The 204,534-nt window shown below is 40.1% G+C and overlaps 11 protein-coding genes and 2 non-coding genes across 21 annotated transcripts; 9 read left to right on the top strand and 4 right to left on the bottom strand.

Moving 5' to 3' along the window:
- Window positions 1-4,927: 4,927 nt before the first annotated feature.
- LOC146364622 (glycerol-3-phosphate dehydrogenase [NAD(+)], cytoplasmic) lies at window positions 4,928-12,196 on the top strand. Its single transcript, XM_084918401.1, has 8 exons — window positions 4,928-5,090; window positions 5,984-6,161; window positions 6,367-6,507; window positions 6,621-6,759; window positions 6,996-7,108; window positions 8,146-8,382; window positions 10,249-10,355; window positions 10,444-12,196. Exons 1-8 carry the CDS (start codon window positions 5,047-5,049, stop codon window positions 10,538-10,540), a joined length of 1,056 nt encoding a protein of 351 aa, XP_084774527.1. The 5' UTR covers window positions 4,928-5,046; the 3' UTR covers window positions 10,541-12,196.
- A 415-nt stretch (window positions 12,197-12,611) lies between these two features.
- g6pd (glucose-6-phosphate dehydrogenase) lies at window positions 12,612-24,579 on the bottom strand. Of its 3 annotated transcripts, none has more exons than XM_084918396.1 (14): window positions 24,528-24,579; window positions 22,877-22,948; window positions 22,220-22,338; window positions 19,067-19,104; window positions 18,864-18,972; window positions 18,275-18,492; window positions 17,296-17,454; window positions 16,707-16,832; window positions 15,914-16,007; window positions 15,647-15,833; window positions 15,334-15,569; window positions 14,214-14,290; window positions 13,955-14,047; window positions 12,612-13,609 (listed from the first exon to the last, which is right to left on the bottom strand). In XM_084918396.1, exons 1-14 carry the CDS (start codon window positions 24,577-24,579, stop codon window positions 13,519-13,521), a joined length of 1,671 nt encoding a protein of 556 aa, XP_084774522.1. In that variant the 3' UTR covers window positions 12,612-13,518. The 3 variants fall into 3 exon arrangements, with proteins under 3 accessions (XP_084774522.1, XP_084774523.1, XP_084774524.1); XM_084918397.1 differs by lacking the exon at window positions 24,528-24,579 and adding an exon at window positions 24,336-24,496; XM_084918398.1 differs by lacking the exons at window positions 22,877-22,948; window positions 24,528-24,579 and adding an exon at window positions 24,336-24,496.
- Window positions 24,580-30,692: 6,113 nt separating this feature from the next.
- Window positions 30,693-33,716, top strand: spmip11 (sperm microtubule inner protein 11). The gene is made up of 4 exons (XM_084917612.1): window positions 30,693-30,854; window positions 31,374-31,550; window positions 31,634-31,757; window positions 31,841-33,716. The coding sequence occupies exons 1-4, from the start codon at window positions 30,764-30,766 to the stop codon at window positions 31,887-31,889; spliced, it is 441 nt and encodes a 146-aa protein (XP_084773738.1). The 5' UTR covers window positions 30,693-30,763; the 3' UTR covers window positions 31,890-33,716.
- A 2,574-nt stretch (window positions 33,717-36,290) lies between these two features.
- LOC146364619 (adenylate cyclase type 6-like) lies at window positions 36,291-82,578 on the bottom strand. The gene is made up of 24 exons (XM_084916306.1): window positions 82,346-82,578; window positions 77,624-77,881; window positions 76,550-77,489; window positions 51,497-51,646; window positions 49,752-49,873; window positions 48,970-49,081; window positions 48,618-48,745; window positions 48,342-48,500; window positions 47,703-47,844; window positions 45,499-45,627; window positions 45,373-45,401; window positions 45,141-45,288; window positions 44,934-45,031; window positions 43,184-43,271; window positions 42,969-43,085; window positions 42,726-42,878; window positions 42,441-42,616; window positions 42,168-42,188; window positions 41,786-41,815; window positions 41,462-41,594; window positions 41,003-41,266; window positions 40,711-40,915; window positions 40,491-40,615; window positions 36,291-39,225 (listed from the first exon to the last, which is right to left on the bottom strand). The coding sequence occupies exons 2-24, from the start codon at window positions 77,641-77,643 to the stop codon at window positions 39,097-39,099; spliced, it is 3,618 nt and encodes a 1,205-aa protein (XP_084772432.1). The 5' UTR covers window positions 77,644-77,881; window positions 82,346-82,578; the 3' UTR covers window positions 36,291-39,096.
- Window positions 82,579-91,285: 8,707 nt separating this feature from the next.
- LOC146364618 (voltage-dependent L-type calcium channel subunit beta-4-like) lies at window positions 91,286-117,759 on the top strand. 4 transcript variants are annotated; one of them, XM_084916321.1, is made up of 15 exons: window positions 91,286-91,644; window positions 92,507-92,599; window positions 105,775-105,894; window positions 107,001-107,123; window positions 107,252-107,367; window positions 107,453-107,532; window positions 107,633-107,652; window positions 108,223-108,300; window positions 109,377-109,435; window positions 109,550-109,650; window positions 110,190-110,341; window positions 110,421-110,516; window positions 111,498-111,668; window positions 111,891-111,936; window positions 115,096-115,207. In XM_084916321.1, exons 1-14 carry the CDS (start codon window positions 91,564-91,566, stop codon window positions 111,918-111,920), a joined length of 1,320 nt encoding a protein of 439 aa, XP_084772447.1. In that variant the 5' UTR covers window positions 91,286-91,563; the 3' UTR covers window positions 111,921-111,936; window positions 115,096-115,207. The 4 variants fall into 4 exon arrangements, with proteins under 4 accessions (XP_084772447.1, XP_084772445.1, XP_084772448.1 ...); XM_084916319.1 differs by lacking the exon at window positions 111,891-111,936 and having other exon boundaries at window positions 91,287-91,644; window positions 115,096-117,759; XM_084916322.1 differs by lacking the exons at window positions 91,286-91,644; window positions 92,507-92,599 and adding an exon at window positions 103,813-103,908.
- A 1,522-nt stretch (window positions 117,760-119,281) lies between these two features.
- ddx23 (DEAD (Asp-Glu-Ala-Asp) box polypeptide 23) lies at window positions 119,282-128,106 on the bottom strand. Its single transcript, XM_084916318.1, has 17 exons — window positions 127,981-128,106; window positions 126,599-126,756; window positions 126,350-126,469; window positions 125,788-125,881; window positions 125,638-125,703; window positions 124,775-124,913; window positions 124,555-124,688; window positions 124,267-124,379; window positions 124,040-124,183; window positions 123,711-123,936; window positions 123,426-123,571; window positions 123,125-123,302; window positions 121,524-121,766; window positions 121,277-121,428; window positions 121,080-121,188; window positions 120,112-120,286; window positions 119,282-119,999 (listed from the first exon to the last, which is right to left on the bottom strand). Exons 2-17 carry the CDS (start codon window positions 126,754-126,756, stop codon window positions 119,776-119,778), a joined length of 2,421 nt encoding a protein of 806 aa, XP_084772444.1. The 5' UTR covers window positions 127,981-128,106; the 3' UTR covers window positions 119,282-119,775.
- A 9,458-nt stretch (window positions 128,107-137,564) lies between these two features.
- Window positions 137,565-147,939, bottom strand: LOC146364616 (rho-related GTP-binding protein Rho6-like). Its single transcript, XM_084916860.1, has 5 exons — window positions 147,657-147,939; window positions 147,130-147,217; window positions 140,913-141,022; window positions 140,685-140,819; window positions 137,565-140,557 (listed from the first exon to the last, which is right to left on the bottom strand). The coding sequence occupies exons 1-5, from the start codon at window positions 147,774-147,776 to the stop codon at window positions 140,312-140,314; spliced, it is 699 nt and encodes a 232-aa protein (XP_084772986.1). The 5' UTR covers window positions 147,777-147,939; the 3' UTR covers window positions 137,565-140,311.
- An 8,182-nt stretch (window positions 147,940-156,121) lies between these two features.
- Window positions 156,122-164,590, top strand: prim1 (DNA primase subunit 1). Its single transcript, XM_084916859.1, has 13 exons — window positions 156,122-156,341; window positions 157,563-157,720; window positions 157,803-157,909; window positions 157,995-158,068; window positions 158,164-158,300; window positions 161,329-161,387; window positions 161,707-161,818; window positions 161,937-162,026; window positions 162,111-162,243; window positions 162,811-162,880; window positions 162,975-163,087; window positions 164,097-164,195; window positions 164,300-164,590. The coding sequence occupies exons 1-13, from the start codon at window positions 156,233-156,235 to the stop codon at window positions 164,317-164,319; spliced, it is 1,281 nt and encodes a 426-aa protein (XP_084772985.1). The 5' UTR covers window positions 156,122-156,232; the 3' UTR covers window positions 164,320-164,590.
- Window positions 164,591-165,557: 967 nt separating this feature from the next.
- naca (nascent polypeptide associated complex subunit alpha) lies at window positions 165,558-174,605 on the top strand. Its single transcript, XM_084917173.1, has 9 exons — window positions 165,558-165,645; window positions 166,171-166,245; window positions 170,409-172,667; window positions 173,176-173,261; window positions 173,469-173,546; window positions 173,633-173,779; window positions 173,952-174,080; window positions 174,162-174,284; window positions 174,482-174,605. Exons 2-9 carry the CDS (start codon window positions 166,176-166,178, stop codon window positions 174,494-174,496), a joined length of 2,907 nt encoding a protein of 968 aa, XP_084773299.1. The 5' UTR covers window positions 165,558-165,645; window positions 166,171-166,175; the 3' UTR covers window positions 174,497-174,605.
- Window positions 173,316-173,389, top strand: LOC146364614 (small nucleolar RNA SNORD59). Its single transcript, XR_014799121.1, has one exon. It is a non-coding gene; the product is annotated as a small nucleolar RNA SNORD59 (small nucleolar RNA).
- Window positions 174,337-174,411, top strand: LOC146364613 (small nucleolar RNA SNORD59). Its single transcript, XR_014799122.1, has one exon. It is a non-coding gene; the product is annotated as a small nucleolar RNA SNORD59 (small nucleolar RNA).
- A 4,036-nt stretch (window positions 174,606-178,641) lies between the features above and the next one.
- On the top strand, window positions 178,642-183,959 carry ptges3b (prostaglandin E synthase 3b (cytosolic)). Its single transcript, XM_084917638.1, has 8 exons — window positions 178,642-178,840; window positions 179,969-180,082; window positions 180,184-180,253; window positions 180,361-180,459; window positions 180,547-180,636; window positions 182,646-182,702; window positions 182,836-182,863; window positions 182,983-183,959. Coding segments are annotated over exons 1-8 (480 nt in total). The 5' UTR covers window positions 178,642-178,838; the 3' UTR covers window positions 183,003-183,959.
- Window positions 183,960-187,356: 3,397 nt separating this feature from the next.
- baz2a (bromodomain adjacent to zinc finger domain, 2A) lies at window positions 187,357-204,006 on the top strand. 4 transcript variants are annotated; one of them, XM_084917079.1, is made up of 30 exons: window positions 187,357-187,437; window positions 188,802-188,925; window positions 190,147-191,049; window positions 191,694-193,790; window positions 193,958-194,233; window positions 194,321-194,650; window positions 194,730-194,790; window positions 195,157-195,265; window positions 195,416-195,517; window positions 195,647-195,869; window positions 195,968-196,029; window positions 196,130-196,195; window positions 196,311-196,703; window positions 196,795-197,049; window positions 197,141-197,355; window positions 197,446-197,520; window positions 197,608-197,782; window positions 197,863-197,925; window positions 198,011-198,155; window positions 198,249-198,883; window positions 198,968-199,310; window positions 199,513-199,668; window positions 199,752-199,912; window positions 200,227-200,292; window positions 200,396-200,679; window positions 200,783-200,918; window positions 201,052-201,198; window positions 201,311-201,540; window positions 201,663-201,806; window positions 202,071-204,006. In XM_084917079.1, exons 2-30 carry the CDS (start codon window positions 188,802-188,804, stop codon window positions 202,228-202,230), a joined length of 8,136 nt encoding a protein of 2,711 aa, XP_084773205.1. In that variant the 5' UTR covers window positions 187,357-187,437; the 3' UTR covers window positions 202,231-204,006. The 4 variants fall into 4 exon arrangements, with proteins under 4 accessions (XP_084773205.1, XP_084773202.1, XP_084773203.1 ...); XM_084917076.1 differs by having other exon boundaries at window positions 187,358-187,545; XM_084917077.1 differs by lacking the exon at window positions 187,357-187,437 and adding an exon at window positions 187,587-187,889.
- Window positions 204,007-204,534: the final 528 nt, after the last annotated feature.

Raw genomic sequence — 204,534 nt, 5'->3', positions numbered from 1 at the left:
ACTGGGGCAGTTTGCAGCTGGGTGTGGAGTGGGCTGGGATGACATGTATAACAGCTGTAAAATATAGTGCACACACTCTGGGTTGGGGAGGGCTTGCTGACTTATGTGGAGGAATTCCAAGTATCTTGGGGTCTTGCCCGTAAGTGAGGGAAGAATGTGAACGTCTGACTGGGAGAGATTATGTTTTTGGACTAGTTTGGGGACTCTTCTGTGTGAGTTGGAGGTGGCTATGAAGCAGGAGGTCTGGGCATCTGTGCTTTCAGTGCTGCCCCTGGGAGTTGAGCTGAATAAGTGTGGAAAAGGGATTGGTGGATGGACCACTGGCCCCCTTTGAAAGATCCTGGGAAAAAAAACACTGGCTTAAGAACAAGCATATTGGCTTAAATTCACTATAACGTTTACATTTTCACTTATAAATGAACTACAGTAAATATCTCCTAGACTCTAATAACCCTGCAGCAACACAGCTTCACATATCAGACCAGTCAACTCTTTCTTTTTGAACTATTTTCTGCAGAGTAAGCTGGATTTTGTCAATTTGTTTTAAATTTGCTAAACCAGACTGCTGAGAGCACTTCCTTCCCGTGTTGCCTCTTCACCCACTGATCAACACTTACGTAACAAGGCGGTCCTTTGTTTGAGCCCTTTGGACCAAATAATTTTTGCCACAGTGAGCTTTTTGTGGTTTGCTCAAGTGACTTTTAATGTCCTGCTTATGTTTTAAAGAGAGAGAAGTTCAGAAAGAGCAGTAAAGTGGTAAAGAAAGAAAAAAATACACCACTACAATTTCACTTAGAAGTTCTTACCTGTCTAATGTTTATCCAACATTGTGCTATTGGTGCTGATGCATTAAACTATTAAAATTGGCCTGACTTTAATGTTCTGACAGTTTTTTCAGCCATTGAAGTGGACAGTAAACTCATAAACACTGCTACTAAAAAAGTTTTGTTTTATTTTAACTGGTGAAAAAAAAATGGTTTAACCACAAGCTAGCGCTACAACCAGAGACTAATATTAGATATGACTGCCATAATGGATTCCATGGTAAATATTTCACGGACAACTACTTCTTTTTTATGTTCAACGAAAATTATACTGGATGATCTTCAGACTATTTGCTGCTGCATTAACAATACAATGTGGTTTCTATACACTGTACATAAGAGATACTAGTCTCATTGTTAAATCTCTAGCTGAGTGTCTTGGCTGTTCTGATCTTTTGAGATCTTTTGAGATCTTTTGAGACTAGAGCCATGGCTGAATGAACATACGCGCTCCCTCAGACGTGACTACAGACGCGCTGAAAGGAGATGGAAAAAGGACAGATTGTATGTTTCCCTACAGATTTTAAGGACTCGTCTTTCTGCTTACCAAGAAGCTGTAAAAACTGCAAAGATACAGTTTGTCTCAAACTTAGTGTCAGTAAACAGTCACAGGCCTCAGGTACTTTTTAACGTTCTTAATCGCTTTCTTAGTTTATGTGATAATTCTGGAGTCACTTCTTCACCAAGTATGTGCGATGATTTTTTAGCATTTTTTAATGACAAGATCCTATCGATTAGGGCCCTTGTCTCGTTGTCTGCTGCCTCAGATCAGAGTCCTTCTCCTGTGTGCTCAGCTGTCTTAGAGCAGTTTGATCCCGTCTCCCTTAAGGACTTGACCGCGGTAGTTAGTAACCTAAGATCATCACACTGCCCCTCTGATTGTCTTCCCCCGAGCTTGCTTAAAAGCACTTTTAATACTGTTGGGCCTTTTATCCTGAGATTAATTAATACGTCCCTTGCTGCAGGCTGCGTCCCATCATGCTTTAAACAAGCTGTAGTTCAGCCTCTTCTTAAAAAACAAAACCTGGACCCAACTGTTCTGTCCAACTACAGGCCTATCTCAAAGCTTCCTTTTCTATCTAAAGTCTTGGAGAAAGTGGTCTACCTACAGTTGCAGGACCACCTTAATTTTAATATGATCTCTGAAAAATTTCAATCTGGTTTTAAATCACTACATAGCACTGAGACGGCACTTTTAAGGATTTTTAACGATATTCTTTTAACTCTGGACTCTGGCAGCCCTGCTGCCCTTTTATTGTTGGACTTGTCAGCAGCTTTTGACACGGTCGACCATGACATCCTGTTATCACGGCTAGAATTTCACGCTGGCCTAAAAGGATCTGCCCTACAGTGGTTTCGTTCCTATTTGTCAGAAAGGTTTTTTTTTATGTCAATATGGGCCCCCACAACTCCAAAATAGCCCCTCTTAAATACGGTGTACCTCAAGGCTCTATTTTGGGTCCTGCCCTGTTCGCACTCTATTTGTTGCCATTGGGCTCCATCTTCTCGCGGTACAGCATTTCATTTCATTGTTTTGCTGATGATTTGCAGATTTATCTACCTTTAAAAGCAGGTTCAGACCATCCGCAGCTCTTATTACGCTGCCTTGATGATGTCAAACAGTGGTTGTCATTAAATTTTTTAAAGCGAAATGAAAATAAAACTGAGGTTGTCATTTTTGGCAACTTTAATCATATCGACAGCTCTCTGGGCACCCTTTCCTCGTATTGTAAAACACATGTAAAAAGCCTCGGTGTCTACATTGATGGTTCTTTTAAATTGAATAAGCAGGTGAGTGCAGTAGTTCAGTCCTGTTTTTTTTCAGTTAAGACAGCTAGCCAAGGTAAAGCCATACCTTCCGGCTAATGTCTTTGAGCGTGTTATTCACCTTTTTCTTACTTGCAGATTGGACTACTGCAATTCATTGTATTATGGTCTAGATCAGGCCACCATCCATCGTCTTCAGATGGTTCAAAATGCTGCTGCTCGCCTGCTAACTGGTACCAAACGGAGAGAGCATATAACCCCAGTTTTAGCTTCTTTACACTGGCTTCCTGTCTCCTACAGGATCCAATTTAAACTTCTACTTTTTGTTTTTAAGTCACTTAATGCCCGAGCCCCTCCTTACCTGTCTGAGCTCCTCTCTGCCTATGCTCCAGGAAAAACCACGAGGTCTAGCTCAAAACTAATGTTGTCCATCCCACGGACTAACCTCAAATCCCGTGGTGATAGATCCTTCTCTGTGGCAGGTCCCAGACTTTGGAATAGTCTCCCCTTAAATATTAGATCTGCACAAACACTTGAGCAATTTAAATCTGTACTAAAGACACATTTCTATGCCCTGGCTTTTAACACACTATGACCCAAGCATTTTGGTCTTATTTGAATTAGTTTAGTTATTGTTTTAATTCTTTTACTGTCCTTTTATTGTTTTTTATTGTTATTATTGTATTACATTGTTGCTTTTTAATACCATTTTTATATTGTTAAGCACTTTGTGCAGCATCGGCTGTTTGAAATGTGCTATATAAATAAATTTGACCTTGACCTTGACCTTTTAAATCATTAAATAAGCCTATACCCAAAAACTTAGGCTGCCTTTACTGTTGAACCTATTTACTTTTCTAATCATTGGGATCCATAACTTACACCATCATGCTGTCTTCGATGAGATTTTACAAAATAGACCGACACCATAAAGTCATCAGGAAAATGTTTACTGAGGTTATCAAGGGAGCCAAATGATCGCTATCCCTCTAAATTCTATACAATCTGACTTTTTTTTTTCCTCCAGAGTAGTCGTCCCCTGCTGATCATTAAAAAGAATGCACGTTTAAAGTGTTTACATATTACCCTAAATTAAAAGACTCGAAAAAGACCTATAATGCCCTCTGTATTATATTTGATACACGTGTTTCTGAGACCTCTATCTCATCAACATGATCAATACTTGCCGTAATTTCAAAATGTTATGGACAAAACTCTTTTTTTGTCTAAAATTAACATTAAGTAAAAATACTTTAAAGCACAAGAATGGAGAATAAAGGACTCATTTTGGAAGTAGAGATGTATGAGTATGCAGTCACTACCACCCATGAGAAAATATCAATATAGGTAAATATTTCCATGTAATATTGTTTCTGCCACTGAAAAATAAATAAATAAAAGTTGAAATCTCAACTTATCACAAAATTTGGAGTTACGTATCTGAAATTTTCAAGCACTTTTCTAAGTATAACTTAAAAGTTTTAGTTTCTAAGAACATTTTCAGTTAAAGTTTGAAGATACTAACCTGAACATTAATCCTGTTTCATATTTTTTGTTTTGTTTTTTCCCCTCAGTCAAAATTTCAGGTATCTTAGTATCAGGTTAGATTATCAAGATAATCCACTGATTGCCTTGCTTTGATTGTCAATAACAAGGAGCTCAAGGAATGAAAACTTTAATATTTACTTTAATGTTTTTAAGCAACTGTTTTATGTAGTCAAAATAAAAAATGTTTTATATGGAAATGTTTTATCTGTGTGAATATAACTGTTAAATAATCACCTTGACGTTACAATTTTATGTCCTGTTTAAACAAATGTTTTGTATCATTAATCCAGTAATTTATTTAAACTACAACTCCCAATACTTTTGTTTGTTTGTTTTACAGGAATTGGCAAAGCCCCCATATGTTATCATATGTCATTACAAGATTTGATTTAGTTGTAATCATTTAGTAATTGTTGCTAAGTTGGTAATTATTCAATAATTAACCATCTCGTTTTGTCAATTACAATTGTAAGATATGTCATTAATCTAAATCTACGTCTGGTGAGTATATATTACACATATACAGACAAGATAATGGTTTAGATTGTGTGTTAGTATGTCAGCATTGATCAGCATTGATCATCTATATAATTCAAACAACCATAGTTCAGGTATTAAATTAAATAAAATAAAGACTATTTGTGGCCAACAGCTTGGCCGCCTCTGGGTGAAAAGTCACTTGCACATGCAGATGATGTGAAACCATAAAGGCTGACATGGAGACTTTGGCCCCAGTCTAGCATGCTAGCCTCTGCTCTGATGGCCTTGGCCTTGCTTTAATGGGCGGGCCGGTGTCTCCCCTCGGGCAGACCAATAAAACCAGGGAGGCACTGTGTGTGTGTGTTGCATAACTGGACTGCAGTCGGTACAGGTTCACTCCACACACTCAGCGGTTTACCTCTTCACAATGGCAGCTCCGAAGAAAGTCTGCATCGTGGGCTCTGGAAACTGGCAAGTCGATGTGTTGATGTTTTGAACCGTGTCCGGTTGTCTCATATGTGCGGTTATCCGCTGGACTCGGCGCACAGTAACGTGCGGGAAGTTTGACCTGCTGTACCTGTAACTGCCAGATAGGCTTCGTTAGCGGAGGCGACAGTTGGGTTTATCTCCGCGTGGAGTCACATGCTGACAAGCCGGCTTATAATCGCAGAAAACTGGCCACAAGTCTGGCAACATTACTGGGATTTTTGTCGTTAGCTTTAACGTGTCTGCCGCCTGTTAGCTCGCTCTTATTAGCGGTAGCAGAGACATCAGTAGCTGTTCGCCACCGAACCTCCGTTTACCGGTCTAATAAATTAACGTTACCTCCCCAAAGAGATAAAAGATGATTTGACACGAAAAATAGATTTTTAAATCATCCTGTAAATTCGGTGTGTGGGTTCAGTTTATGAGCCGAATAAAAAATATTAAATTTTTACATTCTTCTTATACACACACTGGGGTTTTTGTAGTTGTAGCTCTTATTTTGGAAAGAAATTAAATGTATGTCTATTTCTTTTTATTTCCGAATTCATGATTACCCCCCAAATAATTAAAATCATTCCATAAACTGGTTATAAAGCCATTATCATTTTGCTGCTGCTTATGCTAAAATACAATTGCAAGAATTCTCAATGGAGTTCTGTGTACACCCGTGGAAACAGTATGGAGGATTGGTGATTGCAGCATACCGTTATCAGCTTATCTCTGCGTGCAGCTTTGCCGTCTTGCCCTGAAATATTAGTTAATGATCAAATAGGAATCGTTACCTTTAATGATCACCCCATTAGATCACAGTATGACTGAGTGAGAATATTGATTTTTCCCGTAAAATGAACACTGACTTGTAACTGTTAACCACGCAGGGGCTCAGCCATTGCCAAGATCGTGGGTGCCAATGCTGGTAAAAATGCAAAGTTCGACAATACTGTAAAAATGTGGGTGTTTGAGGAGACTGTGAATGGGCGCAAACTCACTGAAATAATCAACTCCGAGCACGAAAACGTCAAGTACCTTCCTGGACACAAGCTGCCAGCAAATGTGGTAAGAAAAATGTATTTTTAAAAAAACATTTTAGTGCCTGTTGTCTCATATATGTAAGTAAGGTCCTTGAATAGATGCTTTGCAGCTGTTAGTTTTATAATAAGTTTAACAGCTGTAAGAGTGAGTGAGTTTTTTGAATGCAGCAGGTTCCTACTCTACAGTAAGTTGCCTCAGGCTTTAAAGACATGTCATCATCCCTTCTCAGCTGGCAGTGCCGGACTTGGTGGAGGCGTCCAGCGATGCAGACATTTTGGTGTTTGTGATCCCGCACCAGTTTGTGGGGAAAGTATGTGACACCATAAAAGGGAAGATAAAGAACGACGCACTGGGAATATCACTCATCAAGGTTTTTTTTTATTACAAGATATGGATTTTACACCTTTTATCTCCAAAATATTGCCAAGTTTATTCAGTGGTGTTTGATCCAGACACCAGCATGTTGTGCTTTTGTTCCCTCAGGGCGTAGACGAGGGTCCAGATGGACTCAAACTCATCTCTGACGTGATCCAAGAGAAGCTCGGTATTACCATGAGCGTGCTGATGGGTGCAAACATCGCCAATGAAGTTGCTGATGAGAAGTTTTGTGAGACAACCATTGGTTAGTTTTGTCCCTTTGTTGCGCTCAAATGGGCCCATTGTTGTTGAATTATTTTTGCACTTTAATCAAGAATTAAAGATCCAGATAAGCAGCTTTTAGCCTCAAAACAGGAAGCACATTTGTTTCGGTTAAAGCTTTGTGCGACCTCAGCGCTAGTTCTTTGGTTCAACGTGTGCTTCCATCATGTTTTTTTTACAGGGTTTACAGTCGGTATATATATTTCTTCTGGTTTACAGGCTGTAAGAATAAAAATCACGGTGCTCTCCTGAAGGAGCTCATGCAGACCAGCAACTTCCGAGTTACTGTAGTGGAGGAATACGATGTGGTGGAAATCTGCGGAGCCCTGAAGGTGAGCTCTCAGTGCAGAATTTGTCTGCTTGCAACACGATTACAAAACATGGACAGTCATCTTGATTTCAACACAGGTTTATTTATGGTATCAAGGACCAATGACTATTTTTACACTCTCAGCAAAAGTCACACAAAACAGAGTAGAGGCATTTTATCCCTTGTCCCAGTTTTTTTTCCCCACAGAGTTCCTGTTTCACATGCGTGAGGTTATAAAGTGAAGTGACACAGTACTTGTGAGTCACATAAGAAGCACGTGCCTCATATAGACATGCTGATCTATGGGCATGTCAGCACTGAAACTGAAAGCTGATGACCCCACAGAACAGATAACAACAGATTCAAAAGATTTAGGTTAAAAATTAAATATGTGTAAGAAGAATATTACATAAGACATTTATTTTTGTTGAAACCAAAGAATGTATTCTCTTCCTGCAGAGTTTGTGTGATTGGATGCGTCACCATTGCAGACTCTCTCTCTCAGCATTATTAACATTTACCACACTGCCACACACAAACATGCTGTTTGCCCCACATTTAGTGTGCTGGGATCTAGTCACTGTTAATTAGGCAGTGAGGAGCAGAGATCTCTGTAGACGTACGCAGTGAGACTTTAAACACTTCAAGTAAAGTTGCCCAAACAAAATGTCTAAGGACCCATTGTGAGCTTTGTGAAAGGGTTGGCTCTAACGGGACATTAATCTAAATGGTTGTTGAAAAGTCTGGAAGGATTTTTTTCTTAATGTGAACTCAAATATTTTGTTTTCGAAGAAATTTTACACACATGTTATTGTAGGATGTGGATTCCAATGTTTTTAGAGAATGCTTGTTGGTGGTTGTGTTCTTTTTCTCTGCTTGATTTTCCTTTAATTAAAGAATAAATAAAAATATCATAGGAGAGGATAATGCCCAAGCATTCTCTCATTGCAGCTTCTCAGATATGAGGCTTTGGAGCCTTTTTCTAGTCTGTTTTGTATAGAGTCAAATAAAAAAAAAGTCATTTTAATATATCCGATTATTTTTGTGCGTGTCCTACAGAACATTGTTGCGGTCGGAGCTGGTTTCTGTGACGGTCTGGGCTTCGGGGACAACACGAAGGCGGCAGTGATCAGGCTGGGCCTGATGGAGATGATTGCCTTCGCCCGTATTTTCTGCAAAGAAGGGCCCGTGTCCTCAGCAACCTTCCTTGAAAGCTGTGGCGTGGCCGACCTCATCACAACCTGCTACGGTGGACGTAACCGCAAAGTTGCTGAAGCTTTTGTGAGAACGGGGAAGGTACAAATTTTAAAGATATTTTATATATATGTTCAATTACTGTATATATGTCATAGGCTCAGGCAGAAGCAATGCTTATATATTCCTGGCATATATTCCTCTCATTAAAGGCAGGAATACAAGAGGCAGTGAGGGGAGAGAGGAAAGTGTAGGGATCTGAGTTAGTTTGTGCCAAACTGTGACAGTTTTGGCAGCTGATTCTGGATTGAGTTGAGTTGTGGTGACGTGGTCCAAGGATTGCTCTATTAACAAAAACATCTCAAGTATCAAATTTGACTCAGAATTAAAATGTTAAATAATAAATTAAATAATTTAATATAATGTGAAGTTTTGCTAAAGGTTTATTGGTTATTATTGTGGTAGTTCCTGGAAATGTCAAAACTTGGGCACACTGATGAGTTCATGCCTTTTAATGTTTTTACTTGACATAGTGAAGTTATTAATACAAGAGAACTTGTATGTATAGTATATTAAAAAGTAATTATGTTGCACCTAATGCTGACTGCACTAAAGATGGATCTCACCTCTTGGTCTGATGCTCCTGTGCAAGGAGTATAAAACTGCATTATTTCTAATGACCAGCAGAGGGCAGCAGCTGTGGTTGCAAAGACTGTAGAGGTTGACACATGCATAGTTTTCTTTTTTTAAGAACTGTGAGCGAGTTCATCTGCAAAATTTTAAAAAACCCATTCTGGTCATTTTCTCTCCAATATTAATTACATCAACACCATGACACAATTAGAATGAGCACATTTTCTCAAATAATAAATACAAATGTGATTTTGCGTTAGTGCTGTTGTGATGTCCTGACTCTTTCTTCCCACAAATCTGGTCTCTGATGCAGTGTAGTGACCATCAGCTGTACTTCTCATAATGTATTGAGAGATACTTTGTGTGCACTATATATTGTCTACTAATACTCACTAAAGATTCAGAAACTGGTTTAAAAAAAAACCCAGCAAACTCTGACTCTTACTGAATTCTACAGTCACGCCAAAGACAACAGAGTCAGAAAGTGGCCAGAGGATTATTGTAAATGGGTGCAATGAACTTGCAATGTCATTGCCTTTGAAATGGCTTCTTTGAAGATGGGAACCAGGTCAGCGACGTCATCTACAAAGTGGCACTGGTGTATTGAACCATTAATAAAATGACATTAACACAGAGCCACTGACGTAGCTGCTGCACGACAACAAGTTAGCTGAAAACCAGTTGAGTCAAATCCCTTATTTTAAAGAGAGGCATCACAGACATGTTCTGCTCTTCATTAATGGCAACAGACGCCATTGATTGCATCATGTTGGAAGTGTCCCTGCGTTTATAATTAAACTGTAATTATTTCCGAGCTTTCGCCAATCTGTCTGGGAGCGACTGCAGTCCGAGTCAGACAGCAAGAGAGAGAGACTGCCCCCCAACAGATGACCCGTGATTGAAAGTGGCCACTTGGACACCATGCTTTTTTTGTTTGTTTTGTTTTTTGAGGTGGTTCCATCTAAGCACAAGTAGGTTGCCATCTTATTTGGCCTTAGTTGCTAGATTGAAGCAGTATTTCAGCAGCACGATGATGGTTGTAAACTACAGTCAGATTTTAAAAAGGACAGTAGGGTATGAAGAAGTTGCTCCTGCAAGCGTTTTGCACAGTTTCTGAGCTTCGCAGTCAGAGCCGTTCACGTCTGTGCTGCATTCAGTTTAAAAATATAATGCTACACCTGGGTCAAACCAATGACTGACATCAAAGTGGGGTCTTCTATCCTTTATATAGAGTCTACTGTTTGCTCTTCGCGGGGGGGGGGCGTCAGACGTGTACACCTTCTCTCATTTTAAACTCAAGAGTCTTCAGCATGTCTTGGTTCTTATCTCATTCAGTCCATCGAGGAACTGGAGAAAGAGATGCTGAATGGCCAGAAGCTGCAGGGACCAGCGACAGCAGCTGAGGTCTATCTCATCCTCAAGCACAAAAACATGGTCGACAAGTAAGACAGACTCACAGGTTCCATTTGCTTTGAAATGAAATCAGTTTGTTTCACTCCAGCACTCAACTATGCCTCCTCCTTCCTTTAGGTTTCCTCTGTTCAACGCAGTCTATCAGATCTGCTTCGAGGGCCACCCAGTCACAGAGTTCATAAGCTGTCTGCAGAACCACCCAGAACACATGTAAAGAGGGGAAAAAAACCCAAAACAAACAAAACTGAAGGTGCCTTCTTAACGGAGAACACGACCACTTTCGCAGCCGTTCAGAAATCGATGGTGTAGGCTGCACCGGACACACCACAGCTGTCGTGCAAGGAAATGGTGCCAGCAAAGTGTGGCTCTACAACTCCAATTCAGCAAATTCTGAAACCAGAACACTGAATTTCCAACATGTTAAAAGTACTTTTATTTCCTGACGTGTACTGAAACTTGAAGGATAACCAATTCATGTAATTGTCCACTATTTTTTGCTTAAGATGCATGCTTTTTAGGTTTTAAAACTAATTAAATCTGTCAGTTTTTAAATCACAACACTAATACAGAAATTAACATTCACGACTTCAGAAAATGCGGGGCCATTGCCTGCCTTCTGGAGTGGGATTAATCTTTAATGTTTCCGTCCAGTAAACACCTTTCCATCGCCACAAGTTATTTAATAATAGATGTATTACCTCATCTCATCACGTCTCTGTATGCTTTAAGTGTCTTACATCATTCATTGACATCTGCTGCCTTGTACTGTAAGTGAAAAATACTGTCAATCGCACAAAAACTGTTTTTAAATGGAAAAAGCTAATGTGCCTTAAAATGCATGGTTCAAGTCTTTAGCTTTTGTTTGTGGTCTGACCAAAAAAAGTTAAAGGATAATTACAGTTTATTTCAGCTTGGCTTAAATTTCATTATGTCTGTATGGGTCGTGCTAACAAGATGACTTCTTGAAGATGTATTATTGCATGAAGCTGCAGATCTCTGTTGCAGTTAGTAAGCAGGTGTTGGACATAACTAGGCTGTCTTTGCCTTAGCTGGCTCAACAAATCCTAAAATCCTCCATCAAAGATAATGGGCCTCACATTAGGCATAACCTGCTTTTATAATCAGACGCTTTTCATCCCAATTTTTTATGCCCCCATAAAAAATGGGAATTTAACATGTCAGCTCACTCTTCTCCACATAAAAATGGAGCAACTGAGTACTGCCTACTTAAGCCAAGAGGAACAGATCATTGTGATCATTGTTTAAAAATGAAAAAAAAATAATAATAATAATAATACACGCTGCAAAAAAGTGTGAAAGAAGTGCTGGCAGAAAGCACTTAAAGAGTGCTTAATTGTGAACTTCATGCATTTAAATGCGTTTCCTCTGCACTATGGCAGCTGGGACAGGCTCCAGCCCCACTCCAATGAGGAGAGGGGGTTAAGAAAAATGCCATTTAGTGAAGTGCATCAAGGTTTAACACCATCCTATAAATCATCAGACGTGGAATTAACATGTGTGATAATTGCAAAGTATGATCAATTTCTTTGTATTTAGATAGTATTTAGATATATAGCTGGACTTCCAACAATGTCAATAAGGACCAAGCATAAATTAATTTATATTATTAGCTGAATACATATAAAATCCAGTGCTGTAGCTACATGGGGTTATTCATTGGTATAATATACCACAATGGCCACATCAATGAGGAAACATGCCAGGCTGAAATTAATCTGAATTAGTCTTAAAACATCCGTCCGCTACGTCATTTGTAGCTGTTATCCTGCCTGACCCAGTTTTCACTCAGTTACTAATACATTTGAAATCATCAACATTTGTCTTTGAATAAATTAATTCTAGTATCAAATCATGGCTGGACTAATTTTTTTCATTTTCATTAGAAAGGAAACAATGAAATTGGAAATCGCAGTAGAAATTACAGCATTTCTTGTTTATTTTTCCCCCCACTTACAGGTTTAAACTTGTAGTTGGAGCTGTTTTCCCCCCCGTTACGCCATTGGTTTCTTCTCAGTTTATATAGATCTTTGATTCCTCTGACACCTTAGACTCTCCCATCAGAAATACAAGCATAATGAGGAAGCCTTCCGTCAGAGCCTCAGTTTAAAGCAATGTCAGTATGATATGTTCGCTATGTTATGATATATGTATGATTTGCTCTTCCAGCAAGCCTCCTCTCCCCTCTCCACGTGCATTTTAGAAATTCTGATTCCTGTGTCAAAGGCAGGATGGCCGGTTAGACGAGAAGGCAAAACACGACACGATAACAAGCAAAACTAGTTTATTACAACTTGTGGAAATGTAGCTAGCTTTACATGTGTGCGGTATACAATGCGTCAAAACAGACATTCACTGCTGACCTGTGGTACACGCCACTGTCGTCTGGATTTTGAAATATGGAATCAATGTCAGCAACTTAAATATATCTGGAAAAATGTAAACAAAAAGGGAACGAAGCTCAAAGTGCGGAAACTAAAAAGGAGCCTGCTTTGCTCGTCCGTGAAGACAGTTAAGACTCGCAGTATAAACACTTTGAAGAAAATCGCCTCGTGGAAACTAATCTGTTTATTTTTAAAACCACCATGATGTCCTTGGTCCCACACAGAGGAGGCGAAAAACAGCAGCAAAAGTAGAAATGCAAACAATGCGATCAAAAGCAGAATGGCATTAAAATCGTGGTGATTTAAGAGCGACAGCTAGCGGACATTTGTTCCTATTCTTCATTTTCTGTGTCCGTTGGTTGACACTATGTGGACAACACTTAGCTTGCAGTGTTTTGTTCTTGTGGTTTGGATATTTGATCTAATCACTGAAGACAGGAATAAGGAGTTCCACTTAGCAGAATAATTTGTTCCCAAAAATCCTTGAACATTCTGTTTTTTCACAGACTCGATCCCATCTCTAATTAAAGCTGAAAACTGCTGTGAATGTATGAAAACTACCACCGTAACTGTGGCACAAGCCCATGAAAACACAATCAACTCACAAATGTCTGGTGAAAGTTTGACCAGGCCTTATGGAATAACTGCAATACCTGAGATTTTCTGTCTTTACGGCATGATGGATCCACATCGTGGAAAAGCCTTGTTTCTCAAAGATGATCCTGTACTGGAAAATATCTAACCACTCGCCCTACTGCACCCCTCCTACCATCCCTCATATCATCGCAATTCAAAGTCTGTGAGGGTTCACCCATTTGTAAGTGCCTTCGTAACGAAATCCAACTTTCTGCACGAGGTCATCTGCTTCTTGAGGGCCACGGCTAAAAAGGAGGAGGGGGGAAAAAAATAAAAAAAATAAGCAATTACATTAAAAACAAAAAAAAAATTTTAAAAACCTGCTGACTTTAATTTGATTACATGTAAACTTTCCGTGTAATTTCATTATGCAAGTACAATGTAAAAGCTTACACTTAACGGAATCTCTTCATATTAAATATCAAACATGGTTTCCTTAATGATTTACTATTTTAATACTTTGATTTCATATATTTCAGCTGCATTTTACACACAATTATTTCTTCATGTTTGCTGAGGCTAAAGAATCTTTTTTTGAATGTGGTATGATTTTCCTCTTCCAAGTGAGAGCTGAGTAAAACCTTTCCTACCTTCCATATTTGTAAGGAATTGGCTTCGGCTTCTCTTTCTCTATTTGATGAAGGAGAGGAGTGAAGATCCTCCATGCTTCCCTCAGTTCATCACTGCAGACAACAATTCAACATGCAGAAGTAGGTCAAACAGAGGTGCAAGGTTTTCACTACTCAGCACCTGATAGCAAAAAGAGGCCCCTCTGGCTCCATCTAGTGATGGCGATTTTAGATTACAAGCAGTGACTTTAGAGAAGAGCGGAGAAGGAAAAGTACAGACCTGCGTACAAAGTGCATTTGGCTCCCGCAGAAGACATCCAGGATGAGACGCTCATAAGCATCGGGAAGCTTCACGTCCTAAAAGAAAAATACCATATTAACAGCTTTGTTAGAGACCTGTTTTTTTTTTTATTTTTGTACAACAAAAATATTTATCACGATATACATTTGAAAATTTGCGATAACTGACGATATAGTTGACACTAGACAAAATACTTTATAACTCCACAACTTTATTAGTGCGCAAAGAACCAAAAAAAAAAAAAAATATTTTTTATATATATATATATATATATATAAATTATAATAATAATAGTATTTTCACTTAAACAAGCAGCTGTTTTTTTATGTGCATTAAAGTTATATAAAAAATTAACAGTGCAAATGCAAATTCCTTGCTGACAGTTTAACCAAAAGGCATTGCCAGTGGAAATTGGCCGACATATCCTCAGCATAACCATGTATAATATCCACAAAACTTAAAGAGATTATATATACACACACACACACACACACACACACACAATACGGTAATATTATGTTGAAGCACAGTACGTATCACTCCACGAGGCTCCTGCCTACGACATTTGACAGACTTTCGAGCGCCGTGTTCCACATAAAATTGTTTCGAGGTCAGTAAACACAACCAGAATTCATACATAAGGCATACAGGATTATAAGGGGCACTGTCGATTTTCAGAAAAATCAAAGGATTGATTTTAAGTGTGCCGTATTTTCCAAAAAACACTGTAATAACGACGGCCCACTAGCATGCTCTACCAAAAATAGTGCTTTGTATCTGACGGACGAAAGCTAAACCAGTTCCACACCACTGAAGTTACAGCATTTTTACAAACCAATTCTGGTTCATCCGTTTGATTCAACGATCCGCTTTCGCCCTTCTCATTCTCCGTCACCGCCATGCATTTTCCGCCATGTGCGTATGAAAACAAAGGCACTGCGCATGCGCGTTTTACCCATATTCTATCGCGATATTTCATTTTCTTATCGTTGCCCAACATTATACCGGTATTACCGCGAATGGTATGATATGGCCCAGCCCTACTCAAAGTTGATCTCAGAGTGTGTGTGGCAATTAAATAAATAAAACTTGAGCCTGCCTTGTATCTGCTCTTGTAGGTGAGATCCAGCTCCGTTTCTTCCGGGCTGAAGTACACGCCAGGTTTCTTGCTCATCATCTTGGCATACACAGCCTCGTTGGGCTGCACGCGTACCACAAGCTCATTCCTGCGACACTGACTTCCAAAAATGTCTCCGGGGACGTCGGTGAACTGCAGCCGCACCTCGGCCTTTCTCTCATTCAGTGCTTTGCCACAGCGAAGGATGAAAGGAACGCCTGAGGAGAAACATTTTCATGAGCACAGGAGAATGTTTAAAACGCCTTTTTTTTTCTTAACAAATAAGCGCCTTTACCGTCCCAGCGTTCATTGTGTACGTAGAGCACAGTGGTGGCAAATGTGGCTTGAGTTGATCCTTTAGGTACTGTGGGATCATCCAGATAACCCAGTTTGGCATCTCCTTCACCCTCTGGATCCCCCACGTACTGACCCAGCACAACATCCGACATGGTTGGTGGAGCAATACACTTCAGCACCTTCACCTAACAAAGGTATAAGACCAGACACACCTCATTTAATACACAGAACACAAGTATTTGGTTTCTGCCAGGCGACTTTGTACCTTTTCATCCCTGACATCATCAGAGCTGGTGGAAGCTGGTTTCTCCATGGCAACTAGGGAGAGCATCTGGAGCAAATGGTTCTGCATGACATCTCTGATTATGAATGAAAGAACAGGTGGTCACATTAAAGACGCAGAAAACTGTTACAAAATGAATTCAAATTATAACTGATCATGTGTTGGTTTTGATGTGCTCGTAAAACCGGTTAAATCTATTAACATTCTCCCTGCAGTGAGCTCTTAATGTACAAATGAAGAGAAAAAAAAAACAAAAAAAAAAAACACAACTGCACTTTAACTCACTAGTGTGGTAACATTAGCAAAACTTGAATATCTAATAAATATAAATGGTATATAGCTTGCCAATGAATTATATTTTCTTTGCACCGATGATAGCTCATAGCCAAAGACATGTTTGTCTTGCCCCAATATAAATATTAGGAAGTATTCTTACACATATTTACTCTCTGGTACTCCGCTTCTTTTTATATTCATCATTAGAGATAAGCGCATTGAATCTTTGTTTTAGATTTAGTTCAACGTATTTACTTCTTTTGGGTGCCCCCCACAACTGAATTATTGTTAACATTCAAGGTAATCTGCGTAGAATAAAAAATAAAAAAAATCAGCTAAATAAATCCAAAGTCTGTGGGTAACCTTGTTAAATAATTGTGATCACTTATTTTCTAAAATAAGTGTAACATTTGCCTTAAAGCAGCCCTCATATAATTCTGCTTATTCACAGTACTTTAAAAAGCATTAAACTTTATGATTGAAGTATTTTTCTCCTCACCGGATGATGCCAAAATCATCAAAGTAGCCTCCTCGACCTTGGGTGCCAAAGGGTTCCTTAAAGGTGAGGACGACACAGGCCACGCTGTCCCTGTTCCAGATCGGCCCAAAGATTCTGTTTCCAAACCTGCAGCGAACACAGTGTATTCATCCTCAGCTCAGCAGCACACACAGAGCAACAGCACAGCTGTTCATGACAACATGCATAAACATTTATCTTTGGTTTTGTTCTTGATTAGCCCCCACTTTCTATTCATGGTGCAAGATTTTCATAGTGGCTCTTTTAAACCACAGGCCAGCTGAAAATGAAGTGTTGCATAATTAACTTACAATCAAGAGCACATTATTTTTACAATGAAAATTTAAAAAAAAAAAAAAAAAAAAGTCTTCTTCTTCTTCATACTTGAATAACGATGCTAAAAAGAAATGTGTTTTTTGATGAAGCCCCAGACATTTGATTTCTCCATGAGGCTCTGTTCTGCTACACCTGCTGTAAACTGTAATAAAGCCACTTGCTTTCACATTTACAACAATCAAAAGTGTCACATATTTAAAAAAAAAAAAATGCTACTATATTTCGGGTTTCCTACCTGAGCACCATGAGGTTCTGCACCATTTCTTTGCCCAGATAGTGATCTATACGATAGATCTGGTCTTCAGTGAAGAGGGACGAGAGGTGAGTGGACAGCTCCTCAGAGCTCTGAAGGTCATGACCAAATGGCTTCTCCACAATCACCCTGTTCCAGCCCCTAAATAACGGGGGGGGGGCACAAACAAATAGTTTAAACCTTTAACAATATATTAAATGATCAGATTTACAGTGTGTTTGAGAGTTAAGGGGGGATAAAATGCATCTGATAGTCCCACCTATCCAACACAATTTTAAACGAATAGTTGCCAAAATAGACACAAATATGAACTACAGCTGCAACTAATCATTTCATTCATGACTGATATGCAGACAATGAAAGAAAATAAGCAAGTGACCATTTAAAACGTCTATAAAAATATTGTGAAATAACTTCAGAGTCCCGGATGATATCTTCAAATGTCCCTTTTTTTTTTTTTTTTTTTTTTTTTAAAAATAGTCCATACAGAAAATGTTTTAAATATTATGACAGAACAAGTAAATCCCAACTGCAAGTAGTACGTTTTCACCAGTATTTCTTTACAAATGCACATACTAGTTACAGATAATTCAAAGTCTAAATGTTTTGAGTTTACTGAACCACAAAACTGTTGCTAGCAGAACAGGTAATGGAAATTTTATTACAGTATTATTGAAGCTACTACTACTCCAAAATTGCAATGGAGGTTTGCCATGATGTCTCGCATTTCATTTCTCAGTGTGAGATTCTGGAGTTAATTTACAAATTCCTACACCACAGATAAACACCTCAGACTTTTAGGTGACATTCCACTCATATCAAATGAATGCAAAGAATCCACTGCATCAAACTCTCCTCTCACATGAAATGGATTTACAGTCAGATACAGCAGGTAGCACAAGAAAAAAAATTAAACAAGCTGTGTGGCACATCGACATCAGAGACAGGAATGTGTACTGACTTCGTGCTCATGCAGTGGTGCTTAATGTTCTTGGTAACATCGTGGTAGACGGTGGGTGGCAGGGCCAAGTAGAAGAGCCTGTTAGCCCCAGGGCCTCCTGGAAGAGACTCGATGTGTGTGTTGAGTTTGGAGAAAGAATCCCCATCTACGTATTTCCCACTGACGTACGTGTTCCTGCCGAAGAAGGCCGACAACCGGTCTACTTCTGTGTCTGCCACCTGCGCCAGAGAGGAAAAACCTTTACTGATGTATGGACAACACATTGTTGATAATATCTTTCACAAAAAATGCACCGTGTTCTGAGATCTAGCAAAGTTAAATGAGATTTAACTCAAGACCCTCCTACACACTTTGAATCACTATTATTTTGTGTGATGCTGCTATAACTCACATCGCTATCAAATAGTTTTAATTTAGAACAGAAAAAAGCCAACAAACTAAGATGGTGTTTTCAATTTATTTGCATTTTTCTAATACTCATCTTCGTTTTGTGGATATGATTTCATTATAACAATCTGATCTGACCTTCTTTCTTCCATTAAATAAATGAATAATCTGTTTGAGCACTACATCAAGTGTCCATGTTTACCTTCAGGTATGGCATGCAAGCAATCCGGATGGCATCAACTGTCAGGGCAGAGCGAGCAAAGCCCACGAAGTACGTCTGCTCAGGTAGTAGGCCATCTCTGAACAACCACCTGGGAGAGAACAGAGGAACACATGGTTCACTATAACCCACCTCTGAGGCTACAATCCAGATTAAAGTAGTATCTTTAATGAGCCTGTACTCACCATAAGGTTGGGTAGATTTTTTTCTTAGCCAGATCCCCCTATTGGAGCAAACACACACAAATATGATCCACTTTAAAGTTTACGGCGTTGTGTTTTGTTGTGTTTAGTGTCCCAATTGCGTTGTACTATTGTACTAAGTATGACTTTGCAATGGCAATAAACAGTTATCTTATATCAGCGGTCCCCAACCTTTTTTGCGCCACGGACCGGTTTATGCTCGACAATATTTTCACGGACCGGCCTTTAAGGTGTCGCGGATAAATACAACAAAATAAAACTAGTACCGGTACCGAAAAAAGAAGATTTATTCATAACACACGTGAAAAGACCCAGGAAAACCGAGTTAATGATAAAAACGATAACAAAATAACGCTGAAAACCGATAAAAACCCTCAAAACCATACATTTCACACCTGAGCCTCAACTCTCGCGGCCCGGTACCAAACGACTCACGGACCGGTACCGGTCCGAGGCCCGGGGGTTGGGGACCGCTGTCTTATATCATCTCACCTTCAAAATACAGGCTACAAGCACAGTCACATGCAAGTCAGTGTACTGTTTATTTAGGCTAGTAATCTCAGCGAGCATTAGCCATTTTCCAAGCACACAAAGGTCTAAAGATGCTGCAGTGCAAACCGGTTACACTGTGCTGCTACAGGTAAGTAGGCAGCTTTGGCTTATTTAAGAATTGCACAACCTCAGTAATCCCAGTGGAAACAAATGCCAACCACCAGGAGACAACACTGCCCTGCTGCTTATGGAAATCTTACTGAATAACCTGCTGCTTTAGTGGCTTAAACATAGTGGTCCAACCTGTCTGCTAGATAAAGGCTAATGCCTTGTAATCACTATAAAATGCAATAGAGGCTCTGAAATCAGTTATAACCCAAAGTACAACTTTTATTGCCTTTTAACCTCAGAGTAACCAAACGGTCATAGCAGAACATTAGAAGCCAACTTAATTAGAAATGTAATTGCCAATGCTGGTGTCAAACTCATTTTAGTTTAGGGGGACATAAATTGATCTCAAATGGGTTGGACCAGTAAAAGCGCCACAGAAAAGTGTAAAGTGTAGATTTCTTAAAAACTGAAACTTTGCTTCTTAAAAGTGTGCCAGATATTAAAACAGTACTTCTTGTTAAATTATTATTCTTATTTTGTGAGCAATCGTAATAAAAACACATTTCAACAATGTCTGCTTTCCTGCCCATTACGTGTACATTAAAGTTTACAAAGTACAGCAAGCAGAAAGGCATAAAACAGTGACAAAAGAAGTACTTTTCTATCTTTAACTGAGATTTTGGTTCCTGTGTAGTAAAGCTGGCATCACCGAGAGTGGAAAAACTCCAGAATTTATTGATTTCACTGAAATTCTCAGTGGGCTGGATGGGACTCTTCACTGGAACAATTGTGGACACTGGGCCACCTATTTTACCTAGTGTCCTCAGGTCAATCAGGTCCCACACCTCCAGTCTCACAAACAGCTTCTTTCCCTGGGCCATTCAGTTACTGTTAATAAACACCATCCCTCTACACCCCAACTCTGCCCACCCACCTCACCAATCTGAGGCACCTGATGACCTGAGTAACCCTCATCACTCAGGCCACTCACACATGGACTCGATACTTAAACCAAGTCCTTTGCACTACTTCCAAGAACTTGGTTCTCAAATGTGTGCATGTCTCTTGTTTTGTATACATTCTCCTTGATTATACATTTCTCCTGTATGCCATTTATTCCTGCCATCTTACCATTTATATTTTATTCCTGCACAGTTGGCATGGAGCACCCATAATTTCATTGTACATGTACAATGGCATTAAAGTACTATTCTATTCTATGTTTGACACACCTCATTTAAAACACTCACATGGGAGTTCCTTGACTTGTAATCCTGCCACTTTGTACAAAGTTGAATCCATAATATTTATTTAAAATGACAGCAACCCTCTTTACATTTATTAATCAGAGTTTAACCTGATAAAGATATTATCTACTTAAACTACAAAAGCTAGGCAATTGTTTTTGGTAAATAAATGTTTGAATATGTGGCATGATCCTTGTTTGAAGGGAAAAAGCAGTTACACCTCTTAAAGCGGTATAGTGAAACACAAACATAAAACGAGCACAACCAGAGTGAGGCTAATCACAGCCTAGCCCTGGCCTGCTCTTGATCCTACATAGCACGGTGAAAGGAAAACGCTGACTGTGACTCTGCAAAAAACAGCCACAGCGCCGCTCTCTCCTACAAAGAGCCACAGTGCAGCAGATAGATGCCACAGCCAGTTAGATGTTCATATATAAAGCAAATGCAGCTATTTTTGTTTTACATTTCATAACAGTGACATCATAACTGAAACAGTGTCTTTGAAGATGACAATAAAAAGAGATTTATTCTTTAAAAAGCATGACTTTGCAATTTTAAGGACAAGTGTTTTTTTGTTTTTAATGATAAGTTAAGACTGAAGGACCCATAGGTAAAAGCACAGAATGATGATAAACCAGAATATTGTGCAACAAGGAAAGAAGGGGAATAAAATGTTTTTCAATGCTGGAAATGGTTTCATTTCCTGAACACAGCACCTGAGCAGTATAAGGAAACGTTATACCATGAATAGAGTCATATTTCATTCACTTGTCTGGATGGATTTCATTTCACCTTTTAACCTCAAAGTAACCGAGAGTAACAAAAAAATAAATAAAAATGTTCATTTAGATTTTGCAGATATTGAAAAATATAGGCAATGCTCATTTTACCAATTAATTCTATGCAAGTGAACTGTTCACAGACCTTCGAGTAAAATAAAAACAACACTGGTGCAATTATTACTTTATATAGACAGAAAATTACTGCCAATCAATTAAAATGTTCCATTTATAACCTCTCCTCAAATGACAACAAAGAGGAACCTTGCCTGATTCACTGTCTCAGTTTTGAACACTGTCCCAGTTGTGCTTGTTTGCAGAAGCTTTTTGAAATCAGTTTCAACATTTACCTAATCACAGTGGGAGCAATTATTGCAAGTTTTTTTTAGGATTTCAACACACTTTCTTTGAAAATATTGCCAAACACTCTTGGCTAAGTGCCCTGCAGTCTAAATGTGCCAAAATAATAGGGACATTTAGACTTCAGGGAGTGATTGAACTCTTACCGATGCGCCCATGATGATGAAGACATGAACATCGGACTGATGAAACTCTTCATCATCATAGAGCTCCTTCCTCAGCTCCCCAAACACCTCAGAGCGAGAGAGAGGGATGCTCATTTTCTCTAAAAAGCAGACATACAAAAAAATTGATAAAGTCATTTTACCTGTTAGACCAAGAAAAAGAGCAAATTTCAATTCAATTTCATTTCTATAGCACCAATCACAGCCAAAGTTGCCTCAAGCTGAAAGGAAAAAGTGTCAGGAATTTTTCTGCGCCCTCCAAAGCTACATAACAAGTATCTAAGACACTCAAAATCGTCAATCTCTCCTTCAAAGAAATAATGTAAAGAAAAACAATGCAATGAATAGTTTCTTAAAGATCACACGTGTGCAAAACTTTCAGCCTTTACAAATAAATACCACAAATAATGTTAATTTGTTTATTTGGTTTTCTTTAACTTCACGCAAACAGCACAAGTCGTTAAAAGAGCAAACATTTCTAAGATAATTTGTTCCCAATATCTTTAAGAACATCTTCTACTTCTTTCTCATAATGCAATTTCCCCTTGTGGGACTAATAAAGGTATCTTATTATTATTATTATTATTAATCTCAGACCAACTTGGTGATCTTGAGGTTTGGGCTCTTTGGGGGCTTTACCATCTGTTGCAGGGTTCCTTGTTCTTGTGGCTGAGGACACCTCTCTTTCACTCCTGGTCAGTTGCGGTCGCTCTGCAGAATGAATTTAGGTCTGGTCAGATGGCTCTCTTAATGCGTGACGCTTAAGATTTTAAACCTCAAGTTTACACTGGCGCAGAAATGTAAAACTTAACATTTTCATTAACGCTTACATGCTGTACTGTTTTAGCATCATTCTCCTACAGCCACCAGTTCATTTCTGTATAATACGAATTACTTTGGTTAAAGACCACAGCAGCTATCCATCTATACATCAACTCTACCTCAGTGAGTATCCAATTTGATGGTCGCCTAGACCATTTAATAAATGTCATTCGCCTAATCTTTGCCCCTTGTGTTCGTCCTTCTCTCCAAAATGCTCAAAAGAGCAAATATTATTTTTAATGATTATTTTATTAACAATAAAACCTTTGATTTTGATGGCACCTTTAGTACTGGAGTTTTTCACTCCTTCAGGCATTTTTAAATATAATAAATGCCAGAAGAGTCAGTTCACACAACTAATACGTGCATTTTTTTTTTTAATTTGTAACACAAAAACAAAAAACAATTAAAAGGAAAAGGTTTAGGAAAAAACCCCACATAAATATCTGATTCTAGTTTCTGAATAAACTGTAATAACTGAAAAGTGAATCCTATTGGGATTGTGACAAAGCAAGACATTTTGAACTCTATAAAAAAGGAATCCAAATGAATAGATTTCGCCCTATAGTTGTTACCAGTCATCAGAGTGCATCTGACTTATAAAACGAGCTAAATGAGGCAAAACCCCTGGCACTAGGCGTTTACTTCCTCGAATATTACTTAACGTTGAAAAACAACGGAAAAGGTACAGGCTTAGCCGATCAGGAAGTACAAGTTGATCCAGTAATTTTATCACCGACTTCTTCACTTTCTGCAAGCCGCATTACCATTGACGTACTGACAAACACAAAAACAACAGTGCACGTGTGTGCCTGTCAGATGGAAGCTACTACTCCCAGAAATAGTCTCACTCCCAGAAATAGTCTCACACACAGCAACATACTCTAATGATATTAGTCAAATCCTCCACCAAATCCCGTGTTTAGACTGCTGAACCTTAATGCACAACACCATGATAAAGCTGGATGGCGAACATCTCAGGATGACACCCCAGCAGACAATTTGTTGCTCAACCAGCGTTTTATTTAATGTGCGGTTAGCAGCACTGGTAGGCAGTATGGAAGAGCTCTGATGACACTTTTATTAAACGGAGATACAAAGCGTTTTCCTCGCCTGAGACAAAAGCCTCAACATTATCATCCTCTTATAACAACATGAACTGACAGAACCAACCCCAGCTAGCAAAAAAAAAAGAGCACCTAGCTTTCGCGTAGCTAACACAATGTGCGTTTAAAAAAGCGGCGAAGCTACTACAAGCTAAGCTAATGCTACTTACAAACAGGTCCGTTAAGGAGATGATAACCAGGCAGTTAAAACCTGTGAACCCAGGACAAGACGCCACAGCCTTTATGCAGCCTCACAGCGACGGCAGCCCTGCTCGGTGGTGCTTATTTCTCTGTCCTGTCTACTTCCCGGTTGAGGTGACAAAGCAGAATTGAGAGATTTTATTGGGTTGGAAGAAACTCACCAGCGCTCGCTCGAGATCCCATCATTGTCGACTCTGGTGACGCCACGCCCATAAGTAGGCGTGTTTAATCGCCCCTCCCCTGCACCCCCATCCCAATCTGAATGAAACCTTTATATAAATATTAATGACTGCGCAATACTAAGAGCCCATCGGGGCAATAATTGTATTTATAAATACTGGAATTATATGGTTATATAAATAATTGTTTTTTTTCTCAAACAAAGTTCATGAAAGAAGATGAGAGTGAGAAGAGGACAAATGGAGGAAAGTTAGTGAATCAGGAAATGCAAAAAGGGAGAGTGGAAAGGCGGTCTGTACCAGAAGACATTCTAGAGACTGTGTAGACACTGGAGGTAGAGAGCAATGGACTTCTTAAGCAGAGTATTTAACCTGGAGAATGAGATGATGATGTACCGGTATTGATTTTCAAGAACAAGGGTGATGTGTGAAGCTATAGTAACTATGAAGGATAAAGTTGATGAGTCATACCATGAACAGATAGGAAAGAGCTGTTGAAGCTATAAGGACAGAGGTGATGGTCAGTGAGCAGCAATATGGCTTCATGCCAAGAAACAGCACCAACAATGCAATGTTTTCTTTGAGAGTGTTGATGAAGAAGTATAAAAAGAGCTGCACAGTGTCTTTGTTGATATAGAAAAAGCATATGATAGGGTGCCAAGAGGGGAACTGTGATAGTGCATGAGGAAGTCAGGAGTGGAAGAGAAGTATTTAAAGGTGGTGCAAGACATGTATGTGGAAAGCAAAACAGTTGCGAGGTGTGTGGTAGGACTGACAGATGAGTTTAAGGTGGGGTGGGAATATATCAGGAATCTGCTTTGAGTCCCTTCTTTTTTGCAGTGGTGATCGACATTATGATTTTTAATGAGAGTAGGGGGCTGGTGCAAGAGAGCCAACTGTTAAGTCTTTGGTTGGAGGGGACTTACATTATAATCAAAATACAGAATATTCACAGACCTTTATTTCAGCAGTCACATGCGCATACATAACTAGTGAAAGAAAGAGCAACTACAATGATTCCCCTTTTTCATTCCGGCCTTATAGACTTGTGTAACATTGTGTAACTGTTTTGAAGAAGTGCATAGCAGTTGCATTATACTAAAAGTCTTTTCAAAGTTTAGGTGGAACTAACATGAGGCTCAGCAGTACAAATAATTAAGCCAAGAGGGCATTTACCAAGCAGTGACAAAAATCCTTCTTTGTGGTAAGAAAAAAAATTGAGTTACTGTAGTAGGACACCAACACTTAAACACGGATCACACCACAGCTGATACACATCCTCAAAGAAGAGTCCACACACATAAATCCATGACAAGTCCCTGATGAAGATCCAGCTTTGACTGGCTTGGGCTGATTTGCACAAAGTTAATATCAGAGTTCCTGCAGATACTGTCAAACACTTGCCTGATGAGGGGTTCTTCAAGTTATTATTCTGGAAATAAGAACAATGCATTATTTAGATACAAAGTGATAAGAATGAGGAAACATAAACTTGCTACTTCCTGTTCCAACTACGGGCTCAGTTTGAGAAAACATGGAAATATAAAGAGTTACTGTGTGGCAGAATAAGCCCAAAGTGCAGGACTCAGAAGATGAGGTAAAACTCAAAAATAGCTGTATTGCATGCTCTTACAGAAACACAACAAAAAGCAGGGCAGGTGGACAGGTCTGTAGTCTGTCTCTTACCTTTAAGGATATTTCCAAATTCTCACCTCCTCAGAACTCCATCTGCTCATCATTAGTCCCGATATTTTATATATATGTGTGTGTGCGTGTGTGTCTGTGTGTGTGTGTGTGTGTGTGTGTGTGTGTGTGTGTGTGTGTGTGTGTGTGTGTGTGTGTGTGTGTGTGTGCACAGGCAGGGATAAATCTAGACTGTGGCAAAATAGTTACTTTAGTGTGTCAGTAGATAGCAGTATTACATTTTCGGAGCAGAGATTTGTGGTGCAGAGAGTGGTACGGTGGTTGGTACTTGCAGCAAACGGGTGTGGGTTCAAGCTGGCTGTGACCTCTCTGTTTATGGGTTGAATAATGTCTGTAAAGGTTCTCAGTCATCCAGGTCAAGTCATCGTAGTCTAAGGAGCTTGGAAAGAAAAGCGTCTGGACTTCCTTAAGTTGCTTGAAGACAAGGAGTTTTGTCTTTGGGATGAACTAGTTTTTTGTGGCTGGGTCTGAAGTACACTGGGATGTGGTGCTTGGAGAAGAGTCTCCTGAGTTTTTCTGATAAACCTGCTACATAGGGGGTTACAATGTTGTTGCGTTTGTCTTTTTGATCCTCCCTAGTTGTTGTCTGATCTTCTTTTCAGTGCCTCTTTGCTGAATTGATGAAAGCCCAATTACTCCTAAACACAAACTTAACCATGTAGTATATGCTGTACTGTGTAGCGAGGAATGTTCAGACCTCTACATTAGAGAGACCAAACAGCCACTTCATAAACGCATGGCACAACATAGTAGAGCCACCTCGACGGGACAAGACTCGGCGGTCACTCTTTTGAGGACACCAATGTTCACATTTTGGACAGAGAAGACACATGGTTTGAAAGAGGAGTGAAAGAAGCCATCTATGTCCACTGTGAACAACCATCTTTGAACAGAGGTGGTGGCTTACGACACCAACTGTCTGCCATCTATAATCCAGTTTTGAGATCCCTTCCCAGACGCCTTAACCCCCACTCACATCCTGGGCCTTTTGACCTCAGGAAATCACCTAATAGGGTGGGGCAAGGTCTCACAGTGAGTTCACCCGAAACCTTATTGTGATTGCTGATTGTGACCTACACCCGTTTTCACACCTTCGCTCATGTGATTAGGTATTGTAAAGGTAAATGATTAGGATCATTTGTCCTTCTTGGGTCGACACTCCCATGGGGCTTAAATCTGGGACTCTTCACCATTTGACCTCAGAAGTGAAGAAGCTTCTTGGATGAGAGGTGAAACATCTTCAAGCAACTTAAAGAAGCCCAAACGCTTTTCTTTCCAAGGGTTGAATAATCTTACTCTATCTTGACTTCCACCAAAGAGATGCATCTTAGTTTAACTTGTTATTCTAAATTGGCCGGAGATCTGAATTATTGCTTGTTTCTCTGTGATGACCTGGTAACCCAGCCCAAGTGTAGCTTCTCTCTTTCTGAATAATAGATCTGATGGCACCTGGGAATTGGATATGTGCTTTAGAAAATGTTTGCATATGGAAAAGATCAATTAATGTCACAGTCTTTTTGTCCCCTCAGAAGCAAATACCTGCCAATATACATGTCCGGCAAACACACTTTACTACTAATATTCCTAATAATCTTCTAAGTACTTTCTTCATAGGTAAAGTGTGTGTTTTAAATGCAAGCAATGACAGTAAAATAAGGTTTGAAGAACCACTGATGTGCAGTGTGAATAGAATTACAACAGCTTCATCGTGCAGTACTGTGAATGCACTCACCATCTGTGCTGGCATCATCCTCCAGTAAGATCTCTGTGAGCAGGGCAGCAGGAGCTGTGTGTAAGACACTGTGGACCGTCCTGAGGAGAGCAGACCAGGCCTCATTATGAAACACTATGATCACACTGGTGGTCGGGAGGCCAGGACAACGCCAAAACGTCCGTTCCAAACAGCTGTCAGAGCCAAACTGAAAGTTAACCCGTACTAGATTTTTAACAAGGGGTACAGTACTGTGCAAAAGTCTCGAGTCACACACATGGAAATACAGTATGTAAGGGAAAAAGAGAGTTTGTATAATTCTAACTTGAAAGCCAATATTTGGTATGACCACCTTTATTCTTCAACACAGCCTGAACTCACTTAGGCAAGCTTTCTTGTCATTTCTTTTAAGTAGTCTTTAGAAATAGTTCTCTGGGCTTCTTAAAGGACGTTCAAAGCGCTTCTTTAAATGTTGGTTGCCTTTTGTTCCATTTTCTGTCAAGATAATAGATAACTGCTTCACTAATATTGAATAATATTGAAGCAGTCATGGATTCCACTCTGTTTTTCTATCCAGGTATACCTCTACTGTACCGATAATGTGTATGGGATCATTGTTATGCTGAAAAATGAAGCAATTTCCAATCAGATGCTTTAATGTGGTATTACATGGTGGATCAAAATCTGACGGCGCATTTCTGCGTTCATAATTCCATCAATTTTGACAAGATCCCCAACACCACTAGCTTGAATGGACCCCAAACCATTACAGAGACTAAACCATGTTTTGTAATGTTCATGACTGCAGACACTCACTGTTGTGTGAGTGTGTGTCTGCAGTCATGAAAAAATAACCAGTGTGGTTATTCACTTTAGAGCTCGTGTGTCTTTGCCCAGATCACAGTGGAGGGAGATACAATCAATGGCAAACTGGTTAAACTGGTTTTTCTTAGTCCATTTTACTTTCACTTTATGGTCTTTACCATTTGCGCCCAGTGCCCTGGGATCTTGGAGAGGCCTCTGAAGGTGAGGCTTGAGCTCCTCTTTAAGGTAAAGTCTAGGAGAACAGCTGAGACCTGAAGAATCTGGGAACACGCTATTATGCTCAAGGATGAGTCTCCCCACACTACCAAAGGGAGGTGTGGTGGTTGTGGAGGGGCTTTGTAAATGATGTAGTATGAAATGAACAGCAAACTCAAAAAGCAGGTGATTGCTAACTTTACTGATCGGGTGAATTGATGGCTGAAGAAACACATGATGAGCACAAGGAACTGCTGACATAAAACAGAGCAGAAAGAAATGAGAGAAAACAGTAAAAATCTTTACGAAAGCAATTATATAAAGTTTTACTTACTTACTAAGTCATAAAGAAAAGCATTTATTGCTGGCAAATGTGCTGAATGGTCTTTAAATAAAACCTACCAGCATGCTTTTTTTTTTTTTTTTGTTATAGTAAGTATATTATTAAACTCAATTTCCATGTATATACCAGATTTCATATGATATTTATTTTCATCTATGATTGGGTAAGAAGTGTTTACAAATAATATAAAATAAATATATGTGAAAATAATGATCTACAGAACAATTACTGCAGTTAACACAATGTTTATATTGTAAATTCTAATTAGCACTTACACATTACCCATATCCCTATATGGGTCTAAGTGTTAAACCCATCCATTATTGTTTTTTGAATGTGTAATTTGGCTGGTTGTATGAACCATTTAATCAATCAAAAAGAACAACAACTGCTCAAACCGGTTTATCGTTTGGAAGAGATGTTTTATTTATTCCACAGCTTTTACATGTTTTCTTCGCTGTCTCTTGTCTTAGCTTAATTGTCTTTAATTTTCTATTCTTTTAACTTGGATTTTACTGTTTTCACACTTTTCTTGTATCCTTTTTATCTTTTACTGCAAGAGTTATTTTTAATATTGTATATAAAATTAGATCACAAACACAGTTTAAATAACATTATACAGCAAATATTCTATTTTTGTATAACATGTATGCAGTGTATAACAATGCATTATTAGAAATATGCATTTCTAACCTTTACGATATCATAGGTGAAGTTGTTAGTCTAAAAGTGAGTTATAAAGACATTGAGTTGTAAATTGTTTTTCTACATAGCGTTTTACCCATTAATCAATGGCTTTTAAAATTTTGTTGATATATACAGCAAAACACCTCGTATTTTTAGTTTTATTTCATCTGGGAACTGGTTGTGCTTAAATGCCTTCAGGTGATCTGGACCAAATATTTACAGATCACTAACTACTTCTGACTTCCTGACATTGTTTTGTATGCCAGGCGGTTTAAATTATTTGTGTGAAATGTTAAATGTGTGACAGCCCACACAGATTTCTGTTATAGAGTTATTTATAAAGTGTAGAACAGTGAATTTTGAACCCTTAGAAACCCTTAGAAATTAAATTTACTGGTGCTTTTGAGATATATCAGTATTGATGCTTAAATTAAAAAGAAATTCTTCATAACGTTAGCGAAACACAGTTTTATAATCACTATCTGTTTTGCCTTTTCTAACTGAACCTTTTTTATGCCAATATGATTACAGATTTTTTCTTTGTAATGATGTGAATCCAACAGATATGCGACAGCCCTAACTCGCACCAGTCATCTTTGAAATCTAGCAAGTTATTCATCATTAAGTTGGTTCCGGGTAGGCGGGGCTTGTTGCCATGGTTATGTGTAAACGGAAAGTTCTGGTTTATTTACAGGGGGTTTTGTCTCTGGTGTGTCTCTACGGCAGGTTCGGGCAGACAAACTGTGCAACGTTATGACCTTTTTTGGTTTGACATACCTGGGGTATCAGAACCCGATAGGCGATAGAATGATACTGAATCCCCGGGGACCGTCTAATCCTAACGGTAAGGAGAGCTTTGCTTTCGCTTATGTGAACAATAGGTCTGAAAGCGGGGCTCGGTTGTCTTTTGGCCTAGAGTTACCTAAAGGTTTAGCTACGTGGAAAATTGGCTCATAATTTCAAAACTCTTCAAAAAGAATAAAAGATGGCAGTCTGTATTTGGAGTTGATGATGTAGACATTTGCAACTAATTTATTAATACCTAATTTATTTTCACAAACTTTTGACTTCTTATTTGGTCAGTAAAATAGAATTAAATTACACTCAGTAATTGCATCTCCCCTTTGCCTTCAGAACTGCCTTTATTCTTTGTGGCATAGATCCAACAAGGCGCTGGAAATATTCCTCAGAGATTTTGGTCCATATTGACATGATGGCGTCACACAGTTGCTGCACATTTCTGATGTGTATCTGTCAAATCCCCAAATTTGCTCTATTAGATTGATTGTAGCGGCAGGCAACTTAACAAGCTTTATTAGACCATTTTTGGTTGTAACAGCAGTGGTAACATATCTCATTACAGATGGCAACAGCAACATCAAAGCCAGGATGCCACCTTCTCTTCAAGAACAACCGAGACCCCTCAGATGCGTAGAGGACTGCCAACTTTCCAACCAGCCTCTTCCCCACAGCACTGACATACACAATGGGAGCCATGAGAGATGCAAAGCGATGATCAAGCGGCTTCAAACACCTAGATGTGAGTAAATATAACAGATGTGAATGTTGATGAGTAAACAGCTGCATCAAACAATGAGAGCCTTGGTTTCTTCTGTTCTCCAGCTCCAAACCAGCTCTACATGGTGCCTCTGACAGAGAGCCAGAGGTATGGCTGGATGGTGTCCAAGAACCCTGAGCCATGGATGCTAGTCAGACGGTTTCCCCGAAAGAACAGCGAAATGACCAAGTATGTAACATTTTCAAATCAAATAATTTTTTTGTTTTATTTTTTATAACATGTGAGTGAACTTGTTTTTATTACTTTCATAGGTTTGTTAAAGAAATGTTAAAGACGGACCCGAACTTCAGCCTGTTATGAAAACTTTTGCAGTAACACAAATTACCTCACACATAAAAACAGCAACAAACATGATGTGAAAACGTGAAATTAAACTGACAACATGCACACTTTTAGAGGGTTTTTTTTGCCTCATGCAATAGTGTTAAGCCTATTTTTGTAATGACTGTGCTCTCTTTTTTTACATTTAAGTAATTCTTTGAATGACATGTACAGTATTAAGCCTTTGTAGAAAGTTACTGCTCAGCCAGTTTTTGGAGGTGTAAAAATGTTGGAGGGTTGCTCATTAGGAGAAAAACAAAAGGGTATTTCAGTCTTAAAGTCCTTAAAGCAAGGAAAAACAGGATTTGCTTTACTCCATAGTAAGGTACAGGGCCATTGATGCATCACTAACAATAAGGGTCCTTACATCTCAGATCATTGAATTTTTAGAACATTTTCTGGGCAACTATCTCTGATTTCTGTCATAATTTTGTGTTTAAATCATCTGGACACAGCAACTTTTCCTTGAAGACTAGTCATTTCAGATGAGTTACTAGTTTTTTTTCAATACATTTAATATTTTTTTCTGTGTTTATTTTTACTTGTTGAATTTTAATGCCTCTTATTATTTTTTAAACTCAGTATGATTTATCTGACCCTTCCAGGCCAATGTGCATGCATATAAAGTGGGTGTGAAAAAGTACACATATATTTTACAAAGTTATTGTCTCAGTTTTAATTTGATTACAGTTTGGAAACTATTTGGATATTTTTTCTGTTCAGATCTGCTGATATTGTTGTTTCTGTGGTATAACTTGTGTCATATTTGCTAAATCCAGCACGAAAGTTGAATGAAAAGAGCATTTCCATAATTTTTATCACTAAAAAAAATCATTTTTAGAAAATGTTTTGCATGTTTTAGTTTGCATTATTGTGAAATACAACTATATACAATTTACAGATTGTCACTAGTCATTTTTTGCATTGTTAATTTCTTTTTTGTGCGCTCAAATATGGAACTTTACAAGACTACTTGCATATTTGTTCCACATTGCATGGCAAATGCATTTTCTGATATTTTTTTTTATGTATCTGTCCCATATTATAGGTCATGATTTATTTTTATGGTAAGAAAGACCAGCGAAAATTTCAGGCTTTTGGTTTTTGAGGTAATCATGTTCAAACATTGCCTCAGATTTCAAAGTGTGGGAAAAACATGGTGGAAGTGGGCTGACGGACCATCTAAAAATATATATTTATCTTGAAAAGTATTTGATATATAAAGCTAAAATTTTGCAGCAGTTGTTTTATAAATTTAGAATCACAAAATCTTAAGGCAAAACAGAGGTCTAGCAGAAGGCACACAATTATTTGAGATGTAATGAACGAACACAATTCTCTTTATTATTTTTTTCACAATCATGACTAAAGTCAACGTTCTGCATTTGACTTATTTAGCTAGAAATAGACAACAGTAGCTGTACAGATTACAAGTTGTACCATTTTTCTACTGTTTAATGCAAGCTGGCCTACTCTGACATTGTGACATGATCAGAAATCTGACTTAAATGGGCATTGCAATTAAAAATTCCTCTCGGGAACTCAGAAATTCCAGCTTCAAATGGAACTCGCCATTATAGTCACCATTAGAGTCGCTTTGGCGATTCTTGTATTACCTCCTTACACAGAGGATACACTGGAGCATCCTTTTTGAAAGGAAAAGAGATAATGCCAGCTAACAGTTCATTTTTCATTCCATGCCATGACGTGCTGATATGTTTTAAGACTTCCAAAACAACTTACATTAAACTCACGCCTGATATTCTTGTGATGTCATTGCCTAGTATGAAAAAAGTTGCATAATTAAAGAAAATGAGCTCTTTTAAAATGATTAATGTGAATTGAAGTTTTACCATAATTCATGTGTTAGTTGTGTTCATTGCTGTATTGCATTATTTAATATTTCCATTTATTAAGTCATACAAAGCCTTTAAAAAGGCATCTAATTTCACCTTTTTAGCCAGTTTTTTTTTTTTCTTTAAAGTACCAACCTTGGCAACAAATTAAGATTTTTTTTCACCAGTGGTTCTCATTTATATGGCATTAAAACAGCCCCATAAGAAGACAGAGAGAAAAGATTTAAGATGTGGATTTTGGGTTTCACCACAGCAAAACCATGTCAGCAACATCCCCTTTGTTAAGGAGCCATGTGTAAGTGCAGTGATTCCTAAAATAATCAAATAATAACTATTACAATTACTTTTAGAGTTGAGATGCTCATGGTAATTAAGGTTGGTTACTTACAGTTAAAAAAAATATAATTACGTTTGAAAGTACATATTTCAATTTAAGTCATAAAACAAAAGCAGTGTGTAAGCAGTGTTTGTAGACTCAGAAAGTAAGTCTACAAAGGTTTCAGCTCTGTTACACCAGGTGAGGGATTCTGTCACTTCTGTGCTGGAATCTGGGAATATAAACATATGTTTGAGCGAATTTAATCTCTTATATATTCATCTCATAAAGTATGCATGACCGCAAGTTCACAAGTTGCAGTAACTGATCCTGAAACCCAGTCCTTGAAGACTTCCTGTTTGGCACTGGAAATCAAAACTGCCAACTAGTATGTGATGACTGAGGCTTCCTATTTGTCTGAAATACATTTGCCTCCTCCAGTGCTGAAGCAGTGAAATCAGTACAGTATGGGCTGACACTGGGATCCTTCAGCTGAATGATAACGGTTTGTTCCCTGAAATCTAATCGTGTCACAATTTACTTCTTTGAGAAACACAAAACATAAAAAGATTTTCCTTCCCGTTTATACTCAGGTCAGCTAGTTTCTGTGTTTGTGCTGTGAATGGTTTCTCCTGTCTCTTCATGCTCATTTGTTGGCTGTTATACATGCTGGTGCTATTATGACTGCCTCAAAGGCCACAACAAAGAATGGAGTCACACCACCCACTGAATAGGGATTACCAAAGGTTTATTAAACTTAGTAATAATCATGGTTCATGTAAGGCTGTATCAGTGGTGCAAAGCCATGAATGGATGGCAGTTGTATGTTTAGAAATAAACATACAACATTTAGAAATAATTTACCCCTACACATCAGACAGGCTCCCACTGTCAATCTTTTTAAATCTTATCTTAAAACGCATTTTTATTTACTGGCTTTTAATACAGCATGAGAGTTATTTGTTAATTCATATTTGGTGTTTGCTTTTAATACTCTAAGTTGTTTTATTAGGTATGTTGTATTCTTGTACAGTTATTTTATTATGTATGTTGTATTCTTGTACAGCACTTTGGTCAACGCTCCTGTTGTAATTAAATGTGCTATATAAATAATTCAACTATTAGAAACTGAATTAAGGTAATAGGTCAAACAAAACAAACAGGGTTGCCATTGCATGGAGGCGGTGCAAACACTGTTAGCAAAGGAGTAGTTGGAGTGAAGACAGGGTGAGGTCTCAAAAGGTGGGGTTCAAATGTCCCTGGCCGGGTGTGGAGGGCCAGGTTTTCCAGGAAACTCCTGCAACACACACACACACACACACAGCAAACCTTGCACAAAAGCCTGTGGCCATAACAGATACCAACAGTTAGAAATCGGTAATATCCACCCAGTTATTTCCCCTTATCCAATTTGAGGTCAATGAATCTGACCCTCAAAGGTCAGAGGGGCTGGAGCTTAACCCGGCTGCCATAGGGTAAGTGGCAGGGTACACCATGGCCAGTCTCTCAAAGGGCTAAGACAGTGAGACAGACAACCATTCACATTCATACCTATGGTCAATCTACGTGAACCAATTAACCCCACTAACTGCATGTCTTTAGACTGTAGGAGGAAGCTGAAATACATGTAAACACCACACAGTAAGGCCCTGAACAGATGATGGATTCAAACACAGGAAATACTTGCTGGGAGGTAAAAGCACTAACCGTTACGCCACTGTGCTGCCCTCAGCAGCTTATATATGCCGATAATGTTGGTGCACTGATCATCAGGAGTCTTTTCTCATGTTTCCTGCTGCTGTTGCCCTTTACCTTTGAGAATACCTTGGTTTGAAGGCTTGTTTCCTACACATAAAAATGATGGATTTAAGGTCTCCCTACATAAAAAAAATGTGATCTAAAACCCTTTTTTCTTACAAAAAAGGAACTCAGTTCAATTTAGTTTTAATTATATATCACAACAGTCACCTTAAGGTGCTTTATATTGTAAAGACCCTACAATAATAGAGAAAAAAACCCCAATAATTAGACAGCACCCTATGAGCAAGCACTTGGTGACAGTGGGAAGGAATAACTCCTTTTTAACAGGAAAAAACCTCTGGCAGAATAAGGTTTAGGGAGGCTAAGACTACTGGAGGTTTCTATAAAGCAAAGATAATGATTGAGTCACATTCAGCATCAGGAGCAAAAATACAGTCACACAAAACAGCCATTGATTTGTTTTTTTATTTTTTTCTTCAAGGGGAAATGTTATTTTTCTCTTTGTCATAGTCCTCAACTCTTCTCGTCCTTCAAAACTTTGCAAAAAACAAAACAACAAAAAAAAACAACTCCCCTTTTCAACTCTTCCAACTCAGGGAAAAATACAAATGAAACAAAAACAAATACGGAAGGATTCATCAGGCCTGAGCAAAAACACTGTTTCAGTAGTATGGGGACAAACCTTCCTTCCCTCTCCTCTTCCCCTCCCCTCCCAAAAGCATCCCAAGAGTTAACAATCAACACAAGTCTATGGACAGCCAATAGAAATAGAATACATACAATGAACATCTTTATAATAAACTCAAGTGCATTTTATAAACTCTTTGCTTTATACGAATCACTCTTCATTGGTCACAGTTCATGTGATAGTTGGTGATCTCCGTTGCATTACTGTCCTCTAGACGCGAGCCCGAGTATCATTGCACAGGAGGGACCAAAAGCACAAGGCTGCGTGAGCTGGCTTTGGTACAAACGTGATCAACTGTTGGTTGCCACTGCTAAGTGTGAGGGAAGAGCTGAGTCAGGGCTGATCCTACAAATTAACAGAAAGCTGCGCCCGGGGGGAACCAAGACCTTTACAACGATGAGAAAGTTAACGTAAAAAATAATAATAATAATGTCGACAAGCCCTTGTCCCTCTTTCTCTCTCTCTGCCCGAACATTAGCGGTCCAGGCAGGGAAAGCAAGCACACTTCCCGTTTAGTGTTAATCTGTGATTTGTTTTATGTCAACTTAAGGCAATCAGACTCAGCAATCAGTGCTTTCATTTTCCACTGAGGCGGGTGTAATAGGAGAGAAAATATGTGTAGGCCTACCAACTCGACCTTGTCCTCTTTAAACAGCGTAACACGAGGGATGCTGTTTGTTACCACTGAGAACTTTAACGTGTGTGGAGGTCACCGAAAAGCCTGGCTGAGATTTACAATACTGCAGTAGTGGCATGAATTAAAAAAAAAAAAAAAAGAGCAAAAAACAAAAAAAAGCACAGTGATTCATTTGTAAATGTGTGTGTGTTTACTGCTATGCTTATGTGAGCATACACCACTTGGGCTCTGCTGCAAAGGCAGCTAATGGTTATTACTTACTATACATGATCACACCTATCGTCAGCTTAAAAATACTGTACTGTACATCAGGACTGAACAGCAGAACTCATTGGCTGCAGTTGATCAGTTGGTACCAGTGAGCTGGAGCTTTACGACTGGCATTTTACAAGAAAGCGTGCTGGTCTTTGATCCTCTTCATCGGAATGGAGTCATCATATTAAGCATAATAATTAATCAGAATCATCATAATAATAACAACATTAAGAATATACAAATGATGGATACAGAAGTGATACAAAATACCCTACGCTGAAAACGAACAAAAATGAAAACCAGATACCACAATCAGACATGCTTCAAAGCAGTTATGTTTGGCAAGAAAGCAGTTTCATTGTATCATAAAAACCTCACAGTGAAAATAGTTATGCCCCTTCAGGATTACAAAGCACAGTATTCAGTTAAAATCAATATATATTAATTTCCTTCATCTATTTCTTCTTCATAGAAGAATCAGGCTGTGCGATACCGATGCATTGAAATCCAAAGTTTCTCCCCCTCCCCCCCGAAGGCTCTGGAACGGGTCTCGGATCTAAGTTCCTTCATTTCCATCTGTACCGAAACAATACCTCTCTGAAAGGGAAGGAGCAGTCGATGGCGGTGTACTGTCACGGCCGAAAAACCGGCTCAAGCTCTAAGGAACCAATCGGACATGAAGTGAGGATGAAGAGGGGCCAAATCCTGGCTGGCTCTACTTTTACTGCTCAGGTATAACCTTCTGATAACATCCTTAGTCGTCTTTAGTCAGTTTTAAGTTAACCTAATTTAATGATCGAGGTCAGCGTTTGAATTTAGGGTTCGTGATATGCTCTTTGCTGCCTGAATGACAGACGAAATAAATGTTTTGTACATAGTCTAAAAAAGGGAGGGAGCAGACTTTGTGGCCAGCATTTGGGCAGAAAGACGGAGGGTTCAGGCCCTCTGCTTAAATAACAGAGGCAGAGATCATTGCTAACTCTAGCAAGAACATATCCACACGTCTTGCCTTGCTTTTAGTAAATACTTTAGTCTTTGGTCAATATATTCCTCCTCAGTTTATACATATATTCATACACACACAAATATGCATGTACATACACACTTAAAAAACGTGTAATAAACTGGATATTTGTGCCCGTATGTTTCCACACTTTTTCATAAAGGACCCTTTTTGCACAAAACATCGAGATCGAAATAAATAATTAATGCAGAAATAAAACATGAGTACCTGTTTGTAATTCATGTGAAATAAAAAAAAAATACAGAATAAGAAAACAAACGAACAAAAAGACCCAAAGTAAAATAAAAAAGTAGCCGTATGTACAGCGTTAATCTTCTTTTGACACAGGCTAAAAGGCGTTTTAAATAAACAGACTTTGCATCTTTCAAGAAGCCTGAGAGAGAGGCTAGACATGAGAAAAACACGTGTCCTTCGACATGTACGGGGTCCAAAACGGCCGTCCAACGAGAACATTTTCCTCTCATCTAGAACACTTTCCGTTTGAAGTCTTCAAAGTTTCTCTTTTTTTTCCTCTTTGCTCGGGATTCAAGTGGTGGCGTCTCTAGTTCTTAGCCGCTCGCTCACACCGCGAGTCCTCGCTCAGTGGTGCCGTGTCCTTGCAGTGGGGGGGTCATCCCAGCATCTGCTGCTGCTGCCGCTGTCTTGGCTGCTAACTGTTGGGCGGTCCATCATTCAGGAAGTAGGTTGTCATTTCGCCTTTACCTTTTACCTTTACGACCCCACGACACTCAAGCACGTACCCTTTGCTTACAAGCACCTGGTAGAGGTCTGTGGTCACCTGTGAAAAGATTTACACAATGATTTACAAAAGAGCGCAATATTTTAAAAGCAGTCACTTCAAACTCTTCGTCTGTTTTTGCACTGATAAACTTTTATTATGAAGCTGACAAAATGAAGTCAAGAAATCTTTACATTTAAAACTGAATTAAGCAACTTTTAATTTAAATCGTATTGATGCTGGTTAAAATGTAAATAATAACACTCATACCACTAAATCTTACCAAAAATATTTTTTAAAAAATCATTTGTGAAATGTTGAAACTGAGATATTTGAGGCCTGCTTTGTTGTTGTTGTTGTTGTTTTTTAAATTATATTCTGGTTTTGTTTTGTTTTTCACATTTAAGACAGTGTCTCAGCTTCCGCTAACAGATAAAAGTTTTAAAACAAATTTTATCTTACTGTTTACAACTTTACAATGCTAGCAGTAGCTTTTGCCAGTTTTTAGGGGAAAAAAATCCACTGTCCACAAACACTTCAGCACTAAACTGAAGAGAGACACAGTAAGCAAAAGGCTTCTGAGTTTAGAGAAGCACTCAGCAACTAAAAAGCTCAATATCTGCTCAATAAATTTCTCTCAGAAAAAAATGCAAATAGTAAGCTGCTTTGAGTTCTAATTTTTATTTGACTATTGTTAGTTTTGTGAGTTTTTACTTCTTTATTGTTCTAGTATACTGTGATCTTTAATATCATGATATCGAGTCTCTTGCTGTTACTTTACTCTTTCAGTTCTGTGATGTCTCTTGTGTTCTTGTTTGAGCCTCGTCTATTGTCTATTGTTTGCATAGTAGTCATGTTCCCTGCGTTGTGCCTCCCTCAGTCTCATTTCTGCGTTTAGGCTTTGTTCCCTTTGTGTTCATGTAGGTCTCTTACATTCTGCTAAGTGCTTGTATTCATATCTCTATTGGTCTTCTTTGGTTATTTCTTATTTTACTTTGAAGTTTTGGTTTCTTTTACTTCCTGTTTGTCCTCTGTGTATAAATAGTCCTGCATGTGTCCTGTATCTGTTACTTATGTGCAGCCCTGCGTTTTTTTATTGCTTTAAATTTTTGTTTTTGTTCTGTTTTCATCTTTGTTTCTATATTATTTCATTTCAGTATTAAAGCACACCTGGACATCTTATCTCTAAAGTGTTTTTATTTCACATTTCTACAGCAATCTATAAATGTGCAGATATAAAATATTACCATCAAATCCACCCAGTGATATTTGATTGCTCCCTAATAACCTATCCGGGCTGATTTTATTAGTTACAAGAAACCTACCTGTATGCGGTCAGGTACACCTGTGCTATCCATACGACTTGCCACATTGACTGTGTTTCCCCAGATATCATATTGAGGTTTCCGTGCTCCAATAACCCCTGCAACCACCGGCCCAATGTTCAGACCTGTCAATTCAAGACAAAAACCAAAAAAAGTTAAACTGCACCAACAAAACCAGCAATGTATAACCACCGTGTTTCCTCCTCTAACTTCCTCTTACCTATCTTCATCTGGAAGTTGTTGAAGGAATGCTCGTTGATATATTTCATCTGCTCTCTCAGTCTCATGGCATAGTCAGCTAGTGCAGTAATATGGGAACGGCCTTCTTTGTCATAGGTGGAGTCGTTCAGACCTGACGCTGCCATGTAGGTGGAACCGATGGTCTTGATCTTCTCTAGCTGCCTGTACTTCTCCTCACTGATGATCTGAGAAGTGAAAAGATCACAGATGGTGACTGCACCTGAGAAACAAATGACGACCACACGCGGCCTTCCGAGACAGGCTGAGTTTACCTCGTCAAAGTCTGCGATGATCTCGTTAAGCAGCCGGAGGCACTCCACTCCCTCATTGTTGGCCTCCAGCTCCACGTAGAACTCGGAGAAGTTGCTGATGGAGGCGAACATGACGGCTACACACTCACAGGACTGGTAATACAGCTCGTCGTTACGCCGCTCACGTGCCAGGAAGTGAGCAGCTACGTCCTTCGGTAGGATATTATGGAGGAGGCGACGATTGTAGGCTTGCAGCTCCTCCATCTCCTCCTTCTCCTCTGTGGCCTGGAAATAGAGGTTATTTATTAACTAAATCAGCTCTTATAGACACAGTGATATAATAATATAATAATTAATTTCAATTAACCATACAACAGCTCTATCAACTTTTTACTCATGGACATGTTTGAGGTATTAATGGAAGATCTTTTAGGTTAACATTGTCAGGTGGCGCCCTCTAGTGGACCCTGATGTCCATACCTGTAATTTCCACAGGAAGTCGAGGCGTGCAGTAGATTCAACCTGTTGGGCGTGCAGGTACAGTGCCAGGACAAAAACTGTGAGGATCACTGGAGTCATGACCCTCAGGGACACTTTGGTCACAACAAACGAGCTGCGGAGAGAATGACAAGCAGTGAGATTAAAGAAAGACTACAAAAAAAAACATTAAACAGAGAAGGAAACAAGCAAAAGATCAACAAGAAAATAACATTTAAAGAAAGGTGATGTTTAAAATTGGGCAAAATACATTATAGTAACTGAACAAGATGCAAAAATTAAAAGTAAGACTGAATGTAGGCTTACCACTGGTTAGTAGTTTCATTGAAACTGGGCCTTAAATAAAAAAAAAAACAACAACTTTTAGTCAGTAGAAATAAATCATTTAAAATGATGATGCAAGAGATATTTACAACAGCAGTCTAAGGATTTGATTTTGATATCAATTTATTTCATGCTACATATTTGCAGCTAAGGTATAAATGAAAGTAGATTTTTAGAAAGAGACAATGAAACATGTTTTAAACAGTGTGGATTTCAATCTAATGGAATATGTATGTATAGAAGTGAAGTGAAGGAATTAAAAGCTAAATCCACAAACCGTACTTTTTTGTTTGTGTTCTGACCAAAAATTTAAATGGCAAAGGTTTAAATGCAAAAACATCAATAATAATAAAAAAAAACTTACCACTGAGTTTCATTTAAATCACTAAAAATAGACAGAAAGATTCAAATATATTAATAAAATGCATAAACTTGGTTTTACTGTTGTACATGCTCAAATTCATGAGTAAACAGAAGCAAAATCAATGAAAGAGCAAATAAGGGTATTTTAAGTATTTTGATTTATCCTTAAATTACTGAAAATAAAAATCTTCCATTCCCTTTCATCCCTTAAATTATCAGTACAAATGGAGTAAACCCTCTCTGCGACTTGTAATTTCACACTTGTTTCACTTACATGGCATTGGAGGTGACAAAGAGGTCTGCATTGTCAAACAGTGCTACTTGTGGCCACTCCACCAGCAGCAGGAAGGTGAGCTGGATGAGCAGCATGAGGGCCAGCTTCCCTATGCTGCTGATCTGCAGGAACACGGAGCAGGCCAGCAGCGTCAGCAGCACGCTGTAGCTGAAATACTGACACAAACAGGAGGCAGCGGCGTCACAAGCGTCGACGATAGGTGTCAGGAAAACACAAACGCAAATCTGAGACTCTCCTTTTAAAGCACGTGGACCGTTTGCTCACCTCAGGAAAGGGGCAGGAGGGGCCTCGGCTGGGGCAGATCTCTAGACCCCCCTCGACGGACACATTCAAGCTGCGGATCAGACAGGGAGTCACCGCAGAGGTGTTCAGCTTCTCAGCGACGCATTCAGCCAAACCCGTGGTGTCGCAGGCAAACTGCATGAAAGTGAAGCAGCACGACTTCAAACAATGTTGCACAAAGTTAGTAGCCGCGCTTAATTTGTTTAGCGATAACTTTGATCTCACCATATTAACGAAGGCAGAGATAAAGACGAGGATAATGGAGAATACTCCGACCAGCGTGCTGTTGGTGCGAGACTGGACAATCTTCTTCGAGACAGTCTGCATCGCAGCTGGAAAAATCTGCGAGCGGAAATGATGAACATGTTAAATACACGGTGAAGGCAAGAAAAAGAAAATGAGCGCAACGTTTGGTATGGAGTCCAGGTGACCTGCTCTACCTTGATGCAAGAGTATATGGCACAGATGAAGAGGATGTTGGCGAGTATGATGAAGATACTGATGTAGATTCCCAGCATGACCGGGGTGCTGCGGGAAAGAATAGAGAACACAGATTATAAAAGGACATTTAGGGTTTTGTTTTACAATCATCATTATTATTATCTAAACCAGTTAAATTTCAGAAAAATACCTAGTTTATTTTTGGCATTTCATTTTCAAGCAAGAACCTTGAAAGACCCTTAAGGTTTTTCACAATATCAACATTTTTTAAAACAGTTTTTTTTAAAAAAAACAATCGATCTAAATATATTTATACCAAAAAATCATGGTCTAAAACAGCGGTCCCTAACCACTGGGCCACAGACCGGTACCGGTCCGTGAGTCGCTTGGTACAGGGCCGCAAGAGTTGAGGCTTGGGTGTGAAATTTATGGTTTTCGGGGTTTTTATTGGTTTTTAGTGTTATTTTTTTAATGTTTTTATCGTTAACTCGGTTTCCCCGGGAGTTTTCCTGTGTGTTATGAATAAATCTCCTTTTTTGGGGGTATCGGCACTGGTTTTATTTTGTTGTATTTATGCGCGACACCTTAAAGGCCGGTCCGTGAAAATATTGTCGGACATAAATCGGTCCATGGCGCAAAAAAGGTTGGGGACCGCTGGTCTAAAATGAGTGTGGGGGCTTTAATCCATATTTGTGAACATCTGGAAAAGCACAGCAGCATGACAGCCTGTAACTCTAAGGAGGTAGGATAACTAAAAGTGTACAACCAGTGAGTTCCTCATCAGTTCTTATTAGTCACTAAAGTGGGCGGAGCAACCCTCGGGCAGGTTCAGTTCACCAACATGTGCAACATGTCGTTCAATCACGTTTTACTGGAACGGTGTGCATCAGTGGGGAAAGGTCAGATCAGCAGTCCGTTACACATCAGGAGTGATGTGTATAATAAACTGCACTCAATCAGCTGACAACAGGGGGCTCCAAGGTGACACAACTTGGACACAAAAGTGGATTTCAGGAGGAAACGTTGCACTGTGAAGGTTTATATTGTCAAAACACATTGGGAGCTTAAACACTTTGGCGTGAGAAAAAGCTAGATATTTCAGAAATAAAGATGAAATTATGAAAACTTTTTCATAATGAAGCCTTAGAATTTCTACATTAGCTGCAGCAGTTTGGTCTTTATGCTGAAACCGACAACATTTCGCCATCTTTAACCATGGCATTTAATTTCTCTTTGATATTTGGGCTGATTGGGACCTGATGAATGTAAAAACAAATAATTTTTTTTACAAGATTTTTGTTTCTGAGAAAAACGAGATCCATAAATGAGGACATTCGTTTTAATTTTTGATCGAGCAGTGACAGTATCATGTGCTTGTACATGAATATCAGGCCCTTGTAGAGCAAAATTTTGTATTTTGGTCTAGGCAACCCAAAATGTGATGTCCACATATGTGGACGCCAGGTCCTAGGAGGTTAAAGTAAAAATACGAACGAGATCAGATCTCATAAATAACATCAGCATGTTTGTTTTTGTTTTGTTTTTTTATTAATATCTTAAAATGTTTTGCATCATTGGGATTGGATCTTATCTGTAAAAGGACAGATAAATCATTTCAGCTGTGACTCATGCAAAGGTACTCTCACAGAAACCAAGAATAGCTACAAATGAGCCTAACGGGTCCCCTTGATGGGGTTATACACAGAAGCATTCGCAGTAGAGCATTATGGGAATGGGTGAAATACTCACTGTGGAAAAATAACAATCTGTATGAAGGATATGAAGCAGAATACCAGCAGAGTACAGGCAACATAGCCTCCAAAACGATCGTCCACCTTCTTGGAATACTGCACAAAAAAAAGAAGAAATCAGAAATAATAGGAGTAGACTTTTCCACACATGGCTGATATTTAAGATAAAGAGCTTTAGGCAATAATGAGGCATCACAGTTTTAACCTTTTTCTCCAGACTGGAAGTCTGGAAGGTGAGTAGAAACTTCTTAACGTGGTCTTTTCTTAGCTGGTCGATGCTGCGAGCGTCAATGGCCCGTCCCAGAAACTCATCCACCTCGTCCTCTGGGTTCATGGCTTCCTGAACGCCACGGCTGCAAAAAGAAGAGGCACAGACTGAGCAGGCGATAACAGGGTAACCCAATCAGGCAAAGTGGTGCGTCAGAGTCCATGCTTACTTGTCTTTACTGGAGGTTTCATCAATCCCCTGGAGAAGAAAGAGAGCAGACAAAATTATGGTTCTGGCAGAAAAGCTGCAGCGCCGCTCTGTCGCTGTGAAGCAGCGCGTCGATGTCGAGTCTCACCATTTGTCTGAAGACTTTGGAGTCTTTGGTCCTGGTGAAGGTTCTGTCGGGAACCCAGCGTGGCATCAGCCCCTCATTAGAGTTGGCTCTTGTCCGCTGCATCTTCGCCATCATCGCCTTCTCCTCCTTCTGCTCGGAGAGAACAACACGAAGGCTTGACCAACTGTTCTCGTGCAACACAACATGGAGAATGACAAAATGTGTGACTGAGGGTTTGTTTAAATTCTGGCTTTGAATTTTCCCACGAGGCAGCTCGGGATCTTCAAGAGGACTTCATTCACAAATTATGCTTTTTCAGCTCTGTTTCCTTCAATAACTATTACATCTTCACTATCTGTTATATCGCCAATGTGCTTCAAAACCTTTGTACTTTAAAGTAGTTCAGAAATATAAAATCATTTGAAATGAATAATTTTATTAAGCACTTCATTTTTTTTTTGCCAGCACAACTGGGAAAAAATAATTAACATCCTACTGTTAAGATAAGTGTAACCTGCTCTTACACACAACTCTTATCTGCTGATTTATGTTATAATAATAAATGCTTTATAACAGGTATGATGACTCGGTCGTGTCGCCTCACAGCGAGAAGGTTCTGGGTTTCAAACCATCGTTTGCATGTTCTCTCCCCTGGTACTCTGTCTTCCTCTCATGGTCTGAAGACACCATAGGAGCCTAAATGCATTTTTATAATTAATGGAATTGTGTTTATTTCATATTGCAGGTTAGCTTCACTGGCAAATCTAAATTGATTGTAGGTGTGAATGCAAGCGTAACTGGTAGACTGTCTCTGTTTTCGCCCTGCGACAGACTGGTGGGTGTATCCTGCCTCTTGCCATAAGACCGCTGGCACAGCCTCCAGTCCACCATGATCTTAGGTTGGATAAATGGAAGAAAGTGGACGGATGTATTCCTGTGCTCATGAATACGATGTGGAAAGAAGAGAAGCTGAAAGTAGGCGTTTGGTGAAGGGACGTGTTCGTTTGCGCCTTTTGATTTTGAGACTATAGATATCAGGGGAAATCCAAACTGTGGCCATATTTAATTGTGTTCTTTTTTTGTATAATGTTTCATCTTATCAAGCTATTTTGTCCTTTCTTATTGTATTTTACTCAATTTGAGCTGTTTTACAGGTTATGTAATGTTTTAGCCAGAATTCCCCACTATATTTTATCCTGTGTCATCTTACATGTTCCTCTTGGATTAGCAGGAGGATTTTCCTTTTTTTTTTCCAAAGAGGTTGCTGTTTTTCCAGCTGCTGTATTTCCTGGATTATATTTCATATTTCAGCAACACCTGAAGCAACACACTCCCACCAACCCTTCTTTTGGCTTTAGAAGACAGGCCTGTTTTCTTTGGACTGATCGCCTGCTAAAGCAACAAAACTCCCAGTTTGTCAGTGGAATGGTATTCACACTGTATCTATTAAATCTGTCTGGTCAAATTATGCCCTTAACATTCATAACTTTCATCAGACTTTCTGAAAACCTTGCCATTTAGACAAGCAGATGATTTTTTTATTCTTGAAGTTTAATTTCATGGAATTAGTCAACAAACTCAGAGCCACTATCGAACGTTGGAGAGTGCTGCCTTTAACTATGACTGTCAGGGTGAACCCTATTAAAATGGTGAGTTTACTGACTTTACTACTTATACAGTACGACTCTTCTTTTAGTATTTATATTTTGGCCTTACACAACTGGCATGTTCTCCAGATGGACTGGACCATAGCTTGGTGATTTTTGGATGCTCCATAAAAACCTTTAAGTCTAAATCTCCATATACCTTTGCATATTAAATTAAGGTGGTGTTATTTGTTATACAGATGGAAGAAATGCATAAGTATAAAACAGATATTCAGGGTAGATCTAACAGGAGATGGGGGCCTTGTCTTCAGCGATACCAAATGAACTGTCACAAGCAGTGACCTCCACTTTTTCCTCAAACCAATAGGATGTTGAATTTTGTTTATTTATTTTATTTATGTTCTTGATTCTGTTTTCTTAATGGCAATACTGTCATGGCAGTTGCATTGTCATCTGATCTCTACGTATATTTTTAGTGTGTGGCGACCTTTTTGTTGGTCCCTTTCTGGTGTTTTTTTTTTTTTCAGGTTCGGCTAGAAAACTCTGACCAATGTCTCAATTTGGTGAAGATTTCCCCGCCTACACCTCTTATATTTGTGTGTATGTTTGTGTACTGACCCGTTTTTGGCTGCAGCCAAGGACCAGGAATGTCTCAATGCTGTTCTCCTTCAGATACGCATTCCTCTCACCTCCAAAACCTGGCTCCACCTCATAGTCCCCATTCAGATACTGCAACGTGGCCTTTGTGATGTGGATCCGCCTGGCAGGGACGAAAAGACCAGGAAGTGGCTTTATGTGGGGTGTTTATTTATTTATTTATTTTTCACATTAAAGGCATACACAGGGGGACAGCAGGCATACATAAATAGCTCCAGAACTGCTGCTGAACACAAGTCAGGAACATGTTAGAAATGAATGAAACAATTTCTTTTTAATTTGTTGCAAAACAACATTCAAGAGCGCAGAAAGCTTTTCAAGTCAAGTCTCAAAATGGCCTTATCACTTGTACTTCTTGAAGTTCAAATATGATATTTTCATAACAGGAGAGCTTTTAACAACCTCCGACATCAGTACGAACTGTACCACCACGGAAAAATATGAATTCCAGACAGCAACAAATTATTTTCGAAGCAGTAGCAATTTAAAAACATCAAAACAAAGGGTAAAAAAAATTATCGCAGTAAGTGACCGTGCATTTGGAGTTCTTAAAACACTGTGATAGTTTTTACAAACTGTAAACGCTTCTCTCACTCTCACCCTGCTTTGCCTCCCGCCTCCATGTGATTGGCCAGCGTGACATCATTGGACCACACATCAAACTGCCACTTCCTGAGTCCCAGCACGCCGCAGTGCACACGGCCACTGTGAATGCCGACGCGCATGTTAACGTTGACCCCTGTCACCTCACGCACCAGCCTGGAAAACAGAAACACACGAGTGTCTCATCAGCAGTGGGAGGAATATGCAAAACACTGTAAACAACGCAGAAACAAACACCACATACAGGTGCATGTATACACTGTTTTTACTCACGAGATGGCCTCTATCATGTCAACACCCATCTCCACGCAGCAGTGGGCGTGGTCAGCCCGGGGTTCAGGCAGCCCGGAAACGCAGTAGTAACAATCACCCAGAATTTTAATACGGAGACAATGATTCTCCTGAGGAAGAAAAGACAACAGGACAAGATAAAAATATAAATAAAAACACACATCCATACAGGAAGCACTTCATACTTCTCACCTGCTTTTAAACTTAAAACAAAGAAACAGAAGAAACAGCAAAAGATTAAAAAAATAATCCACTATCAACACTCTGAAACAACCCCTTAAACTGCCAAACTATCCCTTTTAGAAACAGACACAAGTAATGGAAGACTGCTTACCGACGCCAGTTTGTCAAAACGGGCAAAGAGCTCGTTTAGTGTCATGACCAGCTCCTGAGCCGTGCACTGAGACGCCAGGCTGGTGAAACCCTCGATGTCTGCAAACAGAATACTGAGGACGAGATGAAGAGGAGCAAAAACAAAACACAGTTAATCCTCGATCATGAGAGATAAAAACCTACGAAGCTGATTCAGTTTGATTTAGCTACACCTCAGCGATATACGATTGCATTATGTTACTATCAGGGCAGATGACCTTGAGAGAGGAAGGGTGTTTGACCTTAAAGCATCTGTGTGTGCGTGTATGTGCGTGCGCGCGCGTGTGTGTGAGGGACCGAGTGCACCGTGTTTGCTCAGTGCTGTAATTGAATGTGTGCTGAAGCTTTCCATCTTTGGGGATTATCTTATCTTGGCTGCTGGTGATTAAGTATTCCCTCACTAGTGTTAATTAGCCTCCACTCTGCCAAACCACTCTACCGTCTTCTGACTCTGTGAGCACGCTCAAACATGTGTGTGTTTTTGTGTTTATGTGTGCACCAATGTGAGTTAGCCATTCTTAGGATGAATTTATGGTATGATTTTGTTTATTTTCTCTTCATTTTATGGGATTAACAAAATCCTAACAGGCTTTTTTATGCTTTACAATGTCACATGTTTTTCAGTGTATCACGGAATGATCTCTCTTACAACGATTATAGAAAAGAAAGACGATTTAGTAGCTAAAATCTGAATTCATGGGTTCAATGTTACGTTAGGTGTTGAGGCCACACGCCCCGGCTGACCTGACATTGTCGTGTTTCTGGATATAGATCTTATGAAACATCATGTCTTCCTTCTTGGCATTGATGTCAGCCTTCATCTCCATGGCAACATGCCTCGGCAACACTGAAAGCAACAGACGTTCCTGGAAATCACAAAAAATAAACAAGGAAATGCAGATCTTGTCAGTCACAATTTTGTGGTTACATTTCTACATATGTGTTTGTGCCTGTGTTCTTATTATCCCATTATTTACAGAGACATTTAGAACTCATATCTTAGAGTGAGTAGCTCTGTGTGTTTGTGCTGCGGTAGAAGTCCAGATTTAGGCAGACAGGACGTGTTTTTTCTGATTTGTCTAACAAGTGTCGTCAGTGATTCCAGAGCCTGATATGCTGCACTTTTCTGCGCCCCAGATGTTATCCTTAAACTATCAAAAATAAAAGGGTGCCCTTTCCTTTCATTATCATGAACATGTCGGCATTTTTCTTTCCATCGTTCATGGAGGAACATCCTGTCAGCAGCTGAAAATACTTATCCTATCCATTTGAGAGACAAAAATATGCTTTTTAGTCCTCTGGATTCAGTAGCATGAGCTAAAAACTACATTTGTTTGAGGAAGTTACTTATTTCATTAATTCAGTTTGTCTGTTGGCAGGAGAACACAATGATTAATGGACAGATTTGCATTGAGTTTTGATAGTGAAATTTTTCCCAAGTTAGAAGTGAATCATTTGATTAGCCTTAGACAGATATACATATATTTCTTTATATAGTTTTATATAAAGATGTCTTTTGTAGGACCCAGGATTCTGTCGAAGCACCACACAGGAAATGGATGTCAGCACTGAGCGTGCATTTATTGATACCCTGTTTTCTGGGTTGGTCTATTGATGCTGATCTCATATGCCTGTTGCTTCATTTTATGGACACTGTGCTGTGAGATGGTGCTAATTCTTGGGTTTAGAATAAAAAAGCCACTAGAATGTACCACTGTCATGCCTTTACAGTCTATTGCTTGTTATGCCTCTCTTCAGCCCTCCTCCATTGTTGACAAAGCCTTGGCTGGGTTAAGAGGGCCTCAACTTCCTGCTACATCTCATCATACTCTTCGCTCAAATGTTATTCATGCTAGGAGTGAATTTAAAGCCATTTATTAATTTAAACACAACTGTTTCAAACAACTCTTGTCTCAATCTCTAGTTTTTGTTGCTGCTTCATACTGAACCACAGATAGTTCACTTTAACTGACATACATCTTTACAAAAAGAAGAAATAAATGGATTGTGCAGGCCGTACGCTTTCAGAAAGAGTCAAAACATCACTGCTTTCAATAATGAAACTGTTTGAGTATGGTGGTGTTGGTGGCGAGCCCTCCTCCACACCAAAAGAGCTCATCAACAGCCAAACCAGGAATCAGCAAAGGTTCACATGCAGGTATATGTACTCATAAATGTACTCGTGTACATCTGATGTTCTTTTTCCTGGAGGATGTGCTTGTGTAAGTGATACTGTTCCAAGTAAAATGAGGGTGTTATATAGAATGTAGATAAACTCCTGACGATAAAAATGAGTCAAAGGTGTTTCCAGCATCTTGGAGAAAGCAACCACCGTAAATTAGGAGTGTCGCTAAATGTCGCAACATCAAGATCAAAAAGATCGAACATTTATGTTCATTTCTAGTCATTAAACACTGACACTGCAGAGAGACTCTTTGTGTTCTGTTACAAATAAGTGCTGGGAGATAGAATTGTGTGTGCAGGTTTACCTGTTGTTGATTCTCCCTCTGCAGATGAAGCCGGGCCTGAATGTATCCTCTGGTCTCCTGGAAGGCTTGTCTCTGGGAAACCTCGGCAGGGTAGTGGGTACAGATGCCAATGATGTTGGTGCACAGGAAGATCAGGACATTAGCACTCACCTGGAGAGAGTGAATGGGGGGAAAAGAGATTATAAAGCATTAGAAAAGAAGAAGGAAGAGGAATAATCAAACATGCACTAGCAACACAGCTTTTACTGCTAGAAAACGGTCTGTATTAGGTACTTTAATCTTTGTAACAGTAGTGGCAGTGATGCAAACAGACTCAGAGATACAGGTGTTCAACTTCACTTGTAATCCTTCCATAAAAGGACACAAAACGATAACTGATGGCAGGGTTTGTGTTACACTCATTGTAAGGGTGAAACTACGACACAAGCGGTGTGAGTTTCATCCTGCTGTTTACCTTTTTTGTCATTCTGACATTTCAGTTCTCTGTTTGTCTCAAGAGACTCAAGACTGTTTGTGCATTAAGGCGCCTTTACACTGTGGGCCGTGTGTGAGAGAAACTTGGTAAAATATTCCATCGTCAGTCCAAAAATAAAAGTCCTAAATCACAGACGGCCGGTTTGAAGCTTTGCCGACCAAAATCGAGTCAAGACAGATGGTTTCCAGCAGGCTTCAGGAAGTAACAGAAACACTCACATCCTGTTAGAGCCAATGCTGATTTAATAAAATGCTGGCTGTTTTCTGTCAGCTATGGAGTCTCACATAAACAGTAAAAACAAATTAAAGTACTATAGAGGCAAATACTTCAAACAAAAAAAAGCATGTTGTGTACTTTTCTCAGGTTTGCTGCAGGACAGATAAAAACAGCAGGCCAAGTGCAACCACAGGACCTGAACAAAAACATTAACACATAGTTAAAAATCCATCCATCCCATCCATCTATTCGCTTCTGCTTCTCCTTTTCAGGGTCGCGGGGGGCGCTGGAGCCTATCCCAGCTGTCATAGGGCGAGAGGCGGGGTACACCCTGGACAGGTCACCAGTCTGTCGCAGGGCCAACACACAGGGACAGACAACCATTCACGCTCACATTCACACCTAATGGCAATTTGGATTTTCCAATTAACCTATCCCCACAAGCTGCATGTCTTTGGACGGTGGGAGGAAGCCGGAGTACCCGGAGGGAACCCACACAAACACGGGGAGAACATGCAAACCCCACACAGAAAGACCCCGGCCTGATGTTGGAATTGAACTCAGGACCTTCTTGCTGTGCGGCAACAGTGCTAACCACCATGCCACCGTGCTGCCCTAGTGGGGATAGGTTAATTGGAAGTTTGCATGTTCTCCCCGTGTTTGTGTGGGTTCCCTCCGGGTACTCCGGCTTCCTCCCACCATCCAACGACATGCAGCTTGTGGGGATAGTTAAAAATCACATAGTTAAAAATCAAACTAAGCCAGAGCATCATGTTTCATTCTGGCTTCGCTTCACTAGCTACCTGTGCTTTTTAGAGTCATCTCTTTTACTTTACTTCACCCCTACACTCCTGTCCGAACTCTCGGGTCATGTGACCTAAGCAGACGCTCAGGGGGGACAGAGCAGTCTATTGCTGCCCCGAGGTTATGGAATAAATTGCCTTTTTGCAGTTAGACGGTGACCAACCATGACCTAAAACTCGTCTTAAAACACAATTATACTTCCTTAGTATTGAGCCACTGCAATACAGAGATCTTACTTCTTTTTAGTGGATGGTGGGTGTTTTTAATCTACTGCGGTGTGGCATGTGATCTGCATGTGATTGATTGTCAGGGCTACACGTCCGTACAGCTATTATTCTAAGATTCTTAGAAGTTCTTGTGCCCCTAAAGCCTCAATAAAAACACCAACCCTTTTGTGATGGATGGTAAAACCCTCAATGTTTTTTGCAAGTAACAATAAACTGGTTGCCTCTTTAGCTCAAATCAATTACACAGGTTTCCTGGTGGGACACAACCTGTCCCCTTGGTTGACCCCTTGGTTTGCCTGCACTAATTTTAGACAGACTGGTTGACTTTTTTTATTCCCAACATATGAATATAACTAAAATAACAAGATTGGCTAAGGGTTGAAAAAAATCAGTGTTTAGTTGATGACAATAGATTGCTAGCACAATCACACATAAACAATCTGAGTCCGTCTCTGCGCCTCGTAGCTGGTGTATTCTGGTCCTATGTGAGAGCGAGGTTTCAGAGCGCGTCATTTTGCAGTTGAATCGTCAGTCTGCAGCAACCACATCGCTGTTTGTGGAGGAAGTTCAGAACTTCTGTTTCAGATGTTTAAGGTTCTGATTCGACTCTGAATGTAAGTACTTAAATCGAATTTCTGTGTATGTAGACGTTAACCGATTTGCTATTTTCACCAATCTGTCAGTTATTTGCAATATTATCACAAACAGATTGCATGTAACTACCAACTGAACCTCGTTCAATCACAAAATAATAGCAGATTGACTCCATCGTATCTTAGTCTTGACACATCAAAGTCCCTCTGAAGACAGCAGCTGACTGCAAGTTGTTGTAGACGTGGTCTTTAAAGATTCTTTAAAGGTGACAAGGTCACATATTAATGGTTGAAATAATTTTGGTTGTGTTGTGGTCTCCAAGCACCGTTTTCATTAGTGCGACTGTATGTAGCATAAATAGATCACAAATGCTCATAGCGCAGATCACAGATGGAATATAGTCCAGGAAATCTGTAATGTGTAACATAAATGCTCTGAGCAAATGCCTGCTGATTAGAGGTCTAAATGAAATCTAAGTGGTTCAACCTGGCCAATGTAAGCACACGTCTGTTTTTTTAACATAACATTTGATCGACAGTTTATTTGGTTGCGAAATGATTGTGATCAAACTGCTACACAGCAACCACTCTGCAGGTAAACAGACTAGTATTACTGGAATAAAGGCATCATTATGCTGTTCCTGTATGTCCACATTTAAATGATGTTTCTCATAATTGTGATCAGACTATTTGTATAAGCCTTTGGATAGTCAAAATCCAATCTCTGTACAGATGCCTGGAAAAGTCATCGTCTGCCACCATGTAACATTTATTAATAAACAGAATAAACGTTACATGGTGCAAATTCAGACCGAATATGAACTAGGACTTAAACAGATTAGAAGACTGCTTCTTCTGAATATTTATATTCATTTCATATATATTTATTTTTAAATAATTTCTCCAAAACTAGTAACACACACACACACACACAACCCCGTTCAGCTATCTTAGTGAGGACCTTCATTGACATAATGGTTTCCCTAGCCCCTTACCCTAACCATTAAAAATGAATGCCTAACCCTAACCCTTACCCTATACCTAACCATAACCTAATTGTAACCCTGACACTAAAACCACATTTTGAGCCTCTAAAAGGCCTTCAAACGTGTGAGGACCGGTGAGTGCGTCCTCACAAGATAGCTAGACAGGATTACACACACACACACACACACACACACACACACACACACACACACACACACACACACACTTCCTGACAGGAAATGGTCCTGATTGTGGGATCTGTTGTCCCCTCTACCCCTCACAGCCCACTGACCACTTAATAATATTTGCAGCTTGGCTGTGTGCTGCTATCTTATTTTGAAGTGTTTGTGGTTTAAAGCGCTGCTGCCATGGGATAACCCCCAGTATCCAAAAAAAATAATACAAATGTCCCCAAACGCATCATGGGGATTGCTGCTGACCCCACATAAGACCACTTCCTTTAGAGATGTGCTCTTGTTTACAGCTTAAACGTGACGCCTCTCACGGTAGAGGATACACTTAGACAGTAACAAAGGTTGTCTGTGCACCAGAAGGAAACCCAGAGATGATACATCCTGCATCAAATATCAACAGGAGCAAAGAAACAGATTTCAGGCCTGTAAAGTGGAAACTTCAATCCAAAATATTTTGTCTGTGTTACCCAGCGGTTTTTAACACGGAAATCTGCTTTCCAGTCCTTCTGCTTAGTGTCTTTCTGTCACCAAGTGTATCACACACTGACATCTTCTGGGTGGAAATGGAAATACACAGAGATACTTTGTGCTTCAGGTAATGCTTTAAACATACCTTAGAAACAAAAAAACAGACAAAACAAGACCATGAAAGAGCAAAGACAGCACTTTTCTTCAACTATGTAATAGTTATTTTACACTTACTTTGACCCTGTTCTTTATTTTATCTATGCAAACACATAAAAGATTCCTTATTAAAAGCTTGTTTAAAAACAAAACATAATAGAAGTCAGCAAACCTTTGTGCACTGTTAGGTATTTTTGGAAAACAGTTCAAGAATTTAGGCGCTTCTGAGTCCCGTGTTGTCATGCTCTCTGTTTTAATTGTTGGTTTTGTTGTTTCTTTGTGTTTTTATTTACTCCTGCCTTTTGTGTTGCTACCCCTCTGTCATTGAGTTGAGTGTTTCATGTCTCGGTGTTACTCATTTTCCCTGCAAGAGGCTCGCGACCTGTTCGGGATTCACCCTGAACAGAGCCCTGAATTTGATAAGCAGAAGATGGATGGATGGATGGATGGATGGATATTTTTGTAAATGATGGAAACTGTAAAATCACAACAAGACATTTAGTGTTATAAAGTTAAGATAAGGGTTAGAAGCCAGAAGCAGCCATTACTGAGGTTTGGAATGCTGACTTGGGGATCCAGAGACCTACCACCATGCTCTCTTAGACTAAAATTCATAAATACTATTGTGCTCAGTATAGTTGTTGATAATGACATCAGTCGGCTAAAATATTTTATATGCTGCAAAACCATCAGGAAATGATTTTCTGTTAGTGACATACAGAAAACAGGTTTCTGGACAGTGGTCAAGCTGTCACTAATAGATTGTTACAGCCTCCACGTCGCTAAAAACAAGACAGGCCCTGCAAAAACTGGAAAAAACCTAACAAAATTTGGTTTAAAACCTATTTTTTCCAAACCCCATGATGGACTAAAACAATTAATTATATTATGGTGAGCAAAATGAGAGCCAGACTTTGAATTTTATGTTACATAGAATAAGCCATGCAAGTACTGAAACAACCAAAATGTGCTGAAATCAAAGATCACTAGACTAGAAAATGGTATTAACTGTGTGCATTTTACTTTATAGTCAGGTTTGGCATGCATGTCTCAGTGGATTGTTTCCAAATTCTTTGAATGTCTGTATTCATCAGTGAGCACATATTATTGAAAGTAAATAGAGAGATTTTACATTACCTGACTTACAACAAGGCTAAGACTAGGTTAATGCTGTACAACGAGCACCTTAGGCCTGTCATAACACGTGGCTCGGTTTTGGAAATGCTGCTTCACAGCACGAGGTGATTTAGAATTTGTTTGGTTAATCTCAGACTCGGTAACCCAAAAGAGATTCTTAATCTCAAGATTTTCACTTGCTGGTTAAGTAAAGGTTAAAAGAGTCTGAAAACACATTTCTGCAAGAACTTGTTATCCTTTAATGTTAAGTAGTACCTTTAGGGTGTCCGTTTAGCTCACTGAGTTGAGCAGGTGACCCATATGACGTAAGGCTTGGATCTTGAATCTGCCCCGAGGCCGTTTACTCTGTGCCTTCCCTGTTCTGTCTCCTCTCCACTGTCCTAACACAATAACGTCTAAAAGCCCCCCCAAAAAATAGAACCTTTAAAGGTACAGCCAGATAGCTCAACCTTTGCAGCTTAATAGACTAGAGTCGCTCACATGTGGAAACGGTACTTTAAAGTTAATGCTGGGAATCTTCAATCTCGTTTTCCAAAATTATAATACATTTTTTAATCCCATCCTCAGACAGGATCGACTATTCCTCCTCATGAGTGGTTTTAATTTCTATCCTAATTTCTGAAGCGTCACTGGCTTCTTTAAACATTCTGCACGTTATGTGTTTGTGCATTTCTTTTATTGCGGCTTTATGATTTTTTTAAAATTTGATTTCTTATTTTTTTAATTAAATTTTTATTTAAGTGCACAAATTGAGAGTACTTGCTAAAAAAAGAACAGCCTTTCTACTGTCCCAACACTGATCAAAAGAATCCTGCTTAAGTAGAGAGTTTGCATGATTAAATATATATATAAAAATATATATATTGCAGCAGAGGATTAAGGTAAGCCAAGGTGACATAGTTTACACAGCATCACAGATATGAGAATAGAAGCAGATGGGTAATGGGGACAGGAGTTTAAAAAGGAAGTAAACACGGGGCAGGGCAAAACAAAACAAACAAAAAAAGAGAAAGAAAGAAAGCACAAAATGGAAAACGCAGATAAAACTGAAGAATGACAGATGTTGAAGGGAGGAAGGAAATTAGTGGTAAAAACAGAAGCGGCATGAGGAAGGAAAAAGACAATGTGTGGATGACAGGAATAAGAAGCGTCCCAGTAAGAGAGGGAGGGAGGGAGAGGACAGATATGGGCCACAGTGACATTAGGCAGATGGCTCAGAGCGCTCAGCTCTGTTTACATTACTCTCACTGTTCAAGCAAAAACAGGCATGAGACAAAAGTGAAACCTGCAGCACGATGCATGTCTGCAGGTGAGAGCGGCCTGTCGGTCTGAACGTGGGTGCAGCTGAGACTTCTCTACATGCGAGCGGGTCTTCTTTCCAATATTTAATGAGCTGCAGTATTTATCTGTTGAGATCCATTTAACGTCCGCATCGCACTCCAAGCGTCTGAGCGTGCAGCCTTCAAACTAATTGCTTGCTTTTCTCAAGAGGGCACAGGCTAGTGGGTTTACAGAGTACACAGTAAAGTCCTGTGTTTACGCAACAGCACTCCACCTCTTTAGCAGCTCTGCTTGGCAGCGTTTACCTGCTACCTGTAAACGGCCACCACACCTGCTCGTGTCCTCTAAGTTCAACAACACCCTCATTTATCTAAGGGCGTCACTTTTCCCAGTTTAATCCGGCGCCATTATAATCTCGCCACTACGCATCAGCAGGTGAGATTCACGACTGGACTGAATTACCAGCTCGGCTTACAGCCCACTATAAACGTTATATTCGGTTTGCGAAGACCGAAATGTATCGCATCACTGGAACGTCATATAGTTTTGTTTTTTGCCATAAAAGCAGTTGTCATTTTCCCGTGGGTGACATGATGGAAGCAGCCGGCCAGTCTGTGGAGAGGACCTCAGCCTAATCCCTGGATATCAAAATGGCATTATGTAAGAGCTGCTCAGATCTACACAGGAAAGCCAAAACAGCAGTAACACTGGCTATTCTGCAGCATAGATTAAAATGCACTTAGTCACGGAAAGCCCCCATCAGCTTACAAAGAACACGAGGGTATAATCAATAAACGATCAGCATGACTGTATGGATGCATTGCTGAATCAATAACAACCTTAGTACAAAACAAGCAGGGTGTTGCTCTCATATTAACCTCCAGAGTTAATATGTAAATAAAAAAAAAGACTGCGTAATTATTTATCAGTAATAATCTAAAACTGCTGAACTTTGTCATCATGAGCTGAGAAATTTAGATTTAAAAAAAAATTATTTTTGTTTAAGTTTATATTTATTGATTATAAAAGTACATTTTTTGCTATGGTAGAGGAGTGCTTAATTAAATAAATATCAAATATGGCTATACGATTTTGGAAAAATGCAGAAAACAGTGCAATATTAAAGAACAACAATATTAAAGATCAACAATATTAAAGATCTACTGATGTCAAAACATCTGTAAAAACTAATGCTCTTAAGTTTGAAAAATTCTCTCATGTAAACATCAAATGGCTTCAGCTAAGAGTTGGACCTATAGCTCATAAAGAAAGACTTTCATCTTTTAAAAAAATAAGCTTAAATTCACTTATATTGAAAAAAGAAAGACAAAAAGTAGAAGTGAATATGGTTACAAACCTCATTAATTACTAAAGAAAAGTAAGAATTGCTGTCTCTGCTAAGATGATGGCTCATAATCATGATTAAAATTAGTTGCACTAAGCATTTCAACTGCAGCCTCTCAGCAAGGGATTAAAGTCAGTAGGAGTCGTCCTCTGGGGATCACGAATGTTTGTACAAAATGTCATGGAAATCCATTGAAAAGCTGCTCACATTTCCGTCCCCAGAGCCACGCAGCCAGCAAGGCTAAAATTAAACACACACACTAAACAAATGAAGTGCTACATTTGTGTCTTCACTTGTGCTGTATGTGTAAGCATTTGTCACAACAGCAACGCTACACCTTTTCTTCTCGTCCAATCAAAACGAAGCTCCGAAGCTGCCAGGCGAGCAGGGAGAATAAGAGGAGGGGGGGTGGTGGGCTAATGGAATATCCAGAAAATGTATTTATAATTTCTCTCATCCTTTTATGATGGGTTCAGCACGGCTGCCATTTACTTTAACAGGAAGTCTGCGGTCCTGACAGCGAGCCTATAAACATTGACTTTTAAGGCCATCGGGCCCCTTTTCAGACTGACAAAGAGTGTTCTTTAAAGAGGATAGAGAAATGCGTGACAATACGGACAAATGACATGTTTGAAAGTGTCCAATGAGACTAAAACAAATTTAGTGCATCAGAACGGCATTATTTAAAACAGAAATATTTTTACATTAGCAATTGATCACACGGTTTCAAATCCAGGGAAAGGGATCTCTTGTAGCTGCTCAGCTGCACACACATCTCTACAAGGGATTTAAATGTTTTTTTTAGCTTCAACTTTGGTTTACTTCACTGTAGCAGGAAGCTGTTATTAATGAAAAACACTTTAAATCCACAAATTAGAAAGTTAAAGAATAGCTCATGAGTATGGGGGAGTATTTACCCTTTAAAAGCCTGATAAAATTCCTCAAGAGGCAGCGAAGAACAGAAAAAGAAAACAGAGCAAGGGTCCTTGAACTTTCAATGCCAAATAAAAAGGAACCACACAGGAAAGACGCACAAGTCAAACACATTTAGTGAGTGTTTGTTATGTGTCGGTTAAACGATGGTGGTTTATGTCATTTTTATGCTGGTTTATAGTATTTTAACCTTTGCCGAGGCGACTGTAACAATTCAAGAATTCATTCGTCTGTGTTAAGAAGTTTTAGTCTGATTAAAAAATATTTATAAAAGTGAAATGAACTGCGGATGAATGAAATGTGCAGCAGAGCCTTCCCTCCTTGTCATTCAAGGGCCCCTTAAAATGTTACCAGGAGATTCCAGTATTTTTTTTTTTTTATGGGGTGACACGGGGGACACCCAGAACAAGGCGAGGGGGGAGGATACTCCACTGGGACATATTATCCCTACAGAGCACTTCACTCTCAGTCACTCTCAGAGATTGCGGGGTCACTTCTGGTTCCTAGCTTACAAAAACAGAATGGGAGGCAGAGCCTTCAGCTATCAGGCTCCTCTCCAGTGGAACCAGTTCCCAGTTTGGATTCAGAGGACAGACACCCTGCCTAGTTTTAAAACAGACCTTAAATCTTTCCTTTTTGATAAAGCTTATAGTCAGAGCTGGATCAGGGGAACATGAATTATTCCTTACTTATGCTGCTTTTGGCTCGGACACTTAAAATTTCTTTTCCACTTCCATCTTTTATGCATTTCCGTGCATGAAGTTTTGTATTCCCTCTCCCATAGTTTGTTTTTTGTCCTTGTCTATCTATACTCCCCTCCCCCTTCCTGTAATAAGGGGGTTCTTCCTTCCCACTGTTACCAAGTGCTACCATAGGGGTTCATTTATTCTCGAGAACAAGAAAGCGCTTTGAGGTAACAAATCAGCACTATATTAATAAAACTGAATGGAAATTAACTAAATTACAAAGCTAGGGAGCTTGATCCATAATAATAAAGCATTTATTAGTAGAATTTGTTTTTTAAAACTGACAAAAAAGAACCCCAAAAAGTTGATTCTGTTCATCAGCTTTTTGGGTTTTATTTTCCACCAGTGTGTGAATGCGAGAGTGAATGAATAGTGGCATTGTAAAGCGCTTTGGGTGCCTTGAAAAGCGCTATATAAATCCAATCCATTATTATTATTATTATTATTATTATTATTATTATTATTTTACCTGGATGATTGAGCGTGCATCAAGACAAGATATAAATCCCATGGAGGTTCAGACTTAGTGGAGTAGAAGCAGAAAGTCAGATAACATAGAAATACTAGTAAGCAGTATTTCTACAAGTACAAATATTTCCGTAAGGTACTTCAGTAAGGTACTAAGTTACTACTAGCTGAACGACACTAGAGGGCTATGAGATTTTGAGGGGGGAGAGAGCAGTTCCACGCCATTCCCACCATCTTAACATGCACCTGCCTTCAAACAGGGTGGACTTTGATTTTTTAAAAATGGAAATATAAGACATATAAGAAAAGATGAGGGTGATAACAGGTTTGGCAGAAACTGTTTTTACTGTTGACTCAGAAAAATCCAGTATTTGTACTGCAAATTTAAAGGCCAAGAACAAAGAAAAAGTGCTGCGCAGATAAAGGAATTAAATTACTTAACACTTCACTCCCGCACAGACAGTTCAGTGAGGCTGATATCTGGCACTCACAAGCCAGTTTCATTACAAACCACACCCCCGCCTCAAAGCAACTAAGGTTACAGTGCAAAGTCCAAGCGTCTCTTTCTTTTCTTCTCGGTATGTTCACATGGCGCAGCAGTAGGTGACCTGCCACCCCCTCCTTTAATCCCCCATCCTGCTCCCCATCCTTCTTAACAATACTCAGCCCACACCCAACCCGGTGCACAACAAGGCATTTGTGTGCATGAGTGTACAAAACTATCAGATCACGGATGACCTTAACTAAATTTCCCACTGACACATGATATTACTACTACACCACTTTATTTATCCAGACCTCTTTAAGTGACAAGTCAGTTGACAAAAGGCAGTGAAATGAAACCGAGCACCAAAGGCTCTCTCGCCCTCTCTCTCTCAGGATGTGAAAATTACACTTTAAATCCCTTTAGACTGGCTGTAAGCAAGAAAATATGACGCGTTTCATCTTTTTAACCGAGATGGTCAGTTTGGAAACAAGCTTTGCTGTGACGTCCGTACAGGTATTATGTTCGGTCTCGTGACTTAACGTTCAGGTAAAAAGAGCTCATTGTTGGCCTTGTTCTACGTGGAAGACGGAGACCTGATGATTTTTGCATATATCTCGATGTTGTTCAGGCATCCTCTCCTTCCCTCTCTCGCTCTTCCTCAGCGTGAGCTTCTCTCTCAGTCTTGTGAAAGGTTCTGCTTAGTGCTGGCCCGAAACTTACACCCACGGAGGCTGTGAATTATCAGAGATGGCAACGCAGCCTTCACTTAGCAACTATCACCCACATTCCTCAGCCTCACTCCAAAGACCTGCAGTCCCCCCCAGATTTGGGGAGGGTGCAGAGTGGGGGACCAGCCGAGGAGGGGGAGGTAATGTGTGCGAGGCTTGGCTGGTGTCTTTGTCAACATACCAAAGTCAGAGGAACATATTGCATTTTCAGGATGCTCTGGCCCTGATTTCCCTCCTATGAGCAACTCTTCGTCAATATATATATATATTTATATATTTTTTAACTCACCAAGTCATTGAGAAGCTGCTAAAAGGTCACTTAGAGATTAAAAATGTTCAAGATGAATACATTCGATCGACGCACCTTTCAGATTTTTTGTTTCTTAGGTTATGCATTAACAATCTTGTATTAAAATAAGATTCTTAATGCAAAATGAAATAAATGGGACACCGTTCCTCTCTATCGGAATCATCTTTTGCATTTGGTTTATAAACTGTCATAATTTTTTATTTTAGCACTTCATTGCTATTCATTTCATCTCCGTTGTGTTATGTGCTCAGCAGTCACTTAGTTGTGCCGAGAAAATTTTCCCCACAGCATTACATCATCACCTCCAATAGCATTAACCGTTGATACCCTGTATTTTCTCATTGAGAGTGGAACATATACATACATAGTGTTAACTGTTTATTTAGTCTAAGCCAAAAGTTTGAAACTGAGAGCATTTTAACCTTCTTACTGACAGACATCACCCACGGCCTGCCACACTACACCAAAGTAACAGATGAAGCATTAACTGACACCATTACATTAAAAAAGTTCCTGTTTTTTCACAGTAGATTATCATTATTGACTAAATCAATAAACTAAAACGAAATAATAAGCAATTCATTTAAGTATCTAATGGTCTGCTAACTCTTAATTGTGGAAATAAAACTGGATCACTTAGCTAGCTTGTAATCAGACATTCGAGTGAACAAACACACAGCTTAAGCTTTTCCAACATGTACAGAAATCATTAAGCCTAAGCATCTGTCCGTGAGAGTGGCTTCGCAAAATGTCAATTAATCGACGAACTCTCTCGACGTCGCTTCACCTCAAAGAGCTTGGCGTTGTCCCTAAATACACTGAGAGCATTTCAAGGAGACACGGAAAAAAATGATTTACCTAGAGCGAAAACTGCGCGACAAACAAGATTCTGAATTTATTTATTAAGACTTTCTCCCAGAGGGAGTGGTGGATGATGGGATATTATCGTGGAAACGATCCCAGCAAGAGTGCAAGTCAGAGGCTATCAGCCTTTGAGAAGCATCTGGAAGTCCTTAGAACATCTGTGTTAGATCAGGCTCTGCAAACCACACTCTCGCACCTCAAACACAATGACAGCGTTTCAGTCCCCACAAAACCTAAGAGTCTCTCCCGTAGGTTGACTCTTATCTTTCCTCGAGTGGGCAGGTTATTTATTTCCATATTCTTTCATTTCATTTATTTATTTTTTTCCCGCCTGCTCTGACTCGCGCTAGCTGTCACTTTCAGCCTTTGTGAAAGAGTCTGTGTGTGTTTGGTGCTAGGCAGCTGCTGGGTTTGTGTACTCAGCCTGAGCCTCATGTCTACACGCAGCTCACACTGCCCTTATCTGAAATGACCAGAAACACATCAACAGATAAATATTCAAGCCCCGCCTGCTCATTCTGCTCCCTGGCTCGGCCGGGTGGTCTACGAGCGGAGCGTCAGCCGCTGAGACACATTTAAAATCTTTTTAAACAGTTTGGAGAGTGGTCACCTGTGCAGTCCCGTCGTGCCTGTAACTTGTCAGAGGCAGTAAAGTTGTGATGAACAGCAGAGCAGAGTTTCCCAGGAAATCCTTTTTTCCACGACAGCTTTAATCAAACTGTTTAAAACACAGTTTCCAAATTCTGTCATCCTGTCTGTCTAAAACTGACAAGAATCAGCGTCATTTAAACAGAAATAGCACTTTCTCGTGCAAATACGGTTCAGTTTGCTGATAATAAAAGTACAATGTGAGCACTTTGCATACTCGTCAACAAAACATTTACCAGCTGCAAAAGAAGATTTTCAAAAAGTCATCCACTCTCTTCTGTTTGTCCGTTTCTATACAAGAAACAAAAACAGATCTGATTAATTTTTTAATATAGTAAGTCGCTTTGTGGGATTGCATAAAACAATGTCTTTCCATGAGTGGAAATTTAAGTATGACTCAAAGAAACGGTGCTTCAGACCAAACACAGTCTAGAATCATAGCGCCACATTTACTCAGAAATCATTTATGCAGATACCTTTCCACCAGGCAACAATAAAACATTTATTCATTATTTATTACTTGCAGCTTGCATTAGTTACTGGATAAAGTAGGTTTTTAGTATATTGGACTCTCTGCAGTCCTGTGAAAAATGACACTACATCTCACGACTTCATAGCTTGTAGAACCACCTTTAGCACCAGTAACTTCATATAATTGTCGTCTATATGGCTTCTCTCTTGTTGTGGAGGAATTTTGTTTTCCTCTATTTTACACTATACTACTTTACAATACAGCTTCAGTTCACTGAGGTTTGTGGGCATTCATTCATGCATAACTTTGGCACACAGAGGATTTCATGGTTGACTCAACGACTGCAAGGTGCCCAGGTCCTGTGGCCTGAAAAACAAGTCCACATCATCACCTCTTCCCCTCTGACTGACAGCTAGCTGTGTGAGGTGTTTGTGCTGACACGCTGTATTTTGTATTTTTGCCTTGCATTATTATTTACGGTGTTATTATTCTGGTCAAAGATCTCCACCTTGGGCTTGTCTGTCCAAAGGACAATTCTATAGAAATCTTGTGGGTTCAAAGCTGGGCAACATTGTGATAACACACACCTGAATGCTCCAGACCAATAAAACAGCTTTTATATAGGTGCTCACACTTGCTGATGATTAATTAATAAAGTGCACCAGATTAGCAGCACCTGGCTGCTATTTACCCACTTAATTCCCATGGAAGCAAAAAGGAAGTACTAAGTTTTCTTAGTTTTAGAGTTATAAATGGAAAAAAAAGGAAAACTGATGGCTCATGTTATATCTGAATACTTTTACGCAACTGTTCCTGCTCTCAAAAGTGTAACTTATTTGCAAAGCCGGCGACAATATATTTACTTGTAACAAATATTGTTTTGAAGCTTGACTGCACTGCCAGACCAACTCTTTCACTCACTCAGATGTCTATTAATAAATCTGCCTGTTGGTTTTAATGCATTAATGCCAAATCACAACAACAGTCGCCTCAAGGTGCTTAATATTGTAAGTTAGACCCTACAATGATACATACAGAGAAAAACCCAACAATCATATGACCCCATATGTGCAAGCACTTTGGTGACAGTCGGAAGGAAAAACTTCCTTTTAACAGGAAGAAACCTCCGGCAGAACCAGGCTCAGGGAGGGGCGGGGCCATCTGCCGCGACTGGTTGGGGTGAGAGAAGGAAGACAAGACAAAAGGCATACTGTGGGAGAGCCAGGGATTAATAACAGGTATGATTCAATGCAGAGAGGTCTATTAACACATAGTGAGTGAGAAAGATGACTGAAGAAGAAACACTCAACGCAAATACTCACATGAAGCAACTTATTCTTACTGAGCATTTTCAAACTCCTTACCCATCAGTTTTTGTAAGCAGGGACAGAGACAAGCTGGGGGTCCTAACACTGAAAAACTATGCAACACACACATTTCCTTTGGCAACCAGGCGGGTGTGACTTCTGTGGAGTGCGACTTTTTTAAAAAAAGGAAAAAAAACAAAAAAAGAAGAGGGTTCTGGCACTAGAGCTGCAAAAACCTTTTTAATTTATTTTAATGGCAACAAAATCTGCATAAGAAGAAAATCAAGACCCGTTTCACACGATCATCAAGTTGTCTGGAATACGTGGGACCCCCCGCAACGACGCACGGCCCGGCAGACTGAGGAATAACTGCTGTGATAAAACAAGAAGCCTCATAGAGGAGTTACATCAGTATTAGAGGAACGTGAAGGAGATGCAATTAGCAATAAAGCCAATTATCGGCACCCAGAAAAGAAATCTGTATAAATAACAGAACCGTACAAGGCCGACGATTCAAGCAAGTGAACTTTCTTTAAAAGCTGTTTGTCTTTTAAGGCCTAAAACACACTCGCTGTTTCCACAGCAGTTGGGGTTACAAAGATGCACAGTCATAGCAAGCTGACCAGAGATAAGCTTCTCTGAACCAGACAACTGGCAAACAACATCCTGTGTATCCCTCCTCTCGACTCCCCACCACCTCCGCTCATATGACCTCTTCCCTGTCATCGCCATGTTTAATTACGGACTGTCTCAATTCGACAGCAGGGGGGAGGAAAACAAAGCCCAAATCTATCCGAGCAGCCGAACAGCATCATGTCTAGAAAGCACAGACCCCCCTCCAATGGCTGCCCCCCCCCCCCGACCCCGAGCTTTGTGGTTCTCAGAAGGAGAGGTAAATGGCAGAAATCAATTTTGACCTGATTTCTGAAATGTTTTTTTTTCTCCCATCTTCACTTGAGGCAACGGTTACCAAACTGGGTCTTGGCTGCTTGAGTCGTAGTTGTTTCCATGGCAACACTGGACCAACTCAACACGAGCACTGAGGGAGACACTTAGCGATGCTGTTTATTCCCCATCAGTCTCAGAAGTGATGCTAACTCCTTCCCCTGCACTCTTACTGGTCCACAGATTGGCATACTGGGTGGTGTTGGTGGTGCATGTGTGAGCATGTATGTGCATGTGTGTATGTGCGTAGATAAGTTCATGCAGGCAGCTATGAAATGTGCTAACATCTTTTGAGCTTTGACTACAGTGGCTTTATCTTCAAAATGCAATCATTTGTATTGGATTAGTAGCGTGGAGTACTGGTAAATTATTCTTAAATTATTGTTTAAATGTCACCCCCACAGACATACCAAAGAAAAAAAAACAACTAGAATTTTATAATGACATGCCGAAACACAATAATAAGCAATTAAACAATTTAATACTAGGTAGAGTTAGGTCAGACCACACAATCCACACAAGAGAGCATTTTTAAATGATTTAACAGCAGACTTTTAGCTTTAATTCCAACATTTTTGCATTTTTATACACAGGCTATCATTTTCAGAGCTTCAGAATTAACTGGGCAGTCTAGCATAATTTCAAATATAAGGATTGTTTTTAATTACTGGATGAAAATCCTCTGTAGTCAATGACTGCCTGAAGCCTAGAATCCAAGGATACTATCAAATGATGTGTCCATTGAGTGTTCTGCTATACCTTTTTTGCAGCTGTCTTCAGTTTCTGCATGTTTCTGCTACTTCTATCAGTGGTCCATGCTATATAACTGCTTCTACCATGTTTGACGGGTAATGTTTTGGGTTATGACCTGTTTCTCTTCTAACTTAACAAGTTAACCTTACTTTCGCCTGTCCAAAACTGTGCACGCTTTTTTGTTTTCTGGTAAAGCCTACTCTGGCCTTCATATTCTTGGGTGTATCCAGTGGTTTGCACCTTCTTGTAAGCCCTCTGTATTTACAGTTGTAAAGCTGTCTCTTGAGTGTAGACCTTGACAATGACAAGCTTACCTCTCTGAGAGTGTTTTTGACTTGGTTAGATGTTGTGAAGCTACTTTTCTTAACCAAGGAAAGAATTCTGTCATCTTGTTAGGTCTTTTGGAACTTTTTTTGGGGGGGGGATCAAGCTTTTATTATAGGAACAGGATGGTGAAACGAGTGATGGTGAAGCAGGGTGAAAGTGTGGGGAATGACGTGCAGGAAATGGTGAAAGGAACACTCAAACCCAGGCCCTGCGATTGCCTTCAGTACCAACATAACAAGACGAGCTACTATATGGCTGTACCAGTATGTTTCCTCTTTTTAGGAATGATTGTTGATTTGGCCACTGAAATTCCTATCTCCCTTATCAGTTTGTTTTGCTATATAAGCCTAATAATGGCTACCCTGACTTGCACTGGCATCTTTTTAGGCATCATATTTAAAATGACAGTGAAAAGCTATAAAATGCAAATTCAACACTCCTTATCAACCAAATGTCCAACTACTTTTGAGCCACTGAAAATTGGTGACTGTGTATAAAACATGGTTGCAATTCCTAAACAATTCATGTAAAATGTTCACAAAACCCCTGAAATTAAAGGTGAACGTCTGCATTTCTGTCACATATCGATTATTTGATTTGGTCTACAGTAGCAAAACTACAAAAACTCTTTGTCCAACAAAAAATGGACCTGTGGAACTGTGCCCTACTAAGCACTAAATAACTGTATTTGATCATTTTCCAAAGTCAAAAATAAATTTCCCTCCAAATTCTCTTCACTGTGTGTTTTCTGTGCGTGTCCCATCCTGGTTGTGAGCCTAGCGTACATGTGACAGGTAGCCTCGTTAAAATGCTGCTGCCGAGTTAAACACACAAATTATTTATCAAGGAGGCTGTGGAAGGATTACGTGTGGAGAATATCAGATTCTGCTCCGTTCCTCTTTCCCTTATTCTATAGCTGCGGCTTTGCACAGGTGGCCATCGCAGACTGACGCTTCTCCCACTGAGATCCAAGCGCCCCCCGCCCCTCATCCTGATGCATGATGCACACACAGGGTTACTCCAGCACCGGGAGATGCTGAAACTGTAAACAGCTGATATGGTCTGTGTGAGGTTTCCTCTGATGGAAATGCATCTATTCTCTGTGAAACCTCATGGAAATTTGAAAATTGAGTAAACAGCCTTTTGGAAAGTTTGACGTGAAACCCCAGGGGGTTTGCATACTTTAATCTTATCTAACAAATACAAAATACTTATTAAATAAGAGCTAGACAAGGAAGCCAGTGTAACAAATTGACTCAGGGTCCTCGTAGTCTACAAGGAGGCCTGATTTGCCCTCTGTGCTCTTTCTTAACCCGCCATCTCGTCTGTGGCCAAAACTCAAATACCCATTCATCTACACACAACTTTAAAAGATAAAGGAATGGTTGGGCTATCTGTGACTATACAGCGTTAGAAGCCTCTACCCTAGTGAGGCTAGTGTGTTTCAGGGCATGTGAAAGAGCAGGCCCATGTGTATCCACAGAAAAGGGGGATAGAGTGACCTGCCCGTTGCTCTGACGCAGGCTCTGATAAGACTGTTCCATGTGACGCAACAGTTAGCAGAAACGCCAAAGGCCAGGTATTTTTAGGAACCAGTCTTTGACCTCTCATGGCACTTGTGTCAACAACATCTCCACGACAATGTTGGCCATTGTTAGTGGCCGTAAAGCAAACAACTCTGCTGTACGAAAGGTGCGAGCGTGAGAAGATTGTGCGACAAAAAGAAGATCGAGGGTGCAAAAACAAAGTGTGCAGATTCAAGCGTGCGTGCTGCATGTTTCTAATTTAATGCCGAGCACGGAGATAGACAAGCACATGTCAGTACGGACGTAGAAACGGACACCCACACACAGGCGAGCAGGACCATTGTTTTGTGATGTTATTTCCCAAAGAAAAACAAAGAGCAGCAATTCTGACAACATTCAATAGAGGGGAGAAGGGAAGGCGTAAACCATAACAAAGTGTGTGTGTGCGTGCGGGTGTGTGTGTGCGTGTGTGTATGAGTTGACAGGGGACATGTGTACGTACTGTACAGTTACAGCTAATTGATTTCAGCTGAGGAAGTTTGAGGAGCACAGACATCGTGACACAAAAACAGCAGAGTGAAGCTCACGCAACTCACGTAACAGGGCGAACACGAACCATGTTTAAACTGTTAGTGTTTGTTTCGTAAGCCTTATACAACGAGGTCAATCAAACCGCCACATTTTGTGGTTTACAGTGCGAGGCTGTGCGGAAAGAGATGATCCTCGATTCTACAGCTGTAAAAACACACCTACCAAACCAAATCCAAGAGCAATAGGGAACAACCACAAGGTCTTCGTGTGTTTTGAAAGGTTTGAGGACCAGAAATTTCATGGGTTGAACAAGAAGTACCCCCCATACAGCGACTACACACTTATGAGATGTCTCCCAGAGTCTTAGCTGGTCTGAACATGTCTGAGAAATGTACAAAAAAAGCAACCCTGAGCAGAACACACATCCTAACACTTACATTCATGCAGAAATTTGCTGTAACTTCATTAAAGTTTCTTTTATTTTGACGATGGCATATTAAAGTTGCTCCATAGTGCAGTGATATACAGTTTGCTTCGGAGAGGAGACACAGATCAAGGGTGTCCAGGGTGGAGCTACCCGCTATGGCGACCCCTTATGAGCCAAAAGCAGCTTCTTCTTCTTCTGGTGGTGATATATCCTACTTAACAAGTCACAGTAATACGATGTTTAAAGCGGTAAAGGTCTGTCTTTTTTGTCATCATCCACTGAGTTACAAATGCATATATGCTACAGAGACAGACAAGCTAATTTAGCTTTTCACCTTAAACTGTTCAGTTTGCCAGTCAAAATGTCAGTTTATAAAAATAACCACAGCAAAACCATGAATCTTTTATAGCACTCAGATTTTTTTGGAGTCTTTGAGTAGAGTATTGCAGAAATTGGTCTTCAAACCCACAAATTATTTTGTATTTTTGCACTTCCAGTTGAATCCTCATGAAGGTTTTTTTCAGTGGCTTGTCCATAATTTTGGACAATCAAGGTTCAAGTGAACAACGCCCCCAGGCCAGGAGACTGGTCCATGATCATCTGACAACCACCAGTCATGAGGGAAAAGTAAAGGGTGACCTTCTCCATGTCCAATCCTTAGCAACCCTTGAAAAACTACAGGCAATCTGTTGTTAACCACACCAATAATTAGGTTTCATGTGCAGCACTTTCTTTGCATCTGATTTCATGCAGCAAAATCCAGCAACCTCCAGGAAACAACCAGCTGGGAAGTACACATTTTTCCTGAGCGTCCGGTGGTTATATCACATCCAATATGGACAATAAGACTTCACAAAAGCTTGAAACACTTTCATTTTGTTTTACGGCAGAGAATCTGTACTAAATATGCCACTTGTGAATTTCAAAGCAGCTAAAAGAGTTTGAAGATGACGTTGGAGACGTTCATCACATCCCACATGGGATTTGGTGACTATGAGACTCGTAGTGACACTAAAGTCCATTTATTGCATTTATACTTCAAAGGTATTGTTAATTTTTAAAGATTATCCTGCTGAACAAAAGGTGTCATAAACTGTTATTTCTCACAGAACAAATCTTCCTAGATGAGTAGTCTGTGAAAAAAGCCCATTTACTTCCGTGGTTAACACACTGACCATTCATGACACAAACCCAGCCTCAGGGGATCACAAGCTAGTGTACTCTCAGTGTTGGTTCCAACCAATGTTCCCTCTAATTTTTCATGTGTCTGAGCGAACACACAAACTCCCTGAGCGATCCCTTGGACCACTGTGAGCAACAGCCGACGTGTGCACTGTGGTCACGCCAGCATCGAATCCATCCAAGTTACATGGTTTATTAAAATAATCAAATTACAGCATTTACATTTATGTTAGGCTACTTTTAATTAACTGCTTTAGCCCACTTACAATGAAAATTTAAAAATTTTGTTCATGACCTGTGTAGTATGTTAACACTATTGGAAGTAAAAATAACTTTGAATTATTATATTCCAATTTTGAAAACACAACTTTCTTTTTTTAAATAAAGCTCTGACTTGTCTTATGAGTATGAGTCTGTGGTCTGGGAGAGAGTCCTGTAACTCTCGGTCTGCAAAATACAGTAAATAATGACCAATGTTGGGCAATTAATTATATAGTTACTTCTTCAAAAAAGTAACTGTTTTGCAAACATTAAAGTTTCTTGCCGCTATTTACCTAAAAATACAGCCAAGGCGGTTTTTAAATAAACATTTCAAACTATTTACAGAACAATCAGGTGTTCTACATCAAATTTGATGCCACACAAATTATTTGTGCCACTCCAAAAAATAATTTCTGTCCACTATGAGATAAAGGAGAACAACAGCCTGATACCTGCAGGGCTGACAACAGGAGATGTATCACTCCTGTAACACCTGTAACATTCAGCAGTCGCCTCATTGTTCTGACACACACAACAAAATTATTGACTACACTACACACTAACTACACAAGACAACACACTAACTTTAGAATCCAACCACGCTAAACGTCGCAAATCTCTCACATCTCAAACACCGCCGTCACTCCTAAACCTTCCTCCCTTCCTAAACAACAAAATGCCATGTTGCCATATCATTTTTTGATTGGTCCACATGGTACATTTTTCCAACAATAGGAAAGGGTGGGGGGGTTTCTGGTTTTGTGTTTGCTCACAGGCAGAGAGTGCTTTCAAGCGTTTTCCTTATAAAACACTGTTTTTACCGTTTCTTCCCGCAGTAAATAAAAACAACGATAGTATTCAGGGGGAAAAAAAAGACAAACATTGTATATATTTTTATCATAACTCGTCACAATTTAAAAACTGGTATAAAGTCCACACTTTTTCCGTCAATTGTTCCGTCTGTCCTGCTCACATCTCCAATGGTTGTACACGTTGTCATTAACGTGGCTTCACTCCACATCAGCTACGCTGCTTTGCTAGCTAAGGACGCTGTCATAGCCTGTCAACGTTGATTAGCTGCGTATATACGAATGTGAATCACATCATTAGCTGCACTATGGGATAAGGTGGCATCGTTCTAATCCCAAACTGGAGCAGCCAGTCACTTACTGACTAACACTGCAAAACAGAACTGTTAACGCATTTATTTTAATTTCAATTCAGGTTAGTTTTTTTTGTGCGCAACACAGATTTTCTGTGCGCAGAGACCGTGCCAGCAGTTCGCAATTGCGCTTGTGCGCATCTTAGAGGGAACATTGGCTCCAACCCTGGGTAGGGTCAGAAAGGCCATCCGAGATGGATGTGCCATTGTGACCCCTTGCAAAATAAGCGGGCAGCCAATTTTACTTTCACTCAAGGAAAGCAGGGCAATAAAAATAAGTCATTCACTGCCGATTTGTAAATGTAAGACCTAACCAGGAACCAAACACCATCTTTTACTAAGAGTCTCAGTTTTAACCCATCTAGACTACTAAAACACAATTTTTCTGACTTGTGCCTGATTTAGACTTCTGCGGGTAATCTAAGTCGTACCTTACAACGTAACCAGAAACCCCTTTTAACTCTTTGCTGTAACCTTCCGAGTTGCAGGTAGTTGCAGGAAGGTTACATTGCAGGTTAAAAAGAGGTTTCTGGTTATGTCGTAAGTTATGATGTAGAGTTCTAAATCTAGTCTAAATCAGGCATACAACAGGGTCATCAGTGGTTCCAGCAGTCCCAAATGTCCAGCGTGTATCCCGTCTCTCGCCAAGATTTAATTCTACCTGATTATGCAGTATAATATCTGCTTTCTATAAATACTAATATATGCAGGAATAATAACAGCAACAATTTCCCCAAACTTTATTACTTTTTATTCATTAACAACGTTCTCTGTGGTTTCAGTTCATCGTTTCTCTTTGACTTGATTATGACTTTAGATGATTTCTGCAAGAAGCAAATGAAACTAGTGTTTGATGCGGAGCTGCTCAATTAATCTAATTGTTTCAATTTCAATGATAATTTTGGCATCCATTGATATTTAAAGCATGGCAAGTGAGAAAGATTGAGTACTGCACTGCTTTAGTTGTTAATATTTCTTTAATTCTGCCTTTAATCAAACCATTTGCCTCTTCATACATGTCCAAATTTAGCTATAAGACTGAGCTACGATAACCTCAGCCAGTGATTTATTTCTGTAGGTTTTCAGCTGAGATATAGGTAAAGTTCAAAGAAATCCACTGAAATACAAACAGAATTTTCTTCATTTTTTAGCTTAGCATATCAACTATGCTAACCAACCCAATTTAAGTGATGCAGATTAATCAGCTTCACTCTGACAGAAAATAAGGGAAGTGAAATAAGACATCTAGAGTCTAACAAACTCTCCACCCTAAAAAAACAAAACAAAAAAACACTATCTGCATTTACATCATTCGTCATGCCCAGTTTTCGAATCGCCTGCACCAATCACCTGTACTCATCCATCCAAACAGAAAGCTGGTTAATGAGTTATGGGAGAAAGAGGAAATAGTTGCAGGCAAGCGTGAAGCAGTGATTGATGACACTGAATTAGCTGGTCACACAGTACACAAGCGACCTTAGGAATTAACAGCATAGCTGGGCTGCAGCGATCGCATGACTTTCATTCACGTAACGATGGCAAACAATGTAAGAACATGTGATGGATTACACTATGATATATCGTGCCTGATGTGACAGAGCACGCTGTAATTACTGAGTTCCCACGAATCCCTAATATACTCCTGTGCTACAGTAATTAATTTATAATAAACAATCACAATATTATAACACAGGACTCAGTAAATGCATTACAGTGACAATTAGTTAAGATTAAGCCTAATATCCCCCCCATTGTTTCTTAGTAATGGCCTTCCTATTTTGTTTTGCATAACTTTTCCCAGAGGAGAAGACAGCTGTAAAACAGCTAAGGCACTACAGAGGCCAAACATCCACCATGTTGCCCCCCCCCCTCTCTTTTGGCCTCACCCCCGTCACCCCCACCCTGAGAGAAAAGTACAAAGTGTCCCTTGTGTGAGAGCACAGAGACCTGAGTGATACTGCTTTATATCACGGTATTCTCCCACTGTCACACAACAGCACACATACGCGCACACACATACAGCCGTCCAGCTGGGGCGGTTCATTCAGCCCACTGACCTTCAGTGAGCCCCTAGGTCCTTGGCATGACGCACAAACAACACACTGTACAGCGAGACCCATAAGCCCCAAAGTACATGTAAATACGCACATACAACGTGGTGACAAAACCCAGCAGAGCCATTTACAGTTCACACGCTAGCCGCCCCATCAACAGCATGATGTCAGTGTTTTAAATGCAGTCAGGGATATGACTGAGAGTCAAGTTCAGTCAATCTACAGTGACAGTTCATCATTATATATCCAACGTTTCGTTTTTCTTGCATATACAAAACCTCATTGTTTCCCCTTTTTTAATTAACCCAAAACAGTTGGAACCTGAATGTAGTTGCTGTTGTTGTGAATAAATATTTTATCTATAGAGTGTCAGGTAGGTACATAAAATTCCTATCACACTGTAGTAAGGCTCAGTTTTACTTTTGCCTAACAAAGCAACAAACTCTCATAACTAAACTAAATGTATTTTGTTGAAATTAGCTGATTTTCAATAGAAAATCTGCTTCAAACGTCAAAGGTCATTCGAATACTATTTAAATGTGGGAAAATGGCATTCTTTTTTTATTATTCAGGTTGGGGGTTAAAAACTTTGCAGGAGACCTCAGCATATTGATTCAACCAATGCTTAGCTACACTCTAAGTCATTTATAATGAGTGACTCACCCAAGGGCCTGTGTGTTTTAAGAGGATATGAGAGTATGAACTTGATCACGAACTTCTGAAAAACAGCAGGATAACAAATCAATAACCACAGAATGGGAAGAGAAGAAGGAGCTGTTCCCTTGTCACAGGGGTCACCACAGCAGTTAGCTCTGCATGTTTCATTTAGTAGTTTTATACCGGATTCCCTTCCCGCCACAACCCCAAAGGAGATCTGTATCTGCGGGCTGGAAATGAACCAGCGATCTTTCACTTGCCAAGCAAATATGTATGGAGACAAAACCACAGAACGAAAAAAAAGCAACTACTGTTGGCCATCTGTGTCGCTTCACATGAAAAGCAAAGACACCACAGAACATTCAGACATCAGGCTTTTTACCTGTTTCCAGAGGAACTTGTCTTCCTGGTTGATCTGCCAGGTGGTGACCACGTGTATGATGGACAGCACTGCTCCACTTAGTACCGCCGCCCTCATCCTCACAGGCAGCAGAGTGTAGATGATGTAGATGAAGAACACGGACCACCAGATGCCTTCCGAAGCACTCCTGGGTGCCACCATGAGCACCCCAAAAACCTGTACGGACACTAAGACTCCGATCACCAGGTAACTGACCATCCACATGTAGTCCTGGTGGAAGCCATTGCGGTTGCACACTACCATTAGAGCCATAAAGAGCGCCATCGCCACTGAAAGGGCTGACGAATAGGCCACGTGAGGGGCGGCGTGGACACAGTGGAAGGTCAGCATGATGCCGCACACGATCACAAGTACCCCCATGAGCATGGTCAAGGAGCTCTGGTTCAGCCTAAAGAAGTAACGCTGGTATAGACGCTCCAGTTTGCGGGACTGGAATTTTTTCGACTGGAATACTCGTACCACCCTGAGCCAGCAGTCCGCAGCCGTCACCACCCCCGCTGCGCCGTTGGGACCTTCGTCGCCCATGTCGCTGCTTCCTCCATTACATCCCCCTTTCCTCCCTTTTAACTCCCCGTCCTCAAAGCCCAGGTCAACCGATTTCAGCCCCACACCTTCGCTCGGAGCCCCTCCCCTTTTGCCATAGTGGTCCTCCTGCCATCCGCAACGGACGCCGAAGTTTCCCCCACCTCCCATGGCCCCTGCCCCCCCTCCGCGGTGGTGCTGATGGAGGGGGGCTCCGGAAGGGGGCTCCATAGCATCGGGGTCCCGCAGACAGCTCATGTAACGCGGGTTGCAGAGAGATGAGCCTCCCTTCCGTTTGGACTTCTTGCCATTGCGCTCCCCCCACGCAGTCTTGCGGTCGTCCACTCTGGCAACTAGGAAACCACTGAACCAGGACATTCTGTGTGAGCAAAGAGGAAAAACATTCAGTACAAGAACAGTTCAGATAACAGCCACAGCACTGATACCACAGTGGAGGACCAAAACACCGTTTTACTCCTCGCCTCGCCTGGAGTAGAGGAGTTGTTCGTTTACCTGTTGGGGTTCTGGTACATGTCCCAGCCCTTTCCCCTGCAGCCGGTTCACTCATTTATCCCCGTGGACAAAATTCTGAAGACGCAAGGAGGTGTTTTTAGGAGCCACGCTGCAGGGCCGCAGGGTGGGAGTGACTGGATGGGGGTTAAATGGCGCACAAAGCTCCAGATGTTTGTGCCAGAGCCAGTGATCAGAGACCAAGATTAATAAGATGACCAGTCTCTGCTGCCAGGCCTATCTCCACAGCTCCTGCTGGGTCTAAAGGGGAAAAAAAACAAACACACACAGAAGATTGTACAGTGACAAACAGGAAAAGGTGAAGCAAAAGAAAAAAAACATTTTTTAGTAATCAGGTGAAACATACAAGCAGCCTGTCACTGATGCTAGTAGTCATACTAATAAACTCTTCTGACACACGTTTAGCTCTTTTAATAGCTCGTTAGAGTGGAGAAAAAAAGCTTCTCCATGCGCAAATTGACAGGAAATAAAATGCATCATACTGAGAGCAAAATACACATAAATCTAATTTCCTGGAAAACCAGACCCACTTGATATAGTCTGAAAATGGATTCAGAGCAGGGGGAGGGGGCCCAAAATAGCATGTAGGTGTGGGTTTTTTAAGGTGAATCAGAACTTGCTCCGTGTGACCCCCCCCCCCCCGCACACACACACACACAAAAAGACCAAAAAAACAAAAAACAAAACACCCTCTGGTATAAACACAGAACTTTGAAGGCAGGTGGGCTTGAAGATGCAGAAAGGTTCCTTCAAGCTCTGCTGATAATCACAATCAACAATAAACAGACGAGTGAAAAATGGAGATAAACGCAGCCGGACAACAGGACACTGTCAAGACAGGAGCAGCATATACAACATGACAGGATCTGGGGCACGGCAGGATTAAATCACAAGTTGTTCACCTATATTTTCCCTTTAGTTGTACATAACACACACAGCATTTCATACATACATTTTCTTACATGTAATTCGTCATCTGGTTGGATAAAATTTAAAAGTAGGGATTTTCTGTGAACTCCAGAATAAATGAAATTAAACTTTTGGAGTTGTGCTTTTCCTGAAAATTGCTTCTCTCCATCTAACAGGACAAGACTCAGAGCACACTCTGTTTTATTAACCTTTAAAGACTTCTATGTATGTTTACTTTATGTGGTTTATGATCTCGAATATTACATCTCTCTTAATGCCATGCAGTTTAGGAGAAACTTTTTTTTGTCTTCTAATTTAATTTGATAATCATAATCATATTTTTTATTATCACTTATATTTGGTAACCAAAAGAAAACATAGCATATGGCACTCTAATGCCTGCCTTTATGTTACCTTACAAGAGAATGACCCCCGTGAGCTCCACAGAAGAAAGAAAATCGTATCCATGCATCACACACAAAAAGAAAATTTGTGTGTGTTTTAAGTGTTTTAGAAAATTCTGAACAATTAAAAGTCATAAAAAAACATGAGTGATGGTTGGAAGTGGAATCTTCGAATTGATGATTCTTTTGCTGTCTTTCACACGATCTGCGCCGGCGACTTACATCATGCGATGGTATTAAAAATCTAACTTTCTCCTGAGTCTTTGGTAAGTTCAAAACAATCCTCTGGCAGTGAAAGTGTTTAAGGTGTATTTGGGGTTTTGCTTTCCTCTCATTGGGGTGTTAATGATTTATCCAGAACAATAATTTGGCAGCAAAGTAAGCTTGAACCAAGGTACACATATTTAGCTAAAGGCACAATTTCCTGGTTCAGTTCGGTGAAGAAAGCTCGAGTTGCTGTAGGTGACTGACAGCTGAAATGTTTTTTGTTTCCATCATAAAGAAATACTATGACTATGACCAAACTTTTGATTGGTACTATATATACGTATACTGTAATATAACATGATAACCTCTTAACATGTACCAGGTAATCTGCGACCTGTTAGGATTGGGTTTTGTTGTGACCACCTGCTAAATACTTAAATTTTCACAAACTAGAAAATGTTACATTTTAAAGCTTTTTCTTTTGGGTGTTTCAAATGATCAAATAATCCATAAAAAAGTCTGGTCGTTAACCAAAACTTAACCCTAACCTTAGCCCCAGATGGCCTAACAATGACCTGACAAAGCAAGTTTCAAATAATGAGGTCAGCAATTCTATGAACCAACCCCTGACAGGCAAAAGCTTGAACTTCAGAGTAATGTTTCATTTTTTTTCTACTCTGGCTCTGTATGATTTCAACAAAAGCAGACATTTGTATTGTGGTCATGTCGGGCGCACAGATGTTCCAACAGAAGAAATGAGCTATAACAACTTGTCTCAGACAGAGAATGAACTGAGGGACTGCACAAAGGCCAAGGAGATAGACAAGGATTATTTTCAAACTGCTTTGAATTATGCAAAGCTACTCTAGCAGAGTTCAAGTTTAATATTGTGAAGCTTGAAATGGGCCCAGCAACTTCCCTTTCAAATTACTGTTAATAAAAGTTCACTTTTGTCTGCTATTTTTGTTTTCTTGTTTCGATCTCAAATGCCTAAAGTACCAAAATCATTAATTTCACTACTCACTACTGCATTTTGCTATACTGTGTATAAGATAATGGCTTGTTTAATAACTCATGCTGGCTTTAATTAATTATAGGACGGCTGGTTTAAACAGAGGGTGGCCAGTTTTTACAGACAGTGGTTGAACTTCAGCATATGATACATAAAGGATAACTTTGAATCGTGCAGAGCCACTCTAGCTGAGTCCAAGAATAAGAATATGGATTAGGACGTGCAGAACTGTGTCTGTTAAAATGGGCATGTCTGTGGAATTAAATTGGGAATTTGTGCTGACCTGTTCAAATTTATTGTGTTTCTGCCTGTTGTGATATCACTATTAGAGCTCTCATGTCATGGAAAATACACACAATAACAGTTTGGCGTTGTAATCATTCACTGTAAGCACTGTTAAAGTCCCTTATTGAGTTATAAAACGTCTGTCTGCCAGATACCCTCAGCTCCGTAGTGCAGAGTCGAACGCATAACGCAGGAAACGCACAGCCGCTTCTGCTGCTGCTGCACCCGCCGCCTCCTCCTCCTCCTCCTCGGCCGGTATTTTCACCGGAGAGAGGCACGATGTGTTGTTGAAGCAAAAATAGATTTTCCTCGCTATATCCTGCTGCCTGCATGCGCCTTCTCTGGCACGTATCTGTCCGAGCTGTAGCCTATCCCTCCTCCCTGGCAGCGTATCGACAACATTCAAGGAGAACCACCAACACCACCTCACCACCCTTCTCTCTCTCTCTTTCTCTCTCACACACACACACACACACACACACACACACACACACACACAAACATACTTCCCTACCCTCTCCTCCCACCTCCACCTCCCCGGCTGCGTCCCTCGCTCCCCTGCACAAGGTCGACCAGCTCATGCCCATTTGCAAACGTCGCGGAGCTGCCAGCCGCTTGTGTTTGCATGGTGCCTGGCTGCACTCTCCACCCCCCAATCCCTCCCCACTGGCTCTAGGACAGGCAGGGAGGGGAGGGGGTGAGAAGGGGGGTGACCGACCGATTCCTAAGGGGCATTTTAAACCGGACAACTGGCCACAAACAGCGAGCATTCAAGTCACTCATTACGGGGCAGTAGACATGTCCGAGGGCGCGCATGCATGCGTCTCTTTCTCCCTGTGGTGCACTTCTCATCCAGAGGATAAAAATGCAGGAAATAAAATAGGATCAAGCAGTTGGTAGTGGGTGGGGGGGACCAAAGGTACGCTGTGGATTTTGAAAGGGCAATTTACGCATATTCTGCGGCCCTGTTTAGCTCATGTGCGGATGATGTGCCTGCGATCCTGTGCCTAAATGCCATGCACAGACAGGCCGTGTGTGAGGGCCCGCATTCAAACAGCGTAGGCTTCTTGTTACATAACACCACGGCCTGTGTGACAACCATAGCGGGGACCATAAAACCATTCCGCCGCGTCCCGTATCTCAACTTAGGACATAACACGCCTCTGTCAGCGATTTATTCTCTTTTTGTCGTCCCCCCTCCTCCTTCTCCTCCTCTGTCCTTCAGTCTGCAGCAAAGCAATAGCTCACAGGATTAGTGCACTGACAAACACGAGTCTTGGGTAAATAAACAGATTAGCATTATATTTATATTATTGCTGCTGCACATTCCTCAGCATCAGTCAGTGCAAGGAAAGCGAGCGATCGCCTACAAAAAAAAAGAAAAGAAAAGAAAGAAATCCACCGCATTCGAAAGGCAATTAGCGCATAAAGAGAGGTGTTTGAGTTTAAAGTTATGTCATTAAAAAGATCCGAATCATTATGAGCGCCTCATGCGAGATGCAAGCCAGCCCTGTAAACACCCGTCAGCGCTGTCAGCTGTGCTCGGAAACACAGGCGCACGGTGATGCGGCTCATCCTTTCCCCACTGCTACACAGATATGTTGTTTTTGGCCGCCAGTGGAAAACATGTACTGGCCGCGTATCCTCTGCCACCACCGCCGCCACACTGCCGCCGATGTGAAGCAGAGGCCTCGCAGCAACTGTCGCCAGCCATGTCATTCACTTCAGCACAAATGGAGTACTGACAGCGAGGTGGCACGGGCGTCTGCGGCGCAGCACAACAGCGCCCGAGACGTTTGTGTGACAGGAGAACATATTTTATATATGTCGGCCTGCGGTGTGCAGCAGCAGCAGCAGTTTTTTTTTTATAAAAAAGGACGGACTCACCGAGATCATCTTTTTCTATCCGCCGACAGGAGCGCAGCACACGATCCGATTCGGCGCGGTGGTTGTCGGTGGGGGCGCCCAGGGTGGAGGACCATTTGTAGCCTAGCGGTCCAAGGATGGTCCGGTTAAATTGGTCACCCTGTGGTGGATCTCCTCCTGTCGTCTTCTCGCTCCACTCCCTTGCCTCTCCTCCCCCTGACCCTCTCGGCTCCCAGCACCACTGTCAAGACAGGGGGAGTACAAACATCACACTTCCGTATACGGTTTTCAAACTCAAATGCTGCTGCCGCTGCAGAAGAATCCTAAATGTATTTGACAGAAGGAACATAAAAACTACACATCTTACAATTCAGAGATTTAGTTGATCTTAACACAGCACGGGTTATGTACGAAGCACAAAACGATCTGCTGGCAAACTGCGTTCCTAGGCTGATGTTTAAAGAGGCAGAGGTCAGTCAGGACCAATGTTTACGTCTGTCAAAAAGGGCGCAAACTTGTGGGGCTGCACGAGAAAGACTGTTTAGAACCTTTATTATTTTCTTTGCTCTTTTTTTTGCAAAATATAGTTATAAAATGTATGTAAATTATTGTTGTTTTATTTTCCCATGGATATTTTCTGTGATTATAATTGTTTTTAAACTCTTAATGACTGATTTATTTTGTATTTAGCATTAATATAAAAAAAAAACCCCTAGAATGTAAGTAAAAGTATGAAGTTGAAATCCCAGCAGAGGACTGGAAATCAGCCAGTGCTGTCACTCATACTCACACTGTGCATGCTTCTGATAAACACACATTCAGTAGTTATCGAAGTGTTAGAGGCTCAGATGATCAGTGGAAAAGTACGAAGTGAAACCAAACTGATTGAAAATTATCTTTAAGGGTGAGAAACAAGCAGCATTTTGCTGATGCTTTATTTACCTGTAAATTCACTTGCACCCCCGTAGGCCCTGAATGTTTTTGGTTTCTAAAGGGTGACATCATAGAAAATGTTTTAGAACCACTGTTATATTTGGTGAACATAATGTATGTGACTCTTGCCAAGTTAAATCATTATAATTACAGCTATTTCTTATACTTTGTAAACTTTGTAATATACAGTATTATTTCATTTTGTTCAGTCTGTTACTGTTACTGTCTTGGAGCAACTGTAACCACATAATTTCCTTAGGGATTATTAAAGCTTTCTGATTCTGATAGAAAACTTTTAACATTATTGGTGTGTCGTTTTTTTTTTAAATATAGTTAAACCATCCAAATATCTTAAATTTACAAAGTCTGATCACAGGATATAATAGGATTTCACCTGCATACTAGAAAAAAGCATTCATAATGAATTGTGTTTGAGTTATATCATCGCATTGATGCAAGCCAGCTGTTAAACAATTTGACCCCTAATTAAAATACAGGACTAATGTGATTCTTTGCAGGTTTTAGCCCAGTTTCAGAAGCCGAATCGAATCCATTCTTTTAGTATTAAACTTCTTCTGTGCAGTAAAGTTCAAAGACCCATGATGGGTTTTTTAACCAAAACTAAAGATTGCAAATAAAAACATAACGGGCTCTAGACAAACATGAAGGTCTGTGTTTGTGAAAAAATAAGCAATAGCTTTGAAGCACAGTTTACCTCACAGTGTTACATATAGTACGCATGTAAGGATTTCTGTGGATGAGAACAACAGGCCTTCTTTTACAAACTAAAACAAGTTTTAGCAGCAAGTTAAACAATATTTTTGCAACACCCAGTTTTCTAATGATTAAGTTGATGAATAACTAAAAGAACTACATTCATTTATATAAATATTTAATGCATAGCTTCTTATCTGGGTGTTCATTTAATCTAGTGACCCAGTAATAAAAAAGAAAAGAGAAGAGAAAAAAAAGACCTTGACAGCAGCTAAAAGAAAACTGACTAAAATGAGTATGAAGGTTTGTTCTTCACGCCTATCTTGTTTTATTCCATTAAATCTCAACTATTGCATCAGCTTATTCACTTCTTGTGGTCCTCGCACGTTCCAATTGTGGCGTTTTCAGCTTTTATTTTGACATGAAAATCCTCTAATTTCCGGCGTAATGCTGTCTAACTTTGGCTGCTTTGACGCAGCTCCGCTCCGCCGAGGCGCGCCGCTGCTGCTCACACCACTCTCATTCCCGCTTTCACTCGGCACGCCCTCTAGAGGTGAAGTCTGCAGCAAGCCGGGCAGGTCAAACACCTGCCGTGATCTCCAACAACACCAAGGAGAGGGGGGGGACTGGTATTTAGGAGGAGAGTAAAGAATTAACCAGTGTAGTAATTGTATTTATTATCTTTTAATTTACTTGATTTATGGAGACAGACATACAGCGAAAAGCAGTTTTATGGAAATTTGATCTCTGCAATCCCTTCTGTGTGCTCACATTGCAAGGATTTCGAAACATCTCTTCAGGACTTAACTGTCTGATTAATCTGATAAGTCCAAATTTTTATATAGAAAATGTGATTGTTCTTCTGTTTCAGAGCCATAAGCTATAAGACCTACACAACATGACAACCTTTAAAGTTTACCCAAAATGTATTTATTGAGGTATTTTTTTCAAGTGAAATATGAGAAAACAGATCAAACATCCTGGGTGCCAATGCTTGTTTCTTTTACTCTTTGTTAGACCAATGGCTTTACATTGAAAAGTCGGACTAGTTCCAGCTTTTAACAGAGCTTAAAAGTATTTTTCAGCTGTAAAAATGTAACATGCCTATCACCTGTTATTAAGTTACAAAGTTATAAGAGCTCAAACATGCTGGAAAAATGTTAAAGTTAAAAAAAAGAACAAAATGTAGACGCTCCATGTACCCCAGGGCCTGTTACTCTGAAAATATGTATAGCTAGTAAAAAAGACCCATTACAGATTTGCATAGCTTCATTAAATATGGCAAAGTTCTAAAAGTACCAAACAAATACAGCTAAATGTGAGAGGGTAAGGTCAGAGACATCCACAGATTTTTTGTGTAATGACTCAAATCCAATGCTTTAGGTTTGGTTTCAGAATGGGGGGACCCCCCCCCCCCCCAAAAAAAAAAAATAGAAAATAAAAAAAAATAAGAGGCTCTTAGCTGATTAAAACAAAACAAAACAAAAATCTTAACAGTATGTTATTTCATGATTTTACTCATGGTAAACAGCATATTTCTTTATGTAATTAAGCTATAAGACCTGTAGCAGCTCTATTCACATTATAATTGCATGGCAAGCTCAATTTATTATTACTTACTTTATTATTACTACACACAAGCCTCATTTATGCTTGATATGTAAAGATCTGAAAGATTGTGAGGAAGAGATATTTTCTTCTTCGTCTTTGTAATCCACAACAAAGACGAAGGAGTTAAACTTTTTTTGAATAACTTATTCTTATTTTAAAACTGAACATTTATTTCTCTAGTGTATTTTGATTAATACTGAATGACTTACTCTTGCTTACATTTGTTGTGCTAATTAATATTTATTATATTGATGTACCCTAATTGGGTATATATGATGCATGTATGTATGATGCATTGACCTTGTTTTCTTTAAAAAAAAAAAAAAAAAAAAAAAAAAAAAGATCACGCAAACATTTTTCTAATACTACAATTTTTTCTATATATATTTAATACTCTCTTAGTTAAAATATTTTGTTCTTGTAACATATATTTCTTCTTCTTAGTTTCTTGTTTTTAGAAATTAAACAGAGTAGTAGTTCTTGATGTGGGGCAGTTATATTGATTATTTTCTCTTTTTTTTCCCCCCAATTGTACTTTAATGAATAGTTTATACAAAATTAAAAAAAAAGTTATATAAAGAGTTATATATTTGGATTAGGTTTAGAGTTAAAGTTAAGGTTAGGATTGTCACCTATTCCGACTTACATGTGGACCTCAGAGGGTTGATGCCTTCTTTGGAAGAATACAACCTGCTAAACGCAGTACATAGATACATTCAAAACAATATAGTTAGTTCTCTCACAGCTTTCTCTGTAAAAATCAAATGGAATCAGCTTTTAAACAATGTTTGTTCTGTATATAGTTTCCACTTGCTTCTGATTTAATTAAAAACAACCAAAATAATATAAGTTTACAGTAAAATCCAACAGCTCCTGTAAACTCTGTAATCACAGTCATTTCTTGGAGATGAACAGGGTTTGGTTTCTAAGCAGTGCCTCCTGATTTATCGTCAGTGCCTAAACTAAATCAGACAGGACACTACAGTGGTGTTTACAAAGGCTGACAACTCATAAAACTGAGCCTTAAACAAACAGAAATTAGCAGGTTACAGTGGACAAGCTTAAATTAACACTGGTATTTAAGCTGTAAACTTGAACTTGAGTGCCCAGAACACAGATGCACTTCACGCCACGTCCCACAACCATCTTTTAAAGTTATGCCAGTAACTGCGATATAATAGACATAATCTAATACGTTACTGTCCTAAAGAGACAACACATGAAACGAATTATGCTAGATAACAAAAATAAATGAACTCCAAATTTTTAAAAGACCACTACATGTTAGTTGGGGGTTTTTTGTGGTAGAATTGATTAGTTATAAAATCATCAGAGACTTGGTGGTACAACATGCGTCTATGTCAGAATTTATTATGTTTAATATTGCACTTAAAATTTTTATTGCATGGAACATATTCCTGTCATTTTAACCAAATTAGCATAAACATATTGACACACTGAATTGTTATGTCAGCATAAAGAAAGCCGTAATCCTGGCCTCTTATAGCTCAATCTGGTCAATAAAAGCCATTCAAAGTTCGCCTGTAGTTTTTAAAGTGCTTAAATAATTCAAGTCAAAGCTTGGTGTTGTTAAAGCTATGTTATTGTTTAGATTTACCTTTAGGATCTTTGGTTTTCTGAGTTTGAATAGCAAACTGCCAGCTGTCCGAGTTAAAAAGGACTGCTGTTCGGGAAAACTAAGATAAATATAATAAATAATTAATGAAATTATCTTGAATGTGGAATCTGGAATTACTGATGGAGCCCTGTTTCAATTCTTCAAACCTGCCCAACAAACCAATAGTTTATTCCTAGTGTGATAAAATAGACAGCATATTGGTGAAACTGCCTGCTATTTATAATGTTAAGAGATAAATAAACATCCACAGTTGTTAAGGAGGTAGCCAACAGTGGAAGAGAAATCACAGGAGAGGCTCATGTGAACAAATAAAAAAAAAAAATATATATCAATAAAGAAAAAAATCAGTCATTGATGATTTTACTATTTATTTAGTTTGCTGTAACCCATCTCATGGCAAGTTGTTGGGTTGGTGTCACAGGATACACAGACAGCTGATTGTTGCTAAGTGTGGCTAACTAAACATCTTGCCTTCTACAGGATGATTTCTGTAGGTTTTGCTAAATGGATCACCTCTATTACTTTTACTGGGTATTTTTTGGAATAAGAAAGGTCTTGTTCATATTTAGGTCCACATTTAACAACAGGAAGAGAAACTGGATCTGCATGCATCTTAAAAAAGCCATCAGGCAGACAAAACAGCTACAGGATGGTAACTAATTTGAATAAAATTTGACTATATCACAAATGAAAACACCATGGATGTGTCACTGTTTGGGTATTTATGACTTTACTGAATTTACAAAAAGGTTAAAAATTGCCTGTAACTCAACTAGCTATAGAGCTGTAATGGGCTTTTTACAGCTTATAGTCCTTGTCTTTTAACATCCTCAATGTGAAATGATAACAGCAAAGCAGACCAACTCTTGACATACTGTGGTCTTAAAAGCAGGCAAACTATTGGAAGCATAACTTACAGTCAACACACATAATTCAGTTGCTGGCCATCTGATCACTTTATATTTGCACACTTTTAACTATTGAGAAATAAAAGATTTAACCCAGGGGTATCAAACATATGGCCCACAGGCCCGAAAACCGACAAAAAAAAAAAAAAAAAGCCCAATCCAGCCAAACAGGATGACTTTGTAATGCAGACAAGGCGGGTGTGCATGGTTTCTGTAGTTTTCACTGTATTTACTCTAGGGAGCGTGGTGGAGAATGGAAAGGAAGTCATGAAGAATGGTGTCGTGTTATGAAAGTGGTTGTTTATCCAAGCCGGAGGTTTGAATCACGATCACTTACATCACTTTCTTACTGACAAATTCATTTCCCATTTCCTGTTATACCACACCAAAGTAAGGTGGTTAAAATAAGGAGTGACTTGTGGTTACTGTAGAAACGTTTGTTTTGTTTTTGTAATGACAGCAGACTGACCAAATGTGGAAAAACTGACACATTTTGTTAAAACTAAACTTTTTTTTTTCTTAAGACAGGTCAGGCTATTCATCATCTACTGTGGTTCAGTTTTCAGAATATACATGTCCTTGTAAGGGTAAAATTTCAGTTTGTTTTCATTGGTTATGAAATTGTTTCACTGTAAGTTGCTGCTGCAGTTTGCTGTTGAGAGGTCTCACTGCTGCAGTTTCTTTTTACACTTTATCTACGAATGCATTGGAAGTAATTTTACACTAAAGATTAAAAGGTGTAATGGCAAAAATCATACTTTGACACTCAGTCCAAGGGAAATCAATTTGTTATTTCAACTTTCAATTTTATGTTCCACCCTTTCCCATCTAAGATACCATAAAATATTGATTATCCTGGGATATCATAGCACTTAATTTCTCACTTATCCTTTCAATTTTATATTTTCACTTTTATTTCTAATTATGGTTGATAGGAAATGTGTAGTTTATGTGTAGTGTTAGCTTTAGGCAGAGTGTTTTCTCCCCAGAGGGAAAACTCTGGAGGTGTCTTGTTCATGGCCTGTACTGGGGGTAAAGGGCGAAAGAAAGAAGAATGTCAAAAGTGGAAAACTGCAAATCACTACCAAGAAAAAAAGTTGTGCAGATTTTTGTAGAATATGAAAGTGGTGGAAAGTGATTCTCAAATTACTAAATTCTCTTATATACATGTTTCTCAATTATTTGAGTTGAACGAGAAATGTGCAGCTCAAAAAGCACTTCTGCATGGAAACCCTAAAGACTGCTCGACAAAACAGCAACATTAATAACAAATAACAGTAAATAACAGTTTTAATTATTTTGGGGACAAAAGGTAGTGATGAGAGTGCTTGTTTTAACGCACAACCCACAGTGCAACCAAACCCAGCGTCATCAGGTATTTCAGGTCTTTCAACAGCAGACACCAGTACCCAGGCAACCTAGCCACGGGTGATCAGTCTCCAGCTTGTGTCTAGGTGGCTTAAGTCATCTGCAGATCTCCCCTTTTGGTCCACTGCCATCTTGATGTCTTCTCGGGTGCATTAATGATGTTCAGTCCCTTGATCCTGAGCAATTTCATGGGCTAGTACAGTGAGGTACAATGGGTCTTCCATGCCTTGCTTCACCTGTAAGCTTCTTCTACTTGGCAAGAAGCCTCTTCCATCTGGTCTTCTCAGGGAATGGTCAATTCTAGCAGGACCACCAACTGCCTCAGTGAGTCTGATATTAGCACCATATCAGGTCTGAGGTTTGTCAAGGTTATGGTGTCTCCTCAGGTCAACTTTCTGCCAGTCCCAGGTTGCTGCAAGAAGACCCACTGCTGGGTCCATGTGCTGTCGTGACTTCTCTCTAGCATTGACAAAAGCAATAGAGCACTTTTGGTTTGCATCGTGTACACAGACCTTGCCGTTGCACACTAACCATACTGCTGGAGCAGGTTTCCACCACCCCTGCTCTGATCTCTTACTTGCCCAACTGGCTGCTTCCCTTCCCCTTTTTCATATTGAGGTCTTGAGGTACTGCCAAGACCTGCCTGACCTACTGAAACTACAGCCCAGGTCTTTTGTCTGATCAACAGAATACTATCCTATGACAAAAGTAACCCTCAGGGGTTTTTTGGGGTTTTTTTGGTCAGTTAGAAATCTCACACTGAACACATCTCAGCATTAGTAATGTGCACTGTATTGTTGCACACAGACAGGCCTACTCTTTGTACTACCGATAATTTGACAGGATTTGTAACCTTATTAAATCAATCCGATCATGTGCAATTTCACCAATATGTCTTTTACTGTCATAACAAAGAGATACTATTATCTTAACTATCTAACCTAAAGACACACATCAGCGTCAATCTTGAGTGTGGTATAGAAGGTTTTAAAAGAAGAAAGCTGTAAAAGTGACCTAAATTTATGACAAAACTCTCATTACTAGACATTACTTGCACCACAGCGCTTCCTGGTGCAAATTGCAATGCAAAGTCTAGCCTCAGTTTTTACACGTTGCAAAGGTGTGTTGTGTTGTGTTTTGTTGTGTTTAGTTGTGCCTAGTGTCGACGTGGGACAGTTTCCAATTTCGTTGTACTATTGTACTTGGTATGACTGTGCAATGACAATAAAGGGTTATCTTATCTTATTAACATTTAGCAGGCCAGTCCTGGCTTGCACGCCTGCATGAATCTAAACCTACTGATTTCAGATGGATTAATTTTGAAACGAGCTTAACTAGGTTTCATATAATCCAAGTTCACACTACGTAATCTATTAGACTGCTGGGTATCTGTGATTAATAGCTCCTAAATGACCTATAATGTATTTATAAATTATTATCAATCACCAATAAAGCACTATAAATGATGCCTCGTGAGAAAGTACCACTTTTACTGAGGCAAAGGTGATCAAAGAAAAATAAACCCGTTCAACTAAAATCCACCTCTCCTCTAAAATATGACTTCAAAGCTGCCCTCTTTGAAGGTTCCACATTTATTTGACTGCGGTTTCAACTATTTGAATCCTTCTTTGGCAAGCAAATATTATGCACAGACGAGAAGGAACACGGCGTTTGTTTGAAGCCAGGCACTTCTAAAAAAGAAAGAAGTCAAATGTTGCCTGTAAGCAGGTCTGAATTGATTTTTGTGTCATTTTAATCAACGCCGACACCCCCGGCAGAGTCTCACACTTAGTACGGACCTGTACGGTTCGCTCGTGCGCTGATGCTTCAGCGTTAACGGTTTATTTTAGCTTCTGTATTTTCCCCCACTCCCTTTACGTTTCTCCGCCACAGACTTTTTTGTTTTTATTCGGGAGTATGAGCTAGCCTTCCCGTCAGCTGAGTTTGGATATTAGTGTCCGTTTCCCCCCCTCCCGCTTCTTCGCTCTCTTCACTGTATCTGATGCCTCTTGTTTCCTCCAGTAACCCATGTCTATGTGCATCCCGCCTCCCTGCGCTCTCAATATATGGTGCAAGTCAAAATGTCCAAATCGCCCGTAGACCCTCTGTCTGCCGTGGAAACTGGCTCCCAGTCGCACTATTTCCAGGTAAATCCGCTCACTTTACTCCCATTTCTCTCGCATCTAACTCTATCTTCACCGAGAAAAGAGGAAAATGGTTAATTAGTGTGTCAGATGCTACTTGTTGTTCAATCGGAGGCGTCGCGTTTTGGCAGCGAGCTACTTTTTTCCGTTTTCCCTTTTTTTCACCTCCGCCTTTTCTGAAACTGCAGATTGATGCTTGAGCCGGTGAACGGTCATGTATCCTCATATTATGGCTATTAAACACAGATACACAGTTTAACACCTCCTTGGGTGTCGATGCATTTGCTGTTTTGATCTCAACTCGCAGATCAGGCCTTTGCATTGATGCTTTATTATTTATTTCAGTGCATTTTTTTCCCTCCGTGCTACGCTTCATCCACTCCAGTGCAGGGAAACCAGCACACACCAGTAACATTATGGGACTTTCATGCAGGATTTTATTGGTGCAAATGTGCAGGCCGTGACTCTGGACTCACCTGTAGCCTGAATCTGAAAGGCTTTCTCCTCAGTTTGATGGGGCTCTCTGCATTAATCAAACCACCATGTGAAGCCGAATAAAGGCAGCCCTGAAATATGTGTGATTCTGGCAGAGTTACTGCTTGCTTTGGTGCAAAGCAGCTATTTTGCACTTAATCACCATACATTTTGGCTTTTGCAGTCCTTAAAAGCCAGCAGTAGATTTATTTTTTGTATGAATAATACAAATCTGCAAAATAATTAGTAACTAAAGCACTGAAATAATTATAGTCAGCCTTGCTGCCAGTATTACTGCTAGAGAGTTGTTGCATCCCGTTATCTATCGCCATCCATCTACCCATTCCCCTTTTTATCTCTTCACCTGTGTGCATCTCTTTCTTCCTCACAGCTGCCCAGGAAGTTGCCTAAGCGAAAGAGCCGCTTCAAACGCTCAGATGGCAGCACATCCTCCGACACTACGTCCAGCTTCATCAAACGACAGGTAAAAGCTCCTTTTGTGCCTGGATTGTCTCACTGCAGGCCCATTATTGCACACTGATTGTTAGTGGGTGGAAAAAGGTGTAGGTTCTGTGGAAAAAATAGGTCATGGTGTGCTCTAAATGTTGGAATAAAGCTATACGGTGCTTGAAATTTGTCATCAGAGCCAATGTCTCTGAAGTGTCTGGTTGGCAGTAATGCAACTCTTGCATATTTTGTTTTAGGTATAGGCTGTTGTTGCTGTTGGTGGAGGTGGGGATGGGGGTGTTAAAATACCTGCATGATTCTCTACTTATTTTGTTCGTATCAGTGTGACAGTTTCTGCTCTGCATCTTCATCCACAGCGCTTTTTCCTCAGTTGCAGAGGTTGCTTTGCCCAGTAGAGGGTAGCAAAGTGCTTGACAAAAAAAAATAAAAAAAGTTCAACCAAAATCCCAACACAGCACAGTATTTTTTTAATTAATGTTTTCAGGTCAGACATGTGTGGAAGACTCAGATGGAGTTTTAGTGTTATTTAAGAAAAAAGGTATTTGTAATTGGAAACAAAAGGATTCTCCATGTGATGTTGCTGCATAGCTATTTTGAATGGATTGTAGAAATGGGCAAGGGGTGGGAAAGATTTTCTCAGATGATCATATTGACTTTAAGTGAAAGGCCATATATTGAACAGCTGAACTGGAACAAATTATTTTAAACTGTTAATCTGATAGATGGTGTTTCAGAAACCGAAAAATTAGTTAAAAAATAAATAAATTTTAAAAAATGTGTCTTTGTGTGTCAATACGATGTACTGACATGAATATATATGTATACTGATGACATGAAATTTTTTTTTTTTTTACTTACTTTAATTAAATTTTAATATTTTTACTTTAGAAAAATAAACTTGTTATAGTTTGTGAACAAATAGTCTTAAATATCATTGTAATGTATTGGGTTATTTAGCGTAATAGATCACTTGAGATCGTTGCCCCTCAGCAAAACTATCAAATTTGGCAGATATGAGAAAACCAGATGTTTAGCTTGTATCTGCAATGTGCTGGAGTTAATCATAGAAAAGTGTTTTTGCAAAAAAAATAGTGGAGCACCCTCTTTTGAAATCAAATTAAAAAGCTTCTTACAGTAAAGTTGAATATCGTTAAGGTGCTCTGTTGTTCGGTTTTGTGGAACATTGAGGGTTGGAATCACATGGACCATGTGTCGGCTCTTCCCATGTATTTTCAAGTCAGTTGTCATGTGCCATTTTGGAATTTGGATTTAAGCTGCATTAACAGAAACAAAAAACCCAATTCCAGAAATGTTGGGATGCTATCTAAAATGTAAATGACACAGAATGCAATCATTTGCAAAACTCATAAAACCCACATTTATTTACAATAAACGAAGTGTAACGAAACAAATCAAATGTGTAAAACTGAGAAAATGTAGCATTTTGAGAAAAAACACTAGCTCACTTTGAAATTGGCGACAGCGAGACCTGTCAAAGTTGGGACAGGGCCATGTTTACCACAGCATCCCCTCTTCTTTTAACTGTCTGTAAAGATCTTGGAACGGAGAAGTCCAGTTGTTGGACCTTTGGGAGGGAAGTGTTGACCCATTTTTGTCTGATAGAGGATCCTAGCTGCTCAACCATACTGGTTTATCTTTATTGTATTCTTTGGTTCATGATGTGCTGAATGCTTTAAGCATCGTCTTGCTGAGTCTTTAAAAAAAAAAAAAAAAAAGCAAAAACAAATAATAAAATAAATTCAAATTTTGATTTATTACAGCCAAAACAGTTTTCCACTTTGTTTCAGTCCTTTTTAAGCTTTTTAAGCCAGTTTTGCATCTCTGTATGATCACACTTTAACTTGTATTTGTGGATAGTATAGAGAACTGTGTTCAAACAGCGATTTCTGGAAGTGTTCAGGACTGAATATCACAGGGTCTCAGTATTGATTTTCAGTGATGTCCCTTGCGCACAGAGATTTCGCCAAAAATCTGTTACTTTTGATATTATAGATGATGATATACTCAAAGTCTTGGAAATTTTACATTGAAGAACATGTTTCACTTTTTTTTTGCATATTGGTGAAACTCTGCCTCTCTAACATACTTTTTATACCCAGTCATATTACTGATGTATTTGTGGTTAAACCTGATTAGTTGCAAAATGTTTCTCCAGCCATTTCTTTTAGTACCATTTACTTTTTAAACATTTTGCTGCCTCCACCCCAATGTTTTTAAGACATGTTGCTGCAATTAAATTCAAAAGGAGCTAATAATTTTTCTTAAAATATTTCCGTTTTCTATCTTCAATCGTGAATAAGGATTTATGAGAGTTGCAAATCATTGTATTCTGTTTTTGTATACATTTACATGGCATTCCGCAATTTTTGGAATTGGGGCTTTATTGGGACTTTAAGTAAGCACTTCCCATTTTTGAAATACGAGGATTTACAGTTTATCATCTGCTACTTCTCCCAACTTTCCTTATCTGGGACAGGAGTGGAGCAAGTATTCTGAGTTATTATTTTAGGAGAAGTAGAAATACTCTGTTAACAGTAAAAGCCATGTGCTCATAATCTTATTTACTGTGACCATAAATATATCAGTAGCAGCACACTTAAAATACCAAAGGCAAGTTCTTGCGCTTCACAATAATTCACCTTAGTGCACTTTGCTTAATACACCCATAGATATATTTATTATCAGTGATGGTTGTTTGTAGATTATATTTCAATTTAACTGCCATTCCTGACGTCCCCTCCCTAAAGAATAAAAATAAACCATCACAACCAACGCACCCTTATCAGAAATATTGCAAAGACAGAAAAAATCCTGAATAAAAATTTGAGTGTGAATTTTGAAAGATGGTCTCAATAGAGCCAAACAGCAGCTGAAACAGGAAACATATGAGCCAGCCATGCCTTTGCACTCATGCAGCAGAGATAGAGGTACACAGCAGTTTCACTAGTGTTGCGGCTTATCTAAAACTTGTTAGTAAAGATGTAAGAAAGTGTACTTATTTTGCCAGCTTACCGCATCCATTGTCGTGGTCCAACTCATAAGTTGTGACAAATAGGAGGGCAGTTTCAAAAGTGCACAACTGTATTAATTAAAACAGACCGGCACCATGCTTGGCAATATGAGGTGTGTTAGTCAGTATTATCAGTGTGTCAGCAGTGGGATGAGTGTTTGAATGATGAGTGGAAGGTGTTGTTTAGCATAAACTCCGAGCTAACAGGGCTAAAGCAGACCAAATAAGAAGCAAATGTTGTAAATGTTTCAGGGAGACCAGCCAGGTGCTCCCACTTACACTGATTAACTCCACCTACAAGGGACCTTTAAAAGGGAAACATAGCAGGCCTGGAAAAAGTCAGGTAAACTGAGGTAAAATAAACAAATAGATAGATAAAAAGGCTTTTTAAACATTATTGTTTATTAAGTTTTTAACAGTTTATTTTATTAGATTTGAATGGCAACTTTATACTTTAGGTTTTTCTGTCCTGATGAATATTAAAGTTACTTGTCTCTTTATGATTTTGTCAATTACAATTTTCTTTTGAAAACTATAATTGACAGCCTTTACAAAAAAAAAATCAGTTCAAAATGTAATTTTAATAACAAAATATATTATTAAACTTTACAAATCTCCGCCTACCCCCCAGTACACTAAGTTAACTAATTGAAAATAAAGACCTTTGCTTCTTGGAAAGAGGCATAAATAATTAACTGAAGATAAGATGATATACATTCACCTTTATCTGACTGTACCAAACAAAAGAAGGTGCAACATATTTCTTTAACAAAGCAATTGTCAGGCGCTTACATTGTTTTCATTACATCATTTTGCTTGTCTTCATAATTTTCCTCATTACTGCTTTGATCCTGTGACTGCTCATACAGAGGCTGCTGCACTTTTAGAACAGATGTATTAAAAACATTTTCACACATTGTGTTACATTTTCACACAGTTGCTGCATTTTTGTTGTTGTTTGTTTGTTTTTGCGCCTGGATCTGCGCTCTGGGTGGCTTAAGCTTCAGCTACTTTCCCTTTTGTTAGCTTCTTTAAATGTCCATGCTCGGCTGGGTGAAGGTGATTTCAGTGTAGAAATGTTTTTGTGGCGGTTCCTCCACAGTTTACTGTGACTGTGAGTGTGCAAGCAATTATTTGCTCACACCACTGTGCATAGAAAAAAATGTTTGTGTCATATGTGAGACTCAGAACATTGAAAATCAGACGATTCTGATTCCTGGCTGATCAATTTTTACTCTGACTCCTTGCACTTTGAGAAAACATTTAACAAAAATAACCTTGAAAAGTCAGTTGGTCAGATAATCTCTCAAAGTAAAGCTGAAGCTATTACACTAATAATAAGCAGTAGTATCCTTAACCGATTGAGTTAGTTTTAATCAAAGGTGCCAAATTTTAGCATTTTAAACCTTTTGTGTTGTATTACATTATAGCAACTTCCATCACTTTAGGGTTTTCTGCACTGTTTTGTGAGTGTTTTATAGACCAGATGACACCAGACACCCTTATATCCACAGTCTTGTTCTTTTGGTCACTACCCACAGCCCACAGATGTAGATGACTGTACAAACTTTTGTTACCGGTGAATCGACAGCTTCGCCTTCACCCACAGCTCGTTTACTATCTTTTATGATACAAATAAGCAGCATCTTCTTAATTTGAGAGGCTAGAAGCAGCAAAAATTTGGTAAAGTAGTTGAAGCTGTTCATTATCCACTTCTTCATTAATCTCCACATTACATTTACTTAGAGGGTTTTAAGGGGTAAAGGCATCATGTTCCTTTCTTATAGGTGTGAATAATCTGCAAGCATAAGGGTCTGTAAAATAAATAAATAAAATACCTCGATTTCATCCACAGAACAGGAATGAGGAACAGTGTAACTGAGAGGCGTGAGAAAAAGAAGAAGAAGAAGGGGGGGAAAAAGGGCTGAGCAGACATCTTCTTCAGAAGGGGACATTAGTTATCCGGATCGCGAGGCTTAATGACAATCTCCAGATTTCCAGAGAATATTGCATGGTTTAAAATATTCATGACTCTCATTTTGAAGGCCTCGGGCGATGTGATGTGTGGGTTCAGTGTTCACACGAGCACCTTTTTGGTTTCTTTTCAATCATTACCTTCTCTCTGCACGCACAACAGGCACCCCGCCTCCTCCTGCTCCCATTGCTGATATGACAAAGTGTTTTATGCAGAAGGAGTAAAATTCACAAACAGAGCAGATAGTTTCTTGTCTGTGATAGGGGTGGGGTGTCTATGTAGGAGCAGTGGAGTATGACTCATTTCTGCAGCAGGATACAATAAGCAGTATGGATGTATGTGATATATGTAGGACGCGAGGCTTTGAGACCGGAGGAGAAATCTTCAGGGAGTGCATGATAATAACAGCAGTTTCTTCAGTTTCTCCTCTGATGAATTGGACTGTAATGGAAATGAGTAAGAATGTGATGTAAATTTAAAGAGGCGGTTTGATCAGGTGACGCAAAAGCTGCACTCGTTGTTGTGTTGTGATGTGATGAGGTAAGAATAGAAAAAGAAGGTGTTGCCGGTGTCTGCTCCAGTGCAGGTTGTAGTGAGGTAAGGTGATGGGACATAGTGCGGTCTGTCTGCACACAGCATGTAGTTTATAGAGAGGGAGGGACTGGCAGCATCACCATCACCACATCAACTGAGTAAGTACAAAGACTTATAATACAGTTAGATTCTTCTTCTTCTTCTATTGATTTCCTAACATCTCTAAAGGATCATGTTGTAGCCGCTTCACCTGTCTCTCTTTTGCTTTGTCTTCCTCTTTCATGCTCGTTGTTTCGCTCATTCGTTCACCTGTTTGACTTTATGATTGCCTCAGCTGCTCTTCACACCTCTTCTGAGTTTTGCAGTTTGACATGCAGTATGCCTGATCTTGCCTTCCATATTGATGTAACCAGACTGATTTATTGCAGTGTGTTTCAGAGAGCACTGTAGCTCGTGGAACTCGCTGATGTTGAATTACGACCGCACAGCTAATCGAACACTTTTTGAAATTAGATATTTGGTTGCTGGATATCCTGATTGCTGGAGCTTTTGCTCAGAATATTTGCAAAGAGGGAAAGGGTTTTCAGCATGCTGAATAATGTATTTTGCTGCTGCTCTGGATAATCTGCTACCCATGGTTTAATAAAACCATAGAAATTTGCATTAGCATGCTGTCCCTGCATTTTATTTCTCTCATAAAAGAAGGAGTCTCTGTATGTATTTAATCTATACACTTTGAAAATCATTTGGATTTTTGGATTTTCTGTTAAACTCAATGTAGACACGAAACTTAGAATCACGACCTTTTCATAGAAAGTACTCCGGGCCGTACAACAGATATTAACGACTAGCCTCAGAAGGCTCATTTTAGGCATCATCTTGGTTAAAGTTTTGTCTGTTTTCTGTGTCTTATACCTGCCATTAGGGCTGGGCTATATCATACCGTTCACGGTAATACCGGTGTAATATTGGGCAACGATAGGAAAATGAAATATCGCGATAGAATATGGGTAAAACGCGCATGTGCAGTGCCTTTGTTTACATACGCACATGGCAACGACGCAGAATGAGAAGAGCGAAAGTGGATCGTTAAATGAAACGGATGAACCAGAATTGGTTTGTAAAAATGCTGCAACTTCAGTGGTGTGGAACTGGTTTGGCTTTCATCCGTCAGATACACAACAAAACACTATTTTTGGTAGAGCATGCCAGCGGGCCATCGTTATTACCGTGTTTTTTGGAAAATACGGCACACTTAAAATCAATCCTATGATTTTTCTGAAAATTGACAGTGCCCCTTATAATCCCGTGTGCCTTATGTATGAATTCTGGTTGTGTTTACTCACCTCGAAACGATTTTATGTGGTAGACGGCGCTCGAAAATCTGTCAAATGTTTCAGTACGACTTTGCTAAGCTACGAAGCCGCACCGCTTGATGGCTTGTCGGAGCATTACGGCTATCGTAGGCAGGAGCCTGGCGGAGTGATACGTACCGTGTTTCAACATAATATTACCGTATTTTGTGTGTATAACCTCTTTTTAAGTTTTGTGGATATTATACATGGTATGCTGAGGATATGTCGGCCAATTTCCACTGGAAATGCCTTTTGGTTAAACTGTCAGCAAGGAATTTGCATTTGCACTGTTAATTTTTTATATAATTTTAATGCACTTAAAAAAAGCTGCTTGTTTAAGTGAAAATACATTGATGGGTTTTTTTTGCACTAATAAAGTTGAGGAGTTGTAAAGTATTTTGTCTAGTGTCAATTATATCGTCAGTTATATCGTTATCGCAGATTTTCAAATGTATATCGCGATAAATATTTTTGGTCATATCGCCCTGCTCTACCTGCCATATGATGGTATTTTTCTCTTTCAATTCAAGACCCTCAATATGTACTTCTGTTGAGAGCATTTAACCGTCATCCCACAGCTTCCTTTGCTAATGTGTTTATATTGGCCTAACCATAGCTCTGTAGCTAGTGACGAAGTAGGATATCATTATACAAAGAGTCCAACCAAAATTACCCTCTAAATGTGACTGGTGTTTAGTTTAAGGTTTTTATTTACGTCTAAAGTTACAGCAGTGGGATACATTTTTTACTTTCTTAATATGCCAAAAAAAAATCTCGATCACAATATTTTTTTCATATAAGTCAATATTGACATTTATCTACATTTATTTAGTTAGTTAGTTATATAAATCAAATCAGTGACAATACAAGGTTACTTTTGATTTAAAATAATATCTATTTTCTGGTAGTTAAACATGCTATATATACTGTAGAAGAGCGGTCCCCAACCCCCAACCCCAAGTAAAGTGTTACTGAAAATAAAATCAAAATGAAAAACTAATTTTTTTTTGTCAATTCCAAATAAATACATAGAGATTCATTCAAAATGAAATCTAAATCTGCTAAAACTATTTAAAAAAACCTTAATTTTGTATTTTTGTATAGATTCAAACTGGTTTAAATTGTTGGGAAACGAAAACATAAATAAGACAAAAAACAAACAAAGCATTCTGTTTAAATATCCTTAGTATAAATGTAAGAAACGCTCAAATGTAAACAAAGGAGAACATTTAAAAAACTCATATTCACTCGACTGTGGCCGGCTTATGCTCCAAAGCAAAAAATAAATGGAAAAAAATTTACAGCCCAGGGAGTGCAGTACAGTCGTAGTGAGGTGGGCAGCGAGATTCATACACAGATCAGATGAAATCTGATGCGGTAGAGAAGTGTGACACACTGTCTCTCTACACTCAGTGTGTTTATGGCCAGGGAGTTAGTAACAAGGGTCAGTTACATTAATCAGCTGCTAAAGTTCTGTGTTTTTGACTGTACTTACTGACATCAGGTGTTACCATAACACAGGCGCTTGCATTTGTGATACATCTGTGTCTCTTCGTTTTTGTCACAAGGCATGTTACGGGAGAAAGAGTCTTGTAAAGTCTTGCATTGTGCAGGTAAATTGTCAGCTGTGCAGGGATGGCACTGCTTGATTTTCTGTTGTTGTGCTGGTGTATACAGCTGTGGTAGCCCACGCCTGCTAGACTCCTCAGTCTAACCTGATGTGGCTCCAACTCTGTTCCAGCCACCTGATTGATTTGGCACAGTACTATTCTCATTGTCATTGGCCTTTTGTGTTGTCCTTCAAAACACAGACGTTCTATTAGACTTTAATTATGTCTCTATGTATCTTTATCACTTTATTGCCCAGTCCTTCAGTCAGAACACGGTGTATCATCTTTAGATTCCAGCAAGCTAGATTAAACTCATACGTCCTGTTTTTGTCAAGTTAAACTTTACAGTAACACCTAAAACAGCTACACTCATCATTTTATTAGAGCTGAAAGAATTTGGACCATTCTTAAGCCTCATTGGTGCCTCAGTGTTTGTTTGCTTTTGGGAACAGAAGGAGCATTTGGAGCCCTGAAATGGCTAATGATGTCAGAGTTAACAAGTGAGGCGTTTAGGGAGAAATGTTAAACTGTAAATCTCAGCCTGGGGAAAACACTGGAGTTACAATGTGGCACAGTTTGCCACCATGTACGACTTGATCTTGACATTGAAATAAAGTTTCAATTTGATTATTTAGCAGCTTCTTCGGTTTGCATTAGCCCTGGTCCTCGGGCTCACTTCAGATTTTATGTTTAATAGTGGCCTTGCAAAAAACGCGAAAACACACAGACATTCTTAAATTGCACAGTTTCTTTTTAAGGAGGAAGGTTATGTATGTGCGTTCATGACAGCTTTCAGGACCAACTGCCATCACATGAGATGTTTAGAGAATATCTAAAGTATTGATTAACAAATTCTGTTCACTTAACATCACTGTAAATATGTGCAGGGCATCATTTTATGCATGATATGAACACTGAAGAACAGCAGTTTACACAGTAGCACAACAGTCTGTTAACAGCTGTCACTATATTCAAGAACAGGAAAGACAGATGGAGGATAAAGAAAAGAGACCAGAGAAGCTTCAAAATGAGTTGTGATCAAGATAGAGGTTGTGTCTGCTTTTTCTAGTTTATCAGGTGAGGCAAAGATATCGTGTTAGTCAAGGCCAACAGATTCTTTTTTTAAACATAACAGGCACAAATGTCATTTTTGTTAACAGAGGCAAAATGAGATAATTTTAAATTTTTTGTGTGGTTTCGCTTTATTTTTGCTTAATTTTTTTAATAATAATGGAATTAAATTTTTTAAATATTGTATACACTCCTGACAGAAGTATGAGCCAAAGTGTAAAAGCCCACTTGTGCAGTAATAATACCACTATGGCATACTGTGAAATACTATTGTCAGCAAAACAGAGGGCAGGTATGCATTGTTTTTTGCTGTGTTAGCCACATGGCAGCAGGGATGAAAGCCAGTCTGCTGATTGCCAGGATTTACTCAACAGCTATTGGATGGATTTTGCCCAGACTTTAAGAGGATGACGAGACACTATTATACATTTAATGAGATCAAACTTTCAGTTTGTCCAATACTAATTACAGAGTCACTTCAAAACTAAAGACCTTCACATCAGTCTCAGCTGGAGCTTGTGTTTACTGGTCTTTGCTTTCAATGGTAAGGTCATGTGAGTTTCCCAAGGTTTTGCTGCCTGTAAACCTTAAACTTCATGTAGCGACTGCATTTTCACATTGAAATCAAATTTGGGAGAACAAGTAAACAAGTGATAAATTATGTCAATGAAGGTGAAAAAGGGTAAAATATAAAATTTTAATAGGGTTAATACAGTCAATAACTTTACATCTGATTTTTGGAGGTACTTGCGTAAAATATACACCCAATTTTTGTATTAATGGCAGCTCAAATTACTACACATAATATTAAAGACTCACATCATAGGGATGAACCCACATGTAATTTAATCCAAAGAAAGCTGCTGCTTTGTTACCACAACACATGTACACATGATGTCTAATATCAGATTAACTGAGTTTATGCCACCTTCTCGTATTTAGCAGCTCAAAAGCCACATTTTTCTTCTAATAAGATTTATCAAGGTTGTTCCTTGTTGTTAATGGGGTTGTGCTTCTGTAAAGTTACTCTACCATGGCTAAGAAATTCATTAGTCTTGAGCCAGTAGTAAAGAAATCTCTACATGTCTTATCAGAAAGAGGGGGGAAAAGAACAGAACAGTATCAGTGAAATCCGCCTAATCAAATTAGTGTGGAAATCCTCTGTTGTTCGGTCCCTAGCCTGTAGGATGACTTGGCCCTCTGAGGACTCGACTAGTTAGATGACACACTTCCCTGTTGGCCCCTCCCTGTGGAGTTGGGGCCATCAGTGTTGCAGTGTGTGAAGAATAATCACAGAAGCAGAGTAGGAAGGAACAGAGTTAAATTTAGTCTGCAGACAGGGACATTAGCAGCAAAAAAACAGAAACAAAAAACAAGACATCCTTAGAAAACACAATAAGGATGTTCTTATATTGTTACACTCTGCAATGCAGCCAAGCTTCACCTAAAAGACGTTGGTGGTAAAGCTGCTCTTTGGAGAATTTAACAGTTGGTAAGTTAGTGAGTGTGCAGCACAGGTGCATGCTCCCCTGTCTAAACGTTATTAACGAAAAGCTCTCTGTGTTCTAACATCATTAAAAGGCACTCTGACATAACACCTTTCCTCTGCGCCCACCACCATATTTATTCCACTTTTATGTCTGTGTGTGTTTGTGAGCATTCCCAGTGAAGACAGGGATCGCTGTTAGAGTGAGAAAATTCACATTCATGTCTTTATCAGACTCTAGCGCCGTCCTGCTAATCAGCCAGGTATGCAATTCTCTCCGGTATCTGTGTGCGTCTGTCTCATGTGGTCACGGTCCCTCCCTCCACCACCTCCACCTCCCTCTGTTTCCCATCTTTTCATGTATCTGCAGTAAGGAAAGATATGTAGGTCTCATTCCAGTCCTTCACAGCATTTTATTCTGTCCTAATCTCATCTTTCCCGTTAGATAGCCTGTCTTTATCGTTGCATAAAACCTCTCGCATCTCCATCACTCACTCGTAAACATCCTCTTTTCAGTATGTCTTGTCAACAGTATTCACCCCCCCCCCTCTCTCTCTCTCTCGCTGTCTGTTTCTACCCGTTCTTTCTCACCCTCCTTTTTTCTGACGGTGCTGCTCTCTGGCACTGGTGCAGTGTTGCCTTGCAGAGCTTCTGAGTGCTAGAAATCAGATCTAGTTATCTAACAGACACCACCACACCAAAAAAAGAAACGAGGAGAGGTGTTCGCTTGCAGTGGTACTGTAGATGATGATTTATTTTGGATTGCATGCATGCGTTTTGAAGTGCAGAGAAAGCAAAGGTGCTGGCTGGTTCTTTTTTTGTTTGTTTGTTTGTTTGTTTTGTTTTGTTTTGTGGAGGGGGGGGGTATGTCTGGACACTTTGTGTATGTGTGTGTGTCTATATTATGTGCCTGTACTTCTTTTTGTTTTGCTGTTGCTAATTGGTCCTCCAGAGGATCTGTTTGTATATGTGGGCAAGATGGATGATCGGGACTGAATCGCTGCACTCTGGAGGAGAGGAAAACCAAAGTGAACTGTATTTCTGCTGTTTTTTAGTTTCTCAACATTTTGTTTTATTTACAACAATATGGCTGATCATGTCATTTAGAGAGGTTTACCTGAGCGTTTTCATGACCACCACCACAGATTTTTCTTTCTCCCCTGCCACAACCCCCTTTGTATTTTGTCTCCTCTGACTTGGTTTTCTTTTTGCTGACAGATTCAGGACTGAGTTCCTTAAGAGAAGCCAAATATAGGAGAACTCACACGCTCACAGGGACACGCAGTAACCAAACTATTACTGTGGAAGTCCATTTGTACATTGTATACAAACTGCAATTGTTATTATTACTATTGATTGAATCTGTGGGGCTATTTTGAAAAGCCTTTTTTTCCATTAACAGTTCAGAACCATAATATTAACTTTACTCCCACATGAGATCAAGAAAAACCGGAAAACGTCACACTTGAGGTACTGGAATCTGATTAAAATGTTTACCTAAATATTTCCCTGTTCATTTTTAGTTGATTGACTAATTGATTAATTGACTAATGGTTGCAGCTATTTTAAGAAAATGAGAGTTTTTTTGTGAATAGAAGGACCTATGAAGCTATTTTCACTCTTTTACTTATTGTGTAAAATAGCTCTTTGCTTGCTTTATCCCTCGCCCTCAGCATGACATGCTAGGCATCCTTGGTATGTGTCCTACAATGAAAAATGATAACCAGCATATATTTTGCTAATGAGGAGATGTCCTTGGAGAATAAACAGGGGAATAAATGATGTATATATGCTGCACTGTGGGGGATGATGGACTGGATTGGGGCCAAGCAGGAGAGAAGAGGAAGCTCTTGCCTCCTTTGTGCTATATTTGGCCTCTCAGAAGATGGCTGGTGTGGGAGAGCAACGCATTGTTTTGTAGATGCACACACATGAATGTGTTCATGAGTACAGGCACATATTTGCATGCACACCTGCACTCAAACAAACGCTAAAAGGGAGACGCAGATGAAAGAAAAAACAAACAGTAATACAGCCTAAGTAATCTTAACATGACTGGGTGATCTTCATGTGACTCACTGAGTTATTAAACACTGTGTCACTAATATCATGTCACTCTTTCCTGACAGGGGTCAGCTGATTCGTACACCAGTAGACCATCTGATTCAGACCTGTCAGCAGAGGAGGACCGCGAGGCGTATCGGCGTGAAGCCGAGCGCCAGGCACAACAGCAGCTCGACAGAGCTAAGGTACACCATACAGTCATTATCGTAGCTACACTGCTGTGTTTAGACTGTTTATGAACGAAAATATCTAAGAAACATTTGGCTCTATCTCTCCAGTTGAATTTTGAAGTAGAAGAGTCTAGGTTGTAGGTAAAAGTCAGCAAAGGAGATGTTAATGTCGGTGCTTTTACAAAGAAATCTGAAAATCTAATTATTTTTCATCCTTTGTGCTGTTTGATACCGCTAAATTACCGTTAAATTATCAAACTTTGTTCATCACTATGAGAAAGAGGCAGGAAGTCATTTGTTATGTCTATGGAAGCATCACTATTAATTTTAAACATATCTTTCCTAACTCTGTAACCAAGAGTATATTTTTAATGAGTTGATATTAATTGGTAAAAAAAAAAAGCAACAACAGGCCCAAGATAACTAATGGATTTGTCAAATGTATTTGCACTAGTCTAAGTACCTTTGTCTTTTACAGTTGTGCTAGTTTACTTTTCAGAGGACAGTTGGAGCAAAATAATATTATTTGAGTTGACTATGACACATTATGCTACTGTAACCATATTAAAAGCTTTCCAACAAGTTTTTGCACCAGCTTCTACCTGATACTTTTCTGACTGAATATAATAAGTGAGCAAACAAGCAGTGTGTTGACGTAACTTTAAAAAAATTGTTATTAGAAAGACGGGTTGTTGGTAAAGGAGGCATCTAAACTGCTAACACTTTGCTGTTAGTGCTTCTGCTAGCTGCTGCTGTTGTGCGGTGAAGTAAACAGAACAATATGAAAGGTGACATCATGTGACATCATGTGCACAATCACTGTCACTGATTTCTGAGTAAGGATCTGACCATTATCCAATGTAAATGTTGTATTGGTGCGTTCCTATTTGAGCCACATATTTGGCATATTACCACCCGGTCACATCCTTTGATGATCTGCTAGTCTGGTCACCATCTTTTGTGCTGTGTGATTGGTTGCTGATTCAATCAAAGGAAGTCTGTTTTCAAGTAACAAGGAGTTGATCTATTGCCCTCTGTTCTTGTCCTCGAGTCTCACATGTTCGCAGAGCATTTGCATCACTCACAAGTCTTCTTCATGTTCTTATTTGTTGACACCACAGTCCAAACCTGTAGCGTTTGCAGTAAAGACGAATGTGAGTTACTGTGGAGCTCTGGATGAGGACTGTCCAGTCCAAGGAGCTGCAGTCAACTTCGATGCCAAAGACTTCCTGCACATCAAAGAAGTGAGATTATCTGTTTTGAATAATACTAGTACTACTACTACTAATGATAATAATATGCCCTTTCATTATATTAAAACAAGACACATGCTGTATGTAAACCAGTGCTACTTTTGAACTGAATTTAACAGAAGTACAATAATGACTGGTGGATCGGCCGGCTAGTAAAAGAAGGAGCAGACATCACCTTCATCCCCAGCCCTCTACGACTGGAGGCAATGCGACTGAAACAGGAGCAGAAACAGAGGTCAGCTATTTCATTTCATCTCAGGTGATCTATTTCCACAAAACAGCTTCGGTAATTCAATGTGTCTTTGCTGCTGCTTCTGCAGGAAAACAGGAGGTAACTCCTCAAGTTTAGGAGACATGGTGACAGGGAGCTGGAGGACGACGCCGCCATCTGCAGGTGAATGTAAGTACAGCAAACCTTCTTCTGGTCCTGAAACAAAAAGCAGCTTCTGCTGTCTTTTATCAGTTTCTGTCACTGATTGCTATTTTCTTGTTTTCACAAGCTAAACAGAAGCAAAAACAGGTAGGTTCTGGTACTTTATGATGATGTAGAATTTGCTTATAATTCATGCTTTTTTTTTTTAATTTTTCACTCTAAACAACACAGAGTTTGTAGAAGATAATACTGAATTCCCTAAAGTAAGAGAGGCCATGGAAAGTAAACAAAAATAGGTTATACAATTAGAAACTACAAGCAGGCTTGGTGTAACAGATTGTGAGTGTAGGAGGTTGCTTAATTGTTTTTTTATGGAGTTAATATTAAAATAATCACTGCAGTAGTACACTGGAAGCACCTGATCTTAAAATGGGTGATTTTAGCAAAACCTTTAAATATTTTACAACTAACCAATCCCTTTTCTGTCACCTGTCTCATTGTCAGGTTAGTTGATTAACTAATACCAGTAATTATTGTTATGTAATGTTATAAAACCAAAATGCATTTAAATAACTTCAGGTCTTAATACTGTTTTTTCGGTCATTGTTTGATTGAATATGACGGTAAAAAACAACAACCAAACCCAACTCCCATCATTTCTCACCCCTGTTTTCGCTGTTCTTTATCCCCTTTCCTGTCCTCCTCTATTTCTGGTAGGAACATGTCCCTCCCTATGATGTGGTGCCCTCTATGAGGCCGGTGGTTCTCGTGGGACCATCGCTGAAGGGCTATGAGGTCAGCTTCTCCCCATTTCACCTCCAGCAGACAGAACGACTGCTTTCCTCTGCACTATTTGCTCTGTTCACACTGCCTTGGCACTGCTGCATTCATTATTAGCTCGGGTGAATTTGTCCTTTGAAAGTTATTGGAAAATATTCAAATATTAAATGATGACTTTTTTGGTATTTAGTCTACACTCATAATGAGAAAATGACACTATGATTTTGCATTTATGAAAGTCCTCAGACCCTGAATTTATACTTTGTTAAGGGCCATTTGGCAGCCATTACAGTTTTTGGAAATTTGGATGATTATGCAGTCTGTAATTAACACTACTTACTACTTTTAGGAAATTAGGATCAAGAATTTCATCAAAGCTGGACTATTGATACAGTTGCATGTTTATGTCTCTTTTTTTACTCATAAGTTATTTTTCAGTAGACAGTTTCATCCTTTTGCACAAGTAATTGTTTTCATGACTCCTGTACTCAAGCTTTTGTCTTTTATGAAGTAACTGTACTTTGACTCAAGTGGACTTTTTGGGTTTCTGCCATGTGATTGGCTAATTAGACATTTAGCGAACAGTCTAACAAGTGTACCTAATACACTTTACTGTAGTAAGCCAAAACATTTTATGTTTTGTTTATTTATTTGAACTGTTTTGGTAATTTTCAGAATTTTACTTTTTAGTTACTTATAAATCTTTGACTTCACTAAAACCACTTTGCAGGATTCAGATCTTAAAATAATCTTTATTTATGTTAAACTGGGCCTTGGTGCTAAGTACATTTTATCCACTCCCTGAAAGAAGCTGTTTTACCTCCTGCCATCCTCCCTTCAAAATAGCATTCTTCTGATTGGCTGATTAGCAGGTGGAGGGGTGGATCCACTTTCACTGATATCGTACCAAGCCAAGAATAGAAAAAAATGTCTGAAGCATAACATTTTGGTTTATTTGATTTGACCATGTTTAGTACTAACATGAACAACTCTAGCAGCATACATTTGAAAAACAATAAGAGGAAGCAGGATGTCTTAGCCTTTTAATTATAATGTGTTTGTAATTAATTGTTTTTCTTATGTTCCCAAAGGTGACAGATATGATGCAGAAAGCTCTCTTTGACTTCCTGAAACACAGATTTGAGGGAAGGTCAGTAAAATGGGGAGATTATATAATAAATCAAGTAGTTGGTGAAAGCCAGGCCTTTATTTCAGTGAAAGAGTTTCAGTGTATATTTACCTGCATTTTGCAACTTGTCCACAGAATTTCAATCACCCGTGTAACTGCCGACCTGTCCTTAGCCAAGAGATCTGTCCTTAACAAAAGACCCATAATGGAGAGATCCAACACTCGCTCGAGCTTAGGTAAGCTACGCTGATGCCAGTATGAAAGTTCCACAAGTTTCTTTTTTCTTTCTTTTTTTGAAGGGAAGCAACTTTTTTTTTCTTCCATGAATTTATTGAGTTTTAAACTTTACACTGACACCATCATTAAACAAAACAAAACCAACATAACAGAATAAAACAAAACAGACAAAACAAACAACCCGGCTCAAGAATACAAATAAATAAATAGAGAATCCACAGTGACACATATTCCAGTACCATCCGGTGTCATTGAGTCTTAGATGAGGCCGTGTCCGTGATCCAGTTCAAAAGTACACATTTCCTTGCACAGAACGTTAACAGTGCATAGAGCTGCTTTCCAAATTTCCCCCTGATTTTGTCGTTTGCTACTCCAAGTAGCATGCACAATGGAGTGCATTCAGAGTCAGTGGTGAAGATCTTATCCAGTTCACACTTTATGACAAACCAAAATTGTTGTATTTTGAGGTTGGCCACCTCTATTTTACATTTAGGGAAGGGAATCAACTTTGATAATCTAATGTTTCTTGTCTGTGCAGCTGAGGTTCAGAGTGAGATTGAAAGGATATTTGAACTCGCCAAAACCCTGCAACTGGTTGTTCTGGACGCAGACACCATCAACCATCCCGCACAGCTCGCCAAAACCTCCCTTGCACCCATCATTGTCTATGTTAAAGTTTCCTCACCAAAGGTACACCTTGCTCATGAACATTAGATTAAGGCAGTCTTATCTTTCTTGGTTTCTTACACCATCTGTTTCTTTTTCTCAGGTGCTCCAGAGGCTGATCAAATCCAGGGGGAAGTCTCAGAGCAAGCACCTGAATGTGCAGATGATGGCTGCAGACAAACTCTCTCAGTGCCCCCCTGTGAGTGCTACAGTTTGTAATAAGTCCATACAGTTTGGACATTTTACATGATAATGTAAAATGATTTTTTTGATTTTTCAAAAAGTATATTCAAATATTTAATATCAAAAAAATCATCTGAATTAAAGGCTTGAGCAGTGTGTGGCATGGTTAACTGTTAGTATCTACAGGGGGATTAAAATACGAATGAAAAATAAAGGTGGAGTTTTAGCAAAACAGCTGGTTAAGCTTATTGCACTCAGACATTCTCATAGATGCTAATCTAAAAATGCTCCTGAGCTTGCGCCTGTTCAACTTGCCTGTTTTATTAGACCAGGCATGGTCAGAGCTGCCTTGTCATTGCTTTCCTTTCTAATGTATTGAAGAGTTATTAAAAACGTTTTCACGTTCTCCTCTACATCTCACAAGTTGGCCAAGGTGATTAGAAAACTCCTCTGAAGATATAATGCTATCACTGAAGCCCGTTCATTTGCTAATGCTAGCTGTGTTTCCACACAAAGCGCAGGTCATAACTGATCTTGAAGCAGTGAAAGCAGACCAGTGCACTCTGCTCTCCCCTTAGTTTACCATCAAAGACCAGAGGTTTATCCGCAGTGCCCATGCGCAAACCACCAGAAAAAAAACTGCTGGCCTCTCAGCTTGCCTAGCACCAGTTATTGTTAGCAGGAAACAGACACCTTCTCAGAGAAGGAGACGACTACACTTTGCTATGTCATGAAATAAGCACAGCTTTCAGCGACAATAGCCAACTACCTAACACAAGATGGCAGTAATGTACAGACTGGGTGCGCATTAATTGACAGGCAAGGTGCTTTATGACAGCACTGTCTGAGATGAAAGGAGAGAGATCGCTATAGTTTGGTATGTTTCAATGTATTTTACTTTATTTCTAGATTTAATAATGCAAGCACTGCTTGCCTTGCTTGTCCTAACAGAATGCCACTGAGTTACAGTCTAATTTTTCATGTTGTACATTCGTAGGATATGTTTGATGTCATTTTGGATGAGAACCAGTTGGAAGATGCTTGTGAGCATTTGGCTGAATACTTGGAGGTTTACTGGCGTGCCACTCACCTCCCAGGAAACACCCCTCTTAATCCACTATTGGAGCAGAGCCTCATGACCCCGCCTTCTGCCATCTCTAGCCTACAGGTAAGTTTGTCTCTGAGTGTGTACATAAATCAGGAGAGCGTAAAAATACGCTTTTAAAATAATGTAAGACTTTTGACAACGAGCCTTGTTTTTTGAACACATTGTATGTTGTCACTGTCTTTGCCAGCTCTTCCCATCTCAGGCTTCACTCCTGTGTTTTGTTTAATTGTCTCCAGTTGTCTTGTCTGTCCTCTCACTCATCCATGCTTAACATCTTTGCAGTTTTCTGAAACACAGGAATTAATTGAATGATCGCGTACAAACTGGGGTGAGTAGTAGGGTTTATATAATATGTATATATATTTGCACCCCTCTTGCGCACCTCCGACACCCGAACACGACCCTGCGGCTGAGACAGTGAATGAAAAGCATTTTATTCATTCAACTCTCAGAAAAGATTAGACCTGGTGTGTTTTTGTTTTTCTGCTGTTGTTTGTCTTTAATTTACTGCATCCTGCCTCTTTGCCTTTACTTGGATGGTTTCAGGTGAATCACTGCTCCACAAGCTTTATTCACAAAGCAGCTAAGCTCTGTCTCCATTTTAATACTACAATTGAAATATATTGGTTGTGTTAAATCTAACTTTCCCTATTGTGTTCAGTTTCCAAGCATGCTTTGTGAATGCTGTCCCTGCTCACTGTGGCACATGAAGCTACCTGAATGATGCTAATTAAAGCAAGTGATGGGTGCTTAAACGATGCTTTCACCTGAACTAAATGCAAATTTACACAAAAAAAATGAGTCCACAGCATCGGCAAAATAACTTTTTACCTCCAAGATGAACTTCCTGAACATCCATTCAGCCGTTTCACATGCATTTTTTTGTTCAGTGTCTGTTGTATTAATCTATACACACACCGACAAAACAAAGGACTTTGAAGATAACAACACTGCTGCACTTCTGCATGCCACTTATGAACACTATCACCCTTTTATGTTGCTCAGCTCTGTGTTATTTCTGCAGTTTACTTACATGCGGTTTATGACACTGACTGCAGGTTGATTAAAGAACAAGTAATCCCAGTTTTCTATACCTTGATATTTTAGAAAATGCCACAATATCTCTGAGCTTATACATCACATTTGCTATTTCTTGCAATTTTAGTAAAAATAGGAGTTTTTTGGTCATTATATAGGCTTTTTTTAATGTTACCTACAGTTGTGGTCAGAGGTTTACATACACTCATCATGAGCATGAATGTCATGGTCATTTTGGCTTCTTTCTCCAGGGTGGAATCGTTGCACAGCAAACATTTTAATAATTCGAGCAGTGCCAAGTAGGTGCACAAGTTTGAATTTATTTTGAATTTTCTCTAATTCACACAGGGACAGAAGTATATATACAGGCTCAAACATATACATACACTGGCAGCATCATGTTCTGGGGCTGTTTTCCTGTCAGTGGTACTGGTGCATTACACAAAGTGGATGGAAAAATGAAGAAGAAGACTACATGCAAATTCTTCACTTTTACCTCAGATCAACAAACAGCTGGACAGTTGAAACATGAAGATAATTGGGTGATCAAACAGGACAACGATCACAAACACACATCAAAAATGGTTTTGGACTGGATAAAGCTAACATTAAGCGTCTGGAATACATTTTGAAACCTTGTGGAATATGTTTAAAAGTCGGGACTGTGCCAGAAAACCAAAAAAATTTATGAACTCTTCCAATTCTGCCAGGAAGAGTGGTCAAATGTCCAGGGAAGAATTATGGCAGAAGGTTGTTGATGACAATCAAAAGCATGAGGTCGAGGTGAATCTTGCTAAGGAACATTTAACCAAATATGTGTAATATGTATGTATTTGAGCCTGTGTGGATTACAGAAAAAACTGGATAAATTAAAATTTGTGCACCCATTCATTTTTTTCATTAAAGATGTATGCTGTACAATTATTCCACTGTGGAAAAATAACAGTTCAAAGAAATCATTAGCATTAGCAGAAATCAAAGCCCTATATTACCATGACATTCATGTCGATTATAAGTGCAATGCAAACTTCTGACCACAACTGTAGTTCTACAGCTCTGTGTCACGGAATTAAGCTTTTGGGTTACGGTAGCTTACTTTACATTGGAATATCCATCCATTCATCCATTTTCTTTACCATTTATCCAATTCAGGGTGGTGTGGGGCTGGAGTTACATAAGAAAATATAGCACCACAAGCAGTAGAGGACGTACTTACATCTTTTATCAATCGATATCAATAGTTTGTGTTGTTGTCTTACTCTTACTTACTGTTAATGCAATTCTGATGTAGAAGAGAGATTACAGAGCCCACAGTCCTCAGGCCATATAAAGAATCATAAAAGTAGCATTGAATTGCAGGGGTGTCCAAGATATGTACAAGGAATTGTAAGTGGCCCGCCAAAGGGTCCAATGTGGCCTACTAGGTAGCTTTTCAAATTGTAAAAACTGCAGACATGCACGGCATTATTTTTGTGACTTTTCTCTGTATTTTCTATCAGGAAGTATTGCGGTGTTAAGAGTGATCGCATTATAACTTTTTATGTGAGCAAGAGGTCTGAATCGTCATCAGTTTTGCAGCAGTTTTACTGACAAAGATATCACATATATATTTCACTTAAGTTCTTTTCTTTTGTTTTTGTTGGGTTTTTTGCAATGACCATCTGAATGTGATGAAATTGCACTTCTTTTTCTTAAGACATCTGAGGCTTTTTCCTATCTGATTGTAAGGGATTGTTAGTGAAGATTGAACCTTTTCAAACACTAACACAAAGATACAAAGATGATACATTGTTTCATTGGTCATTATTCAGTAGTTTTACTAACCAAGATCAGGTAAAACTGGGCACGGCTCTTCAGCAAAAATAAAAGAGACACCTTTGCCCTTTATACTCGTTTAATACTCGACACCTGTTTAAACAGAACAAAGACTGTGGTCTAAACTGTACCTAAACTCCTACAGTAGGTGTCACTTTGTGTTCAGTAAGAAGCTTTTTTAAAGGCACACGTGGGTATGTGAGGAATGATTTGAGTCTGCCATATTCTATTGGTCTCTGAGGGTAATGCTAACTTTATGCTGTTCATGGAAAAGAAAAAAAAACAATTTTGTATGAATCATTTTAAAGTCTTAATTTAAATCTACTAAAAATAAACATAAAAACTGACCACTTAGAACGACGGTTGGGCATTGATCTGATCACACTGTGATCAGAGACTTGGAGAGCTCAATGTCTTCTGTAGGCTCAAAATAGTCACTTCAGTGGGAAATAATGGGAAAGAAACCAGAATTTTCCTTTCAGACAGACTCCCACAATTCCTTCAAAGTCCTTATTGATGTAGTGTTTGCCTTATTTTGTGTTTTTCCTTCGAGATGATATCCTGAGTCCAAGCTTTGATGTGACGCTGCCTTTATTTGTATTTTTTTTCCTGCATGACCACTTGAATCATCCAGAACAAGAACCAGCCGCAGCCTTGTGAGACAGTAGGCTTGGAGGGTGATGAGGAAGAGGAGGCCGGCGAGGAGGCCCACTCCCCCCTGGAGCAGGACAGTCTTATGCCATCTGACGAAGCCAGCGACTCGCTTTCTCGTGGCCGGAGGGGGAGCCCCTGTCACAGGGGGGGCGAGGAGGATGAAGAGGAGGAAGAGGAAGAAGAGGAGGAGGAGGATGAGGAGGATGAATACGCCTCTCCCTGCCACGCTCGCACATATAGGGACATGTACCCCTCTCACCGCAGCCATACGGGCGGTGCCCACAGCGCCAACGGGCACGAGTCACAAGACAGGCTGCTCCAGCGCGAAGCTCAGCAAGGTCACAACCAGAGGAACCGCCAGCGCAGCCGCCCCTGGCCCCGAGACACCTACTGAGACAAGGGGCCCCTCCCAGCCTCCAGCTCCCCCCCCCCCAAGCCCTCTACCCACCGCACAGTCCCAAACTAGCAACTTAGAGATGAAATTTGTTCCCAGATTCGCCAAACTTTAGTGCCAATTGGAAACAAACACAAACAGATGCCCAGTTTATCGACCAATCACAATCTTCCAGGGGGCCTACTCACCTCTGAAAGGGAAAAGTTTCAGGCTACCAGCTGTACGCAAACTCAAACTTTAGCTGCTTTGCCTAAGGTTTCTCTATTTTAGGATGTCTCATATACTGGCCTTAAAATTCCTAAGACTTTTAACGATCTTTACTATTGCATGTATAATTTTAAGACTATTTGCACATTAACGTCAGAACAGGAAGTGAATGACCTTTATGGATAAACTAACGTAGGAATGTCTACTGCTGAATCAATTATGGGAAATAGTAATGCATTTGATTCCAATGTATATACTGAATGGGCACTGCTACTTTATTTGTTTGATTTTGTTTATATGGACTTGTTTGTTGCCATCCATGTGTTCGGTGAACGGAGATTTTTGGAGAGACATTGTACAGTCTCTAAACAGTTAAAACGTAAGTAATCGATATGAAGCTGCAGTACAGCGTCAGCGTCACCTACAGTGCAGTACGTTCTGGGCATCGCTCGTCTTTGCTGTTGCACAATCACTCTCTTAAGAAAAAAAAAATCTTTGAATGGGCACAGAGAATGTAAACACAACCATGAAAGGGAATGTTTTAAATCTTTTAAAGGATGAATTCCTTGCCAAAAAAACAAACAAAAACAAAAAAAACACACGCTTGTTTACATCCACTCATACACATATTTCAAGCACATGCTGCACAGCTGCAGCTCCTCTTCAAATCCAGGCTTCAGAGAATGTAAGCTTGCATGCCTTTTGCACCTCCAGCACCACTTGGTCGCACAACCTATCGCCCCGTAAATTCGATTGTAGCACGTTATTGATTGTAGCATCCACAGTTTCTAGACTGATCTCACTCCCCTTACATCCACCTCACTCTCCTCGGATATTTTTTGTGTGTCGAACATTGTTTGCGTACTGCAGTTTTACAGCTGGTTTTTACAAAGGCGGATCCTCAGGTGTATGTCCTACAACACTCATCGCGCTCAGCTCCATGTAACGACCGTGTCGTGCTCCCCGAGGACTTGTAGCACTCGTGACACGTCATTCTGTTCCTGCGCCATTTCTAGTCCGTGAGCCGACGACGAGGTGGACGCGATGCTGATGAGCGGCGGCCCAACTCTGTTCATTACACAGGGTGGATTGTTGTCACGGCCGGCTGATAGGAAAGCCTGGTTTACTGCTTCCATGTGTCACAGGTATCTCTATCTAGTGTTCTGTATATTTTAAAGAGAAAAAAAATCAGCATGATTGAAAAAAAAAATTAAGAAAAAAATCTATGCAAGTGTTGCATGAAATCTGATTGTTTCTTTTGAAGTATTTTAGTAATGCATCGATTCTGACTCTCCTCGTCGTCTTGTAGTGATAGTCTTGTCTTTGGGGCTACTCACTCCTCGCACCACCAACAACACGATTACTAAAAAGATCTGTTTATTTCTTCACACACCTTTAACACTGAGGACATTCTTCCACAATAAAGTCACTCATTGGGGGAAAAAAACAAAACAAAAAAAAACCCCGTCCCAGATCAGGCCTTTGATTTTGTTAATTTGTGATCTAATGAGTGGATTATCTAAACCCTGCATGTCTTAGTTCAACAATTAGCTCCTTTCGTTATATTTTGGCAGAGTATGTTTTTCAACGCGGACCAATTTAGCAACTGATAAAACAGTTGAAGGTTTTTCGATTTATGAAGCACAATTTTTACAAGAGTTATACTTCAGTTTCCTCTGTCTTATTCTGTATGCAATACAAAGCCTAACATTGAAAAACTTTTAAACGCCTTAGACCATCTGGACTTCCTCTTTTGTGTGAGTAGAGAAAAAAAAATTGCACTACTTTTTTTTTTGGGATGGTTGCTTTGTAATGCAATAACTGCACTAAATATAACCATATATCCACCAGACTACCACAGCGTGCTAGCGTGACCTGACACGCCTCTTCCCTCTATTTATCAAAAGAGACAGCAAATGTGTAAAAAAGTGAGACATTTCCTGCCTGATGCTGTATAGAATGCTTTCTATTTGAAAATAGATTTACAATGTTAAGTAAAATATGAATTAAACTAAATAAACATGACATTTTATGTACTTTTAATGGTGTAACTCATTTGTCTTTCATTGTCATTTACTGACCAATACCTATGAGCATTTATGTGTAGCAGGAAAGGACTGTCTGCCATAAGAATTAAGTGGATCTCCAACTGGATTAACAGAGTTTCAGTCAGGATTCAAAATTCATCACTGTACAAAAACACTGTGAAGGTTATGAATGATTTTCTTATGGCTGCTGACAGTGGACTCATCTATGAGCATCTGATACCAATGACATGCATTGGTTTGCATGAGCATGCAATATGTATTAAAGGTACTGTGCTGGAGTGGTTTGAAGCATACAGAGTAGATTCCAATTCGTTCATGTAAATAGCGTCCTTTTCACACAGTAAAGTTAATTATGGAGTTCCACAAGGTTCTGTGCTGGGACCAATTCTATATGCATTATACATGCTTCCTTAGACAGTATTATTAGAAGGAATACCTTACATTTTCATTGCTATTCAGATGATACCCAGCTTTATCTATCCATAAAGTCAGATGAAACCTACCAGACATCAGGAATGTCTTAAAGACGAAGATGTGGATGACCTCTAAGTTAAGTTATTATACTGGCCTAAAAAAATCTTAGAAACATGGTGTGTAACCAGGTACTTAACCTGGGTGGCATTTCCTGGCTTCTGGTAACACTGTGAGGAATCTTGGAGTCATTTTTTAATTTAAAGTCTTTGCCCTCAAATACAAGATCTTGAATAATCTATGAGCTATTTATCTTAAACACCTCATAGTGCCCCCAATAGAGCACCACACTCTCAGACTGCTGGCTTACTTGTGGTTCCAAGGATATTTAAAAGAAGAATGGGAGGCAGAGCCTTCAGCGTCCAGGCCCCTCTTCTGTAGAACAAGTCCCAGTTTGGACACCCTCTCTACTTTTAAGATTAGATTTAACTTTCCGTATTGATAAAGTTATAGTTATTCATAGTTTCAAAAACAGAACTTTCTGCCTCTCTTTGTATTAGTAGAAATGATTGAACTTCAGTATTATGGCGTTATTATGACGTCCCACTTAACTACCACGTAATTGCCAGGTAATAGTTCGATATTCCTTCATTTTCAAATGTAAATTTTGAAGAAATAGGGAGTTTTGCATTACTCTATCATTATTACTGCAACGTCCAAAAAGCCTGCCTCAACAGCTGGTGATTGGACTGCTAGGGCCTCCGCCCAACACACACTGCACCCGACCCCTATGGTGCCTCTTGAAGGTGGTGAGCCACATGGCATAGATAAAGGAAACAGTACAGATATGATAAACACATAAAGAGCTTTAAAGAGTTTTCCTATATAAAAGATATTGGGGTCAAAGAGTTTTTCTGGTTAAACAAAAGAATAAAAAGGTTAAAGAATATTGGTGGGAAATGCCAAGAGGAAAACTAAAGGAGATATGAAGAGCTCTATAATTGGCATGTTGAAAGGAAACACTGCTCTTCTACTTGTGAAAACTCCACATTTCGCGTGTAATTTAATGCAAAAAGAAAAAAAAAAAAACTCAGTATGACAGTTAAGAAGCTCAAATTTGCTGTATTCACATCATACATTTAAAACAGCTGTTTCCATTTTAATCAAATGATGTATCTGAAGCAAAGAAAACTGGTGTCACTTTTGGTAAAGGTTTCTTACATAGAAAACTCAAATTATGACTAAAAACACAGCACTTACTGCTCATCTACACTCACATCCTGCCTGTAATTTGGTGCATTGGGTATTTATACAGTACAGATCAGATCAGATTGGGGTCCTGCATACTGCTCCTGGTTCTGGCTTACAGACGCAAAACAAAGTTATCTTAAAATCCACCCACACTGATGAGAACCAGTGTGCTGACGACTTCGGCACCAGTTACTGTGTTTGTGCACGCACAGATGGGACCAAAACACAAAGACAAGGTGGGAAAGAACAACAAAATGTGTGAGAGTAACCTAGAGAGCAGATCCTGAGAGGGAGAAAAATAAACAGTTGGTGGGGTTTTCCCCTCCCCCTTCAGTTGATAAAGGTCATTTTAGGCAAAAATGGTCTCCTCGCGTCTCTTCTTGGTCAGGATGGTTCCAGGTTTATGCTGAGCATCTGGATGGTTAGCCAGCTCTGGAGGGCAGGTGGAGACGGGACTCTCGAGGATGGCCTGCTTCAGGTCGTAAAACACCGCCGAGTCCTCTTTAGTGAGGAAAGTCATGGCTACACCACTCTTACCAGCACGACCCGTACGACCGATACGATGGATGTAGTCTGCAAGAGGAGAAAGTGCAACAATGATTCAGTGAATCATTTAGCGATTCCTATGGCAAAAATTAAATTTCAGTCAATAAACAAACACTGCACACCAGATGAGGCCTCTTACCTTCGATGTTCTTTGCCATGTCGTAGTTAATGACCATGGAGACGTCCTGGATATCGATACCTCGCCCAGCAACGTCTGTGGCCACCAGGATATCTTTGGCTCCCGCCTTGAGATTGGAAAGCGCAAACTCTCTCTGCTCCTGGCCTTTGCCACCGTGCAGCGTGCAAGCATTGTACTACAAAGAAGAAGAGAAGGAGGAACAGTGGAGGTTAATCTTTGCTCAAAATATTTGGTTTCTGATTTCCTAAAATACTAAAGTGAATTAAAATTAAACCTCCATCTGAGATTTATTGGCTTTCTTTTGTATTTTGGATAAAACTTCTGACAACAAATGGCGAAACTCAGCATTATGTCAGGATGCAACACTAGCACTGAACCCTAAGTACAGCTGAGGCTAATACTGTGCATTAAAAAGCTGTTGTTGCCTTTTAATGTATCTGGCTTTCCAAATTTTCATAACTTCTTCTTTATACTAAAACTGTGGGTTTTTTGAGTGATTAATATAATTTTAGTGCAACAAGACAATTTGATCTGCTAGTAGGACAACAAAAACTTCTAGGAATATTTCTCTTGTGACCTTAAACGTATCTGAGCATAATTTTAAGGCAATCAATCAAATATTTGTTGATATTTTATAGAAAATGTCCCCAGAAATTTCTACAGGCTGGCACAAACATCAAATGTCATTTATCTGTTTATCCATTAATTGATTTGGTGTATTATGAGTGGCAATGCTTCAGGTCTTTATCTGTAGGAAAATATTTAAAATCCAAAATGCTGTCTTTCACATATTTCCAAAATCAACCAGTGAGCTGGACTGGAGTCTTTCTCGGGCCTATTCTGGTCCCCGGGCCTTATATTTGACACCCCTGACATGATTGTTACTTTTTTTACTCCAAAGCATGAAGCTTCTACCAAATCTCGACCCCAAATTGAGATCCATTGTGGTTCAGGTTACAGTGACTTACCCCCATCTTCTCCAGTGACTTGGCCAGCACGTCGCAACCCTTCTTCTGGTTGACAAAGATGATAATCGGAGGCTCGAAGCCGTGCGACAAAACCTCCAGCAGCTTCTTCCTGCAAAGGGCACATTATACAAAACATTTAGAATCTTGATGCAAGTGAAATTTTTGGTGTTTAAGATTAATGCTTGCATCCGTCTCACCTCTTCTCTCCCTCCGACATAAGCAGGACCTTCTGTTCGACTCTCTCGTGAGGCTTTCCAGCAGACCCGATGTACACCACAGCAGGACGTCTCAGGTAGCTCCTGGCCAGTCTCTCCACAGCGGGAGGCATGGTAGCTGTGAACATGACCGTCTGTACGGTGCAATCAGACACACAGTCAGTGAAAACACTCAACAGATAATCATGTGGTACCTTCAGAAGATTCCAACTGCTAAAGAAAGACCTACTTGTCTGTATTTATGTTTCCCAGATTCAAAGTTCATCGTCATTTTCTCAGGGTCCTCCGCCTCTTCGGTGTCTGGCTTCTGATTGGTCACCGGGATGTACTCCAGAATCTTTTGGACGTCGGGCTCGAAGCCCATGTCAATCATACGATCGGCCTCATCAAGGACCACGTAGGTGCAGCGGCTCAGTACCAGGTAGCGGTTCTCCAACACGTCAATCAGACGGCCGGGCGTGGCAATAACGATCTGTTAGACGATGTAAACAAATATGATGCTGGTGAACAGATGATTTTCAAGTAGAATCCTCACCTTATGGATAAAAAGCCAGGATGGACTTCCTGCCAAAAAACACAGTGTAAAGTCTGTGTGTATTTAAGCTGCTAAGCTACCAGCGTCTGAGAATGAGCCATGTGGACTGTTTGTACCACCATCTGTACCGCTTCCCTCTTTCTTTACTCACATAATATACACACTGACAGAAGCACTACACATCACAAACACACACAAAACATACAGATGGTTTTCAGAAAAGACATCAATAGATGCTCTATGCCATAGACATGAAACTGATGCAGTTTTACCATTCAAACAATGACAAATCCCATGATACTGATGCTCAAAATTAGTTATAGAAACAAAGTATGAAATAAACTTGGAAGCCTGGAAATTAGAAGAGCAAGAAAAAACAAACAAACAAAAAACAACTGAAAAAGTGCCAATCTTTATGCCTTCATCAAATTTATTACAGATATTCATGGCTCGGTGAGTTAGCCCACAACTCTCTGCACTTTTTAATTTATTTACAATTTGGCAAATGTGCACAATTTACATCCTGCTGAATTTGTTCAGCAGCATCTTTCAGTCCATGTTTTGAATGTGCACAAAATTATCAAGAAGCATGTGTGTATTATATCTGTGTTCTCCCATTAAGCTCTTAATGTGGGAGACTGTAAATAAAGATTGGAAACATTCTACTATAAACAGAGTGAATCAGGAGTGTAACCATCCACACACATTAAATAAACTTGGCTGCAGGCTGACAGCAGCCAAGTCTGCAAGAAAGCTGCCAAATTTAAGAGCTAGTGGCAAACAAGACAAGCAGTTTGGATTCTTTATTCAGTAACGCTGCTTCTGTTTAACACAAGCAGTGGATTGGAGCTTTCATTCTCTTGTTTTTCTAGGGGGGGTTTACCTCTGAAGGTTCTGGTTAAGGTTACAGTGACTGCTGCTGAAGAAACGGCTCTCACTTCACCTGGACTTCAATTTCCTGGTTGAAATATCACCTCTGTGTGTGTGTGTGTGTGTGTGTGTGTGTGTGTGTGTGTGTGTGTGTGTGTGTGTGTGTGTGTCAGAGACTAGAGCCTGCAGCTCCTCCATAAACTACACCTGTGATGAGATCGTTACTGCTCTGCAAATGCAACAGTAGTCCTGCACCATCTTTGCCTTTCTGCTGAGTTTATTTCAGTAGCCTCATGGGCTTCTTTTGATGTAAAAATACTGACAGCAAACAAAAACTACTAAAAGCTACTTGTTAGTGAGGCTTCAGTTTGCTTCACAGGCAGAAACACTTTTTTTTTCTCTAAAACTAGCCCTCTCCGTTTTACCTCACAACCCATCCTGAGTCGGAAGCCTTGGTCCTCTCTGGAGATTCCTCCGATCACAGCCACTGTTCGGATGCCGAGCGGTTTACCAAACTTTATGGTTTCTTCCTCGATCTGCTGCGCCAACTCACGAGTCGGAGCTAAGATCACAGCATAAGGACCCTGGTCTGAATCTTCGATCCTGCATCCAGTCATACAGAGAGCAAAGGATCATAAGAGATAGTAGAGGCACAGTAAGACAGTCCAAATGCAGAGTTATTATTTCTGAGACTGCTGAAGATTATTGGATCTTAGACACAGTTACCTGTCAATTTTTGGCAGGGTGGTGATCCAGACCAGCAGTGGAATCAAGAAAGCAGCAGTTTTACCGCTACCGGTCTCAGCCACACCAATAATGTCACGGTTCTGTAAACCAATGGGAATGGCCTGCCTCTGAATCGGCGTCGGATCCTGGAGAGAAAAAAATTAATAAAAAAATTCCTTAGTGGAGACTGAATTGAACACAGTGAAAAACAGTGAACAGCTACAAAATAATTTAAAAAAGAAAAATTACAAAACACAGAACCAGATAAGTTGAACCCTAGCTGACCTTATAGCCGCATTTGTCGATGACCTCCAGAATGTGTGCAGGCAGCGGGTACTCCTTCCAGTTCCTGATGGGATTTGGGATTTTTCCTCCCTTGGTGGTGATGCTATAATCCTCTCTGAAGATTCGCCAGTCTCTGTCTGTCATCTCGTCCAGCTTCTTTTGAGACCAGTGTCTGTCATCCCAGCGCTGCTTGGCCTCCTTCTTACGCATCTTCTTCAGTCTTGTCCTGAAGCGAGGTAAAACAAAGATTAGATGGGGGTGGGCGGAAGCTGAAGGTGAAACTATGGATATAGGATCATTTTCCATTATAGATACTCCACTGTACTCACTCCTCCTGCTCCTTCTCTTCCAGCGTGCGCCTTTTCTCCATCAGGTCACCATAGAAACGCGACTGCTCCCTTTTCTGCTGCTTTAAGTCGATGCCGGCGATGAAGCCTCGTCCATACAGCTGCACCTGATGCTTCTCTTTGTAACTGCAAAGACCGATCACGAGAGTTTAGCGAGGGAACGCAAAGACCTAATCTGTGGATATATTTTGTGCTCACGATCCACTCACATCGGGTTGTAGTCGACCGAAGTGTCTTCAGAAGCATCCCATTCAAACACAAATTTCCTGTCGTTCAGGTGGCGAGTCCGTCGCCGTTTTTTGATCCCACCAAGATAACGCTCCTGTGAATAATTTGTGGACATCGGTTTAAATTCTGCTTTTCCAGTTTCCCCTAGGAATTTTCAAGCCCCTCAAAATAATAAGTGGAAGTTTTGTGTGTTAGTCTACACACAATAAAGTTTCTGTCAGCCCAATCTGTACACAACTGTAATTTTAACTCTTTCTCATGCAACTAACCTTGATAGCCTGGAGTTCTTTGCCTTTATCTTTCTCCTCTCTGAGCTTCTGTCGCTCATCATCATCTTCATTGCCGTTGTTCTCTCGTTCCATTCGCTCCCTACGCTCCCGTCTCTCCCTTTCCTGAGGGTCCTCTGTAACAAAGAATCACGGTGGTTATCGACACGTTAATATCCTGTAATTAAATGCAAACTGTTTCAGGTTAGAGGCTGAAACACACCCAGCATTTTTCTCCCTATGTCCTGAAACGTCCTTCTTTTCTTTCTCTCCTCTTCAATCATCCTCCTTCTCTCTTCAGTCTCTTGCTCTCTGCGCTTCAAAGCTTCGGCTTCTCGCTCTGCTTTTGACAGGAACTTGGGCTGAAAAACACAAAGCAAAAGAAATAATATTAATTTAGAGAAAATATAATCTTAAATTGAAAAGTTAATCTCCCAGATGAAGAGCAATTCACAAAACATAAATGCAGAAAAAAAACAAAAAAAAAAAAACAAAACTAGTTCAGGACTAGTTCACCCCGTGCAGGGCATAGTTTTTGGTTCCCCACTCTGGAGTCTGGAAGGAGCTCAAGCGAGAGTGCTTGGTAGCTGGCCCTTAGCCCACAGGACTCAGTCGGGCACAGCATGAAGAGGAGACATTGGCATGCCAACACCTGCAGTGCCGTAGGGGTCGGATGCAATATGTGTTGGCCTGGATTTAAGTGGAACCAGTTTCCTAAAGAGGAGTTGACTGTGCTACAATCTGGAGTCGCCTTCAGTGACAGGAGGTGGGCAGGCATGGGTATAATGTTAGGGTTATTCATGGTGGACACAAGTGTTGCTTCCCAACATCTTTGGGTTGGGAAACTGGTTCTGACTGCTATTTAGGCTTACAACAGTTCAGAGTATCCAGCCTTACAGGAGTCACTGTGTGGTGTGCTGGACGCTTAGCCTGGAAACCATCTTGGTGTTCCCATGGATGAGCTGGAAGGAGGTGGGTGGGAATAGGGAGATCTGGCCATCTTTGCTTAAGACTTCTGCCCATGTGCCCTGGCCCCAGAAAAGCTTTAGAAAATGGACAAACTGACAGACGGATGGATGTTCTCACCTTTGCTTCAGCTTCCTCCTCTGCCTTCTTCTTGGCCAGAAGCTCCTCCAAAGACAGCGGCTGGACCTGAACAACAGCACATGTCAAACACCCAAAATAATAACCGAAGTGGCAGTTCAAATTTACACAAACACTAAACCAGATTTTTACCTTTTCCTTCTTCTTTTTTTCATCCTCCTCATCTTCTCCTTTTATATCCTTCTCTTTCTTTATCTTGGCATCCTTTGATCTTGGAGAAGCGCTTCTAAATGTAAATACGGCAAAACAGAAATTTAGCTGAAGTGCTAACTGTAGCAAAATCCAAACGTCTGGATGTTTGGTAAGAGTTTAGTTAACAAGTGAGAAAGTGCAGCTGAGAACTGACTTCTGAGAAGAAAGGTGACTTAAAGGGAGAGGAGGTAAAACTGCTTCTTTCAGACATAGGATGAACTAATGGGCAGGATCGAGGCTTATTTATGAGAAAAACCCCTCACTGCTAACAGTTGGCCTTATCGGCATTTTCTAATATGAGGCAACAGTCATGTCAGTGCCAAAAATACTGTGCACTGAAAATATTTTCACTTAAATTGGGTTTAATTCCTTTGAATATCAAATTTTTGTTAATGTGAAAAATATTGGCGTGTTATTTAGGCAAACACGGATTATGAAATAATTATGACTAAAAATCTCCATTGCCAGCTTTGACCGAAGAAGCTTAATCAGTGTCACATACCTGGATCTCCTGCTGCGATCTTTATCGCGCCGATGGCTGTCTCTGTCCTTACGGCTTCTGTCTCTGTCCTTATCTCTATCTCGGTCCTTGTCTCTGTCCTTGTCTTTCATGCGTCGATCTCTATCGTAATGACACAAAATCACACAGACACAAAAAAGCTTAAGGGAAAGATAACACAAGTACACAGTAAGATTAATAGCTAGAAGTCAGTCTGGTGTTCCTGATGGGTTCTTTTTGTGCAGCGGTTACCTTTCGGGAGATTTAGAGCGGTTTCGTTCACGGGAACGATGGCGCTTGCGGGAAGGTGAGACTTTACGATCTCTGTCTCGCGAACGGCTGCGTTTCCTCTCTCGGTCTTTGGTCCCCGAAGAGTCTGCATCCTTCTTGTCTGTGGAGTCAGCTGCCATCTGCACAAAGACCAGACATTAAACTCTGCTTTCACTGCATTTACAAAAGTGAAAACTGTTATCACACCACAGTGGCAGGACATATATTAATATTAATATTACATTATATTTGCTTTATGTACAATGAGTACAGATCATGCGTTTGCCAGCTGTTACTGTTTATATATTGCTGTGTAAGCATCTCCAAATCCAGTTTTTCTTTTCACCTCTAATTGAATTACGCTCAAGTTCAGTTGACTAAATTTGAGAAAAATTCCTAGCCTGGCCAACCTTGATTTCCCTGAAGAAATATTTCAGGGTGATGATACACTTCTTAAGAGACAAGCTGTCAAATTAAAGCTTTCTAGTGTTAGTTTGCTCATAAGACTATTTTTGTGATAAAGCTAGGGATATTTTCGAGCCTATTTAGAGTTTTCGGTGGAGTCATTTTCAAATGGCTTTATCTGGACAACTACTTAAGCAATGTCATTTCAATATTTTAGGCCAAATATCTGTTTCTATTACTTGAAGAAAGTGGGAGTCTCTGGTTCAGACAATATTGAAATTGTGAAACATATTTACATTATTCATGCCATATATCTTATCAATAGCAAAAGAAGAAGTAAAAAGGGTAGCCTGATGATCAGAGTGATGTTTTGTTTCTGATCATGCAAGGAAGGGTGTTGCAACCTTTGTCCGTTTGTGTATTTAGCTTAATCCTTTGGTCTAATTTTTCTGTCTGTAATTTTGATCATTTTTTAATGGCTGACAATTTTGAACTCAATCAAATTGTGAAATACGAAAAGAGAAAGCACATGAAAACGATAGCAATACAGAAATAACATATGTTTTGTGGATGCATAAGTTTCTTATGCCCTAAAAACGGGTATCAGGATGTGCCCCAAAAAGTGAAAATAGCTGTTATTCCTCAACACTCTCCGATAGAAAACGCGATTAAACTCTTAGAGCAACAAATAACGACACATTTTTGGTGCGAACAGAAATTACAAACCAATAACGAAAATGACTAACTTGTTAAACGAGAAGAGAAACTGAATTACCTTCCTATCCTCTACAAAATAAATGCAGCAAGCTAGCTAGCCTCTTACGTTAGCTAGCAAAAAGGCTAACTATCTCCAGGAAAGCTGCTCAACAGAGCTCCGGTTAAACCAAATTAAAATCAGCTAATCGCAGGTAGGACAGCGCAGTCAGAGTCTATGATACTTACAAATATTTAGCGCTTACCTCAATCACTTGTCAACAAAACAGTTACGATTTATCTACGCTTCAAGAAGACGCCATGTCGCCCACAACGCGAACTGGAGCACGCCAGGAATTGTGGGGGCTGTAGTACTGGCTGTTACGAAACAGTGGAAACTAGCGGCTAAAAGGCAACGTTTGAAACTACATTTCCCTCCCAAAAAAGTAAGTTTACGCCAGGGCCCTCAATGTTTAGCATACAGACGCCTAAATGCCTGAACAAAATTACTTTTTCTATTATGTTGTATTTTTGTCATTTTGGGCACGAGGTGGCGATAGGGTTACGAGTTACCACGATAGATAGAAACTGCAGGTCTGCAAAAAAATGTTTTTTTCAACTGCATGGGATATTTTTGGTAAATTTTATGTTTTTTAGGGTGCTGAATCCAAAACTGTTCTCCATTTCCCTCCATTCATCAGCTGACCCTTCTCACCCTGGACACAGTCTGTTTGACCTGCTCCCCTCAGGCAGGAGGCTCCGGTCCATTCGTACCAGTACCTCTTGCCATAAGAACAGTTTCTTCCCCTCTACTGTTGGACTCATGAACAATAACCATATGACTGTTCGCACCACTAACACATGACACTGTGTTCACAGCATCATTCCAATTTTGCACCGATCACCACCTGCATTCATGTATATATCTATCTACTTAGCACTTTTAATTTTAATTTTTATGTTTATTTAAGCGTTGTCTGACAGTATGTTTTTGCACTAAGTACCGCAGCAATTTCCTAATGTTGTAAACCTGCTCAACATTTGGCAATAAAACCCTTTCTGCTTCTGATTCTGATTCTGATCACGTACTTTTTTTGCAAAACGTGGAGTTTACATTTTTAAAAAATCAATATTTTTTTTGCAATTAACTATGCATAATTTTTCTGAGATTTCTGAGATAATTTCGCTATGAACAAAACAAAGCTGTTGGGACATGCTTTTTTGGGACGTGTTTTTTTTGACACAAGTATAGGATACCAGATTTCAGTTTAAAATTGGAAATTGTGCATTTAATTAAACTAAAAACACAAGTTTTGCAAGAAAATCTGACAAGATGGAATATTTTCCTAGTTTCAGTGAGTAAAAATCCAGAAGAACCAGTCAATATATCCTATTTTGGTTGCAGACCTTTGGAATCTATCTATCTAAGCTATTTCACACAGTACTGAAAGATATTTTCAATTCTGTGGGATGTCTTTTTGGCCTGTTATTGCCTGATAAAACCCTAAATGCTATGCAGACCTGCTGATATGATGAAACAGTGTTGTCTGCTGAGCAGCACTTAGAGCGGCTATCCTTTGCAGCAGATTAAAATTCAAGAAGTGCTGTTCTGTTAGTGCCAAAGCTAGAATATGTTCTTCCCTGTAATCATAGCCATTCTTTCTTTGTGTGTGTATGCATGTGTCTTATGATGAAAGACATTTTAGATGGTGCTTTGCTTGACTACAGTCTGGATTGGCTGGATGCTGATTCATATTCTGGACGTGGATTTTCTTCCAAGACGAGATCAAAAGAGATTTATGGAGCCCTTCTGAAGGTGAACAGTTTCAGTAGGAACAGATCAAAGATGATGGTTTAAAAATAAGAAAGAAAGAAAACACACACACACACACACACACACACACACACACACACACACACACACACACACACACACACTACAGGAGGAGAAAAGAAAACAATAGACTGGTAAGACAGTAACAGGTTTTATTCACTGACCTTCTATTCATTTAGAACAGTTTGTGCTTCTTGCTGGTTTGCTTTTTTTCAACGAGTCTAAACTGAGCTGTAACAACAACTTGTATCAGTGTCTGAGGATGTAAGTTGCACGTAAGTCCATCCATTAAGAGTACAATGGCCTGAAACCCCTGAACATAAAAAACAAGGGTTAATGTTGTTAATTCCAGCTTGACTCTTTCAGCTATGACAAAAATGCCTGCTGAGGATTAGGTCCAATTTTTAAAATCTCTGCTAATCTTTTCACTTCCTTTTCCTGTTGCATTAAAGACTAACATAATGTATATTTTATGGTTTACAGCCTCTGAACCCAGAGTCTATGTCAGCACACAGGTAAGCTGATGTATCTCACAAAACAGATGGGGTAAAGCAGTCTTGTCTTGTTTGATAGCCATGTAGGTAACATAAAGACAGTCAGGCTAAGCAAACAAATCAAGAAGACCTTTTTGTTCCATTAAGGTGAAAAAAGAACTGCATAAAGCAAGGGCAGCCTGAGGTACTGAAAAAAATCAATAAGCAAATAAATAAAATAAACATGGAAAAACGCAAAACAGTGCCCATTTATTACATGCATATAGTAGCAACAGCAAGAGCTCCAACACACATGAAAAATTATCTTCTAAAGCTGAAAACAGGCCCAACACCAAGTATGCACTGTGTCCAAGAAAGACATCTGATTGTGATGCTGGTGGTCATGAAATTTGTACTTTCTTTACAAAAAAGAAAATTCTCCTATGATATTCAGGAATGACAACAGTTTATAAGTTTTTAGATGTAAAATTATCAGAATATAGCAGAATTTGCATTAATCTTATATAATATTAGGTTCTGAACATGGGTTTATAAGTGTATGTGTTTTTATGGATTCACAATCAAATATTTATGTTAACAATCTCAATAAAATAATGAGTCATAAAACTGCACAAATCAATTTTGGCATTTGTAAGCGCTGACATGCAGTCGTGTAAAAAAAATGAAAGGCTGTCATTTCTAACGTGTCACACTTTAGGACATAATTAAAAATCATCCCTTTTGGATTTTAAAATAATTCAAATAGAACCTGAGAAGAAACACACACACATATGATGCCGTGTCTTTCTTTACTCGGCAAAAACTGAGCCAAAATGCAGAAGCAGTGTGTTATTAAGTAGCATGTAAAATCACTGTTAGCAGTAAAATTATTATTTTTTGTTTGATTTTATCGGTCTCTCACATCATTGTGGATGAATATCCGCCCGCTCATCTTTACAGCGTTGCTTCAGTTCATCGAGGTTTGTTGGCATTTATTTATACAGAGCTCTTTAAAGGCCAACATCTCAGTCAGGTTCAATTCTGAACCATTCCGCTCCTTGATGCTTTTCTTTTGACAGCCTTTCTGATGTAGATTTGCTGCTGAGCGTAGTGCATTGTCCTCTTGCACCAGCCAGTTTGTGATAAGCTTTAGCCATCAGACAGATGGCCTCACATTTAACTTTAGAATATTTTGGTACACAGAGGAATTCATGATCGATTCAATGATTGAAAAAAACAGGTGGGTTTGGTTTTACATGGCTTTATGGCCACTTTGATCTCATCTATCCAAAGAACATTGTTCCAGAAGTCTTGTAGTTTGTTCAGATTCCACTTTGCAAACATTTGTGCTGTTGTGCTGTGTTGACATGTTCTTTTTAGGGATAAGGGGCTTTCCCTTGGTGACCCTTCCAAACAAACTATACTTATTCAGTCTTTTTATAACATATAGGCCTTTAAAATTTGACAGCTCTTGGGTTTTTCTTTGCAGTTTCTCTAAACTTTGTTTGGCCTGACAGGATGTTTGGCAACTGTCTTGAATGTCCACCGGTGAATAATTGTTCTCACTGTAGAATGATGGAGTTCAAATTGTTTGGAAATGGCCTTATATATCGCTTCCAAGATTGATGGGCGGTAACAGTTGCTTCTCTGAGATCACTGATTATATCTTTCCTCCTTGGCGCTGTGTTAACACACACCTGAAAGCTCCAGATCAGCAAACTGCCAAAACAAACTGGTTTTATGGAGATGCTCACACTGGCTAATAATCAGTTAATCAAGTGTATTTGATTAGCAGCACCTGGCTGCTTCTTACCCTCCTAATTTCAGTAGAAGCAGTGAGGCGGGTCCTTAGTTTTTTGCACACTGCTTCTGCATTTGCCGTCAGTTTTTTTTTTAATAAACAGTAACACAATGCAATATGTGAAGGTTTGTAGTTCACCTGATTTTGTGTTTACACACTTTTAAATCCTGCTGCCAGATTTTTTTTTATTATTCTCCAATATGTAAAAGCTTAGAAGTGACAGAGGGAGAACTTTCTTTTTAACATGAGTACACATCACTGTTACGCATATACAAATGCACACTGGTTTTCTTCATCTTGACTACACCATGTTTGCCATCAGGAGCTTGACTTCTGTACAACAGCCCCACCGAGCGCTGCACAGAGTAAAGATTCAGCACAACAGATGAACCTAAAAAAAGAAATCCACTCACTATTATTTTCCTAACGAGCAGCAGTTTTGTTTTTGACGCTTCTGCTGTAAAGAGGCAGAGGAGACGAGCAGTGACAAGAGGTGGGAAGATGAAGAGACGTGACATGAGATGAATAAATGCCTGCACAAGAAACAGATGAAGGGCAGAGACGATGAGAATGTGAAGAATTACAGTAACTGGAAAAAAAATTACCCTTTTTGGATATTTCTATGACCAAAAGTCTTTAAAAAATGTGTGTTTTACAACCACTTAATCATTCTTTAATGGAGGAAGGTGAATTGCTTTCGACCAGCATTTTGTAACGTTGACTGTTACTCAGTTCTAATCACAAGCAGCTGATGATTGATAATGGTTAAAGTTAGGCTTTGATTGAGAAAGGAATCAATACCAGAGTAGTGACACTGTTCAGGCCATTGTTTTACGATCTGACATGGAAATAGCTCTGCTGATCAGTGATTATTATCACTTTTGAAGCCCTGGAAACAGGCTTCTGTCACATGATTGGATGAAACATCATCTCGTATATTTCTCCCAACTCCTAACTAAAGTCAACCCCCATCCCAGGCACCTCATGTGCCCCAGCCTCAGCTCCCTTCCCCCCATATTCCCCAATGCCAGACGCAGTTGTCTAATTAAAGTGCTAGAAGAGCATTCACTCATGACATGCCCTAAGGGTGTGCCAAACGGGGCATGTATGCAGGAAGAGGGATAGAACTGGTGAAGGTGAGCAGCATCAGGGAAAGGGTTATATAAAGGGGGAGTGCAAAGGACATAGCAGGGAGGTTATTTACCCCAAGCAGGGACACAATAAGTCTTATCATTCCAGCAGATGAGTTGAGTGCTGTCAGTGTGAACCTCGCTCACCTTTCTGCTCTTGGGAAGCAGAGCAGACACACTAAACTGCTTAGTATACACAGCACACCCTGACACACATTCATACACCAGTTCACATGTGCATGATTACGCATGGCTGCCCGAAGCTGCAGATAATTTGCCCACAGATACACATACGAACTTAAAAATGCCCCGTATGGGTATAATTGATAGTGCCCCAATGACATCTATCCCATATTTATCGAGCGCTGTATTTGATTTTCAGCTTGTTGTGCACTGCATGCAAATGCTAAAACAGCGTAATGTGGTTAATATTAAAAAGAATGAATCCTCAGGGTTTAAGGCTACAGAGGCTGTGCTGCGTGCTGTCTAGTGATGTTTGTATGCCTCATTAAATAGCCAGAAGCTCACTGACAAACAGGCCGAGAGCTGCATGAAGCCATCACATCAGAGCAGCTCTGGACTCAAAAATCAGACACACAGAGATGGACTGATTGCATGAAACATTACGAAGTCCTGCACAATCAGAAAAAAATCCGCTCTGATTTTTCTCATGTTTGTAGCTGTGCCAGGACTGCTAGTTTGTTCTTTTATTCAGAGAAGAGATGACAGATATAAACATATATGTGATGGGAATTTGGAAGGCTCACAAACTGTGGTTGACAAAGGATAACCAAGATACTAAGTACTTGTTTTAAGTTCATTTCTGTTCTGGCAAATATATGTGTCTAGACCCAGGTGGTAGGCAAAGACTTATTTATCCCTATGATCTGTTGATTTGTTAACTTTTGCTGCAAGTGGTTTTCATCTTTCCAAGTATCAAACTATTGCTTACAGTTCATGGATTATGCAGATATAGCAGTGTGCTAGTTTGAAACAGAGGGTCGCTCATGTAGGACAGTCATTCCTCTGCTCCTCATCCAGCTGAGCCTTCGACTGCAACCCCATTTTCCATCCTGAGACAGGAATTACGAGACTGTCAGAGCAGCTGTCGCAAAGCTCACTGCACAGAGAGAACGTAACCTACATGTCAGTGTGCAGATAGCTCATCAGCAATCAGACAGCATAGCTTTGCCAACCCATATTCTCTCCTCAGCTTCCTTTTCTGCTGCTGCTGTGCAAGATGTATGCAATAGTTTGATTGTGTGTGTGTGTGTGTGTGTGTGTGTGTGTGTGTGTGTGTGTTTGTGTGTGTGTGTGTGTGTGTGTGTGTGTGTGTGTGTGTGTGTGTGTGTGTGAACCTGCAACACGTGTGTGTTTCGTGTGGGTCTGCACTGCCATGTCTGATAGATGATGTGCTTGTGTAGTAATGAGACACTCTGCACAAGCGACCATTTTCTCCAGCTCCTCAAGAGGGTTTCAGATGGCAGCGCTCTTCCCTCAGTCATCCTCCCTCTGGATCCCGATCCCGGTCCTAGGCAGTCTCACCGTCTGTGCTGCAGGCTCCTATCCATCATGAGAGGAAGGGACAAATGTCTAGACTGCACAGATCACTTGCTGCTGACCTGTTCATTAGTTTACATCAAATATGTCAGTGCCACATGTGCCTCTTCTGGGCTGCACAAATCTGTTTTCCAAGCAGGGATTGTTTTTCAGAAGCTGGCATAGAAGATGGAGTTAATTTGATCAATAAATCAGCTTTTTTTTTTTTTTTTTGCTTTTATCCACTGCCAAGTAAAAAGAAATTAAAACTTCAATATCCTGGGACTAGAGTAGCTTTGCATGATCCCTACCGAAAATATTTGTTTTTCTACTTCAAACAACTTCTCAGTTCATCTTTTATCTAAAGCGTAGACTGTATTATATTAATGATGGACACAACCACCATACCTTCGTCATCTGATTTGGGATTTTAAAGTTTCAGTTTTAGTATTTAGATTTCTGTCATTTTGGGGGGTTTTGGAGCCAAAAGTTATCATTTGCAGAGCGTTGAACACAAAATTGTAAGATAAGGCTATAGCGAGCTTGCAGCCAGTTTCAAGTGGCCATTAGATGAACTGCAGTTTATGGAAACTATGTTGCCTTTTGTTGAGAGTCTACAGAGTCTGTGATCCTTTCCCTTGAAATCCCATTCTATAAAAGCTTACTTCTCTCTGATTGGTCACCTTCTGGAAGCCTACTAAGGTACAGCTGCACCACATGTCTTCATGGTAAAGTTTTTGCTCACATGGGTTATTTCACATTATTTACGCCATTATATATATATGTTCAATTATCATTTTAATGGCAGTCTGCAGTATAACCAGCTCAGGAGTTACATTTCGCAATCCACAAAGGTGCAGTATTTGTCAAAAGACCACATGCCTGCCGTGACTGTGATCGTAAAGAATAATCATGCCTTCGAGCAACCTGCCATGGATGACAGGCTCAGTACGCTTTTGTCAGACCGTTATCTGATTTGCGGAGACATGTAATGTACATGGGCAAATTTTTTGATAAATGTACTGAAGAAAAACAGAGAGACAGAAACTGTAGGAAAAGATAAGAGAAGGGAGTATCGTAGGGAGACAGGCTGGCTGGCAGCCCTGTTTATCCAAAAGATGATCAGACCGCTATTCCATTTCTTGTTGTAGAAAATCAATGTTGGAGGAGCCAAGAGATGAAATTTATCTGAAGCTGCCGGTGCAGAGAATATTCCCACAATTGCCTTGACTGTACTGGATAAGTTAATGCTGTATCCTGTGTGTGATAGCTCAGGCATTGCAAACATTCAGACCTTTCATCCGTGTCCTATCATCAGTGGGAGAGCAGGACGTAGCCAAGGAGATTCTGATAAGGGCCAATATCAGCCGGGCGAAAGACAAAGCAAATTTAGAGGTGGAGGTCAGGGAGGATGGTTTGTGTAAACAAGGAAAGGCAAAAGAAACGGAAACCACTGAAATAGCAGGGGGCTAATTTATTTAAGAAATGACTCCATTTAAAAAAGTTTAACCTTATAGCAGAAACACGAGGCAGACACCACAGCATCATGCTAGCAAGTCATAGGTTCAAGCTTATCCTGGTTATTTGCTTCCTAAGAGAGCATTTACTCATTACCAAATAAAAAATGGCAAAGCTTAAGATTTTTCAGTTAAATGAATAGATGTTCTCTTGCTAGCTTGTTAATACGGACTGTGGTCAAAACAAAATGTGGCAGTTGTTTATTTACGATTCAAACAGCAGCTTATCTGTGTTTCCAGTTCCCCACTATCCCCCAGTTCAATATGCAGTTAACGCATTGAAACTCCTGTTGTGCTGAAGGTAAAGAGCTGTTTTAGGTTTAAACACTGCATGTGTTATCAAGTTGTTGTTGTTGTTGTTGTTTTAAGGCTTGAAAACAGATCATCTATAATCACAAAACCCCCCACCCCACCCAGTTGACCTCAAGGAGTGGTTCTCTGTGTTTAGGCTTATTATTCAGCTGTGCTGGGGAACAGAAGACCTCTGGTGGTTTTCTACAACAGCCAGTGTCATCAGTGCATATAGAGTTGTTTTTAGGTTCGGATTAAGTGCTACAGACTTGCTAACATGGTTACCTGTGCACCTAGGAGTGATCTTAAAATCGGGTACATTTCAGGTATATAAAAAAAAGATTAACCACCCTCCCCGTTTCCATGTTGTTTATTTTAAATTCTGACTGATCTGAATGTTGCCATAGAGTGGGCAACATTTTTCCAGTCTTCTGTTGTGTTGTTTTGGTGAACAAGACGGCAATTGCGTCCTCAGTTTCCTATTTTTGGCTGAGAGGATCAACACATGGTGTGGTCTTCTGCAGCTGTGGCCCATCTACTTTAAGGTTTTTGTGTGTTGTGCGATCAGAGATGCTTTTCTGCATACATACTTGTCGCTTAAATCACCTTTCTTTATCACCATTGTGGTACTTGTGATCAAAACAAGGATTATGTAATGAGATGAGTGCATGTAGCACTGGACGTGTGTTTTTAAGCGTGTGCACATGTTTCATTAGTACGTCCAGAGCCTTGTTTTGACTTGATCATTTTTGTCCACAAATCCTTTTAAATGCAGCCTTGCCATTGGTACTATTTGTAAGGCGTTTCATTCAAGCATACAGTGTTATTTGTAATGCCGCATTTCTTTCTGATGACTGTGAAGTAGGCCATTGTGTCCTCGATCAGGAAAGTAAGAATGAGTGATATTAAAGGTTATCTTTAAGACAAAATAGACAATGTGCTGCCAAGCTATCACTCTTGGAATTTGATTAGTGTACCCAAATAATCATTTGCTCCTGCTAAACAAAACCTTGAAAAGTGCAGTGTGATGTACTTTGACCAAAGTAGAGAGATATAGCTGGGAGTCAGTCAGGGTGGGTGTGGATTTCTTTATAATCACTGGTCAGTACATATGGCTGTCCAAGAGGGATCCTTCAGCTCTTCAGCTGCTCTTGCTCCTGTTAAAGAGCTTTTGTGAAGTTTTCATTTAAATGAGATGAAATGTCCAAGGTCAGAGTGCACCAACAGATTTGTGATATCAGGTTGCATAAAGAAAACTGACTTAATACATCCAACAAAGTTTCACCTTTAATAAGCTTAACACAGAAACACAGACTTAAAATAAACTTCAGACATATTTATTAAGTAAAAGACTTAGAAGTTAGTTTGTGGCATTAACAAGTACAGAACTCAAGTCAATAATTTAAGCAATAATTGGCAACTTCACATGAACATTTAGTTTTGCTTCACTGACATTCTTTGGGGAATTTCTAAAAGGATATATACAAAAAAAAAAAAAAAAACAGAGAGAGAGACTTAAATAATGGCTGTACATTAGACAAATGCAACTTAAGGGTGACATGATGTTCCAGGCAGGACTGAGGAGTGAAAAAAATGACTGCAGTAGTGTTACAAAGACAAGTTTTAGACAACACGTGACGGCTCGGGACATCACCCAACAGTCCGCTGCTCCGATATGTGCAGCCATCACCTTTGCTGTTCCTTCTGTCTAAATGCTACAAATAAAAAGGTTAGGCGCCTTCTCTGAGAGATCCCTCCCTCCTCCTCTCCGAGAAACAGGAACTGCCCCTGCTCACACTGTTGCTAGGCAACACGTTAAATTCCAGTGATCCGCACATCGCCGGGCTTCTCGGCGCAGACCTACAAATCATCAAGTCCTCCATTAACCGAGCTGTCAACAGCAGCTAATGCCAGAAGACTCCGGTGAATACAAGAACAACATCATCAGCTACAAAAACACCCGTGACAGCCACAACAAAGTAGAAGCATCCACCGGGGGAAAAAAGGCCGGATTAGGATGAAAATGTATATATATATCCAAATATGTCTAATGCATAAAAAAAAGAAATGAGGAAGAAAAAAGTCAGGAGCAGCCTGTTCCTCTCTCAAGGAAACTTAGTCAAGAATTGAGCTTTAAGAGGAACTTCTCCACATTACAAATCAGTCTGTTAACAGCTTTTGGGACAAACTACTGCTTAACTTCCCCATCGAAATGGCATTTGACAACCTCCCTTGTCCCTTAATGATGACTTTTAGCACCTCAGTATATATCAATAAAGCCAAGGTTTGACAACCTTTAGAGCAGTTTCTGGGTTTTTCCAAGGATAGCTGCATAGGCAGAGATCACCCTCACTAACTTCTGATGCACACCCGGTCATTTTATTCTATAAGCAGGCAGATTTAAAGAGTTAAAGAGCGGATACTGTGCCAGAAAGTTCATGAAGCTGGAAAATGTTTTGTGGTTGAAGCACCAGACAAGCAATCTTCAAGTGTTTCTTAATACTTGAAGATTGGTAGCTAATCAAGCCTTGCATTGATTAGCTACCACTAGCATGGATGTAAAAAAAGAGAAGACTCATTTGCTGTCATAAGAAAAGGAAAAGGTCAAGGCTTCTTCTTTTGTGAGTTATCCTAATGTTCCACACACTTATACAATTTTGGGCCCATTGAGAATGAACATTAGCCACCTTTCCAGCTTAGAAATTATAATGGAGGTTTCATTATTGAAATTGTAGGCCTGTGTCAAGATTTTTGAAAAGAAGAAGAAAAGTATGACCCAATTTTGGTCTTCCTTTTTTAACAGTCCATTGTCCATCAGGCAATTTTCTGTTGGTAAAATTGCTAATCAGTTGCATACCCCTTAAAATCAGCCCCTGGAGTTCATGAACCCTGATAAGCACGTTTATGGCTCCTAAGCCTCCCAGGACTACTTGTCCTTAAACGTCTAGCAGGAGAGGGATTTGAAAAGAAAGATTTCTTTTGGTACACTAAAATACATCTATCGAGTTTGTGTTGTGTAAAAGGACATCTTTGTGTAATCGATGAAGGCCCAGCAAGAACAACTTCATTTTTATGCTGGAACATGTATAAAAACCGATATCCATTAAGCAGGGTAAGATGATTCATCAGTGCCATAATAAAGGCCTGTGGTTAGTAACACTGAACAAAAGACTGCCGTGGTGGGTGATGATGGGTAATGGCAGAGAATCCACAAAGACATGCACGTGTTTGTTTATTTGTTTTTAAGCACAGCACGTCCAACCCGTGACTGTTTTGCAGATCATGTGAGTGCTGAGTCACATTGTGCTCCTTCAGACGAGCTCTCGGTTTGTCCTCCCGCTGCCTTTGCAAATGAGCGCTTTGCTCACCAAACCCCTCCTCTCTCTCCACCTTTTCTCCACTGTCAGCTTTAATTTCCAACCGATATACCGAGAGGGGTCAGCTGGGAGAGGAATTTCTCCAAGGCCTGCCATTTTCAATCCCCCGCACCGTATTTCTGTTGATACCAATTCTTGTCAGATGTCAGATTTTACATGTAATCTCGTCACTCAGCCAATACGGTGACCTCAGATAGACATTCAAACAAAGATGGATGGGAAAGGGCACTGCCTTCAGAATTTTAAATGCAGTCAGATGTAATAGTTACAAACCCTTCCTTTGGTAAAGAGGCAGTAGTGACCTTATTCAAGACGATTCACAGCACCTTAAAGCGCCTTTTATGCTCTGCTAGCACATGGTTTAATTGAACATCAAACATAATTCTCTCTCTCTGCAGATATTGTTATGCTGGTGGCAAGTCATGATCAAAACTTCAGCACTGGAGTTGAATATAGAAAGTGATCTTTCTGGAAGCGGTTGACAGGAGTTTGCAGGAGGAAGCTGCAAAGGAGAGAGAGAGAGGCTTTGTAAAAATCCACATAATTGCTCTCTTTCCCTTGCACACCAGGCACCCCCGCTGAGCCAGCAACAGTCTCGTTCGTTTGTCCTTTTGCCACATTTATCTCAGTAGTATTCACATGATGGAGCAGCTCTTGGACTTGTCCTTGCTGAAGGTGGAGGAGAGGAGTTCCGTCTTGCTGGGCAGGTGTAGGAGTCTCTTGGAGAGGCGCCGGACTGGGCTGGGCTTATTGGTGGGCTGGAGTTTGTTCATGCAGGCCAGAGCCGCGGTACGGAAAACACTGTGGATGCTCTTCTCTGATGTGAAAGCTGAGCACTCCAAGTAAGCCTCGGCTCCAAGCTGCTTGGCTAATGATGAACCCTATAAAATTGAAGGAAGAGGTGAGTCTGGGTCGGAGGAAATCAAAGACAAAGGAGGGGCTTGTAGACAGGATGGAGACAGAAGCTTAAGCAGATACTAAGGAGCAAAAAGTTGATGAGGAACAAACCTGTTCGTGGGAGATTGGAGCCTGTTTCTGATTGGACAGCTCCATGCGGGTGCACACGTCTGTGCGCAGGTCCGTTTTGCAGCCTACTAGCAGGATCCGAGTGCTGGGGCAGAAGTCCTGGATTTCTGCTTTCCACTGCAAAGAAAGGAAACAGGTTTAACTGGGCAAGAATAGACATGAGGGATGGCAGACAACTGATCAATGAGGGCAAACTGCAGGGATACATACCTTCTTGAGTGCACCGTCTACTGTGTCCGGTCGGCTGATGTCAAAGCATAAGAGGACTGCATCTGAGTCGCTGTAGCAGAGAGGCCTGACATTGTCGTAGTACGGAGAACCTAACGGGACAGAGAATTGACAAAATGAGACTTTAATTTTCTAAATATGCAATTTAGGAAACTAGAGATTTAGGATTCCGAACTTCTCCTTTCATTTAGTTTGGTTTTTGCGTCTTGTGATCCATTCTGCTGTCTCTTTAGACCAGCCACTCCCGCCTGCACTGCTTTTCCTGCCTGCTGCATCACCTGGGGCATGTTCACTCTGACAAATGTGTGCACCCCACTGTCTTAAAAAGGCATCGCACACAATGGATCAGCTGCCACAGGTGCAAAGAATGGGTAGCATGCATAAGATGGTGTTCTAATACACCACAGTTTTCATTTTTAATAAATGTTTTGCTTGTTTTAGGAGCTTTGCTCACCTTTACTAATTTACCACACAGTGTATACACCCATTCCTCTGCTAGTTATATGTCAGACTGGCAGTTTATGTCACATCTATGCAACATTGTGGTTCTGATTCTGATTTATTTTTAGTCATTCAAAGCCTGAACCACGAAATAATGGCAAGAAAATGCAATTTTAAAAAATGAGTGTTTATTGAACCTTCTGACAATATTTTAGATTAATTAAATATTAATTTGAGCACATGAGTTTTAATTTGTATCATATTTGCTACATCTCGCAATTTTTATTTATTGTTGAATTTACTTAAGTTTTTTTTTTGGTTGATGATGTAAAAGTCTCAAAAACACACAAAAATCTCATGTATCAAATATGACACATTAGTCGTTACGGGGTTAAATTTGCCTGTACTTTGACTTTATCACTGCCTGGACTGTGTGCTTTGTCTGCCTGCCTGGATTTTCCATTATTGAACCTATTTTTGTAAGTAAAGCTTTTACTTTTTGTATTTCTATAACCTGCTTCTTGTGTCGTGCTCTTCGGTCCTAAGAACTCAACCCTCCACAGTCGGCCACTCGGCACAAAACAACATCTTTGAAAACTGAAAGCTTTTTTTCAATTTTGTTAGCCAGCAAAAACAAAAATATGACTGCTCTTTCTACGGTGTGCCAGCTGACAGTATTATAATGTTCCATCACAGTCATCTTACTCACATTAACACAGTACAAACACAAACAGACACATACACCCCTGCCAAGCTCATGAGAGTTTCACAAAGCCTGGAGCCTTCCCACTGATGGGAAATTTTCCAGAAAAGTCCACTAACTCAGTGAGTCAGACAGTGCAACTATCTTTCAATGATTCAATAGAAAACTTTTCATACCAGAGTTTTGAATGATAAAATAGAAACCCTGGTTAAATGTTCAGGTAGACTCTTTACATATTTGTTCTCTAATACAGAAATACACACTGGTGACTGTGGAGCTTATTTGAGTACAGTAAAGTCACTCTTATGTTCAAGAAAGCAGTTTGAGATGATCTAAGCTTTGTGACATGAGTGTACTGTGGTCATAAATGGATGGACATGGTCAGCAATAATACTTGGGTAAGCTGTGGCTTTTAAATAATGCTCACTCGGTACTAATGACCTCAAAGTATGCAAAGAAAAATATTATCCACTAAACCGTCACAACAAACACTAAACAGCTGATGATAGGCAGGATGAATCCATGCTTTCATGACGCCAAATTATGACCCTGCCATCTGTGAGCTGCAGCAGATGCTAAGTTTGAACTTGAGCAGTTTGTCTTGACCATCTTGACGTCGTGTGATTGGCTGATTAGATATTTGCAACAAGCAGCTGAACATGTGTACCTAAAATAATGGCCTGTTAGTAAAATTAGTATATCTCTATATCAAAATGAGAATCAGAATACTTTATTATTCCCTAATGAAAAAAACATAAATTCTAATTTTAAATTCTAATTCTAAACATAAATTCTCATGCAAGAGTTGGAAGGTCGTGGTTGGAAGGTATGTAACATTCTTGGAAAACACTTTTCGTTATCTTTGTAGTGAAGAATTCAAATAATCTCCATTCTGGATGAAAAGAGATGAAAGCAGCTAGCGTGGTTCAACAATCTACAATGTCAGTGGGCTCTACTGTCAGACTGCTTTTCAGTCAAGCACAGTAACTGTTGTTATCGCCACTCACTGAACTGCAACTGATAATCAAAGCTGCAAAAATGTATATGCTTCTTCTTCATTTTTCTGCAATGTTTGTCGTTCAAAACATTATTCAACAGCATCAAACACATTACTCTTGTCACGTCTGCATTGGCAGACGAGTGGAGGTTGAAAGTAGGACCCAAGATGCAGGCAGCGTCAGATGCAGGTGAACTTTATTAAACCGGTAAGTGAAACAAACAAAAACGTAGCAGGAGAGAAACAGAAGCTAAGGAACCTATACTGGGAGAAACTAACAAAACACCGCCACGAAACGAGGAAATAACAGAATGAGGCAGAAAAAGAACACAGACGAACCAGCAACGCACCCAAGAAAACACAGGGCTTAAATACACACGGGGCAATCAGGGACCGTGAGACAGGAGGGAGACACGGCTGGGATTAATTGGACATAACAAGACAAGGGGAAGCAAAACTTGAAACACTGACAAGAGAAACAGACCTTCAAAATAAAACAGGAAACAGACCGACAACACTCTAAACACGCAAACTTAACACAGATTGGGGCGACAGAACATAGAAACTTGAAACGTGGAAAAGGAGAGCACAGAGGACACAAAACACTAGGGATAGTCACAAACAACCCAAAATAAACAAAACCACAGAATATTAATAAACTTATTCAATAATAAACAAAAAACAAAAAAATAATAAAATAAACAGCATAAACACAGAGTCCACAGACTACAGACCATAACAACTCTCACACAGTGGTGTTTGTATAGACAAATAAGATATAATATACAGATTTATGTTATGCTTTTAGGTGGATTGTTGCTGTGTTTTTTTTAGCTAACTGTCTCCTAACCCAACCTAAACTACTGCTAGCTGAAGCCTTATATTCAACCCGCTACATAAGGAACTGTTATCCATCTTAACGTAACACTTTTAGTTGTCCAAATGCTTCTTTTAAATTTATTTTTAAACAATTACTCCAAAACTTTATGCTGTATTTCACGATCCACAGTTTCAAATACTCAGCTCGATGGAAACCAGCAAAAACAATAAGAAAAATAACATCAAATTTTATAGCACTGCTGTATAGTGCCCACAATTTAATTATGATTATTTGCTTCACTATAGTCTTTTGTGGAGCAATCACTGTACTGAGAGGCTGTGTTGTCCACTTAAATCTCACTTAAAGGAGAGTAGTACCTTTAATACCTTTAGTATTAAAGGTTGATCTTCTGATTTCTTAGCCCTTGCAGATACCTTGACATCATTGCACATTTTTAAAATGTATTTGAAGGCTTTTTCCTCTATCAAACTTAAAGCCCTAACATATAAAAACCTCCTCCTGAGCATTGTTACATAAGTATAACACCTTGTTTGTCCTAGTGAATTATGACATTAAGGAAGCATATTTAGCTTACAATTCCAAAAAAAGCAACTTTTTTTATATCATTCTCAGGAAGTGCTAAAAACAGACTGACAGGATGTCCGCTTTCTATTGTCTTCCCTCTGCTACCTAATCACTCCGCACACACTAACACTAAAATGTAATTTCCTTCTCCTGTCCTCCGAGGTTAACTTCAAGCCTTCTGTGCTGATATAAGAGGTCATAATTATAGCAAAGATAGATTTTTCTATTAGTCCCCCAGCTGGACAAACAAACAGTCATGTTATCTTGATGAGCTTTACAGTCATTAACTAAACGTTTTACAACAATATTACTGCCACGAAGCAACCCTGTTCAAACTAACTCTTGGTTGGTTCAGCCCGTCTAAATTTTTGGACTTAAAGCTGCAAAGTAAGTCAGCTTACACAATCTCTATCTTTCAGAGGGAATCAAAGCGGCCGTCACATAACTATCCAGGGTGATGTAAGGCTTGAGAAAGAGGAGGCAGACACATCTAAAGAGGACACAACTTCTAGCACCTACCACCTCCCACACATTAGCAGCCCCCTGCCTGGACACACAAACAAGACAAACACACACACACACACACACACACACAAAACCCTTTTAGCTGAGCAAACAGGAGCTGTTGCAACTGTCCGCTCTACTCTCACACAAAAAAAGCAAATGGTGGGAGCTGCACTCATCTTTGTACACCAAGAGGACTATAAGACTGCCTTAATATAAATCAGAAATAAAACAGCCTTTCATATGCAAAGAAACTTAAGATGCACATAGAAATAGGGTAGAAATCTTTTTTTTTCTCCTTAGGCAGTGTCAGTAAATCTGAAATGATAATAATTAGTTTATAAGACATATCAAATTCTGTGGACACCAAATACCTTAAGACATCTCGAGGAACCAATTTGTGCTTCAGGAAGTTATAACACTCACTCTTCATTTCTCTACCAAACAGTTAGCTTGGTTAAATGTGAAAATATTGAAATCCATTATCACAAAACGTCTTCTACATGTTTGAATAAAGACAACAGGAAAGCGGAATTAATAAGCAAAACAAAGAGAGATGGGAAGCTCGTGTTTATGTTTGTGCTCTAAATGTAAATCGGTCTTATGCAACGTTTCCTCTGGAAAGGGTGACTGTCCAGAAAGTTTTCACTTCGTGGGAGACAAACACACAAACCTACATTAGTTCAGTGCTGCTTTCAGTTACATAAGACCTCTTTTTTCAAAGCAGCACACACCATAAGGCAGTGAGGAGGTCATGCTTCTCTTTACTCTCAGTATCCCTCACTGGTGCCTTCTGTTCACAGCGACTGTACGCCACACACACACAGTTACACGCATAGTAAAGACGGGGCGCGCACAAACACGCACTCATCCACACTCGTGTGGACTTCCACCCCCTGCGTGGACGAGGCATCCCCCTCGCCCCCCTGTTAAACAACCCCACTGAAGGCCAACTGGCACCGCTCAACTTCCTCTGAACACAAAACCTCAGCCAGTGCTGTTATGAAATAAATCTGTAGTGCACCGTATGGCTTTGCTTATTGATCCTATTTACATCATTTCTATGTACATTCAAAGGTCAGCTGAAGTTAGCACATTAACCCAGAGGCACAAAGCACACGAAACATTTGGAACTAAAAAAAAACAAAAGAAGAAAAAACCGATTGTTTTCATGATACGTTATCTGCTGATTTCTTTACTTTTCACAGAGGTTATGGCGACATCTGCTAAGACCTTGATTTGTTCAACCTACAAGCCCAGAAATCTTAACTAAAAACAAAAATCACATTAAAAAACTAGAAGCAGCAAATTCTGGTGTGTGCTTTATATTTAAGACCTAAATAATCCAATCTACTTTTGCTTTACTCTTTTGTGACATTGATAGCTTGACTTTGTCCACGTTGAGGCCAGAGGCCAGCAAATTCAGGCTTGATTGATCAGCTGAGTGTGCTGGAATTGAATCAGCTGCTAAATTGATTATTTACTTAAGGCCGTTTTCGAACACAAAAGGTAAACACCACATTTTTTATTAGTCTAATATCTTTGTAAACTGCATATATGAAGGTTTTGGTCTGGTATTGAAACACACCAGGCTAGCTGGTATTGTTCTCAGTTTTTATGACAAATAATAAGTAATTTAATGTTGAAATCACAAAAAAAGGATGTAAGGATCAAAAAGCAACAACCAGCAGATTTATTTTATGTGTCTACCACCCATCAGGATTATTTATTCGTAATAACAGTTTCATAGTTTTTCAAACTGGGGTCTCTTTTTAATCTAGATTTGGCTCATTAGGATTTCACATTCAAAACTGGATGTTTGGCTCCAGATGTTCTTAAAGTAATCCAGGCAGGCTTGCGGCTCGGACCTGCCGATCACTGATCTCTCAGCAGATCTCACACCACTGAAAAGCTGCTTAACTGCATCAAAACAGGATTGACAGAATGTGAAGACTGAGTAAACAGCAACAAAACTGTAAGCCAAACAATGCACGGGACGTGGTTCGATTCACCAACTCCAGGCTGGCTGAGTTTCCCAATAATGACCCTTTATCCCAGCAGTGAACCAAATTACCTTACTTTACTGCCCAACCTAAGCAGCAAAAGTTAAAATAACACTGAATTGAAGGTAGACAGAAGAGGAGCTCACCTGATGTGTCCCAAAGGCTGAGCTCCACACGCTGGTCTTCAAGCTCCAGACAGGCTGTGTAGTTCTCAAACACAGTAGGGACATAAGTCTGGAAACAATTAAAGAAAGAGGTTTAAAAAAGACAAACACACACAGAAACAAGTAGATTTAATTAATCAGTCAGTAAGAAAAGAAATTACAACATATTCTCACATATTATTCTAGATTAAATTTTGCTTCTTCTTTTTTTTTTTTTACATTTAAACAAAATCAACACATCAGTTCATGACTTGATGCTTAAATGTAAGCAGCATTATATATATGTATATGTGTGTGTGAGCTAAAAATAGCTAAAAAAAAAAAAAAAGTCATTATTATAGCTTACACACTATTTATAATTATACCAATTATACCCCCCAAAAAATATGCAGAACAGAATCGACAACATCGTATAAATGAATGATAATGAGACATTTTTTAGGGATTTTTCCTCAGTATTGATCCTAAAACGACTGCAGACACATGAGACGTGTGCAGAAATCTCATACCTCTGGATAGCAGTCCTTCACCAAGACTTGTAACATCGCTGTTTTACCGCATTGGACGTCCCCAACCAGCACCAGCTTACACCTCCCTACAAACGGCTGTGTGAGTCTTCGCTCCTTCATGTTGGAATAAAACAGGGAGACCTTCAAAGGAAGCCCGAGTGCAAATGCGGGAAAGTTTGGTAAATCCTCTCGGACGCCGGGCACCGTATGCGCTGTCCTCCTGCAGTGAACGAGTGAGGCTGAGCAGCAGTCAGTGAAAGAGTCACTGCGGAACTTTATATTGTCGCGCCAACCAATGAGCGCTGCGCAGTGCGCGAGCCGCAGGAGGAGGGCCGTGCACGAGAGTTCATCTTCTAATAGGGTTGGAGGAGCAGCTTGTTCACCACGAGTATCCTTTTATTTAATAGTACAAACGAATGTTCTTCTGCTTTTATTTTGGACACTTTGTTTACTGTTTATGTGGGACAACAGAGGACACAGTAGACCAGGGATGTTAAACATAAGTCCGGAGAGCCAGAATGGGCCACCAATCAGGGTCTGATCCAAACCACTGGATGACTTGGAAAATGTGAAAATTATAAAAAAGGAGAGCATAATTTTTTTTTTTATTTTTTTTTTTGTGTTAAAAAATTACATACAAAAAAGTGTGAAATGCTGCCCTGCCTGGCTAGACCAAAAAATAAAAAATAATAATAGATAAGCAGAACTTGAAAATTAACAAACCATGCAGTTAACAGGATTGACATAAATAATTTTATTACAAATTACAAATATCTATGTGTAGTTCGTGTAAAAGTATCTACAATGAGCTTAAATAATGTCACAGTACAGTCACAGTTTTTTCTTGTCAGACTCTCAAAATGTGGGACACATTTTGTAAGATAAGGTTTACTTTATATATCCCAAAAGCAGGAGTTAGAGCAGCCAAAACATTAAATGAAGGCACTAAAAATGGCGTAAAGCAGAATAAATAGTAAAAACAAAAAAAAAGATTAAAGATTAAATAAAATGCATTTTAAAAAGCAAAACAGTTAAATATATATATTAAGGGGTGAAAAAGAATAAAAAGTAGTGTTTCGTTCCAAGTGGGACACCTGGTCACACTTATAATATCATCAGATTCTTGGTAAATATATATATAGCTCTTTTCTACTCTAACTGTGCACTCAACGCACCTATCACAGCTTGCCTCATTCACCCATTAACACTAGCACTTTTTTCTATGCTCATTCTATCTAACATTCACACACATTCATATGTCAATAGATGCATCGGAGAGCAACTTGGGTTTATTTAGCATGCAGACTGGAGCAGACCACCTGAGCTACAGCCACCCCAAAAAGCTTATTCACAGCTCCGTTTGCCTGTTTGATTCTGAAACATTGATGGCTTTCCCAACTGCCTCTTTAGATTCAGTGATACTTATCAAGCTTATGTGCTCGTGGCTTTTTTAAAAAAATATATTTTAAAAATGTTTTCTAAAGCCTCAAAATACTCCAAACTGTGTTTTAGTCATTTTCATGCCTCTTGAAGTCAATATCAAGCATCCAACAGTGGCTTTTGGAACTTTAAGTCATGATAACAAATACAGTGTATAACTCATGACATGCAGTTAAACCTCAGAATTGAAAATATTTGCATTGGAGTTCTAAATTTTCTACTATTTCTTGTTAAAGGTTGTTGGAGACTTTTCACAGAAGTATTATAAAATGTTAAAGAAGGACATTAATTTCACTCTGATGGGAGCAGAAAGAAACAAAAGGCCTGTCTGTGTCCAAATGACCTCTAAAGTTCACTAATTATTTCAGATATTATTTATTTAACCTGTTAAAACAAAGAGTAAAAATTTCTATTTTAAAGCAGGTTTATGTGCAAAGTTACTTCTGGGCACGCAGGTGCATTTAGGTTATAGGGGCATCCAGCAGTTAATCCAGATGTTTTTGTGCCCAGCCAATCCAGTATTTCTAGAAATAAACAGATTAAAGACAGTATTATACGGTGAGCTCTGCTAAGCAGATTTTTATTACCTTTGGGCAAACCCAGGCAAGCTATTTCCCCCCTTTTCCTGGTTATTGTCAAAAGTAAACAGCTCCGTGACTCATGGTTAACAGACAGAAATGAGAGTGGTATCTATTTTGTCACCAAATTCTCAAATTAACAGGGCAAATAAGCGTCAGCAGTGCTAAATTACGGTATCTCTTTAAGTAAACACAAAACCCTTCCAGTGACAGTAAATCCACAAGTTTAAGGGGATTTTCATTGTCTTTTGTTTTCTTCCTGGAAAACTTCATGCATCTCTGGCTATGAGTCTAATTTTGTTCACAGCTAATAAAAACAGATACTCATAGGGAAATATTTGCCAACTCTGCTGGAAAATGTGATTCATGTAAATCAACTGTAGTGCAAATTCCTCTTCTGTCAGGCGGTTTTTGTAGGTGCATCCAGGAGTCATCAAAAGCACCTCATCTGTTATACGAGTGGTGTCAGTGATGGTTTTGTGTGCAGTGTAACAACAAAGTCAGCAATGAGCGCAAGAAAAGACCAGAGAAAATAAAGCATACACATACACATACACAAGTTTTATTCTCCCCCTTAAACCTTGCCATACCTAAGGTCAAAGGTCATTTTGTCATGAAAAGGCTCAACTGAAATGGTTCAAAGTGTAGGATCACATACAAATAAAGCTACTCTGAATCTGGTGATGTATACGTAACCTGAAAGACTCTGTTAATTGAATTCATGTGTCACAATCATGTAAGGATGCAGTTATTTTCACACAAAACATATGAGTGACTGCATGTGCGCACGTGTTTGTGTAACATACAGTGTGCAGCATACAGGGCAAAGTGCTGCCTGCTAAATCAAACAAATGACAGTTGGTTTCATCAGTCTGGACGATAACAGATAATTCGAGAGTGTCAGCTGTGTGGCAGAGAGGAAATGGAGCATGGTGCGGTGTGCACAACATAAATGCAGAGGGCTTTTTACGAGAATAATGTAATGTGAGAAACTTCGAATGGACCAGAAGCTACAACCTGACAGAGAAACCACGTAAATGTCTCCTATTGTCTTGCTTCATTGAAATTTCTGTTTATACACTCTGTTACCTCACTTCCTCGTGCTCCATTTCTCCCTGTTAGTGTCCTAACTGAATCTTAGTGTGAAACACCCTGCATACTACAAACACTTTGGTGGACTGTTTGTTTTAAACGAGTTTGCAGGAATTTTTGAATGACTCAATCGCGAGGTCAGCCTCCTCAGATTAACATTTCCCCATTTGTGAAATCTGTGAAAAGCCAACAGTGACTGTTTGAAGTTTCTGTGAAACTCAACATTTTATGACTATGTTGTTTCTACACTACTATTCTCTCCAGAATTAGATCATTTTATTTAGACTCAAGTAAAACCTCATTAAAGAGTAACAAAATAGGGGTGGTACTTGTTGTTTATGTACATAAACAGAAGATAAAGATGGAACCAAGTGTATGTTTATGTACAGCAAATTGTATTTACAACCATCTATTACCTAAAGAATAAATGCATTACTACTAAACCCATGTAGTAAAAATAAACTAGATGTATTGAATTGAATTGAATTGAATTGAATTGAATTGAATTGAATTGAATTGAATTGAATTGAATTGTGGTGTCATTTATTGGATTAGTTGATTAATGTCTGAAGAAACAAGACATTGGCAATTTAACAATTGATTCATTGATTGATTCATTTAACAAACAGAGGCCAGCATCTTATTCTCTGACCAACACAATCACATTGGCTGACTTGCAACAAATGCTGGTTGAAGAATGAGATGCCATCCCACAGCAGTGTGTAGCCAAGCTGTTGACCAGCATGTGGAAGGAGATGCGCCAGGCTATTGTAGGTGTGAATGGTTCTTTCCCATCCTACTGAGTCCTCTGTTTGCTAAATTAATAAATTATTACATTTCCAATATGAGTCTATGTCCAATCATGCAGGTAAGGAAATCCCCCCCAAAAAAGATTTTGGATGAAGTGTTTTCAGTGGGAGAAATGTTTCGTCACTCATCCAATTGACTTCTTCTGTCTTAGCTGATTGCAGGTTTCCCAAACTTTATAAATAGTACATTTGCATAATGACTGACACTAGCACCACTGACTGGCAATGGGCCATGAGGTCAGTTTCGTGGTAATTAATTTGCCAGTTGTCATGACCATTGATCAATGACCATTCCAATATGTCTTGTCTTTTTACAATAAAATCATCAAATCATGTTTGGCTTAGCAGTCTATAAAAGGTGTCAGGTTTCACCTGTTACCAGTCATTTTAGTCTGTCTCAAGCCTCCTGCCTTAATCGAGTCGGTAGAAGCCATTCTCATGTTAACACACGATATATGTAAACATACGTAAACATATGTATGGAGACACAAGTAGACCAGGATTAAAAGCAAGACAAGCAAACAGTGGAATCCAAAAATGAAAACAATTAGCTCTCATACCTCCTGTGGTAAGGTTACTGTGTCTTTGGACATGCATTTTTGTGTCACTGCAGACTGGTTTTAGGGTTTCTATTAGCCTGTTTCACCAGGTTTTCCTGATGAAAGGTGACAGTGGCACACTTTGGCCATCTAAAGACACAGTGACTTTTAAATCATCGCAAAACTACGACTCCTCATGTACAGCAAACACAATGACCTTTGGTGCTGGCCAGTGGACTCCGTGGACACCTGACAGCAGTCTGACCTACATTCAACAGCTGAAAGTTGTATCTTCACTCCGTGTTTTACCTTATCTAACTTGCCCCACTGACATTTAGCATTGTGTCTGGTTGTTATGTGTTACAGTATGTGTCTACGTGCATGATGAGCCACTGGAGAGCTTAAATAGAACAACTCATAGAAATGCTCGATATTGCAAACTCCTGAATGTAAATGTGCATTAATTTGCTACTCTAATATACGGTAGAATTGTGGATGAAAGCAACAGAAGGCATTAATCCCAAATCTGATTCAAATGATTTCTAGAAATTGATTCAAAAGGGAGAAAAATGCATCGCATCCAATATGCCTTGCAGTGAAAAAAATTTTTGCATAATTCAAGTAAGATGAGGGTGAGAGCTCTTGCATTATGCAAATCAGGGTATGAGTGGTATATTAGCATAAAGTGCAGTCATAAAAGGAAATGTATTGGCAAAGGAGCTTGCAAAGAAAAGCATCTGGACTTCTTTAAGTTACTTGAAGACGTTTCACCTCTCATCCGAGAAGCTTCTTCAGTTCTAAGGTCAAATGGTGGAGAGTCCCAGATATAAACCTAGTGGGAGTATCCCCCCACAGAGGGACAAAAGGACCCCCTGATGATCCAGCGTTAACGCTGTGGATAAAAACATCAAGTTCACCAGGGAAGACACAAAGGACAACTGTTTGCCTTTCCTGGACTGCGCTGTGCACATTGAAGAGAACGGCAAACTCAACATCGAAGTTTACCGGAAGCCCACACACACGGACCAGTACCTCCTCTTTGACTCCCATCACCCTTTGGAACACAAACTTGGAGTAATTAGGACCCTACACCACCGGGCAGAACATGTTCCCTCTAAGCCTGAAGGAAAAAAGAAGGAACACACACATGTAAAGGAAGCACTCAAAACGTGCGGCTATCCTAAATGGGCGTTCTTAAAGTCAGCAAAGAGGCACAGAAAAGAAGACCAGACACCAGCGAGGGAGGATAAGAAGGACAGACGCAACAACATTGTCATCCCCTATGTAGCCGGTGTATCAGAAAAACTTAGGAGAGTTTTCTCCAAGCATGACATCCCGGTGCATTTCAGACCCAGCAACACGCTCAGACAAAAACTGGTTCACCCGAAAGACAAAACGCCAAAACACAGACTTAACAATGTGGTGTATGCTGTACAGTGCAGCGAGGAATGCCCAGACCTCTACATTGGAGAGACCAAACAGCCACTTCACAAGCGCATGGCACAACACAGAAGAGCCACCTCCACAGGACAAGACTCAGCAGTCCATCTGCATCTTAAGGATAAAGGACACTCTTTCAAGGATGCCAATGTTCACATTTTGGACAGAGAGGACAGATGGTTTGAAAGAGGAGTGAAAGAAGCCATCTATGTCCACTGTGAGCGACCATCTTTGAACAGAGGCGGGGGTTTACGACACCAACTCTCTGCCATCTATAATCCAGTTTTGAGATCCCTTCCCAGACGCCTTAACGCCCACTCACATCCTGGGCCATCTGACCTCAGGAATTCGCATGATAAGGTGGGGCCAGGTTTCACAATGAACACACCCGAAACTCTGGCTGATTGGGACCCACACCCAGTTTCACACCTTGGCTCAGGCGATTAGAGGATCATCAGGGGGTCCTTTTGTCCCTCTGTGGGGGGATACTCCCACTAGGTTTATATCTGGGACTCTCCACCATTTGACCTTAGAACTGAAGAAGCTTCTCGGATGAGAGGTGAAACGTCTTCAAGTAACTTAAAGAAGTCCAGACGCTTTTCTTTGCAAGCTCCTTTGACTACGATGACCTGGATGACTGAGAACCTTCACAGACAAATGTATTGGCATTACTTGTCTATCAGTTGCTCTTGGGTGTGGCACATTTCACTGAAGCTGGTTCATTACTATCAATCTAGAGTGTAGGTATTACACGTTTCTGTAGTTGGCTTGCTCAGCATTTACATGTGTGTGTGTGAAAGTGGAGAGGGAGATTAAATGTAGTGCATATGAAGATGTTTTCCCTTGAAATATTTCCTGTATATTAGAAGCTACAAGTTACTGTTATGTCTTCAGTGGGGAAGGATGATTTTGAAGGTTTGTTGTTTGGTCTGAAATAAAAACAGATTTTCAGAGATGTACAGAGATTCAAGTCTGGGGATGAGACGGAATGAACAATATTACAGAGCCAGACATATTTAAAGTACAACACTGCAAATAGAGAGTGTTGTTTCACATTAGAAGTACAACGGCTGACAAGGGCTCTTGTGGCTGCACACCTCTCAACCTTCACTGTGAGCAGCACCACTTCAGTCAGGAGGTGTTTGATGCACCACAGTGAAAGCTGAAACACTAATAGTGCAGCAACCCAGACTGATGGGCAGGACAGAAAGAGGCTCCATGCCTGACACTTTTTGTCTTGAAAGCGCATGTGGCCTTTTCAAATGTCAAAGCAAAGGGTGGATGTGACTGAAGAGTAAAAATGGCATGAATCAATCAATCAACCCGAAAAAGAGCTGAATTAAGCTGCTGTTTGTCCTTGTTTAGCTCATTTGGATCCCGTATTTGGCACCATTTAGTCCATGCTTCACTGAAAACTGTGGAAGTGTCCTCTGTTCTTTCCTGAGTGTTTACTGCTCATACTAAAGATGCAAGAAACAGAATAACTGAGTGTTTTAGTACAACTGATCTGCCAGGATGATGAAAACTACTAAAAGAAAACAAATTTCCTGAAATGTGGATTAATGTGGGAAAGTTCAAATTATTGTCATGAGACTGTACTGCCCTCTAGGGATGTACAGCACAAAGTGCAGCTTAGGAAAAATTTAATTGATAGTATTATATCAATTCAATCCCCCCCACCCCAATTTTCGTTTGTTTGCTTTCAGTTTCTAATTAGTTGTTTGTTTTGTTCTATGCCCCATCATGCTGCATCTCAGACTCCAGTCTTTTTGTTTCCTTTGCCCAGGCCCCCAGACCCAGAAGCATAAACCATCATGAAACCATTTCAGCTGTGTTGGTGCAAATGAAAGGGACATTTGTATCAATGCTGGGTCTCCCAACATCCACTGAAGGATGTAAGGGCCTGATGCTATGCCACACAGCAAACCTTGCAGCGTGTCTGCATGTTCTAACCTGGAAGAGCGTGTCACATGTGTACCTTGAATGGGCTGCAGGTACCATCTCATGCTACTGGTAGTATCAAGGACAAAAGCAAAAAGCAAAACTGGAGAAGGGATAAGGAGAGAGCAATGGTTGGATGGATTTATAATAATATAGTAATTTATGGAGCTACTTTACCAAAAACCACTTTATTGTATTATATTCTGTGCTCTTTGTTTTTTGTTTTCATGTTTACTCATTGAGCTACTTTATTTATTAAATAATTAATTTAGAATGTTTACCACAGCTTTTTTATTTTGTCATATTGTATTTTATAGTTATTGCTGCCAAACGACTACATGTCCCATGAGCCTCTCTTCACTGGCGTCACGTCCGCCTTTTTTAAGCTTCTAGGACTAATATTACAAGGTTAAGTAAACCATTGTCAGTGTTATAGTAACATTTCGATGCAGCAATAGTTTAAAAAATTCTGATTACCCTGGATGATTTTGCCCTCGTTGATTTTTATGGCCTAAAAGGGAAACGGGCGAAGGAAAATATATTTTTTTGCCTTGCAACTTCCGGGTTGTGGTGATGTCACTGTCCTAACCTTGTGTCATTGGTTTTGTCCGTTGCTTGAGAGTTTTCCCGCGCTACCCTCGGTGTAAAACAACGCAGTGAGCTGTCACAGTGTAGCTAGCGTCTTGACAATATTTTACCGTATCTTTACATCCAAAGCTAATTTTTGCTATCATATTATGCCATCATCAGACTATGATCCGGCTTCTCTGCCGGACCTTTTACCGCTGTACTACCGGCGGCTCTTCCCATTCTCCCAGTATTACCGCTGGCTGAGCTACGGAGGAGGTGAGTACACAGGCATGGGAACCTAGCATAAATGCGGCTAAATAACTGTGGATGTTGATCTGTGTTGTGTTATGTAAGAAGTTACGTGTTTTGTTAGGCACTAAAATGGTAGAATTATTCTGGATTTGACTTTCTTCCAACTTAAGTAAGTCATCCTATTCAACCATTCTAGCTTGATATTAATGCCTCTACATTCATCAGTAAAAAGTAAAATGATTTTGTATTTATGTATCCCTATGAATCTATAGTAATGCTGTTATTTAACAGGGATGCTGAAATTCTGGTCAGATACTCGTGTTTAAAATAAGCCACTAGCCAGTTATGAAACAAATGTTTGTTTTGTTTGAAGTGTTTTAAAATAATTCACGTATTCAGCACGTTATCATTTACCCAGCATAAACATTGCATTAGACACACGGCTGATCTGCAGAAAAATGTGAGCATTCATCACATATATTGATTTTTATGCCATTTAACACCAGAGTGGATCCTCTTCCTCCATAATACCCTGTCCCTGACATCCTCCTCTGTCACACCAGCCCTCTGCATGTCCTCCTTCAGTACATCCATGAAGCTGCACAGTGGTCTTCCTCTTTTCCTCCTGCTTGTCACCTCCATATTCAAAATCCTTTTCCCAGTACATTCACTGTCCCTTCTGTGCATACGTCCATCTCGGCTCTCTTTGTCTCCTGGTCACTCTCAATAAAAACCTGAGAATCTACATCTCTGCCACCTCCGGATCAACCTCCTTACTTTTTGACAGTGCCCCTGTCTCCAATTCATACAACAGATCTCACTACCATTTAGCAGACCTTCCCTTTCACTCTTGCTGCTATCCCTCTGTCACTTGTCTCTACCATGCCGGCACTCTCTTCTTGACCTCTGTTGTGCACTAGCCATTATTGTAACTGCAGATGTATAAATATATCCACCTTTACTACCGCTCCTCCTTGCAGCTTCACTGTTACACCTGTCTCCCTCTCATTCACAGACATTTATTTTGTATTACATCTACTGACTTGGATGGATGCAGTACTGTAACATTTGCTTATAAATGAAACCGTAAAAGTGGAGTTCACAATAAAGCCAGGATCCACTGCTCTGTGATGCTGACATGTAAAACTATTAAGAGTTAGACAGAGAGTTAAAAATGCCCAAATACAGGACTAATGTGTGTGTCTTGTTGTGTTATTTGTTTTTGTTTTTCTTGTACAATATCAGTGCAGAAAAACTACTTTCAAAATCGCGAGTTCTCGTTTACCCTGAAAGACGACATCTATGTACGCTACCAGTCGTTCAGCACGCAGAATGAGCTGGAGAAAGAAATGCAGAAGATGAACCCCTACAAGATCGATGTGGGAGCAGTGTACAGCCACAGGGTAATTTTCCACACCTTACAGAGTTTGTGCATCACAGCAGACATATGTATGGAGTATGGTTGTCTCCCTTTGTTGCCCACAGCCAAGTCAACACAACACTGTGAAGTCGGGGACCTTCCAGGCTCTGGAGAAGGAGCTTGTGTTTGATATCGATATGACAGATTATGATGACGTCCGAAGCTGCTGCAGGTAGGTGAATTATGTATTTATTTCCTGTCGCAGAATATCCTGACCGTTTCATCGCCCACATAACACTTTAAAACTGTCATTTTAGTGCTGCTGACATCTGCTCCAAGTGCTGGACCTTAATGACCATCGCCATCCGTATCCTGGATAGAGCTCTTCAAGGTTTGGTCATCACAGATTCAGTGCCAGGTGACAGCTTGTGTGGATTTTTGTTGAAATTCTCATCAAGCATGTGCTGGTTTTTGTGTTACTTCCAGATGACTTTGGTTTCCAGCACCGTCTGTGGGTTTATTCTGGCAGAAGAGGAGTACATTGTTGGGTGTGTGATGAAGCTGCCCGGAAACTCTCTGTAGCAGCACGCTCTGCTGTGACAGAATACCTCAGCCTGGTCAAGGTACGAGTACTTCAACTTTTAATAGAAGTCCTCTGTAAGTACTTTCTACTTCCAAACCTAATCAATTAAAGTTTTTTGTTTCTTTTTTTTATAAACTGTAATTAACAGATGTTATTGGATATAACCACAGTTGACAGGTTGGGATTGCTAAAACATAATTTGAATGTAACGCAGTTAGAGAAAAGTCAGTCAATTGATGCATTGCACATAAACCACAAAAAGCTACTTGTCCTGCCAGACCAAATAAGACTACTATAATAAGATGGTGAACTATGATTATTATAATTAGAACAAAGTGTCGCACCTACATTACAATGTGCTTCATGTGGATTCATAGAACAGACCACACAACAGCTAGAACAGCATGTGATAGATAGACATGAAGTACAAATATTAAGACTCTTAAAACAAAATAAAAAGAGCATTTATTAAAAATAACCCCGCCCCTCCCCCGGACAGTCGGGGATGCGTGCGCTAACATGCCTGGAGATTGCCATTTTAATGAGTGTTTGATGGAAATGACAATGGTAGACTTTGCGCTCTCGAGTCACATGATAGGTGAGTCCTAGTAAATAATTTTTGAGAATGTGTACTAGGGCTGTGCGATATGACCAAAATCTCATATCCCGATATAAGAATTCTATCGTCCCGATACCGATATAAATCACAAAAATGTAACATTTTCTGTAAATTCTGTGAATCTCGGGCAGCTCGACTTGCGGGAAGTGTTTCCAGCTGGGCGTCATGTAGCTGGAGTCGAGTGTTTTAACAGATGCATGAAACGATACATTTTTAGACACAAGTTGTAACAGCCGCCGTTTTCTTTGTGAGTATTTATTACACGGCGTGCTGCGGGGAAAAGCCTGTTCTAACGTTTGAGTCTAAGGTTTATTTTTTTTTAGCACCTGGCGTCTTTTTTTTTTTTACTTCTCATCCGTAAATAATCTGCTCTTTCACGTGATTCAGTTTATTTTGAAAAGTCTCAACAGGATCTTGAGCTTTATTGTGAAAGGTTTATGTGGAACATAAACAAGCGGACACGCGATGGTGTTACCGTCGTTGTTGCTAACCACAACCACAACGCATAAAAACAGGAGCTTGTCTGTCAGTAGTGTGGTTATATTAAATATAAGAGAAAGAGAGAACTTTAAGAAATTAATATAGCCACTACAGTGAAAATCAAAACGATGAAAAAATATTGCCGTAAACAGTTTATTTTGCGACACCACGAAACAAACGATAGCGTAAAATGAAACGATAGACGTTTTTATATCGTCATCCGATATATATCTTTATATCGAACAGCCCTAATGTGTACATAACACGTGCAAATTTTTAAAACTATTATTATTTTCTTAGCTATCAAACTTGCTGGAGAAATGATTGAAATGCACTGAGTGTGATGTAGTACGGCAGCGCTATTATAGCAGTTAGTTATGGCATGGTGATTTATAGAATATGCTGTGAATTTGGCTAACATTACTTAGCAGTAGCAGTAATGTAAGTTACTTCACTCAAGTAAAAGCTTTAAACATTAGTCCGATACTTAACTAGCCAACTTAAGGCTTAAGAAAATAATGGTAATAAGAGGGACTGATCTACATGGGCACAAAGAATAGCCACTTTTTTGTGCTACCAAAGTTCCCTCGCTTTCATTCAAAATCTGATTATTTTTATAAATTATAAATGGCTTCAAGCTCAGTGGGGCTCATTATAATTGTACCTAATAATATCACAGATGATAGACTAAATAAATAGATTTTAGGTAGATGCTTGTGCATTCTTAAAGTCTTATATGTTGAATTGAACTATGTCATCTGTTCAAAGCCTCTCCCAGTCAGTGCTCTATGCCTGTCTTATTGTAAATGGTGTTATTAGCACAAACACTGTAAAGGTGATCATTTATGACTTTTACAGTAATACAGACAGCAATGTAGTTAAACAACTTAAAGTTGGTTTTTTTGGGAATTAACTTTAACCTGTTAGGCCCCCAGGGGTTTTCTGAGCTTTCTGCTCGAAAGTGAAATGACCAAAATAAATGGGGTAATTCTCTGCTGTTACAGACTCTGTGTAAACAGTCTTGGTATCAAAAATAAAGGTAACACTTGTGGATGTCATCAGACGTGTAAATATTACTGCAGATGTTACTATGTCAACGTTGCTGTGACTCAAACATAGAAAAATTTGATTTTTTATATCCCTCGCTTAATTTTTAAAAGCATTTTATAGCATGTAACACCTTTGAAAATATGCTTCAGTTCACATTTAACTCTAGAAAATCATAAATCAAAATATGGATATTACCTGTCCACAGATTCATGGTGACGTAACTGCTCTAACATGTTTGGTGTCTTTGCTTTGTTTGGTGTTTGTAGAAATGGTTTATATGAGATTTTAGTTGAGATTCAGAGGTTTCTGTGGACACTACTCTTGTCGGCACTTATATTTCTGACCTCGTGTTATAACAGATTAAAGGTAATCTCCCTTTTGCCCCCATTTTTGGGGGCGTGGGTGATTAACTAGTTAAAAAAAACAAACATCTGTCTCCTATTTTTGTGCCACATAGGAAAGAAGAGTCAATATCTGATGAGAAGACTTATTAATTTGGCCTTGCTGTGTATTATAGTGGTGTGTGGCGCAGTTTTCTTGTTTTATGGGATTGATGTTTTTTTCTTTTCAAGTGGAGAATATCTCTAACAAATGTGTTTTTGAGTTTGTACCCTAAATGCTAAGTGAAACATGCATTCTTTTTATGGGTAATGTGCTGGAAAAGCTTGAAAGTGGACCTTGAAAGTGCTTAAAAAGTGCTTGAATTTGACCCTGAGAAATGTGGATGAACTCTGTAATACGGTACTTATTGAGTTAAAAGATGTGACTGTTTTCCTTACATCTGCACAGTCTTAAGACTCTGATTTGATTATTAATCAGACTGTTGTCTTATTTGTTGTTTCATGAGTAGGATACTAGTGAAATGTATCTTCCTCAAATGGCCTGCAATGTTTGATTTTAAAAATGTGATGTTTTGTAGGGTGGTGATGAAACCATAAAGAAAGTAGTGCTGACTGAACTAATTCACCCTTTTATCAGGTAACTGTTTGATAAATTTTGGTGTTTGTCTTTTATAGTCTGTGTCTGTGTTCCAGCAAGATTGTACCCTCTCTTTCATCAACACAATCTCTGGACATCATTTTTAATTAGGATCATTTTTGTAAGCAGTGACACACTGCGTTCTTGTTTGCCTTGTGAATTTGCTAATTACTTTCACTGAGACAGCTGTCCTGGATTTCTGTGCTTGGGTGCAGTTGTGAGCACAGTGATCACCATGCCTGCATACAGGGATCACTGGTTACACACACTTGGGTACAGTGCACTTTGTGCTTTTTAAAATTGTGATTCTTTTTCACAGCAACTCTCTGGAAGTGGTGAAGGAATACTTTAGCCGATATGCACTACATGACCAGGACCTGATGGGAAGCAAGGAGTCTGTAGAAAAAGTGCTGGCACTCGTTCCTGAGGATATCCTTTTCTTAGTTTACCGCATATTTGCCGCATAAAGTAATTGATTGGACCTATAGACATTTGTTGGCAAAGACTTCAAAGATCTTGTTGAAAGTGACTTGACTTTATATATTACATGCCAGAAGCTACCTACAGCAGGAGTTTGAAAAGGAGAAGAAGCCTGAGAAACGTTGGGAACTGATTGAGGCAGAGGCTATAAGGAAACGGGTTGGTAACTTCGCTCACAGTTTTTACATTGTTTTACACATTAGAACAGAAGGGCTTATGGTCTTACAATCTGTCTCCCTGAAGAGAACTGCAAAGAGGGGCCAGTACTTTGAAAACGAAATCATGCTGCAGTATTGTTACCCACGGCTCGACGCCAACGTCAGCAAAGGTGTGAACCATCTGCTGAAGAGTCCTTTCAGTGTACACCCCAAAACAGGTGAGCGTACTTTAAAGAGGCTTGTACTGGAACTGTCTGGGCCTTTGCTAAGAGTACATGCTAGTAATGTTAGTAATATTGTATCACACTTTTTGGGCAAAGGTGCTCCTTGGAGCCAAGAGTCATACTGTGCATGTACATGATTGTAAACAAGAAGACAAAAATACACAGTTACTTGCTTGTTTCCTATATTTTTGCATATTTGTCAGACTTAAATGTTTCAGATAATCAGATACATTTTGATATTAGACAAAGATAACCCAAGCAAATATAAAATTCTGTTTTTAAATGAATGAAAATAATAAAATAAATAATAAAAGCTTACACTGGATGGATATAAAATATTGGCTTCTTCATTCTGTTAAATGACATTCTGTCATTCATATCAAGGTTTATATTTCTGAAATGTCAGCTGTGTAATATTAAAGGCTTTTTATTGATATACCTCAAAACTCAGAGGACCTTGGATGTTTTTCTTTTGTTTCTTTGTAACCAGGTTGATTTAATTTGACTTAAGTATGAGTGTATAAAACTGCATCCTCTCTCTCTCTCTCTCTCTCTGTCCAGGCCGCATTTCTGTTCCCATAAATGTCAGTGAATTAGACAAATTTGATCCCTTTTCTGTGCCCACGATCAGGTAACAATTTAATGTTTGGTGCTCTGTTGTCTGCAGCATGTGAGTGATCCTCGTGAAGACTGATGTTGTAACATTTTGTTTTATGTTGTTGTAGTATGATCTGTGAGGAGTTGGATCGGCCCAGGCCAGGCGAAGAGAAAGAGAAATTAGAGGATGCGAAGGAGAAGGCAGACGAGAAAGATGCAATAGAGAAGCGCAAGAGCAGAGGTGCTGGGGGAAAGAAAAATGCAAAGATCTACCTGAAACTTTTACCTAAAAATACACCTGGACAGCACATAAAACTGAAATCTTCAGGCCTTTAAATGGGCTGACATAAGGTGTTTTGGGGGCTAGGGTCTTCACAATGGCATGATGGTTTTTTCTGAGTGTAAAGATCATGTGACGTGAAATAATCATCGGCACTCTCAAAAATGCTCCTTACACATAATTGGCTAAGACGTACAGGCCTAGTTACTAGTAAGCGATCCAAAAACTTTCAATTCCCCTGCAAAGTGACACATGGTTGCTGAAGGTTGCTGGCTGTTGCTAGGTGAAATTGTTTGCAAAGGGCGCGCTTCATCCAAAATCTTATGATTGTTGTGGTTGCTACAAGATCACCTATTGTTTGCATAATTGCTTGCTGTTGCAGAATTATGAAATGCATCAAAAACAGCCAAAAGATGTTGAAGGACCAGATCAAGGGAAGAGCTAGTGGCATATAAAATGTTGTCATCTGGATAAAAATGTACATTTTGGGTCGCAAAGTTAATACTATTTATGTACATTTTGCCTTTAAATGAAAAGTTGTGCCTAACTGCTGTAACACAACATATCTCAAATGGTGGAACTTTTACTTTGAAGGTGATCATTCTCCATGTCTGGTTCACATCGCATTTTTCACAATTTCACTGCAAATAGTTGGTGAGTGTAAGTGCAGACAAGTCAGTGTCTCCCATGTTAACTATACATGACTGCATAATCTGCTAGCAACCAAAGCAATGAAAAAGCAAACTTGTGACTAATTTCACTAGCAACTGCAATCAGTCACACAACTTTTCAAAATCTATGTACACCTGAATGAATGACTGGTGCATTGGAGTATAAAGTTCCCCCCCAAAATTGGAACTTTATATAGTAACTTTATATTTACTATATTCATATTGTGTAAATATTTAAATATATCTTTAATGTATCTGAGTGTTTCAGCTAATGCTACTTTTACTACTTTTCGTCTCAGATTACAAAAGAACCAGCCTGGCGAAGTACATAAAATACTTTGACCAGTTTCTGGATGGAATGGCTCGTTCATGGAAAGGAGAGCGTCTCAGAAACAGTGGTAGGTTTCTTTCTTTTTCTTTTTTTTTAAATAGATTAAACAGAAAATTTACAGCAACTTTTAATCATTTTGCTTTTCTTTTCTTTTCTTTTTTTCTCCTTCAGATCTTCTGAAAGAATTCTGAACTGGATCATCAGAGGTGACACCTCAGAACAACGTCCTGTTGCCTAATGTTGCTAATTATGCTTTGTGGTGTTTTTGGTGCCATTTTTCTACTACACATTAATTTCACCAGAATCTGTTTTATTATGCTTTGTAATAAAAGACTCGCTGATAAAACATTTAATAAAATGCTTAATAAATCCCTGATTTTTTTTACCATAAAATTTCACAGTAAAGTTTTATTTGTCTAATTGTTGGCTGTATTTGTGATGAATAAATTCAGTATTTCTACTCTTGCAAACACATTGTCTTCCTTTTTAAAAAAAATAAAATAAAAAAAAATTAAAGGGTTTCACATGAGTCACTTAATCCATTGAAGCTTAAGGATGAGGAGTGCCGTTGATGTGTAAGCAGGGACTCCTCTGCCTCAAATCTGTAATATTCAGGTTATAGGCTTTAATGATAACATCTGTAACTATCCAGTCCTTGTAATGAGAGTTTCAGCAGTTCCTGTGAGTCCATTCAATCTGAATATTTACTGTTCCTTCCTAGCGAGTTACATGCATGAATTATACTGCAATGCGAGATTTAGGTATGTTATGATTTCTGTTTCATGTTCTAACATTATTTAACTACAACACATTTCTTTTCAAATTAATTTTCATCCTTCAAAATCTGAAACTCCATGGAAAATATGATTTTCCAGGTTTTTCTCTGTTTTGACATGTTATGTTTTTTTCAAAATATGTATATTTTCAAATATATCTTTGCCTTCAGTTTTGGCAGGTGTTGGCCATTTCGTTTCTAACCAAGTTTTTTTTTCTTCAAAAATCTATTACTTTAATCTCAAAAGTTTTAAATTTTTCCAGCACCTAAACACATCCCTTCTATTTTTTTATTATTTTATTTTTGCCTTCAGCTGCACCAATATGCCATAAAGGGATACTCTTTGTCCCATGGGGGACAATAAATAAATAAATGAAGACCCAAACATTTTTACTGTTATAAAACTGTATAAGCCCAAAGCATTTTTTCTTCTTTTATTTTTCATTTTTTGAGACCTGACAATCTGAGGGAATATTTGGGTATTTGTGACTTAAATTTATTGATTTAACTTCAGAGAATATAATTCTTTCCTCTTTCACTATAGTACTATTGGAAATTTTATTACATTAAGCTTTGAGTTTTGTTTGTATACCTGTGTTTCGCGGTAGGATAAAGCTAAACAAACGAAGCCTGTGCCTTTAAATAACCCGGAAGTAGAAATTGTGGCTGAAGCGGATATTATCGTGAGGCGGAGGTCAGAAGTTCTCTCTCACAGCCATCTTGGATATAACGTCCTGAGTCGGTGAGTGTCTCCGCTGATAATCCAACATCATCCAGCTGTTTTTTACTCATTCCCACCTGAATCAAAGGGTTGGTGTGTTTATTGAATGTAGGGCTATTATATCCGTACAACTATTACCGTTGTGTGGGCTCTCTACTCGGTGATAAATGTGTCGTTGTGCCGCTGATTACCGGCTCAAAATGGGGGAGCATGATGTCTTGCAGTCCGCTCACACCTTGTCAGGGCCGCAGTGAGTTAGGTGGCCTGAGATGAGGGAGATATTTGAGTGACAACAAGTAGGTCACTTTAAAGAGGATGAATTTGGAGAAAAATGCGGTAGACTGGGTTATTAGCAGCGAGCTTCCCCATGCTGAGGCTAACTTGAGCTAACACTGAGCCTGCGGGCTAAAGCATGGGTTCATTATGGCCTGTTCAGCCAGTTATGACAACTTCAAGTCGGTGTATTAACCGTCACTTATGTTGGGGAGCTCATATGTCCCGACCTATGTAACTAACTAAATATCTAATCCTTATTTTTCTCCGCAGCAACTATGCCTGGTGAAGCCACAGAAACGGTCCCAGTCACCGAACAGGAGATGCAGCAGCCTCAAGTCGAGACTGGTTCGTATATTTTTGGCTTTTTCACAACCTGCATGCAGTGCTGCATATTAGAGAGTGGGGTTCTGGATGAGAGGCTCGGGGTTTAGGGAGTTAATTCAGCTGGCAGGACCCTGACTTGACGTAACAGGTGACTCACCAGCTGTGTGTTGGGGACGTCCAGCCCTAAAACACAGTTAATACGTGTGTTTGGAGCAGAATGTATGCCCACACACTGAGGGGATTTGCGGCAGTAAACGCTAATCCAGGACCCCTTTCTTTCATATAAACACAGGCTCACAAATGCGTGTGGTGACTTGCACTGATAGCTGGATTTGGGACACAATGCATGGTGTTAAGTGTGGTTTTCCATGTGCATGATGAATGCCTTGAAAACCAACTAGGTGTGACAAAGTAGTGGCATTGTGTGTTGTGTAATTATTTTCATGTGACATTACAATTTTGCTTTAGCAGCACTTTATAAACCATCTGTTTTCGTTGAAGAGAACTGTGCTTTTAAGCACACGTTATACTTGTTTAGGGCAGGTTCTCTGCAGCATTAGTACATTGTTTAAACGAATGAGTCTGTCGCCTTAACAAAAGTCTATGCAATTTCCTGTTGTTTACAGCTATTTGATAAACAACAGTGCATTATATGCTTGAGTAAATTAAGCCCCACTTGGAAAATGTTTTTCTCTGTCCCAGTGGTTTTAGTGTGGAAGACAAAGTATTTTTGGTGGAAAGAAATGTAAGCTTTTCCTGCAGAGTTTTTGCCACATATCAAACAGAGCTTGGCCTCTGACTAAAGAATGCGCCTCATGCATCAAATTGAAGAAAAAGGCTCAGAAATTAGACTTGGACTTAAAAAGGCCAGTTTTAAAGTCTGAAAAACCCTGACAGTACAGCACAGACCTTAATGATGGCAATAAGTCTGTTTGGTGGTATTATAAAACATAAAAACTTAGTAGGACAAAAGGACTGAAACTGTAGTCCACCATGAACAGACCGGTTTAATTCGTGATGGCCATGCAATGTTATGCAGTGCAGTCACTCACTACAGTGGGGATTCAATGCACTACTACAAATTACACTAAAAGATTTTTGAAAATTAGTCTGTATGCATTACACCAAGCCAGGGATGTCCAACTCCAGTCCTCAAGAGCTACTGTCCTGCAGCTTTTAGATGCATCCCTACTCCAACACAGCTGAATCACATGGTTGGATTACCACTTGAGCATGCCATCAAGTTTGGAAAAGGCCCGGTAGCAAGCCATTCATTTGCTTCAGGTGTGTTGGAACAAGGATGCATCTAAAAGCTGCAGGACTGGAGCCGGACACCCCTGCACAAAGCCATTTTCACCAGAAAAGGGAGAAAAGGCAATTATAGTTATCTGGTGTTGTTGTAAGTCAGAGGTTGTTGATGAATTTGCTGTAAAAGCAATGAAAACTGTTTCGACTACATCACAATTCTTTCTCCATTTGTATCTTAAAAATTCTCGAGCTTCACTTTTTCTTTTTTACAAAAAATGTACTGCAGTGTCATTTTAATATAGTTCAATTGTATGCCACAACATTGAGTATTAAAATTATGATTAATGCATCTATAGACAACTTTATTCATATACTACAGTTGGATTGAGAGCTCATTGTGTGTGTGTGTGTGTGTGTGTGTGTGTGTGTGTGTGTGTGTGTGTGTGCAGTTAAATGATGCCAGAAGTGCATCATTACCCTATTTTTTTGGGGGGGGGGGCGGGGGGATTTTGTTTTTATAGGGAAATCAGACTTTGTTTTGCTGAAAGCATTTAGTCAGATGACATGAAATGACTCAACATATGTCGATAGAGTGCTCAAAGCGTAAAATGTATTGATCTGAAATATGTTCCAAAGTTATACATTTAAAAAAAATAAAATAAAAAGCTATCTCATTGTGACAAATTCAAATGAATACTGCTTTATTTTTATTTTTAACTTTAAGCCTGCTGGTAACTTTTGTTGGACACTATGTAAAATACAGAATTGTAATTTTCATAGTGGTTGTATTTGTTGTTTACTCTCTTTATCCATGTAATTGGATATTGGTGAAGGACTAAGAGTAGCAAAGGTAGCTTTGTGCATTTATTTGAACTTTGAACATGCAGATTTAAGACAACAACAGAGTGATGGTAGATGCTGCACTGCAGTCTTATTGTACTCCCATGATCAGTTTGGACTAGAGGGAGCAATGTCACGTTCATAGGAACACAAATTAACCTTTGACTGGAAAGGTGTAATGGCTGAAGCTTTAGACTGGGTGAGTTCTGGATATTGTTAAAGATAAAAGCTGTGAGGTAGTTAACAGACACATTTCATAGTAATGTTGCCTGTACTGATCTCCTCTTGGTATGAGAGTACTTTTGAATTAGTCAAGAAATGCTACTGAAGCAGTGAAGTGATCTCGTTCAGCGCTTTCTAAGTGCAGTCCTGTATATCGAGTCTTACACTTTGAATTGACATGCTGCTGTTTCCTGTCACATTTGGACACTGCATGTATTTTAGGACTTGAGCACAGTTTTGTTTTGGGTTTTTTTTTTTTTTTTTTTGGGAGCATATTTAACAACAAAAAACTGGGCTGATTCCTGCATTGCTGCAACTTTCTCACATACACAAATTCTTCTTCACGTGTGGAGCACTATTTTATTTATTTTATTTTCCCTTGTCGTGTTGAAGCTCGTAGTCTTGGTCCTCAAATCATCACGGTGAATGCCCTACACCCCGTCACAATGTTCTTAGTATTGAATGAATTTCCTCCTGTGATAGCTGTTTCCACTGCGAGCAAGGCAATCCCACTGGAGAACCCCCCAGAAACCTCTGCTCAAGCTAAAGAGAGCGCTTCTGCAGAAGAAGCTCGCAGTCAGGCTACCTGTGACCAAGCAAATGGTGTAGCTGCAAACCAAGAAGTGACCAGGGAAATGGAAGCAAGTGGGTTGAACCCAATACCTTTGTCTCAGCAAGGGCTCACTGCTGAAGTAGCAGGAGCTTCAGCTGGTTTGGCACCTCTCAATGAGTCTTTGCAATCTGCTGAGGCTGTGAGTGTTTCTTCAGAGTTGCATATTTGTGAAGGAGCAGTTACTGCTGGAGAGGAAAGTCAGTTCTTCATTTCAGCCGAAGAATTGACCACCCAAGAGGTTATGCTGACTTCTGAAGAACAGTCAGGAGTACCTGGAGGAAAAACCTCAGCTGATCCAAAACTTTGTACTTCTGAAGATGGGAAGGCCAGAGATGACGCGGAGACTGTGGTAGAAGGTTTAAAGAATATGTGCTTGGATGCAGCTCAAGATGGAGTAGATGCTGGTGACGTGAACGTCACCATGGATACTCAAAATGAAAACGTTGACAAGACGGAGCCTGTAATACTTCTGTCCGAGGTCATTCAGTCAATGGATGCCGCTAAATCTGAAGCCCAACCTCTTTCCACCCGCCACCTTTCAGGTTGGTTTATGTTCTGTGAAACCAGAATCACATTAAACACATATTTATGATTTATTTGGTCCCCACCTTTTCAATACATCTTGTTTCAATACATCTTGTTGGCTTGTTTCTATTCAGCATGTGGTCATGATGACATTTAACACTAAGGTGCCAAGTTGCTTGAGGCTGCTGGCTTTTTGTAAGGGAGAGTTTAAATTTTCTGGAAGTATATCATAATTGACATAAAGTGTAGGTATTCTTTGACTTGTTTTGATGCAGTGTACTGTCCTTTTTTACCATCCTTTTTATGACTTTTTACACATTTGTTTGCCTAAAGTGTAGTTTTTAAAAAAAAAAAAAAAAAATTATGGTAAATCTAATGCATAATTATGACCCATTTCAATAAAAACTTGGATTTAATTGAATTGGGTTAGTTTGTTTTGCCTGGTGTTTGCTTTTACTGGATGTACCAGTTCATTGGTGCTGTGTTTGTGTTGCGTGATTTCGTAAAATGTGCGTCTACACTAAATAGTTTTTCAGTGTGGAAGTAAAAAGTGTCTTGTACATTGAGTGGCTGTTTGCATCCAACTCAAGGGAGGTATGCTTTTTTTTTTTTTTTTTTTTTTTTTTTTTCCTAACCCTAAGCCAGAAGATTGGGTCTTGATTTGACCATTTAACCCGCATGAGAAAGACCTCCAATATCAAAACAAAAGAAAAACTTGAATCTTTTTTTTGTTCAGCTACACCTCCTGCCCCAGCTTCCTCCAAGCAACCTGAGGCAGCTTCAGGCCCTGCTAAGCCCAAAGGCAAAAATGCCAAGAGTGCACAGGGTGCCTCTGCCCCAAAGGCTGTCCCTGGCAGAAGAAAGCGTTCCTCTATGTCTGCCTCTTCGTCCTCTCCTACCTCGCCAAAATCAACTCCCTCCTCTACTCCATTGTCACCTTTGCCATCTCCCCTTGCTGCCTCACCTGGCAGCTCCTCTGCTAATCAGGGTAACCGTTCGGGCCCAAAAGTTGTCAAGGCTGGCAAACAGGGTAAGGCTAAAAAGGGAGAGGCATTTGTGCCTGCTCCTGTCCCCGAGTGCAAGGCCACAGGAGTTGATAAAAAGCCAACAGAACCTAGCCTCAAGCATAATGTAGCTGATGATGCTAAACCTGCCCTGAGTGAGACAAAAACCACATCACCAGGTGCGACAAAGGCTGGTGCAGTGCCACCTGCTTTTAAAGTTACCTCAAAGCCTGCTGTTGCAGCACCAGTATCATTTTCAGATACTATTGCCTCTAGTCCTCCTAAGTCAGCTGATGTTAAAGCAATCTCATCAAAAAATGCTCCACTTATTGCATCTGTTGACGATGAGCTCCCTCCCCTTATCCCACCTGAGAAATCAGTTAAAATGCCAGCTTGTGCATCTCCTGTTGAGAAACAAGGTACAAAGCCTGCTACATCTCCTAAGCCTAATGCTGAGAGCTGCAGTTCTGCTCCTGTAGAGGCTACAAAGACACCAGTTAAACCAAAGGCAGACAAGCCAAAGCCTGTTAAGGTTGCTGAAGCAGCAGCCCCAGTAAAATCAGCTCCCACTGAAGTTGCTAAAGTGTCTTCTGAAATATCAGCTGTAGCTGATGATGTTGCTAAACCAGCTCCTGTCAAAGCTCCAAAAGCAGGTTCCAAGACTAAACCAGCAAACCCTGGCAAAGTTGAGGAGGTTGTGGTGGAAACTCCAAGCAAGCCTGCTCCTACCCAGGCTGCTAAGCCAGCTCCTGGGGCCAAAACTGCTTCTGCTGAGGCTGCTGACAAAGTTTCTAATAGAACTAAACCACCTGCCAAGGAAAAACCTGCTCCTACAGAAACTAAGCCAGTAGCTGAGGCCAAACTTGTGCCTACTGAGACTGCTAAGCAGACAGCTGAGGCCAAACCTGCTCCCATAGAGGCCAGTAAGCCAGCAACTGTCGACAAAGCCCCAAATGTAGCTAAACCACCTGCGAAGGCCAAACCGGCTACCCCAGAGACTGCTAAGCCAGCGGCCGAGGCCAAACCGGCTCCCCCAGAGACTGCTAAGCCAGCGGCCGAGGCCAAACCGGCTCCCCCAGAGACTGCTAAGCCAGCGGCCGAGGCCAAACCGGCTCCCCCAGAGACTGCTAAGCCAGCGGCCGAGGCCAAACCGGCTCCCCCAGAGACTGCTAAGCCAGCGGCCGAGGCCAAACCGGCTCCCCCAGAGACTGCTAAGCCAGCGGCCGAGGCCAAACCGGCTCCCCCAGAGACTGCTAAACCAGCGGCCGAGGCCAAACCGGCTCCCCCAGAGACTGCTAAACCAGCGGCCGAGGCCAAACCGGCTCCCCCAGAGACTGCTAAACCAGCGGCCGAGGCCAAACCGGCTCCCCCAGAGACTGCTAAACCAGCGGCCGAGGCCAAACCGGCTCCCCCAGAGACTGCTAAACCAGCAGCCAAAGCCAAACCTGCTCCTTCAGAGACCGTTAAGCCACTGATTGAAGCCAACTCTACAACCACTGAGGCTACTAAGGCAGCCAAATGTGCCTCCAAGAAGACACCTAAGCCAGTGGCTGAGGCCAAATCTGTCCCCAACAAGGTTCCTAAACAAGCTGAAGAGATTAAAACTGCAGCTCCTAAGGCTGCAAAGCCAGACGCAGAGGTCATGTCTGCCCCTGTTGATGTTAATATGATAGCTGCAGCACCTAAGCCAGCTGAAGATGTCAAGCCAGCCAAAGTGGTGGATGTTAGTGCAGCACCAGCTGAGGTTGCTAAACCAGTTGCAGACTCTTCACCTGCTCCCTTAAAGCCCACTCCAGTTGAGCCTGCTGTTCCTAACCCAGCTCCCCGTAAACTCACGTTTGCTGAGGCAGTTGCAAAACCTGCCCCTGTTAAACCTGAGGTTGAGTTAATTACATCAACTCCTCCTCAACCTGTCTCGCCACCTAAACCTGCCCCCACACCTGCTAAAACCCCAGCCAAGATGGAGCCTGTGAACGACAAGAACAACAATGGTATTTCCTCCTTTCTCTCCTCTTGTGCCGTCTGTTTGTTTTGGGGTTTTTTTTTTTTTTCCCCCACCTGTTACCGTTCTGAAAGATGTTCAGATGCTTAAATATGCCTTTCTCTTACAAAGGTTAGCTTGCGAAATAAATATTATATCTCCTATAGATGCTAAAATATAAGATGCTATTAGATTTTGGCAAGTGTGCTCCTGGTTTTGGAATGCATTAGTTCTATTGGGTACTATTTGTTTAAAATGTAGTGCGGGTCAGGGCTGGTATTATCATGTGTTGTCTAATCAAGTTTGGAAATGGCTTTTTTGGCTGGAAAGAGATTATGTTCTCAACAAAGTCCTGAGGAAAATTACTATAATGGTAATAAAATGACAGAAAATGTGCTGTTTTGAATCGAAGTACTTTGTTCCACAATATTGGTGCAGCTTACCTTCACATTAACTTTCAGGTGTACACATGTAACCTAAGTGGCACATTGTGACAGTTTCTCTGTTGGTCTCTGCAGGATCCGGCACTGAGTCGGACAGCGACGACTCAGTCCCTGAGCTGGAGGAACAGGACTCTGCACAGACACAGACACAGCAAGCTCAGGTGAGACTTGACTCTGGTTTATTGTGTTCACTGGTATAGATGTCCGTCATTGACTCTTCACTGATGATTTACACAGTGACTTTCGTTCTTCTGAGCCTACTGAAGCCAGCCTTTCTGTCCTGAGAAGAGATGAATATAAAACGTATCTAATCGCTTATTCTGCATTTACTCGTTGGTGTAAAACACTTAATGTAAATTCTACTTTAGCTTGCAGCAGCGGCCGAAATAGATGAGGAACCTGTCAGCAAAGCCAAACAGAGCCGCAGTGAAAAGAAGGCACGAAAGGTAACAGTCCCAGTTCACCCAGTGCTCTATAAACATTCTGTACGTCTAAAGATTAGATTTGGTAAATTTACTTCCATTTCTTTCAGGCAATGTCAAAGCTTGGTCTCAGGCAGGTAACAGGAGTCACTAGGGTCACCATTCGCAAGTCAAAGAACATCTTGTTCGTCATCACCAAACCAGATGTCTACAAGAGCCCTGCATCAGATACATACATCGTCTTCGGGGAAGCTAAGGTAACACGGCAACAACAATACCAGTTGTCAGGGTTTGTCAGTAGAGCTGCTGAGTGTGTGCAGTCTTAGCTTTGTGTAATGCAGGCAAATGGATTTCATCACCGCATTCATAAGCTAAATATTTTTGCTAGATGATGTGCTGACCTCTTAACTTCCTCACTGCTTTCCTCAGATTGAAGATCTTTCCCAGCAAGCCCAGCTGGCCGCTGCAGAAAAATTCAAGGTACCGGGAGAAACTGTATCAAACGTCCAGGAAAACACACAGACGCCAACAGTACAGGAGGAAAGCGAAGAAGAAGAGGTGAGATGCAGTTTAGTCAAATGAAGATGGGCATGGCTTTGTTGGAGAGATGATTAATGTTTGCATTGATTATTTTCATAGGTTGATGAGACCGGAGTTGAGGTCAAGGACATCGAACTCGTCATGTCACAAGCCAACGTGTCGAGGGCGAAGGCTGTACGCGCCCTGAAAAATAACAACAACGACATCGTCAATGCCATCATGGTGAGATTTGAACTATCTATCAAAACAATTTAAACACTTTACTCTCCAGCGCTCTTAAGTGATGATTTAACACAGTGACTTTCGTTCTTCTGAGTCATATGAAGCCAATATTTCTGTCCTGAGAAGAGAGCAAAGCTTTAAAATTATATCAGCTAATATTTACACATCCACTGACTTTTGCTTTTGCTGCTTTGCAGGAGTTGACAATGTAATGGGGACCCTGTCGCCGAAGAGTTGACAAAAGGTTGCTGATTTAATCCAAACTCATTTATACAATTTATACCCAAGATGGAAATAAAGTTGTGGCTTGATGAAATTAAATTTTGTTTCGTTTGTGGTTCTTAAATGGAGAAAATGGAGCTCTGCTGTATGAGCAAGTGTAATTATTAGTCTGGTTAAGGCCGGGATAGAGTCAGTCCTAATCTGGAAAATGTATATATGTAGTGTGGGTTCATTCACAGATTTTTATTTTTTCCTCTCCTGTCTTCTTACTAAGGCCCAGCATACAGACTGCAGGTTAGGTTTGAAGCTGTTACAGTGCTAACAGCACAGAGGTATAATAGAGACACTAGTTTTATTTTTCATTTTGTTTTGCAGTAAAAATCTGAAAACTTGACTGTAGAAGAATGTTGGTGTTTTATTTAGTGGGGGATGTGGATTCCAGCTCTAAGAAAACTGTAGATCTCTCCATGTTTTGTGGACTTTGTGTAAGACTGAAGGTATCACATTGTTCTAGGAAAAAATAAAACTGATAAATCTGAAATGACTTGATGCATAACTTCTCATTTGTTTAGGAAATTGCACAAAATGACAGCCAGTACTTTTGTCAGACCTTGAAGGATTTAAGGATTTATTTATTTTTTCAGGAACTGCTGGCGGCTTCATTTGAGACAACTATAATCAAATTTGTATCTGCTTATATTTTTACTTTGTGTATAGTGTTTTAATGTGACATTTATAAGGTAGAACTGTTAAGCTAATATAGTAGAGTACCAATATGTTGGGCGCCTCCTGGGTGTGTCCTGCTGGGAGACCAATGGGTAGACCCAGGACACGGTGGACGGGTTGTTTTTTATCTCTTGGCTGCCCTGTGAACGCCCCAATGTTCCCCTTGATAACCCAGAGGAGCTGGCTGGACAGACGGAGCTCTGCGTTTCTGTTTAGGCTGATGCCCCCGCAACCTGACCCTGGATAAGCAGAAGAAAATTCAGTACAGCTAAAAGTAGTTGGTGATTGCAGAAAAAATGCCGCAAAATTATACTTAAAGCATAGCTGAATTAGCTTGCAAATGACTAAGTCACGGGCAGACTGAGCAGTGATTAATATGGTTGGTATACATTCACCAGTGACTATGTTAGGTACACCTGTTCAACACTATTTCATCACGCCAAGTGCATGGCAGCTCAGTTCAGTTCAGATTTTATTCGCCACATGCAGTGGCAGGTTGCCCTGCAGTGGAATGAACCCGCCCCCCGACCTTAAACACACAACACAGACATCACATGGGGATACAAGTCAGAACGGTTGCATTACAGAAAAACCACTGAAATATACACTACAATGGGAAAAGTACAAGAGGAAAAAAAGAGACCTCTACTCATGCTGGGCTACAGGAGGACAGCATGAGACAGGAAACAAAAAAACTCCTCTGCACAGAAAGCACATAAATGTCCACAGTACAACATTATAGAGCACGTGACCAGCAACAGGGTTGGGTAGGGGATAAGGAGTAATCCCAGGCAACACAGTAGCCATCCTGCCACTGCGCCGACTCTCCAGCGCGGGCCCAGACCCGCCTCGTGTTCCCAAGAGGCAACAAGCATCGAAGGCATTGGAAGGGGAGGGGGGATGTGTGAGTGCTTATCAGTGTAAGTGTATGTGTGTGCGTGTCCATAGTTCAGCTGAGACAGTGTCCTTCACCCTATCAGGCTAAGTATAATATCAGTGTATTTAGTTATGTAGATGTTGTCAGTGAGCCCATGACATTTTAACTGGGCATCAGATAGGTATAGAAAGGTGAATGTAGCATTTCAGTTAAAACTCAACATGCAACATTCAGATGCTAGGCCTGCCTCAGTTCTGGTTTGCAGGGGTGTTGTGATGGTGTGAGCATATTGTCTTGGTACACTCTGGGTCCAGTTAAGCATTGTTTAAACACCACAGCCTACCCATTGTTGCTGACTGTGCCTATCTCTTTATGACCACAGTGAACCCATCTTCTGATGATAGCTTTCAGCAGGATAACAGGCCATTTCTTAAACTGTTTTTTTTTTTTTTTTGTTTTTTTTTTAACATAACAGTACATTCACCACACTAATGGCCTCCACAATCACCAGATAACAACCCAGTACAGCACCTCAGGGATGTGGTGGAACGAGATTCATATCAAGTTACCTAACTGGTGATCTTGCACTGACAACATTTTTAACTATTTAAAGACTAAAATTAAAATACACAAAATCATTAGTTCTAGGAGCCATGTATAAGTTACATCAATGTAAAAAGATATGTAATAAAAAATCAAGGACAATTCTAATATTGTATTATTTTTAAAATCAAGCTTTCTTAAACACTAAATATGTTTTTATTATAGTTTGTTAGAAACAAACCTACATTTAGGGTATGTAATGAAAGTAAACTAGGTTTGAAAGATTAATCCCATACAAGGTTAAATACAGAAATTATAACCTGATAAAGTTCCAAAGGCTTTTTTAACTGAGAGCATGATTTGAGAGGAAAGTGCATGTTTGAAAAGCAAGTTGAAAACATCCCATTCATGATCATAGCACATGTTTGCATGTTCCCTATCTTCCCCTAGATGAGTAGACCAATCTTGATACAGCTTTGCGCAAAGACTGAGTAAGACACTGCGATTGCTCTCATATATATGGCTTATACAAAAATTCTAAACAAATCCCACAATGGTACTGTACCATCCTGGCACTGTTATTTACCAACTGTGGAGCCAAGGTCATGCTGGCGATGGGCAAAAGGTGGATGTGACTCCAGGGAGGCTATGCTTTCAGCCACACATCCACATCCAGATTTCCACCCAGCTGAGCACCTATGGGAGATTTCAGAGTGAGGTGTTAGCTTTTCACGGCCATCATCAAAACACCTTTTGAGTTAATGGTGCTCCGTGGTGCTTGGTTTTTTCCCATTACTTAAACTATCTGTACCTCACAGGATAACTACAGACTTAACTGCTTTTCCAGCAGCTCAGTCCCAGTGCTTGTGCTACTGTTGAACAATTTCTACATGTGAAGTAGAGCGCATTTGGACATATTTGAGAACAGATTATTACAGGGTATTATGAGCAGAAACCGGAGAATTCGTGAGTAGCCAATCATTGGTGAATTTCTTGTGGTAGCCCTTCCCATGATCGGTGACGTCAATGGTTCCACTTTTTCAATAAAACACGTTTATTTTACCTGCTTTCTTTTTCCAGCTGTGATTTATATGCAAGACTTTATAAACAGAAAAAAAATGTTGGAATGTAATGTATTTGATATAATATTGCAACCAGTATCCAGTTTTCTAGACTGTGTTATCAACTTCTGATCATTCTTTGAAAAGGTTGAAGGCTTCAAACCCTGCTTTACTCGTTTGACTGCCGTACTCGGTGTTCACCGTTTAAAAAAAAACAAAAACTCATTATGTATTATTTATCTTTTAGTCTTTTTTAAGTAAAATAATAAAAACTTCCTAACAAAATTGTGTGTTGCTGTTCTTTTGCAGTTTTGGGGGCTTTTTTTGTGGAAATACTTAGAACTTGTTGTGGGTTTGACACTGCCACCGGGTTGGTAAAAAAAAGACAAAAAAAAAAAAAGAGAAAACTTCATACTAAAACTATGCATGTCCTTTTACATTTAATTCTATATTTTATATTGTATTTATTTTCTGTCTGTTTTATTTTCACTTGAGCACATATTAACACAGATTATATGTGCTCAAGTGTTTTATATTATAAGTAAAATTGTCGGGATATTAGGTCCGTAGGTGTTTAGACAGTTTTTCTTTTTAAATATTTATTCATTTAAACCACTTAAATTAAACCTGAAAGTGAGCTACATCTTGCTTGATTTAAAAACTGTGGTGGCAAGATAAAAATAAATCATTAAAAACAAAACAAAAAAACCGTCAGAGTAAAATACTTATGGATCTATCTGTATTTATATTTTTGCATGCATTTGAGTTGCTAGTTGCAGTTACATACTACAAGGATCCTGCAGCTTCATAAGCCTGGGTAGGGGTAAACCGTTTGAGGTGTTCGGACCGGAGTCAGGTTGTAGTGACTTGCCATAGTAGTCGCCCTCTCTCACTTCACTCGCAGCTGTGGCTGAAAGCTCTAGAAACGTCTAGTGCGCTCGGAGTGCGTCAGCACTGCTATTCCGTTCCTGGGATACGCAATAAGATCCGGAGTAGAGTCCAGGGGCTAGAGGCGTTTGCTTTGGCCGTGTGTTGGGCGGCATTCCTTCTTGTTTTACAGGCGCCACCGATCTTTTTCACGAGGCTGTTTTATCTGTGATAAAGAAATTCACTTCACACCAAGACATGTAAGTTGTGGGGAGCGTACGTAAAGGCGCAGTGGAGGGAAAGTGCGATAGTACAGGCTGAATATTAGCTAGCTTTAGCAGCTTGAAACATGCTGTTGGAAAGGCGGGAGGGTGGTATGGCCTCAATGAAGTAGGGACTCAGCGTGACTCGCTGCCTTACAAACCGGGTAAAACCTCACAGTGTATCGGCAAGGCTAATATAGCAGACCCCTTTATCCTTCATTGGCGAAAGAGTCGGTTTCTTTTAGCTGTAGCATGGGTCAGGTGTACCGCATGGCATGACTAGCGTAGCGGCACCGCTGTTAGCTTGGCTACAGGAGGCTTCATTAAGACTTCTGGAAGGCTAAGATCAGATTAGCATCGGGTCTGCGGCAAGATTTCAGATTTGTAAAGAAAATCAGACTCCATCAGTGGTTTTGTTTGGGCTGTAACGATGTTTAAAGCTAGCTACCCCACACTGCATTGAGGATTTGTAAGAGGATTTATCTAATGAGACAGTCACCACAATGCTAAGAGAGCAGTAAACATACCTGTAGCTTCCATGCAAAGACCATTTAATTAATGGATGCAGGTCAGCCAGGCTCATGCATGTGTTCTGTAAAATTACTTGAGGTGGAAGTGTGTGGTAATGAAGCCAAATATACCCATTTAATTTGTATCCATTGGTGTTTAAAAAAAAAGCACATGGCTTTTCTGTTCATCCCTCATGTTCAAAGTTAGAGATGAGCTTTTCAGAACTTGTCATGCTACTAGATCACATTAAGTAAAATTAGCAACACTGGCTCGCATTATACCCTGAAGACTTAAAAGTTAAAAGGAAAATTTGAGAAGGGGGCCCCTCCATCCACAACAGCTTGTAAATGTGACTTGTCACAGTTTAGTATCCACAGATGTTTCACTCTTGATACTGGAGCAGTGTGTGTAACTCGATGCTCTTTACAGCAACCTCACACAAAGGAGGTTTGATAACAGGCTGTCTTGTCTCTTCACCAGCACTCGGATTATTTATTGTATTTGGTTTTTTTTTCATTGAAGTTGTTTTTGAAGGCTTGAAAAGCTGAACTTTTAAAGGATAAAAGTGAGTTGCATGCTTTTTCTTCTTTTCTCATCTCCTTCATTTTCTTAAAGGCATCCAGCGACTGCCAAGTGGTACGACAGGAGGGACTCTGTTTTTATAGAGTTCTGTGTAGCAGACAGCAAAGATGTTAAGGTCAATTTTGATAAAACAAAGTGTGGTTTCAGGTGAGTTTTCCTAATTCTGGCTACATTTATCTGTACATTTCTTGTTGGACCATCTCTTATATGGTATATTTATAGTGAGTATGTGTCTTTGTTAACTGCAGCTGTCTTGGAGGAACTGACAATGTGAAGCACGAGAATGAAATAGACCTTTTCGATGCCATTGATGAAAATGTAAGTTGTACTGGCCGCTTTCAAAAATGCTGTAAAACATTTATTCACTGCACACAACGCAGGAGTGACCGCATTTGTTTCTGTGCTCTGTTTAAACCTCGACCCAGGAATCCAAACACAAACGCACAGACCGCTCAGTGTTGTGCTATCTACGAAAAGCGCAGCCAGGGAAGGCGTGGCCGAGGCTAACGAAAGAGAAGGCGAAGGTCTGCCACACGTGAGGACATCTGAAAAATATTCAAATTTAAGCAACGGCAGCAATTTTTAAAAAAATGTTGACTTTGTTTCCACAGCTGAGTTGGCTCAGTGTCGACTTTAACAACTGGAAAGACTGGGAGGACGACTCAGATGAGGAGATGGGCAACTTCGATCAATTCTCAGATGTAAGCGCTTTGATAAAATCATACTTTATATTTGAAAAATACTTAATTAAAAAACACTTTTCACGTCGTGAGGCTAATACAAAGCTTTAATACAGACAGTTTCAAATTGAACCAGCAAAAGAAACAACTTTGAAGGCAGATATAGGGTACCTGACTGTAAAAAATACTTTTTTCCCCTGCTTTTTATTTTTTTAGTCTAAATAAACTCAGCTAAAGCCAACAAATGCCAGAGACATAGAAAGTAGCCCTCTCTTTTCTTTTCCAGTCATATGTCATCCTCCTAAAAACAGTAGGTTTAGGCCAACTTCTTGCAGACTCTAGTCTCGACTCTTCCAGGTGAAAAGTCCTGTACTTTAACCTACTTCCCCACATGACCTTCTTCAACATACTTTATACTAGGGCTGTTCGATATAACGATATGTATCGGGATGACGATATAAAAACGTCTATCATTTCATTTTACGCTATTGTTTGTTTCGTGTTACGGCAATATTTCTTTCACCGTTTTGATGGTCACTGTAGTGGCTATATTAATTTGTTACAGTTCTCTGTCTCTTATATTGAATATAACCACACTATGGACGGACAAGCGCCTGTTTTTATGCGTTGTGGTTAGCAACAACGACAGTAAAACCATTGTGTCCGCTTGTTTATTTTCCACATAAACCTTTCACAATAAAGCTCAAGGTCCTGTTGAGACTTTTCAAAATAAACTGAATCAAGTGTGCAGTATGCAGAGTATTTATGGATGAGAAGCAAAAACGAGCCGTCAGGTGCTAAAAAATAAACCTTAGACTCAAACGTTAGAACAGGCTTTTCCCCGCAGCACGCCGTGTAATAAATACTCACAAAGAAAACGGCGGACGTTACAACTTATGTCTAAAAATGTATCGTTTCATGCATTGGTTTAAACACTCGACTCCAAGTACACGACGCCCAGCTGGAAACACTTCACGCAAGTCGAGCTGCCCGAGATTCACAGAATTTACAGAAAATGTTAAATGCTTGTGATTTATATCGTTATCAGACGATAGATGTCTCATATCGGGATATGAGATTTTGGCCATATCGCACAGCCCTACTTTATACTACTTATCAGATCTGCATAGGTTGAAGTCTCCCATCATCTGCACATTTTTCTGAATCTAAAAACGTGACACCTATGTGCAATTGGTTGAAAGGTTATTTTATCACTAGTGTGTCTAATAACAACAGAAATCTGTTGACTACCCGTGTCTGTAAATGATAAACTAAACAAGTTTCTGCTCTGCTATTGCCAACGTTAAAGTGGAACCATTGTGCTTATGTTCGGCCATATGTACTGTTACAATGGTGGATGCTGGTGAATGGTCATATTAAACAAAGTTTCAAATAATGAGGTCAGCAGATTATCAGGTTGCTCCTGTTTGTTAAACATCAAAGCTTCAAACTGCTCTAAATACTCAGTTTTAGTTGTTTTTTAACTACTCTTGAATCTTGATGAATTCACTGAGAGGTTAAGTCTAAATAAATATAGGGCGTCCACCCAGGAAGCTATTTGCTCATGATGTATCAGTCTGTCACTGTTGGTTGCTAGTGGACATTCCAGGCTCCAGTTGCCTAGGTAACCCTGTAAAGTATTTACAAACCTGTCATACATTAATCAGCAGTATCCCCAACTCTCATTGGTACTCGCTTCAGTCGCTCACCTAGAAGTTGGGAAAACTAACCCTGGACTCACCCACGTCCCATTGTTTTTGTTGTGTTTTTTAATATGAATGATCATTTTGAATATAAATTGTGCAAAGGTACTCTGGTAGAGTCCAAGACAATATAGAACCATGTATATTTTCATATAAAGGGCTGAAATAAGTGTAATGGATCTGCTTTTAAAAAAACAAAACTGTTTTGACTGACTAATGCATGCCTCAAATCTAATCTCATGAGGAAGAGGGGGGAAAAAAATCAATCTGTCTTCGACTCGTTGGCATTTAAATGATGTGGCTTTAATTTCTAATCTTATATTGCAGATGATGAACAACATGGGAGGAGAGGATGACCTACCTGATCTAGACGGTGCAGATGATGTAAGACCTCCTCTTCAGTCATCTCTTTGATTGATCTTATATTTATAGATAAGGGAGATTTTAATTGGTGACACTAGAGGTTGTGGATGTAACCTAAGATTGATTTCACAGGTCTCTTATTTTTCTCTTTCAGGATGAATCTGCAGATAGTGACGATGAGAGTAAGTGTTTGAGCTTCTGTAGCATCTACACTTACAGCTTTATTTATTTATTTATTTATTTATTTATTTATTTATTTATTTAATCAACTTTTAATGTCTCCTTTTCACTTTGCTTTCAGAAATGCCAGATTTGGAGTAGAAGACCATAAAACTCTGGAGAGAAAACAGAAGAACAGAACAGAGAAGACTATTAACAAATGTATATCTTGAAACTGAAGGCAGTGACAAACAACTGTACATAATGAGTCAGTAGCCATATTTAAATCCATAGCCTCAGCTCCAAACCTTTGACCAATCAGTTCACTGAAGGTTGATATGCATGGTATTGTACAGAGCAGCTATCTCCACTTCCATTTGCTGTACTGCACCTTTTGGATATCTTGTTTTACTGTTAAATATTACAACTAAGCACACCTTATTTGTTGGAGGAAAAAAACTGTATAGTTGTCCTCAACTGAGCAATGTGTGTTAAAGAGATTGACAGTCTGTCTTCAAATGAATTGGTTCAAAGCTGATTTAGGCCCAACCATTCCTAATGTTGTGGTTTTTAAGGTAGTCGACCAGTGTAGTTTCTCATGATTTGTTTTTTTTTTTTAAGAAAATAATTAGGCAAATTTACCAATTGGGTTCTTCTTCAAGCATCTCTCATGTGCGGTGAATTAGAGATCCAAGAAGACTGTTTCAGTAGCTTAACCTTCCAACTTACATGTTTCCCTTTACTTCTTGTTTAATGCTCGTTAAAAAAAAAAGAAAAGAAAGAAAATTGGAATTTTCTGAACTCATTCCAGGCATATTTGCATCTTCCCAGTGATCACCTACTGTACTTTGTTAATCTGAATGAATTCAACATGTGGACTGTCTCTTTATACCACCTAACGTGCACACTCGTGTCAGACTGCACAAGTGAGCTGACATATTTTGCAGCTGGTAAAGAGGCTTGAAAAACGCAGCGTGATTGAACGATACGGCGACATGTAATGACCAAATTATACTTGCACTGTCAATAAACTGTAAGGGGAGACCAGTTATGTTGAATTAGAGTGGGGATTCTTTTTTTTAATTGTCTACATCTTTCTAATAAACTGTTGAAGAATCATTTTTAAATGCTTTTTGTTTTCTTAGATATGAGGTGTCAGGGTTAATGAGTTAGCCTGCCAATATCACCGGAGTTTTGGGACGACTTCTAATCATTGGAAGGTCAGGCTGTGCAAATTTGGGCTCTTATTTGAATCGGATGCAAATGAATACAGCAGGGATGATGTAATTATACTCTGTCAAGTTTATAATGTGAATGTTTTTTGCCCAACTATAGTAGACTGAGTTTAATTTTGGGGGACGACTGGGAGGGGAGGTAAATTTCATAAATGCATCAGATTTTTCAAAAAGAAAATGCATCGGGGGAAAATAAATTATGACAGTCTATATAGGCTTGCCACTTTATCAGGTACACCTGTTTAACTGCTTGTTAATGCAAATGTCCAATAAGCTAATCACATGGCAGGAATTAAGTGCATTCAGGAATGTAGATATGCTCAGGATGGCCTGCTGAAGTCCAGACTGAGCTTCACAATGAGAGGATTCAAGTGTCAGACAGGCTGGTCTGAGGGATTCTTCTGCATAACCATCTTACCATCAAACCAGACCAGTTGTAGTTTTGTATTTTCCAATTTTTATTTTAGTTTGTTTTGACTTTTTTTTTTCTCCTTTTAGTTGAGTGTTAGTTTCAAGGTTGGGTTTTGTCATTTCAGTTCAGTTTTTATTGTATGGAAAAAATTTTCCTTTTACTTTAGTTTTTAGTAGTTAATCTCTTTTTGATATTACTGTATGGAGAACATATACGAGAGGCAAGATTTGGGAAAATCTGTTAAGATACTGCAATAAAAATGTAGAACTTCTTTTGAACACAGTTAACTCTCACAGTCCTGTAGACATCCAGCAAACCAAAGTCTCACCAAACACCTCCATCAAAGACTCATCAGGCAAGAAGTGACAACAAATTTTTACCAAATTGACAAAGACTAAAACTAGTTAATTTTCCAAGTTCACAAAATAATTTCAGTTAGATTTCTTTCTTATTTAATTTTTAGCTATCTAAAATGTTTTTTTGTTTTTTTTCACATCTAGTTTTGTTTTTTTGTTTATCTTAGGTGATGGTTCCGGGAAAAAGAAAATATCCAGTCAGTGGCAGTTGTCTGGGTGAAATGGCTTTGTTGATGCCAGAGGTCAGAGGAGAATGGCTAGTCTGCTTTGAGCTGATGGGAACGCAACAGTTACTCAAATAACAACTTGTTACAACCAAGGAATGTAGAACAGCATCTTTGAACAAACAACACGTCTGTTAGAAACAGATGGACTGTAGCAGCAGAAGACCACAACGGTTGCCACTCCTGTTAGTTAAGAACAGGAAACTGAGGCTAAAATTCCCACGGGCTCATCAAAACGGAACAATAGAAGACTGGAAAACATTACCTGGTCTGATGAGTCTTGATTCCTGCTATGACATTCAGATGGGACAGTCAGAATTTGGCATAAACATCGTGAAAGCATGGATGCATCCTGCCTTATGTCAATAGCTCAGGTCGCTACCGGTGGTGTAATGGTGTGGGGGACATTTTCATAGCACACTTTGGGCTCCTTTGTACTAACTGTCATGTCATATCACAAAGCTCAGATCATCTCAAACTGGTTTCTTGAACATGACACAGTCATCAGATCTCAGTCCAGTAGAGAACTTTGGGGGGTGTGATGAAACGGGAGACACACATCATTTGCAGCTAATAAATCTCCAGTAACTGTGTGTCATCATCATGTCAATATGGAGCAGAATCCAGAGAAATATATCCAGCATCTTTCCGAATCTTTGCAATTAAAGCAGTTCTGAAGGCAAAATGAGATGCTATACATATCTAACAAAGGAGTTAGTGAGTGTGTATTGTAGAGCTCAACTATAAAATGATTGCTGGGTGTATGATGCACTAAATAATTTACTGCAAAGAAAAGGAGGTGGATGGCAGTGAAGCTTCCTAAACTAGAGAAATATTATAAAAGACCTTTAGGGGGCATCAGTGAATTGCATTGGGATCAGCCGGCATGGGATACGCATAATTACATCATTTTAACATACAAAACGCCCACACGTCATTTACCTTGTACTGGAGTATTTGTACTTGAGTAGGATTTGGGGTAACTGTAACTTTTACCCCTGTGTATTTCGGCGCTATGACCCTGAAGCCTTCAGGCTCCTCGGCCCAGAATATTAGCATACTTCCTCTTCGGGCCTGAATTTCTCACTGATTGTCATTCAGCAGAAGGTGACGGTAATAAGCAACATGAGTTTCCTGTTTTCACCCTGAAGCGCATTAAAATAAAAGCGTGGCTCTCATATACAGAAAGTTTATGAGAGACAAAGAGAGACATGGCAGTCATATGAGTGAATTAAAACCCACTAAAGAGTTCTGCAATAACAAAAACTGTGGTACAAGTACGACGTCAAGAGAGGAAAAAAGCTTCTAAAAACTTACTTTGCTGAAAGTTAATAATCTTTGAATCTTTTTTGTTTTTCAAGTGAATGTCAATTAAGATAAAGATTGAGATAAAGCTAAAAGATAACTGGCCAAATATGTACCTGAAAGTGTTTCACGATGACTGGTGAAACTTTCCACTCAAGAAGACTGGAAGGCTCAAGGTTAATAATATTGTAATAATAATATTTACCATGATGATGTAATGATAACAATCATGCTTCTCTAAATGAAGCTATTGCTTGATTGACTTTTATTTGCCTCCAACACGTTTCAGACATGATAAATATCACAAGCACATACTAATTGCGATCATACTATTGAAGCAATAAGTATCAGAATTAGAAGCATTTAAAGTAATCATAAAGATGCCTTTACATAGTGGAAGGATTTTATGTCAGAAGCCTTGCTATTCAACACACACAAGTAAAAAAGAGGAATATATTAATATTATTAAATCTGAACAATATAGAGATAATATGAATCGCAAAAACAAAAAATATCATCAAATGATAATAATATATAAAAAGACAATAACATAACAAAAGTAACTTAAAATATATGTCAATTAACCATAGCAATTATGTAGTAAATAATTTTAACTTTGTCTCTTTAATGCTGCTTCAATTCTAGGCATCTGTAATAATAATGCAATAAAATTATTATAATTCTTCATAATAAAAAGGAACTATTTTTCATGTTTTACGTGCATTTGGTTGGTAATTCTTTTACTTGTAATAGCAGATACTATTGTTAGTATTGACTAATAATAATAATAATTCCTATATTATTATAATTATCAATAATAATAGTTATTATTATTATTATTGCTAAGTTTGAGCTTTTATCTATTTGTATTTATAGTTTAATGTCCTTGTTTATTTTTATTTGTTTAGTTTTATTTATTTACTTTTTTTTGGGTGAAATTTAGTGAACAAATGTAACCGGATGCATACGTAGTTATTGTTGGGACATTTGCTCCTGTTCGCTCTGTTCTGTGATCATGGCTGCACCGGACCACACCAGCCATGTTTGCTAATTTAAAACCCAAAGGTTAGGGGAATAGTTGTTTATTATTTATCGCCTTGCCATCTTCACCCGCACATCCGTTAAGAAGAACGTTTAGAGACACCTGCGCCTTCGGGACCCGAGGACTGAAAGGTCGGACACGCTTTTAGAGAAATATGGGGGAAACTTTGGACGGTGGAAGTGTGGGAGGATCGTGATGCTCTGTGAAAATTGTCTGTGCTCGCAGCGTAAACAATGTAACTTCATCTGGCTGCTAGCTAACGTTAGCCCGTGAACAAAAGGGGAGCACGCCTCCATCTGTTAACTAGCGAGCCTGATGAGGGGGTTGATGTTGGTCATTACCGGCAGACCGGTGGATATTTATTTCGTTCGCGGAGCTCTCTATCGCTGATGGGCATCATGGATCCAACGTAGCGTGGTTATGGTACCTGCTACCCGGCTATGAGCTAACATCGCAGCGCTTACTCTGGATAAACGTAAAGGATGCTATTAAGTTAGCTACGTGGCTAGCGTATGTTAGCTAGGCTCTTTTGTGATGATTTAGCTAAATAACCTTGGAACTGAAGCGGGGTAGGTTTTCGCACGGAATTTCACGTTAAAATAAACTGTCTGAATGGCTTTTTGAAGAGTTGAACTTGTATCCAACGTTATCAATGGTTAGCTCAGTTGACTCGCAAGTGGTAGAAATGGGGGTTTGTTCGTTTGAGAGCGCAGCTAGCGCGACAAGCTAACGCCTGCTATTGCAACGGCCTTACTGAAATAGGAAATCAAGTGTCCTGAGGGCTATTTATGCATTGCAGACAGCCTTTAAACGGAGAGTGGCGTAGAAAACAATTATCCAGGCCTCACGGTGTGAAATATTATCACTCCCATTGTTATTGAGCTGAGGCCGCCGGGTCTTCAGACTGTTTGTGTCTGGGCCGTACATTTATCACTGTAGACCTGAAGAGCCTGAGCTCGTGTTAGCAGCAGCAGTGCCTCATCAGCGGTAATGATGAGCTTCTATCGTAATATCCCGTTTGTCCATTACACTCGCTAGGGCCTGGCATCTGCTGTTGCTGGCTGCGACATTTTGACGGTTGTTGTTGGAGCGAAATGGTGCTGCCTGTCACAAGCCGCAGCTGCCAGAATCATCGAGGAAAGACATTTCGTGGAAGAAATAGCACGCATTACGTAGCGTCGACTGCCTTCAAAAGTGTACGAAAAGAAGCGAAAATGAATTAAATAATATGTTTGAGAGCCATTTGGTCATGCAGATTCTCACACATTTAACCCGTGCTCAGTACCTGCACCGCTTCCATACGTCATACTGTAGATTAACATTAGGTAGCAGACTGAATGAATACATTTAATAGATTAACTATTTATTTATTTTTGATGTTTTTCAGATGGATTCAAATAATCATTTCAACTATGGCACTCACTCTTCAGCAAACTCAGGACTGAAACTCTCCTCAGGGGATTCTCTTTATACTAACGGGTCCTCCATGAGTTTTTCTCAGCAGGGGAAGAGTGAGTATTTCTGCACCTTAGAATAAAATGAACCTTACTGTTTATATAAAAAAAATTTGTGGCCTTTACCATAAAGTGGGATTAGGGGGCTTACTGAGTTCTTACTGAGAACTACAGGGTTAAAACCCTGGGTTTTCACTGGTAGGATTGTGGTTCAACTTGGAGTATATCACCTTGGTAACTTATAGTGTAGAACTCAACTGCTAGAGCAGTTTATGTTCAAGATAAAACAACATCAGGTATGAATTCATCACTAGAGCATTTCTTTGGAGAGAAAGACCTACAGGTTTTAGAAACTGTCTGAAATTGTTGTTTTTATTTGCTGAACATCAATTAAGAAACTCAGATTTCCCTTTTTTTCAGGTGAGACTTTATTATTCCTGATGTTTTTTTGTTTCGTGCAATGATATTTATTGTTATATTATCCTTAATATAGTTATGCGGTGCTCACCTAAGCCATGAAACTGATGCCATTTCCAAAAACTACAAGTAGGAAAAAGTACCCTGACCGGTTTGAATTTTTTTTGTCTGTTTGCTGTTTCCTTCTCAAAACACTTGACATCACTTGGGCTGCAGTTGAAAGAGAAAGCTAGAAGTGTCTTAAGCACATCTTGACATTTAATGAAATGTGCATGTCAGAGTTTTCCTTTAGTCTTAAAGAATGAACTGTAATACTGAAACGCCTGGTAACTTACGCAGCATTTTTTCCAGCTTTTCTTTCTTGCTTCAGTTAGGCCAGATGTTTTTGGTATACTGGGTCTTTTCCAGTCTTACTGACCAAATCGCTTAAAGTGCGCACACGTTCATACAACAATTGTAATACTATCCTTTTCCTCTCTCACATGCCCACACACTGCTTTCAGTCTGTATTATGTGTTAAAACTCATTATAGTTTTTTTTATATTTTAATTTTATTCCTTTGTAACATCAGTACTCTACCTTCAGTAGATTTGTGGGTGATTGGTCAAATGCTGCCATTGTCACCCTTTTAATGTGCACATGGTCATAGCTAGATTGGGAAACCCTGGCTTGATTTATGGAGTTGGTAACCATATTGACCACTGTGACCACTTAGCCTGATTGACAAAGTGTGAAACCAGATAAGGGAATGATGTCTTGGGTATGTTTAAATTGCTTTGCAGTACAGGCCCCAGATCTTAGTGACTCAGAGACAGATTTTTACCATTATAGCTTTTATCAACTTGTATTTCTTACTAACAGATATGAATGGCGAAATGAATGTGAATGGCGTCACTACTGTACTCGGATCCAGTGTCCCTGGTTCCCACCCACCATCGGCCCCTTATCCACACTTGAGCAACCACCACCAGAGCAGCGTGGGCTATGACTACTTGTGGGGAGGGCACCCTCAGTATGGCCCAGCTGTGAGCAACTCTCCTGCGCATGGGATGCATCAGAAGCAGTCTACACCCGGGATGGTTCAGCCTCAGTCACAGCACCACTTCCAGGGTCATGGACAGTACCAGCTGAATGGGGGGATAGAAAGCTCCCATCAGGCCCCTGTGGCAGGCCCAGCGAACATGCCTCTCACAGGGAACCAGTACTGGAACAGGAGTAACCCTGGCACCCAGCAGATGAGTTATAATTCCCATGGCATGTATGGGACCTACCAGAGTCAAGCCCATCCTGGGATTACACCACCACAGCATCACCAGCAGCAGTCCTTACAGGCAACCCCTCATCAGGCATCACAACAACACTTCCATTCCTCCCAGCCTCTCCCACACCACCGCCACCAGCAGCACCAGCAACCACAGCATTACGGCATGATGCCGAATGGGATGCCGTATTACCAGCATCAGCCCCAGCACCCGTCCCTGTCATCACCCCAGCAGCAGCAGCAGCCGCCACCACAACAGCAAACTCAGCCACAAGCCCAGGCTCAGATGATGCCTCCAGCTTCTCAGAATTTCACTCCTCCACGTGGCAGCCCGCAGCACCACAGCTTAGGCAGAGGGAGCACTGGCAGCCCTCTGCCCGTGGGGATGTCCTCGGCACAAATGATGTCACCATCAGCTGTGCAGGATAGTGGATCTCCAAAGGGCCACAACAGGGAACGGAGCCCCCACTCTAGCAATGTGGGGATGTCCTCTCCAATGCAAGGTGACCCTTAAATATTTTTTTTTTTTTTGCAGTTTCAGCAAAGATTAAATATTACCTTTTTTGTCTGGACTTAGTTAGTTCTAAAATTTTGGGACCTGTAGTACTTTGATTTCCTCATTTAATCAATTTAATCAATCTGTGTATAGTCTATTTCCTGATTTTAATGCCAGCTTTTGAGTGATACAAATAACTGTGATAGACTGTGTTAGTTGTTGAATGTGAATTGATTACTTGACCAACAGAAACAGCTGATGTTTTTTTTCCTGGTAATCAGAAAGCCAAATGTATTTAGACAAAATATTGCAATTTAACGAGTCACCTTTTAATTCCTGGAAAAGGATAAATAAATCATCAAGTGTTTAATTCATAATAAAACAGAAAATATTTCCAGTCTTAGTTAATACAGTGTTCAGTATTACGTCACTCGTTGACATTGTTTATTATTGGGGACAGTGCCATTATTTAACCAGCAGGTGCCAATGTTTGACTATGTTTAATGTCTGATCAGTCGAAATGATTTTTTATTTTTTTTTATTTTCACTATCTATGTTTAGTATGAGAATAAAAATGATGTGTTTCAGTGTACAACAGTCTCGCATTATATTAACAGTTTTGCTATGTTTTTTTTTCCCTCCTTAATTTAGGGCATACGAGGGAAACTGTCAGGGAGGTAGACACAAGCTACAACGGCAGTGATAGGTCACCTGTTGCCCAGAGGCTACCCAAGACCGATAGTCACCAATCCAAACCTCCTGCTGCTCATGTGGGTCCTCCGAGTGATTATCGTCAGCTTTCGGAACAGCCGGCAGCTCAGCGCCCAGAAATGTCTTCCCCAGTCAGAGATCCAGCTGTTAACCCACCTCCTCAGTCGCAGCTCTCTGTGGCTACAGCAAATACATCTGTTTCTTTAACCAAGTCCTCAACACCACCTCAGGTGTCTGCAGCTCCTGCTTTCTCTGGATCTCCTACATCTGAGGCTGGACCCACTATAATTTCGTCTCCTGATGTAGAATCTACTTCACCACAAATATCAACACCTCCCAGTGTATCCTTTGCCCCATCTCCAACAGCTGCTCCCAGGCTCTCTTCTCCTCCCCTGATGGTTCAAGGCCTCAGGCCTCCCCCTCCTGGCATGAGTGATATATCACCTGCAGGATTCAAGCATCTGTTAGTGGGGTCTTCATCGCTTCCTGTATCACCTTCAAAGCTGTCTACACCTCTTGCTTCGACTGATAGTTTGTCTAGACCTGCAGCAGTTTCTTCAGTCTCTTCATCATTGGAGTCTGCATTTCATCAAAAGCCTGCAACTGTTTCTGGACTTCCTGTACAACAGTCGCCTCCTTCCATAGTGTCTGCATCTACTTACTCTGCACCCAGCTTGTTGGTTGAGAGGCAAATGGTTCAAGAATCTAAGCCACCTTCGATGCCACCACGTTTCTCTGATGCATCCGGAGGTCAGCATGAAAAGCCTGGACCCCCAAAACTAATTTCTGACTCTGTGGCTGCAAATTCCTCATCTGGCAGTTTAGCTCCATCTCAGATGTCTTTATCGGGACCTTCAACCTTAACACCACCTGGCCCTTGCTCATTGCCATCTGCATCACCCTCTTCAGTGGAAAAAACTCCTCTAGTTGGCAGTGAACCAGCATCCACACTGCAGGGTCAGAAATACACTCCTCAAGCTGTTGATTCGGGTCTTTCCATTGCTTCATCACCACCAGGGGGCATGAATTTGCCCTCGATCACAGACCATGTAAGTCCTACAGTGAGACCTCTGTCTACCCTACCTCTTCTAACCACTCAAGCCTCCAGGACTGCACCCCTGCCCAGCCCTCCTGCCTTGGTGTCTGTGCCTCCTGTAACGGGTACATCTTCTGGAGTGGTCCAAAGTTCTGACCTTGAGCGACATCCTCCTAACACCGCTCCTCCTCGTGTGCTAAAGCAGTCACCTTCCAAGTCTGAGCACCATGGCCATTGTGAGGACAGGAAAGCACTAGCTGATAAAAGAAATGAAAACGCAGAGGAAAACCTCCCTTTGCTTGATTCAGGCCTGGTAAGGATGCCACAGCTGGAAGCACCTGAGAGTCATAAATCTGAAAGTCAGCCACCCAAATCCCTCTCTGAGCTTCCTGGGAAAACTTTACAAACCACACTCGCTCCTGATCAAAAGCCCAAGAATGGGCAAACAGATTCTGAAAATCACCACATGCCAAGTGATGGCTGGGCAGCAGAGGACTGCACGATAGACCAAGCTCCTCTCAGAAAGTCTCCACACCTTAGCAGGACAAGCTTTGCAAACTCTTCGCATCCGGCCTCTCAGTATGACGGCAATTCAACCTGCAGCACCCCCTCTGGAATCAGTGTCGACTCTACTTTAGAAAAGACCTCTCTTTTAGGCGGTGATAGCTCATGGATAGAGGACTCGACTCACTTTGACAACAGCTTTCACGTGAGAAAGGGCAATTCTCAGTTTGACAACACTTCCTGCGCAGAAGAGGAGCCATCTAGTATATTTGACAACTCTGTAGATAGCAGCTTTTCTGTGGAAGACTCCAGAGACAACACATTAGACTCCACCAGGGAAGGAGAGACCTCAGAAGCAGAAGAAACCAGGAAAAGCTGCGAAATTACAGGAGAATCAGTGATGGAGTCTTCTCTAGACAACACCTCTCAGACTGAAGAGCCTCCTGTTGATTTGAGTGATGTGTCCAACACACACTCTTTTGTGTCATCTCAGCAAGGTACAGTTATTTCTTTTCTGATCATTAAAACTAGTATGGCATCATTTGACAGGAAGAAGTTGTCAGTTTAAATAATAGAGTATTATTCTTTATCAGAATATTCTTTTCTCTGTTGGAACTGTACGCCTAACATCACTTACTTAGTCTTGAGCTCTGTTCATTCTCAGGACCTGAAGCAGGCTGGGATCCCAGAGGACATGATACACCAGACTCATCTGGAGGCATTAATACTAAAATCGCTGCCGATGACACAATGACACCACCAAGTTTCAAGATGAGAGATGAGAACTTCATCGCCTTCAGTACCCCAGCACAGAGCCCTGCTGTACACCCACTCCAACAAGTTACTGATCAGACTTTGCCAGCTGCCGGAGGAAATCTGAAAACCCCAGGGAAACCACGCAAACCTCGAACTACTAAGGCAATATGGATTAAACCTGCAGGTATTTAACAGTCTGACTTCCAACAGAGTGCTATTCTAATAGTATTAGATTTTACCTTACAATATTTTCTTTCTCTTTTGTGTTCAGCTCCAGAGGAGGTCCAGCCGAAGCCTCGGGGTCGAACCCCAAAGGTGGAGAAAATGAAGTCTAACGAACAGGAAGGGACTAATGTGGAGCCAGCTAAGGGCAGAAAGAGAAAGAAGTCTCTAAAGGTTGATGCGCACGAAACATCTGGGGAGGCTGGGCCTTCGACAGAAGACGTTGATCCAATAACAGCCACGATTGACGCTGTTTTGGCCAACGCTTCATCTATCAGCGCAACAGTCGAGAAAGCCAAGAAGATGAAAAGGGTGAAGAAACAAGATGCAGAAACAGCTGCTGATGATGCTGATGAAAACGACGACAGCTCCACTGCAGGTAATGAAAAGGCCATTTTGTTGAAAGAAGATGTCACTGTTTAAGAGTTTGATGGTAAACGTTTGGTTTGTTGGAACAGGTGAATCTGGCAGACGAAGAGTGGCAACAGAGGACCAGGTCCAGTTCCCTCTGCTGCACGGGTAAAGTTTCCTTTTACTGTTTATTGAGCTTTTACATTACACAAATTCAGTCAGAACTCTAAGTCAACACAGTCAAATATTCACATGACAGAAGCGCTACTTGGATTTGGTGAGCACACTTATCTTTGCTGAAGCTTTAATAACTGATGTCAAGTTAAATTATTATAAGAACGTCTTCATTAACACTGTCAATTTTTCAGTGAGGTTTTGTCCTTACTAGCCAAATGTGATACCATGTAAACAAACTAAACCAGACGTATATCTGGAAGGATGATAAATTCATATTTGTTGTTTACAAAAATATCCTTAAATTAGTTGGAAAAAGGTATGACAAGACTGTAATGATCAACGCTGTTTTAATTGTAGTTGGAAGAGAGAGATTCGTGTGAAGAAAATGGAGAACCGGATGAAGGGCGAAACTTGGTACTATACTCCTTGTGGAAGGAGGATGAAACAGTTTCCAGAAATTATCAAGGTGAATTTCCCAGAATTTTTAAATTATTCTTAAAAAGTTATTTGAAACTCTTAAAATCATGGTCTTCTCATTTATGGTTTTATATTATGTTAAAACTCTGATTTTTGTCTCATGCTTCTCCGGCTGTGTCTTTATTACTTAATGACACAGTACTTGAAGAAACACACAGACAGTGTGGTCACGCGAGAACACTTCAGCTTCAGTCCACGCATGCCTGTTGGAGACTTCTACGAAGAGAGAGAAACTCCCGAGGTCTGTATATTTTTACATTTGAACTATAAAGTATTCAAATACTCAACAGTTGAACTTTAGGTATTAAAAATGTTTAAAAAATATATAGGAAAATTGTTTTTGAAAGTCTGTTTTCTCTGTGTTTTATAGGGTGTGAAGTGGGTCCTTCTGGCTAATGAGGAAGTTCCCTCTATGATCATGGCCATCACTGGTCGGCGTGGTCGACCTCCAAATCCCGATAAAGAAAAACCTCGCAGGGTTCGTGGGGTAAAGGGAGGACAGGTCCGTCGCCCCGGTAGACCTCCTAAACCGAAGATGATTGATTTCCTTAGCAAGGTTGATGCCAAGCTGCTGAAACGACTTGAGGCCAAGGGTGAGTAAAGAAGTTGTGCGTAATGTCTTTGCTCATTATATAAATTCATTCTTTCTACTGTGACTAAATAATTTTTAATTCCCTTTGTTTAAAAATAGAAGCTCTCACAGAGGAGGAAAAGGAGAAATTGGCTAAAATCAAAAAGAAAATGAAAAGAAAGGTATGTAGATCAAGTTTATTGTAATCCTGATCTGTTAACACTATTCATTTATCATCCTGATTTTGTTGGTGCCGTTTATTTATTGTTTGTTTTTTTTTAGGCAAGAATGAAGAGAAGGGAGGATGCAAAGCTTAAGAAAATGAGAGATGAAAAAAAGAGAGCGAAGGTAAAGAAAAATACTTAACACTCGTGTCCTCAGACGCACATCTTCATCACCTCCACCTCTTCATCATTTTGTGTTTGTTTCTTATTTTATTTTATTTTATTCATTTTTGTTTTAGCTTGAGCAAGAAGCCCAGCACCTAGAGGCAAAGGCTGAACCAACTGACCCATCAGCGCCACAGGCTTCACAGCCGGCATCAGAGTCTGCTGCAGAGCCTAAGAATCTCGGCCGGAGGAGGTCAATTAAGGTTGAGCCCACCCCACCGGTTCAGCAGACTGACACGGAAAGGGTGGCCCAGGGTAAGAGGGTGCTGGGGGCTCGGAGTAAAGCCAAGGCCCTGGCAAAAGCTCAGGCGGAGGCAGAGGCTGCAGCTCAGGCTGTTCTGGCTGCTAAGAGGGCAGCAGAGCGGAGAGCACAGGCCCAGCGACGGATGGAGGAGCGGAAGAGGCAGCAGTTGATAGCCGAAGAGCTGAAGAAGCCCACAGAGGATATGTGTCTCACTGATCACAAAGTGAGTTTTAATTTAACCCCTTTTTAAAAAAATGTTTGATGTAAAAACTGATTCCAGTTGTTTTGTGACCTTTGAACTTTGTTTCCAATAGCCCCTCCCAGAGCTGTCCCGTATTCCTGGTGTGGTGCTTTCTGGAACAGCTTTTGCACACTGTCTGGCTGTGGTAGAGTTCTTACACAGTTATGGAAAGGTGATCGGTCTCAACATACCCAAGGACATCCCCAGCCTTGCTACCCTGCAGGAAGGCCTCCTAGGCCTGGGTGACAGCCAAGGAGAGCTACAGGATCTACTGATAAAGCTGGTGGAGGCTGCACTACATGATCCAGGCCTACCATCGTATTATCAGGTGTGTGTGATACACTTCAAGCATTCTGCTTATTAATGACATTTGGTATGTGGCGGAAACCCGTTAGTCTGAGTTTTTCTTTAATCTCCAGTCGGTAAAGATCCTTGGGGAAAAGCTGGTTGAGTTGGAGCTGACCCGCAGCACAGTTTCAGAAGTACTTCGCATTTTTTTGGAAGCTCATGGCTATGAGACAGAAGTGTGCAACACCCTGAGAACCAAACCATTTCACGCCCTGCCTCCTGACACCAAGGCAGCCATCCTGGGTTTCCTTGTGGAAGAGCTTAACAGCAGTAACACTGTGATCAAGTATGTTCAAGATGATTACTTGTTCTAAGACTGCTTAAAGGGAGCGTTTACTCAAGAAACAGTAAGATCAGTGTTTGTTTTAAATTTCAGTGATATTGACAACACAGTGGAGAATATGACAACCTACAGGAAGAACAAGTGGATCATTGAGGGGAAACTCCGAAAGTAAGATCAATGTTTTTAAACGCTTATTTTCAGTTCTGCTACTTATCCAAGCAGTATTAAATGTTGGACTTGTTTTCCTCCTGCCAGGCTGAAGGCGGCGCTATCACGTCGTACAGGACGCTCAGAGGAAGAGCTGTGTTTTGAGGAGAGGAGGCGTAGTGCAAGAGTAGCTGAGGAGGAGAACCTCAGCCTGGAGGAGAGTGGTGTAATCCTTGAGAGAGGGAACCGCCGTGCACGCAAAGAAGAACCCAAACTCAGTGATGTATGTTTCAGCTCTACTGTTTTAACTACAGCACCATCATGCATGCACTTGAGACTAATTGAACTCCTTCTTTGCTGCAGAGCGAGAGCCCTACCAATGCTAGCATTCCAGAGCTTGAAAGGCAGATAGATAAGCTAACTAAGGTAAAGCTGATATGACACAGGCACAGTGCTGTATACATGTTTGTTGCTTAATATTAAATATTCCTTTGCTCTTAATCCTCCACAGCGCCAAGCGTTTTTCCGTAAAAAGCTGCTACAGTCATCTCATTCCATGCGGGCCATACTGCTGGGGCAGGACCGTTACCGGCGCAGATATTTGGCCCTACCTCACCTTGGAGGAGTTCTCGTCGAGGGCCCTGAAGAGCTGCTGAGTAAGTCTGAGTCTAAACTCGAATATTTATGCTTTATAAACCCTTGACTTGTCTGTCGTCACTTCAGCATTTCCTTACTGTTCTATCTTGTAGCTTCTGGAGAAGTCCTTATAGCGGAGGTGCCTGTCACCTTCCTTAAAAAAGAGCCTAAAAAGGAGCCCAAAGTTGAGGAAGCTCCCTTGCCAACCACTCCTCCTCCTACTCTGCCTTCCTCTCCGACTTCTGCGACCCCAGGCCAGGCCCAGACCTTCTCTGTGGAGGAGGAGGATCCCCTCCCGGGCACTGCATCCCTCATGAGCAGGCCGAGAGGACGCGGACGTCCCCGGAAAATCAAACCTGAAGTCGAGCTTCACCTCCGCACAGCAAAAATCCGCCGCCGGCGTAGAAGTAGCGTCAGGTCCCGGAGTGAGGAAGGGCCAGGATCACCAAATAGCGGGACACAAGACCTCACACAAGCGGCTTTCCAGAGTTGGCTCAGCCAATCACAGGAAGCAGCGATGAATGGCACATGCTCATCAGCAGGGCAAGCTCCAGAGGGTAATCGACCAGAGGAGAGTGTTAAAGAGATGGCAGAGAAGCAAGGACAGTGGTTCAACCTGCTCCCCAAACAACCGTGTGATGATAACTCTCTGACTGAGCTCCAGACGCCCACTTCACCCAGCTCACCCCCCAAACTTCTCCCGCAGATCCCGAGTGCTCTGTCTGCACTTACTGCTCCGCTCGTGCAGGTCAGCCACCAGAATGATAATAGTAAATATTACAACAATGCACTGTCTGTATAATGTAAAAATCAATAATCTCCTCCTTCTTAGCCGGACCCACTTTTGCCTTGCCTACCTCCTGCTGACCCTGTGGTTCCAGCACCACCAGCACTACAGGACATTCCACCTACAGGCCCTGGTTGTGCTGTCCCAGCCAGTTCTCCACCAACAAACCCTCAGCTCCTTCCAACTCCCAATCCTCCAGCTCCATCCACTCCTGCCACACCTGCCAGACCAGCTCGCAGGCGAAGGAGAGGCAGCAGAGGCAGCAGTCCTGCCCGCAGAGGGCCCCGTGGAGCTGCAGCAAAACGCCGCGGCCGCCCACCAAACTCAGTTTTCCAGGAGCTTGAACAGCAGTACTTCACACAGCTAGTGGTCAAGCCTATCCCAGCATGTAAGTACTGAAATGTATCAGTTTTACCTCAGAAATTATTTGAATTCCATAAATATGCATGAAGATTTCTGTGGCCTTCACTGTTTTCTGGGGTGACATACTCTTCCTGTGTTTGTGGTTTCTTTTTTCACTTGTTTAATGTGTTGTGTAAGTTTTATAACACTAATCATGTTTTTTGCTTCTTTTTCTTTCCCCCCTCCAGCAATGGTGCGTGGCTGGTGGTGGATCAAGACACCAGAGGAACTGTATATCACCTTGCAGTCCCTCCATCCAAGAGGCATCAGGGAGAAGGTGCTCCATAAGCATTTAGCCAAACACATGGAGAGCTTGGCCGAGATATGCACCAAACCGATTAACGGTGAATGTTGTTAACTGGATCATTATGAGCTTTCCCATAATTGTGCCATATTTGTTCTCATTAAGATTTTCTCATCCAATTAGACCCAATATTTGAGTTGAAGGTAGAAGAGAAGGATGCTCTGCTAGAGGCTCTGCAGCAGCCCTGGCAAGTGCAGGAGAAAACAGTGGAGACAGACATCAGCGCACTACAGTGGGTGGAGGACCTGGAACAGCGGGTTATTGCTGCTGACCTCCATTTGAAGGTAGAAAATCACAACTAAAACAGAACCACTCTGTATTCTTAAAGCTTTAACAGGAGTGAATTAATGTGATTTAAAGAAAGTAAAAGCAGGAAATGCTTGCACAAGAAGTTCATATCCTCTGCAGACCTCGATATCCCTGCTTTGTGTGTGTCTCTGCTGTCAAAGAATTCATACAATGCTCCAGGATGCAGCTTTAGGTTTGAATATGCGTAAACTTTAAATGCCAACAAGAAAAGTATCTAAGTTACAGCAAATGTGCATGTAGATTTTTTTTATTTTTTGTAGTAAAACTTATTTTATTTTGTTTTTTCAAGGCACTTCCTCAGAGCGCTATGACCGATGCTGAAACAACCACAGACGCACCAATGGCCGAATTTCAGGTAAACCTTAAAACACTGATAACACATTTCCTCTGTTGAAACCCGATGTGTGTTAAAGTCAGTCACTGATACTTAAATTCTTCCTATCTCTGTCTCCTTTAAGCCCTACACAATCCCAGATCCAGACTCCACACGCGATGACCTCCAATACTACGAACATGATGCTGACCCACGTGACGACTGGATCGTGCGAACCAAGAAGGAGTGGTCTGGCTTGCCGCGAATCGCCACGCACCCGCTGGACCTGGGCGTGCTGCGGCTAGCCAACCTCGAGCGAAACATCGAGAGACGCTACCTGAAGGAGCCGCTCTGGAACCCCGCAGAAGTGATGCGCCTCGCTCCTCTCACCCCCACACCTGGAGAGGAGCATCCCATGGATGTCATCAGGTGAGAAAAACAACCTGGACTAAATGGGATAAATGAATCCTACATTTCATATGGTACACTTTTTTTCTTTTTTTTTGGGTTAACTAATTTTCTTCTGTTCCAGTCTGGAAAGTGAAATCACGTCTCGACTGCGGACATGGCGTCAGGCTTTAGACCGCTGCCGTAGTGCTCCCCAGCTGTGTCTGTGTTTACTTCAGTTGGAAAAGGCCATTGCTTGGGAGAGATCTGTGACTAAAGTGGTAAGAAATCCTAGAAATGCCTGGTTGGACTTAATTTCACTAAATTCTTCTCAAACTCCTAAGGTTTCTAACCTTTATGGGATAAATGCTTCTCTCTTTTTTTTTTTCTTTTTCTTCTTTTTTTTTTTTAAAGACCTGCCAAGTTTGCAAGAAGGGAGACAATGATGAGTGCCTGCTGCTGTGCGACGGCTGCGATCGTGGCTGCCACATGTACTGCTTGCGGCCTAAAATCACCCAGATTCCAGAGGGAGACTGGTTTTGTCCCACTTGTGTCGCTAAGGTGAGAACTCCTCTTGTCACTCTTGACGTCATAACACTTTGAGCCGTTTTTCAATCTTAAGATCGTATCCCTGAAATTGCTTCGTTTTAAGAAATATTCTCCTTTTTTGTAGGATGAAGACGATTCACTGCGCTTGTCCAAAAAGCGCACCAGGGTGAAGAAGAGACGTTACGAAGACGACAGCTCCGAGGACGAGGTGACAACACGACGCAGTGGCGGAATGACGACACGGCACAAAGACGTGGCGACACCTCCCTCATCTTCTCGTCACTCCGGAGAAGGAAGCAGCGCTAAACGGCGCCGCATGACAACACGCAACCAACCCGACCTCACCTTCTGCGAGTGAGTCCCACCTGCCATGAGTGCACCAGCTCTACATGATATGATTTTAAAGTCTTCTGAGATGTTTTGACAGCTACATTGCAGGGGATTCGTGTTAATACTCTTAAAAAAATTCCTGCCAGGATCATTCTAATGGAGATGGAGGCTCATGCAGACGCCTGGCCATTCCTTGAACCTGTCAATCCCCGACTGGTGCCAGGTTACCGCCGAATCATCAAGAACCCCATGGACTTCCTCACCATGAGAGAAAGACTGTTACAAGGAGGGTAAGTGCTGAATATGCTGCACGTCTCATTAATGCAAAGAAGCGTAGGGTTCACTGCATTGCGGGGGGGTAGCCTTTCTCTCTCTCTCGCTCTCTTATATGAGAACTGATTGGAAAAGCACAAGAGTCTTTAGATCCCAATGATGTTAGATCAACTGCTCTTACTTTATACAGTTCAATGATTTGGATTTTTCAGACATTTTTAATCCCTGCCAATCATTTGTCCCTTGTTCTAAGCTTCTCTGCCTGTTTATCCTCATCTCAGGTACCTCAGCTGCGAGGAATTTGCAGCAGATGCTCAGTTGGTCTTCAACAACTGTGAGCTCTTCAATGAAGACACGTCAGAGGTGGGAATGGCAGGACATTCGATGAGGCGTTTCTTTGAGAGCCGCTGGGCGGAGTTCTACTCAAATAAGGACAAATAGGAGCCTACGACGATCCCCGCTGATGGTGGGGCTGTAGACTGTTGGTGCTTTCACCGTCCCAGTCGCACACTCTCCATTACTGCTAAGACTGTCTGGAGTTTCTTCCAGCTATGTGTATTCTCTGTAAAGGTATATATGTATAGATTTTGGCTATTTGTCTGTTATTGTTTCCTCTACCGGCCTAACCTTTTTCTAAGGGCCCAAAACTGAACTGGGTTGAACTTGTACCCATTCCCCATCGCAGATAGCGAGAACGAGTCTCTGTTCACCTTCCATTGTTCTGTGTCTCTGCATCTTCACCTCAGCACCTCATTTTTGTTAGCGTTCTCCTGTCATGTCCTTTCACGTGAGCCCCATGTCGTAGCAAGGCCTTTGGTCAAGCCCCGCTGTGGGTTGATGACGCGGTCTCAGGCCCTGAGTATTTTGGCCCTCAGATTCACCCTGAAGGTCAGGGACTGATCACACTATTGCAGCCATCATGCTGGATACTGGACCTGCTTAGCCACCATTCAATGACTAAACGTATCGAAACTCTTCAGAGCTTGGGCCATTTCTTACCTGTTCATTGGAAATGTAATGTAACGTGGTCTTATGCCTAGAAGTAATTTTTTTGCTCAATATATTTTTATTATATATTCTATATATAAATATATATAAAGATTACAATAGCTGGGATTATTTAATAGCAATAGCTTGTAGTGAATGTGTACAGATTACCTTATAGAGATGTCTAGATGATTTATGAAAAGGCCAGTTAAACTAAAAGGAATCTGTTTCTGGACTGTCATGAGTAGACGTTGTATAACCTCCACTTAAAGTCTTGCACGCACACGTGAAACACTTTTCCACCACCACACACAAACATGCACACAGTCCCACACAAACACACAGACACACACCCAACTCCTGCTGCTGTGTGAAAGACACTGGTTTCTGGAACTGGAGGATTTTTAGTGTTGTTCGGTCAGTCGTAGACTATTTATTTCACTTTCCTGTCTGATAAGAGTAAATATTCAGCTAGCTACACCTGATCTGTGTCTCTGACTGTGTGCAACCAAAAGGATGCCACTGTAATTTTAAGCACTTATTAAATAGTCCGTTTGCGAGAACACACAATGAAAGTTTGCTCTTACACTGTAATCAAGATTGACAGGAGTGTATTAAAGCTTCAAACCTGCAGTTCTCTCTCACACACACGTTTTTCTGTAGCTCGTCTGACCACACGAACACCTCTGAAAGGCTACAGTAGGCTAAAATCCTCTCTTTTTAAAGACTAGAATTGCAAAGGAGCTGACGATGAAGTGCTGGGCACAGTGCTGCCTGGGTTTCAACCTTACATTCCTTTTATTGATACATATTTTTTGTGCTGTACACGGGCCAATGTACAATGTTGCACGGCATGGTTGGTGTGCTATGAAGGCGACAGGATGACTCCACAGTCTGGGTTTTATTTAAACTTGTTTCTTACACTGAACTCAACACCACTGATAGGAAATAAACGTGGATGTTCCCTATTACACTTAAAGGGACAGTGGTTTTTTTTGTTTTTTTTTCAAAAAACAACAAAAAAAAAAGACAAAAACCAAATGTGGTGTTAAGTGACTTTTTAATAATGTACAGTTTTGGTGACTTTAAATTTGTTCCTTTATATTTTTAGGACCAATTCATCATTTTTAAGAGGAGGTATTACAAGACTCTGTTGTATTAAGGTGATGTAACACGTGTGCATCTGTAGAATGTACTGTGAGTTGAATAAAGAACCACATCTAGTAGAAAGTACGTATTTCTGTTTTGCCCTTTCTGCACGGAGCTTTATATCTGGCTGCTTACATCTCTTCTCCGTCCGTCTCCCAATCCGCAGTTGTTCGATTTCCTTCAGGTGCTTCAGTTTTATCCTAATCTGGAAAAACTACCTAGTAACTGTGGATATGTTTGGCTATTTAACTGAAAGTTTTAAAGGTTCTGCTTGCAAAGTTCAATAGAAAGACTATTATATGTTCTACTCGAGCAGTTGGTTATACAGCTCCAATCTTAAAACCATCCATCTCATCCTGACAAAACATCTCTGTGGACAACGATCCTTCAGGGATGACCTGTGGTTTCAAACGTGGGTTGCTGGTTTGGGTTAGTTCTAGTAAATCCTGCTAATGTTCAATTGAAAATACATTTTTAAATTGTAATCTTCATATTTTTCAAACCATTGCTGAATAGCTTTGCAGTAATACTTGGGGAAAGCGCTGCTTTTGGGTTGTACCCGCTTTGACTTCAGAACTGCTTTAATTTTTTATGTCACAGATTCAACAA

Source organism: Perissodus microlepis, chromosome 20 (genome assembly GCF_051167445.1).
Source record: "Perissodus microlepis isolate ML-2025 ecotype Zambia chromosome 20, ASM5116744v1, whole genome shotgun sequence".
Lineage (NCBI taxonomy): Eukaryota > Metazoa > Chordata > Actinopteri > Cichliformes > Cichlidae > Perissodus > Perissodus microlepis.
This window is presented reverse-complemented; position numbering and strand designations above follow the sequence as displayed.

What these genes read in the sequence shown, in the direction of transcription:
- LOC146364622 (XM_084918401.1), top strand. Translation starts at nt 5,047, where the DNA reads ATGGCAGCTCCGAAGAAAGTCTGCATCGTGGGCTCTGGAAACTG. An exon ending in ATCGTGGGCTCTGGAAACTG is followed by an intron (nt 5,091 to 5,983) that starts GCAAGTCGATGT and finishes TTAACCACGCAG; the next exon opens with GGGCTCAGCCATTGCCAAGA. An exon ending in CTTTTGTGAGAACGGGGAAG is followed by an intron (nt 8,383 to 10,248) that starts GTACAAATTTTA and finishes TATCTCATTCAG; the next exon opens with TCCATCGAGGAACTGGAGAA.
- g6pd (XM_084918396.1), bottom strand. Translation starts at nt 24,579, where the DNA reads ATGGGCGTGGCGTCACCAGAGTCGACAATGATGGGATCTCGAGCGAGC. An exon ending in GGGATCTCGAGCGAGCGCTG is followed by an intron (nt 22,949 to 24,527) that starts GTGAGTTTCTTC and finishes TTCATTCTGCAG; the next exon opens with AGCGACCGCAACTGACCAGG. An exon ending in ATGATGTCAGGGATGAAAAG is followed by an intron (nt 15,834 to 15,913) that starts GTACAAAGTCGC and finishes TACCTTTGTTAG; the next exon opens with GTGAAGGTGCTGAAGTGTAT.
- spmip11 (XM_084917612.1), top strand. Translation starts at nt 30,764, where the DNA reads ATGACCTTTTTTGGTTTGACATACCTGGGGTATCAGAACCCGATAGGC. An exon ending in GGGACCGTCTAATCCTAACG is followed by an intron (nt 30,855 to 31,373) that starts GTAAGGAGAGCT and finishes ATCTCATTACAG; the next exon opens with ATGGCAACAGCAACATCAAA. An exon ending in AAGAACAGCGAAATGACCAA is followed by an intron (nt 31,758 to 31,840) that starts GTATGTAACATT and finishes TTACTTTCATAG; the next exon opens with GTTTGTTAAAGAAATGTTAA.
- LOC146364619 (XM_084916306.1), bottom strand. Translation starts at nt 77,643, where the DNA reads ATGTACCAGAACCCCAACAG. An exon ending in TTTGTCACCTCCAATGCCAT is followed by an intron (nt 42,189 to 42,440) that starts GTAAGTGAAACA and finishes GTCTATTTTTAG; the next exon opens with TGATTTAAATGAAACTCAGT. An exon ending in TCATCGCAGACTTTGACGAG is followed by an intron (nt 40,916 to 41,002) that starts GTAAACTCAGCC and finishes TTCACTTCTCAG; the next exon opens with ATCATCAGTGAGGAGAAGTA.
- LOC146364618 (XM_084916319.1), top strand. Translation starts at nt 91,564, where the DNA reads ATGGTGCAAGTCAAAATGTCCAAATCGCCCGTAGACCCTCTGTCTGCC. An exon ending in CTAAACAGAAGCAAAAACAG is followed by an intron (nt 107,653 to 108,222) that starts GTAGGTTCTGGT and finishes TATTTCTGGTAG; the next exon opens with GAACATGTCCCTCCCTATGA. An exon ending in AACTCTCTCAGTGCCCCCCT is followed by an intron (nt 110,517 to 111,497) that starts GTGAGTGCTACA and finishes GTACATTCGTAG; the next exon opens with GATATGTTTGATGTCATTTT.
- ddx23 (XM_084916318.1), bottom strand. Translation starts at nt 126,756, where the DNA reads ATGGCAGCTGACTCCACAGACAAGAAGGATGCAGACTCTTCGGGGACC. An exon ending in GATCGCAGCAGGAGATCCAG is followed by an intron (nt 125,882 to 126,349) that starts GTATGTGACACT and finishes ATTTACATTTAG; the next exon opens with AAGCGCTTCTCCAAGATCAA. An exon ending in AAGAACTCCAGGCTATCAAG is followed by an intron (nt 124,380 to 124,554) that starts GTTAGTTGCATG and finishes AATTATTCACAG; the next exon opens with GAGCGTTATCTTGGTGGGAT.
- LOC146364616 (XM_084916860.1), bottom strand. Translation starts at nt 147,776, where the DNA reads ATGAAGGAGCGAAGACTCACACAGCCGTTTGTAGGGAGGTGTAAGCTG. An exon ending in TGAAGGACTGCTATCCAGAG is followed by an intron (nt 147,218 to 147,656) that starts GTATGAGATTTC and finishes AATTGTTTCCAG; the next exon opens with ACTTATGTCCCTACTGTGTT. An exon ending in CAGCCTTTGGGACACATCAG is followed by an intron (nt 141,023 to 147,129) that starts GTGAGCTCCTCT and finishes CTGTCCCGTTAG; the next exon opens with GTTCTCCGTACTACGACAAT.
- prim1 (XM_084916859.1), top strand. Translation starts at nt 156,233, where the DNA reads ATGCCATCATCAGACTATGATCCGGCTTCTCTGCCGGACCTTTTACCG. An exon ending in GACGTCCGAAGCTGCTGCAG is followed by an intron (nt 157,910 to 157,994) that starts GTAGGTGAATTA and finishes CTGTCATTTTAG; the next exon opens with TGCTGCTGACATCTGCTCCA. An exon ending in TGGCACTCGTTCCTGAGGAT is followed by an intron (nt 161,819 to 161,936) that starts ATCCTTTTCTTA and finishes TATATATTACAT; the next exon opens with GCCAGAAGCTACCTACAGCA.
- naca (XM_084917173.1), top strand. Translation starts at nt 166,176, where the DNA reads ATGCCTGGTGAAGCCACAGAAACGGTCCCAGTCACCGAACAGGAGATG. An exon ending in GCAGCCTCAAGTCGAGACTG is followed by an intron (nt 166,246 to 170,408) that starts GTTCGTATATTT and finishes TTTTTTGTTCAG; the next exon opens with CTACACCTCCTGCCCCAGCT. An exon ending in AGGAAAGCGAAGAAGAAGAG is followed by an intron (nt 174,081 to 174,161) that starts GTGAGATGCAGT and finishes TTATTTTCATAG; the next exon opens with GTTGATGAGACCGGAGTTGA.
- ptges3b (XM_084917638.1), top strand. An exon ending in AAAACAAAGTGTGGTTTCAG is followed by an intron (nt 180,083 to 180,183) that starts GTGAGTTTTCCT and finishes TGTTAACTGCAG; the next exon opens with CTGTCTTGGAGGAACTGACA. An exon ending in ACTTCGATCAATTCTCAGAT is followed by an intron (nt 180,637 to 182,645) that starts GTAAGCGCTTTG and finishes CTTATATTGCAG; the next exon opens with ATGATGAACAACATGGGAGG.
- baz2a (XM_084917079.1), top strand. Translation starts at nt 188,802, where the DNA reads ATGGATTCAAATAATCATTTCAACTATGGCACTCACTCTTCAGCAAAC. An exon ending in CGACGACAGCTCCACTGCAG is followed by an intron (nt 194,651 to 194,729) that starts GTAATGAAAAGG and finishes TTGTTGGAACAG; the next exon opens with GTGAATCTGGCAGACGAAGA. An exon ending in GGGCCCTGAAGAGCTGCTGA is followed by an intron (nt 198,156 to 198,248) that starts GTAAGTCTGAGT and finishes TCTATCTTGTAG; the next exon opens with CTTCTGGAGAAGTCCTTATA.